We start from the raw sequence: 241,601 nt of genomic DNA, 5'->3' as shown, positions 1-241,601 counted from the left end.
AAAATAAACAAACAAAACGCTTAAAACCGTAAAGCCTTCATTGAATTAGCTTATTTTCAGCTTGCCGTTTTTGACCATGTATAGTGTTTCTTTTGTTTTGTTTTGTTTATTTATTTTTTATTGCATCCAGGTTTTTTTTTTCTGCTCCCAAACGCTGTGTCTGTGTATTCTGAATGGCTCAAACTTTGCCCGGCTCAGATGTCTACCGTCAATCAAATACATGCAAGTTCAATGAGCAGCAAAAATGGGTCCTACTTCCTCTCGCATCATTCAAATGGATTCAGGTTAGCTTACGAGAACAGTTGAACTTGATTTGGGGTTTATCAGAGGTGCTTTAAATGGTGACGCGTGTGTGCTGACTTCCATTTAACAAGCATACAGTATGAATGTTGATTGTAAACACAACCTCATCACCTTCTTGAAAATATTCCTCCCCCAGTTGATTTGTATATCTTCGAGGTTGCATTAATGGTGGAAATAGTTTTGAACAGGGGTGTGTAGACTTTTTATAGCAACTATACTTCAGAGGTGCTTGGGGGGGTCGTGATTTTGTGTTGTAAAGGATGTGGAAAATTGTTGTTTCTTTTATTATTATTACTATTATTATTTTTAGAAGCAGCTTCAAAGGATCCAAAGTTTACTCTCGGGCTGATGTAACTATTTGTTAAGACAGATGGACGACGTTATGAAATGCGAGGCTACCTTCCGTGGACTCCATCTGAGAGAATTACATATTCCAGTATCTCGGTGAGTTGGCAAATCATTTGGATAACTGCAATGGATAAATTACTTCCATTTTGGATCATGAAACTGTGGACAAATATTTATTCCTGTAATTTTTTTTGTTGTTGTTCAACTTCATCAAAACTGTTTGTCATTCCAAATTGCAATATTACCCATCTGCCTTTCAGTAAAGAATCTACCAAACACAACATTAAAAACTTTTCATTCTTACATGTAGGACCAACGTGACAAAACACAGCGGTAGTCATCACGCAAGCAAAGTTGTTTTCCACGATACTGTAAAACAAATAGACGGCGACTAATTGAGTGCGATGAGACCTTATTGATGGCAGTTAGCGCCCGCATGCATAATGAGCACTCATTAAACTACAGCATGCAAAAGATGCCGGCGGAAATTAGATGTTTTCATTTGCGAGGCCTCTTCTTTAATTGAGCCGGCCGCTTCCATTTACGCCTGGAGGATGGGCCTTAATTGCGGCGAATGACTTGGTGAAAAGAAAATCGTTTAGACGACGTCAAATGGAGGAATAAGTTCGTCAACGGGCTCAGAATTCGGCGCAGGAGCCGGAGCTCAGGGGAAAAGTAATTAATTAGCTCGACGTTTTTGTGTTTATCCTCCGACTCGCTCTTCCTTCGTCAAATAAGTCACGATGGCCACGTTTGACAGACAGGAGATGTCAACAATCTAAATAAGTGTTTGAACCTCAATTAAGGCAAGATACATACCGTACAAAATTCTACGTTGGAGCAGCCTCACCACAAAAGCAAAAATGTGGTGCCTTGAGGGTGACAATGTAACAGTAATCACAGTCATATTCTTTATCCTCTGCGTAGACTATCAGACTAACTAATATTAGTGCTGTGTTGATGAGCTGAGAGAGGTTCTGGGTCTCAATCTTGGCTCCGTAGCAACTCCAGTTTCTCTTGTGCAGCATGATAAATATCCATGTAATCCTCTTTTCTTGTCTCCAATTTGTTTTGGGGGTGGGGGGCCAAGTCATAAAACTCAAAAAGCGAGCACCCCGACCTACCAAAAGTAACACTGAATTTATGAAACCCATGAGTTAAACAGAGAGGCACAGCTGTGAAGAACCCAATGGCGGGAAAACAAACCAAATTGAGGGTGGGGGACTATTCCATGGAAAAAAAAATGCATGCACAACAGAAATAACTGGAAAAAATGAAGAAATAAATGGTTTAAAAAAAACATCTGTTAATGATTCCAAAAACTAAATTTTACAACAATCAAATGCTGATAGTCTTACAAAACAAAGTCCCCCAGAACTGCTTTTAAGATGAAAATGGATTTCGGCAAAAATGAATGGCAAAAGTCCATTGCCAAGAAATGTTCACCTTCTTTAAAATAAATAAAATAGCTTACAGCTGTTTGCCCTGACAACCAGTAATAACCCATCATTCTAGGCCATGACCCTTAAATTGAAAACAATTGTTTTTTTCACACATCAATGACTGGCCAAGTCTCAAATCACACACGCTCCTAATTTCATTCGCAGCTGCAATTTGATACCACTTCCTCTACATCACGTTGAGCTATTAGTTCTACTGTCACCATTCAAGCGTCCTTAATTTATTCCCTGTCGTCCTCTAGTGACAAGATTGTGAATAAGATTGAATTCTACCAAGGGGGAACTGTTCAAGACCCTGGGACGTCAACTCAGAGGCCCTCTTTGCAAAGTCAAATCTCTGAACCTTTAGGCCACCTTTCCTTAACCTTTGTTGGGCTACTTCGTGGGGTCAAGGAGAGTTGTAAGGCTTTTCCTTTTGAACATAGGGAAAAGGACGAAACTGTTTAATTGAATTTTCCAAACTAACATGATGCCATAATGGCAAGTATTAGCTTAATGAAATGAAAGAGAGAGAGCTGAAGACTTTTAAACCGTAAGGAACGCTTCTAGCTTTGCCACACTTGTCACGGACACAAATGAACACTTACAACGCTTTATCATAGCAATAAAACACATTTAATAACACGTTTAAATCCAGAGCAATTTGCTCATCACTTTCTTCACACTTAGTAGGAAACAGGGTCAGAACGGTTCTTTTGAGGTTGTATTTGTTTTTGGGTTTGGGTTTGTGCGTTCGAGGGCTGCGGGTTGTCAACCACCGAAAAAAAAAATTCCAGTGCTTTTTGATATTCCAGAGAAAATGATTAATTACGTTTCTTGGCTAGACGCGCCTTTTGCTTCAGCTGCAGCGTCTTCAGCTCGGCCATGGTGGAGAAGGTCCTGTACAACCACACCATCTGCGCAGAAACACAAACGTTTACAGTCTACTAGCTTGATGCTAACACAATGGGGAATGCCATACACCAAACGTCGAGTAACGTGGTCGTAATTTGCAAAGCTTGCTTGCTTCAGGCTGTTTATTTGTCACTTGCAGTTAAATCTTTCTGTTCAATTAAAAGAGAATTACATTTTATATGGCAACATATCAGCACTCACCACAATGATGACAGCGTTCAAAAGCAACGGGATGGAGAAGACCAACGATATAAACATGCCCGTGGAGTCAAAGTACTGGAACTCGGAAAACGACCTGCAAGAGGTTTCAGTCATTCAAGTGGATATTGGAATTCCATAATCTTTTAAATATTTCAAGTACCTCCAGTTCATTGCTGCCAGCTCGTTTAAATATTCAGCACTGTACACCAAGACGACTGTGAGGAAAAATGAAGGAACATTAATGACTCACTACACCTAAACAGTTGTGTATCAGAATTCATAATGATCCCAAAAAAATACAACAACTTAATAAAAATTGTTACAAACACAAGTTTTACTTTCAAGGAATAAATAAGAATGCCAGTTTAAGTTTAACCAATATCGTGAGTGGCCCAATACTTATGTCCACTTACTTATGAGCAGGAAGTGGCAGATCTGCGCTCTGTAATACTTGCACGTCACTATAGTCAGGCAAAGACACACTATGTGAAACACAACACCGCCGATAAGCCAAGGTTCCGACCACTTCACCTGAAAAAAAAAAGAAGGCAGATTCTGAGAATACTAAAGGCACAACGTTTTGTAGTGGTACTCCAACGACGGCGCTAGCATCGCTACGTTGGGAAGAAAGTTGAACCTACAGACATAAGAAACGTCCAAATGGATGTTATTCTTAAATTGCTAAAGGCGTCGATGGGCACGGAACTGACGTTGACGGGTTTGGGGGTTGCCATTCTCACAAAAAACACAGACCCCGCTGCAGCTATAACATGTAAACCAAAACAAGACGACTCCGTCGCACTAAAATGACGTCAGAATCACACGACCATTTGAATTAAATGAAATCAATAGTTAGAAATACATTGGCCGTTTGTACTGATTGTAATATAGATTAGAATTTATATCACGATGTTTGTTATTTCATCATATTGAATGAACAAAAATGATTTAAGATTAAAAATAGTAACTCATATGTTTGAAAATAAATTGTAATACATTTAATTAGTACTTTCTTGCAAGAAACAAAAACAAAACAAGAATACAAACAGTACAAATGGATAAATCTAAATCTGTAAGGATTATTTTATATTATAAAAACAAAGGCAGAATAATGCAGAAAAATGTAATTTTATTTTTTTTTAAATCAAATCAAAATAACATGACATCAAAGTTGTACAGTAATATTCCAATAACTGTAACTTTGCTCAACATCGGAATCGCCCCCACCCGCCAAAAAAATCTGTATAAGTTGGGCCTGAATTTAAAAATTATGTTTAACCAAACCGCTATGTTCCATCTAATCGAAGTCAGCAAGCTCAATGCTAACATTAAAGGTGAAACATCATAGGCAGGCTAACAGAAATTTGCATAGATATTAACTCTAAGATGAGGTTTAATTGTATAACTGAATAACGAGAAGAGACGTTCAGGTTCTGTTTCTTGCAGGGCTGAAGTCGGGCACAAAGGTGGCGGCCACAGTGGCAGGCGTGGAGTAGCACAGAGCGAAATTGTACAGACCGAGCATGAGACACTTCCATGTGGAGCGCAGCGCTTTGCCAACATTCTGTAAGACAAATGGGTCATACGATTGCTTCTTTTGAATGACAATGGCACAGCAGAAATTGTTTACTAAGTTTCCAGTCAGCATGGAGCATGGTCATGGAAAAACCATTGTCTGCAGCTGACCTCCTTCATGCAGGAAATGTTGCTCTGAAATGTGCCTGTGTGTGTACTGTTATTTTTGGTGGGGTGGGAGTCACATGAATTGCAAAAACACATTCAAATCTCCTCAATACACCACATGCATGAAAAGCTGTCAGCAGTCAGCTAAGAGAATTAAAATAGTAAACGTAGACAAACCTTCCTGACTCTTTTACGCTTCTCTTCCTTCACTTCCTGCTCAATGAGCAGCTGGTAGCGCTTGGCTCGGAAAGCCAAGTGGACGTCCGTGTGCTGTCGGCGTTGTTTGGTCTCCTCGCAGTCTACATGCCGCTGGTACGAGGACGTTGCCGCCTCGCCGTCCCGGTGCCGTGGCCTCTGTGGAGCTCCTTTGAGCTTCATGGTGGTTATGAGGGAGGCTGTTGAGAATCTTGGTAGTGGTGGTGGTGGTCAGCGGGAGGGTAGAAAACAATTTCCTCAGCAGGGGGGCATGTACAGTGTGCTGTCCACAGCTGTCATATGCATGAGTGCATTCCAGTGGACTCCTGTGTACACAGGAGGTGGCGCCAAGCCCTGAAAGGTGCTCCTCCCTTCCTTGTCCTCCTCATACATCCTCAGAACATTTTAAATTTAAGTCAGAATGGACGAATGAATAAATTCCGGATTTTTTTTTTGTATGTGTGCTTCAGTGAATTCTTCCTACCAACAAGTGAGTGTGAATGATATTGTAATTTTTCTTATTGGCCTTATGACTGACACACAAAAGTAGATTTGACTACTAAATAGTAGATCGAATGAATGTATACATTACACAAGTTTCACTTTTTGAATAGTATTACTGAAATAAATCAACATTTTCAGGATATTCTATTTTTTTGACGAGCACCAATATACAGTATATTTCTTATTATTTCTATTTTAATGCTAAATGCATAACACCAACACAAAATATACATGAGAGGTGCTGGTGGTTTTTTTTTTTTTGGTCCACTTGGGATCATCGTTCACACATTCCACACCATAGTATCTGTGACTTTTAATTGTGTGAGTTTAAATGGCAGGGCCTGGCCCGGTGAGTGATGTGGGAGTGAATGTAGAGTTGGCGGTTGTTGGCTCAGGATAGCGGCTTGCTGTTAAGTGGCTAACCATGAGCTAGTCTGCCTATAAGGTAAAACAGGAAGATAAATCCTTATGAAGTTTGCCAAGCAACAAGTGTGTGTTGTTCATATAAGACATTTTCTTTGATTGGCCATTGGGGTCGGTACGACAGAGCGCTATCAATTCTGACTTGCACAATGCCGTGAAAACAAAACTGGACTCAAGTTGAATGATCTGAGTCTTTGCGTCTGAAGTACATTGGTTACAGTTCATTGTCCATCACAGAGCGCATCGGTACCGAGGCTAGATTTGCAGATTTCGCTTTGGGCGAGTCTCGCAAGGCGAGAAACTTTTTCATTTTGAAGTCAAAGTCGACGGGGAGTTCGCTGGGGAGCTTGTAGTCGGCTCTCATCAACGAGCTCAGGTAGGGAATGAGTGCGCAGTTCTCCTCAAAGGAGGCCAGCTTTTTTTTGTACATCTGTCGAATGTGTTCTGTGCTGCTGTGGTTGAATGCTGTAGGGAGGAAAAAAAAACTTGGATTGCCAGCCATGTGCAGAAATACTGCAGTTCATTTGTGCTTTGTCATCTGTGAGTGAGTACCTTTCAGGTAGAACGCCACGTAGTGGAGAGCCGATCGTTCCATACTGAAGAAAGGAAACTTCGGTTTCAGGCACCCAACAGCCGTCATGGCCTTGATGACCGCCACTGCCACACCCTTCAGAGCAACACAAACGGCTCACAAAACATGTATCAAACCTTGACAATGTGACAGCTCAGAGTGTTTCTCACCTGTTCCAGGTAGCCCAGCGTAGGGAGGGAGGTGAGCGGGATCGGCTCGCAAAGAGGAGGAACCTTACTGGGCAACTTAAGATCCCAGTAGACTTCAGGAGCGCTTCAGAAATTAAGTATTCCAGCCACTCAACAGACTGTTGCCAAGTAGCACCCAAAAAATTAAGCGCAGATTTGGTCTCACCTCAAAAACTTGTACTGCTTCTGCTTTGTCTCGCAAGTGTAGAGCCGCTCTCTGTATTCTACTGCAAATTCCATGCTGCCGTGTACCAGGGCTTCGTACCTTGGGAGAGGAAACCGCATAAAAGCAGGACTAAACCAAGTGCAGTATGACAAGTTATATTTAATGCAGAACTTGATTTTAGAACTAATGTGTAAAAATAACACATTCATCTTAATCTTCATAGTACAAATGAATTACATTTTTTTGTGGCCTTGGAGGGGAAACAAATGATTATTTTGAGAATTCTGCCTAGCAACTGACCAAACACAATCATTTGTGCACCCAAGCACCACCAAAATTTTCACAAAAAGCCCACAATTTAGTCTACCTAGCAACAAGCAGCTGACATAACATGGCAATTCAAGAAATTCTCTTTTTTTTTTGGCTTGGAAGCACAAATAACGCCTTTCATTAGATTGTATTTCTTTCAAATATTTTGGCACTGTATTTTGCTGCTGTCACAAATGAATTACCCTGCTGAGGTATTTTATGTTAGATCCATTGTGGTGTGAAATATAAGTGTGATAACCCGTTGAGTATGTATGTACCTCTCTTTGCCATCCAGATAAGTGACGGGGCAGAAACCTTTCATCTCAATTTGCTGAGGGAATCTGCTCTTCACCTCTGCCTCGGTTAGTTTTTTGGGCAGCAGGTCTGCCTCCGGAAGAGGGCGCGGGCAGAGGGGGCTGACAAATTGATCCGGACTGGCAAGAAAGCTCTGCCATCAAATAAAACTCTCGTCACAACAAGATTATTGTAGTTAACGAAAACTAAACCACAACATACAAAGTAAGTAACTGTCATGAAAAATCCAAAACTCTTATATTGCTGCTTCAGACTTATATGTTTTAAATTCAAGTTGTTTTTTTTAAGGCTGACCTCCAAATGTTGTGTGCTACACATCTTGAAATATCGCCGATTGTATTCCGCAGCATACATCAGGGATGCAGTTTCTGAGCAGTCCACAAGGTGATTCTGCAGAGCGAGGCACACGGGGCAGTAGTGGCCAAACTCCCCAATCTGACGCTGAAACTCTCTGGGTGTGACGCAAAGCCTGTTGATGCAGCCGGCCTGACCTGCATCATGAAAACACACAGTTCAACTCCGAGCTCGTCCTTCCTTTTGCTCGTTCAGAACTTACCGCTTCTGGTCTTGCTCAGGTAAGTGTGGATGTACTGCATGCTGATGCTGATCTCCTTGATCAGGCATTCCCAGATGTACCACTTGCTCTTGAGGCCATCCATTTGGATCCAATTTTCATACTGCTGTTGAAAGTGCTGCCTCATGAGCTCTGCTTCCTGCTTGTAGCAGGTGTTGCGGACATGAAGGATCTCGGCGCTGTCATGCATCAGGTGGGGCCTACAATGAAAAAAAAAAAAGGGGGGTCGCCGGGATATATGCGTCAGTGACGTTTGTTGTTTGGTGGTTAAGTGGAGGATGGGGTTTTCTGACTTGTTCTCCTCCATCTTGATCGCAAGGCCTCGCTTCAGCACCTCTAGCGTATCCAGCTCCATCTCCACCACCATCATGGGGATGATGCTGTTGTCCTGCATCAGTTCCGCTTGCTTCATGGTCATGGGAAAGCCATCCAACACATAACTGCAATAGCACAAAAACAGCGATTCATGTATTCTTTATTCTCTGCGAACAACGATTAATATTAGTGCCGTACAGATGAGTTGAGAGGAGTTAAGACAGGTCATTATAGAGCATATCAGTCTGTCTGTCTTATACTGCTCTCAAGTGGCCAAGGCGGGCAACATCAGAATTAAATTAGCTGCATTTAAAAAACAAAACTCAAAACTGGATTAAAAATTAACTACAATGAAACTTCCCTAACTATTGTAGTCTTGATCCTAGTCTGTTCAACAGTCAATCACAGAGCATATACAGTAACAAGCACGGTCAGGTGAATGAAAAAAATGTGAAATGATCCATTGTGGTACATTGTGTTGTTAAGTTTTCATTTACACACCCTTGCGTACTGCACACCAAGCTCATGAGCACCTTCTCCAGACACTGGATGGCCAGTTCATCGGGCACCACCAGGCCCTGGTTGAGATGTTTCTTCATCTGAACCGACAAGTCGCTGTGCTCCTGCTCCTCAAGTATGCGCCTCATTACGCCGCCGATGGACAACAGGTCCAAACCGTACCGCTGCGCGAACATGGTTGCCACTGCGTAAACGGCAGAGAATGTGAAAATTCAACTGTTGACTCTACATTATTTTTAGAGCAGTTAAATAACCACAGCTGCATACAAAGTTAGTTGTACATATAGTAAAATCAGACATCCAAAAACAAAGACAATAACTTAATAATATAAAACAGTAAAGACAATAAAACACTAAAACAATGACGAGTGTCATGCTGAGTCAAAAGCAAAGAATGAAAATGTGTTTTAAGACACGTTTTAAAGTTCAACAGAGATGATGGGGGGTTGCCTAACATTCAATGGAAGGTCATTCCAAAGGGAGGGAGCGGCAACGGAAAAATGTTCTCTGAAGATTGAACCCAAGGGCAGCAAATGCAATGAAAATATCAGGGGCCCCAAAATTGAATCCTGTGGAATACCATATAAAGGAATTTCGGGACTCACCACTTGTTTTCCCTGATTTGGGTGGTCCGACGATGGCCATTTTAAGAGGAAGCATAGGGGAAGGTTTTGACTGCCGGAGGTACTTCAAGGGGTTGAGTATGAATGTTTGCTGGTTCTTCTTGGAACCGAAAAAGTAGATATATTGGTTGAAGAGCACTGGAAAGGCGGTATCAAGAGGCCACAGCACAGGTTGGATGAGGTCCCCTTCACTGTAACGCTGTGTGAATTGAAAAGGAAAGATCATCTGCTTTTGTACAACTTTTACTAGACACAAAATGACTCCCCTTGCTCTTGGGACTTTTTCATGAATTTTGTTATGATAGACTTACAATTTCATGTCAATTGGTGATACTAATGCCTGTGACTAATTTCTCACAACTTTTCGGGGGTGGGGGGGCGATACTGAATGCGTTTCGAAAGGTTGTGTTCAGAACCAACTACAACAGGAAAATTCAAACAGGTCTGGAAAAATGAGTGTTTTGACATACTGAGGTCCCCTAATATTCCGACTGAACAAAAACAACAACAAAAAAACAATAGTAAGAGTCATTACAGCAATTCCAAGGCTTTCACACTGCAAGTTTACCTTGACGGGGTCCATACAGCCAAAGGCGCTGTGGAACTTGTATGAGTAGAGCAGGAGCAGCTGTGCCAGGTTGTACGAGATGGGCTGGCATTTTTGGAAGAGCGACTCACGGTTGGCCTGCAGCGGCTCCACTTTCAGGAGGAGTTGACGCCGTACGACGGGCGTCTTGCGGGAAGCGTTGATTGATATCCTTGGAATTTTGAGTTCGCTTAGAACCTCCTGTGTGTGGAAAAAATTGTTTTGGGGGATGTTTTAAAAAAATGTGAGGCGGTTAGTGAAACTGCCACAGTGTCTGATGGTATTGTGTATCACGTTTACCAGCACGATAGCCATGTTGTTTGAGTCTGCCACGTAACGTTCTTCAATTTCCGTATTCAGCCTCTCGGTAGTTGCTTCCTCCACTTCATCTTCATCCCTGAACTCATCGTACCTTTCAATGGGGTACTCCTCCTCCAGGATGGCCTCGATCTCGTCCTCTATGTTGGCAGAGTCGTCTTCGTCCTCATCTTCAGCCCGGCAACTAAACTGGTTTGTTTTGAGGTTGAGGTTAATGTGAAAACCAAATAAAATAGTCAAAGTGTGACAGTGGTGGACGGGATGGCTTACTTTTGCTGTGGCTGTTGAAGAGGCCGCTTTCTCCTCCATTAGTTCTGCCCTCCTCTTTGTAATATTCTCTTCCTGTATTTAAGACAGATTGTCACCATTGTGTTGCACATAAATGTACATCCTACGTGCCTATCTATCTATCTATCTATTTATTTATTTTTCCGCATATCTATTTACCCGCGCCTTGCTGTGTATTTCGCGGAGGACATCGAGTAAACTTTCACGCCGGTCGCAGTGATCCCGCCACCTCTGCCAGAATTTGGGCAACAGGCGTGCCTGAATGTCTTCCACCCCGGCCATCAAGGTGACCACAGCATCAGGATAAAGCTGATGCTGCATCATGTGCTGCACTTCCTCTGTGTTGTGAGGGAAATCCTCGAGGATGAATCCTGTCGACCTGAAATAAACACCCAGCATTGAAATCAACACTCAGAGAGCATCTGTGTGTTTGTATCACAGTTAAAGAGTGGTGCATGTGTGTGTTTGCTGTGTTACATGTAAGGCTCCGTTTTCCAGTAAGGATTGATGACCGTATCCAGGACATGTGAACTTAGTGGAAGGTCATCAGCCAAGTAGGCTTGAATACCAATTTCCTCATCTGTCAGTCCCGCATCCTCCTTACGGACAAAAACAAAACAAAACAAATATGCACAAAAACATTAAAACTCATTCATTCATTCATTTTCCAAACCGCTTTTATCCTTACAAGGGTCGCGGTGGGTGCTGGAGCCTATCCCAGTTGTTGTCGGGCAGTAGGCGGGGGACACCCTGAACCGGTTGCCAGCCAATCGCAGGGATCACAGAGACGAACAACTGTCCGTCTACACTCACACTCACACCTAGGGACAATTTGAAGTGTTCAATAAGCCTGCCATGCATGTTTTTGGAATGTGGGAGGAAACCGGTGTACCCGGAGAAAACCCATGGAGGCCCCACGGAGAACATGCAAACTCCACACAGGGAGGCCGGAGCTGGAATTGAATCCGGTACCTCTGCACTGTAAGGTTGATGTGCTAACCACTGGATCACCGGGCAGCCCAACATTAAAACAGCATCACATTTTGTGCAATTAGCTGGAAAGCTTACCTCAGTTACCTCCAGAGGTTCTTCACCTCGGGCTTCCTCGATAGCGGACTTCAAGCCCTTCAGATGCTCCTCCGTCGACTCATCGGCGGGGATAACTCGATGCTTCATCTTTGGCATGAGGAGAGTTTGAAGATGCTCCCGGAACTGAATGTGGAAAAGGCCAAGTTGCTTGGCGAGCCACTCGCCTTGAGTGGTCTTGCCGGAGCCTCTGCATCCCAGCACAAATATCCGCAGGGCAGGGGGCTGAAAGACACGTGTGAGATAACAATGTGTTCACGTGTTTCATACCTTTTCCATTATTCAGTTTGTACCTTCAGAAGCTCGGTATGTCCGACAAATTGCTCGGGAGAGAGCATGAAGACCTCCCTGGCGTCGACACTGGAGAAATAGTAGACCTTTTCTCGATACTTGGATGATATCTCATCTGTGCAGGGCACCAGTGCATTCTGCTTGTTGAGCACCACCGGGCAAAAAATAAAGGTATCGCCAAAAGACCTCTTGGAAGTTGCATCCCCTCGGGATTCTGACTTTTACAGGAAGAAAAGGATTAAAAATAAGTTACTTTTGTGTATATGTAGTAGTAAAAGATTTTGTGACGTGTTGATAAAGCAATACAATAAATTATATGTATGTACAGTGGAATTATCGAAAATAATTTGAGTCAAAAACAGACTAAGTGGAGTATAGGGTATGACTTTTAAGATGTGTGACTTAAATAATGTCTGTCGAATGGTGCGAGAGTCCGCGAATGACAGCGTAGTGTTGTTAGCTGTTGGCGCAGCATAGCTAAGCGCGAGCCAGTTCAGTGACTCTTGATTTCAATTGTTGAATGAATGTGCTTGTGATGTGTTTACTTTATCGTTTGGTAAATAAAGTTATTGAAATTTGTTCTAATTAGCAGTGGTAGACCCCATTAAATTTTCTAACAATGCTATCTTAAATTAGCTAGCCATGTCTACTTTACCATCGACGTGCTGTTGTGTAAGCCAGTTCGGCTATTCATTGGACTTGATTATTAAGTGTGAAATGTTCCCAATCTTTAAGGCATTCTCTGTCTTTTATGATACATATGTACAATTTAAAAAAAAATCTATGGTAATGTTAACCGCAATATAGTGAGGGACAATACAACTTTTCCTTCTTGTATTTTCCAGCAGTCTTGATGTGCTGTGGCACTATGCTGCTTCTCACAAGTCAGTCTTGGAGCTACGTGACATATCCGATTAGGGGAGCGAGGAGACGAACAGTGACTTCGTTGGTCATCTCATGTGCTCAACACACTAAAGGAGTAGTAAGCAGACATTTCAATGCAGAATGGCCTGTTTACTGACGTCTTCCCCCTCCTCCTGCTCCTCCTCTTCCTCCTCCTCCTCAGCCGTGTCCTTGGAAGAATCGTCTTCGTCGTTGCCAATTTCCAGATTTGCGATGGCTTCGATATCTTCTGCTTCCTCATCCAAGTCGACGGCGGAGAACTCTCTGGGCAAATACTTGAAGGGCTCTGCAGAGCAATTAAGAGTGGCAATTATGGGTTGTTGTTTTTTTTTCCGGGAAGAATTACACGTTATTCAAAATGGACCAGTATTATCTTTGTAAAGACAAAATATTGTATTGTGTAACACTGATGGGTCGTACCTTTGGGCCCTTCAGTGGGAACATACGCGATTTTAAACCGTCAATACTGTACAAAAACGCAACATTACAGATCACAAGGGTAGTGCAAACATCATCTGGAGCAGTTCAGGATCAATATTGATCGAAAAAATGTAAATACGATCCTCAATACTCACCATAGAAGCTGAGTGTGATAGAAAATGGAAGAAGGTTGTGTCACTTAAATGTAGAGAGAATCAAAAGGGTTTCCACTCACTCTCCATGAGCTGGACAATCTCATCCAGAAGTTCCTTGGGGCTCCTGCTGGCGGTCTGCAGCACCGAGTGGCTTATGCTGAGCGACAGCTGCAGCCCTTCCCATTCTCTCGTGAACTGATCCTTCTCGGCTTTGAGCTCCGGCTGATCTGAAGAGTCGACACGGTGAGGGAACGAAGACAAGGTCGGCAAATATTTTGTAACATAGGAAGGAATCATTGTCTTACCTTCGGTGTTTTCCGTTTGTGGAGTGCCGGACTGATCTGCATTGCAAAAGGAGCAATGTTAATAAAAACCTGGCTGCTGTGATTGGTGAGGAAGGACGAGAAATACCTGATGGAAGACACCAAACTGAACACTACTTACTCTGATTTACCTCAGTGTGCATGAGACAGAAAAGGAAATCTGGATGGATCCCAGCTCGATGTAAAGCCTCCAACTGGGAGGCGTTCCTGGGAAAGTTGTCAAGCACCCAGCCGTTGCCCACATCGGCACCCACGTTGGAAGTTTCATTCTGTGACAATAAACACATAGCGCAAAAAAAAAAAGTCATGATTGATTGAGATTCTAGTTTAAAGTGTTCCATGATCATGCTTGTAACGCAATGCATGAGTATCGCAAGTCATGTTTCCCCACTGAAATTAATGCAAATACCATTAATAGTTCCTGCCTCCCCTCAAGAAAATTATTCAAGATTTTTTTTTCAATGAGAATAAAAACTCACCCGATAGTATTGTATTTTTTTAAACAACAATAATGACATAATAAAAAGGAATTGAAAAGAAGACCTATAAGAATACATTTTTGCCACACTTTGCATCAGTTCAATGGCCATTGTGCTGCTCCTTCTGATGTGCCCAGCTGGGGGCAGTATAAGACAAAATACACACACACACCTATAGAGATAAAATAAACATAAGATAAGATAAGAAAACCTACTTCTCTGACGACTTTCATCAGAGCTTGCGCATAGACTTCCTTGGCTGCATCTTGTTTTTTGGCCTCCTCCAGAGCGGTTTGCACAAGAGCCACCACTTCGGGATGATCTTCCGTCACTGAAGACATCGTAAGAGCATTTGAACGTTGTGCTCAGGACATTTGTTTCTCTGTTACGATCGGAAGTGAATTCAGTAAATTTAAGTGTGTTCTTACCTTCCACAGCAGGGGTTCCATCTGGGGAGGCAAAATATCAATAGTAATGTGAGAAATGGTAACATTATTATACGAGACTGTACTAAACTGAGAGAAGCGGGACAATAACTTGCCAGAACTCTGCTCGTTTTGCTGCTTGGTCCTGATTTTCTCCATGGCAGCCTGCGTGCTGTCCTCTTTGACTTTTACGAGCCACTCTTTCTCCAGCTCAGCCACGAGAGGCTCCGCCAGTTTCTCCAGCTCCAGCACGGACACGTTGTGCCTGGCGGCCATCAGTTTGGAAAGGTCAGGCCTCCCCGAAGCTTTTGTTCCAATGATGCAAACCCTACAAGGGGGGCTTGGCATCGGAGGGAGTAAGTAGCGTCTGGGGTTGGTCACAAACTTATCGTAGGCTTCTTGGGATGAAAGGATGTACATTTTGTCCCGGAAACTGTCGAAGGGTTTCAGAGGAGAGGTGGTCACAAAACAAATTCAACTCACTTCTCAAGGCACCACTGATTGAAAGAAGCCTCACCCTACTGAGAATTCCGGTTTTCCGGGAACCAACAGTCCTTCTTTCAGTGCGACTGGACAACTTCGACCCCAGCGGCTCCTCCTCCAGCGGAAGCCTGGGACCAACATCCTGGAGGAGGACATAAACCTCAAAAGATCCTCCTACAAACCAGATGGGAGGCAGCATTGGGTTTGGAGTTTTTTGCATTCACATATAGCGGAATATCTCCCATGTCCATGAAGTCGCAAGTACAGTACAATCTGGAAAGTGTTTACAGTGGGGGTTTTTCCGCTCAAAATTCTATACACGACACCCCATAAGAACAACATGAAACTATTTTCGCCAATGTATTGAAAGCAAAAAATAAGACATGACATGTACATTAAGTGGCGGCCTGGTGGTCCAGTGGTTAGCACATTGACCTCACAGTGCAGAGGTACCAGGTTCAATTTCAGCTCCAGCCTCCCTGTGTGGAGTTTGCATGTTTGCCTGCGTGGGTTTTCTCCGGGTACTCCGGTTTCCTCCCACATGCCAAAAACATGCATTGCAGGCTGATTGAACACTCGAAATTGTCCCTCAGTGTGAGTGTGAGCGCGGATGGTTGCTCGTCTATGTGTGCCCTGCGATTGGCTGACAACCGGTTCAGGGTGGCCCCGTCTACTACCCGAAGACAGCTGGGATAGGCTGCAGCACGCCTCGTGACCCTTGTGAGTTTAAGCGGACCAGAAAATGGGTGGATGGATGTACATTAAGTATTCGTAGCCTTTGCTCAATACTTTGTTGGTACACCTTTGGCAGTAAATAAAGCCTGTTTTAGTGTTTTTGTATATGATAGAGCAAGCTTGGCACACCTAACTTAGGAAATAAGGCAGAACAAAATATGGAAATACTTTCCGGATGTACTATACCCGATAAAGTGATCAGTTTAGCAGACACCAAATAGTTTATTTACTACTGACATTTTTTTTATGCTAAATACAAACAAAACAAAATTGCCTTCGACGCTGTGCAGAACTGACCGTTTCGATGTCTTCGGGCAACTCTTCGTTCTGATGGAGGACCACCGGAACGGACACACGCTGTATGGCCATCGATCCCAGGCGGGACAACACAAACTAGAAGCAAACAGGGAACACACATCAGTAACACCGAGCAACATACTGTTTGTATGAAGCGACTTACGAAGAGCAACTCCTCGGGTGTGTCGCTTCCGTCCACCTCTAAAAGGTAAATAGGGTTGTGGTCCATCATGTAGTCCTGAACGACAAGATGGATGCGTTATAATACAATGGAGCTCCTCTTTCTTCTACTTCTGACAGTGAGAATTTGTACCTCCAGCGGTCTGAGGATGTTATCCTTGTACGTGTTGATTCTGAGAGAAGTATTTCGGGACTGACGTTCGGGGATCCACACCAGCTGATCAATAGTGCACCTTTGAGGAGGTTGTTCCTCTTCCTCTTCATCCTCGTCCTGCGAGCATGAAAAAGTCTTCGATTATTCACTGGAGATGCTGACATGGATTTTCCATCTGCTGAATCTGGTGGGTCACTGCCCCATTTATTTATTTTTCGAATCACTTGTGAGGTTTAATAGATACCTGCGAGTCTTCCTTATCCTCCTCCTCCACTATTTCCTCGTCTATAAATCCCGTTACGTGGAACTCATTGTCCAATTTCCATTGATCTTGATTGTACAGAAGACCTGTCATCGGGTGCTGCTTCTGACTTGACAGCCTCTTGACCAAGTCCTTGTCAGCACACTGACAAGACAGCAAACATGATTACGTTTTTAGTTTTTTTATTATTTTTGAAAACTCAAGAGAGAAGCACAGTGGTGCGACCAAACCTTGATGTTGATGATAAAGTCCGGCTTGAGTTTGAGCTTCCTGATCATTTCCATTTGCTCATCGACGCTAACGCCTTCTTCCGACATGAACGGCAGGCAGCTCAACACGTAGCCTGCGATGCGTGATTTCAACATCGGAGTGGTGAGATGTGCTGTGAAATCAAGCTAACAAAGCCTTACCGTAATGCTCAACTTTGGTTGAGTTCAGCATGTCGAGTATGAGCCGGAGGACCACATCTTCTGGTATACTTGCGCCCGCATTTAGGATATCGAGCAGCTGTAAAATGATCGGCTTTAGTGCAGGTGTGGGAAAAGATATGACGCACGGCCCGTCAGGCACTACTAAAAACAAATACAATTTTAGAGGAACTGTCGGTTAAAAAGGTTGTAAATAGCATTACCTTAATGCCATCCTCTGTTTTATTTCTGATGTGGGAGTCGAGCACCTCCGTGTCTGCAATTGGGAAACAGTTGGAATGAATTGATAGGTGTCGTTTGTAAAAGGTAGAGAGAGATTATGCTTACCATCAATTAAAACGCACCCCCAGGTCTCTGCAATGTTTTTAGCCAGGGTGGATTTGCCAACACCCTGCAACAACGGACGTCAGAAGTTATTGTTATTGAGTTAAACATGCCAGGTTTGTTATTATTGATCCTTTCCGGACTGAAATACAAGAGCTATTTTTGAAGTCGTCTTGAATGATTGATTGACAGATTGATTCAATCAGATTCAGTCATAAAAAAAGTAAATCCAGAATTTTACAGTCAAACAAAGGCAATCGAAAAGGCGTAGGGTGAAGCCGCTGCTCATCAAGCATAATCGCCTACTTTACAAGACAAACAGATTTCAATTAAAACAATTTTTGAAGCACCCACACGAATTTTATCACCTTACCCATATCAGTTATCCGAGTGACTTTGCACCCATTTTTGGCCAAACTCTCTTATACCATATACCAGATTTTTTTCAGTAGTATACTACGATCAAGAGCCGGGGTGTCAAACAAATTTTTTGTCACGGGTCACTTCGGAGTTACGTCTTCCCTTGGAGGGCCGATGCAAAATCTCAACGTTCTTTATTTCCCATGACAATTTGATATTACGGTACATATTTCAGCAAGGATCATGAAAGTTGACACACATGATTTGCTCCCGCGGGTTACATAAAATGACCTGGCAGGCCATATCTGGCCCCCGTGCCTTGACTTTGACACGTGTGATCAAGAGTGTCAAATTCTTTTTTCAAATGGGTCAACTGTGCAAGTGTCCCTCAACGTCTGCTGTGTATGTGTGGCATCATTTACCGGTCTTCCAACTACAAGGAAGCAGGTCGGTTTGGAAAGTAGACGCTGTCTCTCGGCGTCCTCTTCGATGAGATTGTCCACTAGATCCATGCCTGTTTTAGTGCCTAAAAATAAGCAGAAATATGGTTAATTGCGGCAAATAGAGAGAAATATAAGGAGGAAATCGTCAATCATAACATTGATACTTTATCTTGAACATCAATGACGAGATGTGCGGATCTTAACCGGTCTGATGCTGCAAAGGGATACGCACTCGGTGGCGAGGTCTAGCCGGTTTGCATAGTACACAAACGGCATTAATATTAAAAAGATAACTTCCTCCATATCAAATCCACATTATAAAATTGGTATATTGAAACAAACTGGCTGTATTTACAAAAAAATGTGATAGAATGCTATTTAAACCCATTTTCACATTTCAATAAAATGCAGTTTGGGGCAGCTACTCGAGATTGCAGGTGAACCAGTCAACTCGAGTTCTTGATTACCGATGGACAATTACGTTTTAACCAATTTGACCCAAAAGTGGTTTACCTTTACTTGAGAATTTTGAGAGGAAAAAAAGTCCTCCACTTACTGCAAAATACTTGAAACTCGCATCGCTGCTTGTTTCGAGCAGACACTATCGTCACCGTTGCAACTTGATATCAGCACTACCCGTTGACAGTGGCGTTTGGTACCATAGCAACTATCAACAAATGTTATCGGGTAATTTATTCTAATTGGAGGAGGAGGCTAAATAAAATCACATAAAAAAGATTTTATGGTTTGGATAAATTATTCTTATTTCATTTTGTCATTAATACGCATAGAATATGGTATACTAAATAATTTTAAGCAACAAAAAAACTGTTCTTTTTGGTCTTCGACGGGCGCCGTAGTGACGTCATCCGGGTCCATTACTGTCACCTGACTAAAAAAAATTCGCATCGCGTGCTTACAGTTGTTACTAGCGAAATACACTAATATACCTAATGGTAGAATTGCTTCTTAATACGTTTTATTTGAATATTTTAAGCGTTTACGTCTGCTACCTTTGGGGAAATGGAAAGTGGCGCCATCTGTTAAACATAAGTGGCTGTCGCTCGACTAATTTTAAAGGTGAGTCAATTAGCTACACAAACAAAAGCATTTAAATTTCGAACTTCAGGACAGGCAGCCTTTGAATTACATTTGTTTTTGTCCATTGTTCTTTTGCAGTTCTTCTGGATCAAACAATCTGAGCAAACATGCCTCAGTCTGCAGCTGTCATCAGTGGGCTACAGAGGATGGTTCTATACGAGACGAGAGCCGTAAGTCGATCATAAATGTCATAATTTATCACTTCAAATCCACTAATACATAGGTGTCAAACTCAGGTCCTGGAGGGCCACTGCCCTCCATGTTTTCCAGGTCTCCCTGTTGCAACACACCTGATTCAAATGATCAAATCATCAGCAAGCTCTTCGGAAGCCTGACATTGAACCTGTCCATTTGAATCAGGTGTGTTGCTACATGGAGACTTGGAAAACATGCAGGACAGCGGCCCTCCAGGACCTGAGTTTGACACCTATGCACTAATATCACAAAACTCCCAAATATAAAAAATGACTTGTTTATCTTAACTAAGACATGATTAACTAACGAATGAATCGGCCCCACAATGGGAAAATTTGCAAATATTACCTTATTTTCTTCAGTTTTGAGTCATTAACATGAAGTAAATGAAGCTGTGCAAACTTTGAGAAGAACAAAAGATAACCTTTGAGAACGTAAATACGTACTGGAACCGGGGATAGTTGGAGGGCAACTGCAGGATTGGTCCGTGGACGTTAGATGGCAGCAAAGGCTTGTGTGGGAGATTTTGCTCATAAGATAAGAAAACCTTTATTAGTCTCGCAATGGAAAAATTCCCGATTCACAGCAGCAAAGTTATGAAAGGAAGAAGTAGAACAACAAAATATAGGAGCTGCTGGAAAGGTAGCCACTCACACGGCGCCATTTTGAAGTCAAAATAACAAAAATAACACAACACAACACATTTTGGGTAAAATGAAGACTTATTTTCAGTTCTTGTACTTCCCTGGAAAAATTGTCGAGTCGTGTGTTTGTTGAGTCCAGTATTATTTTTAAAAATTAAGATTAAGAAAACCTTTATTAGTCTCGCAATGGAGAAATTCCTAATTCACAGCAGCAAAGTTATGAAAGGAAGAAGTAGAACAACAAAATGTTGAATGTCTAATTCAACTAACTTCAGTTTTTATCCTCAGTGGAAGTAAACCAGTCTTTTTAGTTTTCATTGTGAATATCCGCTTTACAGATGCCACGGTCTGCTAATCAAGCCGTGTGTGTTGCTTTTCCTAAAGGCAGGAAGATAGTTTGACCCAACTGCCAGCTGTCGATTCATGATGACTGTGGCCTTTATTTATACCTGTGCAGTTTCATGATAATTTTGCATCCAGCAATCCTTCACAAATAGGTTGCTTAACATCACAGTCTTTGGTTTGAAGCCTTTGAACAATCCAAGGTCGGAATGGGTCTAGCTTTATCACTCTCTGGAGCATCTGCTGAATGGAGCTTTTGTCAATTTCAAGGTTCCAATGCAGTCCTCCGGATAGACTCTCACTGATTTTACGCAAACACCTGCTTTAAAAGTTTTGTGCCATGTGACATGACTAAACGCAATATCTCCCCCACCACCCCCACCCCTTTGCAGAGGTATTTTTTGGTGGGGAGCAATCAGGCTCAGACCAAAAACAGAGTGCTGAAGATTGACCGCACAGAACCCAAGGATTTGGTCATCATTGATGATAAGGTGAGCAAGCATTAGTGCAGTGCTAATGATATAATAGTTGAGTTGCCTGGGTTGTTTATTGTCAAATTGTCCCCTCCTCTTTAATGCATTTGTGACAGTTGAGGCTGGCGAATTGTGAGCCCACCACAGCCATTTATGAGCTGCTGGGAATGAATTTGTTCATAACAATGCAGGGTCGTTATTATGATGATGATGATTGTTATTATGAAGCATCTTCCAGTAAGTATCCATCATCACATGCTACCATTCTTGCCATTATTATTGTGTGTATAGTAGCATAATGTAATTGACAAACAGTTCGTTGATGCTTTAGAACATCAGGCACTGTCAAGTGACCACACCACCCAGATGCGCCAGTCTGCACTCTACCTGTCAAATCAAACTTTTTTTTTCCCCTCCCCCCGTTGCCACATACATTTATTCCAACGTGGTGTTTTTGCCTTGCAGCACGTATACAACCAGCAAGAGGTGCGCGAGTTGCTCAGTCGTCTGGACTTGGGAAACCGCACAAAGATTGCCCAAAAAGGTCCGTCAGGCCTGTCGAGAGCCGTGTCAGCCGATGGCATCGTGGGTACGTGCGCTCCATACACTCTCTGGTCACGCTCTTGCGCAACAACGGCATCAACAACCATTGTGGGCGACACAGATGGCAACATGTGCTTTATACCACAAAGGTCTAGTTTTCCAGCTGCAGGTGCTGACCTGCTTTTGCAAATGACTCGCAGGAAGTGGGAAAGCACAATAAAAGACCCACCTGGCAGTTGAATGTGATTCATTTCAATCAAGCGCTCTCTATTTTTCAGGTTTCACATAATCACCATCTGCTTTTTTTTGTGTTTATTGCCCACGATTTTGAAGGAAAGAACACAATATATTATTATTTTTGTCTGTGTTGCGCAGTTTCAAATTGGGCTAAAGCTGTTCACTCATTGTACCACTTTTTTTTTCCCAGACCGATACCAGTAAGAGCATTCACTTTTTTGAGTACTCACCGATACTGAGAACCGATACCCTCTAGTACTTTTGATGCTTACAGTTTCATTCAACATCAAGTTTTTTCCCCCCATAAAATTTCTTTCTGACGCAGAAGGTGAGTTGCCAATCCGTCAAACTATCGCAGTATGGCACCAACTACTCCTGAGGAGGAGTTACTCGATTTTTATATTTATTTTTTGCCTTAAGTATCAGCAGCCTCCAGGAGTACCTGTTATAAGTAAAAATCTGGTATTGGCCTGATACAAAAATATGTATTTTTTTTAAACTTTTTTTGTGTGGGTGGTGTCTTGTAAGATATTTACGTTAAATTTATCCCTTGGTTTGAAAGATATGAAACACTGCTATAGAGATTTTTTTTCCCCCAAGGTTTGGAAATCGGGTCACTAGCACATTTTATATGTCAGGCCCCAATCGGGAGTGACTTTAGTGACATCTCATCAACCATTCCAATCGCTCTAGAAATGTCACTTTCGATACTGGCGGTGTGACTACCTGCGTGAATGTCGTAGCCATGTTGTGTGAGCACTTTCTCATCGTGACCTACATTTCGTGAACGTACGCGTTTGTGTCCGCCACAAGATGATAGTTTCCATTCAAGCCGAATTTTTTTTTTGTGATAATTGTGTCCATCCGGGACGATTCTTGCGTTCATGTTTCTATGAAATGCTATTTCCTTGAAATTTAATGGGAAGAAGAGTGCTTTTTTTTTTATTAGGGCGAACATCTGCTCAATTTCAGACAATGTTTCAGAATCTCAACTGAATTTAGTCATACCCAATCTAAAAAAAAAAAGTCCATATGAAAGGATGTTACCACGTCCTTTCTAACTCAAATATTTTTTCATCAATATTCTTTGGATGTCAACTGAACCCATTCAGCGTGACATGTTTTCCACAAGTTCATGGCAACAGAAACACTCTGTTTCTCTCGTATTTATCTTGCATTTATTTTTACTTCTATTAACTGTTTTAATATTTCCGGAACTATGATGAAACCCTTCCCGCATGGGAGGCCAAATGTCTTTTAGGACAACCAGAGCAGTTCCGTTGCAATTGATTCGGTGCCCTGAGAAATTTCCCAAACTCAATTATAGCTTTGAAACAAGAACATCTCACAACACACTACCAAACAAAAAAAAGTCACAAAAGGTATATACCGAATCTCAATTTCTTCATGAATGTACTCACTGTGAATTGTTGGCTTATTAAATTGAAATATGAAACTCTCATTCTCTGGTATGAATGGCAACAGGTGAAAACAGCAAGTTAATTATACCTGCATCGAGTGGAAGTGCATGAATTTGTTCTGCATGCCGCTACATATTGCTGGCATTGGTAGATGAACATAGATCCATGATTTGGAGTAAATAAATCATTTTCATGAAATAGGCTGATTTCAGCACAGTCACTGCTGTCGACGGCAGAGACGAAATGAGTTCAGCTCCTTGTCATGCCGTATATTGTTCATGCACTTGTGTCCTTTGTGACCCGTTACACACAGACAGACTCTTTGACATTTGCTCAAATACATGATGATGTTCGCGCCCCCGACTGTCTGTGCCCCGGTGGCTTTCTGTGTCTCAAGCTGCTCTTTGACAACAAGTCAGTGGGTCGCACAGTGTATCCTGATCTCCCCCCCCCCCCTGGTTTGGGCTGCCACACTTGTTATTTATACCCTTTTTTTATCAGTCCAATTGCCAAAGTGTCAATTTTGTGCAACCGTTCTGTTTGGTGTTCTTTGACAGGCTTTGTACGCTTCCTGGAGGGCTACTACATAGTGTTGATCACCAAACGCAGAAAAATGGCCGACATCGGAGGCCACTCCATTTATAAAATTGAGGACACCACCATGATCTACATTCCTAATGACTCGGTCCGGGTGGCGCACCCCGACGAAGCCAGGTACGACCATGTGGCTCGGTCTTAAGGACCAATTTGACTTCATGTGTGTAGTTTGTACCTGATGGAGCTCTTTCAACTCTTCCCCAGATATGTCCGAATCTTTCAAAACATGGACTTATCCAGTAACTTTTACTTCAGGTTAGTAAGTATTTGTTTAGGGTTTTTTTTGTTTTTTTTTTGCAGCGTGTCACATTGACCCACAAACATTTCTGGTGGACCACAGAAACAAACAGGATAATTGAATAGCATTTATAGCTTAATGTCTTGTCCACTTTGATGGGATTTCATTTTTAAAATGTTCATATTTATTTTAACTACCCCACAGCTACAGCTATGACCTGAGCCACTCGCTGCAGCACAATCTGACGCTGCTGCAGAGGCCTTACGAGCTGTGGACCTCGGCATCCTCCAATGCCGAGGACGAAGCAAACAAGCGCAACAAACAGGAGAGCTTTGACATATTTGAAGACGAAGGGTTGCCCACTCAAGGTAAATAGGATCTGGAATCCCCCTACGCCTCTCTGTTTGTGTTTTGTTTCCATCCATCTGTGTTCCTCTCCTCCGCCACAGTGGTTTACGGCGTGCGCGCTGAACCATACTACAAGTACGTGTGGAACGGGAACTTGCTGGAGTGTGTCAAAGACATTGTGCATCCCGACTGGCTCTTGTATATAATCCATGGCTTTTGTGGCCAGTCCAGTATCCTTTCAGCTTTGTGGTGTCCGCCAAATCCAGTAGAAAATATCGTTTGCTATGTGAGGAACCCACTTAGTTGGGCACATTACTGCCATCTACAGGACTGGGGTGGTACAGTATCACAGAGGAGGTTGTAACTTGTCAATATCTGTCTGTTTGGGGTACAAGCTATCTATCTAGCATTCTAGCTAGGCTCATACCTAGATGTGAGCTCTGCTCCTACATAGGTAGTGAGCTAGCCTGCTAGCTAGACAGCTAGCTAACTCAATCTTACTATTGAATGCTATTCGTCTCCTTTCTCTATCTAATTTCCATAAGTGGCTGACACCTGTCAGCCGGGTTCCAATTTTGACTCCTTCACCCGTCCAATCGCAGAGCTTTTAATTTACGGCCGCCCGGTGCACATCACCCTCATCGCCAGGCGCTCCAGCAAATTTGCCGGCACCCGCTTCCTGAAAAGAGGAGCCAACTGCGAGGTAGAAACCAGTTGCGGGGGCAACCAAGGAAAATTAGGCACATAAGGCCCAGGTCCAACAGCTTGATTGGAATGACTCATGTTGTTGATGGTGGGGGGATTTATTTGATCTGTGGGCTCTTCCTCGAATATGCATGAGTGTGTCAGCGCGTGGGAGGAGGGAGCAACTGCTTTTATGTTGCTTCTTTTCAATTGCAAACACATTATGTTGCTTATTAGTAATTTAATTGTAGTTCATCAAAGTCCTTGAAATCTTAGCAATGATTCAACTGTCGTTTTTTTTTGGCCAAATTTTTCACTTTGAAAGGGTTAACCTGGGTAAAAAATAAAAAATACTCTCACGTGATGTTGACCTGGGCAGCGGCAGTGGAATTATTAATCCTGTTTAGTGCTTCTTCCTGAGGCTTTTCCCTCACAATGTGTGGCCTTTTTGAGGTAGTGGGGCTTGTTCACTTGGAATCTTCTATTTTCACCCTGCACCTTTTAAAGGGCTTATCAGTGATGTTGATCATGATCCCGTTCGTGTCATGTGACATGTTTGAGTCCACTTTCTCTTTCATTTGAACATGGAAACTTAAGCTACGGTCCAAGCAGTATGCCAGTTCGGGTCATTGAAGATGCAACATTTCAGTCCACGGTGTAAGCAGCCGATCGCCCAAAGTCAGCCGAGGACAAGTGTGAATGAAAACGAATGAATGAAAAAGATGTCACAGTCTAACAATGAAGATTTGGCGGCCGACTGTGTGCTCTTTGTGTGTCGTGCTCACGCAGGGGGACGTGGCAAATGAGGTGGAGACGGAGCAGATTGCCCACGACGCCTCCGTGATGTCGTTCTCGGTGGGAAGTTATTCCTCATACGTGCAAACGCGAGGTTCAGTCCCGCTCTACTGGTCCCAGGACATTTCCACCATGATGCCCAAGCCCCCGATACGATGTAAGCCTTTTATCTCTTTGCTTTTTGTTTCAAGGCTGAATATTGACAATCGAAACTCGACAAAGCAAGCTATTAGGTACGCTATTGGATCTCATGAGACATACAGAATGTTTGGTAGTGTGATTTTAGTTTGCTATGGGGTTCAACAATCAGGATTATTGAATGCCGTGGTCTGCTCGGGATGTTATCCATTGTGACACAAAAGCAGGGTCGCAGTCATCCTTAGGGGACTTTTGTGCAAACGCCTCTCCTGAAAAAAGAAAAAAAAAATCGATTTACCTCATCATAATGAGCCGACTTCGCTCCCTGACATCACTTGTTTCAGTGTGACCATGTGCGCTTTGTCCTTTCTTGGCCTCCAAATGTCAGGGTTAATACAATTACCTTCTATTATGAAGTACACTTTGTCATCGCAAGAGTGGAACCGCCAAATTAACACGCCACCCCCCCCCAAAAATAATCTCTTACAATTTGGAAATTGAATGTGAACTTTTTTGGTGGGGGGGCGGGGTGAAAAGTGTGCCTCTCAAGTCCTTTTGTGAATAAAGTTGGAGGTTTATATAATCTCACAATACTGCTCTTTGTATCTCAAGATAAGAAAACCTTTATTAGTCTCGCAATGGAGAAATTCCCAATTCACAGCAGCAAAGTTATGAAAGGAAGAAGTAGAACAACAAAATATAGGAGCTGCTGTAAAGGCAGCCACTCTCGCGGCGCCATTTTGAAGTCAAAATAACACAACACAACACATAGGACACAGACAGTCGTGCAATCTTCACCAATTTTCTGCATACACTTTGTTGTTTGAAGCAGTTATAGATGAAAGAGGAGAGGATCAAAGTGTCCTTTTACCAGTGGATCAGAGACGTCATGCTGAAAATGTGCACACGTCGGCTACAAGCTAAGTTTTGAAGATGAAGCGTCACTTGGGTCCACAGGCTCGCAAACATCCGCGAGCGTCACAACAAAATATCCATCAGGAGAAAGAATTGCGTCAATCTTGTCTCTCAACTGCTTTTGTTGCCTTTTTAATCTCCCGTTATCATTTCCCAGTTGCGCACCGGTTGGCGCGGCGCTCCGTTGAGCAGCCATGACAAAGGGCAGACAGACAATCCAATCGTCTTCAATAAATGGGGAATATGATTTGGGTCAAATGATATGAAATGGCGGCCATTTGCATCATCTGGGTCAATGATGTTTGTAACGGACGTGGCCATCTGATACGGTGTGAGCCACGCCGTTCTTCTCGCCAACAACTTCCGGGACACTGTGTTGCATAAGGAAGGTTATTTATAACTTGTGATGACTTGCTCCCAGCCGTGGGGGTGGCAAAGTTAATTGAAAATACACCTCGGGTATGTAATTTTAAAAAACGATTGTTAGGTTTCACTTAATGACACATCAAGAGAATAACTGAGAAGCTGAGATGTGAAATGACGACACCCCAAACGTCGCTGTTTTGGAACCAAATTGGTGGGGAGTCATTGCAAAATTGGCATTTCGTCAACGTTTGATCACGTTTGCAGCAACAGGCTTTGTTTGGACTCAGATGTTGAAGTATCAAATAAAATAATGATCATAATAATACCCAACACATATGGTTTATGAAATTGTCGGTTTGTGGACAGTGTTATCAGGCCAAATCCTCTTGGCCCCTCTTCCCTCCACTGTGCAGGAAATAAGAACATTGCTGAGCATGAGCACCATTTTTGCCCATCATTTTTGGTGTCGGGGGCTCAATTTTTCAAGCCCGACTGAGTATCTTAAGATGAATTTAGCGTCACAGGTTTAAAAGAAGAGCTAGTCTTTATTTTTCTCTCTTGATTCTCTCTGGCAGTGGACCAGGCAGACCCATATGCGCATGTCGCCGGCCTTCATTTCGACCAGATGCTGCAGCGATTTGGATCGCCCATCATCATCCTTAACCTGGTCAAGGTAGGCTAATAAGCACATATTGCAAAAAAAAAAAAGCAGATGGGACAGCGCTGCCAGCTCTGCTGTTTGAATCCCCGTTTCCAAAGCTGACATTTTGATTTGTCTGAATTCCGTGAGGATAAAAGTTTACAGCAGTGAATATCATCCTGGTGTGAACAAAACAACGCATGTACACGTTTTAGACTTGTTGGGAATCACTTTCAAGTTTTATGTTTTCAAAAGCTTTGAAATACAAGAATTGAGTGCAAGTTTTGCCCTCCACAGGCATACAATGATGCACCCAGGCTCAAGGATACAATGGATGTAAAATGCCTACACACCCCCTGTTCAAATGCCGTATCTTTATTATCTTAAAAAAATGAGGGCAACATCCATCCATCCATTTCCGATCTGCTTTATCCTCACAAGGGTCGCGCTCACACTCACACTCACATCTAGGGACAATTCTGACTGTTCAATCAGCCTGCTGGAGGACCCGGAGAAAACCCACGCAGGCCCGGGGAGAACATGCAAACTCCACACAGAAAGGCCGAAGCCGGGATCGAACCCACGACCTCTGCACCGTGAGGTCGACACGCTAACCACTGGCCCACCAGGCCGCCCCCGAGGGCAACATAAACACCATTAATGTGAGCCGTAACTCGTACACCCAGTTGGTTGAACGTTTTCGAGAGGGGATGTAAAAATAACCTGAGATGATGTTTTTGCGCAAGCGTGCACACCCGCTTATAACGGTGGCTGTGACCGTGCTCGCATTTAACCAATTCCATTCAAACTGTAAAAAAAATTTTTTTTTTTTCAAAAAGTGAAACCAGAGGAATATGTCATAGATTCAAAGAAATATTTCAATATTTTATTTTTGTGATTATAGCTTGCCATTATTTTTGTTTGAGTTGTTGAATGATGAAAACTAAATCCTGTTTGTAATCAGTGCATTAGACATTGTTTACAATAAATGATATTATTTAATATTGGCACAATATTGGTGGACAGGTTGTTTGAACTTTTGACTGTCAGGTGTGAGTCTGGGGGTTTGAATCCAGCTTTTGGCCTTTCCGTGTGGAATTTGCCCCCACAGGCTTGTGTGGATTTTGTGGGCACTGTCTAAATTCAAGAGACAAATTACGAAATTAATGCAATGGCGTGACTCCTTACAATGTTAGAGCTTAAGAAACGGATTACTTTTCCCCACCTTTTTCTCGAATGTCTTTAAACTTGGTCGAGCACGATGAACCTCTCGTTAAAAATCGACCAATACTCGGAACAACGGAAAGCGCCAGGTGACTCGGCGAAGAGCTCATCGGGAGAGCTGCAAATTTCGCTCCAGTTGTTAAGTTCTCCATTTAGAATAGATTGAAATGAAACATACCATTTCTCTGCACCTAATGCAAAAAAATCCCATCTGAACTTGGCTCGGAAAATGCACCACGGGCTTTCTTTGTCACATTGGCCTCACGCGGCAATCTCTCATTTGTATTGCACTGCATTGCCTCGCACAATGGGGAGCGCACGCATCTCTGCCGCACGCTCTCTCCGGCTTGGGTTTCAGGCTCACGTTGTTTCTGGCGAGGGGAACCGTGAGCGCGCGCGGGGGGAACCAATCACTGGCCTTTGAGATCCACACAAGCTGCGGCCATGTGATCCTTTTTTTTTTTTTTTTGGTAACTCTGCACATTAATAGTAGTGGACCCTGTACCCATAAACAACGCCGCGGCGCCTTACACCCAACGGACAGATGGACAGATTAGACAGATGAAATAATAGGCAATCATCGGTAAATGGATGACGGCTCATCCTATGTGGCTGCCTCATTTCCAAGATGGTCCTGTGGTGGCTTCCGAGGAAGGGGAAATGTGCACATGGCCCGACATGTGCATCCCTTTTACTTTACCAGCTGATTTAATGAGCAGTTAATGATGGATTTTATTTCGTCCCTTCCCTCCAACGTGTTTGACATCAGCACAAAACGACAAGTGGCTTGCTCCGTGATATGGCTTTCAAATGAAATTTTACCCAAAAAAAAATCCTCTTGCTTGTAGGAAATGACAGTGACATCATTCCATTTATTTCTCCTGATACCAAACAAGTTTTTCCTTTTTTTTTTTTTTTTTTTTGTTCTTCACATTACATTGTGCCAACATCCACAGAAAAAAAATTGTTGCAGATGTGAAAGGATTCTTCAGTCCTAAATTTTAGTGGGAATCTTTCTATTTCTCTCTGGTCGGTGTGTCCCCTGGGATTGGTCACATGACACTTGTCGTTGCTAAATGACCTTTTTTGCATACCTGGTGACCAAATGGCTGATTAGTGGCCACTGTTTCCATAGATCGAGGACCTCTCTCCCCACTAAGATTGCTTTGACTCAGAAAAAAGGGACACGTTGCTAAGTTCTCTTTTCGCAGCCATGTCTTTTGTGGGAGCAGCGCACATCAGCAGGGATGCGCTTGAAACAACAAAAGTCGATTCAAAATTAAATCCATACAGCATCCTGATTTTTAGTTTGAATAAATCGATAGAAAAAAATCGATCACCCGCTAATCGCTATCATTCGATTGCGCACGTCCCAATACTTTTGCTCTGTACGACTCGTCGCCATTGCGTGCCAATTTGGACCGCGGCAAATGTGCACGTGCGCTTTAACAAGTACATGTGCACCTTTAATTGCCTCTCATTTGCTTCTTGATTTTTTTTTTTTTGTAATTCCTTTTCTCCATCTTTGTTTGTCTGCGTGCGCATGCCAGACTGCATAACCCGTGCACGGGTGTTATTTAACAGTTGCTGCGATGATGTCGCGAGGGGGGGGGGGGGGGGGGAATTAGATCTGTTCAATGATTCAGTCAAGCCTGTGATCACGCCGTATGATCGCTGGGACAAGTGCACTCAACGAGGCGGACGAGGAGAACAGAACATGTAAAGACAGTCTAATGGAGCGTGTCATAAATGACACATGATTGGCATACACTCTGTGCGGGAATAAGATGTTCAGGTGAGGTCTTACCATGGCGGCTGTTGCATGTGTTATGGCCCTTGATGAGTACATGCAATGATGTACTATAATTAGTCGTACACAAACAACTGACCATGGTGTATCGCAAAGTTTCAGAAACTTTTTTTTTCACTATTCGCATTTCCATGAAAAAAAACAAAAGGATTTGAATCTTTATCAAATGTTTTGTCATCGCCGACATAAACTCACGGACCGCCAGCTGTTTTTTTTTTTTCTAGTGAGTTCCCCATATTGACGGCCTGGTTTAGAGCATTTTGACTGATTTCTGGGACAATATAAGCCACAAACCTGCCAAAGAAAAAGTAGAGACGCTCTTCTTTCACCAGAAAAGGTTTGTTTTTATCCTCTTTCTGTTCTTTGGTAAGCAGCACGAGAACCCTCGTTGGTTCCTGAGCAAAAAGCAAGTTTTGGTGAGAAAAAACATGTCAAGCAGCACAGTGATTTTGACAGTCATGTTCTTTACTAGGGATGGACAAACTTAATGTGGCCTGTTAATTAAAAAAATCTGCGTGTGCTGAACAGCAAATGCAAGTGTGGAGTATGGTTGTAATTGCACCAATCACCACTAGATGGCAGAAATGTTTTAGTTACAATACCCTATATTACGTAATAGGCCTAAGATACATATATTTTTTTCGGATTTGCAATGATGTGCAGGAAAAACATCAAGAACAATAATATTCACATTTTGAGTGAGTTGATTTGGGGAATAAATAAAATAAAAATTCTTGCACTTAATGTTGGGTTCTTGTTCCGCAGTTTTGTGCCTTCCTTAAATGTTGATTTCTATGCAAGAGAGCCTTTTGCACTGAAAAAAATATATATATATACGTAATGTGGAGATTTTGTTGTTTGCTAGCTTTGGTTTTTAAATTCCAGCGTCTGTCAAAATATAAAAATGGGCAAAAAATAAAAAGGACACAGGCCTCTTCCGACTGTAAAATATTAATATTCATCCTACACAATTCATTTTACATCAAATACCCATCTTATTCCTGCACTCCACATGTCTAATCCTCTGGTCGCGTCTCCACGTAGAGCCGACGTGATGTCCAAACACGTCACAGTGAGCATGCATCCTCCTTTCTCTTTTCCAGCTTCATCTACTCGTATCCTCAAGGGACCGTTTTAACGCTACACGACTTCTATAGGAGCTTAACGTTCTGGAGTCCACGAAGGCCGCCAAATTGCTTCGAGTCATACATGGAGCACATGGTGACGTGTGTGTCTTTTCTTGTGTGGCAGAAACGAGAAAAAAGGAAACACGAGAAGATTTTGAGCGAGGAGCTCTACCCCGCTGTCATCAACCTCAACCAGTTCTTGCCGCACCAGCACGGCATTGAGTACATCGCGTGGGACATGGCGCGCTACACCAAGAGGTTGCAAGCAGCACCATCACACTCGTTTGAATTTTGCAAATTTCTTCGATTGTTTGGTTTAGTTAACTTTCACTTTAATTTATTTTTATAATTTTTTTTACATTTTATTATATTGATCATTATTACTGTTTAATGTTGTTTGTTTTGTTATTTTGTAGTTGATTTTTTAAATTTGAAGTTTTATTTTTTCTAGTTATTTAAATGTTCATACTTTTTACTTTTTTTACGCCTTTATTTTTATTCATGTAGTATTTTTTAATTTTCAATGTTTTCATTCATTTTAGTTGGAATTAATTTATAGCTTTTGTTATTTTTTCTATTGCTTTTTTCTATTCTTTTTAGTTATTTTCATTTTGTGATGAACTTTGGTGTTAATTTAAATGTTATTTTTTAAAGTACAGTTTTTATTTAAAGTTGGATTGCTTTTTATTGTTGTTTTTCATTTTTGTCATGTTTCTGAATTGTTTGGTTATTTTTAAATGTAAAGTTTTGGTCATTTCGTTTATTAATTTTTTTTATTTTGTATTAAATTATGTTATATTTCGTATTCAAAAAAAAATTTTTTTTTTAATTTTCAATTGAGTCCAGAATAAGTGCAGTATGCAACAAGACCCATAAAACCCTTTTTAACATTTACGACCAAAAACATGTCGCAGCTCGATCGCTTGTTACTAGGCAGGTTTGGTTGAACTCACTTATAACTCGGCATACTCTGCTTTTGGATTGACCAAAATTGCGTCCCCCCCCCGTAGTTCTTTCAAAGTTTAAACATTTCTCTGCATTAGGTATAAATGACATTTAAAATAATTTACCCAGGAAATTATTTTTCTATGACCCCAAAAAAAATGTTTACACTATATATTACAATACTTTACATGTTTGCTTCATGATAAATATGTCTCTTACATTTCATTTACAGAATATTTCCCTTTATTCCCCAGTAAGCTGTGCAACGTTCTGGACCGTCTGAGTATGATTGCTGAGAATGTGGTGAAGCGTACCGGGTTTTTCGTGAATAGATCAGATTTCTACTGTCACACTCTCCACCCTGATGAAAGGTAAGACTCTTGTTACTTTATTATATGGTTATATTATTCTGTTTTATTGTGTGGGAAAAAACCCTACAAACTTAGTCCATAGACTGCGCATAACGTAAAACAAGCCTGTTGATTGTTTTCACCTTGGAAAAAGGCAAAAAAAAGTGCCTTCCAAAATGTTTTTTTTTTGTTACTTTATTATTTTCAGAAGCGAGAACAAAACTGCATCCAGCTTTCTCCCTCTCGTCTCTATATCCTAACATACTTCAAATAATACATAAATCAGCACTTTTTTTTCCACCCCTCTCACCACTCTGAATACTTAATGTAAATTATGTCCCGCGGTGGTTGCGTCGCCGTCAATGTTCCCCGTAACAAGCTGAGTGCATTGCCGCCTGTGTAGCGTACGCGAGTCTCTGCCTTTGTCTGCACGTTAATCACTTGCGTTGGGTGTTACATAAAAGCGCAAGCATTTATTAGCCATGTCCTTCGTCTGGCGCGTCCCCGTTTGACTTTATTTACCTCCTTTAAACATGCGCTTCCCGATTTATACCGATGGGATCAAAAGCATTTGCGCTCAAAGGCAACGTTCGATGTCTAGCGGATTCTTTTGAAATGTTTTTTACACATTTTTCTGTTAGCGAATTGGTCATGAATTAGATTCATTTCAAACATTCAGAAATGAATAAATCTGTTTGAATCAGCTTTTTTCAACCTTGTTCCCTTTATTTAGCAGTAAAGCATGGGTTGATTTCACCCAAATCACCTATTTTGTATTTAAAAAAGCTGTGAAAAGATATGTTTAATACAACAACAGTGATTTTGATGCGAAAAATTGTCATTGTTTTTTCCACAGATGGGGAGACTTGGGTGGAAGCATTTCTGTCAGTGGGCGAGTACAGGTCAGTCTGGTGCAATGTGTTTTTTCCGATATCATAACGCTCTCACAACATTTCAATAAATTAATCAATCAGACTTGATTTATATCGCACTTTTCATACAGACAAATGCAAGTCAAAGTGCTGTGCAATTGAAACATCAAAAATACAACCTAAAAAAAGGGCCTTCCCACTCCCCCCAACATACAGATACATATTTCCATAAGCCACACACACACACACACACACACACACACACACACACACACACACACACACACATACAAACATACAAAACACTTACGCTGATAAACCATATTAAAAAGACATGGCAAGGGACAGAGAAACCATATGAGGAAAAGAGCACCCAAGGGGAGCTCATCCACCCTGACAAAAATGACAGCCGCCACACCCCAAAAAAAAAAATCTTTCGTGTTTGATAGACTTAAAAAGTTACCAACCAGAAATTGTTTAGCACCCTTTTTTTTCAACGATTGAGACTTTTTGACCCATCAGGGCCACTGTAGATGATGCTAGCATTTGGCATTATAGCCAAAACAAGTTCGAGTAGCCGTGTTGTAAGAACCCACACAATTTTTTGGGGGTGTTGTTGCTCTGTTAATATACACACACACACACATTTACACATCCATGAAACACCATTCTAGCACTACTGTGTTGTTTTTCTGCTCAGATATTTTGTGTATTTTCATGAAATGCCTTAGCCTTTTTCTCACCTCTTTTCCTTTATGTGGATTTATCTGATCAATTTGAAAGCCGATATTCCAAAATCCCATTTTTCACGTGCCATCCATCCCAGACCGGTGTGCTCAGGACCAACTGTGTGGACTGTCTGGACCGAACCAACACCGCCCAGTTCATGGTAGGCAAGTGTGCACTTGCCTATCAACTCTACGCACTGGGAATGATTGACAAGCCCAAGCTCCAGTTTGACACTGACTGTGTGAGGTAATGCTCCTTCCGTCCAATCAGTATCTTATAACAAATAAATGGCCAGAACAGGTTTGTCAATATGTGTTTGGAAAGACCATGCTAATTCAGGCTTTTTCTGTGAATAAACCTTCGCAAATTAGAAGCAGAAAAATTATGCACAGCGGCCTTAATCACATAATCAATAACCCGATCCGCTCAAATTTCCCCTAAAGTAGCACAAGTTTGTTTTGCTTCTTTTCACCAGTTGTCCTCAGACGTGAACCCTGAATAAACTGGGTTTAGGACATATTGAAGAACCGGCCTTTAAAATTGTAAATTCTAGCTAGCTATGCGGGCACTCTGAAAATATTTCTTCCCTTTGGATAGTCTTCTGGTGTGGCCCCTTTAGAGCACCTTGATTTTTATCTATCTAGCTATCTAGCTAGCTAGCTAGCTTCTGAAAAAAGCATAGGCGTCCCAAAAAATGACACCCTCCAATCGTATTTTTTATTTTTTGCTGTTGGCGATGCGTCCAACCTCTGAATAAGCATTAGCCTCCCAAATAATGACACCCTCCCATCGTATTTTTGCTGTTGGCGCTGCGTCCAACCTCTGCGTATGAATAGGCGTCCCAAATAATGACACCTTCACGCCGTATTTATTTATTTTATTTTAATTTTTTTACTGTTGGCGATGCGTCCAACCTCTGCGTAAGATAGGCGTCCCAAATAATGACGCCCTCCCACCGTACTTCATAAATGGGATAAGGTTTTGATTTTGATCATGTGCTTTGCATTTTTTTCTCCTCACATAGCACTTTACGTTTCTTCCAAACAACTAACTCAATCTTTTTTTCCTTTTTTTTTTTTTTTTGTCCGTCCGCACAAATAGTAGACAGAAATGAGCTTTTCAAACCAAAGACAGTGCCTCCTTTTGTGCTTTTCAGGTTGTTTGAGGAGCTGTACGAGGACCACGGCGACATTCTTTCGCTGCAGTACGGCGGCTCGCAGCTGGTGCACCGGGTCAAGACCTACCGAAAGATTGCGCCATGGACTCAGCACTCCAAGGACATCATGCAGACGCTATCGCGCTACTACAGCAACGCTTTCTCAGGTGTGTGTTCCGAGGAGAGACACAAGGCCGCTGGCACTCACATTGTAATGCAAATGAAGTCATCTATGAGCAAATTTCCACGAAAAAAAAGTTATTTCCAGCCTTGCCGAGCCGTGTCATAAAGAAAAGGCTTTTTAGATGCCTTTTAAAAGATATCCTTGCTCCTCAACACCCCCCGCCCCTTGGAGACCATTACATTACATTATGTCGACTGAATGTCATGCATATTGTGAAGTTAAGTAACTCATCCGCACGTGACATTGATTTGACCCGGCGGCGCGAAGTGCAAATCCTGAAACTCATTTGAAAGCCTTCCTTTTCCATCATGAATGGCACTGTCATTTCTCAGATAGATTGTGTCTACGTAAATGCGTACAAGTGATTCAGTAGCGGTTCCTGAAAATCATAGAAGCCAAGATGATGATGATGCGCTACTTGACACGCCGAGATCCCCCCTTTCTCTCTCTCGTCGTCAGCTCTATTTTAAAGCGCAAATGTCAAGGGCTAAAGGTTTGCGTTGTGCCCTTTTTTTAGCGGGGCGCTGTCATTTTTCAGACGTTTACTTGTGATTGCATTTTGATGGCTTATAGTATCAGGCTGAGCTTTGGCCACATTTGTTAGTCCAAGCTAACATTTTCAGAATTGTTTTTTTTTTTTTTTTTTTAATCTAATTTTGGATTATATTTTTATGCTACAGATTTTTTTGCTCTCTGAAAAAAAATGAATCTAGGGAAGAAAAGGTTGGTAGTAATCAAATCAAACAGTTGGGAGAATGATTTGGTAATATTGCGAGTAGAAATATTATGAGAGTAGCTTGTGAGGTGAGACTGTTTTTTTTTATGGGGAGAAAAAAAATGTATTTCTGCGTAAATATACACCTGTAAATGCCCATACTTTTATATAAAATTATGTATTTAGTAATTTTACAGCTCGTCTTGCAATATCATTCTTGAGTTCTTTCTTATTCTTGTAAAATCAAACTTTTCTCCGAAATATTCTTTATTCTCAAGTTAAGTCACAACAGTGTCTCTGATTCTGAATAGTATTATGAAGTTATGTTTTCTCTATTCACATAAATTGCTTCCGTTACAATTTTTTGTACAATTTCAATTCTTAGAATATTCATTTTTGGTTGCGTAAAATTCTAACTTCTTTCTCGTGATATATTTTGTTATTCTCTTGATACAACTTTATTCTGAAGGTTTTAACTCCAGTAATATTTTTTAATTACCAGACTTTCCTCATATTGCTCTTCATTCTTTTTTGGAATCTCATTTTATATACTTGATGGGTTTTTTTTTTTTTGCTGGACCGTGTCCCAAATGTGCTTTCCAGATGCGGATAGACAGGACGCCATCAACTTGTTTCTCCAAGTGTACCAGCCGGCAGAGAGCAGGCCACACCTGTGGGACCTGCCTACGGACTTCTACCTGCATCAGAAAAGCACAATGGCCCTCCCCATGGACAGACGCAGGTACCCAAAACATAAAAAAAAAAATAAATAAAATCAATTAGCACCGGTCATGTGTTTGCAAAGCCATCTGTTTTTTTTATACTTGCACAGATTTAATATTTGAATTATATATAACTTTTATGTAGGAAAAAGCGTAATATCACAAGAAAAATAATACAGTCAAACTTGGTTTTGTTACAATCCAGTTTTGGTACGATTCTGTTTTTGCCCAAATTTTTGAGTGCCAAAGTTCTGTCCCAGCTTTTGTACATCAAAAAAGAAAAAAAATACATTCATTTCCTGGAATCATCGTGCGTTCATCTCAAATAGTTCTGTAAAAAGGGTTCAAGAGAGGGCAAGGATTATTTTACAAAGCAAGCTTTTATTAAAAACTCGGCTGCTCGGCAGCACTTGTTGCCAAGCTTTTTTTTTTTTTTTTTAATGTGAAAGTTGCTTCAGTTTTTGTGTGATTTTATCTTTCTGGAATAGAGCAGAGGTTCCACAAGAAAAACCTTTTTTGAAAAGATGAATGAATAGTCCAAGTAAAAAATACATTTTAAAGTTGGATTAAAAAATGTTATTGACTATTTACTACTATAAAAAAAAATCCTCGTCTCACCCCTCGGGTGGTGTCCATCCCTCACTCAGCTCGGGTCCTCTACCAGAGGCCAGGAAGCTTGAGGGTTCTGCGCAGTATATATATATATATATATATATATATATATATATATATAGTAGTAAAGTGTGTGTGTGCAAAATCAATTTTTTTTCTTTGTAAATATAAAAACTAGGACAAGTCCCAGTTCCATGATGACTTTTCTGTCTTTTACTTTGTGCGCTTAGTCAAGCTTGATCCAAAATGTTTTGTTTGCATGCAGTTATCTTTGTGCTGACACAAAAGTAGTAGTAGTAGTTTCCCGCTACTGGCCAATTCATTTGTCCACAATGGGCCGAGGTGGCTCAGCCTTTATTCCGAGAAATTAACTTGGTCGCATCTGAATTCATTCACACACACACACACACACACACACACACACACACACACACACACACACAAAGGTAATCATCGTACTCAGTGAATTCACTCCAATTGGTCACACAAAATGGAATGAACGATGCACAAGGGAGTTGCGCCCGTTCCCTCCGTGTTCCAGCAAGGACCAGTTTTGTTATGTAGGTTACCGTCAGTGTCGCCCCAGAGTACGAGCCGCTTGACATTTCAGCATTTGTGTGTTTATTCTTTCTTTCGCAGCTACACGTTGTGGTGGTCAGAGGGAGTCTTGTCTTACCTGCCTATCGCCTTTGATGAAGGTAACAGCGATATGTGCTTTGCAGGATAATTTTGCGCAAGTCAAGAAAATTCTGGGGGAGTCAAATTGGAAAAATTCGATGAATGAAAAAGTTGAATTGAAATGAATGAAAACGTTTTCACAAGCATTCAACTCACAAAATAGTGAAAATGAAGTTCTGATTTTTGAGGGAATAATTTGGAATGCTGCGTGAAAGGTCATAATTGTGCAAGAAATCCATTTGGTTGGCAGTGCCATGTGACGAAACCATGAAGAAGTTGTCAGTGAAGCGAGTGAACCGCTTCGAGGAGAGCATCGACATCTACACGGAGTTCTTCAGACCCTACGAGCTCACCTCCTTCGACGACACCTTCTGCAAAGCTATGACCAACTCGGCCCGGTGCGACGTCATCTGTTGCTGTCTGTGGCGCCGACGCTAACCGCTGCTATGCTAACCTGTCCCTCGTTACAGGGAGTTCATGCCCAAAACGGTGGGAGTGGATCCCAGCCCGTTCACCGTCCGCAAACCGGAGGAGACAGCCAAATCCGTGCTGGGGTGAGTCTCTGCATCCATACTTAGAATAGTGAAAGTACATTTTTGACACCACCCTCAAAAAGGTTGAGAGTTGCCTGTATATGCCACGGGTGGCAGCAAAACACAACTTTTGAACTCACTTCAACGTAGTTGCTTGGTACCAAGATTCCACAATATTCAGAAACAGAAAATGTTATTGATCATATGGGCAATTCAATTGAAGATTGATCCGATACCTGACAAGATGGTGGCAAAGCGCAAGTTTTGTCGAAATGAAGCACCGCAGCTGAATGTCAACATAGGTCCTTGTCACTAAGCTGCCACAAGATGATGGCAAAGCATAACTTTGCTCAAAATGAAGCTCCGCAACTCACTTTTACCATAATACCTGTGCAATATACCTTGAAACAGGTAACCAGCCCATAAGGAATAATGAAGGATAGGGGGAAAAAAACCCAACTCTCATGGGTGAACTTTTATAGGTGCCGAGTGGGTTTGCATCCAAAACTCACCCGAAAAAAAATCTCGGTTTCCCGTTAGGCGTGATGGATGGATCTCTCTTCCTAATCTCTTTTGAATAACGGTGAGACAACCTGCTTTGAAAAATGACTCCCAAGTGTTGATCAACTATGAAACGTCGGCGGTTTTCAGTCTCGTGACCGGCTGATTAATTTGACTAACCGCTGCTGTGCAACTCTGTCGACGTTTTACAGATGAACCTGTTTTTTTTGTTTTTGTTTTTGTTTTCTGCACCTTAAGGGAACTTTAAAATACCCCCAAAACGTGATAAAATGCGTATATCTGGTTTCCTGTAGCAACAAGAGCAGCAAGGACGAGACACTGGTGCAGAGGAAGACGGCGGCCAGCGCGCCCCCTCCGCCCAGCGAGGAGGCCATTTCCAGCTCTTCGGAGGACGACTCCGAGGAAGACCGCGATGACGACGCCTCTGTCTCGCAGCGCTCCACCCCGGTCAAACTTTGGACCGATTACGGAGAGTGCAGTCATGCACAAGAGGTGGGAGGTGCCCCTCACTCACAAACACACACACACACACACACAAAAAAAAACTGTTTCATGACTCACTAAAAGTTAACTCATTCACTCCCAAAGATGTTTTTAAACGTCTTTTCAGACTTCGTCTAGAATTGGCTGGTCCTGAATGAGTAGAGATTGGCTTCTAACCTTTAGCACGGATGCTACTGCGAACACAACTTGCCAGATGTCCTCGCTGGCCCAAAAATGTTATAGATAGCTAATTTCATGATCAAAAACAACTACAGCCTGACACAAAAGTGCAGTTGAGCATCTGTGCACATATTGTGGGTCATGAATTCCTTTTACTTCCTTTTTGATTCTCAGAAGAAGCTTTTATGACTGCAGCAGTGTGCATTTCATGGCCCAGTGGACCACTACTACTCGTGCTTTGACATCCGCAGTTGACCCACATTGTCGGTAGTAGGTAAAGTGGAACCCACCGGGAAGTCCTCCAAGCTGGTCCTTCCCGCAGTGTGCCGCTCACGTTTTTCGAAATGGCAGCCAAAGACTGAAATTGTCAACCTGTGGCTTCACTGTCGCCTCGTGCGTAGACGAGAAGGTGTCAAGTGTCGCCCACCGTGAGCTGAAGTGAAGGCTTTATTATTGTTTGGTCCTGCTCATAGAAAAGGAATGTTTTCCTTCAGATTTCCTTTTATGGGCTTTCCTATAGGAAAAATGAAACCAATTTTCCTTGAAGTAGTCATGTCCCAAAGACAGGTTCACTTTGCAGCATGATATTCCATGATTTTTCCTGATGATTAGACCCACAAAAAGGTCTCAAGAATCCATGCCAATTCAGGATAATTTGGGGAGAAAATATCTAAAAATGTGAATCAGCATTGCGTAAAACAAGTCAGACAAGACATTTTAGTTTTCAGTAGCCATTTTGGGGGGAAATAAAAAATCAGCCCCCAAAGCCAGTTTCACGAAGCAACATAAGCTTCGGTAGGCATTTCCATCACTGGTAGGCTCACAGAAAAAGTCTGAACATACCATGTCTGAAAATGACACAAGTCGTCATCTGCCTTGTTATTTTCAAATGACTACAATAGGCTAATTAAAACAAACAAAAAAAAAATCATCAAAAGTTCAGCCCCAAATGTTTTTCACTTAACCACATGAAATTTGGTTGTCGTTTCAGTCATGAGGAGACCCTAAAATATTTCCATCCAGGAGCCCATGCCTGAAAAGACACAAGAAATCCGCCACCTTGTTTTGTTTTTTTTTGTTTTGTTTAAATGAGTTTGAACAAGCATAAAAAAAATTCTGCTCTCAAAGCCACTTTTGCTTACCAAAATGAAATTAGTGTGGCATGTCTATTGAGTAAACCCCACAAAAAAGCCTGAAGAACTAATATATGAGCAGACTTAGAAAGTTGACCGTTTTGCTGTAAAGAAGCCATTTTAGTACCACTTTAGGGGCGGATAAAAATATTTTGAATGCATTTTATTTATTATAACTCAACCATGGACCAATTTGTATGATTTTGGTCTTTACCTCTGTAGTGAAATGCTTTGTACCGTGACTCCATTTGTCTCCTTTCCATTAATAAGCCACCTCCCCCTTCAGCTTTTTCATGAATATTTGGTTTTGGGCCCTCACGTGTCGACTGCACCTGCCCACACCGGCGCTCACGTGGCTCTCATGTCACCCCCCCCAATGGTGTAAAGTACCTAATGCTGTTGAAATATTTAACCATCAGATCATTACTGTGTTTGCCTTGTAATTACACATTTCATATTCCACTTCGGCACCAGCCATACATGAGCCCGCTGTCGTGTGTTTTGAGGATTGCGTGTGCGTACGTGCATGTGTTCACAGCTGTAGTTCGCTGGACTCCTTCTGAGAACACTCTCCTCCGCTCGCAGCGTCAATCAATACAAATATAGTAAAAATTGAAGGCATTACATTAAGCATTTTTCGCTGCCGTGGCAGGAAAACAGTCTGGAAGAATAATAGCGCAGGGTGACGGCTTGAGCAGTGCTCTCGCTTTGGCGCTATTACATAACCAGACTTCTTGGTCCCGAGACATTTATGGAGGCTTTGTTCATAATCGGGGAGTCAAAAGGCTGCGGAGTTTTCAGACGGAACACACTTTGACCATTTGTGCGGATTTTTGGAAGAAAAAAAAAAAAAGAAAGCTAATGCTGCTGCCATCATAAAACATTCTGAGTTGCATTTTTACATGAACTGTCATACAAGTTTGAAATAAGATGACTGCTTTGAGTAAACAAGGTCAGTGTGTGAATTTGTAAAATATATATATATACTGTATATATATATATATATATATATATATATATATACTGTATATATATATATATATTTTTTTTTTTAAAGGCAGTTGATTAATCGGTTTTACCGATTAATCGACTGCAACCTGCGAAACTGCGACCCTCCCTTCTCCCGCCCTGTTGTGTTGAAAGCAGTGTTGCCAGATGCACGATAGGATTGTGGGAGAACCCGTCCAGTATGACGTCTGCAAGTTCATCCAGCACGTTCCCTTTGTCAAGTCTGTCCCTCCTTTTTCAGGAGAGCCAGCAGCAGGCCTTCAGGGAGCCCTACGGACTCGATCTGGCCGAGTTCCCTGCTGAGCAAGACCTGCTCATCTATAACCGGTAGGTCGGACGCGGCCCCTCATTTCCGTCAACGTCTTACAATCCAAAAAAAGTATCACCTCGTATAGCCTATTATTTACCCTTTCATGCACCCCTGTAACCCGATAACATGATAAGCTGTCCACTGTAGTGACCACCGTCCCTCAAAGGGTGAAGTAGACCAAATTGCCCCTTAGAGAATGCAGCAGCCGAGGCAAGAAGTGATGCCAAAGTGGTTGGCCAAGTATAGAATGGCTCGCTCACAAAATGAGCCAAATAAGTGGAAATGTAATTGGTTGTTTGATGTCACACCTAATGAGTAGGCTGACATTTACATCCAATTGCAAAGTACATTTTCCATATCAGGCGGCCAGGTGGAACAGTGGTTAGTGCGTCGACCTCACAGTGCAGAGGTCGTGGGTTCGATCCCAGCTCCAACCTCCTTATGTGGAGTTTGCATGTTCTCCCTGGGCCTCCGTGGGTTTTCTCCAGGTACGCCGGTTTCCTCCCACATTCCCAAAACATGCATGGCAGGCCGATTGAACACTCAAAATTGTCCCTCAGTGTGAGTGTGAGCGTGGATGGTTGTTCGTCTTTGTGTGCCCTGTGATTGGCTGGCAACCGGTTCAGGGTGGCCCCAGCCTACTGCCTGAAGACAGCTGGGATGGGCTCCAGCACCCCCCACAGCCCTTGTGAGGATAAAGCGAATTGGAAAATGGAAGGATGGATAGATTTTCCTTATATCGCCACCAAAACATTTTTTTCAAGGTTTCATCTTGGCTACATTTTTTTCTTTGGAATGGCCTTTCCCCCCTTCCCCCTTCTATTATTTGTCATGAACAAAATAAATTGTGTTTGACTTGAGAGTTTCTGCTGTTAGTTAGCAAGAACATAAGGTACTGTGAGTTCTCGGTAATAGGAAAAGGACGCCACAGGCTCCATTGCCAGGTGCGCCATTTGAGCCACTTCATAGAGAAAACTAACAATTATTTTCGCCGGCGGTTGTACGTGAGAAAAGAACACGCATGTTTTGGCCCTCGGCTCACTTGTGTTTCTTTGACTGTATCTGCCTGGCATGCTTTTTATGTGTCAAGTTGAAACCCAGGATGTTTTGTTCTGCCCCGTTTCCGAAAAATATTCCTTTAATTCTTTTTCTTTTTTTGTAATGATTATTGTCATTGACAAACATGCCTGGGGGTTGCCGACAGCGGTGTTAATAACAAGCAGCTCCCGGGACATTGTCATCTCTACCCTGCCTCATCTCTACACTTCGCTTTTGTCCACTTGCGGTGTGTGTGTGTGTGTTTGCTTCACGAACGACACGGTGTGTTCCGCGGACATGATCTCGCTGATATTTGGGAATTCAGTTTGCAAAAAGAGGAGAGAAAAGTTGAAGTGTTTGGTGATGTGTCCATCCGCCACATGAACAGTTTTTTTTTTTTTTTTAATGGATAAAGTGCTGCCTCCCTGAGTGAAAATATTTTTATTGTTTTATTGCATTTATTGACATTCTGGCCAACTTCATTTGAGCTTTTCAACTCAACTCAGTTTTGTTTCTCAAGCGAATTAGACAAGCAGCAGAATCTTGAGGCTGAATAGAGTTATATGCTCCTCTTGAGCGTTCCACTTAAAAAGTGAGCAGGAGGATTTTGGGTTAATTGAGGGTTGGCTGACCCCCCCAAATAAATTGCATTCCGGTCATCTAGCCGAGAAATGATCATTCTACCGTATGTTTGTGTCTTGTAATGCCTTCGCATGTGGGAAAGGAGCACCACCTCCAACAGGCCCCGCCTCTTTAAGGCACATCCACACTGCATTTTCATATAAATGTTCCGCCTCCAATGATTTTTTTTCATGTTTTAATAAGCATATGACGAAGGTAAAACTATTTTTGCCAAGAAAAAAAAAGATATCTATGTATAATATTATTATATTATATTATATAGGCTCTATCCAATTGATGATGCGTCTGGACAGCATCTCCTGCGGTCAATGGGACTTGTATTTCCCCAAAGTTTTTCTCGTGACAAATGCGACACCTATCCCGCACTGCACTGGCGCGTAATGAGAATTAAAGCGCATTCATTATGAAGTGTCGCGTTTGGACGGCTTCCAAGCACGTTAGCTCGGCTAGTCAATACATTAATATTAAAAATCCCGAGCAGGAGCCAGAGGGGATCTCGCAATTTTTGTGTGCATGCGTTAGGAAGTCTCCTGGAAGATCTGGCATGACACGTTTGGACATAAGAAATTTTCGTTTGTTTGATTTTTTTTTCTTTTTAATCGATTTGTGACTATGTTTTTACAGGTTTGCGCAGCTGGGCGAGAGTCATCAGCGGCGAGCGGCGAAGGGTGAGCACCTCCACCTGGCAAACATCATCTGCTTGTGAGTAAAACGTGAGCGGTGGGAAAACACAAAAACGGCCGGGTATTAATCCTGGCTCACGTGCGCCGTGTCTGGTCCATCTCCCTATGGTACTGAGCTATTATTTTTAAAAAAAAGAAAGAAAACACAATTCAAGCCGAGCAAGGTCGCTCATCACTAAGTGCTGTCCAAGGGACGTCTGCGAGACATTTTATCTGCAAGTCTTCAGTCAACCACTTTTGTTGTCCCTGCTGTTTGGCCTCGCGATTCACCCAGTGGCGCAAAGCTGCTCGTGCCCCCCCCCCTCAAAAAACAAAACAAAAAAAACGCGTGGCCTGTGAAGTGCGAGCACTTTGCAGCCTTTGTCATTTTGTCACAGTGACAAAATGACCATTTTACATCACATCACATGGCACACGTTTACATGTTCGCTTTGGTAATGCCGCAAAGGCCACAGCTTTGGAGTCGAAGAGGCTGGTTATGTTGATGATGTGAGAGGAGAAATGTCAACACGTTGTAAGTACATGGATTTATTGGAAATGAATCACAAATGAAATATTTGCAATCCGTTTTCATACATTTCATGAAATGCCTTTTTGATTTTATTTCATTTGCAGGGCAGTTCAGTATGGCGAAATGAATATGATTGAAATGGGAATCTTCCAACACACACATTTCACTTTCCTCCCCTCCTTTTTTTTTCTTTTTTACACTTCACCTACAAATGAACCTCCCATCTTTCTTTTTTTAGTTAAGATGTGTTTCCGTCCCTCTCCCAATCAATCTGTCTCTCCCCTGTGTCTCTGTCTGTGTGTGTGTGTGGGGGGGGGGCATGCTCCCTCACAGGGGGGTGTGTGTTATGCAACAGACTCTCTTATAGCACCCAAAACGTGTTGTCACTCGTGGAGCTCCCATCCGTCCATAGAGGACAAAGAAGCGTCTGAGGGCGGGGGGTCGGGGCGTGATTTCGTCATAGATTGCACAGTTGAGCTCACAAGCGTTGTCTCCGATAGCGTCCCGGGTATTTTTGTTTCTCCAATGGTTCAAAATAGACTCAAGTTGAATTTAAGATGTTGCTTTAAAAAAAACAAAAAAACAATTCAACCAGATTTCATTTTAATGCAGCAAAATGAATGAAAAGTACCGTTGCTCTTTTTTTTTGTTTATTTACTTGGTAAATTACAATCCATAACAATAACCACAAAAATTAAAACAAAGTCAAACCTCAACTATTTTAAGGAAATGAAAGCTAAATATTTCATATCTTCATTTTTAATTGATGAATATGTATGAACCTGACTGCAAGTCGAACCCTTAATTTTTTGCCAGTGTTATTTCTGCTCCCATTTTGTGATGCCTTCCCGTGTGTGTCTCCCCTGAAGAGAGCCAGTGTCCCGCTTCCCCAAGGACAGCGCGTACGCGGTGTTGCCGCCGCAAGTGGACGGTGGCAGCCAAGACGTCTTCGAGAGCCACGTGATGGCGGCCCGGGGTCAAGTGAGGCCCCTGTGCCGTGAGGACATTTTGATGTATAGGGAGTACGTCAGGAACCGATACATGTGACGCACGCTCAGGGCAGCAAGATATTTATTTATTATTTTTTCATCCAATTCTTCCTATGGATGATGTTTCCGCTGTTGATTGTTTTTTTTGTTTGTTTTTGAGGGTTTTTTAAAAAAAATATTATTTTTTAAAACTCCATGTCATATTTTTTAAGACAGAGCTGTCTTTTAAGGTGCTTTCATTTTAAATAAATGTAATAAAAAATACAAATGATAGCTCTCTGGATGAACGCTCCTCTCCCAGCTCTGAAGCCGTAAAATTTGCAATTGGATTTTTTCCCCATTCTAATGAATGGGAATGCCATTAATCCATTACACTGCAAAAAAAATGTTGACAATACAATTAGTACTCTACAATGCTGTACAAAAACACGTAAGAACAATTTAATCGAATGTAAAGTTTTTTTTTATTTTGCTTCTGTTCAATTGATATTGTGCTGCTCCTTAGGGTGTGTGCGGCTTGGCCACCTGGGGGCAGTATAATACATTAACATATCCTTTATTTGTCCCACACTGGGGAAATTTACAGTCTACAGCAGCAAGATTGTGGGTAGAAAGAAGAAAGAAGAAAAAAAAAGCCTATCCCAGCTGTCTTCGGGCAGTAGGCGGGGTACACCCTGAACTGGTGACCAGCCGATCGCAGGGCACACAAAGATGAGCAATCATTGGTGCTCACACTCACACCAATGGACAATTTAGAGTGTTCAATCAGCCTGTCATGCATGTTTTTGGAATGTGGGAGGAAACCAGAGTACCCATAGAAAACCCACGCGGCCACAGGGAGAACATGCAAACTGCACACAGGAAGGCCGGAGTTGGGATCGAACCCTGTACATCTGCACTCTGAGGCGGACACACTAACCAATTGTCCACTGGGCTGCCCAGTATGATACAGACGTACAAATTTCCATGGCGACTCCTCAGTAATCTGCAGGAATGTTCCTCTTTCCTAGCAGAGGATAAAGCATCTATGCCTGTGAGTATTGTTCGATTGCGTGTCAACATATTTTGTTGTCTGATTTGTGTTGAAAAGTTCATTGCTTAAGTGTTATAACACCACCACACTGATACTTTTTGTTAGCCCATCAATGGCATTTCCTATTACATCTTAGCATAAAGCTAGCTAACCCAAAGCAAAGTTAAGTGGTTGTTTTAAATATATGATGTGTAATTTTCTCCAAGTTAAGATGAATTGATGGAAAATTTTGCTCACAAATTAAAGCAAAAAAAAAATTGCCCAATGACAGGTCGTATCTAGAAAAACTCATATGTTGGGTCGTTCATATCTCAAAGCCGCACCGTATTCTTGCTTTGACACACAAAAGCAATCCGTGGACATGTCATGAACATAACTTATCGCTAGGACCCGAGAAATATGGATCTTTTTGGGGGGTTTTTGAGGCAGATGCAGATTCTTATCTATCCATCCATCCATCCATCCATCCATCCAATTTCAAATTTTCAAACCTTTTCTCCCCTTTCCCCTCTTGTCTGAACTGACACGCTTGCAATTGTTCCTTTCAGATGTCAAGAGAATGGCCGAAAGCAAGGCACATGCTGGCCGAGCGGCTCTCTCTGCCTGTGAGCCCGGGCGACGGAGGCGGAGGGGAGGGGCCGGCGGCGGCATGTGACCGCCGAGGATTGGCTACTTTTCCTCATTCATAAACGAAGGACAAGTAAGGAAAAACACGAGTTGGAATGACGCTACAATACAGCTGTGCCTTCATATAGCAGTGATCTGACTAAGACAACTCCTACTAAGACCCATTAATTAAAACTACCAAACAAATTTACCCTCTGCTATCTTAATGCAACCACATGATGCAGGACATGCTAGCGAATGGCATCTGTGTCGCAGTGTTCAAATCCTTTCAGGAAGAGATATTTGTACACACGTGTAGCCAGACAATATCGCAATAATCACAGGCATGTATTCTTTATCCTCTGCACTGACTATTAATGCAGCTTACTGTGAAATCCTCATCAGCATTTTATTTATTTTATTTTTTGTGAATATGCATATTTGTTTTTGTTTTGGGGTTGTGTTCTTGTGTGTCTGTTTTTGTTAGCAGCCGTGTGTTGGTTTGCCTTTCGATGTGTACTTTTGTATATGTCTTTGGGTGTGTGCTACTTTATTTACTCGTCTTTCATACACAGCTTTCGGTCGTATGCCAGGCCATAATATTAGGTACACCCACTTGCCTGCGTAGGATTGTTTGCAGCGTCATAAACACCACAACATGGAGAGGGTGTTTCTAATATTCTGACTCTGGCTAAGCAAGCATAATATTCGGAACAGCTGCCGCGATTAGGCGGCTCAAGCCCAGCGAGCACAGCGTTGAGTAAATTCGACTCTTGAAGAGCACTATGGTTTGTTTGGACTGCAGCTTGTTTGTAAAGGACGCCATTTGGCTGGAGCTAATAATAGCTTTCATTGCAGTTGCAGAGTTGTAACTCTACTCGAGCTCAGCTGCCCTCCCCGCTCGGGCGTCGGCCAGCACACCTCCGGAAGGAAACGAGGGTCTGATGCGGCCCTTCATCTAAAAGCTCCGGTGACCTGGGAGTCGGACGCGTGCGTCACGTATTTGGAGTGAGAGATAATCTACCAGCTGTTCGGTGGGCGGGGAGGGAGGGGCGCTGACGCAGGTCTTTCCTGAACTTTGCGACACCTCGCCCAGTGCAACTTGAGTTTGGTTTCGACATGTTTGTTTTGTTTAGGGCACACAGAGACAAACAACCATTCGCATTCACAATCACTCCGAGGGACAATTTGGAGTGCCCAATCAACCTGCCATGCATCTTTTTGGAATGTGGGAGGAAACCAGAGTACCCGGAGAAAACCCACACAGGGCGAAGTGCTAACCAGTTGACTACCGCGCTGCCCGTGTTTTAACATATTATTCTTATTTCTTCCCTTTAGAAATAATTGGGTTTTATTTTTGGGAGGTAGTATGAGCCAGGGGGAAGATACTGCTGGTTTCGTTACATAAGATCTCTCTGTCTGAAAGCGTACACTGCAAACAAGCAAATACATAAGGAGCAGCAAAAGGTCATGCGGGATGCGTTTGTCAAATTGTGCCACTTTTGTTGTTGTTGTTGTTACATCTGCTCATCAGCGCACACGTGCCGTGAAGCAATCATCCGCTTTTTAACCTCCCTCAATCAGAGCCACTTTTGCTCTGAACGCGCTCCACCGTGACCCATTTCATGCCACACGTGTTTGCTGCCACTTGTCTTGTGTTATAAGATGTTGACGAAATGAGATTACATGACTTGACCCTTGTTTCGTCTACAGTGAGGATGCACTTCGCCAGGCCAGGCATCAGTCTTCTTAACGTGCCAAATTGAGGTAATCGGGACTTCAAGTCTGTGTATCGCCATTCCCAGTTGACGTTTTCTGTCAAACTAAACATCAAATAAAGAGGATTATATGTGTGGAAGGAACCGCATGTCTGCTACCTTAAAGTGAAATGAATTCTTTAATGTAGGTTTTTATAAAGTACGATATTCTCGAGGGCTATTTTTAGAATTAAATAAAGAAATAAATAAAGGGTTGCGGGGGACAGGTGGGGCGGGTGAAAGCTAGAACAGATTAATGGCCTCTCCATTCATGTCAGTGGGGAAACATGTTTTGATCTTGAAGTCTTTTGAATAACAAACAGTTCTGGAACAAATTAAACTTGCATCTCAAGGCACCACTGTATTTAACATTACAACAAGAACAAAAACAAAATTAGTCGCACATACCGTACATATGAGAACCATTCGTAAGACTGAAAACAAACACACACAAAAAACACCCTTTCAAAATAATCTACACTACGCTGTATGTTTTCTCAGCCAGGAACTGTCAGATGCTCGGGGCACTGTGAGCAGACGTGACTTGTCTTGCCACTGCTTCTCATGCGCTGAACCAAGCAAATGCTTATCTTTAGTCTGTGTTTTGTGTGTGTGCGTGTGTCAATGAATCCCCTCGTTGCATTTGCACTCCTCGCAGCAGGTTTCTCACCGCACGTGCCTCACCATCACTAAATGCTAGTCTTTGTATATTTTCACGAGCCTTGAGATTTAATCATCTATTTGGCTTCCTTCATTGTGGCTCCTCTTTAGTGAGTCACTCGGCGCTTCATGTGAGTCGCTCACTCGGTTGTGAGGATGAAACCCACACATGGCTCCCCCCACTCCTGTCAGATCCCACACCACCCCATCCCTCCTCATCTTCTTCATCCCCCCCCCCCCCCCCCCCCCTTACTCAGAGCCAGGCTGGAACAGGTGGCTAAACAGCTGTTGCTAAGAAACCAAAAGTGGTTACCCGTAGTATTTATATGTTTTGTTCAAGCTCCCTCTTTAGCCGTTCCTCCATTGTGTGTGAATATCTATCTAGCTATCGAGAGATAGAGATAGACTGTATGTCTACAAAAAGTAAGAATATGACAGCAGTTTACTGAGTCACTTAACAGTAATTCTCCTTTGTATTTTCATGACTGTATTATATGCATACCTGTCAACTCATACGGTTTAGCCATAGTTCATACGGATTTTGTGGTGAATCTTACGTATATGGCCGTATCGCACAAATCATACGGATTCTGAACATTTCCGGGGTTTTTTTCACCAACTCCAAATGATTTGGAGTTGGTGAAAAAAGTAACGTAGGAATACAACTCTGAACACAGTAATGCCACTAAGTAGAATGATGATTAGACATTAACCAGACATTGTATTATCCATCCATCCATTTTCCGAACCGCTTGATCCTCACTAGGGTCGCGGGGGGTGCTGGAGCCTATCCCAGCCATCTCCGGGCAGTAGGCGGGGGACACCCTGAATCAGTTGCCAGCCAATCGCAGGGCACACAGAGACGAACAACCATCCACGCCCACACTCACACCTAGGGACAATTTAGAGCGTCCAATCAGCCTGACATGCATGTTTTTGGAATGTGGGAGGAAACCGGAGCACCCGGAGAAAACCCACGCAGGCCCGGGGAGAACATGCAAACTCCACACGGGGAGGCCGGAGCTGGAATCGAACCCGGTACCTCTGCACTGTGAAGCCGACATGCTAACCACTGGACTACTGGGCCGCCCACATTGTGTTATGGAGATCTACAATAAATATCATTGAAAATTTCGTGGGTTTTTTCTGCCGTTATTTTGACATATAAAATGCTTTGGTATGTTATAAGGACTTTTTGCTCTTTATAAGGATTTTTTTGGTAGTTTATACAGGTTGGCACTCCAAAAAGTTGACAGGTACTGGCCAAGTTGCACACACCCAGGCGTCGCAATGATTTCAACCTGATGTACAAACCTGTCTGATTCTTTGCATTCTATGTAATTGTGTTAGTACTCTGTTTTATGATGTTAGTTTTATAGAGCATCATTTTCTTTGCCTAAAAAAAAAATGCACATGGGTTTTGGTGGCTGGAACGAATTAATGGCATCTCCATTTATTTCAGTGGAGTAAGAATCCTTGGCATACAAGTGTTTTGAGCTACAAATGTGGAAATGGAACAACTTGTATTCAGCTCTCGTATTGAATGTCATCAGGTGCACCCCAGAAAGCAGAAGTGTCAAACTCATTTTTGTCGCGGGCCACTTTGGAGTTAAGTCAATCTGAGGGCCGTTAACAAATGTTTAACAATCTCATCGCGTTGTTACTTTGATTACTACTTTTGAAATCACTCTAGTCAACTATTTGTTTGTTGGTTGCTCGATTATTGAAGTCAAGATGGCGCCCGAGTAGGCAGCCGTCGGCGAGTGCTCTCATGAGCCTTGCTTTTTTTGTTGTTTTTGTGTTTGTTTTGTCACTTTGTGTTTGTTGTTACGTCGTGTGGACCTGATGTGGACTTTTTTCACCATTTTTTGGCCATGCCAAGGAGGAGACTCGGTGCTTGGTGGGTGCGCCTTCTCGGCAGCATGGGTATACCAGCACTGTTTTTGACTGGGAGGAATGTCGGCGCCATTTGACTGTCGTTGCTGGACAGTCCCGGGGCGCTTGTGTCTTGCGCCTGTTATGGGCAGCATTTTTCACAGCCCCGCATTGTTCAGCGGAGAGATCGGTGCTGTTGAACGGTCTGCGGATGGATGGATGTAAGTCTTGAGGAGCCGACGATGAGAAGAAAGGAGCGTTAGCGCGGAGCGCCGATGCGGATTTGGAACTGGGAGTCGCGGCTTGGAGTTTGAAGCGGATTACGTGGGACAGGAGAAGTGAACTAATCTCTTTTTCGTCAATGGACGCTACAGCTTCGTGTTTGCTTTCAAAACTTAGCTTGTAGCAGACGTGTGCACATTTTCAGCATGGCGTCTCTGATCCACTGGTGAAAGGACACTTTGATCCTCTCCTCTTTTATCTATAACTGCTTCAGACAACAAAGTGTATGCAGAAAAGTGGTGAAGATTGCACGACTGTCTGTGTCCTATGTGTTGTGTTCTTTTTGTTGTTTTGACTTCAAGATGGCGCCGCGAGAGTGGCTGCCTTTCCAGCAGCTCCTATATTTTGTTGTTCTACTTCTTCATTTCATAGCTTTGCTGCTGTGAATTGGGAATTTACAATACAATACAATACATGCTGATTTATATAGCGCTTTCACGACAGCGGCAGCTGTAACAGAGCGCTTAACAACACAGTTAACAAAGTAAAATAATAAACACAACACATAACATAAAACATGGACAGTCGTGCAGTCTTAACCACTTTTCCGTCACACGCTTTGTTGTTTGAAGCAGTTTGAGATGAAAGAGGAGAGGATCAAAGTGTCCTTTAACCAGTGGATCAGAGACATCATGCTCAAAATGTGCACACGTCGGCTACAAGCTAAGTGTCAAAGTCAACAAGAAGCTGTAGCATCCATTGACGAAAAAAGAGATTGGTTCACTTCTCCTGTCCCATGGAAATCCATTTAAATTCCAAGCGGCGACTCTTGGTTCCAAATACGCATCGGCGCTCTGTGCCAATGCTCCTCTCTCCTCATCCTCAACTTCAGCAGCCATCCATCCCGCTGCACCAACGCGTCCAAAAGCGCTGACATCTCCACTGAACAAAACGAGGTTGTGAAAAATGCTGCCCGCTCGTTCCTACCAACTGCTGTCAGGCTGCTGAATAAAAAATAGCAACAATAATATTAATAATAATTAAATGATGTGGAAAACAACTGTAAATAGCACTGCGATTTATCAATTTTGTATTTATATTGCACTTAATTGAACGGTGTTTGTTTTTTCTTCTTTCTTCTTTCTGCCTACATTCTTGCTGCTGGAGGCTGTAAATTTCCCCAGTGTGGGACAAATAAAGGATATCTTAAAAAACACAAGCGCCCCAGGTCTGTCCAGCACCGACAGTCAATGGCGCCGACATTCCTCCCAATCAAAATCTGTGCTGGCACAGGCGTGCTGCCGAGAAGGTGCAACCACCAAGCACAGATACTTCTCCTTTGACGAATGTCATGGCCAAAAAACGCTGAAAACAGTCCATATCAGGTCCACACGATGAAACAACAAACAACATGTGACAAAACAAAAGACAAAAACAACAAAAAAAGAACAAAAAAAGCAAGGCTCTTGAAGAGCACTTGCCGAAGGCTGCCTACTCGGGCGCCATCTTGGAAATGACAATTTCTCCATTGCGAGACTAATAAAGGTTTTCTTATCTTATCTTATTGTTCAAATGAGTGTAAGCAGGGTGACAAAATTATTGGATCATGGAAGTTGATCGATATGATTTGCTTTTGCGGGCCACATAAAATGACATGGCGGGCCAGATAAGGCCCCCGGACCTTGAGTTTGACACCGGGGTACTAAAGTGTCCGCCGTGTGTCTCCCTAGGTGACAAACCATCAAATGCCTTCGGAGCGTGGGAACGAAGCCCCGCCCTGCACATTCAGACTCCTCCTTCGTGACGTCACGGCATCTTAAAGCTGTCCCTTGAGGGCGTGCCCCGGCCGCTCGTCGCTCCTCTGCCGTCCTCCGCCAATGGTTCTTCACACCGCTTCTGCCTCGGGTGTGCGTCCCACGCGTGGGGAGCACGGCCGCCGCGTCGACCACCGCCAACGTCCGCCGGTGCCTGCGTGGAAGTGGGGATCGCCGCTTCCCCCGCCAACCTCTGCTCGTCGAGGAAGGTACACTCCACTTTATTTCTTTTTGGGCGCGGGGTCGTTGTTTTTTGCTTCTTTTCCCCCCCAAGAGTTCATAACTATTGATAATGCTCAAATAGATTGTTGAAATGAGCTCGAAAACGAGAGGAAGAATCACATCGCGTGAACGTGTGTCCACTCGGAAAGTTCGAGTGTGATGCCGATTCAGGACCGCGGAGAGCTCCTTAACCGCCACGCAGGCAGCAACTTCAACTGGAGACTTCCAACTTTTCAAAATGCGTTCATGTTTCAGCATTGATTTTTTTGTGTGTGTGTGCTTGAGATAGCAAATGACTGTAACACTTTATTTCAGTGGTTCTTAACCTGGCTTTGATCGAACTCTACGGGTTCGCGAATCGGTCTCGGGGGTTCGACGCAGCCTCGGCCATGTCGGTTAACATACACCCGTTATGACCCGTCAGATATGACACGCCCGCTTGGCCATCATTGGCTGTGGATGATCACGTGACAGTGCTTGTCCATCATTGGCTGCGGATGATCACGTGACAGTGCTTGTCCAATCAGTGCTGCGGGAAATTTAGTTCGTTCTTGGGTCATGTAATTTTATTCACTTTTTTTTCTGTTTTTAATAAATGTTTTTTTAGTGTCTTGAATTTGTAAAAAACAAAAAAAAATCTCATTTTTATTTTTCACTAAGGGAGGGTTCGGTGAGCGTGCATATGAATTGGTTGAGTTCGGTACCTCTAACAAGGTTCAGAACCACTGCTCTTATTTGTTTTGATTGTGCTGCCAAAAGAAGTGCGTCAGTATACTTATGTGCGTGCAGAGAGACAAGCATCCGGTGCTAAAAATGTGCATTGTGTTAATGCTGAAAGACAAGTCAAATGCAATTTTTGAGCCTAAAAGTCAAAGTCCGGATTTGAATGCTGAGAGACGAGCATCCACATTGATGATACATGTCACCAAAAGACCAAGAGACAAATGCAGTAAAATTGTGTGCACGTCGGGAGTCAAGTTTTCAAATAATGACCGTCAAAAATATGCTGGGTGAATGCTGAGACAAACAGTCAAAGTATCAATATTGAATCAAAGAAATTGGATGTGATTGGTTGCAAAAAAAAAAAAATCTAAATTGTGTCAAAGCTCAGAGACAAGAATCCATATCTGTGATATTAAGTGTCAGAATATGTTGAGTAAATACTGGGAGACAATCATCAATATTCATGACGTGTTAAAAATATGCATCTGATTTCTGTGTGACGGGTGCATATTAATTAGTATGACAATGTTTTTGCACCATTCTAACTAATGCCGTTGTACATTCAAAATATGATGGATAATGCGAGAGACAAATGCATCAATAAGGAGCATACTGAATAAAAGCGGATCTCAGAAAAGGAACAACGAAAGGTGATAGGGAAGGAAGGTCTGAAAGAAAAAAAAAGACTGGTCTGGAGTGGAAGGAGTGAATTCAGGGCAGCAGGAAAGTAGCTTGAAGTGAAGGAAGAACGCAAAAAAAAACAAAAACAGGGAAGAATTGAAGGAGGAAGGAAGCCAGTAAGTAAGATCGGGTGGAAGAAAGGATGTAGGGAAGGAAAGACACTTTATGCAAAGAAAGGGTAACATATCGAAAGGAAGTAAAAAAGTCAGGAAGGAAAGAAAAATAATGTGTGAGGTGGAGTGAAGGACGTAAAAAAGAAAGGCAGAGAATTGGTTTTAAGCAAGGGAAGGAGCGATACAAAACAAAACGTGGGTCTGAGGCAGGGGACGAAGCAGGTTAGCAAGGAAAGCCAAAGAAAGCAGTTCTGAGGTGCAGGCCACAAGGTAAGGAAGGCAGTCAAGTAGTTTTTAAGCAGAGGTGAGAAAGGATGCAAAAATTTCCCAAGTGTGTCTGAGACAATGAAGGATGGAAGTCCAAAGGTCAGTTAGATCTTATGCGGGTTTGAGGTAGCTTATTGTTTTATTGTTTATTGTTTATTGAGCATATATAGTATACACAATAACAGGTTGACAAAAGTCAAACAAAAATTATGTCAGGAAAATTAGAAAGTAGATAAAAGAAGAAAACACACATCATCACGGTTGTATGCTCAAGGGAGTAGGAAGAAGTAAGTAACTTATCTAGTCCTACCCCTTATTTTGTAGCAGTTTGATTTGATCATTTTTCAAAACAAAGAAGAAAAGAAAAATCTACATATCATCAAATGCTTTTACCCTTATGTATACTATACTATTCTATTTATACACCTTTTGGTTTGTATATATATAGTTATTCTTTCTCCTTTTGTATTTCAATTTTCTGATATTCATTATAATTTTCATTTCTTGAATACAATTGATAAGTTGATCAAATCCAAAACAAGAACAAACGGTTGTCTTACTATATTTTAGAAGTATATCAAATTTATCTTTTTAATTCTGATTCATGTCGTTTTTTTTGTACTAATCCTTTGAATTGGTTTTTGAACTCCTCCAACGATTTGCTCATTTTCAGGTCCGTTTCAAGCTTGTTCCACAGGTTGACACCTATTACTGATACACACCTTTGTTTGATGTTTGTTCTTGTTCTGGATTTTTTGTATTGATTTGTGCCCCTTAGATGATAACAGCTCTCTCTAATTTCAAAAAGCTGCTGGATATTTTGGCAGAGGAGATTGTTATGTACTTTATACATTAATTGGGTAATCTTGAAGTCAACCGAGTCGTAGAATTTCATTGTGTTTAATTTGATGAATATTGGATTTGTGGGTTCTATATATTTAGACCTATTGATTATTCAGATTGCTTTTTTTTGTAGTTTTAAAACAGGGAGTGTGTTTGTTTTACAAGCTTTTCCCCATATTTCTACACAGTAGGTCATATATGGGAGTAATAATGAGTAATATTATGTATACAAGGAGCTCTTACTCAACGCATCCTTCGTTTTGTGGAGTATCCCGATAGTTTTGGATATTTTTTTTATTATGTTATCTATGTGTGGCTTCCAGGATAGTTTTGAATCTATTATTAGTCCAAGAAACTTATTTTCATAGACTCGTTCTATTTCAATTGAATTTATCTTTATTTTAACTTGGTCTTTGATTGGTCTCATGCCAAAGACAACTAACTTAGTTTTTGTTAAATTTAAAGATAGTTTATTTCTGTCGAACCAGTTTTTTAATTTTGTCAATTCATTTTCCACAATTTTCAGGAGTTGTTTCATATTTTTTCCAGAGCAGTAAAAGGTTGTGTCATCGGCGAATAGGACGGATTTGAGTTGATTTGATACCCTACAGATATCGTTTATATATAAAATGAATAGTTTTGGTCCAATCACTGACCCCTGAGGCACTCCATGGATAATCTTCAGTAGATTGGATTTTTTGTTTTTGAACTGCACATACTGATATCTGTTTTCTAAATAACTTTCAATCCATTTATATGCCGTGCCTCTGATGCCATATCTCTCTAATTTATTCAATAATATAGTATGGTCTATAGTATCAAAAGCTTTTTTTAGATCAAGAAAAATCCCGACCGTGTATTCTTTATTATCTATATTAGTAGCTATTGCTTCCACAAACTCCATTGCTGCCATTAAGGTGGTCCGTTTTTCTCTGAAGCCATATTGATTTTCACTTAGTAGCATGTATTTACATATGAAGTTGTCAAGTCTGCGAGAAAACAAATTTTTCGAATATTTTTGAAAATTGTGATAACAGTGATATTGGTCTATAATTTGTAAAGAATTGTCTTTCCCCACTTTTAAAAATTGGAATGACTTTGGCTGTTTTCATTTTTGAAGGAAAAATACCGTCTTTAAATGACAGGTTGCATATATATGTAAAGGGTCGCACTACAAATTCTATAATCAGTTTTACTATTGACATATCAATATTAAAACAGTCAGTTGACTTTTTACTTTGATATGTTTTTACAATATTTAATATTTCATTTTGAGTCACAGCAGTAAGAAACATTGTGGAAGGATTTTTTTCTATGTATTTATCTATTTCAAAAGAATTTATTGGATCAGGAATTTGTTTTGCTAAGTTACTGCCGATATTAACAAAATATTCATTAAATTCATTTGCTATTTCTGCAGTTTCCTCAATAATGCTATTTTTGTCTTTCATAAAATACTCCGGATAATCTACTTTATTAGAGTTATTTCTAATTACATGATTTAAGATTTTCCAAATTTCTTGAGTGTTGCTTTTGTTTTGTTCTAATAATGCGTGAAAATGGTCTCTCTTGCTAGTTCTTATAATGTTTACTAATTTGTTTTTATACGTCTTATATTTTGTTTCAGCTTCTTTAGTTCTGGATTTTAGAAACGATTTGTATAGATTGTTTTTCTGTTTACATGCATTTTCTATGCCTTTTGTTATCCATGGCTTACTTTGTTCATTTGACTTTCTGGTGACTTTAATTACTGGGAAATGTTTTTCGTATAGGGAGGTTATGGTTGACTGAAATGCATCAAACGCAGTATTTGGGTCATCGTTTGTGTAGACCTCAGACCAATTTTGCTTGTCTAGGTCGAGCTTGAAAGCTGAGATGGAATGTTGGGTTCTGAGTCTTATTTCTGATGTGTGAGTAATTGGTATTGTTTTTCTATCGAAGTAATTGTATAGGACTGCAAAGACCGGTAGATGGTCACTTATATCAGTTATGAGGAGTCCACTTTCCTTTTTATGTTCAATCTTATTTATAAATATATTACCTATCAATGTGGCCGTATCAACTGTTATTCTGCTGGGTCTCAGAATGACTGGGAAAAGACCGTTGCTATACATTGTGTTTATGAATTCTGTTGTTTTTTTGTGTCCATTTGGGTTTAATAAGTTGATGTTAAAGTCGCCACATATTATTGTCATTTGAACAACTCAGCATATCTGTCAGTTTTTTATTAAATGGTGTCCTATAAACACAGCTTATGATAACATTTGATGCATTTTTAATGTGTATTTCAAGAGTTAGACATTCCATTAGATTCTCGGTTGTGTTTGTCAGGCTCTCAAGTTTGGTGCATTTCAGTGTTTTGTCTACATATATTGCAACTCCCCCTCCTTTTGTGTCTTCCCTATGAGTTGCATACATTTCATATCCATCAATTTTCATTTCACTTGTTTTTTCATCATCAAGCCAAGTTTCTGTTATGGCAATTATTGTAAATTTATTAAATGTAGTCAAATATTCTTTGATTTTGGTGAAATATTTAGAAAGACTTCTACTATTTATATGTATCACTGAAAATGTATTTTTCAGTACTACATTTGTGTTGAATTGCTTATCAGTGTAATAGTCTGAGTTTGTGATGCTGTGATTATGGTTGAAGAAATTATTGTCTGGGTCCAAGTTGTTCTCTGGGTCGAATGTCTTGTGTTCAGCGTAATCAAAGATTTTAAAGTCCATGTTTGTGTTGTTTGTTTCCTATCTCTATTTAGTCAGAGTTTTTTTCTGGTGGTAATCAGCTCTCAGCCCGTTGAACTGGAGTACTGGTGCGGGGGTGGACGATGAGTTTGTCGTGCCTCAAGTAGGCAATTTCCCCTCTTTCACGTGCCGCTTTTAGTTTCGGAAGCAATTCTTTTCTTTTTTGACGTACCATATCTGTGTAATCTTCATTAATGTAGATTTTGGTACCTTTTAAGTATTTTGCTCTCTGTAGTATCATTGTTTTGTCCTTATATTTTTCAAACTTCACCACGACTGGCCTTGGTCGAGGTCTTCCCGATTCGTGTCTCCCCGTGCGGTGGGCTCTTTCCACCTCGATTGTCTCCTTTAATTGCAATTGCTCCTTAAAGATTTTCTGCACTTTTTGCTCCGTTTCGGTCCACGTTTCTCCTTGCATTTCTTCAATTCCATCGATTATCAAGTTATTTCTTTTAGATTGTCCCTCTAAGTAGTCCATCTTGTCCGTTAAAACCAGCATACTGTCACATACTTTATAGATATTCAGTTTGAATGGTTTTGCAATGGTCAGTTCCATTCGTTTGTTGTTTTTTAATGTCATCGACCTCCTTTTGGGTAAAATTAAGACTTGTTTTCAGTTCTTGTACTTCCCTGGAGAAATTGTCGAGTCGTGTGTTTGTTGAGTCCAGAATCATCTTTACAAATCCTTTGAAGTGATCCTGTTGTTGCTGAATGAGTGCTGTGAACAGTTCTTTTTGTTGCGTGGGTAGTTCATTGACTTGCGTAAGGGTCATCAATTCTTCGTCCTGTTTATTATCTTGTCCTGTTGCTAGCCGGCTGTCAGCTGGTTGATGAGGTGTGCTGTGGTCTTTCTGCCAACCCGGAAGTTGGTGACGTGGCAGTGGGCCTGTGGCCTCCCCTGACGGCACCGCCGCGATGTTCGAACTTTTCCGCCGCTGCTGCCGGATTAACCTTTCAGCCGGCTGGCCTCAAGTGGTGGTAGCTCCAGCTGCCGGCGCCGCCGCCACTGGAGTCCCGAAGAATCCTCTCGCCCAACCACGCCAGCTGGCTATCGCTTGCTCGCGCTGCCTCGGTGGTCGAGCGTGCCGTGCATCCGCCGCCGCCGCCTGGCTCACCGACCGGTCGGTTGGTTTTCTGGGGTGGACCCCGCTGCCCACGTCCGACCGATGGGTCGACAGCCGCTGGCCCCCCAGGCGTGAACCCAGCCACCGGCGCGGAATCAATGTGTCAGCCGCCGCCGGAGCCCCAAACAATCGGGAGCCCCAGACGACCACTGGCTGTCGCTCGCTCCCACTGGCTGTCGCTCGCTCCCACTGGCTGTCGTTCGCTCCCACTGGCTGTCGCTCGCTCCCACTGGCTGTCGCTCGCTCCCACTGGCTGTCGCTCTTCACATCTCGACATTCGTGGTCTCACTGGTCTGCAAGTGATGTCAGTCTGATTCCGTTATGACCTGCTGCCATTGACCAGCTTGATTGTGAAAAGTAAAAAGCAAATAAAGCCACAGAGGGAATTCCGCAAGGGTTTGTATTGATCCCCCCTGTGTTGTTTTTTCTCCCGCAGGAGAACTCACCGGGCGCTTATGAACGACTCGGCCGCGCCACCTCCGGCGAACGACTCGCAGTCGTGGACGGAGTCAGAGCTCAACGGCTCCCTGGCGCTGTCATCAGGCGTCCCGCTGGCCTTCGGCGTCAACCCGTGGGACATTATGCTGTGCATGTCGGGCACGGCCATCGCCTGCGAGAACGCCATCGTGGTGGCCATCATCTTCTTCACGCCCACGCTCAGGACTCCCATGTTCATGCTTGTCGGCAGCCTGGCCACGGCCGACCTGCTGGCCGGCGTGGGGCTCATCCTCAACTTCGTCTTTCAGTACGTGGTCTCCTCGCAGACCGTCAGTCTGGTGACGGTGGGATTCCTGGTGGCGTCCTTCGCGGCGTCCATCATCAGCCTGCTTGCCATCACGGTGGACCGCTACTTTTCACTCTACAACGCCCTCACTTACTTCTCGGAGAAGACGCTGCGCTGGACCCACGCCATGCTGCTGGCCACCTGGGGCGCGTCGCTGCTCTTGGGCCTGCTGCCCGTGCTGGGTTGGAACTGCCTGGACGAGCCGGAGACGTGCAGCATCGTGCGGCCGCTGACGCGCGGCAACGTGACGCTGCTGGCCACCGCCTTTTTCGTCATCTTCGCGCTCATGCTGACACTCTACTATAAGATCTGTAAGATCGTGTGCCGACACGCCCACCAGATCGCCTTGCAGCAGCATTTCTTCTCCGCCTCACACTACGTGGCCACCAAGAAGGGCGTGTCCACCCTGGCCATCATTCTGGGGACTTTCGGTGCCAGCTGGCTGCCCTTCGCTGTCTACTGCCTGGTGGGCGAGCGAGAGTACCCGTCGGTCTACACGTACGCCACGCTGCTGCCCGCCACCTACAATTCCATGATCAACCCCATCATCTACGCTTACAGGAACGCCGAGATCCAGCGCTCCATCTACTTGCTACTGTGCGGCTGCTTTCGTCCAAACGCCGCCTACCGCTCCAGGTCGCCCAGCGAAGTGTGAGCCTCCTACGACGGAGCGGTGAACAAAAAAACTACCGCAGTCATAGACTTATAGACAAGTCATGTTACATCAAAGTCACAATATTTGGATATTTCAGCGGGAACGTTACGAGCAGAGATGGACATTTTACAAAATCCTGCCAGTCCGTCTTTTGTCATCCATCAGTGGCCTGGGTACCTGTCCGTCATCCTCAGTCCGCCATTTTATTTTTTTCAGGTCGAACCAAATTTATCGTCAGTCCGTCATGTTATTTTTCTGTCATCCCGCCTGTCTGTAAATTTCAAATACAGTGACTAACAAAGACATAAATAATCAAAACGGATGACTAAGAAATCAAAATGTCCAAGGGAAACAAACAAAAAAAAAAGTCGTATGATGACAAAAATATAACGCTCCCAAAACTGTCAACCCAAATCATTCTGGGATTAACTTTGTAACGTCAAAGATTCGTCGCGACATATGCTTGTTACAACGCTCCTATTATTTTACACCCCAAATCAGTCTTTATAGAAGGTGCTTTGATTTTTTAATTTTTTTTTACCCAAACATGTTATCGTATTTATTCATTTCAGAGTTCATAACATATTTAATTTGAAATTTTTATTTATTTATTTATTTTTAAGGTACCTTGTGTGTAAAATGGCAGCCATTGGACATCTGCACTTTAAACTCAACACGAGTTCCGGAGGGAGCGTTGAAAAACATTTTGAACAAGAAAATAAAAAAGACTGTGAAAAAAAAATTCAGACTTCACCTGTGAATGTACTTTCATGGAAAAAAAACATTTGCACTTTATTCAAAGTCTTGTTTGTTTTTGTTTCATTTTGAAATGCCAAAGCAGTATCATAACAACCCTTCTTGTGTGATGTGGTGTGATATTTTTCTATTTTGTATGTTTTGTGTCTTTCACTGTGTTTTCTACTGGGGGCGGGGGGATTAAACAAAACAAAGAATAAAGTGCTACAAAGGCAAAAAGGCATGCGTGTGGAGCGACTCCTTCTTGTGTTCCTTTCCACCTCACTTTGATTTCCTGCGTGGCTGCCTGTGTTTGACGAAGCTAATGGCACATTGACGGCGCAAAGTGCTTGTCTGCGAAAAATAGCTTCAATTTCCACGCAGACACATTTCAAGCATGTTTGCTCTCTCACTGTGCGTGTTTGTGCCCACGTGTCTTTGTCTGAAAACGTGCCGAGGGAACCCGGGTGACCATGTTCAAAATCCCAAAGTTACAGTTTCTTCCCTTGATTTGGACTGTCGTGACATGAACGCATCAACCATCCACGCTCACACTCACTACGAGAGACAATTTCGAATGTTCAATCAGCCTGCCATGCATGTTTTTGGAATGTGGGAGGAAACCGGAGTACCTGGAGAAAACCCACGCAGGCACAGGGAGAACATGCAAACTCCACACAGGGAGGCCGAAACTGGAATCTAACCCGGTACCTCTGCACTGTGAGGTCGACACGCTAACCACTGGATCACCGGGCCGCCCCGCTGTACATGAAAGGGTTAAAATTGCGACATTCTATGAGAAAAGTTACTAAAGGTGGAATCTTCCATTAACGTAATGTTACATGAAAACATCAATCTCTTCAATTCATATTTTTAAAAATGAAAAAGGTTGTGCCAGTATCAAGAGAAAAAAGACGTACAAATTAAATTTTAACAAGACTTGGTGGAAAATGTACTGTTTCGACAGAAAAATAAACAACGTGAAGTATTATTACAAGATTAATTGAAAGCCTGCTCCGAGAAGCTCAAATGTTCCCACATTCAAGTCGTTATGTAAAAAGGTCAAATGCTTCATCGAAAAATGTTGCACTGTTCCTTAAAAAAAATGCTCCCAGTATTTGCGCATGTGACCTGTGTAGACATCTAAAATGTACGCCATTTCCGGATTGGCTACGGCAGGAAAAATAAAGAAATAAAGAAATACATCAATAACATACATGACCACCACACCAGAAATAACACAATCCCGATACAAAGAAATACACACACAAAATATATATTACAATAAAATAACTTAAGAGGTGCCATTACACTGCGATGACGGGCAGTTCAACATTTTCCCAATAGAATCGACAAAATAAAACGTGGCTCCAATAAACAACTCGAAGTAAACATTGATTAACACACAAGTGTGACTGCATGACAGTAAAATGATTTAAAAAAATAAATACGTAAATGAATCCACTGATAGGATGGCGACCTCCGACGTTTCCTCAATGAAACCTTCCTCCCCCCATGAGATTTATTGACTTTTATTTTTTTTGCGCTAATATGACGCTTCGCTCAGCGTGGCGCACTCACAAGAAACAAACGTGTTTTGTTGAAAGTGACGCATTATCTCCATGTTGATGAGGACCCCCACCCGGGAGCGGTGGTCACGTGTCAACGTGTGCTTGTGAACTCGTCTGCTGCCTGCGAGATTGGTCAGAAAATATTCCTCGTCGACGGACTCGGGAGGAAAACACAAAAATAAATCAACTCGTTAATACTGATTATAATCTGAGCATTAGGAGATGAACGCGATATTTGGTGTTTAACCGTTTAATGCACCAATAATGATAACATGATAAGATGTCCACTGGAGTGACAACTGTCCCTGAAAGGGTTAAAGTCATCATGTTACGAGAAGGAGGTTGTATAGTTATGGGAATAAAGACTTATTATTATTATTATTATGAGAAAAAAATCGGAATGTAACAAGATTACAGATAAAACATAAAATATTGCATCCATACACTGTACTAAAAGACACTTTTACATCATTTGTAATGAAATATTTTGTAGCCCTCAGTGGAGTAAAATAACGAATGATAAGATGATTAATATTGAATTATAAACATAAAAAGTGCTGTCAGCGGCTTACTTATGCAGTATACCCGCGTGTCACCCCTCAAGGCGGCTGGATAAATTATATGTATTTAACAGAGGAAAAATATGCGTGACACGTCTCTTACTTTTATTATCTAAGTATCATAACACACAGCATATAGCGGACAAACCGGAATTTGGAACGGATCCTTCAAGGTAAAACAGACAATAATTGAGAGTATATTTGTCTATTCACAGCAAAAAGAATAGACAGAATTCCGATAAAATTCTAATTTACGCTCATGATAAAAGACTACATTGAATTGTTTTCCCAAAAATATTTTTAGCCTTCGGTTTTGTCAGATGTCCGGAATGCTCCGCACAAAACAAAGAACCGGGGGGAAAAAATGAAAACAAACCCTTTGACGTCCATTTTTGTCTTGTTATAGTTTAAATATTGTCACCCACTGGACGCAACAGCAGACCATTAAACAGTTTAAATGATGTAAGGAGACGACAATTACACCACCCAATCATAACTCAAATTCATTCCACTTTTTAATCGGAAAATGCAATCTTGATGTAATTAAACGACTTTCGCTTCGATTGAAAACAGACCTTGAGATTTGCAATTGCGTAATTCGAGATGTGGCTCCAAACTTGTCCTTGTCACATTTGGGTTGGTTACCACGGAAACGCAATGTGATGCGGGCGAGACATGCCTGCCTTGGCTTGGTGGTCAAGCGTTTTTCGAGCAGATTGTGTGTGGGTGCCTGATGATCGGGCGGGGACACTTCTGAGGAATCGTCGGGCAGTGTGAGTGACGGACACAACAACTACTGTATTGCCGAGAGAAATAGTCGACAAAGACTTGTTCAAAAACAAGCTCTTTGTGAAATGGAAAAAAAAATTACACCAGACATTCCAGAACTTTTCTCAGAAATATGTTTTTATTAAAATCTTTTTGAGAGGGGAAGTAAAAGTAAACAACTGTGATAATGTGGTTGCACGGAGATGCACGGCACAGCCAAAAGCATGTTGGCACACAAGATGGCTCACGTGTCTTGAGTTCAGGGTTGCGAGGTGGGGTGTGCTGCAGGCGAGACACCTTGATTTTTTTTTTTTTTTTTGAGGTTTCAATGCAATGTTTTATTTTCCAGCTTTACAACAGTTCCCACGGCTCAAGCGAGCATTACTTTTTTTTTTGGTCCAAGCAAGAACGCTAGTTATTTTCACCACATTTCTTTCCAGGAACCAATATCTCCACTACCAGGTCAGCCTGACCCAAAAGGACGGCGAGAGCATGGCGAGGTTGCACCTCAGTTGATCACTCGTCGAGCAGCCAAGGTACGATTAAATGCCATTAACGGCAGAGTGAGTCACACAAGTCACTTTGACCTGCTCGATTTTAAATGACTTTTCGACATTAGCATATCCACAGTTAGCGTTATTAGCGTTTTGCTCCCACTTGCTTATGAAACAGGAGACAGTCATGTATTGGAAGTGTATTTCTGCCGTACGCTTCTTTTTGCGATCAGTACTATGTTGCTGGATGTTAGCATACAAAATATTAGCATACTGTATTTGTATTTTTTCGTTATATATATATATAATATATATAAGTTATAAAAACTTAAGCTAAGAATGTTAGCATACAAACTGTTTGTAATAATTTTATCTACAATATCACCATATTCATGTTATTTATTTATCTTTTAAATATAAACTATTGTAAGGTGAGGGGTTCGTTGTTTTTAGTGGATAGCTCTACTTTACGAACGGCAAAAGGGGAGATGGAACCATTTGAATGCAGTTTTATTGAGAAGAAAAAAGAAGGCTTCACCGCAGCACGTTCGAGAGCATAACTCCTTCTTCCGCTACTAAAACACTTCCTGTTTCCTTCAGCCAATCAGACGCTGTCAACATAAACATGTTGAAGAAATTATCAAAGAGAATATAATTTAGGTAACTTTAACATCAAAGACAATACTGTAATGTTCAAACATAAAATGATCATATTCAACAAAAGCTTACACTATGAAGGGCCTGCCAGTGTTTTCTGAAGTTGATAGCATGCTTGACGCTAGCACAAGTCACTTTGACCTGCTCGATTTTAAATGCTGCCCCTTTTCGACATTACCATATCCATTGTTAGCGTTATTAGCGTTTTGCTCCCACTTGCTTTTGAAACAGGAGACAGTCGCGCATTGGAAGTGTATTTCTGCAGCACACCTCTTTTTGCGCTCAGTGCTATCTTGCTGGATGTTAGCATACAAAATATTAGCATATTAGTGTTTTTTCATAAGCTACAAAACCTTAAATTAAATATGTTAGCATACCACCTTTATATGTAAAAAAATGAATAGGGTAAAACTGTAGATAAGTAGATAATATTGTTGCAAAAACGTTTTCTGGAGTTATGAGCATGCTTGATGCTAGCATACTAAATGCCAAAATACGAAATGCTAACTTTTCAGCAGTGCTACCCAGTCAACCACATTGGTAGCTGAAGACGTTTTCTGCAGGAGGGGAGCCGAGCCATGATGTGATGTTGCCCAGCTGGACAGTTGCTGGGGTGCTGGACTGTTGCGCCCCACCATGGTCCTATCTATTGTACTGGAGAGGAGCAACTGCGCATGTCAAGCGTAGGCTTTGAAGAGACAACATGTAAAATCTTAATGGGTAAGATGCGCATTTGTGTGTCCCTCACATTGGCTGCTGTCTAAGGGTCCTCATTTGATTCATTTTGCTTTAATTTATGAAACACATAATTTCAAATGTGAACAAGGGGCTGCTGTTTACTTTGGCCACAAGTGATTAGGTGGTTGTTGGGGAGGAGAAAATGGAGTGAGTGAGTGAGCGGGGCCAGGCAAACAGTGATTCACTCGGCAGACCAAGAATAATGAACGGTGTACCAATAATCATTGTGGACAACATGCTCGACCACTGCAATGGCGTAATAATAATATGAACAAACGCGACCACTGCATCTTTTGTCCACTTTCCTACTAATGTTCTTTTTTTTAAATTTTTTTTTTACAATGTCCTATCAAGCTACTGCATTATTTGTTCATTGATGACTACATTTGTTTATAATTCCCAATTTCTTTTTTACAATTTCCAACTAAAGTACTGTACTACATTTGTGATTTGTGGACCACCCCCAACTAACTAAATGTATATATTTTTGTAGAATTTCCAAATATATATATATATATATACACATATACTGTATATATTAAAAATCCTATTTAAACACAATTTTTTTGTACAATTGGCATCAAGACTAGAATACAAAATCACCATAGACCTTCCTTCCTACAATTTCCTACTAAATTACCATTAAAAAAAATAAGTACACAATCTTTTAACAAAAACACGACCATAAAAACATTGTTGACTTTCCTTCTGAAATACTTTATTGGGTTACAATATATAGAATTCCTTTCGAGAATACCAGAATCATTTTTTAAAATACAAAAAGGAGACTGTCTTTCAAACAAGTCCCAAAATAAATAAATAAAAAAGAGTCTGCTGTTCATCTTGTTCTGCTTTCCTGTAATCTTTATCTTCTAAATGCTGCCCTTTTTTTTTTTTTTTTTGTGGAAGCAGTGAGTCATGTAATGAACCCTGCTTTACAGAAAAATACTTTTAATAGCAAACAAAATACAGTCATTTTCTTTTCCCCAAATAATGCACTAACTTAAAATACTCTAAGGAGGGGAAATCATAAATGCCAGACGAGAATAGCAGACCACTTATGAGTCAAGCCGGCGTAATCTTTATACACCATTCTTTTTTTTTTTTCCTCTTTCTTTTTAAATGGCAGCTGTGGTTGCAATCGTAATTCTCATAAGAAATCAATATATATTGGCACAGAAGGGAACGTGTGTGTTATAGCAGTCACTTAATTGTCCATCATACCGTGACATGCATAGAAGTCAATTATTGCACGTTATGTGTGTATGTGTAATTGGAAAAGATGCTTTTATTTTGACGAGAATCACATTGACGTGATAAAAAATTTAAAAAAAGGCCATGAATGTAGCTCGGGGTAATAAATGGCTGGAACTTAAAGTCAGGTATCACATATACATATTTGAATATTTAGTGCATATCCTTGATATCAAGTGCGCTGAATTGTCTTACTAGTGATGACAAAGACGATACTAGTACATGGATGTTAAGATGGAAAAAGAATAGGCCTATTAGGCAAAATAGGCAATAGGCACATATATGATGAGTAGCACCCAGTTTGGTCAGTAACCTAGCAGCAGGATTTCCGTGGAATCATTAAAAAAAAAACAGTTGGATAGCCGTGAGTATTATGTCATCATGAGTGTTCGTTGTGTTCGTAGATGAAGATGTAGTAGAAGAGAGCGCAGATGGCTAGCAGAGCCACCGACAGCAACGTGTTCCTCCTGTTCTGCTCTCGTAAATGCTGCAACTCTTTGTCTAGGGAAAGAAAGCATTTTAAGTGCTTATTAATATACATGCAGGTACAGTGCGTGTCCTGAAGTGCCCCCAAGAACGGTTTCGAAAGGGTTTCTCTAAAGTTGCCAAGATATTTTGTTGTTTTGTACTTGACTTGCCAATCATCTCATTGGCTTGACATTTGGTGTCAATAAAACATCAGTACAATTGTGGAAAATTAAAATAATAGTACTTAATTTGTATTGCATAAGATCATGAAAAATACAACCAAAATAACATTCAACCATGTGTACAGCGCCAAATCGGGCGACTTTTTGAGCATACCTAAATTTTGCATCCTTTCGGTCATGACTGCCATATGTTTTTCCACTTGTTGCCTGCGAAAAGAGAAGGGAAAGAGGACGAAAATCAACAAGACAATGAATAAGTAAACACAAAATTAATATGAATATATAGTTTTAAATTAGAAGAATTGCAGACAATTTTCCACACGGACCCACTGCCTTTCAAAAGAACACATTTTTGGGACCTTATAGGCGTAGAAGGAGTAGGTATGTTCTTGTCATGATTATGATTAGGGATAATATTATAGATGGATATTATTGTCACCTCTCTTCCTCGGACAGCTTCTCTTTTCTGCTCCTGAAATCGGACTTTTCCAGGTTGTCATGGCAACGCGCCCGCCGCTCCTCCAAGCGGTCAATCTGCATTCATTTGTTCATGTCACGTGGAAGAAACATTTATTATTATTATTATTTAATTTGCCATTAAACATAAATTTTAGCGAATAAAAGCTTTCAGCAAAGCCAGCAAAGTTCAGCTAGGACTGTAATGTTACCTCACTGGCCACGCTGGTGTTCTCCCGTCGTTTGTCCTTCGCGTTTGGCATTTTTTTTTTTTTACACAAAGCCGTATGTTGTGTACATTCAAGAAGTGTTTTGGAGAGCATGACGAAGGCGGAAGTGATTTTCTTCTTCGTTACTTCCACTATCAAATATACCCCGCCTTACGTGCTCTTGCGGGGATACGTCGCTGTGTCCGCCATATTGAATGTGCCCATGCATGCATGTTACCCATGCTAAAAAAACTTTGCATGGGTAACACCTATGAATTGAGTTCAATTCATAGGTGTAACCCATGCAAAGTTTTTTTTAATGGTCATTGATTGCTCTTCTTTTGTAGGATACCCTGAAAATGTGTTCCATTTGCTTTATGGATTATGTAACCGTATTTTCTGTTGTTTTGAAAATATATTGTTTGACTTCAACGACTATTCATCTGCGAACAAAAAATATTTTATATTATTAATCTTATAATATTGTTGGCTCCATGGAATTTTCATAAATGTCGATACATCAACGAGAAACTAAATACTTTCAAGTGTAGCACACAAAACTAGATGTATGTGCTCTTTGTAATTTGTTTTCGTAATGTATTTCCTTGCATTTGGCTGTTGGATTAGTCACTAATCATTCTTTGCACTCTGCTGCCACCTTGTGTCAAACTTCTTCTTCTACGTCGACCTCCTTCTTTGGTTGTATGTTGACGGTTGACAAACCACCAATTACACGCACTAGCGACACCTACTGAAACTGGATTATGACTTGCCTCCAATCTCTTTTGCCGACAAAGCCAAAATGTGGTCTATTTTCATATTTCCGCGTTTGAATGTCATTCATCGCCTGGATAAAACAGAGTTTTGTTTAAAAACAACAACAACAAAAACAAACGATACTATTAATAGCAGAGCTTTTGAGACAGGTGAGCATTTACAAATTCTTCTGGGCAGTTTCTAATCGGATTAAAAAACATTAAGCGTCTGCGATCAACAGAGAGAGCGTAAATAGCTCTCCTCTCTTTAAAAACTTCTTTTCCCTTTCATAAACCACAAAAAAAAGAAAAGAATGCCTCTTTTTGTGAACCGTGACCAAGTATTTGCGCACCAGGTGCACCTGCTGGAACACAAATTAAGAGTAAGTACTCGTAATGGTGGAGAAATGTTGTTTAGAGGCTCGTGGGTTTCCATTTTATTATAATTTTAATAAAATAATTCCTATCATTGTGTTTTTAGGGTAAAGAGGAGCGAATACTGGAATTGGAGACAGAGAATGCTATTCTTAATGTCAGGCTCGCTGAGGTAAGAGGTTTATTTCTTCAGTGAATTTCTTTGGGAGATTCAGGGAACTTTAAAATACTTTTTATTTTAAAAATTACAATCATCATGACTCGTTTATTTCACATTGGAAATTACACACTTAACTTATTTATTTATGCTAATTTCTCTGCATCTATAGACTTGACCCCAAAATGTATTTTATTGAAGACAGTGGATTATGGAATCATTTGATTTAATTTATTATACAATCCACTTTCATGGAAGCACCATTAATTTGTCAAACAATAAGAATGTTTTTATTATTTTTATTTAGTTGAATGTATTCATTTAAAAATATTATTTATCTGAATTGAGGGTGGGTGCGATGTCAAACTTGGAATTAAAACCATATGTTGAGCGAGTGTCTTTTTCTTTGTTTTAGTCCTTGGCAAAGTTGCAAGAAGAGAAGGACATTAAGGCCTCCAACCCTCCACAGGTTGAAAATAAGATCACCCGCTCATCCATCGCGAAGCTAATTTCTGAGGTCCAGGTAAAGAATACAGACCTGATTTCAGACTAGATTTCCTTCCTGTTTGATTCGTTATGTTTGTTTTCAGACCCTGAAACAGTGTCTAAGTGAACTTTTTGCCGTCTATGTGAGTTTTGCCACTGAACTGGAGGAAAAGAGCAAGCAGCTACAGGAGAACGTAGAAAGACAAAGATGCTATTCTCTGAAGGAATGTGGCCAAGACACTGTTGAAAGTAAGTCTAGGAATACATGAAGACCCAACAATTGCATTTTCAGTTTGGGTTGGTTTCATTCTCCAAATGCGGATTTATTTATTGTAAATATTCAAAGTTTGGCTGTTTTTCATCTTCAAATTTAAGTTGGTTTGTGCATCCAAATTGGGTTTACGACTTCAAAATTTGTTTTAGCTTATTTCTCAAAATGTTGCATTGTTTACATCCTCAAATCGTGGTTAGTGGACATATCCAAACTTCAGTTCCTGTTTCACCAAGTTAGTTCCTGCACTCAGATTTACAAGCCCGTTTGACCGCTCTGGAGCACTCTCTGGCGGAGGAGCGAGATAGGTGCGGAGCAGAGAGGCAGAGGAGGAAAGAACTTCACAACACATTAGTGGTGAGTTCATTCCATTCGTTAGCTGTGGAATGACAATATAAGCAACAACAGCTAACTGCTATTCATCGTTTCTGTTTCGTCCATGACACGCCTGTGTTAGGTGACATTTTTTGTGTGTGTATGTTATCATTTTACCCCTCCTACATAAACACACTTGGTTGAATTGAAGAATTGTTTACTATCTGCCAAACTACTGCTTGTTGTGAAGTTTGCTGATACCCAACAGTCCTCTTGTCTTCAATTTCTGATTGAAAGTCAAAGCAAATAAATAAATAAATAAAATAGTGTGATGACTTGTATCTAAAAAAAAAAAAGTGTAAATTGTACCCCGCGTAAGTCAATTGTATTTTGTTTCATTCTCTGCAGGAGTTAAGGGGGAACATCCGGGTTCATTGCAGGGTGCGTCCTCTTTTACCTTTCGACCACGTCCAGTCGTCCCCCTCTGGATGGGGGTGCGTCTTGCACTAAAAGAAACAGTCCAAAATATCACATTAGATGTATGCATTAAACACGGTCATGTCCATTTCAGGCCTGCATCATCGGAGCAAGTGATCCATGCCATCAGTGATGTAAGCTTTATAAATACTGCGCCATGTGTGATTTGCTGTCTACTTCTATATATTTAATTTGTTGAAGGACACTGTGGTTGTGAACTGCATGAAGCCAGGAGTGCCAGCACTCAACAAGATGTTTGAATTTGAGAGGTACACCAACAAATTTTTTTCATGATATAGCTACATATTTTTCTGTCACTACAAGAAATAATTTCCTCAAGGGTTCATGGGCCAGAGGACTCCCAGGAAGCTGTGTTTGAGGAAGTCAAGCCCCTCCTTACCTCTTTGCTGGATGGGTAAGGATCAGGCAAAAGTGACGACATCGATTACGCTGAGATAAACACAAACCTCCTTCGTCTTCAGCTACAATGTGTGCATAATGGCGTACGGGCAGACAGGAAGCGGGAAGACTTACACCATGACGGGATCCCCCGAGTTAGATGAACCCTCAGGGCTGCAGCAGGGGATCATCGTAAAGGCCTCCGAGGAGATCTTTCGGTAAAACAAATGTATAAATCCAGCGCAACTAAGGCCCTTGTGATCTGAAATTGAGCAATAACCTTGTGAGGCAGGCTGATCTCCGAGAAGCCCTCAGCAAGCCACGCGCTGGAGATGTCGGTGATGGAAGTGTACAACAACGACGTGTTGGACCTGCTGGCCAAAGACGCGGGGCAGCGCCGGGAAAAAGTGACAATGCCCGCCGGTTCCTGTCAGGTCGCCTCCTTGACGCAAGAGTAAGAGCAAACGTCAACACGTCTTATTTACAGGCGACCGTGAAGTCCCTGCAAAGTGAAGATGACACTAAATCTTTCACATCACAGAAAAGACAAAAAATGTGAAAATTGAATTATTCAAAAAAAGCTCAAAGTTTAGAAATTAATGCTTCTGTATCCTATAATAAAGCTATTCTATCTGCTATCGAACATGTCTGCTGAATGCAATGAAACCAACTTTTCTACGCTGCAACAATGAGGCGCTCTAAAGCGGCCACACCAGCACAGGGCCCCTGTCCACACATGTGCAGTCACATCTGACTTTTTAAAACTTCTGTTTCGACTTCCTCACTCTTTTGCCTTTCTTTATGTGATGTGCGCACACTCGCAGCTGACAACAAGGCGCTCTAAAGGGGCCACGCCAGCCCAAAGCCATGGTCCACAGGCTGCCTGTTTAAGTTAGCATTTCCCCCCCTTTTCACTCATGTCTTTCTTTGTGTGACGTGCGCACACTCACAGCTGACAACGTGGCTCTCTAAAGCGGCCGTTCCAGGGATTACTCGGCCCCGTTTAGCCACGCGCGGTAAAACAAGGCTAACTGAAGTGGTGAAAACCGGTTTAATGCCATATCTCCGCAAGTGAGTACTACTCGGTTCTCAGTCGTTGCATCTTTTCAGCAATGATCTTCAAACATGTATAATGTATTTAGAAACAAATCTAAGAGTTCACGTTACAGGGTCTTTAAATCTATTTATCCAGCAACAAGATACCGACCAACAGACTCTACAACTTACCTTTTATTTCCCATCTCCCTTCCTAACCGCAATGTTCCTATTAGGCCTGTGTGTGACGCCCGCGAGGTGATGCAGATCATGAGTCGAGTGCTGCGGCTCCGAGCTCACTGCCCCACTCTTGTGCACACCGACTCGTCGCGCTCCCACCTGATCGTCACACTCACTATCTCCTCCAAGAACCCCAACGCGCAGGCCCTGGGTGAGAGTCGCTCGCTGCCTCGCTAGCCATCGAGACACGCTGAACCATTCCTCTTCCCTTAAGCCCGCCGGCTGCAGAGTGCCAAGAGGAGCATGCAACACAGCGCCCAAAAGGAGTCATGGAGTCCAAAGTCTCGCCGAGCCAACCCCACCGTGCGGAACTCGCCGGAAGATGGCTTCCAAAGTCCCGCTTCCTCTCCCTCGCTGTCTCCATGCGCCTCCCCGAGATTGGGCACCTCGCAGATGCCGTTTCAGACCAAGTTGCAACTGGTGGACCTGGCAGGGAGCGAGTGTGTGGGTGAGCAGAGCATCGAAAAGTTACAGTTACATCTGCCATAAAACTTTAAAATTGCTTTTCATAACACAGTGGAAACAGTGGAGTCTTTGTTGTACTTTTTCTCTGGCTGCATTAATCATCTTGGGCAACGTGTAAAAATGCATTGCTGTAAACCGAAAACCAGTTGTATCTATATGTAGGCAGACGTTCCGCCTCCACATCCTTCGATCATCCAGTCACAAATGCTTGATGTGGTCACCTAATAGAAGTCCAGAAATCATTCTATTTTTATCAAAAAAAATGCAATCTACAGGATACTGTACACATTTTGTCCCCCCAAACCCTGATGTTACAGTAAATAGAATACTGAAGTTATGTGTGTCTTAAGATATGACTGGAGTGTCCGGTGGAGCACTGTGGGAGGTGTCGTGCATCAACCGGAGTCTCTCGGCTCTGTCGGATGTCCTGGGCGCGCTGGCCGAGCAGAGGCCGCACGTCCCGTACAGGAACAGCAAGCTCACTCACCTGCTCCAGGATGCCATAGGTGAGAAGCTTAATCGCGAGTACAACGTTGACTTTTCTGCGTGTGTGTGTGCGCACGTACGTCACGGTTATAGAAACCATCTATCTGACATACAATAGACTTATGAAATGTGACGTTTGTCCACCAGGGGGCGACGCCAAGCTGCTGGTGATGTTGTGCGTGTCCCCCACCCAGCGCTTCATCACCGAGTCCCTGCAGACGCTTTCATTCGGCGCGAGGGCCCGCCAAGTGCATCGAGATCCCGTGAGGAAGAAGAGCAACACACTCAAAGTTAAGTGAACAATGACGGAGAAGAATACGAAATATTTCCACTGCCGGTGCATCTCATAGAGGCAGGGATTTTGGGCTCTTAGGGCCAAACGCATTGATTAGTCAGAAAATGAATCGTATTTCGTGTAGAATAACTTGTTTTGTGGTAATGAGAAGATACAAGTTTATTGTTAAATAAGTGAAACAAAATAATAATAATAATAATAGATTTTATTTATAAGCGCCTTTCAAGACACCCAAGGACACTTTACAATAACAAATAACACAAAACAAATGTAGTCACACATTTGATGATTGCCTCCACAGGAGGTATTTTCGCACCATTTGCGTTCAAGTAGGGTCGTAACACCACGATGATGCTGTTAGTTAGTATGTGTATGGAGTTTTGCATTATGATTAGCAGTCGGGCGGTTGTTTTCAATACACAACTTGTAATCCTCTTTGTTTTATGTTTATTTTGACAATAAACGCCAACTGGTAGTGGCATTAGTCAACTTAGTCTCTTTTTTTGAAGAATTGTTTAACAAAAAGTTCACTGCAAAAAAAAGTTGACTGCTCCAATGTGGAACTTTCTTTTTTTTCCTCAGTTTACTTCAAGGCACTACACTGTACCTTCTGGTTTGCGAAATTAACAAAATATTTTATGAAAACAAAATAAAAAAGTTAAAAAAAACTGAATAGCCTGTATTGTTAGTGTTTGTGCACTGCCTTATTATTTATTGCTTTAGGCACATTTCTGCCCATTCAACCGACACTTTTAATTATAATTTTATTATAATAATATAATTAAATTAGTTATATAATCTGATCTTATTTGAGTCTCGGGTTTTTTTTGTTGTTTTTTTTTTTAAAGCAAAGATGTGACTGTTGCAAATTGGGTCACTTGTAATCAAAGGTTCCAAGGATTGTGGCATTGTGTGCCTTGTGGTTGTCTTCCAACTTTCCAGTGAACAGTCTGCTGCTGTGTCGATAATAGCCAAGAAGAAGACTTGGACTATCAGCAGCAGAGCAGCGTTCTTTCTTTCTTTTTAACTTGTCGCTTCTTTTTGAATTAATCTACTAGCAGTTAAATGGAATATTATATATAATATAATGGAATATTCCAGAAGATGCTGTAAAGCTCATCAGCGTGTGAAAACGCCACGCCGTGATTCGTCGATGGAGGCAGCGAAGACATTTTTTTTCCTTTCCTCCCCCAGTTGGACGGCTTCCCAGCATGAGGAGAAGAACTCGGTGCCTTTGGTAATTCAATCGTTTTTAATCTGCTCTCACAAACAAACAAGCAAAACCAATTTTTTTAATAAGCCAGGCCACGCATGACGTCACGTTATATCGGAAGAAGTGTGACATAGGAAAGAGCCTCGCTCGTCTTCGCTCTGGCTGCTCAGGATGACGTGGGTAAGTCTTCAATAGGCCACATGCTTCCAAATGTACTCTGTCACGTGTCATCCAAGCCATTGGTGGGTATGCATTTTGGTCTTGAGATTTAGGTAGTTGACTACCTTTCCACACTTGTATGACAATTTGTCAGCTCACCTTCGCTCGTCCTCCCTGTCCATTTCCTTGGGATGTGTTGTGATTTTTTTTCTCCTTAATTGGCTCTTAAATCAATCATGCTGATGATTGTAAATGTGAAACCATTTCAATCTTTATAACATATAACATGATTGCTGTCTTCGGTGTCAACACAGAGTAAGACCAAGTACTGCAGTTGGCCGAGAAGCTAACAGTGGGCCTAGCTTCTTTTTTTACTATTTCTTCTTTGGCAGTCCGCAATCCTTGTTAGCACCACACTGCCTCTCACAGGTCATTCATGGTACTAAAACACATCTGTCAGGTGAATACAAGTAAAAAGCTAGTTTGAACATTTTGAACAACATTAGATTTTTATTAATTCAAGCAAACTGTAACAGTTACATAAGTTACATGATATTGATCTTTTTTTTGCTTTCTCTTCCAAATCAGGCTTTCTCACCTCTCTCCCCCAAACAGAAACAGCAAATCCATACAAGCGCAGGCAAGTAAGTAGTAACGGCACAATACATTCATCAACTCAACGACACATTTGGACAATAAGGCAAGTAGAAAGAAATAAACGGACAGACAGCAATGATGGCTGTTATTTTTTTTTCTTTCTTTTTGAGTGACAGAAAATGTCTTCCGCAGGTTGCTGTTGTAGAACCAAACGAGGTAAGGCCTCTCGTTACACAGTAAAGGGGGATCTGTGTATGTGGTGGAAAAGCTGCCTTCATTGGTATTGTACCTGGTGCACCTGCAACTCGGAAACTGCAGACGTCTTATGAACAGGGACATCCATGTCATGACAAGCCTCCATACTTGAGGGTGTATTAAAAAACAATGGCTCAAGAGTTCTTCTTTCCTGATATGGAAACAGGCGTCTACCTACACAGAACCTGGACAGACAGACAGACAGGGCAGGCGAGCAGGCAGAAACGCATCATCTCTGAGTTCCCTGGAGTTAAAGGTCAGTGGGTGGCTGCACGTGACAACAACACACAAATTGTTCTCAAGCAAAAAAAAAAAAATGTGCGATTTGCAACATGCCTTCATGGGTTCCTTCTCTAGTTTGTCTATTAAACCAGGGGTGGGGAACATTTTGAAATGTTTTTGGACGTTTTTATAACCGTTCCTCCAAGTTGTTTGGGGGGTGGGGTTGGGGGGGGGGGTCGTGGTGTATTTAGTTTTTTGCACCCTTTGGATCGAGCGGAAATAGAATGAACTTTTCAATCTTAAAAAAAAAAAAACAGCCCCTGAATTTCACCAATTGACATGAAATTATGTGGACAGGTCTATCACAATAGAATGCACAAATAAGTCTCAAGGTCCCATGCCCAAAATTGAACAAGAAGTTTGCTGTTTTGGCTTGCAGCGAATTCAAAGTCCCTGTAAAGTGAAAATGAATATGCTGAACTTGACATCACAGAGAAGAGTATTGTGGAAAAAATTGATTTTGTAAAAAAAAAAAAAAAAGGTTTAATGAGTACTGCATAGTCTTTGCAGGTTTTTAGCAATTATCTTAAAACATTTACTTGCAAACAAATATCTGAATTCATTTGACGGGATCTTGAAGGGTTCAAACTCTTGCTAGCAAGTTTTTCGCCGATGTCTTTCAGTGTAGGCAGAGGATGGTGTCAAAGTTTGATGATCTTTGGAGAATTCAAAGGGAAAAAGTGGATGTAAGGGGTGGTGTTATTATTCCTGCAACTGAACACCTTCTTGGAGGGGCTTTAACATTCGCAAATACTCCCGGTCTTTGCCAAAACGCGCCCAAACCGTTCAGTAGACCTCTTTGAGTGAGTTAAAAAAAAATGTTAGAGCGACGACCGCACAGTGCAGAGGTCTTGGGTTCGATCCAGGATCCGGCCTTCCTGTGTGGAGTTTGCATGTTCTCCCCGGGCATGTGTGGGTTTTCTCCGGGTACTCTGGTTTCCTCCCACGTTCCCAAAACATGCATGGCAGGCTCATTGAACACATGAAATTGTCCCTAGGTGTGAGTGTGAGCGCGGACGGTTCTTCGTCTCTGTGTGCCCTGCGATTGGCTGGCAACCGGTTCAGGGTGTCCCCCGCCTACAGCCCGAAGACGGCTGGGATAGGATCCAGCACGCCCCGTGACCCTTGTGAGGATAAAGCGGATCAGAAAATGGATGGATGGATGGGTGGAAAAAAATGTTAGCACCCACACAAGATGTGTAAAACATGACTGACACAGACTCCGACACACACAAGTAGCCAGCCATTTCTTTCCTGTTTTTAGAATTGCATATCAACGCTTCATACGGGCCATTAATGGACCACCGGCCATAGGTTGCCCACCCCTGTTTTAAACGTTGCAGGTAGGAGACAAAAACCACATGGTTCTTTAAAAAAACAAAAACAAAAACAAACGACGACACACAATTGTGTGTGGTAGTGCAGTAACAGAACAAAGATATTTTGGACCACTAGGAAGACGACAACGAAGGACACGAAGGTCGGAGGCTTTCCGTCTGAAACCAAGACGAGACAACAAGACAAAAGTAAAAGTGAGCGGGACGACAAGCAAGTGTGTGCTGGCTGCTTCCTCTTGCGTCCATCACTCCATCCAGTCGCCTTCGTCAAACTCGGACTCGTCCTCCGAGTCCGAGTACTCGACAGCGATGCGGCGCGACAGAATGGTGGCCACGTCGTTGCCGACGCGCTCGTGTTTGGCCTCTTGCTCTCGCTGCTCCTCTACTTTTCGCAGCTGGATGCCTGAATGGGTTTGGGGGAAAAAGGTAACAAGTAAGGTCCTGTTTGGATGAGCGGTAGGATTTCAAATTATTTCTATTGTTGCAAATGGGAAGTTATCATACACAGTCGTCGAGCCAACTCTGATTCGGCCAGCCACCGCCTTTTAAAAGCCATGCACATTTACAGTCACAGATACTATGGCGTAGACACTGAGGATGGTGACCTCAAGTGGACAAAAATTAATACTTGCGCCTCATATTTTGTATTGGTTCCATTCACAAAGTTTGGAAATACCGTATTGGGCCGAATATAAGACTGTGTTTTCTACATTGAAATAAGACTGAAAAAGTGGGGGTCGTCTTATATTCGGGGTCTAGACATTATACCCATTCACGACGCTAGATGGTGCCAGATATCATTGAAGCGAATGCTGAACTTGACTCCCCAGGCCAAACTGAACCCCTGCCACGAAGAATACAAATAAAAATAGCAGTAGCACGAAGAAGAAAAATAAAAAATAGCGGTAAGAAAGAAAAGAGAAGAAAATAATAGAAGAGATAACAGAAAATGGAGAAACGTAGCGACAATCTGGAGAAAAGTGGGTCGAAGATCGGCCAGGTTAACCGGCAGCTGGGGAGAAGTTATGATGTAATTTACATTTCAAAAACCAGAAGCCATTCATTTACGGAATGTGATTGCACTTTAGATTTGAATGAGGCAAAATAATATGCTTTTTCTCTCAAACATATTGTTATAATCATTTGTTTCAGATGTACTGTAATTATTTTCTGTATAAAAATTAAGTTGGTGTTGAAAAAGTCTTTTTTTCAAACTCGAGTCTTGAAAAAGAGGGGGTCGTCTTATAATCAGGCCCGTCTTATATTTGGGCCAATACGGTATATATATACTTAATAAGAACTGTATGGTTGCTGGGTAGCAGATTTTCCACATACCCTTTCGAATGGCCTCCAACAGGACACTGCGGGCGTCGCTGATGGGCGGCAGATTGGCGGGATGGTGCCTCTTGCCTCCCAAATCGTGCATGTTGGAGTGCGGAGGCGGGGTGGCCATGGCCCCCGCCGAAGGGAAAGCCGGCACAGGCGGCGGTCCAGACGGACAGGGCGAGGAGCTCCGCATCCCGGGCAGGGGCAGTGGAGGGGGCACCGGCGGAGGAGGCAGGGCGGCGCCGTCTGGCTGGGCCAAGAAGCTCCCATGCGAGCCCTTGTCCATGACATGCTGGAGGCGGGCCGGGGAGGACGAATGGAGGGGGGGCGCCACCGGCGGAGGAGCCGGGTGGAGCACCCCTGGGGCAATCTGGAGAGGGGCCGGTGGAGGGGGGATCGCCGGAGGTTGCTGATGCATCGGTAGTGGGGGAACGGGCGGCGGAGGTGTGCCACGTAAGCCGGAGAAAGGGAGAGGCGGAGGTGGAGGAGGAAGAGGGGGAGGCAGGGGTGGATGAGCGTTGCAGTTTAGGCCCGCTGTCCGTGCTGGAGACTGAGGTCTGCTGTCTGAGAAGCCAGAACCGGAACTGGAAGCAGGTAGACAACAGCAGGTTCATCAGTGTCACATAACCACACGGTCATCGCATGTCATTTTTGTGTCAGGTGACACACCAACGGACTGAGAGGATTTGCAACAGATCTGATCATCGTGATGGGCCGTCGTTCCATTGAAGAAAGCACTACCAGCATAGCCATCATGAGGTGTGTATCAAACCAGACCATAACGTACGATAACACAACATATTGCGCATGCCAAACCATAACATGACTGGATATCATATCTCACAATCGTCATTATACCGTAGCAAATCATACCAATGGATTTGAGAAAATTGCTGAAAAGATGTTCCTTTACTTTTGAATCATATCAGGACATCGAAGAAAAGAATGTGAAGAGCACTGAAGTGCAAACAATATTTCCGAAATAAAGACAAAATATTGCTGGGGGGTGCTGGGGAGAATAAAATCAAAAAAAGGGACCCCCGTGGTGCGGCAGCTGCAAATTTAATCTGATGTCACCCTACTTGAAGCATGTGGCATATGTTGCAAAGGTCTGCAGCAGAAAAAAAAGGCCTCTAACAACATTTTATTGATCAGTTTCCCTCCATCTTTGATGTACAAAACTTCACCAACTGTCCACCCAACACAAAATCAATGCTGCCCCTCAGGATTGCCCACTAAGTAGTCCTTCAAATGGACACTTAAAATTCTGCTGTCAGATAGGTTAGACCAAAAACAGCTAGAAATGCACAGTGGGTCGTTCCGGCATCCATCCGATCGCTCATGATATCCCGACCGAGTAGAAGGGCAACATTGAGAATAGATTTCTATCCAGATTCTTTTCTCGGAAAATCTTTTTTTTCTTCATAAATCACATCATTCCCAGCGTGGCCCTAAAACTGTCAAAAGAATACTGCAAAACGTGAAATGTCTGCGCTCACCTGATGACGGAGGGCGGCTTGATCTCCCCTAGCGGGTGCAAGGCGGTCGGTGGAGGCGGTGGCGGGTCGTTGGGCCGCAAGTATATTCTGTCGCCGCTGCGGCTCAGCAACTCGTTCATCTGGCTGTAAGGCAGCGCCGCCAGTGAGAAGGGCCCGTCCAAGTGTTCCATGTACAACTGCGCCCTGGCGAGACCAACGCAGGTTGTCAGGCTCGCTCGCGCTGTCGGCTTTTTATACGATGTGTGCCATCGTCTATACCCACCGAATGACCAATTTTTCATGTAATATTCTTCATTAATTCTCTTTCCTGGCAGAATTTGGAGCCTTGATGTGCCATTAAGAAATCTAAAACTGAAGAAGCATCTGGATCCTGGATACTTCATTAGGTACGCATACGCACTCTGAGATCTGTATTAAAATAATTGACGTTGACAAAATGTTTTTACAAGTTATGGTTTCACTAAGGGCGAAATTTTTGAATGTGTTTTGATTGTATTTTTCAAATGGTGTTTTATGAGTAGAATAAATGGCATCGACATAAACAGGCAAACGAATAGCATCTTCGTGGCGGGGTTATAAAGCCTGAAGCAACGGATACTTGAACACTAACTGTGCAGTAAAACATGTAGACAAAAATTATTATTATTTTTTAAATGAGTCACCCATTGTAGTTGTGTCTGCACAATTGTATTATACTGCTGCCGGGTGGCCAAAACGCAAACTAAGCAGCAAAGAATTCCTCATGATGCACAAAACTGTTGAAGTCTTGACATATCCACACACCTGTTGTCAGGGTAACCGGCGGATCCGTTGGCCTCGCCGTGCTTGTCGTCGACGATGTCCTGCGCCAACTCGGCGCCCAGTGCCAGCTTTTGCCACTCCTTCTTGCGGTCATGGGGCGCCCGCGGCACCTTGTCGGTCTCCGCTGGGCGATCGATCCCCTTCAGCTTCAGTTTATGGAGTGGCGCAAGGAGAGAGAGAGATGAGCAGGTTAGCGTTTGTTGTCTTTTTAGTTCAACTTGACTGTTGCAGCATGCTCATGTGAGGATTACGCTTTTTAAGCACACTGAAGTAAACGCGGCTTTGCGAAAAATGCTTTTTTTTGTGTGTTTGTTAGTTAGCATCGCAAGTTAGCTAGTATCCACAACTTTAATTAGGTTCCCGTCAAAAACGATCACACTATTTACTGTTAACAAGTGGTCCACTTTTTGTAAATCCACGAAAGGTAAGCTGAAAATGTAAAAGTAAAAGAAAATATAAGCTGTTTCACGAAGAAAAAGTGACCTCATGAGACATACGTTGCGAATTGTATATAGGTTCAAAAAATTGCTACTTTTTCCCCTAAAATGATCACTTTATTTACGTTGGTTTCCTTGAAATATATATATTTTTAAAATCCTCACAGTACCGATTGTTCCTCATGAAATAGACCTTTTTACATCCGTCACTTGTCATCTCTTTCGCGCTTTAGGTTTTGCAAGATACTTGTATTGTGCTTATTTGTTAGCATCGGCAGTTAGCAATCTACTTCCTGGTTATAGCATCCAAACAGTAAGACGGTTTAATTACAAATCCACGGGGGGTTAATGGTTCGGTCCATCCACCATCTGCCAAAATGCTGCTTGTTGTGAAGTGAGTTGTATCTCAAGTTTATGCTTGCAAGTCAAAGGAAAAAAAAAATCAGCTGGACGACAGCTCGTATTTTGAAAAACTTTGAAATCGGTTCACTGGTACCTCAAGGCACCACTGTGTGATTTAGAAAATGTGTGCAGGTGAAGGCCTCCCCCTTGCCGAATTTGAGTAAATGAACGCCATTTTCACAAGCCGCGCAAATGAAGAATGGCCTCCCATATGCCAGCATGCCTCGCATTTAAGCACACACAAGCCATCATAGCACAAATAGCACAAAAAACCACCAACACACAAACAGCAAAAACACAAATAATCACTTCGATGATGTCACATACCTGCCCGGGAAGGTCTAAGTACCTATAGACCTGATCATACATGCGGGGGTCCTGCGACTATAAGAAACAAAGCAAAGAAAAAAAAAAAAACACAAGAGGAGAAGCATCGGGGATGGGGGAGGTCAGAGCAAAAAAAATCAACACAACACTGCACTTCTCATCAACAACAACAACGACGACGAGAGGAATACAACGGTGTGGGCTGCGAGGGCGAGCAGGACCACAAAAGGCAAAAGAGGGAAAAAGTGCTGTTAGACAGAAACGCTCACAGCAAGAGGGAGGCCGCAATAATGCACACGCAGTAGAGGGACACACACACACACACACACCCACGCATGCACGCAAGAGCTTCGCCATGGTGAAAACGTAAAACCAGATCATCCTAGAATGAATTGTACTGCTATCGGCTGAAGAGACAAATGCAAAGTGCGGCGAGGATGGAAAAAGTGATATTTCATGAAATAAAATCAAGAGAAGAGTCCAAATAAAAATATAAAAATTGCCACAACACGAAAATGTTGCTTTGAAATCTGTGCGAAACTGCTGGACAAAATGGGAGCCAATGGACTAATTCGTGGTTGTTATTTTGCAAAACTGTTGGATTGAAACTTCCCGTTGACTTGACCGAATGTGAAAAATACCAACCGGCAGTCAAATTCGGGTTAGCCGCTATGCTATTCAATCTCCTCATTTGTTTCAAAAGTCAAATTTCCTAAAGCGCGGCTGTGGCATAATCTATTCTCGTGACGGTGGGTTAATTTGCATGAGTTGCTCTGCTTCAATGTGGGATTGAAACTCCCAGCGTTAGATGCTCTTCTATTCAATCAATTTATTTACTTCAAGCTCAAGATCCAGTGGAATGCGCCGATAAAAGAAAAAAGACAATATACTATGATACTCCATTTATTTTATGCTAAAATGCCACCCTATGGCTGAATTGGATTCGTCACTTTGCCAATATGTGGCATTTAACCTTTTCAGGGACAGCGGTTACTACAGTGGAGAGCCTCTCATGTTAATCGTAGATACAAACTTGTGTACATTGGTGTGTTTTTAAGAGCGCATTGTAGTTGAAGCTGCTGGTATTTTCTTCATGTCGTGAATTTGCTTTCCATTACCTTTACTGTCAAGACTCATTTGTGAACAGTAGTCGAATGTAGTAGTTGTAATCGACTTTAATAAGGCATAAATTAGGTTTGGAATGGTACAATTGTGCGCCGCAAACCTCTCAAGCTACGTTCTACCGAAGAGCCAATGAGTTCCCTTTATCATCTGTGCGCATTCAGATGATCAGCAGCTGTTGTGTATCATCAGGAAACACAGTTGGTGGACTGTGTCAAACGCGCAGTGGCGTAGAACTTGCATCTGTTCAATTAAGAGTCACTTTTAATGCAGAGAAGCTAAGGCTAACTAAAAACGGGGAAATAAATTGGCGGGGTTGGGGGGGGCGGACGACTGTGTTTGTATGCCAATGGGCTGGTGCTTACACTATGGACGCATTTTGTTAATATCTCGTCTCATATTCACGTGACGTACAGATGTATTTTTGTGCGTAGGTTTTTGTCTGTTGAGTGCGACCGACTCAGCAGAACTGTGGCGAAGCTAATGGCTAAATAACTACCGCTGCGCCACACGGCTCATGGGCCACCGCACTGTTGACGTTAACAGAAATTAATGCTTTGCTTTTGGCGCACAGAGTGGCCGAGGGCTTTTTTTTTAAATTACTCAACTGCAGAGAGTATGAGGCGTGTATTGAGGGGGGGGGGGGGGGTGGAGGATGGGGGTGGTCGAGTGGTTAGCGCGTTGACCTCACAGTGCAATTCCAGCTCCGGCCTCCCTGTGTGGAGTTTGCATGTTCTCCCCGTGCCTGCGTGGGTTTTCTCCGGGTACTCCGGTTTCCTCCCACATTCCCAAAACATGCCTGACAGGCTGATCGAACACTCTAAATTGTCCCAAGGTGTGAGTGTGAGCGCGGATGGTTGTTGGTCTCTGTGTGCCCTGCGATTGGCTGACAACCGGTTCAGGGTGTCCCCCGCCTACTGCCCGAAGACGGCTGGGATAGGCTACGCCCCCCCCCCCCCCGCGACCCTTGTGAGGATAAGCGGATCGGAAAATGAATGAATGAATGGTTATTATTCGGATTCAGACTGGTATTCAATAACACAATGTTAGTGTCACCCAAAGAGCAAGACGGCTCCTCCAAAAAAAACAGAGCACGTCCACTTCGTAGTTATTTACACATGCAACTACATACAGTATGATGTGTATATACTGTCCATATGTAACGATCGGACATAAAGTTTAATTAGGGCTAGTAACGGGCGACGGCGCTCCCAAAGGAGTGAGGGTGCGAGTTTAGTGGGTTGCAGGCTTCACCGCTTGGAATAGCAGATGCCCTGACGAGAGGGGTTAGGGGGGCGGTCGGGGGCAGAGAGCTTACCTCGCGGGGGTTGAGGAAGGGAGGAGGAGGAAGAGGAGGAGGAGGAGGGGTTTCGGTGAGGACGCTTATAAGGCCCTCGGGATACACAAGATAAGGCATATCCAGCTGCGCACATTTAGACGGCGTTGGATGGGAGGACAGAGGACAAAAGTGGACAAGCAAAGATGAAAGAAGGAAGACACTTTTTTGGACATAAAGCAGGAATGATGGCGGCCAAGTAACAATATCCCAATCGTAATTGGGACATTTTGACAACTCTTATTTCCAGCGGTTCCTTTGAATGACTCGGCAAATATCCTCCACGCTCATCCACGGAGGCTAACAGAAGCTAATGAGATTAGGACGCTGCAGCTTTCTCTGGTTTCTCTTTGACATGCGCCGCTTCTGGTCCACATTTATCAATGGATGCGCGCACTGCGGTGTGGGAACAGACCAACAGTGACCACTTTATCGCCCTGAGGATTTTGCCCCCACTCAAAATATAAATCGACTCTCATGTTATGTGCGTCAAATAATCGCAATCTGTTTGTGAATGCTGGTAGACTTCTAGTTAGTTTAGAATTGTAAATATATAAGATTGCATAATTGACGTTCGACCAGTGGCGTCAAACTCATTTTTGTCGCCGGCCAGTTTTGAGTTACGTCTTCCCTCGGAGGGCCGTTATGACAGTGAAACCACAAAAGTGTTTAATCGCATTATCACATTATTACTTGTAAGGGTAACAAAATAATTGCAAAAATCTCAACGTAATTTATTACACATGATAATTTGACATTTTCTGTAATTTATTTTTAGTAAGGACCATGCAAGTTGACACACATGATTTTCTTTTCGGGGGCCTCATAAAATTATGTGGTGGTCCAGATCTGGCCTGCGGGCCTTGAGTTTGACACCCGTGTATTTGTGTTTTTATTTTTTAAATCATGAATCTCTCCTCTCTTTGCTGAAAAGCTCCCTAAACTGCCCTATTGGCTTTGCTGAGCTATGTCGTAGTGAGCTTAAGGGCTTCATTTGGACAAAAGTAGTACTTTTGTCACCATTTTATGGCACCTTTTGGCAAATTCTAAAACTTTTTAGGAAGAGCATCAATTACTCATTTCGTCCGTTTGTGGCAACAACTCGCTCCCCCATCACTGTTCAGGCTACATTTTTACCAAGCGGCAATAAGGGTAAACGTTACGTTGCTATTTCACCCAATTTGGGTTACTTGTGTAGAAATAACCAAGTGAGTCTGCATGTGCGTTCACCACGATTCGAACCATGACAACAAATCAAAGCGAAACAGAGGCGCTCACTGTTAATCGACGGGCGAGATGACATCATCATATATTCCAACCCATCTGCCTAAAACCACATTTTCACCATGTGCGCATGCAGAATGGATTTTTTTTATGGGCGGCGTGCAAAAGAATCGCTTTTATCATCTCTAGGCTTGACTGGAATATGCGGCGTGTAATTCCTCAAATCCCCCGCGCCCCCAAGAGTCTCTCTGCGGGGTCTGTCTGCAGAGGTGGGGGGGGGGGGGTAATTAATAAGAAGGAAATCTCCGCAGGAGGCCTCGGCGGTAGACAAGCACAACAACCTCACTCCTCCGACGCAAATAAAGTCTTATGTACTGTGACGCATAATTATACGTTGTCGCTCTCATCGCAGCCAAGCTCGCCTCCCTTGCAAACGCCGTCTTGCATTCCGGAGGAGCCTCCTCGCTCGCAGCACCGCCGCGCTTAATCCTCATTGACGCCAATTCTCATGAGCTCTGATTGTCTGCGAGGTTGACTGATTGTCAGGGAGGAAGACCTTGTCCTTCCCACTTTGCGTGAGTGCCTTGAACGTTGCATTCGGGCTACATGCATTTTGAAGCCGAAAACGGCAAAAGACAGCCAGCGCTTCTGATAGCTAATAGTATCGACTGATTGACAGGTTCCGTAAGTGACAGCTACTTCATGAACGAGTCCGGTCTGTGAATGCAGACCGCGCCATTTCAAATCAGCGATCTCGTTCTTGTTCTTTCCACCAAACGGTACGGTGAAGAATGACAAAACCTCGATAAACACCCGTGGCGTCATGTTGTTCTGTCCATGAGGTGATTCTTTCGGTCCTCCCAAGTGCTAACACCACTGAGGATTTGACTCCACCTCCTGTCCTCAATCCATTTTTCCCTAGCAATTTTGTTTTTATTTGGTTTGTGTAGGACGGGGGTCGGCAACCTGCGGCTCTGGAGCCACGTGCGGCTCTTTAGCGCCGCCTTACTGGCTCCTCTGTAGCTTTTTCAAAAATTCTTGAATAAGGAAAAAGCTGGGGGAGGGAATTTTTTTAAAAATATGGTTTCTGTAGAAGGACAAACATGACGCATTCTTAACGTTTTCCAATGCTGTTAAAAAAGTGTAGATTAAATATGGAATTTCAACATTTCCGTCAACGAAGATTTGCGTCATAGCCTGCGACGCACATTTTTATGAGCAGCACGGGATGCCAGGCAGGTGGCTGTTGTAAAAAAATTGCGCGCGTGTGCAGTTACGGGTCGATCGTGGGAGGGTGGTTGATCGAAAAGTAGATCTTCCGTCAAAAAAGGTTGAGCAACCCCACTCTTAAAAAAAAAAGCAACTTTTAATCATGAGCTCATTGTGTATTTGTAGCCAACTTAGTTATTTTGATAGTAGGCAAATATCGATACATAAAGCATGTGTTGCCTTCACTGTAAGGCTTATATAAGGCTTTCAATTTTTTGCTGCTCCAGCCATAATTGTTTTTTTGGGGGGGTTTTTTTTTGGTCCATTATGGCTCTTTCAACATTGTGGTTTGCCGACCCCGATCAAGACCGTATCAGACACAGTAAACGGGGGGACGACTGCAATACTGTCCTAAAAAGCCGGTAGTGTAGCTCCACCTCCGCAAGTGTACCCAACGCATCGGAAACGCCTCAAAAACCAAAAGCTGCCAAACTGTACCGCTCGGTGGGAACGTGGAACGAGACGTACCTTCTGTTTACGCCTCTCCTTCCGCTTGTCTTCCGTGTCCTGCAGCATCTTCTCTCGCCACAGGTCGAAAAAGTAGGAGGGATTGGTGTAGAACTTGAGACCCTCCTTGCCGTCGTCCCTGCACACCAAACGGCATGACAGTTTTAACGGCGCGCCAAAAGTTCAGGATTAGGGGTTAAAGGTTTCGAACGTGAGTTCGTGACCCGTAATCGCGTGTCCAAAAGACTGATCGCCATGGTGACAATCTGAATTGACTCAGCTCGCCATTCCGAGGCCAACAAACTGGCCTGTTTTAGATCAACTCTTGACACAAGCGCAATTAGGTAATAAACCGGATCGCCCAGAGGCCACGAAAAACTTTTTGGGGGGGCGGGTGAAAGACGAGTCCGCTCTCTTTTTTGGTTTGTTTGGTGCTTCCGTTGCTTTGAAAGATCACTCTAAAATGCTCCCAAGCGGCTAACAGAACAATCCATCCATCCATCCATCTTCCGAACCGCTTGATCCTCACTAGGGTCGCGGGGGTGCTGGAGCCTATCCCAGCTGTCTTCGGGCAGTAGGCGGGGGACACCCTGAATCGGTTGCCAGCCAATCGCAGGGCACACAGAGACGAACAACCATCCACGCTCACATTCACACCTAGGGACAATTTAGAGCGTTCAATCAGCCTGCCATGCATGTTTTTGGAATGTGGGAGGAAACCGGAGTACCCGGAGAAAACCCACGCAGGCCCGGGGAGAACATGCAAACTCCACACAGGGAGGCCGGAGCTGGAATCGAACCCGGTACCTCTGCACTGTGAAGTCGACGTGCTAACCACTGGACTACCGGGCCGCCCGCTAACAGAACAATGAAGGAGTTTATTCTCATCTGGATGATCTGGTGCTGATCCGGGTTAGGATTGTTCAGTTTTGGAGGCTGTTTGGCAACTTAATTGTTTGGTGCTGCTTGGTGGCCAGGTGGTTAGCAAGCCTGTATCACAATTCGAGTGGTTCGTTGGAACATGATCTGGATCTTTTGTTTTTTAGGGCGGGGGCGGGATCATGGAGAAACAGCAACATTGGGAACATATTTCATATTTTCTTTCGTTCATCCTCCAAACCTCTGGCGCTGATCCCTATTCGAAATTTTTGTCGCGATTTTGGCAACAATCATGAGCAAATTTGTTTCAAGAAGCTCATTTATTCCTTTTCAACTGATCAGTTGCTCCTCTTTACTCACTCCCCTGAACGTTTTTTGGTCCCCCTGCCGTCACCTGGCGGATTTCCGACCACCATTGGGCAGGGAGATGTAAAACGAACTGGAACCTCCACCGTGGCATTCGTCACATCAGTGTTGTCGCTTGAAGATCAAAATGATCAGAGCGACATGCACTGCCAAGAAATGTTCTTTCACATCAGTCGGCGGAACAGAGAGGAGAGGACTCCACCTTTCTGATATATTCTTCTTTTCGGGGGGCTGTGGGTTCTTCTCAGGCTTTGATATTGTTCTTCATTCAAACATCCCGACTTTTCTCTTGCTTTTTTTTTTTTTTTTTTTTTGTGTAATGCTGCAAACTGGCTCATCTTGCAAGTCAACTGCAAACCGTTGTCTCAGCCATTAATTTTTTTCACACCAGTCTACTGAATATATTAGTCGACCGATGAAGAATTAAGCTCTGAAATTGAAGACCTTGAAAAAGAAAACCCTCAACGGCAGAGGCAACAAAACAGAATTCCACAATTGGATCATACAAGGGCAAAGAGAGCGTAGCTCTGCATATCTTAAGTGCTTGTCGGTGGACGGGGGTGCAGGTGGGGGTGGGTGATAAAACGGATGCAGTCTGTCTAAGAAGCCTGGGGAGAATTCCCAGTAAGCCTTTTGGTGTGAGGTGTAAAAGAGAAGGGCTGGGAAAAAAAAACAGCAAGAGAAAGGGCGGCAAGATGCGCCAAGCAGGGAAGAAATGACAAAGGAACGTCAATATAATCTCAGCGAGCAAGTTCTAATCAGCTAATGCAGCGGCGAGAGTACATCCGCCTTCCTTGCGGCGACCCAAATTAAGTCGAGCCAACTTCCAGCAAGCCAGACGGCTGACATTTAAACCCCGGAAAAGAACGCCTTTGGGCCATCGGTGGTGCGTCGTCGATTGCAAATCACGACTGATGGCGAGTTAAGACCTCGCCGTTTAACAAAAAGACGAGGATGTCAGCCAGTTAGACACCCACACATTGCCTTCACTTGGTCTCTGGAACGAAAATCCACTTGTTCTGTGGACCTCGGACCACAGACGGGGGGGTTGCGTGATATATATCGTCGTATCGCCATCATCAAATAAAAAGCAGGACGAGTACAAATTCGAACCTGTAGGGTGTGAGGATGTTGAGAGGTGGCGGCTGCTCGCAGATCTGGTAGGTCTCCTGCATCGGTACGGGCAGCGAGTCGCGGTCAAACAGTTGTTGGTCCTGGATGGTGGAGCTCCGGAACGCCTTCCTCATGGTGATGTCCTGGAGTGACACTGAAGGAGAGACATTGCAAGCTATTGTTTGGTATCTGCTCACCTAGAAACACCAAGACAAGAGCACTTGTGGGGGTGTGTGCATGGGCAGTGGGGGGGGGGGGGTGATGGAATTTCTTAGGCTGTGTGTGTCAATAATACAGTGGTACCTCTACTTAGGAAAGTAATTGATTCTGGAAGAAATTTCTTAACGAGAACATTTTGTAAGTCGAGATGCGTTTTCCAAGTAAATGCCCTAATTCGTTCCAAGCCCCCCCCAAATACAGACATACATCTTTTTTAAAGCATAAAAAGGCATCAAAATATGCAACAAAACATGTTACAAATAGATTATTGCACAATAAGTGAGTGTTGTGCATAATGTAAAAAATAATGAATAAAGAATAAAAATGATGGTCATTTAACTTTTAACTGCGTCCTCATCGTTTGTTTGTTATTTTTATTTATTTTTTGCCTTCTTTAGTTCATGTTCTCTCTCAGAAGTGGTTTTTGCCTGGCGTTTTGTCCAGACCTGATCCAAGGACATTTGCGTTTGCTTTTGACAATCCTTCGAAAATGTCCAAGGCAAACATCAGTATAATGAGGGATCGCCCGACCGGGGAACACTTTTTCTGGGTGATTCGCATTTACGTAAAACTATCGAAATGCCTCACGGCCCCAGGGGCGAAGGACGAGGGCGCCGCATCGACACATATCTATCTATCTACACACAGAGACACATAGGCTAAGAGGTCCCTCTTAGCCGATGGGATGCCAGGAAGATGCTTAGGTAATAGCCAATGGCAGAGCAGCCCAAACTGTATTTTTTATTTTTCGTACCTTGAAATTTCTTTCGTAACAAGAGGCAATATTTTCCTGTTGAGGCCTTTTGTAACTTAAAAATTTCGTATGAAGACACGTTCGTAAGTAGAGATACCAGTGTAATGTCAGAAGCAACCCACAAGTGCCTTGTCAGCCTTCGCCATTACTTTCTCATACCAGAACGTGTTATTAGTCGGTTTGGGAGATTCTTATGAGTCTCTCGATAAGTTACAAAGTACGCTGCCTATGCTTTATCTTTGGGAATAAGAATCTACTACAGGAAGTGATATGGTCACTGTGTCAATGTTGCAAATTTAACGGCATTATTGGTAGCGTTTATAACCTCACTTATTTGATTGCTCTTATTTATTTTATCCTATGTTTGGATTCAGTTACAAATCTATATTTGGTCTTAACTCATTGAAAAAAAAAATATGGGCGGCTCTTTGGGATTTGTATTTGAGTACTACACACATTGTCATCACGCCCCCTTTAGGATATTCAGCTTAGTACTTGGCAGCTCATTTAAGTGAGACGAGGCCGCAGTGTGCATATAGGTTGCATGACAGTTCCATCGATTTGCCCGGAGTGGCCGCATTAACTCCCGATCTGTGGAGTTGAGTGGAGATGCCAAATTTTGGAGTGAAATCTAGACGCCTGAATTATTCAAATGACAAATGGACTGATCCCCTCGGCAAGGCGGAAAAAGCAATGTGGCGTACTGACCCCAAAAAACTCAAAATTGAAAAGCATTGTTGAAAGCGTTCAACCTTACACACCAAATAGAGTGTGTAGGGTGATTTAAAAACAGCAAAGGTGATGAGTTCGGCAGACTCGGCACATCCACGTGGGATGAGGGGCGGATGCGAAGTGGAGAGTTGCCGGGGGGGGGGGGGGTACTGCACTGAGACAGACCACAAAGCTATCACGAAAGGAGGTCATCCATTCTGTTGATGAAAAAGTAAATGGATCCGGAGCCTCAAAAGGCAAACACGAAAGATGGACTTTTTTTTTATTGCGGTTTCTATCTAAATCAGAGGTGTCAAACATACGGCCCGCGGGCCGGAAACGGACCCCAAGAGGTTCGATCAGGCCCGCAGGATAATTTAAAAGTGAAAAATGCATAAAAGACATGGAATGACTATTTTTAATATTTTTCAATATCAGTTACTTGTTACAGTTTTGTGTCTTTGTACAATCAGTGGCATCAGTTGCAATGCATATATGTGAATGATAAAAGTAAATTGCACATTTGTCTAAGGAAATCTAAAGTGCTTCATTAAATGTTTTGTAAAAGATATGTTAATTGAATTTCAACATTTTCCTCATGTTCTTGTGCTTCTTTAGACCAAAACAAAGGAAAGACATATTATTTGAGTTATTTATAGCAGAGTATGGTATAAATTTAATGGTCTGGCCCACTTGACATCTACCGAGGCTGTATGTGGCTTACAATGTGAAATGAGATTGACACCCCTGGTCCAAATGCTAAAAAGGAAAATGTTCCTGAACCATGTTGAAACCACTCCGACACTGGTAATCTGAATTTGAACGTAAACTGAAACGGTTTATCCATGTGAGCTAATTTACGAGTTGAGTTAGGTAGCTAGCTTGGTAGCTGCCATGTAATTGTCTTATTATCCACTTGTGTGTTGGCGGATGTCCAAACGGGATACTTTTTGCTCATCTGTGAAACATGCGCTTCTCGTTAGGAAACTTCCATCTGGTACACTGCGACTCATTTGCAAGTGGACTCTTTCCATCTTTCCAGCACCTCCACCGCAGCAGCCGTTCTCTGGAATTTAGATGCGACGACCAAGTAAGCAATCTCTCAGTATGCCGGTGCATCTCTTCCTCCAATGCAAATTACTGTCCTATTTTCCTTTCGCCTTCTGCCGTCCTTTGCTTCGGACTTCAAAACAACTTTTTATCCCCTCCGTTTCCAAGATCTTCTGTCTGATTTTGTGCGAAGCCCGGCAGGCTATGATATCCACACGGGGATTTTGTGTCTTGTAGGCTGAGCACTCACAACCAAATTTCCAGGTACTTGTTTGACGTTTTAATAGGGCCGGCCTGCCAGGAAAGCCTTTTGGAGCTGATCGGAGAGGGAAGATATGAAGACGGAAACTGAGAAATTTGGAACCACAGGGAGAGAAAAATGAGCTTAAAAAAAAGGCCCGTTTGGAAAAGTGATGACAGATACGCAATACCAGATACACTGTGGAAGGCGAGCAACACTGGAGGGGGTTTAAGCGACAAAATCATCGAAACTGCTCCTGAGAGATTTGTGCTAGCTTTGTGGCCTTCTATATTAGCCCGTAGCGATATAATAATAATAATAATAATAATAGATTTTATTTATAAGCGCCTTTCAAGACACCCAAGGACACTTTACAATAACAAAAAACACAAAATAATACGGGTTGAGCAGCGGCAGCCAAAACGCGCCAGCGTTCACTCAACCCAAAAGTCAGAAACAAGGGAGGGACAGGGGGAGAAAAAAAACCCCACGCTCGAACTACCCTCATAATGGTGCCATTAAGGGTGGAGGATGAGCGTGTGGTGGGGTGGGGGGGGGGGGGGTTTTAGAGGCCATTACATTGGTGGGCTAAAGCGTCAGTGTAAGAGAGCCTGACAGCACACAAATAGCATCCGCGCAAGATGGAGCAAAGGCAGGGATCAATCAGTCAGATGAAAGGGGATGACGACAAAAAGAGGAGGTGAAGAGCAAAGTGAGCGATGGACACCCTTGAACGGGATAAAGGCCAGGTCGACCGGGCGCCAGTTTCCATCCGATTATAAACGCACACATTTGCGGGATTAAAAGGGAGGTACGACCTTAACCGCGAAGCCACCCACGGCTCGCTCTGTCACTCCGGAGACTACATCCCGGTTGCTCGCGTCCTTCCGACCTTCAGCCGAACAGCTCGCTTGTGGGGCAATACTGAAGTTAAGTCAGCTTGAAACGTTTATGACAGCATTTATTAACTTGCGCACAAATTCTCTCAAATCGTTCTGGTGCTGCCATAATGACTGACACGTGAGACCATCCAGCTGTCTGGTCACCCATTGCATTATAATATTTTTTTTATGACTATGCCAATCTTTTTTTTTTAACTCAGCGGTGTGTTGAGAAGCAGGTGGCGCAGGCTGCTGATTTTTATTTATTTATTTGTCATAGCAATTCCAAAATGTGTCACAATGACAAATGATATTCCGCGTATTTGCATCGCAGTTAACTGGAAATGGAGCCAGTTCCATCTGTTAACGGTATTTGGGGCATCAATACGATTATTTGAGAAAGAATTGATCACTTTGTTATGATCTGATGGGCCGGTTTGGCTATTTAAAGTCCGCTGCATCCTATTCCACCCCCATCATTGCTATCTTCCCCCTGCAGTCCTGATTTATGATCCACACCCCCCCCCCCCCGCCCCCGTCCCCTCTCTCCTCCACTACACTCTTCCTGCAACACCACAGACCCCGTCACCATCACAAAGAGCGGCGAAAGCCTTCACGCTCCACCGCGGCATACATTCGCATGTGTTTCGACAATCGCTGAGGAAACGAGTCTTTTGTGGGAGACGTTTTCTCAGAGAGAATCAACAGATGTCACGTTGCGACAGAACCGCGCTCACGTTAAGCCTCTCTCAGCCTGCGTCAAGACATTTATCCGACCGAGAGCTTTGATACAAAACTCGGCTAAGCGGGGGGTTCACGCTTTCCTATTGAAACGTACTGTACATTTTCAGCATATGGTAAATGTATTTCAAATGTACAGAAGAGTGACACTGAGGGGGAAAAATGTAGATAAGCGGTGGCTTTATGGGGCCATTGTTTTTAAGTTGGAAGACTTTTTTTGGTGTATGAATGGCATTACCCCTGCTTACACACTATTTTCAATACGCAGATTGATTGTCACTATATATTAAAACACTTTTTCAAAGTGTTCCTTTGTGCCGTCTCTGGCTTGCACAGTTCGATAAAGAAAAGTAATGTATTTTTCATAATGGAAACTAGTCGAAGTCCACTAGCTTAACGCTAATATATCATTTGAAACGCGATAGACGGGCTAAAGCGGGGGTGTCAAACTCATTTTTTTCACGGGCCACATTTTATTATGACTGAAACCATATAACGAAATGAAGAATAACTTGGAAAAAAGTTACGATCATGAGGGGTTTGGCCACACGAAAATACTGACAATATCTCTTATTTGTTTTGTGTAGGAATTTAAATTTTTGGTCGACATTTTAGAAAGCATCACGGAAGTTGACATGTTTGATCTGCTTTCGCGGGCCACATAAAATGATGTGGCAGGCCAGATCGGGCCCCCGGGTCTTGAGTTGGACACCCGCGGGCTAAAGGAAATTAGCATGGATGTAATGGTAATTATAAAGCGTCGAACGACTGTAACACGCGCGGAGCAACAACGCATACAAACAGAGGACAGCAATACTCACAGGCATATACAGTACCGTATTCTCTCCAAAATATAGCAGGGGTTAACCGTACACGCCTTTGCGTCCCGTACTAGAGGTTCTTTCCCTTCATATGGACCGAAAGAGGGTGGCGGGTGGTGTAAGAGGAGAAGAAGAATTGATGTGCAGCCCAGGGCACCGCAGCAGGAAAAAAAAAGCAGTCGAGTGTGAAAGAATTTATCTGGGCCAGGTTGGAACGGCTTCCTCAGCAGGTTTAAGATAGTCCAGCCTGTTCCGCACACAACCTCCGTCATTTAACTCAGACTGGAATTTCTCCCTTCTTCTCCACTTTTTCTTTTTTCTTTCTCATTTTGGCGACTTTCTTCCATGTATGACACTTTTTTGAACGCAGAAAACGTTTTTTTTTTTTCCATTTAATGGTCGAAAAAAGTGTTTTTTTTCCCCTCCCTGTAGTACACTAAAAATGCAAATTGTGAAGTGCGAGTCCCGAGCTCTCCTAAAACCTGTTTGCGGCAGCCATTATTGCTCTTCAAATGTAGACAACAGTGCTCACATTCTTCCTCTTTGGGGTCCAGCTGCGTGACGCTGATGGAGAGGCGATCCACACGCTCCTGCAGAGAGTTGACCCGAAAGGAGAAGGAATGGGCCTCGTTGAACAGCTCCCCGAACAGGTCTTCTGCATATTTGCCTAAAAAAAAAAAAAAAAACTCAGGTCAGAGGGTGCGCGAAGGGGTTAAGCATGTGTGTGAGAACTTGGGTGCACTGACTGAGGCTGCTGAGCTGTCGGATGACGCTGGCCAAGGAGATGTTGGTCACACATTCCAACTCGTTCTTGATGTTCCTCGGCAGCGCCGTGTGGCACAGGTGCCTGGGCTCGATGGTGCGCTTCACCAGCGGCATCCTTCCGCCGTCACCTGGGAGGGAAAGTGGGACGCGGGGCAAAAAAAAAAATAAAAATAAAAAATCAGTAAACTGACTGCGAAAACTGTTCGCCGCCTTAAAAAAAAAACAAAAACAAAAAAAAAAACAAGACCGCTCTTTCATTTGCCGTCATCCCTCTTCGACATCTCCAGTCACTGCCAACTGAGACTTCTTGGCTTTCAGCAGCTTTTTCTATTCCAAATAATCGGCTATCCCAAATAATATTTTTCTATAGCAAAAAAACGGACAAAAAGATTTGCATGCATAACCTCTATGCGTTCCTCCACTGAGGATTTCCACACCATGCCAGTGACATGATGACACATGACAGGGCTTTTCCCACGAGCATAGTGCTGTCATTTTTCATGGCTCCCCCAAGAGAAAACGGCTCGCTCACACGCGTGTGTCCCAGTTCGGACTTCTAGTTGAAAGATTTAGATTAAGGTAGAGGGAGACTTGTCAGAGATGTTGGATTAAAAAAAAAAAAAAAACTAAACATAAACGCTGAGCAATGGCTGACCAGGCGGACATGTCTGGAAGGTCACGCCGCTATCTGAAATTATTGATCTTCCTCATGAGATCATTAGAACCCACTCAGAAGATAAAAGTTCACATTTAGCCCATGCAACTGTCACAACGTGTGATGTCAGCATGTCCCGTGAGACGCCAGTGCGCTTCATCAGACCTCCCCGCAACCCAGCGTTGAACGAATAACAATGCAAAATATACTCCCCCACTCCCTGATTGCGTCATCTTTGGTAATTGGCACTTTCATGCCAATCAGTAGAAGCAATCACAGTCTTATTCACCATTCGTCAGGCTGAAAAGCACACAAAGGTGTTGCTGATAATCCGAGTAAGCACCCCCCCCCCCCCCCCCCCCCAACAAAAGATTTCTGGTGTCGGCCACAATGGCTTCTCCATGACGACGGGTTCGGTAAAAGCACTCACGCTCTTTACTCAAGTAGAAGTATTGACACTTACTGTAAAAAATAAAAAAGCCTTAAAAATTGACAATGAAACACAGAAGACCACATTTCAGAGCTGAAATATTAGTCATTTTTTGCAGCAGATAAAGAATATATGCCTATGAGTATCGTTATATGCTGTGTGTTTGCGTCGCTAGTGCTTTTGTTCAAACACACTTGGAAGTTGTCAAAAGGTTTACAAATGTCGCAGCACTGACGCTAACTTCTTTGGCATTTTATTTTTGCGCGTTAGCATGAAGCTAACAGGGTTTCCTGAGACACTTATTGAAATTTGGTGAATTTAGTTTGACATGAACTTCAAGTGCCAAAGCGCGCGTAACCCAGAGGTTGGAAACAACACACGTATATTTTGATAAAATTAGGAGTAGAAAGTACAGATATGTTTTCAAATGCAGGCGTTAAAATTTAAACTGCAAACACTTTGGGCGACCAGAAAAATCGACTTTTGTACTCAAACAAAATATACTGGACTTCGTTACTTCCCTGCTAACTCCATAGCAGTGCTCTGTGACTCCTCGCCATGGTAACAGATCCAGCGGACATAGCTACCTTATCCCGAGAGAGGGGTGGGGGAAAGGGACTTGGAGGAATATCTGACATTCCTTGAAGGATGAAGGGATGGCGGGAGGGCTTGGGAGGTTGTGTGGGGTTGGGGGGGGGGGGGTCTCCTCTGATGCAGCTCATGGCATCGGGGGCAATATGTCAATCAAGTGACTTTAATGAATCCTAATGGAGCGTTTCTTCACAATAGACACCCGTGGAACCTCTCACGCTGGAGCAGGTCAAGTGGGTTCTATTTGGACAACAGCCTCCGTAGGCGAGCGCCATTGTGTTGCATAAGGAGATCACGCGCTTTTTCCTGTGCTTTTTATTTCGACGGTCGTAAAGAAGGCGGAAGGGGCACTCTCCATCCCCACTCGGCCATGTCCGCAGAACATGTCAAGTGTCTTTCGGGCCAATTAAAATGCGGCGTCAGCATTTTGCCGAAAGGGTGCTCCCTTTCGGCAGCGCAATGGCACCACGTATCGAACATCGCGGGTGAAGCGCATTAGCATTAGCATGAAATCGTCAACGTTACTGAAACGGTGCAGCTATTGTCAGGTCGGGCCAAGCAAAGCAGTGCAAACTGACAAATAGAGAATAACAAGTGTAACATTTCCTTCAGTTGTTATGCCACAGGTGTCAAAGTCAAGGCCCGGGGGCCAGATCCGGCCTGCCACATGATTTTATGTGGCCCGCGAAAGAAAATTATGCTTGTCAACTTGCATGATCCTTGCTTAAATCTGTACCTAAATGTCAAATTATCATGTGTAATAAATGACGTTGCGATTTTGCAATAATTTCGTTCCCCTGTTTACACTCACTTCAACAATAAAGGAACAATCAAAAAATAGCTGTTTTTAAGACACGTCATAAGGAAGCAGTGACAGCTCCGATGAAGCCTAAAGTGACGGCCGAAACTGTCAGCCAGGTAAGAGTTGAAGAGAAACATCACCAAAAAAAAGTCCATTGGTTGGAAAAACTAAAAACCTAATCTAACAAATAGTTGACTTGAGTGATTCCAGAACTAGTAATCCATCAATTGGTTGTTAACAAGTTATGCGAAGAGATGATTCAACACTTGTTTGGTTTCACTGTCGTAACGGCCCGCCGAGGGAAAAAAGTAATTCCAAAGTGGCCCGCGACAAAATTGAGTTTGACACCCCTGGGTTATGGGGTGGAATGTTTATTTAAATGTTCACGTCAATCCAAAATGGGTGATTTTTCCGGGTATTTTTCCGCATGAGACCTTTTTTTGTGTGTCAACTGGTGGCTGATATGCATAACAAAATTCATGATGTTTAGTCAAATTGGCTTTTGGGGCTGAATATGGGAGGGGGGTGGGGGTGGGGATCGAATCACAAAGATCAACTGTCTGTGATAGCGTCCATTCAAAGTCGCATCAATGATGAACTTTGTACTGCGACAGAGTCGACACACAAAGTCCTCCTGAGTATTTTCTTACAAATTGATTGGAGTTGAGTAGGCATTTATTAAGCTCAATTCATCCGGGCGATACAAAGACAGACACACAGTCGCACACACTCACAACAAAATATTCATGGCTGTCTAACCTCAATGAGCGGAGTGTCTGATGAACAAACAGAATCAAAGAAGTTGATCTGCTGAGCGCACAGAAAAAAAAAAAAGCCGTCGCTATGAATAATGAACGCTTCGCTTTCAATAATAGATGTATGTATGCTCGCACTGTGCTTGTTTGGCCTGTGAGGGAAATTTCATTATCGCGGCTCCCTCGCCGCGCGCGCAGATGCGAATGGGAGCCGTCATCTGCCGCGGCTGCAATTACCGTCGCAGACAATAAAAGGACAGATGCAAAATAATGAGAGGCGACTGGGATTTGTAAGATGGGCATCAACTCTGTTATTAGAGTCAAAACACGGTCGATGCGAATTGACGTTGCGTGTGTTATTTTGTGTTGTATTATTTTGTCGTTTTATGTCAACTGTTCTGTTGATGGCGGCGCGGGCACCCGCAGCGGCTCCTCTCTCTCCTGTGGTTGAGAGGAAAGAAATTTCATCTGTGCTGTATGTTGCACGTAAAGCACATTTGACAATAAAGTTGACTTGAATTTGAACTTGAAAAATCGAAATCAGACCAGAATGGGCATATTACATTTTTTTTAAACATTTACAAACAAAAACTAACGACAACTGCAGCAAAAATGTCCCAAATTTTGCGTGCTCCCACACAATTCTGGATCATCTCACCCGGTCAGTCAGGCCTTTAGTTGCTGTTTCCCTTCCAGTCATTGTCGCCTCCCCTGAGCGGGTCTTTGAGGATATCTCAGTCACTGTATGCTTGTCGGTCACAATCCAACGATGCACACTTCGGGGGGGGGGGAATTAAAAAAAAAATCGGCATGCTCATAATCCACACGCAGCTTCCTCCTCGTGTTTCCCACGCAGCAGAGCCCTTCAGCCTCTCCGTATTGTTAGTAGCCAAGCTGGGATGTTGGGATCTTTCCAATAGCTTAGTTTAGCGCCATTGCTCTGCGTTTATGTTCAAAAGCACCATCAAGCCTCCTGCAGAGGAGTAAGTAGTAAGATAAACAGTGGCGCTAATTCTGGCATATGCATGAGCGTCCATGCAAACGCCACACAGGAAGGGTCTCTTACCCACTAGGTTACTCTGCTCGCATTATCCACTGGTTAGCCGTTTGACGACAGCAGTTTTAACACAGGAAGTCATTGTTAGGACTCCACCAGTCCCTCTTTACCCCTGAGGCTTAAAGCACGACGCTCGTTTTCATTTATTACACTGCAGTGAAATGAGCACCTCCACTCTTGCCTGCAGAGTGGAGGACTGCCGGAGACTGGATGTTACCCCGCCACCCCCCACCGCCTCCACCCAGACAGTTCTGGAGGATTTAGCTCGTAAGAGCTGATTAAGAAGTTATTGCAAGAATTGACGTGGGATTCTAGTTGAACTGCTCGCGGAGTACGGAGGTTCTTTTTTGTCAGTAGTCACAGGTAGCTGTGGGGGCGGGGGGAGCACATCTTGTTAGATGCAGCTTGTCTGCATTGAATTTGAGTTGGCTTCTTCTCCCTGTTTGCATCTGTGTCACTGGGGATGCGTTATTTATGCAGCCTGCAACATGAAGCTCTCCGCTTACCTGTCATGGCATTAAGCAAATACAAATTACAGCTTCCAAGGTATGGTGGTTCATCATTCACCCAAATGTCAAATCTAGTGTTTCAAAGCATCTTTCTCGATTGAAATGCCATTAATCGGTTGCAGCCTCCTCGAAAACCTCAACATTTTTTAAAGAATATATTTTTTAAGATGGAAAATAATATAAAGTTGTACATTGGAACCTCCGTTTAAAAACAACTCCGTTTACAAACACTTTGTTTGTGAAGAGTTATTCAAAAAGAAACATGACCCCTGCTTACACACTATTTTCTGTTTCCGAACAGTTTTGCTATGACCACGGAAGGACGGATTAATTTAATTTCCATTTGTTTCAATAGGAAATATTACCTTGGTTTGTGAACACGAACGAAAAAGACATTCACATCTAATGTAACTCGTTGAGTTCAGGCCTTTTCAAAAATTATACATAATCGGCTAAAGTATTACCGATCAAACACAGAGATGTTCTTACTTTCTCATAAATAATAAATGCTATTAAATGTCAGAGTCATGCAGAATGGCATCTTTGCGCCATTTGTCCAGTACATGGAACTCTGACTGCATTTAACTCATTCACTCCCAAAGACGTTTTTAAACGTCTTTTCAGACTTGGTCTAGAATTAGCTGGTACTGAATGAGTTAAATAAAGGCCTGCTTACTTCTAAACGCTTCTTCCCATCTGCGGTTGAGTCAACGTCAATTTAAGCTGGACACGTTATTGATCCAGTAACAAGATAAACGTCACAATGTAAAAGCACCGATGCAGATTGCCAACCCCACGTTTCACCCACAATCCACGCCCCCGTTTGGCATTTGAATGTTTTTCGCTCCGAGCTCACAGCGTTGCAACGCGCGCGGTGTCCTCAAAACGACACGCGTGTTAGTGGCAAGTGGCCATGTCAAAAAGAATGACATTTTCCGCGGGAACGGCTAGCTTGGCTCACGGAATGGCTTCCCTCTCCGACCTTTAAGGCAGTGAATCACATTCACACATCTTGGCCATCTTCCAGTTCACTGCGATGGGCCAAGAAGGACAACACATGCACGCACGCACATACGTGTGTACCAAAGACACAAGACCTTCAGAAAAGTCAAAGTGCTAGATGCATCAATGCGAGTGCACACATATGTTTTTGCCAGTCTTATATAACAGAGGCTTCGTGCACACAGACACACACCAAGCTGTAGGCATGCGTCTATAAATGAAAGCGGTTACGTAAGAGCCGCTAGTGTCCTCTCCCCCATTTCTTCCCCATTCAAGTGTGCGTAGTGGGTTATTTTATTTTTGTCATATATTGTTCGTTTCGTGTTCACGGGCAAGTGATCCATCTTGTGATGCCAGACGCCGCCCACATGAAAGGACGAAAATTCGATTTCCTCGCAGTTTAGTGTCTTCATCTATTCCGTATATATTTGGTGGCAATTGAACTAAATCTCAAGCATAAAAAGCATAAAATATTTTTTTTGGGGGGGGGGCGTGAAGTGGCCACCTCAAATCAGGAGGGCAATTTTTCTTGAGAATTTTTTGTGGGTTGCCACACCTAACGAAATCCACGTTGCTCACTAACACTGGCTTTGCGGTTGAATTTTAAACCCCCCAAGAAATGACTGAACTGGCCTTTGCAAAGCACTTTGGTAGACTTTCTAGGAATATGTTTTGAGGCATGGCTCTTTGAGACGTTTCTGTCGGTTGAGTCATGAGCAGCACGCTGACCAAATTACATCCAGTTAAATTAAACTGGCATCAGGGGCTGAAGTTTTGACCAAAAAGAAAAGGCCAAAATGATGCCAAAAATGGGCTTTTCAAACCAAAATGGTTGACCCTCTGTGTGCTTTCAAGCATGGTTGTTTAGACTTTTTGGTGGGTCTCATCCTGTGAGCTATTTCTACCAAATTTCATGCAGCTAAATTAAATTGGCTTTGGGTGCTGAATTTTTGACAGAAAAAAAAATGACCCTAAAATGTCTTTTTTTTTTTTTTTTAATTAAACAAAATGGTTGACTTGCTGTGGGTTTTTAACCATGACTGTTTAAGAGTTTTGGAAAGACAAATGTCATGCCCCTAAATTAAACTGGCTGAGGGGCGAACTTTTCCATGAAGAAAAAGAGTTCAAGTGACACTGAAACTGGCGTTTCAAAGCAAAATGACCCACTTGCTGATGTTCTTCGGCCACGGCCTCTTCAGAATTGTTTGTGGGTGTACTCATGAGCAAAATACCGACAAAATGTCACGTCACTCATTGAAACAAGATTTGTTCCCAGCCCGATTGAAACCATGACTCCCTTTTTTTTGCCCTGTGTACCGCAGTAGTCGTCTGTCCTGGTGCAATGACAGCATTTAGCTCTGAGCTCACACACCGAATTGATTCCCCAAAGTGACGGTAGAACAAAGGCCACGTCCAACTGATGATTTCACTCATCACCACAGACAAAAAACAATGTTCCCGTTGGAAGTCATAAAAAAAATAAAAATAAATCGAGTCTCGTCACTCGTCAGCCCAGAAGGTTTTCTGCTCGAGGGGACTCGCCACATCAATCCAAAGTTGAATCCTTGCTGTTATTATCGGAGGCGCATCTTAATTCAAAGCAACAGCTGCAAACCGATGGGAAAAAAATGTAATGGGGAAGCTTGCGCTTATTTGATGCAGAAATGCTGCTTCAGCGCCATCTTTATTTGCCTTTTGTGCAAAACTGAGTAGAGCAGGAGTTGAACACAACAATGTTGCATCAGATAATTTAGATGCGTTACAACATGACAAAAAGTCCAGTTTGTACTGTTTTGCCAAGTTTAGGGGCAGGGATGTGCGTTCAAGGTAGGCAAGTGAGGCAGTGCCTCCCCTTGTTGTCCCTTCTCCTAACATATGAAGAGTACAAAAAAATAAAGCAAGATAAAGACTAAATAAGTTATGATTGCTTTCAATTATGTTCCATTTTCACCAGACATGAACCTTACCGCATGACACTGGATCGCCGTCTCACGTTTTGCTTATTCAAATCTAGTCAAATAAACTCTGAGCGCATCTGGCATCATTCAAAGTCAGGTTTTTAAGAGTTGTTGACCGAAAAGTGAATATCTCCTGTCATCAAATTGCTATGCTAATACAAACCAAGGCCTATCCCCAAAACTCACCTGTTAGTGCTCGTAACAATTGCCGTTCCGGAAATTACCGGATCTCGTTCCAAACAAAGCTACAGCGGAGCGAGGCAGCCCTCGGACGTGACATACAATCCAAACACTAAGCACCATAGGAGTGGCCTGGATGGTTTTTCATTTCGCACTTCATTCTAGCTCTCATCCCGAGAGAATAATCCAGGTCACTCACCAGATACTATGTTGCTTCATTCTGTGTTGCCAGAATGTTTGACGTCGGACGTGTTCGCATTCTCGTCAGTGCGTATTAGTGACAACGCTTAAATGATTGTAACAAATGTATCGTTCTTTACAGCCATGTGGCAAGGAAAGACTTTTAGGAAAGTACCCTAAGAAGTGTTAGATCGCCTACTTGGGCCGCAACGACACTGACATTCGGAGGAAAGTAGACAAAGAAAAACAAAAAGTGGGCCGACGGGTGAGTCATAGGTGCCTTGCACTGGTCTCATTTTATCGTAATGGTTAAATGTCAAACTCGTTAGGTGCAGTTATTTACGAGGAAGTGGTACGAACAGCAGATTGGCTGGTGAGTAGTCCAAGGTGTGCCCCGTTGTTCGCCCAAATATGGATGGCTGTTCAGTTTACCTGCAATCCTAAAGAGGACAACCAATCTAGAAAATGGATTGAGGGATGGCTGGAAAAACTGCAGTTAGCTGAGGACCAGTCCAGGGTGTACACCGCCTCTCGCTCTAAAGTCAGCCGCGATAGGCTCAAGCACTACTCTAGTGAGGACAAAAATTGTTTTCGCTTCTTCTTTGGTTAACCAGGTGAGGCAATTGAGATTTTTATTCACAATGCCGAGAGAATTGTTTGTACGTTTTACAAGAACGCAACCAAGTTGACAAGAATCAATGGATTGAATTTGTAACACGATGGGAGAATCTATCTGACTGCTCTGAACTCCTCTTTCAGTGCCAGTCAGCAAATCCTGCCCAGCCCCCCCCCCCCCTAAAAAAATGCTGTTGTCATGCGAAGAAATGGCCAAAGCAGCACATTTGGACTTTGCTTTAAGTGTCACGGGCCACTAAATTCTCATCCATGAGCAAGTCCGGACAACAGGGAAGCACAGGGGAGTGAGTTGCAGAGAACCACAAGGGACGCAAGGCCGAGCCGTTCAAATCGAGCCCGGTGTCCGACTGTCGGGGCCAGCGGAGAACGGGCACAGAAGCCGCATTATTGTGGAGCCGTGGGCCCTTGCCAAGAGGACGAACAATAGTTCCTGTGTGAGTGTGTGGCAGCTCCCCGGCGCATCCCAAAAGCTGAGAGATAGGAGGTGGGACTGTCTAAATGGCACGTGAAGGGCCGCTCCGCATTACAACTTTGCCCCCCCGCCCCCCCACCCCCTCGCCAACCCACTTTGTTTGCCACGACATTATTTTGTATCCATCCACTTCTCTCTCCACCTCCGGCAAGAAATGAGAAAAGAACCTTTCTTTTTAGGATCAGAGGTATGTCAACAAAGATGAGAGGTCGGACGGCCTCAGCAGGAGGCGGGCCAACGCTCCTCGATCACATGGCCTGGAGGGCAAAAAAAACGCACAGGCGAGGAAAAAAAAAAGCAGCATGAGAATTGCAAACTGAGCCTGCTGTTGTCCCCAACTTTTTTTTTTAAAGCAATATTTTGAGAGAGCGGCCCAGTGGTTAGCACGTCGACCTCACGGTGCAGAGGTCGTGGGTTCGATTCCGGCGCCGGCCTTCCTGTGTGGAGTTTGTATGTTCTCCCCGTGCCTGTGTGGATTTTCTCCGGGTACTCCGGTTTCCTCCCACATTCCAAAAACATGCATGGCAGGCTGATTGAACACTCGAAATTGCCCCCCAAGTGTGAGTGTGAGCGTGGATAGTTGTTCGTCTCTATGTGCCCTGCGATTGGCTGGCAACCGGTTCAGGGTGTCCCCCACCTACTGCCCGAAGACGGCTGGGATAGGCTCCAGCACCCCCCGGTTCGGAAAATGGATGGATGGAATAGAAACAAATAAAAATAATTTTCACTTTGACCTCTCCTGGGGCACGGGGAGATGTCACCCAGCGGTTGGACGCCTCCGACTTTTCTGCCATTTTCACATAGATGCAGTATCCTTAGATCTGTCGCTACTCTTCAACAATTCTTTCATTTTTCCAACATTTATCCCTTTCAAAACGAACATTTGATTCCTACCGTCCGTGCCATGACTTTCGTACCATAGGAAGCAAACAACATGGCTGAGAAGTCATCGTTTATCATACTATCCACATTCACAGAATAAAAATGCACACATATCCGGAGCCTTCTCAGATATGATTTGAATGAACCGTCGATCGCAAAGCAACGTCAGCCGTCGGTGGCAAATAAAATGGCATCATCGAGTAAATTCAATCCGTTTTTGAAGTCGACTCGATCCTGCTCGTATTATGACGCCGTTGAGCAAGGCGTGCGTTTGATTTCATGAAACCTTAACTGTTGTTCAGCGTCTCGGTGCAGCCCAGTAGCAAATGGCCCCACGGTTGGGGGACTGCTGCTATCGTTTGTTGTGAAAACCAGTCCGAGAGCTGAGTCATGTGACCGCCCTTGGATGCCACCGTCCCATGGCGTGAACGTGAACAGCTGCAAAGGAAGGCCCGCAGTCTATTTTGCGCGGTAGCTGCTTTCATCATGCCACTTTCCCAGAGCACATAGAACGGTGTCGTCACACTCAAAGTACGACTTTCTGCACACTATCGTTCTAAAGTCTTCGCTTGCCCCTTTCGCGCTGTGAAAATGTCACAGTCGGAACCGCCGTGGTGCCGTCACACTACATCAGCCGTCAAATTTAGCAAGAACCAGCGGTGAGCGGTCGGAGGCACTGAAAGACATTTACAACCTAAATTCTAATAATGGTTCCGTGAAATTATTATTATTTTTTTCTTTCCCCCAGTAGTCTGTTCCCTTCATTTTGCCACTTCGGTCTTGGCTGCAGTTTCCAGTTAAAACAAGCGGATGTTAAGATTATTATTTTTTTTGTCAAATTGTATTTCGGCCTCACTGTGTTGCCATGTTAATTTATTCTGCGCAGGGCCGCACTTTAAAAGGATGGGGTGGGGGGCGGGACAATAAGACTGAGATGAACTTTAACGTATATCTTTAAGGCGCATGGCCAAGTGAGTATAAGACAGCAGCTCCTTGCAAGTGTTTTCATTTGTTCGGTACGTGGCAATCTGTTCATTCGATCTCCTCTGGGATGGCGAATGGACATCGGCCCGGCTCCAGTATGCGGCGATATTGTTGACTCAATAAAATACCACGGCCAAATGTTGCAATCGTGCTAACCGTCCAGCGTAATTCAAAAAGCGTGGAAAGTGTCAAAGGGAGACAGTAACGACGCTGTTGTAAACAGGCTGCACGCGACTAGCGTCGATACTCTGCGCCAATGAATGTCATGGCTGAAAACGCAACAGCCCAACGAATGTCAAATGACCCCCCCCCCCCCCCCCAAAAGGTGCAACGTATAAATCACAGAGAAAATCATTGTAGCAGGCTGCCTCTATCATTTCTTCTTCTCATCTCTTTCCGTTATTGCAATTTTACAGGAGCTCCGCGTGAAAGTTTTTTACCTTCTCTTTTCTGAAACCAGTACGAGAACGTTGGGCTCAATCCAGGTCAATTCGTGAATTTCATGTAAGAATATTTTCTTCCGAGAAAATGTCGGACATAAAATGAACATGATAACAGCGAGACTGATAACTCGGTAGTTTTAAAAGCTTGATCCAATATGCTGCGTCAAATCCTCGACCTAATAGGTGGGGTTTAAATAACCCAGCATTGGGTTAGCTGGTCCATCCAATTTGGGTTAATTTTGATCCAGTGCGCAAAGAACCCACACAACCATGTGGACATCATTCCCAGTTCCCTCAGGAAGGCCAGAGCTGAGATTCGAACTCAGATCCGCAGAACAATGAGGCAGAAGTGGTAACCATGACTTGTACGTTGCTCTGCATGAAATGTTCATAACTGTTACTTTGAGCTGCCTTTTATTTTATTTTATTTTTTTACCTTTTCATGGTCGATTGAAATGTACCTACACCCTGAAGGCATGCCCCTACTTTGTGTACTTTTTACCCCCAATGAATGTAATCCCATCCTCATCTTTTAAGCACATTTCCACATTAAATGACTCTGTTTACAGTGCCCAGCTAGCGCCCCGTAGTACAAAGAAGGTTTCAGATTTCACCAAGCATGATCTTTTTTTTTTCTTCTTCTTCTTCTTTTCTTTTTCCACAGTGCGACAAGGAGCCTCCCCATCCCCCATTATACGGCAACTGCAGGCTGGCTGGCTGATAGACCCCATCCATCCTCTCCAGTGGGCAAATTAAATCACGTCGCTTTGAAGCGCGGGCGTTTGCTTAAGCAGGGAGCCCCTAAATCCTGACAGGCACATGTTATATTATGTCAGCTTCGTGCTCTTCACGGTAAATATTTGCTCTGCCACTAATGTGATGTTGCGCAGGGCCAACATGTCAAGAGGCTGCTGCCCAGATGTGGGGCAGGCTGCAGTGAAATGAGTTGACATCAGCACGAAATTTAACTTGCAATCGTTATTGTGTGTTTGTTTGGTTTTTTTCTCCCCCCCCCCCCCATCACTTTGAAACCGGTTGAATGCACCTATGTAGTAAAGTCAGGACTAAAGTTACGACGTCTCCTTCAGGCTGGAAGCCGAAGAAACATCTTTAAATGTGACACGCGAGTGTAAAGAAACACCAGACATGCACGCACTTTGAACAAATACCTGTTTAGTTCGATTAAATCCCTCTTCTTCCTTTTCCCCCTTTTTTTATGAATCCCGATCCATCCTCATTTGTAGGTCGAGCATGCCGCCGTGTGCAAGCATTTAAATCCCCGGTTTGTGTCCATGACTGTCCCTCGTATCAAATGTGCTCCTCAGAGCAAGAAGAGGCGGAGGAGGAGGAGCCGGCCACTTTTCTTCCAAAGTGAAATCCTGTAGCGTAAAGATGAGTAAAATAGGCACCAAGGAGAGTCTGTTAACCTATCATCAACATGTCTAATATCTACATGTTACATTCCAATGTTGTAAATGCGCTTGACGTTATTCGACGCTCGATAACAGGGTACAAATGGCATTTATTTCCCAGGGAACGTCCCCGTAAAAACTGATGACAATGGTACGGACCACGCTATTGTTAGGGCGCCAAAGCGTCCTATGCGACCGCTCCAGTATGGGAGTTGTATCAACCTGCGCAAATATATACACTCGTCATTCTTCTTTTAAAAGTCGAGAATTAAATGTTACAAAATGGGGGGGGGGGGGGGTTATTTTAATATAAATGAGTTTTAATTAATCGCTGCAAACAATAGACGAAATGTATTCATATATGCATATGTATCATATATTATTTTGTATTAATCAACAAAAATATGATACAATGTAATATACAGAAGCCACTTTAAAACAATAAATATTTTATCCAAAAAATGAAGATTGTCACCGTAAATTTTTATTTTGTTGTCTTTTGTCATAGGACAAAAAAAAAGATTGATTGCCCTATATCGTTTTGTATGTATTCGTTAAAATTTTATAATTTTATTTTTCGTAAATAAATTAATTACAAATCCAAATGTTTTATACAAAGTCTTACATAGTAATAACAACGACAAAAAATAAAGAAATAGAATATGACTAAAGCGGAACAAGAAACGGAAGTGACGATTCCCGCGCTTCCGATGAAAGCACAACATCCAAGATGTCTGCCGCCGTATCATCCCTCGTTTCGTACGGCAGCGATTCCGATTCGGAAAATGAGTCAAAATCCGGTACCAGTCCCAAAAGGTTGGACACGACCGACCCGGACGCAACAGCACACCTTAAGCCTCTACAGACTGGTCCGATAATGGCCTTAGCGGTTCTTAATTCCGCTCCCGAAGTTGCTGTCAAGGTAAGCTATCGAAGCTACTTAGCGTTAGCTAATTGTACTCAAGAAAATAGCGGACTATTTGCTGCAGTAATTTCAGTCATTTGTGTCAACACACTCTACCTTTTATTTCCATTGAAGACTTTTTTTACATCAGGGAGCCGCAGACATGACATCTGAAAAAAGAAAAACGCTTACTAATTAGTGCGCACTAACTACTAATTTTTACGCATGAACGACTAATTTGTGCACATAAACTATGTACTAATTTTTGCAAAGAATAAACAAAACCACTGAAGAAAAAAATCAACTAAACATATTTTCCTTTTGGAAAAATAAGCATTTTCTTAAAAAACAACATCTAAACGTAGTATTTAAATTATCGTTTCAAATGAGTCCCTTGTGAAATATTTGCTGTTATTTCAGCAAAATTTTCTTTGCCAAAGTTTTCAACACATGTGACATTTCACTGCTTTTGCAACATTTGAATGGCGACCGTCTTTGGCAATGTTCCGCGCCATTGACTTTGTGATCACCTTCCAGTGGACACCTTTCTTGTCATACGCAAAACAAAATGAAAATGTTTCCTCTCATGTTGTGTTCCTTAAAATCACTCGTCACGGTTTTGAAAAATAGTTGCTAGACTGTTCAAGAAAGTCACCAAATAAAGCAACCCATTCCCCAATTAGGCAATACTGACTTTACTTTTGGAAATTCCTTCCTCTCTGTTTGCAGCCAACATCAAAAGCTGCTTGAAAAAAATATTTTAAAATTGCAGAACACGTTGACAACTTTTTTTTTTAACTGATTCTGTGCCTCCTTGTTATAGGAGTCTGTAGAGACTGGCGTACATCTTGATCCTTCCGTGAAAGAAGTCACCTATAACCCGAGTTATGAAACCATGTTTGCGCCAGAGGTAAGTAGTTATACAGACAGCTGATGGTCATATTGATGTTCTATGGTGCACTCTACTGGATATGTGCACCATGTCATCATTTATCAGTATGCCATAAAACCTTATGTCCCGTCTGATAAATGACCCAGAAGGATCGAACTTTCCCCAAATTCACCATTCATGTGTTCTCCCCTCCTAGTTTGGACCGGAAAATCCGTTCAAAACCCAACAGATGGCCGCCCCGAGGAACATGTTATCCGGCTACGCCGAACCCGCTCATGTCAACGACTTCATGTTCGAACAGCAAAGGAGGACGTTTTCGTCGCTTGGTAGGCTTTCTGTCATGGGCCTGTTTTGTGAATATTTTGGCACCGTTTGTTGTTTTTTTAACATTCATCCCACTTCTCAAAAGGCTATGCATTAGATCCATCTGTGGACACAAACCAAGTAACCGGCACTAGTTACATCGGCGCGGTGGACGAGGCTGAGAAAAATCAAGGTAGGCCGGTGGTACCTTGACTTGCAAGTTTCCCAGCTTCTGCGGTTTTCAAGTTACGAGCTGTTTCTGTATTTTTCCACATTTCTTTTTCATCCCCTAGGGTTGACCGTGTTCGAGAGCGCTTACAAGAAGCCAGACAAAAGGAAAAAGGTCAAAGGCGGTGATGCGGGCGATATCGACAACTACTTGGGACCGTGGGCAAAATACGTCGATGAGAAATCTGTGGCCAAACCCACTGAGGTAATGCACTTGTTCTTTTTTTAAATTTATTTATTTGTGGAATGAAGTACGACATTGTGATTATAAATCAGATCTGATCATTGTCACGTTACAGGAGGAGAAGAAAGAGCTGGATGAGATCACCGCCAAAAGGCAAAAACGCGGGAGGAAGGAAGACGAAGCTCCGGCAGAAGAGAAGACCATTCTTCATGGTGCGTTTTATTTTTTGGGGGATATTGTGACAAACACTTTATGGTTGAATTGCAATTATATTTGATTAAAAAAAAAAAAAAATATATATATATATATATATATATAATTTGCTGATCTCACATAACCATTTTATTTATTTTTGTTCTTCTTTCCATCAGTCAAAGACATGTTCGACTACCAGGGCAGGTCCTACCTGCACATCCCACAGGACGTGGGAGTCAACCTGCGTTCGACCGAGGCACCAGACAAGTGTTACCTGCCCAAAAAGCAAATTCACGTTTGGTCTGGGCACACAAAGGTTAGTCGAGGAACCGATCGGTACGACATGCAAACGAAGCTTCGGTGGCCTGCGAACATTGTAGAACGCATCAAATACCGCTTGACTCATTTGGGACTTCACCGGTTGCTCCATCGACGCGTGTAAGTTTTTTTCGTCATGTTTTGCAGGGGGTCAGCGCCATTCGATTGTTTCCACTTTCAGGTCATCTGCTGCTTTCCAGCTCCATGGATTGTAAGATTAAGGTAATAAGCAGCACTCAATGTAAGGACAGGAGTACTAAGACAAATCACTGTTTGTTCATTTTCCCCCCCGTCTCTCCACAGTTGTGGGAGGTGTACAATGAGAGGAGGTGTATACGTACTTTTATTGGTAAGTAGACAACCGTTACTGCCAATGGGTACGGGTCACTTCGAACGGCCTTCTTGAGATATGTCAGGGCGATGTCAGTTTTTCTGCACACTTCTGCTTGTCAGCTCTCCGCACAGAACAACATACATTATTCAGTAGCCGCTGGATGGCGAGACTTGTGGCCTCTAGAGGACACGGAGAGGAATCATTTTTATTATATGTATGTTTTTGTTTTTGTCTTATGTTATCGCACTATGAGATGCAACTAACATTCTTCGCATATTGAAGGTTAGCTGAATGTACTGCATATTCCCACTATTTGCTTGTGTAGATCACGCCGTTTATGGAGTGAATTGGTGAATGCCATGTTTAAAAAAAAATGGCGAGGCTCAAGTCACCGTTGCTCTTGGTGCAGTTCAGCGTTCGAAATGAGTAAAAATATGTTGCCATCGGAAGAAACAACGTGTGTTTCATTATTTTTCAGGCCCGCTCTCTGTAGTTTTTATGTCATCATGTGGCGTTCTGTAGCAGCGGTGTTGTCTTTGAGCGAGGAAAAGGCTCATTTAAAGATGAAATCCCGCTTTTTACATCCTGCAGTTCCCGCTTGAGTTTTAGTCTCAAACCTCCCTCATTAGCCCAGATTTTACATGCCTCCTAGAAATGTGATATCAAAGGCAGGCGATTGGGGAGAAGCAGTAATGAGATGAGAGGGGAGGGCCGGTGTCCTCAAAGTGACTCCCCCCCCCCCCCCCCACCCACCGTTTGGTTTTTGTATTCATTTGGATTTTTTTTCTAGGCCACAGCAAAGCAGTTCGAGACATTTGCTTCAACAACACCGGCAAGCAGTTCCTCAGCGCCGCCTACGACCGTTACATCAAACTCTGGGACTCTGAGACCGGTATGCGAGGAAAACTCTTCGACTTACGTACAGCGAACCTTTGTGGTCAAAGGGCCCGAAAAGTTGCAACATTTTTGCACTTAATGTTTTTTTTTAATGGCAGATCCATTCACTTTTTAATTTTTTTTTCCAATGGGGAGATATACTTTTTTTTTTTTGAAGCCTGATTCTGATCTGGGTTATCAGAAGTCAAGGACAGGCTGACAACTGATATTTGGAGCCGATAGTCACCTTAACCAAAAGGGAAAATATTGGAATCAATAGTGTAAAAAGAATGTAAATAACAATAACAACTGTTCAGATTTCCCAGATTTTATTATTTTTTTTACCTTAGTAGACATCTTAAAATTCTAACTAAAAGTCAAGGGACCTCCCAGCATCTTCAGCATGTCTTAAAATGTTAAATGAAAACTTCAACAATTACATAGATTCCTATTATTTTCTCACTAAATTAGTTTTTTTCCCAAAATTTCAAAATATCCGAAATTTTGGATGAATGAATTTTCACTTATTTTGGTTTTAACTGTTTTTTTTGTCATCGCTGTACTGTATATACTGCCCCTGGTGGCCAAGTTGTGCACACCAGAAGGTGTTGTAATGAATTAAGCAAACTGTTTCATTGTTTACTTTTTACATGACATTTGAGTTTATGCTGGTTTTTTTGTTATTGTTTTTTTTTTAAATCAGAATTTCCTCTCCAGCAGAGGGCAGAACAGTTAACCGCCCTCGTTGGCGCAAGCAGGACCACACCATCACAGCACTTCATCACACCATCACAGCACTTCATCCCAATTGCAGGCTGTTAAGTCTAATAGAACCTCTCTCCTCCACAGGCAAGTGCATCTCCCGATTCACCAACCGGAAGGTGCCGTATTGCGTCAAGTTCAATCCCGACGAAGAAAAACAGAATCTTTTAGTGGCCGGCATGTCAGATAAGAAGATCGTCCAGGTAATTGCTGCCTACCTCCCCCGCCTCCCTCTCATCGACTCACGTCTCCCGAGCGCATGGCGACGCTTCTCCTTGTGACCTTGTGCCCAGAGCAGCGTGAAACACACTCCTGTCCTCATCCTGCGGTGCAGCTATGTCTTTAATCATGTGTGCCTCGCATGACAGCGAGTGAGCGCAAGTGACATCGCTTTCAGTGTAGTGTCGCACACAACCGACTGGGAGAAAAAGGCGTAAATCCAAAAGTACATAGGACATAACTGTTCGGAAGAAGATTTACAGTTGCAGCATGTTATGAGAGAATGGCGTTTCATTTTGAGTTGTTGAGCTGTATTTTTTTAATTTTTGGAATGACTAAATTGAACACGGATGTGCTCTCATTTTACTGAATGAGCAGATTTGAGACAAGAAATCCAATCGAGCCACGTTAGCCGCACATTGCCTCAGGCAAGAGAAATGCATGCTCAATTGGATTCAGGTCAGGTGATTGACTCGTCCATTGCATAACCTTCCACTTCTTTGGTTGTTTTCACAGTCTACTTGATGTCATTGTCCATCTGCACTGTGTACTTGAATGCTCATCCTATAGCCTTGTTCGTTTTAAAAAAAGCAGAAAATGATGACTATGTATTATGAATGAAACCGTCAATCGAGCTCATTCATTTCATGTGACCGTCCGTCATTGTGGATTCCTCGACAGTGGGACATCAGGACCGGCGAGGTGGTTCAGGAGTACGACCGTCACCTCGGCGCCGTCAACACCATCACGTTCGTGGACGAGAATCGGCGCTTTGTCAGCACGTCGGATGACAAGAGTCTTCGAGTTTGGGAGTGGTGAGTAAATATAATGCAACGAAAACAGAACCTTTTGCTTGAACTGGCGGCCTTGCACTGCACTTTCCTGTGTTGTTAAATTTCCCCACCCGTCTTCTTCAGTTGTTTTACTGGAATGAGCTTTATGTGTTTCAAATGTTTTGTTTCTTTTTAACCTTCCGAGCATTTGTCATTTCAAAGATTTACATGCATGCCAGAGCAAACGGGATTAACTCGTACCAAAATAGATATATATCGTATTTTCCGTACTATAAGGCGCTATGGGGTATAAGGCATACCTTCGCCGAATGATCTATTTTAAAACTGTTTTCATATCTAGGCCGCACGGCATTATGAGGCGCATAGAATAGAAGCCACAATAGTGGCTGCGATTGCGTTATGCATCCACTAGATGGAGCTACGCTAAAGGGAATACAATGCAATACAGCTTGATTTCAATAGAGCTTTCACAACCGCTGCAGCTGTATTATTAAAGCACTTTATGGAACATTTATAATACTCTGTCCAAGAAATCAAAATATTGATAAATATATGAGGCACACTGTCGGCTTTTGAAAAAATGGAATGCTTTTAGGTGCGCCCTGTAGTGCAGGAAATGCGGGATATATTTTCCCACATAGAATCACATCACAGACTGTGCTGTGGCTTTATTAGGACATCCTGGGAGCATAGCAGACTAGTGCTCTGGCTCGCCTGGCTTTACTGTCCTCTTTTCCCACAGATGCCACCTGGCTCTCAGCTATTATTTTCCTCCTTCTGCTCTCTTACCCGCCTTGTGAAATGGGCTCCATGACAGCATCAAGCGCGGCTTGCCAGAAGTGTCTCATGTTACTTGTTCGAAAGGCTGGCTATACACTGATATGATACAGCTTGTGTAATCATGTATGTTTACTCTGGCTTTAAAATAATTGAACGACAGCCATTAACCACCGGCAACAAAAGTGACTCCACCCCTCAGTGAGACTCATACTAGTCACTTGAAGTTCAGTCTGGCACCTCATAGCAAAGAAAAAAACAAACTCGGAGAATTAAAATTGCGACTCTAAAGATGGCCAAGTCACTAAGTGATGAAATAAAAGCATCATGAGACCCAAAGAACAGCAAATGGAAATATGACACAGAAATCACTTTTGATCGTGATAGTTGGTTTAGTCCACTTACATTTCCAAAGGGAAACGGCATGGACTGTGTTAATATTCGCGCTTTTTGCATCTGCACGCTTCGTCCGTGCCAGCGGGAGGCTATTCCAGATGTTTCTCATCTCAAGAGGACACGCACACAACCTCAATGTGCACACTTAGCATAAAATGCTGCTCACATCAGCATCCGCTTCGCAACCGATCAGTAAGATGCAAAACAGGGAATTTGGTGACAGCGTCAAGAATAGAGACCTCAAGTCTCAAGCTTCAAAAGCACTGCCCACACAGTCCGAAGCTCTTTGTTTATTTTACTTTCAAGATGCTTATCTCTCTCTCACGGCACGTTTTTTTTTTTCAGCCTGCCCAGATTCTTTTTTTTTTCCAGATCTTGGATTCCAGCCAAGTATACTGAACATTTGGGTTTTATTTCCAGGGACATCCCCGTGGACTTCAAGTACATCGCAGAGCCCAGCATGCATTCGATGCCGGCCGTGACGCTCTCTCCCAACGGTGAGTCAAACGAGCCGCGCCGGCAGCTCCTAGACCCCTCCCGGGGGGGGGGTCGTGATTGAGCGGATTCATAGTGGAGAACAATTCCAGGGGACGCAGACACAGAAGTGGATCTTGTATTATTAGTGGGTTGGATTTGTGAGCGGGGCCACAACGTTACCTACCAGGATTGGGTTAAAGCAGGGGTGTCAAACTCATTTTTTGTCGCGGGCCACTTCCCTCAAAGGGCCGTTCCGAAAGTGAAACCGAATAAATATTTCTCAGAGTATTATTACATGTACACAACAAATGGATGGACTATTATTTTTGAAATCACTCAAGTCAACCATTTGTTTGTTGTCGCTCAATTATTGTTGAGAAAAGTGGAACGAGGCTAACAAAACATCAACGTTATTTATTAAGATAAGAAAACCTTTATTAGTCTCGCAATGGAGAAATTCCCAATTCACAGCAGAAAAGTTATGAAAGGAAGAAGTAGAGCAACAAAATATAGGAGCTGCTGGAAAGGCAGCCACTCTCGCGGCGCCATTTTGAAATCAAAAAAACAAAAATAACACAACACAACACATAGGACAGACAGTCGTGCAATCTCCACCAATTTTCTGCATACACTTTGTTGTCTGAAGCAGTTCTAGATGAAAGAGGAGAGGATTACACATGACAATTTAACATTTCGGTACAGGTTTTAGCAGTGATCATGATTTGCTTTCGCGGGCCACATAAAGTGATGTGGCGGGCCGGATCTGGCCCCCGGGCCTTGACTTTGACACATGTGGGTTTAAGCCAACTGGATGGAAGGGAATCAGCTGTGTGTATCAAAATGAATCCCGAAGTAGTATGTCTTCTTTCTGCTGCGAAAAACTCTTGTTTTTTTTTTTTTTTTGGAACCTATCCTCTGTTAGTGGCTGAACAAAACTCACCTATCGCCGTTTTTGCATGCCATTTTGGCACCAAGGAACTATGTTGAAATGAGTTAAGGCACTCATAAAGCTTTTGGGGGAAGGAGCAGTTACTTGTGAATTTTCGCTATGAAAAGCTAATAATATTTCCTGAATATGATGAAAGTCAGGCTCAATAGCATGATACCAGAAATCCGTCTCTTCCTGACCCCCTTCGTGCTTCGTTTATATTTGTCCCAGCATGTTTTTCGTTCCGCGCCATCCTTTTGAATTATGCATGTGATCTCAGTAGGTGTCCACTTGGGTTTCCACTTTGACCAAAATGGCCTTCATACATCCTCTGTGCGCCTTTGCGCTGGCCACCCACCGTAAAAGGATCCCGGCGACCACTACATTTCTTATGAATAATTCAATAGTGTAAAAGTCTTATTTGTATCTCACTTATAGCCTGGTCAAGCAAACAAGATAATCCAAGACAAGCCTGGAAATTTCGCAACAAAATTTAAGCGAATGCAGACTGGAGTTGTCAGTGAAGGTGTCAAATTAGAGTGCGACTCTTAGTTGCAGTGTAGTTTTTATATTAATAATCGTTACTTTTTTTGTTATTTTTTTCCGAACCCAAGGTAAATGGCTTGCGTGCCAGTCTATGGACAATCAGATTCTGATCTTTGGTGCCCAAAACCGCTTCCGACTGAACAAGAAGAAGATCTTTAAAGGCCACATGGTTGCCGGCTACGCCTGCCAGGTGGACTTTTCCCCCGACATGAGGTAAGTAAGCCCTTTGACTTTGAAACGAAGAATTTGAATTGAGAAAAAGCCAAATGTGTAAATCAAGAAGCATAATCATCTTAAACCCTCTGAGTTGATGAAGGGTATTAATAATCCAACAAAAGCGCTAACAAGGCCAAAGACTTCATACCCCTAAAAAACAAAAATCCGGGTTCGTACTAACCCCCCACACGTCTTCGCGTAGCCTTATCGTCATTGGGTATTCTCGGAACGACTGCCTTACCGCAGGAGCACGATTAGATCCCCGAATCTTTGCTATCGTTTCACCAGCTACGTTGTGTCAGGCGACGCCGACGGAAAGCTGAATATTTGGGACTGGAAGACGACCAAGCTGTACCACAGGATCAAAGCGCACGACAAGGTGTGCATCAGCGCCCTGTGGCATCCCCACGAAACCTCCAAAGTTATCACCTGCGGTTGGGACGGACAAATCAAACTCTGGGATTAGACGTTTCCTTGTACGTGTTTTTATAGAGGGAGCGGGGTGCGCATCCGAGCAAAAGGTGAGGGATTGCGAACGAATGCCACGAGACTGGCATCCAGTCTTATTGTAGCAGTGCATTTTTGTATCCACAGGAGTTTATGATGTTCTTGTACAAAGATAAAAAAAAACAACAACTAATTTTTAACCTGCTATCGGGAATGCATTGACCCATTTGGATGTTTTCATTTTGCATTGTCCCGTGCGCTTTATATTCTCATTTTTGATTTTATGGCCAGCTATGTGGAAATAAACTCTCCGTCAGTTGTGCGCATCATCTGTTTTTATCATTGTTTCATTTTTGGGAAAATACTCAAGAGAATCCTCGGTTTCCGCCCTCTCTTGCTTTTAATTTGTACGTTCTGACTAAGTCTTTGGTGTGGTCACATGAATTTGGAGGTAAAACTGAAAAAGGTCTCTTCCTTCATCCCACGTGAACCTTCTTGGACCTGCACATTCTTGACACGATTGTTCATGATAGAGCCATAGTGGCAAAAAGTCTCTCCTTCTTCTGTCACAATCCATGCGGCTGTATAATTCTCCCCGAAGAGGAAAAAATGGCGTTAGTATCTATTTGCATCCCTTGCAATGTGGGTCTCTTCATGTCTCCATAAACCGAGGGTGGAAGGGCAAGTCTCGTGAACATGAGTTGCCCGTGGGCTTGAAATAATCATGAACCGTGAACATGGGGTCGACCGACTAGAAAGTTGACCCTCGGCGAACAGCACAGCCGAGATAAGGTAGTCGAATACACAGCCCCTGGAGGCTTCAAGGTCATCAAGGAGAAATGGAGCTGTGTGCTACGCAGGTCGGGGAGGGGTCAACCTGAGCCGAGAGATGCTCTTCTGCCGGTATTTTGGTCCGTAACCCTTTCAGGGACAACGGTTACTACAGTGGACAGTTTATCTGATAAACTTCTCTTTCATTTTGAATCACGTCAGGGCATCCACTGTGTGTTCACCCACGCAAAAGTGTAGGTACTGCTGGCATTGAAGACGTTCTTGTGCAGAAAAACGCGTGGTTGGGTCGGGTCGCTGTGCACGTGGAAGAGGCGAAAGTTGGCCTCTTCCAGCTCCTTGAGCAAGCTGAACCAATAGCGTACCACGGATGGGTCGTCCCCCGCCACCTCGAAACCCGCCCAGTGGAGGTGAACCTCCAAAAGCAGTTGACCGACCGAGTCCAGAACTCCTTCCAGGATTAGGTTCTCCAGAATCTTCCACTCAGCACTCTCCATGTCTGCTTTCAATACGTCCACCTGAAAATAGGAACACAAGCAATTAATCCAGAAGTCAGAGCATCACCGGGGGAAAAACATTTAACTGCAAAGGCTGTATTGATCGCAGGAAAGATTTGAAAGTGTAAAGGTTCACTTAGCCATTGCGCTCGTTTTGGTCATTTGGGTGATGGTTTGAGTCCCTGGGCAGACTTAACTGCGGGGCCTTGATAACACATTTTGGTCTGTGGCGAACTCATGGATCAGGATCTTTTTTTTTCTTCCGAGGCTACTCAAATGAGGTAAATTGGGAAACCTTGGATTGAGCGCCCACTTCAGATCCATTCACTCATCGAAACAAGCTTTCAGCAGTCCGCCTGCTAAGCATCCATTTATCCAGTTTAAGGATTAGACTTCATCCATCTGGTCCATGAGCTGCTCAACCATCAGCCATCAACCATCGGTCTTTCGACATCAATCTTATTCATCTGTACTGCAGTCAGAGATCCTACCAGCCTTCAGCTCACTATCCTTCAGGCTTCTTCGGTTCATCTATTCAGTTTTAGGATCCGCCCCACAGCTGTTGTATCAGCGATCCATCCTTAAGTCACTCTTCATCCTATCCGTCCATGTTTTCTTCCTTTCCTCCCCCAGCCAGTCCCTCAACCTTCTGAGCAATCACTCGTCATGTCTCAACTGACATGATTCCTGGATATGTTTTCATGACCTGAATGCGATGTGATCCCCAAGGCCAATCCACTTGGTTAACTCATTCACTCCCAAAGACGTTTTTGAACGTCTTTTCAGACTTGATCCAGAATTGGCTGGTACTGAATGAGTTAAACAAAGTCCGCCGTCTTAATTTCTCAATAGGCTTCAACTAAATGAGTCCACCGGTTGCAAATTGCACATTCTTAGACACGATCAAAAGCGGCCGGGTAACTGCTGATTGTGCCGACCCACCTGGACTCACTGTCATTAAAATCTAATTTCAAGGATGAATGTTGAGTGACACCGCGTTGAAAGCGCAACAGGTTTCGGTCGACTGTGTAACGTGATGGCGTTTACCTGTCTGTGACCAAAGTCGTTAAGGATAGTGGCCAGTTTCTTGGTGTACTGCCGCTGGGCAATGACAGCGGGGTTGGGATCCCTCCAGTCGACGGATAGGCGGTGGAGCCACATTTCGCCGTAGTGCTGGTGCGGCTGCTTCAAACTGGGATCGAAACAGTGCACCTCGCACCCGGATCCCGCAAGATACCGTTCCAGGTTACGGTCATTTGGCCCCAACCTGGAAACCGAACAGGACAGGTTAGTGATCAAGGTGATACGGGTTCCCACTTTTGTCCATTTCCTTGACTGCTACTTCATCTTATTCCCCCTTGTTACCGTCTCCACACTCTCCCCGGTGTCTAATTTGTGCTTTGACTGTGTTCTGTAATTGAGGGAGGGGGAAACCGTCTTTCACAAATTCATCTTTTACAGATGAGGCCCCAGATTGGATCCCACGAGCGGGACTATGAATGATACATGGAAAGAGAAATGGAGACGCCGCTCCTTGTGTTTTCACACCACTAAATATTTAATTGAGAGCTTCTTAGTCATCGGTTGGGACATTACGGATGTGATCGACACCTCAGACAACTCGTGGAGCAGCGCATGTCGTGGGTATCGGGGGACACGTAAATCATTCACTCTCGACAATTGTGATGAATTGTCGAGAGCTACTGCGAGAATTTGTCGCTCGAGATCGCAAAGTGCACCGATGAGCTTATATAAGGTATGTTTTCTGTTTATTTTCCCTTAAGTTCCTTATCTGTTTCCTCGCTGATTGCCTTTCCTTTAGCGCACGATGACATGCGGATTTCATGGATGTCCCCGGGTTTGGCTTTAACCTAAATATCCCTGTGCCAAGGAGCTTAAAAAACCTGCCATCCGCACATGCAGTCCTCTAAAATGTTGCACGAAACCTATTAGCTCATTAAAATAATTGAGTGCAATTTCTCTTCATTGAAATTTGAGTATAGATTACAGTGGTAACTGTACTTAAGTAATCAATTGGTTCTGGAAAAAATTTCTGAACGAGAAAATTTTGTAAATTGAGATGCGTTTTCCATGTAAATGCCCTAATCCGTCCGATGCCGCTCCAAAATTCAGACATAAATGTTTCCTAAAGCATAAAAATGCAACAAAATATGTAACAAATACATGTTACATTTAGATTGCTGCACAATAAATAAGAGTTGTGCATAATGTAAAAAACAAAGAATAGAGTAAAGAATAAAAATTTTGAATTTTAACTGCGTCCTCATCGTTTTTTTGCCCTCTTTAGTTTATGTTCTCTCTCAGAAGTGGTTCTTGCCTGGTGTTTTGTAAAGAAACTGATCCAAGGACATTCGCTTTTGTCGGCTTTTAACAATCCTTCGAACATTTACAAGGCAAACATCAGCATAGTGAGCGATCTCCCGACTGGTGAACACTTTTTCTGGGGGACTCGCATCTACGTAAAACTATCGGAATGCGTTTCGTAACTTGAATATTTCGTATGAAGTTCGTAAGTAGAGTTACCACTGTACTATGCAAGTATTTTTCACTTCACCACAAGTTCGATCGTCAGACATTTGCGACCCCGGTTGTTTCATATTGTCAATCTGGAAATAGCCTTACTTGTGTCAAACTCACGCTCATGAATTTTCATTACGCTGACAAAAACATGTTCCAACAGTGAGCGGCTCAAAGGTAACAACCACCAATCAAGCAAGAACAAGCGCAAGCTTTACGTAAGTCTGAGCGGCAACGCTTTCAACAATGTGCACAACTCCAAGGTTGATATCTGACATCTCTTTTGAAGCCAGATTTGCTTTCGGTTGTAGACTTCAGCTGTCGCGAAAACAGAGCGCAACTTTCTCGAGAGTTGGACCCACATGGCGCCTGGGATGGATTTACAAGTATGAAAAAAGGTCAGATAGGGGACGGCGTTGGAAAGGATACCGTGTTTGTTAAGAGAACAGAAACGTTTTACTGGACGAACGCTTACTTTGAGCTCTTATGCCTGACATGTTTGTCTAAGAATTTCAGCTCGGTTCAACGTCATTGAGTAAATGTAGGGAGAATGTCATTGCCAAGTTTGATTCCAGCACACCTGCTCAGCAATCTCCCATTGCTCACATTTATGCGCTCCCTATTCTCCAGGACCCCCCGCCCCCCAAACCCCCTCGAGCACAGCAGGGTAGCGTCAAGCCCAAACCCACACAGTCATTGACTTAACGATCTTAAGATCAACTGCCACAGAGTCCTGGTGGGATCTGATCCGAGTTGCTTGAGGGAGACGGAGGCAGATTGGAGGATAATCTTGACTCTAATTACGCTGCCACTCAACAAATGAAGAGTTGGATGCAGTGTGAGCGTAGCCAATTAGTCACTGACATGAAAACAAAAAGGAGGGGGGTGGGTGAGCAAGACGGAGCCTTGCATGAAAAGCAAATATGGGAGGAAAAATCCGAATGGACTGACATGAGAACAGCTGTATTTGTAAGGCGTGATAGACTGCAACAGCGTGACATGCTGTACCTAACAGCTTGAGGCATAACTTGCAGCGCATGTGCTGCCGTTCGTCGGCACCGTATGCGCGTATGACTCGCTGATCATTCACGGAGTGGATGTTTTCATCGCACCATTGCGTGGTGTAGATGAGGTAACGGTTGCAGAGGTTGATTTTCAGACGCCGTGGGCGTCGGTACAAAATCGCGAGATCGCAATGCATGGTTTTGTTATCTCTTTCGGTTGTGTATCAATGTTCCTGTATCACATCAATAGTGCTATTGTCAAAATGTTGGTATTGTCCTATTTGGGGAAAAAAAGCATTAATATTGCTTTTGCCATTCTCGGGTCATCTTTTATTTACCATTGCTATCGTTTCAGTCTGATAATATGGTAGCAAATATCAATATTGTAATCCAGAATGAAATATCGGTATTTTGGTTGCCTGGATGTCCTTCCTGTTGCTGAATTGTGCTTCTGTTGTCATTAGAAAAAGAAAAATAATAATAATGGTGACGTTCTTGTATCTCTCTCGACTTGGACAACCCAATTAGCCCGATACACGTTGCAAGTGCACTCACCCAAAAGAGTAGACCCTACATTGCTTGCGTTGCATCCTATGAGTCAGGCTGTACTTCGGGTCCAGACACACGGCCCATGCTCCATATGGGTTTACACGGGGACTTGTGCAGGACACCTGGACATATTAACATTATTAGGATTATATTTCCTTGGGGTTGTCTCTGTGATATTAAAATTGAACTGAAATCTTTGTATGTGATAAATATGCAAAGAACACAGAAATCAGGAACTTGGAAAATACGTTTTCACGGCACGGTCAGTCGTTCGGTAGATGAGTCGGTCGGTCCACTAACTCACTTGTGGTCTTGTGATGTATTGAAGAAAGCGTTTTGCTTCATCCTCCAGAGAGTGGCTTTGTTTGGCCCAAGGCTGCAGCTTTATGTGCCACCGATGCACCTGCGCACATACAAGAGAGTAGATACAAACAGCAGATTATTAAAAATAAAAAATAAATCCAGCACAAGGACAGCAAAGTGAGCATCTAAGGTTTAACCTACTTGTGCATGGCCACTGTGATAAATTAGGACAAAATGTCTTCAGGGAAGCACGGTTGCTTATTTTATTATTTCACCTGCTTATACAGTGACTAAAGTTTATCTCCATCGTTGCCACCACAGGTACATTTCTGATGCTATGTAATTGACATTTACAAAGGAGCCCAACGGGTCGGTAGACAACAGTCATCTTACTTCAAGGACTATTCAGTACGTGAATTCCAAGTACGACTTCCAGAGTTGGCCCTGAATGGAGACGCTTGGCTGCCAGTGTAGTCCATGCAGGTTGGAACATGACAACTGATCACAGGCCAGATATCTGGGACAATAGACTCGCTGGGAGCTGATGCACACACGAGCTGTGTGGCGGGATTTATTTGGGACAACGCAAACACGTATTCACTACCTTGATTTTGAGGCGCTCCCTTAAAAAAAAACTAACCAATTCAGTTTGCATTGTTTCCAATCCAGACAAATCTTTTTTTTCTTGTTGTTTTTTGTTTGTGTCCGTAACACATGAGCTCTGTGACGGAATTAGAGTGGAGTGGAGGTGTTCAGTCAGGCAGCAACAAGTCATCAACACCTCTGACAGACGGGGTAAGCCATGTTAATCACAAACGCAAGGAAACCGTCCCTCACCAGGGTCTCGGCTCGCTGAACTTAAGAACCGCTTTGAAACCACTCCATTTTAAACAGGATGACTTCTGTGTGATTTGGGATTTTTTTTTTTCTCCCTTCACATCTGATGGAACCAGGCATGTCAGTGGATGTGTGTCTGTCGGCCAGGGTGGGATTGGGAAGCTGCGCATGAATGTAACCCTCTCGGGCAGGCCGGATTCAATCTGTTGACCCATTGAATCCTGAAGCTTTGACTGCATCAAACAAAAGAAGACAGCCTGGCGATTTTGAGTTGATATTACTTGTGCCGTGCCATGTGATTACCGTATTTTGCTTCACCATAAGGCGCACCTAAAATGGTTTAATCTTCTCGAAAGCAAAAAGTGCGCTTTAAAATCCGATGCGCCTCATATATGGATCAATATTCTGATATCTTGGACGTCGTATTTTAAATGTTCTGTCAAGCGCTTTGTTACGGCTGCAGCGGTTGTGAAAGCGCTATATAAATAAAACTGTATTGTATTGTATTGTATTCCTTTAGTGTAGCTCCATCTAGTGGATACATAACGCAACCGCAGCCACTACTGTAGCTTCTATTCTATGCGCCTTATATATGAAAACACGTTTAAAATAGGCCATTCATTGAAGGTGCGCCTTCTACTCCAAAGTGCCTTATAGTGCAGAAAATACGGTAACTTTTCTTCATGCGTGTATGACCATTTATGTAAATTGTACTTGTTAATTGTACTTAACAGTGCGACTAACTTCAAAGCCCGAGTGTGTGACAGGAGCCTGGGCAGCCACGTCATGCGTGAAGGATCCCTCTGGGACAAGACATGGACGCACGGACGGATGGCTGAACATGAGATGAGCGGATTAAATAAGAGATGGGATAGCCTGTCAAAACAATGGGACCAGGTGAGAGAAAAAGACACAGATTGTGTGCGTGCGTGTGTGCGTGTGTACACAAATACGTATGCGGAATTCGACCAAATCGAGAAAAAGGTGTTCCTCAGTGAGAATTTATTTCAGTTATTCAACTCTGCTTTTTATTGCTCTAATTGGAACGATAATCACCTCAGGCATAACTAATAATGCGCATCATCAGAAAAACAACAACGATAACGCGTCATCACTTGTCAAAGCTCTTTGATTGTTTTTACTTTTCACTGTGCCACAAAACATCCGCCGGCACCATCTCGTGGCTTCCTGATGCAAAGGAACCCTATGTTGAAGTGAGAAGAGGAGCTCCTATAAGGCCAAAACCTTGTCTAATGGAGAAGTAGTGCTTGGGCGCCATCTTGTTGCATTTATATGCTATTCTAAAGCTTTTATCGTAGTTAAACTCCGTTTTATACGATGATGAGATGCATAAGTTTTGTTTTTTTAAGTGACAAAAATTGCCATTAAGACTCATCTTTTAACACCATTTCAAGGTGTGTTTTTTTAACACTGTGTCATCCATTCTCAGCTTACAGCCTTTCCATTCCCAGTTTACAGCCTTATTTAAAGATTTACCAGCTCGAACTGTGATTGAAGAGAAGGATTACGTTGATCCTTTTTAATAGAGGCAAATCATTTTTAGCGGTGATGGCTTGCTGAATAATTCCCGCTCGGAGTAGGAACTAAATTTCTGCATTGACAGGCCTCTGATTACTTGCACAGTCTGCCCACGTGCTGCCAGTAAACGCTGATCCAAGACCAGCGTGGGTGGTCTTGTAAATTGCACCATTGCCTGCTCATCGACTGCGCATGAATCAGTGCAAACTACCCCCCCCCCCACCCTGAAACTGGAGGACGAAAGAAAAAAACAAAACGGGAAGGAAAATAACTCTATTGTAATTTGTTTGATTCGCTCATGTTGACATGGGTGCTACTCTGCGGTGGGTGGGCAGGAGGTTGTTGTTTTAACACGTTTCGGTGCCCGTCTATGCAAGCGTGCGTTCACGCCGCCTTCTTTGGACGCCATCTTGGATTCCGCGCCACAAGATGTCTCATTGAGAAGCAACAAGAAGCATGCTGAGCGTCACATGGCCAAGATGGCTACAGTAGAAAACGGCTGCTTTATTCATCTCATGATTCCGTTGTGTTTTGTATTTTTGCTTGTAAATAGTATTTTGGTATTTTTGTAAACATAATGTCAATTTATATTTGTCGGGGATTGGTCATCTTGTCCTTTTGTGACAAGCTATTTCGGTTTATCTTCTCCGCTTTTTGTTTCCGTTATTATCCTGCTTATTGTTCCAGCGTCATTATTTGTATTTTGTCAGCCTCGCGTTTTTTTTTTCTTCTTCTAATATAATATATTTTTGGACATCTATCAGAGTCTACATTTACAGAGTCCGATTCTGTCTGGGAACTTTCTGTACATCCTGACAATTTGTATAGGAATAAACCCGTCATCAGGGAACTTTCAGTCACAGAGAATGCGCTAAAATGTCCTCACGATGTTGAAACCGTGCGTCCCTCATGGCTGTGTCCTAAGCCCGCATTTGTTGATGAGTGAGGTCCTCAAACATTGATAGTAAAGAGAGTAGAACTGGTACAATACCGTTTTTGTAGGTACGAATGTGTCTATGATGTGAGCGCAGAAAATGGAAGCCATGGCTTTCATTTCAAAGGTCAATGCACCCATTCAAGCAAGGGGGGGGGGGGGGGGGCTGGTGGGTTTTAGGGAATTTGGTGGAATGTTTCCAGACAAGATGTATGAGGGGGGAGAACTGTGCCCCGGCACTCTCTCGGGAACGTTCCACTCCACACAGATTATTTTTGTCTTTGGGGGGGGCGCAACAGAGCACCTTTTGTTCAGCCGGGAGGCAAAGTGAGCTGCTTCTGGTTCTCGTTTGGTGATGGAGGCCTGTGGCATCAACTTAAGTCGCAAAATGATTGCTTGATTGGCGATTAGCATTTCTTTCCAAATATAGTCACGGAATCTCGACGCGTTTGTTTACTTTGGTACGCTGTTGGACTCTTCGGCGTGTTTACCTCAGTGTTCCGCAGGCACGCATAGGAGGGACCTTCGGTTCTTGAGCTCGTGTTTAACACGTGGTGTCCGTTTTTTGGAAGTTGTGTAAGCGGCTTTTCGAGCAGCACCAAGCTGATTTTTTTTCTTAGCCCCCCCGCCCCACACACAAGTGTAGCACTTTCACAGATCACAGGGAAGTGTTGTGATTGATTAAGTTGAACTTTGTTTTTGATTTGTCAACATAAGCATCTAAAATGTTCACGCTACTCCACATTGAATGTGTGACCCGGATGGCATTTCTCCTTCCAGGCTGCTACCTCGAATGTGCCCCCGCCCTCCACCCCTCCACCCTCTCCACTCCTGCCGCTGGAGGTGAAAGGTGGCTGAGAATTGAGAGCAGTCACACCTTTCGGATTAGACAGACGCGTTCCCTTTGTCGTCTCCGGAACGTGACCCAGGTCAGCGCCTTTTCCCTTTTTTCTAAAATTCCGCAGGGGGTCCTAAAACTGACTGGTGGATTTTGCTGCTGACCGCTCACTAGGTGTTGTTCACAAAATAGCAGAAAAAAAAAATTCTGATTGGTTAAAGGAAACCACATTTGCTCAAAGTCTCTTGCTGGCTCTTCCACGTTGCAATAATGAGGCGCTCTAAAGGAAGCATGCTGGCCTGACGCTCCTGTCCACACACTGACTGTTAAGTCCATCTTTGATGTAGTATTTGATATGAATAGATTTTTTTCCCCGGCTCCTCCATCGTTCTATCTGTGACGTGTATGCACTCGTAGCCGACAACGAGGCACTCTAAAGCCGCCAAGCCAGTGTAATATCCAAAGCGAAAATGCAGTTTTTAGTGTGACAGAGCTAATAAGCTAACAGCACATCACTGCTGTGCCAAAGAACTACTGTCGCGAACAAAGTTAAACCAATATTTACACAAGTATCTGCACTGACGCTTACAGGAGTACTTTTGCCACCTCTGTTTTTGGATTAACAGCAAAACCAACACTTGGAACCTCTGAGCCGATGATCGTTGAATGAACTGTAGCAACCTCGCTCTGTAGCAAGACAAATGATTAAAAACAAAGCAACGGATGAAGCCACAGGCTTTTAAGGAGCTTGGAAAAGGCTCCCTAATTATACCGTCTTTCATCAACTTGTCCAAAAAAAAAAAACATCCGCATGCTTTTATTCTGTCGGCTACACGCAGCTTTATACAAGTGAGACAAGGCCGTGGTTGCAAAAGAAGAAAAGACAACATGACAGAGGAAAAAAAAGTGATGCCAGAGCCTTCAGGGAGGAAAAGAAGAAGTGGTGTTGGGAGAAGAGTGTTCAACCGAAGCCGAATGTGACAGAAAATGTCAGCGGGTCTCCTCCGGGGGCATCGTTGGTGACACGTTTTAGTAGCGACAACATAGGCCCTAATGCAATATTAATGCCCAACTCACAGCCTCATCCAGGCCCTGCAATGATTTACATTTGAAGACTCGATTCCCTTCTTCCTCTTCTGTTATGAAAAAAAAAGCAGCATCTTATTTTGCCGCAATTTGAAACAGTGCCCCCCCCTCCCACAAGTGCCTTCCGACAACGTGCAGCTCTGCTTACCTTTTGGTTTTGCCACGATGGCAGGGGCATCGCATCTGTGGGGGATGGAGGCGTTTATGCATGACAATGTTTCATAGTAATCACTTGAAAGTGACCCTGGATCTTCACCTAGGCTAGCCGATCTTGTCATCATGGGATTCATTTCTTAAATATGTTCTAGTTATTAGTTTTACTTTAATTTTCAAATTGCATGTATTTATTTTTTTTATTCTTAAAATTTTACATTATTTTTCAGTTTGTTTTTTTTAATGTAATTATATTTTCAACCCATGACTCGCAACTTTTGTGAATCAGCATTTTTATTTACTCCACATCATATAAACTTGGTCCCTGGATCTTCACCTAGACTAGCCTATCTTGTCATCATAGGATTCTTTTTTAAAATGTTTTAGTCATTACTTTTAGTTTGTTTTATTTCTCAAATTGCATATATTCATTTTTTTTTTAATTCTTAAAATTTTACATTAAAATTTTTTTCAGTTTTTTTTTTAAATGTAATTATATTTTTAAAACCATGACTCGCAAATTTTGTGAATCAGCATGTTTATTTACTCCACATCATGTAAACTCGGTCATCTATCCATGCCAGCAACGTATCATGACAGGCGCAGCAAGCAAATGTTTACTTCAGTCTCTGCGGGGAAATAAGAAAAGACAACCCACAACATTGCGGAGCCACCAACCTTTCTCTGTCGATTCCTCAACGAGTCTTCATCCCTCCCCTTCATTCGGCCTTCTCTCTTCTTAAGTCTGTTCTCGGTTTCTGAGTCCCACCCGGTCCGGATGGGCCACCCCACCGGCGGGGGCGCAGGTGCAAGGGGCCGTGCCACCTCCAGGTAAACATGGACGCTCACGCACACGCACGTGAGCGCCAAGGCCAAACGCAGCAGCAGGCCCATGTCCACTCGTTGGTCAAGACCAGCAGCCGACGGCTGCTAGGCCATTGTCCTTCTTTCTTCTGGCGAATAGACTCCGAAACGTCCGACACACTCCCTCAAGCGTGTGAGGAGGAGTGCACACTGCTTTGGAATACTCGGGGAACTCCCTCCAAATACTCCCAACTCCCCTAAGACACACACACACCCCTTTTATTTGCCTTTTTTTTTTCTTTTTTAAGACTCCTCCTCTTGCTTAATGTCTGACAGCATGTACCCATGCATGCAAGCGCACACACACACACGCACGCACGCACACTCCTTCCCGCTGAATCTCAGGTTACTGTGTAACTTTAGCTAAGGGCTGTTCATGCGGTCACAATGTCCCATTTCCCAACATTTGTACACAAGTTAACACCTGTTGAATTTTTCCCCTTGAGGGGTTATAAATTGTATTAATCCATTAAAAAAAAAATCATTACATCTGACAATGTGACGCGTGAGATTGCTTGGATGAGAATAGATTGAAATGTTGAATTTAAATCAAGCGAGGCTGGTTATTTATTTATTTTAGTTAAAAAAAATTTTCTCTTTACTTGGTGTCTTGTTTCATTTTTTTTAGATGTTATTTGCATTCGGTTTTATTTTGTTTTCGATTATTGTTGAGTCTTATTTTCATGCATTTAGTTGTATTTATTGGATTGCGTTCTTTTTCTGTATATATTTTTGTATATAGTTTATTTAATTTAATTATTAATATATTGCTTATTTTTGAATGTATTGTTTTTATGTGTTGCTAAATTGTATTATAATAATAATAATACATTTTATTTATAAGCGCCTTTCAAGACACCCAAGGACACTTTACAACAACAAAAAACACAAAACAATACGTATTGTTTCACTTTGTTTTTGTGTTATTTTATTGTAGTTTGTACAGTTATTTGTTCGAGGTGTTTGTGTTTGTTTATTTTGTTACTTTACATCACCTTTCATCATAATATTTTAGGATTCAACGCAGCCTGGATGTCAAGATTCAGCTATGCCGCACTCACTCGCCTCAACCCCCCCCCCCTAAAATTGGAGCAACCTATACTACCATCTAGTGGCAAGAGGTGAACACTACCACAATTAACTTCCTGTGGATTGATTACAACTTCCGGTACACTGTACTTTTGGCTGATTGAATTACTTCACACATGAAAAAATATATATCTAACGTTATCTATTTATTTCCTGGTAGACGGACCTGGCCGACATTACAATACGCGAACTCCTCCTTTCCCAAAAGGAGGCAGAGGCGGAAAGAGTTATATAACTGCTCCTGTCCATTCCCTCCGCTTGTTTTCATCCACCGTCACAAAGTTCAGATGAGGCTCACCGATGACCGTTGACCCCCCTCCCTCAGTCGGTGTTTCAAACAGGGCCACCGCGAGACCAGAAACGGCAAATATCGTGCGCATGTCAACAGTTGACTGAACTCACGAGAACTTCAGATCAAATGAAAAGTTCATCACGTGCGTACTACGGTTGTGAAGCGACGGGAAAACGGGAAACTCAGCAGCGAAATTGAAACAAAACAAAAAAACCTTTTTTTTTTTTGGTTCACTGGATTTTAAAAAATTGCACCTGTTTCAAGTAACCTACAGACCCCCACCCCATTAGATGGCGATTGCCGGGACGATGCGTAGGAGCTGACGCGGGAGGCGGCTCTGATGTCAAATGCAAACACGGCGAATGTGGCGTTCCGGCTGGATCCAGTCACAACCGTCACACTGGTGAGTCAAGCCAGCCGAAACTGTGCGCCACACCATCAATCATTAATCGGGTGCTCCGAGTGGTCGCCTCGTGCAAGAACAGTGGTCATTTCATTAGGTACCGACAGCTGCTGCTCAGATTTGGAAGTGTTGATTGGAGGTCGGGCGCTCATTTATTTCAGTGGACGTCTTATATTCCTTTGTTGAAATGAAAGTCACAGCTATGGCGTCTACGAAAGGCCATTATTTGAGGAAATGTTGACTGAAGATCCAGCTTTTGGTCACACTTTTTCGGTGTAACCGGAGAAAGCTTACATAACACAACAGCTGAGTTAAAATCATCTGTTTATGGTAGGTGAGGAATTTAATTGTTAAAATGGACACCAGTGCACAAGACGTTTGAAGCACAGCCACAATTTTATATGGACCAGTCCAATGCAACCTTAAATGCGCATCGCCAGCCAATAGGGGAACAGTATTGATGGGCATTACAATTAATCAGCTAAGAATAAAGAGAGCTTGCTTATTTTGCCCCATCAAAAAAAAAATCTTTCACTCGATCATAATGTTTTTTTTTGTTGTTTTTTTTAAGGTACGTGTTAAATAATGTAATATGAATATCGCTGTACTCAATACCCATATTGCATCTCGGATGTTTTTCTAGTACCTGTAGTGTGCATGCAGCCGTATTGTGGAGACAAAAAAAACCCCATTCATTTATTTGAGGTGAGGCTTTTTTTTTTTTTTTTTTTTTTTAAGAGGGCGGTTGGGTGAGATTGGAATTTCGGGGGGAGATGTTTTATAACTGCCCTTTTGTCTGAAACGTAATTTGCTCTTAGAGTTGCATGGGGGCCTTATAAGGCATCTTGGTGTGTGTGTGTGCGTGTGCGTGTGCGTGTGCGTGTGTGTGTGTGTGTGTGTGTGAGTGAGTGAGATGCACCCTCCTCCCACCCACTCACCCTCGTCCCAAGTCAAAGTGGACACGCACACATACACACGCAGAGAGCAAACTCCAAAATGACAGTGGAGAGCATATTTGATGAGCTTGGACATTTTAAAAGGTATGCAACCTTTTTTTTTCTTGGTCATTTTCATTTGAAACGGTGACCATTGGTGTCTTCTCATTGGATTGACTGACCACTTATTAAATTTTTTTTTTTTTTTACAACTGCACAGTTTAATGTGATCCAGTGCAATGTCAAATGAATCTTTTGCATGGGTCAAAATATTAGGAACACCTCAGTGTGCGGGGGGGGGGGGGGGGGTGTATCAAATGAATTGAGCAAATGGAAAATGGATATTTATGGTGCATCAGCTTGTTTGGCTTCTTTTGCAAAGAGTACAAGACATTTTGCTCCGCGGCCTTGTTGCTGAAGTTTGTTAACTTCCAATAGCCGCATTTCTGTGGGTACATCTCAACCACCTGTTCGGTGGCTCTATGAAAAAAAATTAAAATGTGCACACCCCTATTCAAATGCCATCATTTTTGTGATTCGATATCTTACGTCCAACCCAAGTGTGAAAGGAGCTTTTGTTCTTTGCCTTTCAGGTTTCAGGCATGCATATACTTTGCGGCCGCCTTTCAGGCAATGGCCTGCGGGATCCACTACCTGGCTTCCGTCTTCCTGGTGGAGACGCCGAATTTTGTCTGCGGCGTTCCCACCAACGTCACGGATGTTTTATTTGGCAACCTGAGCGGGTCCAGTCTGAACGACTTCCTGCCCGTCTTCAAAGCAGATACGGGACCTTTGGTGGTCAGGACCCCCGGCGGGGATCAGTGGGAACTTAGCCGATGCCAGCGAGCCTTGCGGCTCCATCCCAAAGATTTTACGTATGCCTTTGGCGGCAATAAATCGGTGGAATCGTGCGACGGGGGTTTTGTTTATGATCACAGTGAAGTGTATCAGAGCATTGTGACGGACTGGGACCTGGTGTGCAACCAAGCTTGGCTGGCCAAGATGTGCCAGCCCACCTTCATGTTGGGGGTGCTGATCGGGGCGCTTGTGTTTGGGGATATCGCTGACAGGTAAGTAGAAAGGAGGTACAGTGAAACTCCTCTACAATGAAATCACGTTTACAGCAAGAAATTTTTCACAACGGGGCTTTTCACTGTAGCAAATTTTATCTCAGAAACACACGCAAAACGAATGTGTGTACTCTTTATTTTTATTCCAATACATAGTGCATAAATAAGAGCATACACTTATTTATATTTAACACTTCATATAGCCCATGTAGGTTTCGTTGTAGAGGAGTTTCACTGTACACATATTCCTAATTCTGAACTAGAACCATAAGACCCCATCCCGAATTCTAACTCCAACCACTTATGCCCAACGGCGCTAACCTCAAGCGCAACTTTTACCCTAGCCGTCATTTCCGAACCATGAGCCCAATCCTGAAACCCAATCTTTCCAAAGTCTCATCCCAAAATGTGAACCTCGACCCGAGCCTTAATCTCCAAACATTTACCCGAGTGAATGTTTTATTTCCCCCCCTTCCTCCTCAGAGTTGGTCGAGTGAAGATCCTGATGTTCACCAGCCTCTGTCAATTTGGACTCGGGGTGTGTGTGGCCTTCTCCGCTAACTACTACTACTTTGTGGTTTTCCGCTTCTTCCTGGCCATGGTGAGTTCATTCGTGTCTTTGTGTGCGTGCGGGTCCACATGAGTGGAACCGGACAGGTCGGTCGCCCTTTGCGAAAAGTGTCTCGTGGCCCCCCCTCCGCCACTCAGTTGTTGTTTTTCACATGGAATCCAACTCTGATAGTGTTGGCAGTGTAGGAACACATGCGCGTAATGCCGTACTACTCCCCGCCCCCTCTCTTGAAGGCGTTTTTTTTTTTTTTCTTTTAAGCCGGATGGCCGAAAATGCCATTGACATTATATACAACCGATTTTTATTCCACATTGACAAGTTTGTAAACACGACATTTGCTCATTCTGACCCTTGAAGTTGAAGAACAACCGTTGCCCTCATGAACCTCATGCGGGCAAACGATTTTGTACCATTTGATTGGGTAGGGGGGGGCATACATTCCAGACCCACATAGTAGGATAAATAGTCTGATAAGTCAATTTTGAAAGCTGCGGAAGCTCGTCTTCAATGCAATAGATAGGGCCAAGATGGGGTGCAGCTTTCGTGTAATTGAAATTTGGGAATCGGGAACCGTGAATAAGAACGGGATTGCCTTACCCGGCCTGAGCCATATTGTACTCGTCTTCTTCTCCTACCAGGCATCCAGCGGCTATCTGGTGGTGGTGTTCGTGTACGTGACCGAGTTCACCGGCATCAAGGTCCGCACGTGGACCTCCATGCACGTGCACGCCGCCTTCGCCGTGGGCATCATGGTGGTGGCTCTGACGGGCTACCTGGTGCGCGTGTGGTGGATCTACCAGATCATCCTGTCGCTGTGCACCTCGCCCTTCTTGCTCTTCTGCTGGAAGCTCCCCGAGACGCCGTTCTATCTCATCGCCAAGGGGAGGTACAAGGAGGCGCAGAGCCTGCTGGACACCATGGCCCGCGTCAATGGTTTGGAAAGCCGGCTAAGGGTGGAGGAGCTCCTGGAGCCGGAGGAGCAGAACGGCAGAGCGCTGCTGGAGAAGGTGGAGGAGATGGAGGAGGAGGAGGAGACGGGACGCTCTCTCGAGAAGAAGCTATCCATCCTGGATTTGTTCGGCAGCTGGAGGATGGCGGGCCGCACGGGCACCGTGTGGGCCATCTGGTTTATCGGCAGCCTGGGCTACTACGTCTTCTCGCTGGGATCCGTCAACCTGGGGGGAAACCAGTACCTCAACCTCTTCCTCGTCGGTAAGGAGGCCTGCAAAATTTTTTTCAGAATAGACACGATGTCGTTCTTTGGAGTGTTTCCTGAGATGTGTGTGAGAAAAAACTCACGGGAGACCACCAAACAACAAGGAGAATCGGACAGCAAATCGGAGCGCTTCACTTTGTCCACATATTGGCGGGTTAGAGCCTTTTTGCTTGGAGAATTTCATTTTTTTTAATTTTTGCCGATTTGTTAAGAGACCAAAAAAAAAATCATGAAAATGTACACTTGGTGTATGCGCTTTTTTGGGGGCGTCCATCGGAACATAACCAAAATGGATTCACATTTTTCTGACAAAAAATAAATAAATTAAGTAAATTAACTAAAAATGACAACATGTTTTAGAATAAACCAACATATCTGAATTAAATAATTTGTATCATTTAACATTTACTAGTATAAGTATTTTTTTGACATTCTTATTATGTATTAACGTATACATTAAATGTATGACGATGAATGGGTGTATGTATCCATCCATCCATCCATTTTCCGAACCGCTTGATCCTCACTAGGGTCGCGGGGGGTGCTGGAGCCTATCCCAGCCGTCTCCGGGCAGTAGGCGGGGGACACCCTGAATCAGTTGCCAGCCAATCACAGGGCACACAGAGACGAACAACCATCCACGCCCACACTCACACCCAGGGACAATTTAGAGCATCCAACCAGCCTGCCACGCATGTTTTTGGAATGTGGGAGGAAACCGGAGCACCCGGAGAAAACCCACGCAGGCCCGGGGAGAACATGCAAACTCCACACAGGGAGGCCGGAGCTGGAATCGAACCCGGTACCTCTGCACTGTGAAGCCGACGTGCTAACCACTCGACTACCGGGCCGCCCTATGGGTGTATGTAACAACATAAATACATATTTTTAAGACTGTCTTTTTCCTTTCAAACTAATGATTGATATTACTGTTAATTAAAAACACTGTGGAGTATCTTAACATATGAAAATACAACTTTAAAAATTCGGTTAATACCGGTATGTAAATCTGATACCGAACATGAGGAATCGTAAGCGTAAAACCAATTAAGATAAAGTAATTATTTTGACATAAATAATAAAAAGTAGCCTAAATTATATTTTTATCTCCGATTACAATTTCGTACTATGCCTGCTATGTTACCAAAGATAAGTGATTCAATTGCAATGGGTCACATGAATTGAGCTTCCCATTCGCCTTTAAGTCACTGACCATCTGAAAACACACACGCACACACACACACACACACACACACACACATACACACAATCAAGTGTTTTAAATGGCATCCAGTTATTCATGGCTTTCCGGGTAGTGTGCGCCGCGGTGTGTCTCTCTGTGCTGACTCAGTGCTGTTGCTGTGATTGGCTGCCTACAGGTGCCGTGGAGCTTCCCTCCTATCTGGTGGGCTGCTTTGCCATGGACCGCATTGGACGCAAGAAGACATGTGCCCCGGCCTTGCTGCTGGCGGGGGTTGCGTGCATGCTTATCATACTGGTCCCTGCTGTATGTACCAAGTGTGTGTGTGTGTGTTATTTGATACAGTCAGGTCGTGGCAAACAGAAGTTAACCTTGGAAAACAGAGCCACACACGTCAAAAGCCAACCCACTAACGGCTGAGTTTCCATGGCAACAGCCCGACTTACCAGTCGTGTCGCTGGTAACGCAATACAATGCGCCTTCCTGGCTGTGTGGCATTCAACAGAAAGAAATAAAAGATGCGGGTTTAAAAATAAATCATCTCAGCATGAGGATCAACCCTCCCTGAGTGTATTTTTAGCGGACGTCCCCGGGGCCCAGGTGTCACTGTCCGTTTCTGAGGTGCCCCTTGACCTACTTGCAGCCTCTCCGGCTTCCATTCAAAGACATTAAATGACAGTACAGCGGTGCCTTGAGATACTGGTCAGCCGACTTGTGTTTTTCCAAATTATAAGCAGTCTTTTGAATGATTTTTTTCTTTTGGTTTAATATGAACTCAAGAGAATTACATGTGTATTTAAAACAACCACATAGCTTTGTTTTAAAGTCTGCTAGCTCGATGCTAGCACTTAATGGTGTGCTGTCGCTCAAAGCAACACATGTAGAAAGACAATATAACAATACTCACAGGCGTGTATTCTTTATCCTCAGCAAAGAACGACTAGCATTACTACGACTTACAGAGGAGAGTTCATGCTCGTGAAAGATTTGTGTGTTTTTATTATACTGCCCCCAGGTGGCCAAGATGTGCACACTAGAAGGAGTAGTGCAAAGTTCATTGAATTTAGGGCATACATTCTAAACTAAAAAAAATATGAACGTAAACAACAACCATTTTTCTATCGGTATTTCAAAATAAAAAAAGTACTAAAAGATTTTCCACAAAAAATCAATCCCTATTTTCTTTGAGCAATGACTTCAGGGGACTACAGCGATAAAAATGAAAGGAAAGCTTGGGTGCATGTTTCAAGGCGTCATTTGTTTGTGTGCTCCTTTTGCAGGACATCGAGGCCCTGGCCATCGCTCTCAGCATGATCGGAAAGTTCGCCATCGCCATCGCGTTCGGTCTCATCTATCTGTACACTTGTGAGCTTTACCCCACTATCATCAGGTAAACGCTACGGTCACGCCAAGACTGCGTTCTATCCTCGACCTTTACTTTTACTGTAGTGCAGGAGTTGAATTCCGACTTTTACCGTAGCCTTTTTTTATTTTTAATTTTAAGACAAGTATCTGCACGTATACCTAAGTATTTCCCCACCTTTACTAAGTGTTTTTTTCTTCTTCTTGGTTTGTAGGTCTCTGGCAGTGGGTAGCGGCAGCATGATGTGTCGCGTAGGTAGTGTGGTGGCGCCGTTTTGCGTGTACCTGGCCGACGTCTGGATCTACCTGCCTCAGGTTTCTGCTCACAATATTGGGCATTTATCGTGATTTTTATACTCCAGCAATATTTCTGATTTGATTCTCGTACCATTTTTGTTGGAATATTATGACTTGATCACCAACCTGTTTTTTTTTTTGGTTCATTTCAGATTTTAACTCTATTCTTGTCATGAGGACCTCATAAATGTAACGCTTGATTGTCATATTTTGGGTTTTTCTTTTTAAAACGCCCTTGAGGTCTTTTCCAAATGTGTTGTCAGCTCATCGTGGGTATCCTGGCTTTCATCATCGGCATCCTGACCTTGATGCTGCCTGAGACGCTGGGCAAGCCCCTAACGTCCACCTTGAAGGAGGCCGAGGCTCTGGGACGAAGCGACAAGAAGAAGGATGCGGCATGCGGGCTGGAGATGAACCAGCACGCGTGAGCAAAAACAAGAAAAACTGAAAATTCGAATCAGAGATGTATTGTCCCATATACTGTAAGTATTTTTGACACAGCTTAAAAAAAAAGTCTTTACTTTTTTTCAGGCGCATCGCTTTTGATTGATATTTTCATTTTTTGTTTGTCTTTCATTTTGACCTATCAAAGCTCATGCAATGCGGATTTTACCGTGCATTGTAATTGATAGCATTGACGCTTCAACCTAACCCTTCTTTCATAAATTTGACTCAATATATTACTAAAAAAAACATATTATATTATTTTTTGAAAGTCATTGTTATTATGAAAACCTGATGTGCTCAGGAAAAAAATTCTCCTGCAAAACGGAGGAATTTTAGACAACCCAAAGCCCTGCCTAATAAAAAAAAGTAGTGCTTTGCTGTTACCTTGTGGCAGCTATAGACAAGTACAAGCTATAGTCTTAAGCGCTTCGCAGCAGTGCCAATAATTGTAAATACATAATTATTAGGAAATGCATGAATGAATGATAACAAATGAATAACAGCTGCCTATGGCCTCCCCACCTCGTTTTTTTGTTTTTTTTAAAGTAGCAAACTCTTTAAAATTCTACTGTAATTCTCAGTCATACTGCATTATGTTTAATTTTTATGGTCTGCTAAATTCTGTGTTCTCATTCTATGAAACGTGTCCTATTTTTATGTGTATGTACAGTATAGCATTTGCAATCAATATAGTGGTGCCTTGAGATATCCGACAAACGTATGTTTCGAAATCCAAGTTGGCAATTTTTTTTTCTTGTTTCGTTGTTTATCCATCCATCCATCCATTTTCCGTACCGCTTGATCCTCACTAGGGTCGCGGGGGGTGCTGGAGACTATCCCAGCCATCTCCGGGCAGTAGGCGGGGGACACCCTGAATCAGTTGCCAGCCAATCGCAGGGCACACAGAGACGAACAACCATCCACGCCCACACTCACACCTAGGGACAATTTAGAGCGTCCAATCAGCCTGACATGCATGTTTTTGGAATGTGGGAGGAAACCGGAGCACCCGGAGAAAACCCACGCAGACCCGGGGAGAACATGCAAACTCCACACAGGGAGGCCGGAGCTGGAATCGAACCCGGTACCTCTGCACTGTGAAGCCGACGTGCTAACCACTGGACTACCGGGCCGCCCCTGTTTCGTTGTTTAGTTTGTTTGTATTATACTGCCCCCGCGTGGCCACGGTGCGCACATCAGGAAAAAAAAGCAGCACTATGGCAAGCACAGTTGACAGATGTCTTCGTTTTTATATGAAGGAGTGATTTTTTTCGTATTAAAAACACGTTGCAGCTTTATTATTTTTATTGTTGTTGTTTTTGCTTGTTTTAGTGAGGCAGGAAGGAATGACTGGCATTTGCATTCATTCCAGTGCCGAATTATGATTTCAGATACAAGTGTTTTTAGGATTCAGTTTGGGGCAATGGACATTTATTTTGACGCCGTCGTGTTTTCGCTACTGGACGAGTGTGAAAACTTTGGACCAAAACACAGCAATCAACCAGAGATGGGCGACTCCATGCTGTTCACTACTAACGACTTTTTCTTCATATTTCATTACTGGGTGGAATCAAGCTGGCGAACAATCTTTCACTTGACATGCTTGTTTGTACTTGTTTTGGGCGAATAAATTATCAGCGTGATTTAAATGGCAGTGATTTTTTTTTTTTGCCTTGGGGTGGAAACATCATATTATTTCATGTTAAGATGACTTAAATTACATTCTGTTGTTTAATAATTGCTGAGACGTGTTTTTATGTTGAAGGCTTCTGATTGGCTGTTGAAGTTAGCAAAAGCAGGAAGTGATTCAGTTGCCTAGAAGTGTTTTTTTTTCGATCGCGCTGAGATGCAGACGTCCTTTCAATAAAGCTGCGTTCAAACGGAATCCATCCCTCCTTTTGCCGTTTCGTAAAGTAGAGCCATCCATTTAAAAAAATAACGAACCCCTCAACTTAACTTACACTTGCAAGCCCTGATCCTGGAGGGCTGCCATCCTACGTGTTTTCCATCTCTCCCTGTTGCAACGCACCGGATTCAAATCATCAGCGAGCGCTGCAGAAACCTGGTATTGATTCGGTTCATTTGTATCAGGTGTGTTGCAACAAGGAGAGATGGAAAACATGCAGGATAGCGGGCCCAACAGGGTACGAATGTTTGCTGCTCGAGGTGGGTTTTTCCACACTCTTTTTCGTCCTAAATCTGTCTGCTACAATCTCGTTATTTGAAAACCTACCTGTTCTCTCTGTATAGTCGACTGACCTTCGTGTTTATTAGAAAAGGAAAGTTGGTGTGTCGCAAGACGTCAGTGCATTCGCCGCTCCTATGGTTTTATATCGGTCCGGTTGCATTCGCTTTCATGACATCAATCTCAATTTAGGGACATGGCAAGAAAATAAAAATGTTAAGAATCCGTCTAATTTTTATTGTGGGCCACATTGTACTTATGGTTTCCCTCACAGGGTCGTGTAACTGTCAAAGCCTATAAACGTAAGTTCACCTCATATTATTTCAAAAACAACAAATTGATGGATAACTAAATTCAAAATCAGTAGCTCATGAAAAGTGTTGAGCGATTATTCATTATATTTTGAAAGGGGACCCGGTAACAAAAAAAAGCTTTTTAAAGGCTGAGAAAATTTATCATGTTTTTTGTTTGTTGACATTCATGATTTGCTTTTGCCGGCCAGGCTGTACTTTCTGAGGCCTGCTGAGGGAAGCATTGCAGCAACAGCTTTCCACACTTTTTGGGTGGTGAAAGAGGAGCGTGCATGCAATAAACATTGAACTACTGCATGAAAATGATCAAATCGGAAAACAAGGCCATTCCGCTATACGCCATATCAAAAAATGGATTCAGGGAAACTGATTTTTTTTATGGTGTTGTTTATTCACTGTTAGTGTCATTTTATGCATTATGTGTTGAATTGATTCATGTACACGGACTGCTTAGATGTTTGTTTGTTTTTATAGGCCAGGCTCTATTTGATGGAGCCCTAAAAGACTCGACTCATTTCAATTTAAGACAAGCCACTGGAAATTCCTCCAAGGAACTCCAGGACGTGCTCCATCTGTGCTGGCCACTGGTAGGAGGCTCTCGTAGCCGGACCTAACGCACACTCCCCACGACAAGGGACTAAGGACTCTAACTTAGTTAGGACACTTGCTTATTTCTTACATTTATGTTTCTTGATTTGAATAAGCTACTGTTGTTATACATGGAGATTGAGAAGTTCATTATTCATACCAAATAGCCATTTATTTTTCACTGTAGACATGTCACCCATTTCTCTGCAATACAGTATAAGGTGTACCCCCAACCGCAATTTCCTAGGAACCGCCTCCTCTCTCCCTAAGTCCATTCCGAGAATTCTCACATCTTGCCAATCATCGATTGCATTTGTTTTCATGATATGCAGCAACTATTGCCCACCTCAGGGTTTTGAACTAGTGCTAAAGGTTAAAACTCAGTTTGGGTCTCAAATTAGAGATTTAAAGTAGTATTAGGGTTTCAAACTTGGCTCAGTTTCGAACCACTTCAAAATAGCATCTGCAAAATGGCAGAGCATTCCAAATGGACGGATTTTTGCTTTTGGTGGGCCGGTCCGTCCCTATCCCCGCCGACAGGGGGCGCCCGTCGTCCATTGTCATAACTCGGGAGGATGAATGCGTTGGCTCGCACCTGCCGCGGTGCGCTGCTGCCCTCTGTTGACCATAAACTGCAATTGCATTTGAAACAAACAGTCCAGCAAATGTCCCACTAGGGTGACTTAGTTGACTTTATTGACCTTCATCCACATTTTCATTGAAAGCTACCATTATTGGTCACATGCCCGCAAAATCGACTTCAAGATGTCTGTTGTAGTGCAACGTTAATATTCATATTTGTCCATCGTATTCTATGTACAGTCATTGAGTTGTAAATAAGCAGGCCTTTAACATGTGCAAAAGTACAAGGGAGAACCTGGATTGGGTCACTTCAAATCCGTCTATGGAAAATTCTGTATTCTATTTATTTATTTTTGCATATGCCATTTGCATATGTGACGATAGGCACCATTTCAACCACAACATTTTAAAAAAACAAAGTGACAAATACGACCAGCATCCGAAATTGTGATTTCAACCAGAATAAAGTTGTCATGTTTCAAAAGAACTCCACCAAAGGAAATTGTCATTGTTTGGAATTTTTATCGGAATGTTAAGCTGCATTTTGTTTCTGAACATCTTCCTATTGAAACTAGACAATTTTTTTGAAATGGAGCTTAGCAACTTTTTCATCGAATAACTTTCTCCATCCGCCCCCACCCAAAAAAAATCATAGCCTTAAAATCTTTTGTCAAATATTTTGACCTGTTTGTAGGTTTACCATTTTTTCCCGCCCTTGTAACATCACAATGTTATTTTCTTGTAACATGAAGACTTTTCTCGTAACATTTGGACTTTTTTTTTTCGCTTTAGAATGTCAACGTTTATTCAATGTTAAATTTTTATTGAAAATGTTACAATCTTTTGATTGTCATACTTCATTTTTCCTGACATGATGATGCTTTTCAAGTAACATTACAGCTTAGTTCGTGTGTTTTTTTTTTTTAACCGAAACACTTACCCCTTAGATTCTTTCCATAAACAACTTTTTTCCTTGCACTAATACAAATTTTTTTTCTCGTAACATTAGGACTTTTTTTTTTGGATGACTTTACAAATTTTCTCGCCACTACGACGCATTTCAAGCAACGTTACGTCTTATTTCCCGTGACATTCCAATTTGTTTCCTGCAACCAAACAATTTTGCTTCCGATTTCTTTCCTCCGACACCTTTTTGCTTTGACATTGCAACTTTGTCCTCAGGATGTTGTGCAACATCCCAATTTTCTCCCGGAACGTTTTGGCTTTTTAATTTTATTTTTTCTGTCGCATTGCTAGCTTTTTCTCACAATTTATACTTGGTTGGGTAGCGGCCTTCTAATGCAGTCCTTTGTGTCAAGCTTAATTACAGATAATGTATGTTATGCGTGTAGTTCCTGTTGGCATGACTTCTCAGCTCGCACGCCTGTATTTCTAAATATAACCGAGTGGACACGCAATAGCTACTGTGGCAGTAATGTGTCTCGACGAGGATTAACATCATCGCCGCCGTTTTGGCAAACGGGTGCAAAATGTGGCAAAAAGTCCCGCGTGACCTTCCAACCACACGGCGTCCGGCGGACTTGATCCCGCGAGGTTTCCAATCCCGGCGCGCTTGGCGCGTTTGTTTTGGCACAATACAAGCAGCCTGCCGACTTGGCAGTTTCGCTTTTTTTGTGATGATGAGGCACATCCTGGCGTGTGGGCGCACACGAGGCAGGAAGGCCGGCTGTACTCCAATTTGGAGTCGGCCTAACGTGTCCAAAAACGTCCGTTTCGAATCAAAATGGCTGACTTGTTATGGGAGTGCGCTACTCTTGAGACATTTCCATTCACTTTTGTGTTGATCCGTAAAACTGGGGCCAAAGAGTGCCATGAGACGAGAGAATGCAATTAATCCGTTGTGCCCTCCATCCATAAATATTACTAATAATTCTACTTTCTTATATTTATTATGATGGTGTGTACTGAATAATGCTTAATGTACATGACAATGGTGCCCAAAGCGTTTTGCGAAAACTGATGTGCTCAAGGAAAAATGAGGGTGGATTTGGAATCGGCATAAAAAAATCTTGACCAGTGTTATTAAAGCTACGCATGGGAGCAATTATATAACAAGTCTTTCCCATAAAGAAAAAAAAGACAATTCTGATTTCCAAGGCTGTTGCATGAACACATATCCACTTTTTTGTGCTCCAAATGCGACATTACCATCTTTTCTCCAACGTCGATAGTCGTACCTGCGTGCTGGATGGCGGTCAATCAACCATCAACCTGACCCCACCTCCTCACTCATGTCATGTCGGGAGCGCTTTTAAGCCTTGCGTGCAAAAACTTCCCAGCGAAAAAGGACGACCGTGCATGAAGATGCTCCGCAGCTTCCGTAGACCCTGAGTTCCGTCTCGCTTCTTGTTCTTGCACGCCGACGTCAAGAGCGCCAGGAGCCCAGAGAGCGCCGTTTCGTCCTCCTTTTGCACACGTAGTAGACGGGGTAGGCGATCACACCTGCACACAGACGCCGTTAGCACGCGCGCGCGACAAAGTTGTAGTTTCATTTTGAAAAGGGAAATGCACAAGACGAAAACATTAAGCTCAGTGTGTGTAATGTAGCAAAGACAAACTTAAAAAAAAAAAAAAAAAACACTGTGTGTTGTCTATTTTGAATATCTTATTTACAAGAATGAATGAAGTCTCCTTGACAGAAAAAAAGTTAACATTTCGAGATTATAGCTTTGATCGTACAAAAAGCGAGATTTTTTTTAGGTTACTGTGAATATTTACAAGACTGTAGTTGCATTCACAACAATAAAAAGTTGTCATGAAAAAAAAGGGATTAAAGTTCTCAGTCCAAAAATGATATTTTATGAAAAATTAAAAAAAAACCCTACGACTACAATTCAGATTAGTTTCCAATATTTAGGATAAATAAGCCATATTACGTAGATTTTCCTTTATGTTTAAAATGAGTCATTTTGCCAAAATTTAATTCCGAATATAAATAATGATAAAAAAAAAGCCAGTATTGCTAAGATTTAAAAATTGCAATATTTTGAAAATAAAATTGTGCACTTTTCAAGATAAAAAAATGAATACAATCCTATTTTCCAAACTAAAATCTTCTGAGAATGCATTTTCCAATGCGGCTCAAACAGCAAGCCGTTACCTATGACGAGCGCCACGCCTCCCAAGACCAACACCAGTAACAGGACCAGCGGCGCCAACAGCAACTTCACGCCTGACGCACAACACAACAAACCACCACAGCACATTTACAACTCATGACATCGTCACCGGCCCCGACCGCGTAGAGCCGACTTTGACATTTTCCCTCATCCCAATTGTTTCCTGACCAACAAATGGCACAACCTCCCCCCCCCGACCGTTTGACAAAGAGATTCCGTCGGCTCGGGGAAAAAACTCACCGCAGATGGAACCTCTGATACAGCGTCTTAGATGCGGCTTCTCTGGCAGATAGCGATACTTGCAGCCAAACACGCTGAGGTTCGACGTGTGATCCCCAAAATACCTGACCTCAAAAGCAAGGGGTTGAAGGGATGAAATTGATGTGAAAAATATGACCCCCTCCCACCCTCCCCCAAAATGTTTTTTTTCTCTTTGAATAATAGGATTTAAATATTTTTTTAAAATGATAGGATTTAAATAAATTGGTTTAGTAAAAACAAAAAAAAATTCGGTTTTTGGTTATTTTTTAATTTTTTTTAAATGATAGGGTTTAAATAACAGCTTGGTTCAGTAAAAAAAAAAAAGAGAAATTCAGATTTGGTAATTTAAAAAAAAATTATGATAGTATTTAAATAACTTGGTTAAGTAAAACAACAAAATATATTTTTTAATGATAGGATTTAAATAACCTGGTTAAGTAAAAAAAAAAATTATAGGATTTAAATAAAAGAGAAATTCTTTTTTTTTTTTTTTTTGGTTACCCGAGTTTTAATGAGTAAATTCCAAATATCGCATTAAATGATGAATTCAATAAAACATCACATCCTTGCAGTACTTAATCGAATTACTTTTTTTAATGAATAAATTGAATTCCATTTTATGTAATTTTTTAAATGTTACCACGGCTTGAATAACTAATAATAAAATTTTGACTTATGAATAAATCATATTATTACTGAGTTTAATTATTACAATTCTTTTTCGACAGTTTTCAAATATACCTTATTCGTGCGTGTGCACGCAGATGAGGTTAATCTGAGTTAATTTGCAATGGTTTCTCATCGATGGAACCATTTGACAATAAATGTGATTCATAATTGTATTTTTCTTCGGAACCAATGAATGTTTTGAACTGAATGATGTTCGTCTTTGCAAACAAATGTTACCTGAGTTGACGGTATCGATCGCCACAGCGGTAACAAAAGTTGGTGTTGCACTGCGTGCAGACCATGTGATCGCATCCTTCCGTGCGCTGGATGTGGATCTACACGCACACACACACGCACACAAAGACGGACAGCTGTCAATCACCAAAGTCCAACACATCCAGTATGCACAAGTGCACCATTAATGGCCTCCGCGCTACTTTGGTAGTAAATGGGCACTAAGCCCAGCTAAGTGCGGGCTGACATCAGTTTACTGGACTTTGCAGTCAAACAGAGAGAGGCTTAAGTTCACTCTGGGCCAGCGTCGGCTAGTTTCTGCTTTTAGGCATTCATAACATTAAAAAAAAAAAAAAAAAAAAAAAAATCAAAACTTTTTGGGTACATATTTGACTACAAAGTGCAATAATTAACATGCAATATGAAAAAAAAAGTGCGAAAAAAGTAAAAATATGGTGCTGTGAAAAAAAAAAACCTCAAACCAAGTACAAAATAAAGCGCAATAAAATAAAGCCCAGTCAAGCACAAAAAATATAGTCAAACTACCGGTAAGTTAATTATATTTTTTTTAGATACTCAAAGTTAAATAACTAAAATAATTTGACAATGATTTATATTCCTAGAACAGCTGAACTTTATTTGAGGTTAATCTAAATGGAGCCAGTTATGTGCCGAGTTAATTGCAAACAGTCTCATTTAGCTTAGGTGCTTAATTTTACTTCCCCTTACAAATATCCCCCCCCCCTTTCCCCCTAATTGACTTGTACAGGTCAGAGGTCACATTCATGATAAAGAATATCAAAATGTTTTCTAGGTCTTTTTTTTTTTTAAATCACAAAATCTGGCATTTCAACACGGGTGTGTATACTTTTCACATCGCAGTATACCTGTTTTTATGAGTCCCCCCGATGCTTTATGATTACATAACATCAATGCTAATTTCCCGTAGCCTGTCTATGGTGTTTCACGTGATATCTTCGCATTGAGCTAGCACACCCGTCGAATGGATTCATGTGGTTTGGCTGAACGCGTTGCCCATGAAAGATACAGAATGCTGAATTCTCTTTTGTTGTACGTGTCGGTTCATATGTTCAGACTTTGCATATGGCGGAATTCTTGAGCGTTTTTCGAAAAGCGGAGCGGGGTGAGTACCTTGCACTTGGGGCACTTTTGAGCGTTGCGTTGTCCGCGCTCGATGACGCAGGCCCAGCTCCTCAGCTGCTTGTCGCCCTTGCGGTAGTCGCGGCACTTGATGCCCTGGTGCCAGGGTGCGTGGCACTTGAAGCACCACACAAACTGGCAGCTGCCGCACTGCACCTGCGCCACAACGCCGCAGGTTCTCAACTTCCCCGTTTTCCATGCCGGATAGCACATTCGTATCGAGTTGCATCATCGTGTGGACTGTATGTCATTCCAAAAGAGGAATATTTTTATTTTATGCCCCTTGCAATGTAAAAACTGATTTATTTTTTTATTTTCTTTTTTTTTTTGCAAATGTAATGATACAAAAATATTTGCGTAACCATTTGTCACCACTTTTCCCTCACATTTTCTTCCTGGTAAAGCTGTAATGAACTTTTTTTTTTGTTCATTTATAGCATTAAAAAAAACAAAACTTCCTATTCTTAATCATCCACCTTTTTTGGGCAATTCCTGTATTGTATATTTTAGCTTAGAATACAAAACTGATTAAAAAAAAACTCCCTTAAAATTCCCAATTAAAACAAATTGAATAACATTTTAATATGCTTAATTATATTTTATAATTTATATTTATATACTTTTTTTGTTCTTCTACTTCTCCCTTTCATAATTTTGCTGCTGTAAATTGGGAATTTCTCCATTGTGAGACAAAGGTTTTCTTAAAATAAAATGTGCACACAACTGCAGTGGTGCCCCGAGATATAAATGCCTTGATCTTTTTATTTTATTTTTTTAATACAAGCCGTTATTTGGCTGATTTTATTTATCTTGAGATGAGAGCAAAAAAATGTGAGATAGATACAAGTGCACTTCAGACTTTCACCACTCGATATGTGTTTACAAGTGATACGTTTTATGGTTGCAATCCAAAATTCAAATGAAGAAACCTGTTTTGGGAAACCTTTCCTGATTCATGACTTGTTTCATACTCACAATTGAGCTCTGTGATTGTTTTTGTGAATCTTTTTATTGTTAAGAAATTCCCAATGTATTGTGGGGGTTTTTTCGGCATCATGTCTAGAATTTGAAGGACAAACTGTACTCTTACTCCATTTTTTTAAGCTGGCTATAACATCAAAACGAGTGGGACCTACACGGTCTCGACCCAAAATGGCCAATAAAACCGTTCACCTTGTACTTGTTCTCCACGCGCGCGGGGCTGGATCGGCCGAGGGAAGTGAAGTGTCTGCAGCGGGGGCAGGGCTTGGTGCTGGAGTCCAGCTGACTCAGCTCCAGGAAGTAACTGTACCTGAGCACGTCCTCACCGGCCAGGTGCGAGACCACCACCGTGTTCTCCAGCATCCCGTTGCACTCCGAGATGGGACAGCGGATGTGCACCTTGCCCACTTGGACCTGGATAATGAAAGCCACAATCATTTAGTGCGTTTCTGGATTTGATGCAATTAGGCGTGGGGAGTAGTTCTGACGGGAAACGGTTCATAATGCACGATGCGATTAAGTGTTACATAAATGGAAGGCTGGAGGAGGCGGCTTAAGAAGTCCAGAAGCAAATGTCGGTCAGTGTAGCAAACCTCCATCTACGAAATGCATGCAGACACACTAGATCCCGGTTCAAAGTGACTTGAAGCATGTGAGAATACAAATACGAAGAACCTCATCATTCTGGGGAATGGGAGCTGTTTTGTAATAACTGTGCCCCAACAGATTTTGAAAGCCGTGAAGTTTTACAGCCTCTTAAAATGCTGCATTTTCTCACATGGAGCTCTGGTGCTGATTCAACGAGGCACACATAAGTGGGTTCATTTTTTTTTATTTTTTTTTACATAACCGTAAAGTGGGGCGTGTTCAGGAGTGGAAGTCTATTACAGGTCAGACGCACTGATGTGATGCCATGGTATTTTGGGCATAACAAGAAAAGAATAAAAAAAAACGCAAAAACTCCACCGAACTGGTCAGGTTGGTTCATCTGTGCGCCACATGTTTCGAACACGTGTTGCCAGTTTGAAAGTTTGGAGCAAAAGTGCATTGATCACAGGGGGGGGGGGGGGGGGGGGGAGGAATGTGTGTCACAGATCGGTGACAATCGACAAAGTGTATCGAAAATGCTGTAAGAGGTCCAACAATTAATCAATTGACAATTATCAACAATTTTGCCAATTTCAGAATGTGTGCATTTTCTGCAGTCACTTTGAAATAAAAAAAAAATGCTTTACGAATATGCTTCACCAATTATTGGAAAAATAACTGACATATTAATCGATTTATTAAAATGATGTCAAACTATGACTGTGTTAACATTCTTATCAATTCTGGACTTCTTTTCAAGGAAAAAAGACTTATGTACGAAGACTGTGGCTGTTTCCAAATTCACGGGCTCAGTCCTCCTGTAGGCCGCATTTTCAGACTCAGGACGTCACTTCTGGTTCGACTCGACCGCACGTGAGGCCCAAATTCGCTACGGGTTATGCAGTCAATGGAGGCCTGCGAATTGTCTTCCTCGAATTTGGAAACCACATGTGGAGTTACGCTGGAAGTGACATTTGGCTGAAAATGCAACTTTCAGAAGACTCACCCTGTGAATTCGTTCAGGGCCGTTGTTGTTTTTTAAATGTGTAATCTTTGATCCGTTAAGCAAGTTGGAATAGGTTCAAAATGCAACAAGTGTTTGATTACAAGCAATTTTGGGCTTCTATAAGCATCACTTGTAAACCCTTAAAAATAAATATCTAGAGGGTGGAGGTTTGAAGTGCACTTGTATCACAAATTTTTGCTCTTATCTCAAGATCAAATCAGCCAAAGAACTATTGTATTATAAAATGCAAGTCAAGCCCACTTGTTACCCACCTGGGAGGTGACGTACAGTGTCAGGCATTCGTCACACACCAGCTTCCGGCAGCATGGCAAGGGTGCCATCGTTTTCCTGTCAAAGCACACCCGGCACGGCTGCGCTTCGGCTGCGCCATCCGAGCCCCCCTGCTGCGATGAACGACGGCTGAGGGAAGACTCATGCAGAGGGTTTACCAAGTCTTCCGCGGTGTATAAAACGAGCCCCTCGCCCGACGCGGAAATCACCTCGCTTGTAACAGTGTCATGATGGCGCTCGTTGGCGATGCAGTAGACATCACAGTAAATGTGTTCTTTCGCGCTCGAAGTCGGGTCCGAACGTAGACTAGTAACACCGGTGTCACATTTTTCATGTTTTGTGTCGAAAAGAGAAAATATTTCAAATCCCCCAAAGTCCGAAGAGGTTAATTCGGCAAAGAGAGGCTTATTTTGAACTCCGGCGTGTCCCGGTTGTCCGCTCTGGTCGCGTCGCGAGTCTCTTGTGACGTCGAAAACGGCGGCGTTGTCACCGTGGACGGCCTCGGCACCGCCCTGCATACGAGCGTCTGCACCGGCGCGGTCAGAAGGAGACGCCGAAGCCAGCCAACTGGCACTCAGAAAGTCGAGAGTGTCCTCTCCTCTGCTGTCCCCCGCCCCTCCTCCGTTGCAGTTATTGTTGTTGTTGTCCTCAGCATCCCCCTCTTCCTCGACTTGTTCTTCGAGTACTCCTTGTTGTTCTACGCGTCGTTCTTTGTCGTCGTCCCGCATGAACTTCCCTCTGCTGATCCGTCGGTCCAAATAATTTCGAAGCGACGCCTCCACCTGATTAGTTCCCAGTGACGATTTCACCTTCTCTTCCGCTTCCAAAGCACCGATGAGCGTCGGCGTTTTACATGTGTGAGACGCATGACCGTCATCTTCCATCACCGGGCGCTCTTGACCCATTTATAGAGTGCAGCGTCGGTTCGTAGCATTGTCAAAGCCTCCTAGGTGGTCAACCAACTTCTGCACCAAAACAAAACAACTGCTCCCGGCGCTTCCGGGTAGACGTCAGCACGGCAGACGTCACGCTTTGAATACGTACGTGTAGTACCGCAAACGGCCGGATTAATGGGTGGATGTTCTCGAAAATAATTCAATTAAACTCAACTGTATTTATAGATCACTTTAAAACAACCACCGCTGTATACAAAGTGCGTTACCTGGAACAAATATAATTTATACAATAAAACAAATTAATAACGAAGACAGAACAAAGCACAAAAACAGTGGAACTAAAAAGCAAGCCTCATGCTTCGTCAAAAGCCAAAGAATAAAAATGAGTTTTAAGACTGGTTTTAAAGATGGACAGCGAGGGGGCTTGTTTCACGATCAGCGGGAGGTCATTCCAAAGAGAGGGTCCAGCAACAGAAAAGGCTCGATGCCCTCTGAGCCTCCACTTAGTTCTCGGCACCTCTAATAGAAAACAAATAAACATGATCTTAAAAAGAACTCTAAAACGTATTGGGAGCCAGTGAAGCGTAGGAGTTATGTCATGATAAGATGTCATGATATATCATATATATATGATATATATGATATATATATGTCATGATAAGATAAGATAAGATATCCTAATAAAGGATATCTTATCTTATCTTATCTTATGTGCTCCCTCTTTTGAGTACCAGTCAAGAGGCGTGCAGCGGCATTCTAGGCCAGCTGGAGATGCTCGGTGGAGGCATGAATTATTGTTTCAAAGTGCTCTTGAGAAAGGAGAGGCTTTACTTTTGCAAGCTACCTGTGATGAAAGAAACTGGATTTAACAACAGTACCAATTTGCCGGTCCAATTTCAAATCACTGTCTAGTTTAAGAACCATGTTCGAGACTGTTGGCTCAAGATAAGGAGCCAGGGGGCCCAAGTCAGCAGGATGGGATGTACAAGGGCCACTGGGACCAAACACCATCACTTCAAATGTGATACATGAAACAAGAGTCCTAGCTGTCGAAACCTTATCGATGAAATGTAAGAATAAAATAAACATTTTTATGTGACTTCTCATTTTATGATCCAATGACCTCTTCAAACGCGTGAACTTTGAAGAAGGCTCTCCGGTGCGGTTTGTATGCGGGTTAAGGACCAAACTTTAATCCCATCGCTTTGTTCTGAAAATGCCGACAATGTTAAAAAGCCTTAACAAGAGTCTTATAGGGCATAAAACTGGCAAAGTGCACATCACAGCACAAAAGTAGGCCAGTGGTGGATAATTTGGCTAATGAAAATTGCTTTAGTCAGAAACTTGAGGGTTTAAAAGTCTTCAAATACACAAAAGATTTTAGAGCATTACTATGTATTGATGGAATAACTTCAAAGAGGTAGGGGGGCAGTTTAGGCTCTTTCAAAGTTCTTTTGCTCAAGTAATCATCAATTAAAGGTCAACTTCTAGTATTATTTTTGTCAAATATTCTTTTTATATGATACATCCAGTCGAAATTGCTAAACAGTTTGGTTGGAACATTTTTCCTAGCTTTAATCATATATATTTGATTTGACATCATAGTCCCCATCTGCTTACTGAACGGCATAATAACTGAGGAGTGCCACAGGGCTCTGTTCTAAATACTCAACATTTATGAATGTTTCCATAATAACAAAAAGAAAATATATACAGGTGTATATTTTTGTTTCCTTAAATTTGGGAGGTTGAAATGTCACACACCGAATTCAGAATTTTAAAACAATTTAAAATAATTCATCATAAAAATAAGATTAGATTTTTTTAGGGGTGCGGGGGGATAAAAGCCAAAATGCATTTCCAACCATTATTTCCCCTCAATATTTCAGCGCTACTTGCCTGTGATTTAATAAATGTAGCAAAACGTCTATTGCTGCGCCAATGGCAAGACCTACAGTATTTCAACCAAATCTTACATCCACAGTTTGAGATACAAGAGTTTTGAGTTGCAAACGCTGTCAAAGAACAAATCAAAGTTGTATTTCAACGCAACACTTTCTAACTTCATACACTCACATGAAACACAGGGCCACTTGTCCACAACATCATACATTATTAGTCAGCTAGAAAAACTCCCACACATTATTTAAAAAAAAAAAAACATCTACAAGTTTAAGGTAACAATTCAGTTTTTTTCCCTCTCTTTGTTTTTAAACTATTTACTTCTGTGGGCATTTCCCAGTGAAATAGAAAAACAACAAAGTTCACATTGAAGACGGTTAGCGTAGTAGTCATAAGTCACGCATGAGCGGCATGAGGGTTGTAAATATGCAAACAGCTTGGTGACACCTCATGCAAACACACTCACACTCACACTCACACACACACACACACACACACACACACTGTTCTGAAGTCCTCACCAGTGACCTCCAGAGAGGACTGGATCCTTTCAGGAAAATGTTTTTAAAGCCTCCATGTACAAGAGTTGCATGGTAAACAAGGAAGGCCTCCAATGTTTGGTCCAGAGAGTCCAAAATGTCCAACTAGCAGGCGATCACATTTTGCTTTCCTTACATACGTTGTGGTGCGCATCGGTACACTCCAGAGGCTGCATCAAAATTCAAGTGTGGCAGTCTAGTGTCATGATGACACATTTACAGGCACAAGTGCACTGTTATGGAGCGTGTCTGCAGGATGAACGGGAAAGAGTTGGCATACTTTTGACCTCAAGAGCTAAATTTGGATTTTTTTTTCAAATCAGGTATATGGGCTCGCCCAGTGGGTCTAAGAGTTTTTTTTTTTAACTAAGTACCGCCTAATAAAAAATACATAGCTCTCCAAGTACATGACCAACTTCCAAATACAGTACCATAATTGCATTAGCATGATTGTAAGCTTGAATGGAGGAGCATTTGAAAAACTATTTTAAGGATTTTTTTTCAAAGTGTATTACGCACAATTGAATGCAAATATTACCTAAAGAGTTTTAAAATATTCTATTATGCCCACAGCATCTCTATTTTTCATGAATTTGAAGCGTCATTTTTTTATACTTGGTAAGGTTTTGATCATTCATTGCAGTATTGCGCAAAATTTCAGAGACATTATGTTCATGTTACAGAGGCTTCAAATTTCCCGCACTTTCACGCAGCTGTAGTCCCGACTCCGTTATGACTGATACTACCTTTGAAGCTGGAAAGTTGTCAGGCCATCCACGCATTCCGAACATTGTCAGCTTTCTCAGACGGTGTGAAAGGGGTTCGTGATTGTCATTAATTTGTTGGGCCTTTGGAAGCTTTCATGGTTATGGATGGATGCTTCTTGTGTTCTTTGGCACTCTGCTTGTTGCGTGTTGGCGGAAGACAAATTACACAGCAGAGGCCCGACTACACACACAAAAACCAATTTGCCTGTCTCCTCGTTGCATTGCCTTGGACTGTAAACATTAAGATTCACTTTTGTTTTTTACATTGTCTTCAGTCACATTCAGAATCCAAACAATTCTGGACGTGGACCAGGAGTACGTTTTATCTGACATTCCTTAGTTGGTCACACACTTGGTGTCAGTAAGTCTGTCAGGCACTAAAAAAGAGTTTCCCAAAAAGTCAACCGAGTTTTGATGATCCACTAATGCACAAACACAACAAAACGATTAAAAATCCATCAGCCAATGGAAGCAGGCTATTCCCGTGCATTGTAGTTCCTGCCTCCCACCGCCAGACGTCAGTGTTGTACTTGAGCAATAGACGCGACACTGCAAGGAAGTCAGGGAAGGTGATGCAGGAGCGGGCAGTCTCAATCTTCTGTGTCCTTGTTTGTTTGCCAGCATTATAAACAAACCAAGGAGTGGTAAGGCAGCTCCTCGTCTTATTTTGACCTGGAAAGATACAAGTGGAGACATTTAGATTATGATACACAAAAACCCTGCTTGTGCGTTCAGGGACAGCAATATATTATTGGGTTGATTCTTGTTATGATGATGAAAATCTGATGTGGTGGAGAAAAAAAAACAGAGTAGGCTCGTAATCGTCGTCAGTTAATTTGCATTTCAGATAAAAAAAAACAAAAAAAACAACAAAAAAAACGTAAAAAGCTGTTCCAGTGTCATTTTTTCTGAAATAAATGGAATAAATTAGTGTTGCCGATCGTTTTTTTTTTTATTTTTATTTTAAGCAGATAAAATTACTGATTGATTTTGTGTGTGTGTGCCAGGGGGGGCTATGTGTGAAAACGGTGAGATATATTTCCTCCGGGACACAACAATTTATTGGTCCCTCTGGCTAAAGCCAATAAAAACCAAAGTGAAAGAACAACAGCTGTGGGAACAATGAGAGCATATTGATGATGCGTGTGTGTGTGTCACTACAAGTGTTATAAGTGTGACAGTCGTTGCGTGAAAGCGGGCTGATGATTTACGATAGGTGTTATCGCTTCCACCAAGGCGACATCAAACTACATCCTGGGCCTTTATTTCCTTTTCGTCTTGGTTTCGTCTGTTCTTCCTTTCACCATCCTGATCTTAATGAAAGCGTTCAAACGCATATGCGAACATCTGCGTAAAATGAGGTTTGTAAAAGCTCTGGCTCTAGGTTTAAGTTGATGATTCATAATTACGTTTGTTTGTGCCCTTCCAAACCTAATGCTGCAAGGTACGAGCTGCAGGTGATCTTTTTATTTTTGTGTGTGTGATTGACAATGAAAGGCATCGCTCGAGATATGCCGATCATGTACTTTTCTTCGGGAACTGGGCCGATTACGATCATGGGCCGAGCGGTCAGAGCGCCTCAAATTTTTTATTATATGCAGCAAGCATCCCTTCATTGTGGGTTTTTAGGTCCACGCTCTCGCTGTTTCACAGGTTTATTTAGAACAGTTCATAATTCTATGTTGCTCTGCCTCCGGTTTATTGTGGCTGTAATTCCATAGTCGACCACTAGATGGCGAAACATTGTTTATAAAAAAGGACGAATGAAAACGGGAAACAGTTATTTCAGCTCAGGCGAGTTTTTGCTGAAGATTCTTGAAAGTCAATCCCCTTTAATCCTGCTTTTTATGCCTACAGAAAGTAGCGACTGTAAATTCATTTTATAGTGTACATCTGGCAAGGATTACTGATATGTATATTGAGACATGATGTGTTTGAAGACCTTGAGGGGAAAAAAAAACAAAGAGCCATAAATGCTATAAAAACATGGTGTGGGTGGTCTGGAACATTGTGATCTTTTATGAAATGCTTTGTAATTACACATGCGCTACTTACATGTACATGGGCTGTAGTTGAAGGTGGGAGGTCTTCTGAGGCCCCTGGTAGCCGTACGAGTCGAATCCGCCTATAAAATCAACTGTACAGGGAAGGAAGAGCGTCCATTAATTATCCCATGGTAACTTATGCCCTTTGGAAGGTCTCTCGCTGTGTGTTGCAAACCTATTTCGGCATCAAGACGCGCGCATGTGAGCGCGTAGCCATTTATTTACGACGCCTTGGGAACGCACGTATACGCAGGCCCTAAATTATCTCGGATGGAGCAGCCGAGAGGCACCCGGCAGGTGGTTGCTTGCATCAGAGTCGGATGCTTTTTCACTTTGATGTCAGAGAGCTCCTTAAAAGTCACTTCCACCCGCGCCGCACAGGATTTATTCCCGCGGAATTTGCAGACGCCCATGCGGGATGGAGCCGTCACATCGAAACCAGTTGTAAGGTAACACCTGCAGGTTTCAGAGGAAATATCACTGAATTGAATGAAACGTCTGGAAATTGAAGGTGTGTTTAGTGTTGATGGCAGAAAATAAGATTTTACCAACAACAATCAGCATTTGAAAGCAGTCCAGTGCAAAATACGAGTGTTGACAAGATCACTTCACCAGCCAGGGAAATTCAACTCAACTTTTATTTCCCGTGGTCTGCACAGCAGTGCCTTTCATTTTGTGGGAAATGGAACTCTATATTTTATTTGAGGCAGTGCAATCCAGTCATGCAGACACAAACAAAGACTTTCACGACTACTGTAAGTGAATCAGTAAAACTGCTGAAATATTACCATTTTTTCGCAAAGGACTACACCACACGGATGCTCCTTATATTGCTGATGTATGGTGTTTCTCATTGTTCGTGTTAGCATGAAGCTAGGGTACGACAAGTAAAATTCTGCGGGTGTTTAAAATGCACAACATATCAACGGCAGCGTTAGCGTGTCAGTGGCGTTTTGCGTTGTCTGTTGGTTTTTAAATGCCGTACACATGTAATTCTCTTTGTTTGATGTTTACTTTGACCAGTCGTTTGTGATCTTCCAAACGGCTGCTTTTTAAAAAGTGAATTCACTCGCACCATCTTGTAAATATCAGTCAGATGTTTGGTCAAGTCAAAGCAAAAAAAAAAAAAAAAAGACATGATGACGTTTCTCAAAAAAAGACATTTGACATTTAATCAGAGTATATATACACGAAACTTTCTTTACCTTATTCCCGGCGTTGTCACAAATAGTCCAATAATCTTTTTCATGTATTCATGAGCGAGACTGATTATAAAACGCAACAGGACAACCGCTAATCTTTTGTCTGCCGACGGTGTCATTGGATCACGGGCGCCCGCCACAACTCGACACCGCTCGGATCGTTATACCGGCAATCAGCGCCACCGCCGGAATTCCGTATTTTGACGCGGCCAGAGTTTTTCCCGCTGACTCATGCTGCAGTCCGGCAGTCCCTGACGCCGTCTTGACACACAACCTGTGTGTGTGTGTGTGTGTGTGTGTGTTGCCGACATGCAAGGGTTTGATTAGAATGTGGCCGACTGAAGCAGGCACACACGGAATAGTTATCAGACTAATTAGCTTTCTCAGCAGCTCCGAATGTTCACGAGGGCCCTCGGTGAGCCTTAGCTTCCTCACCCATGGCCCATTCAAACCCCCCCCCCCCCCCACCGCCTCCCTGAATTGGCCGCGATTATTGTTCAGCCCGCGCGTTATCGAGCCAACATTTTCTTCCCCTCGCTGCGTTCAAGAGCGCAGAGGCGATTACGATTGATTCACCCCCCCCCCCCCCAAAAAAAAATTCTGGGAGAATAATTGTCAACGGTTTTAAATAATGGCCGATATGCAGATATCGGGAGTTCCTGAAAAAGAGTCACTTATTTCATGCACCCTGTAACCTGATAAAATGATACGCTGTCCACTGTAGCTAACCGCTGTCCCTGAAAGGGTTAAAATGTGGCAATGCTCAGTTGAGACCAATCGGTACGCCCTCCTTGTTTCTGAGTGAGCTTTGTGTTGGTTTTAAGTGTTTTTACCTCGTACTGCATTAAACGTTTAACATACAGTGGTGGCGCTGGGTTTGAAACAAAAATGGGCTTCAGTAGTGGCCCCAAGGATTTTTTTTTTTTAATTCAGCACCTCAAAATTCATCCTGTGCCTGCGTGGGTTTTCTCCGGGTATTCCGTTTTCCTCCCACATTCCAAAAACATGCATGACAGGCTGATTGAACACTCAAAATTGCCCCTCGGTGTGAGTGTGAGCGCGGATGGTTATTCGTCTCTGTGCGTGATTGGCTGGCAACCGGTTCAGGGTGTCCCCCGCCTACTGCCCGAAGATGGCTGGGATAGGCTCCAGCACCCCCTGCAACCCTTGTGAGGATAAAGCGGATCAGAAAATGGATGGATGGATAATTCAGCAACATGGACTCTGTCTATCATAAGGAGGCGCCACAAAAAAAGTTGGCCATTTTGATGTCAGGTAGCCATTTCAGAGCATTGAGCAGAAAAATCTGCAAAAATTCAGACCCCAAAATGAGGTTGAAGAACTGTCAGACGGTTACCAAATGTGAACAATATAACTCGACGCCCCGTGATTTGAGCCTTCAAATTCAGAGCATTTGTGGTAGAATGCAGGAAGGCCGCATTAGTAGGGACACGTCGTGTTTCAGACACGAGCGAGGCGCGCGGAACGTAATCCGCCGAGGCACGGTTTGACTGACAGATCCATTAGCTCGAAGGCTTATCAGAGAGCGAATTACTGTAACGTAATGAAAAATGACTTTTACGAACACCGTTTTCGACGCGGAAATCATTTTTAATGCCTTTATTTATTTATTTTCAGGAGAACGGTGGCCAAGTTAGCCGAGCAGCGATGTCGTGTGAGTTGACACAGTTCAACTTATTTTTTTTTTGTATATGGAAAACAATGAAAAGAAAATGAATGGAGCATTTCATTCCAACTGCAGGATTACCAAGATACTCTCGATCTTTGTCACGTGTGACCCAAGATGAGTTTTATGGCCCGCGAACACAAAATTAATTGCTAACGATTTTAAACTGAAGATGTGGGATAAAAAAAAGCCTGTTTTACTCTTCCAAAGAGCTCGTTCAGCTCTCTCGGTGCTTGGCGATGCCAGTGGCCGAAGTGCCGCATTTAAGCAAAGGGCATCCCTGCAGGATATCAATTATTCAGACTCTGAACTAAGCGCAATTTCCTCGGTGGATTGTAAAAGTTTGGTCATGTCTCAATAACCTCGAAAAATACAACCAGACCCATGAAATCAAACTTTTGCCTCACTTTGCGCTTGCCAAGGAATATCCATTGTCTCGTTCCTTGCCGGTCAGCGCTGTCGGTCATTTCGCATATATTATTGAATAAAACATGGCGGCTCATCGATCCACCATCAGAACCTCTGCTGCGATTTAGCTCCACTGACGGCCTCGGGCGTATTTAATACACGGCGAGATTTACCAGCATGCAAGGTGTTTAAAATGTTGTCATCGCGAACGAATGTAATTAATTTTTTAATTACATTCAAAAGTACACCCTCGAGATGTTTGAAAAGATGACACTGATGACACTGATAATATCTTTGGTGTGTCATTCAAGGGTAGTTGCGTGGCAACTGCGTGAAAGACTGTACATACACAAGAAATGCAAATTCAAGAACTTTCTATATACAGTATATTTTTGGTTGTATTTTTATTTTACGCAATGTTTTCTGCCATTTTGGTAGGGAGAGTCCATTTTCATTTTGCAAAGATGAACTTCAGATTTCCCCTCACTCTGTAGGAGCCGTGTGGGTATTCTGTCGCCTCAAGATTGAAAGTTTGAATGTTTTCTTCGACAATAATGAGGGGAACAGAGTCAGGTTAGACCAGGGGTGTCAAATTCATTTTTGTCCCGGGCCACGGTGTAGTTGCCCTTCACCTTGGAGGGCCATTATGACTGTGAAACCATATAAAGAAATCAAGAAAAAACGTTTCTTCCACTATTTAAGTGACTGTAATGAGGGCTTTTGGTAACAATAAAATGTTGTCAACAGCTCTTTTATTACATATGATCATTTTAAATTGGGGTACAGATTTTTGGAAGCATCATGGAAGTTGACATGCTTGATTGGCTTTCGCGGGCCACATAAAATTGCGTGGTGGGCCAGATTTGGCCCACGGGGCCTTGAATTTGACACCTGTGGGTTAGACGCATTTGAGTAAACCTGCTTTGTAAAGACTGGATGACTGTCATGCTGTGGCGCAGAAGGAACTGGTCAGCCCTGAAGTTAATTGGGAGTGGTTCATATTGGCCTACAGTATTAAACTCTTTAGTCAGCGCTTTCTTTTATTGATTGCATCACTCTCGGTTTTTGAGAACGACTTCTGCATGATAATGTTACTCCAGTCATTTTCTTTTGTCAAGTGCTAAAGCCATTTTGTCCGCTATGGGTCGTCAGTGTAAACGCAGACTTCAATGTGGATGACACCAAAACTTGTCAGTCGGGGCACCCAATATATACCACAGACATGTATGTGTGTATGTGTGTATATGTGTGTGTGTGTGTGTGTGTGTGTGTGTACATGTGCACTCACAGCTGTCCTCCTCCTCTGAGATGAGCTTGACCACGTAGCAGGCGTAGATGAAGCCCGCCAACTGGAGGAAACACAAAAAGACATTGAAAGCGTTGAGGGAGGTGACCTCGGCACAGGCAGCAAAGTCCTCGAAGCGCCGCCAGTTCAGTCGAAGAAAAAGAACGGCCCGTGTAAGTGGATCAGAATGCCGCATTATCTCCGACCGCTTGGACAAATGCGCACAGACACACACATAGACATACACACACATACAGAAAAGAGCCTTGGCGTTTTCACTGACAAACCAAATGACACGAGGTGAAAACTCACAGAGAAAGCTTCGATCGTTCTATAGGTAGCAAAGCCCGGGAGGACACGGATGCAAGAATCCGACCTAAGATTGGAGCTCTTTTGCGCTCTGATCTGCCTTCTCATTGGCGGCTTGTATCCATGGCAACCAGGAGGAGGGTTCCGATTGGGGCAGATGCGCGGGAAGCGGCGGTCAAAGGCTGGCCTCATCAAAAACAAAGTCGACGTGCAGAAACCGGCGGACGAATGAAAGAATGAGTTAGCGAGTGACCCCCGCTTAATGCTGGCATTTCGAGACAACGTTGACCCGCTTCGCTATTCGCCAAAGCGGCGTGCGCAAAACAGCTCGATTCGGCAGTCCGCTTTTGTCTCAAGGTCTCGACCTCATTTAGTGTAAATAATGTTCACATCCCAAAGCGGCCGGCTTGCCTTTATGCTCGCCTCGCCTTCCGTCGCCCACGTCCTCGCGATGACTGACAAGTCAATTAGTGAGAAGAAATAAAGCGCTTTGCGGCGTTGCCACGCAGTTGAGTGGCACAAAGTAGAAGAATACAGTTTGTTTAACGCGTTCAGGAACAGCAGTACTCTAGTGCAGTGATCCCCAACCTTTTTTTCAGACAACCGTTTGATGTCAGACGATATTTTCAGGGACCGGCCTTGAAGTCGTGACGGATAAATAGGACAAAATAAAATGATATGCATGAAAACGGCGGTATTTTCGAAACATAACAATAAACACGAATCACGACACGAGGAACATCCGATCTGGTCGCAACACTCTCTGGTCGCTATGGTAATGTTTAAACGTGCCTTCAAATTAAGATCGCTACAAGCTAAGCTTGAAAGCAACAAGAAGCTGTAGCATCCATTAACGAAAAAGAGATTGGCTCTCTTCTCCTGTCCCATGTAGATCCGCTTCAATTCCAAGCCGCGACTCCCAGTTCCACATACGCCGTAAATACAAAGCGTATGAAAAATACGACTCACCATCGCCGCATATTATGCAGAGTGGGGTGGGACTCTCCCGTCGAGATAAATCCGTCTTTTAAGAAATACTCCTGATACTGTCTATTAAATGCAGCCTTCTCTTTCTTGAAAGTCGCAGGCTCCTCTTCTGTTTCCGAGCTGGGCCTTTTCCACTTCCCGAAGGAACTTTCCAAAACCTTTGTTTTTAACTTGTTTTGCTAGCTCCCGGGTTTCATTTTAGCGGTAACCCATCACGTGACCGAGAAGCGCGCCTTGATCTGCGTCGTAAGTGACATACTGTCGACGGGTGTAACAGAGAATCTGTAATTTTTCCAAATAAAGCATGTTTCAGATTCTGAAATAAATAAAACGGAAGTAATGTAAGGTATTTATTCTTTCTTTCGGGCCGGAACCAAATGAGGCTTCTTGGCTCTGTTTGTTCCCGGCTAACAGAAAACGCTGCAATATGCCTGCCAGGCCAGTAGCTGGTGATGTCGCTCAAAAAACGGCTAACCTGGCAATCTGTACATTTTTCAATCTATGCCAGCCGTACGACATCACAGCGTTTGTTGCTCTCGACCGGATGCTGAAGCAGCGTCTGTTCTGCCATTGGCAGGCTCATCGCCTCTGAAAATGGCTGACCACTTTTGTGTGGCCGGCTGCAGGGAAGCGCGAGCACCCACCACCCCTGCTGCGATGCACATTAATATCCTGTTAATATTCCGAGCCACTCAAGTATTTCATCTCCGTGTTGATGCATGTAAACACAATATCCTGTTGACAAAAAAAAAAGGTTGCCTGGTTATATTGTCTCCTGATGAAGAAAGCCCAGTCAGATACAAAGTCACACCAATAGTAGTGCATTTCTTATCTTACCTTTGCTGGTGTTGATACTTTTTTTGTTTTTTGCACCTCATAAAAAATAAAAAAAAACACTCGTAAATTTGGTGGAAAATAAGCACATTTTTCTTTTGAATACATGCTGCTTTCCCTCTGCCAAGGGAGGTTATTTTTTACCAGGTTTGTCCTAAGATTTGTTGCTATTCAACTTCCCATTTACAGATAGTTTTACAAAAGAAACGGATGATGCAGAAAAGCAACTCCAGACCATAACCAACCTTTCTTCATTTCTTTACGTTCCATGAATTAGATTACGAACGTCGTAGCTATTAAGGGGAAGGCTGCGGCTCTTGTGAAACGACTGCACTGACGATGGTGGCATCATCCATTATCCATTTTCCGAATTATGGTTACCTAGTAACTAAAGAAGGGGGAGGGGGGGAGGAAGGTTGTTCGGTGTGACAGCGGGAGCAGTTTAGCCTATCGAGAAATAATCGTTCCAACTTTGACTCTCAACAGGCACACGTGTAAATCAGGGCGGAAACGTTAAGGGGACACGCGCTCGTCCGAGAGAACGTCCTCGCCCCATTTAGAAGATGGGCTGCTCAGCAGGTGTTGGTTCTCACAGCAAAATGTTTTTGTCCCCTCAAACGCTTCGAAGAGAACGATATGAGCAATGAATGTTATTGCCATGCTGCTGAAGGTGACGACAAATATTTCCTTTCAGAGTGTTACAAAATGTTCTCGACAAAATATTCACAGTAGGTGGCATTTCCGGACCTAACCCAACCGACAGATTTTTGCATGCCAGGGCTCCGCCTATCACAATTGTGTTCTTTCTGCAACCAAAGATGGCGCCAAAGCCCTGGATAATAGCAAAGTAGTAATTGGTATCAAACAAGTATTGTTGATGCATCTCAAATGAGAGACGAGCTTAGCGCAGGTGCTAAGTCGAGACTGGGTTGTAAGTGGGGTTTATGGAGAGGCTTTGCGAAACAAACTTAACTTACCATCGGACAATATGCATTCATAATCATGCCCAAAGATGTGCATTATAAAATAAACCTGCAGCTATCGCTTTCTGTTGCCATAAAAAGCAGGACCGAAGTGGATTTGACATTCAAAATGCCTCTGCTGCATTGTATTGTATTGTAGTCCCTTTAGAGTAGCTCCATCTAGTGGATGGATAACGCCACCGCGGCCACTCTTGGAGTTTATATTCTATGCGCCTATATATGAAAACAGTTTTAAAATTCATGGAAGGTGGTGTGCCTTATACTCCCAAGCGCCTTCTCGTGCGGAAAATACGTCACATCTTATGTACTTCCCGACCGACGAACACATTTGTTACATCGTAGCACCACAACGCGACGGCGATCCACGCACTCCCCTGTTAAATGTTGACTCTTACTTTCAGTGTGATGAATCAGTATCCCAGACGTTGAGAGGAGTTTTCACAAAAGACAGTGGAGCTCATCGAGGCCATCCATATGTTGCTGACCTGATGAGACCCGGGCTCTGGCGCCTCCCTGACGAAGCAAGTGTGCACGGTGAGCTTGTCTTAATCCAAACCTACGACTGCTGCAATGTGCTGACGCCGCATTAAAAATAAATAAATAAATAAAAAGCGTCCGAGCTTTGTAACGATGCCGAAAGTAACGATGCCATTGTGAAGATGGCGCCTCGACTGAAATTCCTAATTGATTCAGTCCCGTTTTTCCTGCTTCTCGCGTAGATGAGGAGTGTGCATAATCGCCCCGATGTGGCCTGTCTACGTCTGATAATCTTTTTTTTTCTTTCCCCTAGCACAAACATTCCGCCTGATTATTAATCCCTCCTGTGCTCTCGCCGCTGATAAATTGCGCCGTCATCAAGGTGTCTCATTTGACAGGAATAAATCTGTTAGCGTATCCGTGATGAACGTTCTATCATCGAGATTTTACCCTAATAGGCATAAGAGCTTCATTTCACTAGCATGATTCAACAATTGAAGCGGAAAAGTACGGCGTAACACATGAACCCTTTCTTGCGCAAATAATGACAACCTGATCAACTGTCCACTGGAGGAACCGCTGACCCTGAAAGGGTTCAAAGCAGTTTGAAGCACTGCACTGACTGAAAACGTCTTGTTGAACTGAATCAGGGACAAAATGTCCTTCTCGGACAAACCAAACAAGACCCGCGCAGGTTATTACTTATTCATCAAATATGGGATTAGCGCAGCAGAGCACAGTGGCTGAGTGACACGCCGTGGCATTGTTCTTTCTCCTTCCATGATCTTCGAATAATAAGCGGCCGCCGCAAGCACTAATCCGCCCTGAGGAAAACCTGCTCCCGGGGATGTTTTGACCCTAACGATGGCATCGGGGGCGCAAAGGACGTCAACGTCGTGTGCATGAAATGAAAACATACAGACTGCATGCCGGAACGCTGGTGCGGATTTACCGTCCACGCTTCGTCCCTCTGACTGTGGTCACTTGAGGCGTGATTATCAGCCCTGTCGCCACCAAGCATTGCACTTGTCAAAAGCTATAAAGGCCAGTAAAGTCAGGGACAGCTTTTTGGCAGCCATCTGTATGGGAAGGGAAGCGGCGATTCATAACCCGGTGTGCCGTCAGAGGTCAGCAGGTGTGCTCTGAAAAAATACCCACTATGTTTAATTCATTCAGCCAATTCTAGACCAAGTCTGAAAAGACGTGTAAAAACGTCTTCGGGATTGAATGAGTTAACTATAGAACCCCCCCACCCCCAAAAAAAATCACATCACATGATGACTGCATTTGGCTTTCGAGAAAATGACAGTGGAGGAGAAGTTGTGATTTTCTGACGACGAAAAATAGGTTGATTTGAGTGCAGGCACCGGCCAACCAAAAACAAGAAAAGATGATTTTTGGCTGATGAAATAATCCCCCTTTCTGTTCTGGGTTTTTTTTTCCTACCACTCACAGAAATTACACTCAAGACCCAACCGACTGGAAGCCCGGTCTTAAAACTGCCTCTGGTCTCAATTACCGCTGTCATCGTGCAGGAGAAGAAGCAGAAGAATTTTTTCTTCCCCGCCACCGAGCTGAAAACGTGGCGCCGCAACGCCTCCACAACACCGAAACGCTCCTCCTGCTTGCTCTCAGATCAGATCTTCATGTCGAAATGATAACGCCAGCTCCTCTGCGTTTGATGATTCCGTCCATTAAGAAGTAAGGTATTCAATTGTCATCTGGAGACAACAAGGCAAAGCAGTGTCGAGAATTTTTAATCTAGTCTTTAGCTGCAGAGAGGAAAAGCTTTTATCGTCCCTTCTTTGTCTTGCTAATGAGTCGTCAGGTAGCGCACGGCGGCAAGCGACGACGGCAAAACTCTTCTCTCGACGTCGTGTGATCTCACAAGAATTTGGCACCATTAGTATTGGACCTGGACCGGTTGAGTCTTGCAAAATGGACCCTCAACTTGGACTTAAACCTCCAAGGAATCAGAACCAAATTGAAAGAAATGTACTCGGCATCAGCTGACCTTTTTCCATCCATTACAGCACATGTGTCAAAGTCAAGGCCCGGGGGCCAGATCTGGCCCGCCACACCATTTTATGTGGCCCTTGAAAGCAAATCAAGCATGTCAAGTTCCATGATGCTTGCTAAAGTCTGAACCAAAATTTAAAATTGTCATATGTAATCCCCAATAATCACTATTCGTGACTTCTGATTGTAAAACTAGGTATTCATCCATTTTTTGGTGCGCTGTGTATGTAATACATGTATGTGGAGGGGATTCAACATTTATATGGTTTCCCAAAATTCATAACGGCCCTCTGAGGGAAACCGTAACGACAATGTGGCTCGTGACAAAAACGAGTTTGACACCCCTGCATTACAGTAATAACATAAGTTGGCCTGTACTAAAACATTACCATCCATTCATTTTTCGATCGGCTTTATCCTCACAAGGGTCATTCACTGACTGACATTCACATGATGTCGTATCAAGTCTGCATACTTGCGACAATTATGATATTTTGTCCCACCCCGACAGTACAGAGCATTACTTTTGAAAATTCCTGTAGCAGCAGGCTTTCACATCACATTTTTGTACACCCCAACCTTGATTTAACAGACTCGACAAGCAAGCCTGCATAGCAAACTACAGAATAATTACAACATAACCGCCGGACTTGAACAGCGAGCGGAGGCGCAGAATGAATGCCTTTCAGAACTTTGACAGCGTTTCTACCAATTTAAGCCGCCCGGGCCGGGCCGGGCCTGTCGACGAGGCGGTCAGGTTGCGCGATGTGTGCGCGCTCAGGAGGCATGACAGCCTTTCCGCGCACCAATTATAGTGAGATGGTGGTCCACCTGCGTGGCGGCCTGGCACTCCGCCATGCTATAAGTATCACTGTCAACTGCCATGGCGGTGCGAGGCTGTCATCCAAAGAGACGAGAGTGCAGAGGCACCTGCTTCACCTGAAGCGTTTCTTCATTCCTGCTGATTTAATAATGAATGCCCTCGCGCAGATATTGTATATGGATGTATATGCGGCGCTGTATTCAACGCAAGCGCATCCGTATTGGCATGTGCGAGTGGACAAGCGGGCTCGAGACTGTGATGAGAGGTGACAGGCCTCCGTCAATCCCGCTCTTTATTTCACTCCCTGTTGTTTTCTCTGATCCTGCTAATGATCTCGGTTTTGCCGCAGAGGAAAGGTTCCGGAGGGCCAAGCCATGAGAGGGGTCGGGGTGGAGCGACGGGCAGCGGGAAATCCTTTTGGCAGAGATGAAACGAAAAGAAGGCAGTATCTCTGAAGAGGCTTCATGTCTAACTGAGCAAAGCGTTAGACTCTGTGTTTACTCCGTGCTGCGCTAGCTTGAAATTCTAACTGACAATTTGAAACATTTTTCTGGAAAATATTTGGAGTTGTCATGAGACGCGATATCAAAGACTAATTGTATGTATTGTTCTGCCCACAGTAAAAGTTTCAAAGGCATTTCATACAGTTAAAAGGAAAAAAAAAGGGGGTTCAAAATTTTTTTATTTGAAACGTCATAATTCATGTTATTCCATGCAAAAGGGTAATTGTGTTTAAAATAATTTCCATCTAGTCAGCGTTATTTACTTGTATTTTATTCCGAAAACGTTCGCAATCGCAGTGTATTGTGGGTAGTAAATGTCGTGTTTTGTCAGACCTTGTCTGACTGTGGTCATTCAAATTGGCCCTCCTGTGTTACATTCCTTTTCTGTCCACCTTTGAAAGCAATGTCTGTAAATTGGATTGTGTTACTGTTTAGAGGTATTTAGAAATCTGTTTCGGAGATAATTTTCGTGTTGTCCCTGAAACTTGCTAGTGCCGAGCACAGTGTACGAACGTAGCAATGCTGCTAAGTTAGTGCTAATGAGCTAATTAGCAGGCGAAAGGATCGCAAAAATGCTTTGTTTATCATTGTCACACTTAGAGCTGCGTTTATGTCTGTTGTTTGGCACTGGACGATTTGTGTTGTATTTATTTGGTTACAAGAAGCTAATGCATGTTTTACTTTTTTTTTTTTTAGAGCTGTCAAACGATCAAAATATTTAATCGAAAAAAAACGCAAATGTCATTAACTCTAATTAACTCAAAATTAATCGTGATTACTCACACATTTTTTTTATCGTTTCTGAATTTCCTTTGATATTTTTTTGCTCTTTATTCACCAGAGGCTCATCAACCTCGTTTCTTATTTCTCTCCCGAACCAGTGTCTTCTCTTGCTTGGTGTACCTTAGCCTTCTCCGCTACGTACAATCTCTGTACGCAGCTTGTAATGGAGGCTCTCGCTGGCATTCCGTAGTGGAGTCGTTCGATGCAATGCGAATGATTTCAGCTTGAGTCGAGCTGTGGACAATGTTGACAGGCTTGCATGCAGTAGCCATACATTTAGCTCTGGCTTCAGCAAATTTGTTCTTCGTCGTGTCATCCATTTTCTTCGCTTTGAAATGATCCATAGCTGTCTGTCTGAGACGAGGGGGCGGAGTACTCACGTCAGCTGTGTGCTTGGCCATTAAGTGGTATTTCAGACTCTATGTGCTATGATAATAGCTCAGTTTACGACTGCAAAACATCCAGGTAACTTTGGTCTTGTCAGTGGAACAATCTGGCAACTTTTTAAAAGTAAACTTTCCATTCATAAACTCTTTAAGTATCCGTTTTCGGTGTATTGCGCTGCCGTGGCTGGCAAAACAGACATGGGCGTGGAATTCTGCAGCGCGTTTGTTGTTTTGTTTCTGGTTTATTTATCGAGCAACGTAAAATCCGCTGTGACGTGTGCCGCGTTAATCTCGCAAGAAAAAATGTAATCACGTTAAAATTCATTTAAATTAATGATGCTTTCTGCTTGTACCTACATGCATGTCAGGTTCACTGAAGACTCAGTCGTCTATAACCGGCAGCGTTAAGCTACCGGTAATTGGCCGATGTGTATGTTATCCCAAGTTGTTTCGACGATTGTCGGCATGCTGTTGTGTAAGCCAGTTCTGCTATGCACTTTATCTCCTTTTTTTCAGCGTGAAATGATCCCCAAACCTCGGAGAGTCTCTTATGCGATTTTTTTTTCCTCCCCGCATCAACCTATCTCGCGTCAGCAGTAACATAAAAATGGTCACCGCAGAGCTGTGGGATAAAGATTTTGCTTCGAGTTATACAAATAAATCGTCGCAGCCCTAATCACGCCATTCCAAACGTATTATGATAAGATGTAAAAGACGGGATGAAGAGACGACCCATCAAGTTAGGACCGTTTACTCGAAATGCTCTCTCGAATTGACAAGGCAGCGCCAGAATTGGATTGCGATTGTACTTACAGCCAGGAGTATCTGCAGCGAGGAATGAGCCACTTCCACAAACTGAAAGTCCATCAGGCACCCGGATATCGATATGTATCGGTGGTCCTCGGGGGCCCAAGAAGGAGGTGGGTTGATGGGGGTCACCCTGCACCCGGGGCCGTTCTCCATCCACCAGGAGCGATGCATGGACAGGTTGAAGGTGAGGACAAGGTCAGAGTCCTGGGGAGATGGAGAGAAAGCGAGCCAGAGGTGAAACTAGCATAGCGGAGGAAGGATGGGCGGCGGCAGAGGCCAAATGTCAAGCCGCCTTTTAAACGCATTTTAATTCAAGTCAAACTGTTTGTCATCTCCGGGGCGGCGAGATGAAGAGATATAAAGAAAGCGGAGGGATGTTGGTGGCTAAAAATAAATCATAAGATGTAGAAGCTCCATTGAGGCAGCAAGAGAGGGATGTTAGGATCACAAAAAGATTCGGCTACAAAACGTATAAAAAGCTCTAATGATGGTTTTAAATAGCCGAGGCGTGAAGTATGTACTGCCGCTGCAAGCCATCTTAATATTATTGAGAAGGCACGATGACAGGGGGTGTCAAACTCATTTTTGTCACGGGGCACTTTGAAGTTACGTCTTCGATCGGAGGACCATTACGGCAGTGAAACCGAATAATTGATCAAATTGATAGATTACTAGTTTTGAAATCAGTCAACTGTTTTTTTGTTTCTTCAATTATTGCCCGAGTGTAAATAAGGTTTAAAAAAATTATATTTATCACACATGACAATTTGACATTTCGGTCCAGATTTGAGCAATGATCATGGAAGCTGACACGTATGATTTGCTTTCGCGGGCCACATAAAATGACGTGGCGGGCCGGATCTGTCCCCCCGGGCCTTGAGTTTGACACCTGTGCACTACAGTAGTGAACCGTCCTAGTTGTGCCTTGACCAACTGCTGATCAACATGTCCTTGGCGGCCACGTGTATCGTAAATGTTTGTTCGGTGCACAGTTGTTGAGGATAAAGGTCGGGTGACTCCATTAACAACAGAAGTGAGGACGCCGCTCTGTTCTATTCATCCCGCTGTCACATCTTCACTCGACTGTGCCGCCTCATCCGTCCAAAATGTTCATTTTCCCCACTAATGTTCCCACCTAATTAATTTATATGGCGCGTTCCTTTGTCTCCCTCCTTTTTTTTTCCTTTTTTGGGTCTCTTTCTCTTCTCGTGTAATGACTTAATGCCTCATTAGTGCTGAGCTCTGATTAATACCGTCTCCCCTTGTTGTGCTCGTCTTTTGTAATGAGTAAAAATCTCGCGAAATTTCTCGCGCGCCAACTGGGCTCTGTCATCGCTCTTCATCGGCCTCCCATTGTCACTGCGCTTGCCTCTGATACCCCACGTGCGCCCCCCCGACCTGCATCCATCTTCCTTTTATCTTCATTTCCGTCTCGCCCCTTGATGCCCGCTCCTGTTATTTTATCTACCGCCTTGGCTTTAAATGAGCCGCGATCATCCACAACAATCGATAAAGAGCAAATACCAGTGGAAACATGATGTGTACTTCACTTTTTTTTGGGGGGGGGGGGGGCGATTACAGTCACTGAGAACCATTGAGGTTACACAATCGGATATGAAGCGTGCGGTCGACTTGAACGTCTTTTATAACCTTTTTTTGTTTGTTTTTTTACTCATTTGATGGTAACGAGTGTACATGACAAACCTTGAATGAAAACTCACCGACTATGCGTACGACAAAGGCGTTCAAGTATATGGAAAATAATTTGAGGTTGAGAGCACAAATGCCTGGTGCTCTCAGGTCTTTGTCCACGACTTTGCACTGGTGCTACCGCTTCAATGAACCACGTCTGGTCCCCCCACCCCCCTCTCTTTCTCTGTGGTTACGTCTCTCTCCCTTCCTCACTCTCGCTCAATTTCCCCTCCGTTTCCTATTTCTCTCCTTTTGTCTGCGAGCCCCTTGGGAGTCAGGAATGGAGGAGGAAACGGGGGGCCTTTCAAAACGGTCTTCTGTCTCATGGCCAGATTGTGAACGAGGGACATATTAAGGTGGGGAGGATAGATGGATGGATGGACGGATAGAGGCAAGGGTTCATGCACTTCTCCCGAGGTCAATGCCAGACACTGAAAGAACTTTCAGGATTTTTCGTCACCTTCTAGCTGTGGCGATGTAGATCTGAATACTTATACGTATTCATATATATATATATATATATATATATATATTTTTTTTAATCTCATTGAGTAAGATCAGTGTTCTTCATTAAAACCCATGTGTTACAATTTCTACAATTTTTGTAGATTTTTGTGTATTGTCATCTTTAACTCATTCACTCCCAAAAACGTTTTTAAACGTCTTTTCAGACTTGGTTTAGAATTGGCTGGTACTGAATGAGTTAAATCAAAGACAAAGCATAAAAGTTGTGTGATATGAAATATTCCAATTCATGTTTTATATATATAGATTTATATATATGTTTTGGTCATAGCACAGTACCGCTTTTATTGTCCATAGAGGGCAAAAATACAAAGAAAAAATAAGAACTATATGTGTATATAGCGCTAATGCCATTGAACATGTCGAGTGGTTGGAAGTAAAATAAATATTCAGGAATAATACTTTTACAATTTTTGTAAAATTGTATGTTGCATTATATAAACTTATTTACATCGACTGCAGCATATGGGTTAAGAGCGGCCCAAGGGCCACTAAGTGACTGCATCGGGCTACTCGGAGTTCTGTGACACTGGTCGGAAATTTCGGAAGCACACATTTCAGCACGTTCTTGCGCCTTTAACAACAACCTTTTTTAAAAATGTATTTATTTATTTTTAAGTTTGATCCACTTAACCCTTTCAGGGACAGCGGCTACTACAGTGGACAGCTGATCATGTTATCAGGTTTACAGGGTTAATCATCAATGATCGTATGACCGCTACGCACACTTTTTTAGTTTTAATCCTTCCTTAAGTAGTGGGCTTGAACAAGATATAAAGCCGAGAAAATGTCAAATGTTAAGTATGCTGTTTGATTTTATACTGTGGAAGGATAAACAAACAAACATAGAGCTTTATTATATCTTTAGTTAAAATCAGGCGGCTCGGTGCGCGAGTGGTTAGCGCGTCGATCTCGCGGTGCAGAGGTCGCGGGTTTGATCCTGCCTCCGGCCTTCCTGTGTGGAGTTTGCATTCCTGTGTGGGTTTTCTCCGGGTAGTCTAGTTTGCTCTCACATCGTCTAACTCGGCCAGCATGTTCGTCATACACATAGGTAATAAAAAACAGATACGATTGGCACCTGACCGATTTACAAGGTTCAAATGTCTGACAATTGGAAAAAAAAAATCTCTCTTGGAGGAGTTTGTTTTTGAAAGATGCTTGGAAAAAGACAATGCAAAAGGGCGGTGCATCCGGAGGTTACAAAAAAAAAGACAAAAAGCCATGCCCGACAGGTATTTGTTTGAGATCAGCGGCATCCGACCCACCGTAGCTTGCAGCACACACGCAGATCCCCGCGTCGCATTTGACCTCGTTTTTGCCTCGTCTAAATATACAACACAGGCTCCGGCGGTCGTGTAGCGAGAATCAGTCAGGCGGTAAATAAACGCCCGTGGTTTGGGCGTCGTGACACAAAAGACACGCTGAGGCTGAGAAGCAAGTGAGGTCAGAAAAATAAGCTTGATTCTCAACTGCAGTCAATTTTTCACTCTATTTAACAAACCGTCTCCATCTGCGTTTGTCTCTCGGTTTGTGCCTGTTTTGCACCAAATGTCATCAGTCATGCTGCATCTCCCCTACATTGTTTGCCTGTGATTTCCCACGGGTGCTGGATGGGACTTTAACCCGTAATGCCTCAAGCACCTCTCTTCTATCAAATTGGTTGAGGGGGGGGGGGGGGGTGTTTCCTGGGGAATTATTTATTTATTTATTTGAGTGTGCGCGTGCGCGCCGAATGTGGCAGCTGGGCGCTCGAAACAGAGACGAAGTCAATATAGCAACGTGGCCGTCACGCTATAAATTGTCGCCAGTGTACAATATCCCAGGTGGGCTTGAGACAGACTTTAATTCGGTTTCTCAGTACGTTGATCGGTTTCTTCAAAGCCTGTTGGCCGCACCTCTCGTCATAAATCACTTCTTGTAATTGTAGTCGGAGAGCTCCGCTTTCTATCAATTTTCTACAGTGCTTGACTTCCGTGACGCCAACAGATGCTCACTGTGGGTGAAAGGAGGGGTAAACCCAGGACTGGTCGCCAGTCAACTGAAGGGCTTGCGTATATACGAACGCCCTTTCACGCTCGCGTTTACACATGTGGGACAATTTAGAGACTTCGTCGACCTGAATTGCATGTTTTGGGAAAGTCAGTGGAAGCAGGAGTACCCGGAGAAAAGCCACACAAGCATGGGGAGCATGGGAAGGCATTTGAGCAGTTATAGGACAACGATGTCTTATTGGTATTTGACTTTTGAGGTCAAATCTAACAAAAATAAAGGGATCCAACAGTTCATGAACGCCCCTTCGATCTCCGTTACCGCAACAGACAGACGTTTTACAGAGTCATCTGTTTTTGTTTTTTTTATGGGTCATAAGAGTGATTCTAATGTTATGCCATTGTTACAGTCAATCTGTTTAATCAGCCGCCTGCGTTTTTAACAAGCCAAACGCTAATTCACAGCAGTGCGTAAAAATCATACAGCAACTGTGAGTCATCGGCCGAATTGCTCGGATCAAACTATTAAAAAAAAACGCGAAGGAGAAAAGGAATGGGAGTGACACTTTAAGTCGGTGTTTATTGGTGCTTCTTTTGCCGAAATGATCTCGGGCGCTTGCATAATGTAAGCGGTGCGGTTATGGGGGCTGATCTGCAGATTACACGAGTGAATCTCAATGCTGCATTATTGCAGACAGCGATTTTCCCCCAGCCCACCATCTCTGGCCTTTCATCCTTCATCTTTGTCTTTACGCCTCATCCCACCGTCTTCACTCCCTCTTTCACACTCCCTCGTGTGTGTGCGCGTGCGCCTTGCTTTCTTCTGACTCATGACAAACAACACATTATACATGCAACACCTACAGCCGGGTGCACATTTTAACGCATGCAGTATGCTAAGGAAACCACGCAGGGATGCAACACCACGCCTAGCCTGCCTACCCCCCCCCCCCAAGCAAATGATTGACAGCTGAGTGCGATATGTGTCAATGTGTGTGCCTCTGTCACCGAGGGGGTGGCTGCATCTATTATACCACCCCACGGACTGCTGACGTTTTGCTGCGTGTGTGTTTGTGTGCATGCATGATAACGCGAATATGCTACTCGCCCCACAAGCTCCTCTCTTAAAACGAAGCATTTTCAACCTGATAAAATTCAACTTTCTGTCAACACAGTAAACTTATCTTGATACTTTTTCATGGTAAGCTCCACAAAATGGCGGCACGGTGGTCGACTGATTAGCACACCGGCCTCACAGTACAGAAGTTCAGTGTTTGCATGTTCTCCCCAATGCCTGCGTGGGTTTTCTCTGGGTACTCCGGTTTCCTCCCACATTCCAAAAACATACGTGGCAGGTCAATGGAACCCGTGTGAGGATAAGCGGATTAGAAAATGGATGGATAGCAACACAAAATGGCCTCTGCCTTAAAGACCCTGCAAAGTTATTTCATTCTACTGGCTTGAAGATAATTACTGGAAACGTGTAGACTGAGAACTATGTCGTCCACAGTTGAGGAGATCCGTTTAGCACATTTTCAGTTTTCGTGATTTTTTTTTAATTTATTTAAGCTTGGCTAAAAGCGACAGTTACTGTAGCTAGCTCGCGATGCTTACACCCTGAGAATATGTATTCCTTGAAGATAGTGTGGCTGCTTTAGAGCGCCTCGTTGTAAACCGTGAGTCCACACACGTCAGACACCCAAGGAAAGCTGGAAGAACGACAAGAGTGGGGTGGGGGGTATTTTCTTTTCTTTTTTTTTTTAAAACAACAACTTGATAGCCACCATGTGGACTGGGGCTTCGGACTGGTGTATGGACACTTTAGAGAGTGCCTTGTTGTCAGCCATGAGCAAATTCATGTCACAGAGGGAAAGATGAAAGAGCGGGGGAGGGTTATTTTATTTTTTTATTCTTCCAAAGACCGACTTGACAGCCAGTTTTTGGCCAGGGGCTTCACACTGGCGAGGCTGCGTAAGAGTGCCTTGTTATTGTGCGACGGGAAAGCCCCGTGACAACCTAACGGGATAGATATACTGTATTCCAGCAACCTGAGTCTTTCATAATGTTTCTAATGTGCAGTGCTACCTTGACTTCCAAGTTCAAAATACTAGAAGTACTGCAGACTTTGGGTTTGAAAAGGTTGGGTGTGGGTGGTGGTATGCAAGGTGAGCAGAGCGCAAAGATCGCGTTGGGTCTTAACAATGACTGTTACTCCTTGCGAGCCGCGACCGTTTCCACTCTTCCAATAGACTTTGGAGGGTTTCAAGTGCCTGAATGGTGAGTCGAGACTCTCTCAATGACTCGTGACGACCAATTTGTATGTGTGTAAGTGAATCACAGCTGACTTTGCAACTTACCGACTGGGCATCAAGCAGCCCGGGATGACTTCTCGCCACCGCTGGCGGTAATTTTATGCATCAAACAAATATTTGTCATCACCCAAGCAAATTCAACGGATTTGACTGCGATCTCTCACATCCGTCAGTATGTGGCATTATGTAAATGTGAAGAGCTGAATGTGTCGTGCTGTGCCCGGCCTCTGAGTATTTATTCGTATAGCCGAGAGTCTGATGGCAACACTAATAAACGTAGAGAGCTGCGGGCAATGTAGGGATGTATCACCCGGACACGAGGACTCGGGGCAAATAAAAATGAACAAGGACGTTATAGTGCAATTTTACGTCTCTGATTGGGAGGCGCTTTCAAACACAGAAGCATGTCCGATCTCTTAATGGAGAAAAATGGAGCCGACTTTCATCGGGCCACCTCAAAGTAAGAGCCGGCGCTTATTCAAGTCATGTAATGAACTGGCCAGTGCACAGAGCGTCATCGTTTGAATTGCAATTGGCCTCGAATAGCGACAACTTCGAGACACACGTTTTCAAGTTTTGACTTTGTAGGTGCAAAAAGGAAGGGAGATTAAATGGGACGTCGCTTGGTGTGTCATTTCAAACTTTGATTAAACGCCCCTCTCATATAGACCGTCAATTACCGGTCGCAACTGGAATGATCGCAGCTCATAGACGCTCCTGTTTACACACTTACGACGTTAAGTGACGATCCCGCTAGAACTAGAAGCATATGAAAAGAATCTGACAGTAGGTAGAAAAGTGTAGAGTCTTAACGCATGTCGTAAAAGACTTTCCTGCACAGTATTGAAGATGATCTTGTATTCGGGAGGCACGTCTATCATGAGTAGACCCACAAAAATGACACAAGAAGTCAGCCATTTTGGTTTGAAATGGCCATGATGTTGTCATTTGGACCTTTACACTGTCTAAAATTCATCCCACCAAGCCAGTTTCACTGATCAACATGAAATTTGGTAGGCATGTCTTTCATGAGTAGAACCACAAAAAAAGTCTTCAGAACATCTGCCGGAAAAGACAAAACAGTCAGCCAATTTGTTTTGAAGCGGTCGTTTTAACGCGATTGCGGCCTTTATTTTTGGTGTGAAAATTTGGCCCCCATTGCTTTGGATTTCAGAACAGCACCGATTTTCTGTTGAAAAGAAAGATTAGGGTGGTGAGTCTTAGTTTGGCACATTGAGGGAGAGAAATTGGACACATTTAGGCAGATCACACTCGAAGAGTCTAAGCGTTGTATGAACCAGAGCTTCCCAACCACCAGACCGTGACCTGGTTGGTAGCACCCCAACCTCGGCAATTGGGGAATCGACGTCAGTCATGCAATATTCTGTGGGTCTTGAACGATCAGTCAAATGAGTTGTCATTCCAAAATGCATTTGTTCAATTCAAGGCCTTGCCCCAAAATCGACCCCCTCCTCCCTTCTTCATTTCAATAAATAAAAAGGTAGATTATATTGAATGTATTATTCATATCTCCAATGTTCGATATATCTCATCTATGCATAGCTTTCATCTCTTATCCGACTCCTGCGACGGCTCGCTGTTAATTTTTCGGCGCTTAAATGATCTTAACGCATCCCTTGAAGCCACACTTTTGTCTTTAACCTTGCATCTTTAATTTCGGGTGGGTGCTTACCATTTTTTTTTTTTTTTTTTTTAAACTGCTGCCGTGGTGACCGGGCGATGGCGGGAGGTTAAGCTCGCTGACACGCGGCGCACCGCCGGGTTTAGCCCTGAGAAGAGCCGATAAGGCAACATTAAAGCGAGGGGAGCGCCCATGTTAAGCCAACACTCGTTACCGCTAATAGCCTGCGAGTGCAAACGCTAATGAGCCTTTAAACAGGAGGCCCGTTTTCTTCTCAGATTCATTGTGAAGCAATTCCTTCAAGTCGGCCCTTTTTTTAATGTGAGACTAACACTTTTTTTTTTTTATTGCCGCTTTATTTGTTTGACGGTGAGATTTTGGCGTTGTTTTATATGCCGTCCGACGTAATGAGTCAGTAAACAAGCCAGGGGGACCGGTGCTGATAGATTCGTCAAACAGCTGGTGAAGCTGGTTTGATCTGGGGGTGCACCACCCTCTATAATATCTCGGTCAAGGTTAATATGCCCTTGAGCATTACTCGTGTCCACACACACATCCTGCTCTGGTCATAAAACAAGCTATGCTGCGTGTGCTTTCACTGCGCCTCGCTCTGATTGGACAGCGTTTAATCGATGAAGGCGCTACTAATTAGCAAAGGGGCTCATTTGAAAACAGATGTGTGGAGATCACACGGGAGGCCTGTTTTTCCCATACTTCCCATCACAAAAGTCAGCTTCATAGACTTTGACAGTGCTGGTTTTGTTTACTGAGCGGTGGCATTCGTTTACTCAACTCCAACTCGGTAAAAGGTCAAGTGGGGAGCATTTGAGGGTATGCCGTTGATTCCAACCGAGGCCAATATGACAACATGCTAGGGTGGATTACCATCTTTTTCAAAGCTAATTCCAAACAATTTAGGTTTCTTTTATGACGGCAAAAAAAAAAAAAAAATCCATGAAGCTTGTTGGGGCTGTTCAAATAGGCCCTCAGAAGCTGTGAGTCTTGGAGAAATAAAATTAAAAACAAAATCAATGAAGCTGTTTTTTTCCCCCCTTTGCACAACCTACCGGGAGATTTTATTAAATTGTTAAGTATAACTTTCTGGCACAGTTTGAATGTCAACATCAAGGCCTGTGTGTTGTGGAAGAGATAAAATACCAGAGGGAAAAATAAACTGACTGAAGAAAATTAAGCGTGAATTACACTTTTTTTCCCCCCCTTCCTGTAACTAATACAACCCAAATATCAACGCATTGATAAGCGGGGCATAAGATGCCTGATTGCAAAAACATTTCCCCCCACGGCTCAATAAAAGTTATTCACACTGAAAAACGCCCCCCCCCACCCACCCGCCCCCTTCCATTCATTCCCCAACACCGCAGACCCGCAATCAAGCACAATCAGCACTGATTTCTTCTGTTTACGAAAGAACTGATTGGCCCTAATTAATTGCCCGAGTAGATCATCTCTAATTCCAATCAACTCATTTTACTGACAGGGGATTGTAAATATTGCGAACTAAAAAAAAAAAAAAAAGGCCAGAAGGTCGGAAGTAAGCGGATTCATATCTGCATCTTCTCTATTGTATTATATTGTCGGCGTTCTCAAAATAACTCCTATTAAAGAATCACATTTGCAAAAATTACCAAAGTGTTGCTCATTAGGCATCTGGCACATATACAAGGACGCAGAGGCTGGGCTGGCATGAGATGGTGGTTAGAAACGTCGTGAATCTGGACGATGATTAAAAGAAAAATGGATGGTAGCGCCTCATCAAGTATGCCAAGTGCACATTCGTTGCATAAAAGCGAAGCAGCAAAACAAAAATCGAGAAAGGACGGGAAACGTTACCTTGGACAGCTCGCCGACCTCCAGGTAAAAACAGATGATGAAAACATTCCAGGTCATCCAGACGACCAGCCAGGCTGCGTACTGGGGAGAGGAAAACGGATTAAGACTGTCATTACGGCAGCACTCGAAGAACCGTTTCAGGTTTCCATTAAAACGCTGAAAATAGCCTTTCGTGTTCAGCCAATGCGCAACTTCAGAAACAGGAACACTAATGTGTTACAATGGCGCGCATTTAAAACAAACATTTGCGACCCGCTACGAGTTAGCGTGTCCTATTGTTGAAATAAATACGATCGTCGCTAGTGAAGCAGCTAGCTAGCATGGCTAACATCCTTTTAGCGCAGTACGTTTTAATGTTGTACTACATTTTAACTACTGACGGCGTCAGCGGAAAATGGAAAAACACAATAATTATGCTACGCTCCATACTGTACATATGCTAATACTCCTTCCTGTGTGGGAGAAATGCGCTTCGAGGCTTGTTCAAGTGTCGTATAAAACCTACCCCAGTGATGTAGCGCGGTCTGAACTGGATGGTGCCAAACAAGCCCAGGATGACCACGATGATGTGGAGAAAGTTCGTCAGGATGGGAGCCCACTGGTAGCCCAGGAAGTCAATGATCTGACGCTCTAAGACGCTGACCTGGCAGATGACAAGAGCACGTAAAGCCGAGTTGAATCGTTGCCCCTCTTTCTCACTCAACACGTTAGCCTGAGGCAGACAGAAGCAGCAGAACTCAAGGGTCTTGTACGAACTGTTATCTCGTTCAATAGTTTGCACGGATCCACGCACTAATTGACAAATAGAATTTTGCGATTCGCTGGTGACAGTGAACTCCAACTCACTTCAAAGCAAGCAGCTGTTTGGCAGAGAGAGAACATTTGTTTCAGAAAGTAGGCTTCAAGCTGTTTAATGACGTTACTGTCAGACTAAACAAAAAGCAAAGACGTTTCTATGTGGTGTACTTAAAACTACCAAACCGCTTTGCCTGACGAATGGCCCCGTTAGCTTCATACTAACATATTTTGGAAAATACTGTTGATGGGATGTATCATCACAAGACTTACTTGCATACATTATTTTTCCTCTGTGAACTGTGGCTTACAAAGTTACGAAGAGTAGTCATGCCTCTTATCGTGTCTGTATGACTGGATTTTACTGCCCCCGGTGGCCAGGACAATAATGGACTTGCGGCAATCGGTGGCAGCGAGGTTAGGAGGACTGTGTTTACAGTTACCGCTTTTATCATTATTACGAATTTGAAGTGTAATCAGTAATCTTACGGTGCTACTGCGTTTGCGCTCGGAGCCCCAACCCACTCTTAGCCCCCCCCCCGCTGTGCTTGTTCACAAACTCAGTGCAGTGTGTGATGCAACGGCGCTAAATATATACAAACATGCATGATCAGACGAGGGCAAAGACGAGGTGACGTGACAGGAAAGATGGAAAAGCGTCAACACTTTCCACTCCATTGCTAGCATATTTTGGAAAATGAAGTGCGCGCACACACACACGCACACACACACATGCACATGCATACACACAATTATGCATGGCTGAGTTTAGCACATCCGAATGTGAGAACATATGGCAACACTACAGCCATTCACAGCCACATTGCACAAGCACACATACTAAGCAGTCGCTTCTTTGGGAAGGGGGGGGGGGGCAACAAAACAGTTTATTGCATTTGAGAGGCACAAAAGCAACGAGGCGCACAAATGACTTTAATGTACAACATAACATTTCACGCACGCCCACACGTGCACTGAGTGCACACGTCAGGGCTGGTCTGTGTTGCTTGCGCACGACAGCGCCTGCTGTTATTGCACACACACACACACACACGGGGGGGGGGGGCTCAGCTGGCTTTGTGTTTCTTTGTGTATCAGCTCCATGTTATTATGCATAAAGTAAGTCCTCCCATTGACAATTATTTAGTGGCGCAATTGTTCATTTTCTCTCACCATCACATGCGCATTACAAGAAGTCAGGGGCCACCCAGCCCATTACGGAAGCCCCTGGGGCAACCCCCCCAACCTTCCCGCCCCCCCTTCAGCTCTGATAATAAAGGGTCCAGCTGGGAGGCAGGAGCGCACCCAATACACAATACAGATGTAATCAATCAGTCGCACATGCAGTCGACAAAGTGGATTTATTTGTATTTTTTTGGGCGCTAATTTGTCGGAGGGGAAAGTTTTATTGCTCGTGTTTATTATCACGAGTAAATATGGAAAAGGCGACCATCTGGTTCTTGGCTCATTTACTATTGGCAAACACTGGGCTCAGCTGTAAAACACAGATCATTATGTGATATCAGGCTTTTTAGAATGTCGTGAACGAGCTTTGCATGAAGTCAAAATTTGAGGACCGTATTTTCCGCACTCAAGGCGCTTCGGAGGATAAGGTGAGGATAAGGCGGACCTGCAATGAATGGCCTATTTTAAAATTGCTTTCATATATAGGGCGCCCCGCATTATAAATCGCGTAGAATAGAAGCTACATTAGTGGCTGCGGTTGCGTTATGCATCCACTAGGTGCAGCTTCGCTAACGGGAATACAATACAATACAGCTTTATTTATTATTAAAGAGCTTTCACAACCGCCGCAGTTGTAACAAAGCGCTTTACAGAACATTTAAAATACGACATCCAAGAAATCAGAATATTGATCCATATATAAGGTGCACCGGATTATAAGGCGCATTGCCGGCTTTTGAGAAAAATTGAATGCTTTGAGGTGTGCCTTTATAGTGCGGAAAAAACAAAACAGTAAGTATGGCAGTGTATGTACTTCATGTATCAAGTCTTGACTAAAAATCTCAAGCAGTTAAAGTGCATCCATGCATGCATATCTCGTGAAGTAAAAAGATCCAGATGTGAGTCTAACTCATCAGTTGTCGATCTGCATATGTCTGCCAAATCTGCCTCATGTCGGCACTGAAACCCCTCGGGGATTAAGAGCTCCTGCTATTCGGCCGCTTGTCCTCTCCAAAGCGTGACTCCCCCAAATTGGTGAGATGACAATGTGGCAGAACTTAACATAAGGCAAATGTCGGCAATTGAGATTTCCAGGGTGCCCCAAACATCCCACGAAAACTGAAAGAATCATTTCTTTTCATACAATCTCTTTTAAAAAAAAATCTCAATAGTGGCTGCTTCAATGGTCTCCATTTCCGTTTTCAGGCAAGTAACCACTCTAGCATACTGCACAGTTGATTCAGGAAGACAAATTCATTCGTTGGCAGGGTTACTAGCATGAAGCGAAGATTCCCTAGTACAGTTGACCAGGAAAGAGGAGGCGACGAGAGGAAAGCAACGAGGTTTTCATCCAGCGTATCTTCAACGTTGATGTTTTTATTAATTACAGTCGGAGCACAGAGACGATTCACTTGTTCACCAAATAATATTCGAGAAGGATGTTCATGTCACGAGCTGATCAAGCATGAGAAACAAATGCACGCCGTCAGCCATTTATGATGAGCGCTGCCGCGGAGCGCCATCTCAACCTTTTTATGAAGTCAAGTGTAGTGGCTTGAGATCAAGGGACTATCGAGTTGCTCACCATGTTTTATGTAATAAAGTGACGAAAGGCACCCTGGGGGGGAGACGCTCTGAAGAATAAACTTCAGTGGGCGCGACTAACCTTGATTATCACACAGCTGCTTTTGAAATCCGATTGTACCGCTATGACTTTTCATCATACGCAAATGCCGTCTTGAACGTAAACCCCAAATCGACATCTCTTCAAAATGCTCACTTGAGGGCCAACGCTTGATTACGAGAGTGAAGTTAAACCGCAGACCAAAAGGTGCCATTTGTCCTGTGTTCTAACGAACAAGAGACGATGTGTGCTTAACTCATTCACTCCCAAAGACGTTTTTAAACGTCTTTTCAGACTCAGTCCGAATGAGTTAAAATGCAAAAGCTTCCAAATACTCCGAGTTGTCGAGAAAGAAATGTTATCCTCTTGGATCATAAATTTTTTATTTATTTTTTTAATGCCCTCCCGCTGGTGCGAAAATGTGTTTTTACAGCAGACGCACCCGCGCTACAAATGCTTGGATGAGAGATTGACAGTGTAAAAGATGAAGGTGATGAAGGGGGAGGCAACGAGGAGATCCTTCTGTGGCTTTCCGAGTCTATTTCAGTGACGGCAAGAAACGAAGCGACCTCAAAGAATAATTATTATTGGTCCAGACGGCGAGGCAGCTGCAACGCGTCGCGCAACTATTAGGGGACACCGAGGTGTCTTTCATCTCAAACACAAAAAGCGCGGCAAGACGAGAGAGCGTGGACATTTTTGTCTTTCATCGCCGGAACTTGCGTCCGTCCTTCCTTGTTCTCATTTGCTCTCTTCTCCCACTCTTCCGTATTTCAGAAGCAGCCATCTTTCGCCGGATTCCTTTTGTTCTCAAGCCGTGACCTCATCAGCTGCCGCCACCTTCCTTCTTGCAGACACGCCACCTCAGCTGCCAGCTAATTTGCGGGGGTCACGTGCGATATGAAAATGTTGGGCCACATGGACGGGGATCTGCGGGCCAAATGTAAGACACGCTGAAAGCGCTTTCAATCCATTTTTGCGTGTGGTGGGATATGGGCGCAAAATTTAAATCACAACATGTTTCGTTTTTATGAACTAATTTTAATTTAAAAAATTTACAATTTTACAATTTTTAAAAAATTTTAAAATTAAAATTTTTTTTCATGTATGTATCTCTGAAAGTCTGAATTAATTTGCCTGCAGACATCGAGACAGACCAAAAGTATTTTTTTTGTGAAAAAATATTAAACTGACCACATCGGGACATAAGGTGTCGACGCAGCTGTCAGCGCAGTTTAAATTTTTTGAACAAATAACAAGAAAACAAACACACTTTCATTCACAGGCTGTCGCTTTCATTCTTCGCTGTCATCCAGCCCGGTGCCGCCTTTTCAAGCCGCATGCACTCAGACGTCGCAGATGCTACAGCAGAAAACAAGGATGGTTGACGCCAAGCGGGCAAGAATAATACCCGCACCTTTCCTGTAAGTGCTCTTCCGTTTCATACCGCGAAATCAATTTTACTCAAACAATCGACGGGATTATCGATGAGACACTTGACTGGATTTGAAAAATATTTGACAACCGCAGCCCATAAACACGGTGTAGTATAAAGAAAAGAAAAATTGAAATGATTTGTGTATTGTGAGAGATATCCATTAAGGCCTCCCTCCCCACAACTCCTTTTATTCCAGCTCATCCTGCTTTCACCCCAGTTTCCCACTGCGTTCTGTGACGTTGAAAAAGAAATGCCGTTAATGCTTGACAGAGAGAAGGCGAGGTGAAAATTGCGACGATGGCGAGACGCGGAAGGGAAACAAAAACGGAAGAATGTCCACACACGGTCTCATTTTCTTACCCTGGTGACTATCGTCCCGAAACCGTCATTTGAGCGTCGTCAACTTTTGCCCTGCTTCATAAAACGCGGGCCGCCGACGTTTACTGTGAACTTAATTAAGGCTCGCGCGCCTGCTTGCCGTCTCCCGCTGCTGTATGGCAAAGGCAATTTCCGATCGATCGGGGTTGGCGCAACAATCGATTCATCTCCATTGGTAGCTATTAGGAACCATTTGAGACGAGTTAAGGTTGCAAGAGAGGGAGCGGAAAGAGAGGAAGGGGGGGAGAGGTGGAAGTATGAAAGGTGGGGATAAAAAAAAATAAAAAAGAGAGAGACAGAAGACGTGGCTGGATGGGAAAAGACAGCAGTGATTGTAGGTGAACATCTCCATTAACGAGCTAATTCCCCCGTTCGGGCTTCGCTGTCACCACAGCTATTGAATCATATCTGTAATAGCTGTAATACGCTGAGTCACTCCAGCTATGGATGGAATGCACGTGACTCCGACCGAGTGTCCCATTTACATTTACATAAGCGGACAACCTTTGGGCTGAGACGTACGCCTGATAAGCCAACGCTTTTGGAGAAGGAAGTGCCGGGTAATGACTTAACATGCACCTGACAGTTCCTGCTCCTGTGCACCACTTTTATAAAAGCGGCATGAACACTTTTCTGGTGCTAGCCTGATGGCCATCTGGAATTTCGGTAAAACGTATGAATTTTCCAGATCGGCCACCATACACCAGGAAAAGTCAACTTTTTTTTGAAATGCTAGAAACTCAAATGATTTTGATGCGGTGGTCCAGTGGTTTGCGCGTCGATCTCAAAGTGCAGTGGGTTTTCTCCGGGTACTCCGGTTTCCTCCCACATTCCAAAAACATGCACGGCAAGCTGATTGAACACAAATTGTCCCGAGGTGTGAGTGTGAGCGCGAATAGTTCTTCGTGTCTGTGTGCCCTGCGATTGGCTGGCAACCGGTTCAGGGTGTCCCCCGCCTACTGCCCGAAGACAGCTGGCATAGGCTCCAACACGCCCCGCGACCCTTGTGAGGATAAAGTGGATCAGAAAATGGATGGCTGGATGGAAATCATCATCCGCAATTTTGACGCATAACGAGCCAATCACAAGGAGTCTTTTACAATCGCTCTGAATATTAACATGTGACTCCAAAATGTGTCCTTGCCCCCGTAGTTAAAGTTTTATGATGTCAGCAGTTGGACCTTAGCGACAATTGCAATGACATCATTGCTTCCAAGTCTCAGCAAATCGATAGTCGACTTGAGTGGATCATGTTCGATCTTCAACTTCAATCGTACTGCCTCAAATGACAATCCTAAGCGCTATTTTATCAGTTGGTTAACATGCCGGAAATGAGGATGACAAAAGACTACAGCGTATTTAAAAAAAAAAAAACAGACAGGTGTTTCTCAGCTCAAACTCTTAAAATCTCCTTTCCATGCTCCCAGTATTTAACTCATTCAGTACCAGCCAATTCTGGACCAAGTCTGAAAAAACGTTTAAAAACGTCTTTGGGAGTGAATGAGTTAACATATTTGGCCCTTATTCGGATAAGATTGCCGGAAGCCGAATGTAGAGTGAAAGGTAGGTCTCAAGCGACTGGTTAAAAATATCCACAAATCGCGAGTCCAACAGGGGGAAGAGTTGCGAGTTGTAGCTTTAAAGGCGGCGTCTTTAATTCGCGGCCTGTAGCGAGGAACTCGGCCTGATCAGTGAAGCTCTGGGTAGCTGCAGCGGGGTGACATGTTCCTACGGGAATGATCAAAAGTATTTTCCAAACAGAATGTTTCATGACGCAGGGAACGCGGTGGGGGGAGGAGGGTCGATGGATCCACGCGTGCAGCCATGCGTTCCACCGGATAAAAATCCCAGAACAAACGAGCCGCGTGGTTTGTGTTTCAGTCGCACGGCGTCCTTGATCGTGTTTGTGAGACGCGATGCATTTGCGGCTGATAGTGAGCGTGGCAAAGGGAGCAATGGCGGAATGAAGAGGAGAAAATGTTTAACCCTTTCAATGCACCCTTTAAACCTGATCACATGATCAGCTGTCCACTGTCGTATTTATCGTCGTATTGTTATTTATTTTATTTATTTTTTTCAACATGAGGTGATTTTCTTTGGGAGCGTTACTACGCATCAAATAATTCACAGCACTGTATTTTGGTGAAATTCATTCAGAGCAAACGTGGGCGGGCGGATTAAAATTCTGCGCGAAAAGGCTTCAAAGCGGAGACCGTTGAGTCAACAACTGCCATCGGACATTCGATGTCAAGAATATCCCAGCGCAAATCATCTGAATTTGTTTCATCGGCTTTGCGCTTTGGCCCGTCAGGACGGCAATTTGACGGCTTGGATTCCGTGACATTTGTGTCCGCGAGGGCTGTCGGAGAAGATGGAATCGAGCCGCTCGAAACGCGCCGCGAGTATCCGCGCGCGTCAAGATGGAAGAACAAAGAGGGATCGAGATTGTTTGAGAAAGCGACGCCGGTTTGGAGAGCATTTACGGGCCGCCGTGAGCGTCGACTCTCGTCACACTGCCGCCCACTTGGGGAGCGCGACACACTCATAACCAGTTTGGACTTTGGGATGTTACGGAGTGACAATAGATCACGTCCTTAGGTTGTCAAATTAAAAATATAATCAAATCTGGCGGTTTTGCGGAGAACGACGAACAAAGGCGAACCTTAAACCACTGCACTTCTTGGCGCTCTGAATGTGAACCACCACCCCCCCTAACCGCCCCATCAACACTTGTCTTTCTCTCACCACGGATCAATTTCATATCTTCCCGCGAATTAACCAGAGTGATTAATATTCCCCCCAGAAGCATTTCTTTATCTAAACGTGACATTTAAATGTCAGAACTGCCTGGATAATCAGCTTGGTATTTCAAAAGATCTCCCGCAACTCTGACTGTCCACCACTCTTCTCTTCCTATTTTGCCTGTTGGTTTTTAAAGTCTGCTGGATGCTGGAACCGGCAAAAATAATGGCTTTGCGACACATTCCAGACCTCCATTTAAAAAAAAATTTTTTTTTTTGGTTGATCTTCAAGCGGTGCTTTTTGTTTCATTCCGTTGAGGCTGGGTACACACTGGACTGGACTTGCATTTTTTTTCGATCCGTGAAGGCCATTTAGCCAGAGCTAGTCACATACAGTCCAGTCAAACCTCGGTTTTCGAACGTCTCTGTTCTCGACCAAATCGGTTTTCGACCAAATATTTTGAGTTTTTTATGCCTCGGATGACGACCGAATTTCGGTTCTCGAACAAACTGAGCGCACTTGAATGCGTCACTTGACTCCACTCGCCTTCCTTACACGAGCAAGTGACGCTTCCTCGTGAAGCGTTCCATTGTGAACAGACAATTTTTTCCGGTCGGTTTTCGAACAGCCTTCTGGAACGGATTATGGTCGAAAACCGAAGTATGACCGTATATATTTGTATTCATTTTATCCGAATATTCAATTATTCGATGGAATTTTTGGTATGATATCTGAACACAAATGAACTTGTTCCCTCGGGATGCCGGTGTGACGCCCGCTTTTACAGTAACGAGAATATTCCTGCACATTAACGATGACTCAGACAATCACTCAGCTCGAGAATTTATTTTTCCATTCAAAATTCCCCCCACCAAAATCCACCAAAGTTTGAACACAACCTAAAATCTGAGTTTTGCCGCCCCAAAACAGCAATTGCTCCAATTTTGTTTATTCTTTTTTTTTTTTTTTTAATATCCTAGTTCTGTGTTTCGACTCGACTGATATACAATCCACATATATTTATATCGGGCTTTCACAACCGCTTCAGCTGTAACAAAGCACTTCACAGAACAGTTAACATAAAATAACAAAATAACATAACCACACATAAGACACAGACAGTCATGCAATCGGAACCACTTTTCCTGCATACGCTTTGTTGTTTGAAGCAGTTCGAGACGAAAGAGGAGCGAGTGAAAAGTGTCCTGGACCAGAGACGTCATGCTGAAAATGTGCACACGTCTGCTACAAAGCTAAGTTTGAAAGCAAACAAGAAGCTGTCGCGTCCATTGACGGGGGGGGGGGGGGGGGGGAGAGATTGGCTTTTTGTATCCGGCAGCAGCCGGATACAACTTGAGCAAGTTTGGCCGAAATTCAACCAGGGACCTTCTTCACATCCCAATTCATATCGTTAAAAATTGTAGAAGAGTATCTGATTTTTGGTTCCGTAGCCGTAGAAGCTTATGATGCCTCCGCAGCTTCTACAATCAAGTCTGCGTTTTCCAGCCGAGTCAGTAGCCAGCAGTGATTTCCATGCGATGTCAAAAGGGCTCTCATTTCTGCTTTTGCTTGTTTTCCCCAACCCTCCCTTTTTTTGATCATCTCACCGTCTTTTCTCTTTTCCTTTTCTTCTTCCCCTATCCATCCTTTCATTTTGTCTTTTCCACTTTCTATTTATATCTCATTTCTCTCTCCTGCTTGCTTCCATTATCTCGACCACCTCAACTCTCGTCCATCCCTCCCTCTCACTCTCTTTCTCTCTCCTAATCGGTTTATGTGCCACTATGCGGCAGCGACCGGAACCCCCCCCCCGCCCCCCCAAAAAACCCCGCATGCATATTGAATACGCAACTACGCCAACAAGCAAGCCGGTAAATGAATTATCAGCCTCGCTGATGGCTTTTTTTCCCCCTCATTGACTCTTAGATATCTTTATGGACGATCTATGCAGTGGATGTTTTTATGACTGTTTTGTGTGCGTCACGCTGCGAAGAGGAGGGTTAACTACTTGGTGATAGATGGCAAATATTAGGAAAATACCACCCACCAGAGCCGGGGGGCTTACTTTGGTCCGCATAGTGCACATTACAGTGGCCAGCTGTGTGGATCTAAGTGTGCATCAGCAACATGAGGGCAGCGCATGTTATTTCGTGCTATTTGAAAGCGGCTGCGTGTTATTTAGAGTGTAAATGACACCAGACAGAGCCCACAGATGGAAGCCCAGCAGACTAAGAAACATTAAGAGTGCACTAATGCATCACCGCGCACGCACACACACACACACACACACACACACACACACACACACGCGGGCACACACTCACACACAGAGTCGTAAGTGGAGTATTTGCTCCTGGGCATTATCATGGCAGCCAAATAAAATGCAGAGCAGGTCTTAGGGTAGTTCATTTCAATAAAATCAAATAGCCAAGTTTTGTTTTTTTAAATAAATAGTTTTTAGGCCATTAAAAAAAAATCGAGATGATGGATGATCAACTAATTGAAATCCAATATCGTGCTTCAAAGTCTCGGCACAAGAACTGGGTTGGAATCGTAGAAAATGTGAATTACTGTCCAATGATCTAAAAAAAAGAAAAAAAAGATTTTTTTATTTTTTATTTTAACAATTCAACAAAAGATGGATTATTATATTCCAGACTATTCATTCATTCATCTTCCGTACCGCTTGATCCTCACTAGGGTCGCGGGGGGTGCTGGAGCCTATCCCAGCTGTCACCTGGGCAGTAGGCAGGGGACACCCAGAATCGGATGCCAGCCAATCGCAGGGCACACAGAGACGAACAACCATCCGCGCTCACACTCACACCTAGGGACAATTTAGAGCGTCCAATCAACCTGCCACGCATGTTTTTGGAATGTGGGAGGAAACCGGAGCACCCGGGGAAAACCCACGCAGGCCCGGGGAGAACATGCAAACTCCACACAGGGAGGCCGGAGCTGGAATCAAACCCGGTACCTCTGCACTGTGAAGCCAACGTGCTAACCACTGGACTACCGGGCTGCATTATATTCCAGACTAAAAAATAAAATGTAATACAATTATAGAAAAAAAACTCAACACAACCTGATTGATGATTGTATTTTAATTTAGTTACTTTCAAAATGACAAAATACTGTATTTCATTGCAAAAAAAAAGTTAAATGACATAAAAAGTGAGGAGGCTTCTCCCGCTGAGTTTACCGCCAAACTAAACCCACAACAAAGAGAATTACACTTTGTGTATTTAAAACCACCACAGAACTTCGCCTTACAATACAGGCGAGAGGTCATAGGTGGGCTAACAGTTAACTCTGTTTTCCTTGTTTAAAAAAAAAGACATCACAGAAACTATTGCAGATAGCTTGGCTGACAACTCCATTGATCGTCTTTGCGGTCCTGCTCACTTGTAAGTCAGGGATGGAACAAATGTCACAAAACAGAAAAAATAAAAATAAAAATACGAGCGCACCACTGCTTTTCTTAGTTAAAGGTGCGACAAAAGCATCAGTGCAGTTCATTGTGTCCGGAATGTTCCCAGCTTAATGGAAGCCTAAAAAACAAAACAAAAAAAACTTCAAAATCACTGGCCGGTGGTGTGGCGGCCGACCGACTTTGTCGCCTTGTAAAAATGAGCTTCATTGTGCTCGCGGGGCTCATCTCCTTAATGGACGCGGTGAGCTCTTGATTTCCGCTGCTCACTGTTATGAAGGATGAAAACTGCATTTCCATTCAGGTGAAATGCGGGTGCCAAATCGTTGGGGCCGTGCGGTGGAGTGTCGTCGTCATACGTCATATTTCTATTTTTGAGAGAGAGAGAGAGAGAGAGATGGGTGGTCCAGTGGTGAGTGCGTCGACCCCACAGTGCAGAGGTCGTTTGTTTGATCGCGGTTCCGGCCTCCCTGTGTGGAGTTTGCATGTTCTCCCCGGGGCCTGCGTGGGTTTTCTCCAGGTACTCCGGTTTCCTCCCACATTCCAATGACATGCATGGCGGACTGATTGAACACTCCAAATTGTCCCTAGATGTGAGTGTGAGTCTCTGTGTGCCCTGCGATTGGTGTCCCCCGCCTACTGCCCGAAGATGGCTGGGATAGGCTCCAGCACCCCCCGCGACCCTTGTGGGAATAAAGCGGATCGGAAAATGCATGGATGGATGGATCTATAGCCATATGTAGATGTATATATATTTTTTTTTTACTTGAAATGACCTAGCATCAACCATTGTGTCATCGCCACTCTGTTGACTCAACTTCCTCTTACCTATGATTCTCCTTCCTACCTTCATTCCTTCATCCTACCGCCTTTCTTCAAATGCCTCAGTGCTCCTCCAACACTGCGGTATCACCACGAGCACTCAGGTTTCCACAGCAACACACACACACACGCACACACACAGACCACACTATCACCTTTTTCGCTGATCACACCATGGGTGGACGCGGGCGATCGACACCGTAATCAACCCCGCACGTGCATACTCACACACTAACACAACTCCTATTGACACACACACACACACACACACTGCAGGGATGTAATCATTGGGAGTGCTGAAAGTGCAGAGCAGAGGTGCGCCACTTCGGAATGTAACCGGCGGCCCTTAATCATAAAATCCTTTTTGGCTGATTGGACGACTGACAGTGCGGGCATTAAGCATCATCTCCTTATATTTCAATCAATCCCTTACGCGCTGCAAATCGCCAAATGATATTGACAACCTTTCCGAAGACATACTCGCCGATGGTCATTATTCAAGTGAAGGGAGACGTGCTTGCTCAGGTAGCAAGTTTGCAGTGTGTTTTTTAAAAAATGTGCTGCCACTTGTATTGGGGTTCTGTGCGATTTTAAAGGGAGAATAATGCAAGAGCTGCAATCTTGTTAGTGATCATGATCCAGGTGGAACGTGTGATTTTTTTTTTTCGAAACCTTTGCGATGGTCAAACATGATTAAAAGTTAAAGGAGAAGGCATAAACAGTCATCACTTGAGAGCAGAATGTCAAGGGTGCAGTGTGAAAGCCACACACCTCATGTGTTTCAATTTTTAACCATCTTAAAAGTGTAAAAAGAAGGTAACTCAACAGACAGACGTGAGCGTTTCTATTTGTCAACTGGAATCCAACCGTTCATTGCCACTGACCGTTCTACTGCTCAAATAACGTTTTTCAGCGGGTAGGCATGGAAGATTATCTTTTAGATTCAGAATTGTAAACCACCGTAATGACCAACAGATCACTGTAGATGGCAGAGTAGCATCACTTTGAATTTGACATCAGCACAGCTTTTGAGTAGAAGATCAAGATTAGGTGGTGATTATCAGCTTGTCACGTCGATTAACGGGGGAAGAAATGCCAACAGGTTGGAAATTGGACATGTTTAGGTACCTCACACCCCAAACACATTACGTATATGTGGAGTATAAACAATATGTGTCGTGCTCGGCAGAAAAAATATGTGTTGCAATCAGAAGAAATGATGGAGACACAGTTCATGGAATGAAAGCTGATCACCATGTAAAATAGCCACCGATGTTCATCTCAAGCCTTGGAATGAGTCACTGTCGCGAGGTGTCGACAAATTTTGTCAAAGGTCCGACTTGTTTTTGCTGCTCTATATTTTGCGGTGTCACAAAAGCAAAAACTTTCAGCATCAAAGTCTCACCGCTCTGCTTGGAATGTTTCTTTTCACAAAAAGCCTGTTATCTCAGCTTACTCGTCATAAAACGGGTGTTTTTTGATTAAACCAACCCATTTTCTACTGCTCATTTCTGAAGAACAGAAAAAAAATTAAGAACAATTCGATTTTTTGGTTTTTTTTCCTGATGCGAAAAATAGAGTACATATTATGTATGTATTGTACAAAGATGCACAAGCTGAAAGATGTGACTTTATCCATATCTCACGGTAGCTGCTATATTCACACATACAAGAGATCGGCGCACGTGATTACAGAGTCTGTATGTTTGTTTGAAGACCGAAAAAAAATTGAAACCATTTTTTTTTTTTTTTTGGTATGTGAAAGCCTAGACAAGAGTGCAGCCTAACCAGAGGGCAGGTGTGTGAAGCAATGACACTAAATCAATTCGTACTGGAAGGGAGACGGAGGCTCGGGGGGGTGGGGGGGGGAGTAATGATTGCAGGTAAAGATGAAAGTGTGATGTGGGTGTGTGAGGATTTTTTTTTCCCCCGCGCCCAAACGCAAGACGAATATCTTCTCATCTCGTCGTGGGCTTCGAGGGACTCCACCTATATATTCGGCGGCAGTGGGGCCCTTCAAGGATCGGCAAAGTGGAAACTTTGGGTCGTTTTACAGATCCAAATTTTAAGTGAAAATAATGTGTGAGTGGGAGGGGTTACACCAAAAATGTATAATTTGATGTTTTGCTAAACAGATACCTTGCGACATTTTCAATCAAACTGTTCGACTTAAGAGACGGTCGACTTTTTCGGCAAATCATCCTTTGCCGCATGATTTAGCATTTGAAGTCGGCGCTCGAGGCCGTATTTCTTCTGCCGATCGACTTGAAGGCCGTTATCCCGGAAAAAAAGATTTTCAGTCGACGGGAATGACAGCAGAGAAACAGATATTAAAGTAAGAGGATGATGTCCACGCTGGGACGAAGGAGAAATTGGATTTTTGTCCTTCATAAAACTTGTAGCGTATATAAAAAAAATAAAAAGACATTGTTTTCCCAAGAAGACTTCCTGTTTATGATACAGTAAAAGAGCAACATATTATTCTTTTGGACAATTCTCTTCTGAGCAATAAAAGCCAAAGACGTAGGAAACTATCTGGCCTTGGCATTTTATGATTTATTCCGTAGGGGGGGGATTTTGTGGTTTTTGGCCGAGTTCCATTACAGGCAGTGGCCGCACAAAGTTACTGAAGTTTAATAGCTGTCGTTTATATTGCCTAAATGTGATTTGATTTATTCATTTTAATTTGGCTGAGATGCGGTCTCATCTACCGCAGTGGATACGAGATGTGCGGCTTTTGAATAGATTGCATTAGTCGTGTCGTTTTGACCACAACATCAAGTGAAATTGAGCCGAAGCATCCGTGTCACGTTGAAAGATTCGGCCGGGGTCACCAGTCGTCCAAAAAAAATGTATATATATATATTTTTTAATGTAAATGTAGGGTAGCAAGAATTAGTACAGCGGACGCTCTGAAATCCAACAGATTGTCAAGTGAACAACTCCAACCAACCAAAAAACAGAACAAGATGTGAACCATAAAAGGTATCCATTTAAAAAAAAAAAAAAGCACGACAATGGCAACGTGACCCGCCATTACTTGACAAGCGCCTCCTCCTGTTGCCTGCAGCAACCACTTTCTTATCATCCCGCTGTGCAAATCCTTTACTTAGTTGGATGATCTTGAGTTAATGAAATGCTAAATTCTTAGTTGTTCGAGAACTGAACAGAGCAATTCCTCATACTGAGGTCTCCCTTTCCTTCTTCTTCCAGCTCTTTGGTCACTGTGTAAATCAGCATCTGAGGGGGGACTGCAGTCTGCAAGGAGCTGATGGTAAATCTTCGAGTGAATATACGTATTAAAAACAAAACAAAAACAAAGGATGTTTCGAGATGACAAACGCTGCAAAATAAGCTACCGGTACTTGTAAGAATACGTGGTCACATGACACGGGTAGCCACAGTCACTCGCTTCCGTATTTACCGTTGTTCATTTGATTGTTTTGTAACTGTGGTCTTGAAGGGGTTTTTTTTTCCCCCGTACAAATATTTACTGTAATCATGACTCAACTACTGTTTTCGCATACCATATGGATAGATTACAATCCGTTCTAATTTATGTACGAAGTTGGGTTACGTTATCCAAAATTGCATTGATTGGACAAACTGACGCAAGAGTAAATATTTTCAAAAGGGTGGACAAAACACTTAGCACTTGAGCGCCAAAACGGAGCGGATATGTTAATGACGAGAGACATCACCTAATAAGGTCATCTTATAAAGATTTTGGAACGTATTTTCCCCCAAAATGAGGTTTTGAATTCAGTTGAATACGCCGTCAAACAAATGAACAATGAGGGCGCAGTTAAACGTTAAATGACCATCATTTTTATTCTTTATTCTTTGTTTTTTACATTATGCACGACTCCCATTTATTGTGCAATAATCTAATTGAAACATGTATTTGTATTTTTTTTTTTACATATTTTAATGCATTTTTATGCTTTAGAAAACATTTATGTCTGAATTTGCGGGGGGCTTGGAACGGATTAGGGCATTTACATGGAAAACGCGTCTCTACTTACAAATTTTTCTAGTTAATAAATTTCTTCCAGAACCAATTAATTTCGTAAGTACGAACAAATTTGGCGTACGCCACTGCAGTTAAACGCCAACATTTTTGTCACCGCATAAGTACCACTTGTTTCCTGCCGCTGTACCGATGGAATTAATCAGTGATCGTATCGACGTCAAACCAGCCCTTTCCGTCCTATCCCACCATTCCGAATCCCAGGTGAAGGGATCTCAACCGCAATGCTTAACACGCTCCGCTACCTCCACAGTAACCGTACGTTATAACACACTCGCGCACCAAAGCATTCCCTACAGGATGAAGGAGGATGAGGGGCGGGGAACACAGACATCATTTTCACAGCTCCCTGAGCAACTCTAACGGGCCTGAGAGAGTGCCGACCAGCCACTGGAAAAAAATAAATAATAAAGAATACAAAATAAAAGAGAGAGCTTCGGGACAGATTAAAGGTTGAAGTTGGGTCATGAGAAAATAAGTGGCAACGATGATACAAAACAAGTAGGGAGGGGAAAAAAATTGAAAGTGGATTGATCGATACGTCCTTGGCATCCATTTGTGTGAAAATGCAGAATTAAAGCTTAGCAGGACAGGATTTTTATTTAAACTGTTAAATTTAAAAAAAAAAAAAAAAAAAAAAGACCGGCCCCAAAATCTATCTATCCAACCATTTTCTACTTCTGGACTGGTCGCTCGTCAGTCACAGGGACTGATGACCATTCACACTAACAGTCACACCCTAACTGAGCGGCAACTTAATGCACGCCGCTTGCAGTCAGGCAAATGTACCGTTCCACCATTTGTGACATCCCAAAATCCATGACACTCAATACTGGTCCAACACCCATTTTTCTATCCAGTGTGGGACGCCAAGTCAGCTTCTGATGTCATCACCGGCACGGCAACCCCGATGGCAATAAAACAACCAGCATGAGTTCTGAAAACAAAAAGATGGATTTCACCTGGAGGGGTAAATAATGTCCGAGAACCAGTTGATAGTGATATGTAAGCTTTTTTTTCTTTTTTTTGCAACTGCATGTCTGTCCGACTTTCCTATCTTTGGGTGAGCCCGTCTTATCACTCAAATTCAGGACAGGACCTTTGCCGCACGTTGGCTTTACTTTCCCCACCCACCGCTCCCCACCACGCGGCATCCATTTTGAAAGACAGGGTCGGGACTTGGGAATGTCATGCCGTGAGATTAAAATTGGCCACCGGCGTGCTCTGAAGAGACAAGCCGTCTAATTCTTCGCAGCTGCAGCAGTCCTCAAAAGTTACTGAAAAGACGGTTAGGTACTGTGGAAAGACCTTATTTTTAGGTTTACAGAATAAGGGTTTCAATTTTTTGCAACAAAAATATCTTAAATAGTTGAATGCATCCAAGAATATAAATAAATCAGCTTTTCTATGCCCAACCAAACATCTGTTTTCATTAAATTCACTGATCAAGGAAAAGCCTGTTGTTAAAAAAACAACACAGGGCAAAGAAAGAACCCCTGGGGTACACCAAAATGTATTTTACCTTTTGTCTTCTTTCTTTCCATATGCGTAGCTGATAGGTCTTGGCTTTGTACCGAATGCAGAGTTCCAAGGTTTAAGATCTACTGTGATTGGTTGCTGGAGAGGAGCCGGTTTGCTTCCCAAACTCTTGAGCAAGGTACTAACACGTCATCTGTTTTAATTCTTCAAACTCTGGGGTAGAGCCAAAACTGAACATATCTGGAGGCAATTGTAAGGGCCGAAGTATCCCGCCGACTGCACGCTCCATGTTAGCCTTTGTAAGTAGTCTGAGATTGATACGTGACTGTACATGCTAGGGCAGACACCATCCCATCACCTCCTCCGTGTTCAGCTCCACACCCCGTCATAGGGAAACATCAGTCAGCTCTGAAAGGTTTTCCGCTCGGGCCTTGGACGCATTCCAGGATAAGATACACTTTGGAACACGTTTTCCATTTCCCCCCTTTGGCCTACTTCCAAATCTTAATGTATTGCCTGGAAGTTGTAACGAAAGAATCACGATCTGTTTGGGTTTCAGATAGACTGGAGGTGGGCATGTGACGTTCTCTAGTGTACCGTATACTGTATATGATAACCCTTTTATGAACAAGACAGTGATTTTTCCTGTCCATTAGTTCCCATTGTAAAACACAGTTTTAACATGGTTTATAAATCACTGTATCCCCCCCCCCCCCCGCTGCCCCCCACCTCCAAAATGCCAAATACCAGTAGCGAATGGTACACAGGTCCAGCCACCAAAACAACAAACAAACAAAGTAGTTCATCCCTACGTTCAACATGAACAATAATCCATCACTTGTGAATTTGGAACGCCTCCCAAAGATCAGAACTAAGAAGGAGAGAAGAACATTGACTGCACAACAACAGAACGTACTGAAGTTGAGCAGAATTGTTTTGGGAGACCTGAGTCTGGGCAGACATGATGAATGCACTAGAAAGTGTTTCCAATTCAGCCCGCACTTCCCAGAGCGGGTTTGATGTTGGCTTGTTGTGTTCCTTTCCGACAATCGTTGGCGGCTAAAAGGTTGCGGGGGCCATTAAAAGTCAGCTAATGGTCTCCATGAAGTCACCCTTTTGTGGTTATTGACAATTTTAGGGTGTCTTCCAAAAGGTGGCCGAATTTAAAGACTGGATGGTAAAATGGATCTTTACACAAGATTACCCTGGTGCATGCAAAATAGATACTTGATACTTTTTAAGGCTGGAGTTATGTTCCAGAAACATTCCCGCGGTAGACGAACATCTGCGACCATATATTCATTGTGTTTTATGCATAATACAAATACAAAATATGCACGTGAGATGTGAGAATAATATTTTTTTTATCCACTTGGGTGGCTATAGAAAAATGATCACCACAATATAGCGACAAAATCTGGGATATAAAATTAGATATGGACGATTTCAATATAATCTGTTAGACCCCAAAGTGAAATGTGATATGGCAAAGGACAATTTCATTTTCTTGAAACAAGAGTTTCGGGGAACCTTAAAGGTTCCCCTGTTGAGTCCAATTGGAGGCAAAATCGGGAACACACAAAAGGGACTTCAACGTGACCTTTACCTTTAACCATAAAAGCCCAACCAAGTCCAAGCCAACCCAAATTGAAAAACGTCGCTATAGGCCATCCTGGAAAAATGCGTGCCCGAAAAACGGGATGTATGGACAAACAACCCACAACACAATGCCCAAAGCGGCCGAGGGCATGAAGGCATAAAAGGGTCAGACAGACACCGAGAGACAGAGTGGACATTTATAAAATCTCTCGCTAGCTGAGGGGAAGACAGAGTGACAAATTGGACTTGGCAAAAAAAGACAACGGGACAGAAAATCTTTTGGCCGAGAGCTGGGATTGTGAGTGGCTCTTGTCGAAAAGCTGTTTGGACATAAAAATTTGAAAAGCCTTTTTTATCACAACGAGCGCACCGGTCTAAAGATTGTTTGTTAGCAAAGAGCAGCATGTTGTTGACTTTCAACTCAAATTTTGCTGAACCGTTTCATGGACCCTGTAGCCAGAAAACATGATAAGCTGCGCACTGTAGTAACCGCTGTGCCTGAAAGGGTTAGAGTAAATCTCAAGATGAACTCGGTGTCAAATTAATTTTAGTCGCGGGTCAATTTGGAGTTATGTCTTCCCTCGGAGGGCCGTTGTGACACTGAAACCACAAAATTATTACTTGTACCCAACAAATGAATAGATCACTAGTTTGGAAATCAGTCAAGTCAATTATAATAGTTTGTTCATTTATTGTTCAAGTGAGTGTAAACAGGGGAACAAAATGATTGCAAAATCCCAACGTTATTTTTTACACATGACAATTTGACATTTCGATACAGATTTTTAGCAAGTTGACACACATGATTTGCTTTCGCGGGCCACATAAAATGATCTGACGGGCTGGATCTGGCCCCCGGGCCTTGAGTTTGACACCAGTGGTGTCGTTCATCCACCAAGAAGGTTTACCTTATCCTTGAACAACAAATGCCTTGCATCCAACTGGTACTTTTTTTTTCCACTTGGATTTGGTTTTTGGCTAACTTGTTAAGGCAGGTGTGTCTACAATAACTGCGAGGAAAGCTAAGAAGGGAACAATTAGCTCCACTTCTCAATAAACTGCTTTATTGATGACAACCGAGACTAAAGTGAGGCAAAAATAGAAACCGCTTATGCCAAGCAGTACGCTGAGGTAAGGATTCTCTCCACGCCAATCAACAAACACGCGCACAAACACAAATGAAGGAAGCCTTTCCAATCGACGGGCGTGCGCCAAATAAAACACGGGGGGATCCTCGCTTGTATTCCTGTAAAAAGGATTTTGAACGCATGTCCCAATGGTGTAGTTTGCCACTAATCTACACTAATGCAGAAGTGAAGTCATAATCACAGTAAATACTTGAGTGAAAAAACAACAACTTTGAAACAATCAAATAAAAAACTGCAAGTAACAGTAAGTTCATGACCAGCTATTCCGAACCTTAAAAACGTCCATGTCGTGACCGTCATAAACCAACGACCCCCTTGTACTCGCCGCACTGGAAAAGAAGTCGTCATCAGCAACGTTAAATGTGTTTCTGTAGACTGATGCTCCTTCCTGTAATATCTTGCACTCAGCGGGCACACGCGATGATTTACCCTATGCATTTTCATAGCGGTGCCTTGCGAGTGGTAAATAATTCATTTGGTCCCTCGGTGGTGGAGATGTTTCCGATGCACAAACACTCTTGCGCCGTTTCATGCGCATGCATTTCGGACAAGTCTTGACGTTCCATTCTCCAACCCTGCCCTTTTAATCAGCCGACCGAAGCCAGAAACAACAGCCACCCGGCGGAAAGCACATATCTTGTGAACTCCCTCACCGGTGGGTGCTCACTGTCTTTCTGACATCAGCTGGCGGGTGTTGTGCGGTGCCATTACAGCGGAGAGGACCATTGCCACTGACACCTTGAGTGGAATAATAGCCCGCGCGTGCAAGTTTGTGTGTGTGCTTGTGCACGTCCCTGCGTGCATCATCTGCTGGTGGTTCCTTTGTCATGTCGACATCTGTTGCGCTCTCACCAAGAAATATATATAGATCACTGGTTTCATCAAAAGGAAGAATTATAGTTAGAAACTTAATGACACTTGCGGAATTGGTCGATGAAGCAGCATTTGGCTCATTGCCTGTGGTTATGCTACTGCTCTCTGCTCCAAGTACATGTAAGCAATTATAGATGTTAAAGTTGCAAATTTCACTTTTACCCGGGCTAACTGTCCTGCGTTTGATTTAAAGCAGCGGGTGTCAAACCCATTTTTGTCCACGGCCACATTTTAGTTTCCCTTGGAGGGCCGTTATGACTGAAACCATATCAAGAAGTCAAGAATAACGGTTTAGTCAATTGTTGTTTAAATTACTGTCATGGGGTCATGGAAGTTGACATGTTTGATTTGCTTTTGCGGGCCACATAAAATGACGTGGCGGGCCAGATCCGGCCCCCGGGCCCTGAGTTGGAAACCGGTGGTTTAAAGGAAGATTGTAAAAAGGATTTATGCTTCATCAACGGATGACCCTGACTCACTGTTTTTGTCAGCTTTGACGCTTCTGAGCGCAGCATCAGTTATACCTGTTCGGCTACATCAGATAGCTTAGCAATTACCGTATTTTCCGCACGATAAGGCACACCTAAAAGCATTCAATTTTCTCAAAAGCCATTTTATAATCCGATGGATTATAAAATGAATCACAATTCAGATTTCTTGGACGGAGTATTTTAAATGTTCTGTTTTTAAATGTGCTTTGCTACAGCTGCAGCGGTTGGGTAAGCGCCACATAAATACAATTGCATTGTAGTGTATTCTCTTTAGCGTAGCTCCATCTAGTGGATGCATAACACAACCTCATCCACTATTGTAGCTTCTATTCTGTGCGCCTGAAAATGCCATGAAAACAGTTTCAAAATATGCTATTCATTGAAATATGCCATTCATTGAAGGTGCGCCTTATAATGCGAAGCGCCTTAAAATGCGGAAAATACGGTACCTTCACGAATGAAACGGACTGCGAAGAGAGAGGCGGTGAATCACTTAGAGTACGTACATCCCGCTGTTGGTTTGTATCGTTCACTCCATAGTGGAAGCTCTCATAGTGAAATTCCCCAAAGAGGATCTCAAGCTGAGAAGAGAGCTTTTCTTTATATACATTTGTGGTCAATTAGTTCAAGAAGATCTTGGACAACGGGGGAGTCTTCACCGCCAAGAGGCGTTTAGGGTGATTTTTTTTCTTTTTTTTTTTGTGAAGCCAGCGGGATTCCGCCGTCTTAAACGCTCTCAAGTGAACCGAGCTAACGGTGGCGCCCACAGCGCGCGAGTGTTTTTAAACGCGCAGAAAACGCTAATGGACTTATCAGCAGGCTTTGCTATTACAACAGTCAACGGAGCAAAACGTGTTGTCGACGGCGACGTGGCATTAGTTCCACCGCATTAGACACAAATAAGCGTGCAGCCCTCTCGCGACTTCACCTACAGTAACACGCAGCATGCCCGTTTACGGCAAGACGGCGTGTAAGTGGTTCAAAAGCAGTAATATAAAGACATAAATATAAAATGATCAACTTCATTAAAACTTGTGATCCGTATTCTTCCTGGTTCATCGTGCGTCTTTGACAACCGCCAAACCGGCAATATATTGTATGCTAGCATTTTATGAGGTGCACTGCACTGTGTACAAAATTCTACTACATTCGCAAGAGAATGGCATTTTTGTTAGCCACTAAATGACACTTGTGAGCTAAGAACGTTACCACGCCCACGCTTCTTTTCCAAATAGCATACAATGTCCCTTTTCCGACGCAAAATTAAACCTCCAGTTCCCACACTCGGGAGATCCCGTCTCATATCAGACGAAATCTGGAATTACAACCTTACGCTTAGGCTTCGCCTTGAGCTTGAGGTTTTTTTTCCCCAATCTGCCCTAAAGCATCACTTCAAAGGCACCTGTGCCTGCTCTGATGTGATATTTCAAAACGTTGAGATACTGCATTATAAAAGCCAGACACACGCGGCAAATTAAGTCAGTTTCAAGGATGACTTCAAAGTGTGGTCGGCTGCGATGACAAAAAAAAAACTGAGGCCACTGGTCATGGTCAATGCGCAAAGTGAACAACTAGCCGGATAAAATCTTGATCAGTCACACGTTGATGTTAGCATTTTGCTGATCCCCAAAAAATATAAACAATTGCTGCTCGTGGTGTGAATTTCTCCACAAAAGACGATTCGGTAAATGTGTTTAACGTTGTAAACATCATCAGTTCCATCAAATTAATTAATGAATTAATTTCATCTTTAACTGTTTCAAACAACAAAGTGAATGGAGGATAAGTGGTGAAGATGACACGACTGTCTGTTTTATGTGTTGCGTTGTATTATTTTGTCATTTTGGTGAAGTGTTCTTTTGATGGTGGCGCGGGCACCTGCAGCGGCTCCTCTTGTTGTCTGGGAGGAAATTTCATCTGTGTTGTATGTTAGCATACTTGACAATAAAGTTGTACTTGATACTTGAAATAAATGAATAATCTGTATATGTTCCCTGCGTTAGTTGGAACAGCTACGTCCCAAATGTGATTCATGTCAATCATTAGCTCTGACTTGTACTCATAATCGTACGGCATACACCCATGTTAACTCATTCAATCCCAAAGACGTTTTTAAACGTCTTTTCAGACTTGGTCCAGAATTGGCTGGTACTGAATGAGTTAAAAGTGGGCAATTTATCACAAAAGTAGAGACGATAGCTCAAAATTATAAGAAAACCCCCAAAGCGAACCTCTCAAAATCCACGACAACCTGACATTTTTTTTTTTGTTTGCGGCAGGTTTTGAATCAACGAAGCGCTGCAGCAGGTGTGGTTTCTTCTTTCCTATAAGGGGATGAGATCACCGGTGTTCTCAAACATCCCCTCATGTTTGCACACAAACTCGGCTCGCCCCCTCCCAGCCTTCCTCCCTCCCGCCGCGCGTCCCTCCCTGCTGTCTCGCCTGGCACCGCTTCCCACTCTCGCCACAGATGGTGACGGGAGACAGACGCAAAGCAGGCAACGGCAGCAGTTGGCTTCCGTGACGAAACGTCGCATCTAATCTTCCTCGAACGTAAGTCGTGTGTTGATCACTGAATCACATGTATCGAATCACCCCCCCCCCCCCCACCTTATTTGCCGCTTGTTTCCACACCTATTAACCTCTGGGATGTGACCTCCCAGTCACATATCCATCCACTCTCCAGCTTTCGCGGTGACAAATTACTGGCTGCTTACCTCTTGACAAGATTTCAGAAAAAAAACTTTTATGTCTCCGCATTGATCCAAGTCATCAAGGGCCCCTTTTGAGGGATCGATAGTAATCATAACACTTACCAGCTGCATGCCACAGATAAAGGCCAAGGTACACCTGCCGCTGCAGCACCCCATGGCGTCCTCTGCACCCTGCCTGCCCGCCAGTCGCGTGGGGAACGTCCCCGGCTCTTCGGCTAGGTTTGTTAATTTTGCAGTTCCTCCTTGGAGCTGTCGGGGCCAAGTCGAGGCGCTCACTGCTTGGCCTTGAGGGGTTCCCAGGAGACGTGGGACCCTTGCGCTCTGGTTGGAAAATGGTAGTGTCTCGTCTGGGAAAGCACTTTTAGGAGTGTGTCATTTTGATCATTAATTCATCATTTGTAAAATGGGAGGAAAGCTTGCATGAAGAAAAGTTTGGTCCCAGAGACAATAAAGCAAGGTGTCATCTTGAAAAAACAAATGTATGTAATGAAAAGTCAAAAACTCTTTGCTCCAGATCAATTCACAATTATAATTTGGTTGATAATCCCATTTAGTTCAATCCTGGAAGTGTCTAATATGTAAAAAAAAAAAAAAAAAAAAAAGGTGCTAAAAGTGTCCCTTAGAGAAAGTGCGGACGCGAGGAGACAATGCCGTCCTCAAGAGTCCCCCAAAAATGCGACCACACTGAACCCGAAATGCGGCTCTCCGAGGAGTCAGCGGCCACTTCTCGTCCTCCTCCCCCGGGTGCCACGTCTCCTCGCCGGGGTCATATCGCCCTCAGCCGCTCCGCTTCCGCCGCCTCCGTCGCACAGGTGCTCTCCTCCAAATGGGCCGTCACAGCAGCTCCGTCCGACCGGACCGGAGCGTTTATTATAAAAGACACGTTCGGGTGGCGGTGACTCTTCAGTAAGTCTCCATTGAGATGAGATTTTAACCAAAAAAAAAAAATGTCTGGAATAACGTCCTAATTTGTGGACTCGCCTTGACACAGTGGACCGGGCGGACAATGGGGATCAAGATGGACCAGCCGAGCGAGAAACCACAACCGTGAGGAGCGTCTCTCGCCCGCCATCTGTCAAGACCAGCACCGCGCAGAGACATGCCACTTCTGACAGGACCTTTCAAAATAAGACATTGGTAAGGCTGCATTATGCTTTGACGCTATTAGGTTCCTTAAACGCAGTCTTATTTTGAAAGCTGTCGTTGAAATTGTCTTATCTCTACGCGGTCTTTGCATGAAACTACGCATTCACGAGAACAGTGCTCCTTTCAATTAATTACATAAAATCCATCAAAACATTAAATAGACGTATCAAATAGATATGAGAGCTATATAGTTCAAATATATGCCTTTAGCAAGGGGAGTGACGAACATTTTGCATTCGAATTGTAGTTTCTTCCACCACAAGCTAAAGCCACAAAATTAAACGTTTGGTTAAAATGGAACTTTTATTGTTGCAAGAGGAATACTTGGGTCTCGATTGTACCTGTTCACCCACCACTTGTCAAATTAAACAATCATGAGTTCAATCATTTAGCCTGGATTTGAAAATGTGGGGGATTATGATTTAAGTTTTCACTAGCAAGAAGGCACTCAGATGCTGAAAAATCCATTTTTCTAACTGCAAAAAGTTCATTAGTTGATTGTGAAGTTGTTGATATGGTGGCATTGGGGGTCATATTTTTGTTTCTCCTCTAGAAGAGCCAGACTCTGGATTTTGCTTCTCGGCTCATCCTAACATCACCAAGACCTCAAAATGACTCAAATCTGGACAGACTTGCTCAAATTAAGATTTTGAGACTACTTACGATGGAATTTAGTTTGAATATGGATGAATTAACTAAAAAGTAAATTTTCCGTTACGCATATCCGCTCGAATACAAAATTATGCCCATAAGTGTCTGTTTAAGGCCATCGGCAATAACAAAGTTCTTGACCTTTCAAGTGATGAATTACTTTGGTCCTTAGTTTTATTTTGAAGGCTAACACGTCCGATCCTTTTCCTGTTTGCGTCTGGCTTCAAGTGGTTGATGTTCCGCTCAGCAGGGCTCTTTTCATTCCCTGCGATGAGATTTTTGGCCGTGCTCGGTGCGCAGCTGCTCCAAGATGCAGCCTTCAACCAATCAAACATACCATGCCCTCTCCCCTTCTGGCCCTTCCCCCTATCAGCGGGGAGCCCTCTCTTTGAGGTTTCACCCTCATCAATTTGTCCTAATTCCTCATTCGCTTCATTAACGTCGCTTTTCTGCTAACCAGCTATTGATGTTCAATACTTAATAGAGGGTGCTTAATGAATTTCATATCCTATATTCAAATTGCTCAACAACTAGCCATCAATTATGCCAGCAAGCGAGAGAGTTTACTCTGCGGAGAGTGGTTATCTCATTACAGACACTTCATTTAGCTAAGTATCGTCCTCGCTGCCTCGGCTAACAAGAGTAGAACATCCCTAATGTGGTCAAATCTGAACCGAACCGAATACTGTTTTGGATTTCAGAAATGCAGGATCAGACAAAGTGCGATAAAAAAAATATTTATCACAGAAAAGCGCGACGACGAAGTAAAAACTGAAATCGCTGGTCACAAGGAGCCAGGAAAAAAAAAACAATGCATAAAAGAAAAAGCGGTTGCAAAGGCGACGTACAAGAGAATACACAAATGAAATCAAAAGTCCAACAACAAAAAAACAAAAATCAAGATCGATAAAAAGGGAAAATGAAAGTACAAAGTTCCATGACAAAATGGGAGCGACTATGAACGCTATCGAGAGGTCTGGAATACAACAATTGAAGCACAACCGTGAGCAAAGTCAATAATCCGACGAGAGACTCAGCAATTTGGCAGTCCTTAAATACATGCTGGAGGGAACCGCCCATCACTCCATTTGGAGCTGAAAACAAAACAGACAGACAGACATGATCAAATCTGAGGTTTTAACCAACATTTTTGGATTAAAAAAAAAAAAAGTTAAACAAAACCCCATGGCCATGCATGACATCATGTGACACCTTGGCATCAAATGGTTAACACATTTATTTGTTTTTTCGAGTCTTTATATGAGACCAAAGCAGACGGCAGAGACAGAAAGTGTGACGAGGGGTTCGCCCAACACTTCCTTGGAAAAATATGTTTCAAAAGTCAAACTAAATGCAAACATCGAGCGTGATGTCATGTGAGATGCCCGCAAACTCCACAGGACTTAACCCTAAAATTCTTTTGCTTTTTGTTTCCTCCTTTTTATCATGTCACCGCAGATGAAGACCAGCGATTGCAAATGAGGACAAACATGTTTCCACAGTGAGTAAGTTAACCTTCTTTTCGTCTCATTGAGCTTTTTTTTTTTTCAATTTATAGTCATGCTTGGATGATGAGTGTTATGACTTCAAAAATGGCACATACAGTGAATGAATGGCTCATTTGTTGAGCCTATCTCTGCTCTCCTCCGTCGCCATCAATCTATGTCGGCGTCCACCCCTCCCGCATACACACAAAGAAACGCGCTCACCACACAGGCTGCAAGGGGAGTTTAATTATACTACTAATCTTGATTGACAGCGGCGTACAGAAAGGCAGATTCCCGCGAGCTACGTGTCAAAGCGACCGCCCAGTCATGCGGACCTATTTAGTCATCCTTCCATATTCCCCCCCGCCCCCGCCACACTTTTCCCCCCCCCATCTATGCTATCCCACCGCTGCTTCTCGCTCTTCCTTCCTCTCCTATTCATCCCACGATGAGTAATTCAGCCTCCTTGGTCACACTTAAGATGGTCATCAATGGGAGGGGGAAACGCCTAGCGACCTGGAACCTGAGGGGGAGGCACTCCGACGGTGATGATGATTGGGGGAAGGGGTTAATTTGACAGTCAGTGATTGTCAGTGAGACCGAAATAGATTAGATCATAGATCATTTTGCGCACTTTTCGTCCACGTCTATTCTCTCATCCAGACCTCTGACACACTTACTATGCAAACAACAAACAGGTAGGAATCAATCAATTCAGAGGCTGGCTGTCAATCAAAGTATGGCGTTTTTCAGAGACATGTGAATGCCATTGAAATCCATGAGAAAAATAGTAACTACGCTCCGCTGAGCCGTAGCGATTTTTGCTGGCCAAGTATGTAAAACACACATGGAATTTGTTTCCGGTAGGCTACACACACATTGCAATAACAAGCAACTACGACAAACAAAGACATGACATATAGGCATCGAAAGGCTTTCCATAATGTAAGGGTCCCATTGTGCAGTCATACCACCCAATGACAGCTTTGCGACAATATGCAGAGTCATCGAGCAGAGATAGTGATCAGTGTTGCAATACAATACTATGACGCTTGTGCAGTTGGTGCAGATAATCGTTGCACCATTTTTAAGTGACCAGCAGCAGTAAGTGTCGGACAACTTCAGGTGTACAATTAAACAGAAAGTCCTTGAGCGCTTTAAAGTGTCTGGTGCTGTGGAATATTGATCACGGACAATTGTTCAAGTGTGTAGAGAGCTGGAGCGACAGTGATCGTTGCGGTAATACTGTTCCACAGGGGAGTGCGAAAATGTATAGATTATAGAGTATAGATTACAGATTTGAGTTACTGTTTAGGAAATTAATGGCGATAGTGAAGAAGCTGTTTGAATGTCTGTTGGGTTTGGTGCGCATGGTTCGGTAGCGCTTGCCTGAAGGGAGCAGCTGGAAAAGGTGGTGGGCAGGGTATTGAGGGTCCAGTAGGATTTTCCATACCCCTGTCTTGGTTCTTGCGGGTAGGGCGGTGCCATTGATTTTTTTTTTTCCCCAGTCCGAACTGTCCGTTGCAGTCGGATTTTGTCCTTTATTGTGGCTGATTTGACGACAGCTGTGTAGAACTGTCAGTTACCAATGGTGTGTAAAGAAATAGTGTAGCGGTATTAGAATACAAGGTCACACTGTTTTTGATTTAATTGATTTATATCTCTGGCCGTGGAGTGTTTTTCATAGAAATATTTTCTGTAATCATGACTTTACTGCTGTGTTGGTGTAGCTTGGTGATAAACTGCGGGTACTTTATGGGCTTAGGTTAAGGCTGCCGTCGGGTTACCAAACAACACACCTGCAAAACATCGCGCCACATGATGTTGACTGAGACAGAAAGTGACAAAGAAGCAGGGCTACATCTACATCTTCCAGATAGCAGGTGCATCTTTATTACTTTATCTGTCTCAAGCAGATGTCGCCAGATGCATGCTGCTGCCAGCCTATTCCAACACACACACTGGGAAGCACACAGACCCTCTGCCACTCTCACATGCCGGCAACACCTTGTTGTCCTATCTTGACAGCGATCCAGCTGCACAGCCCCAGCTAGAGGAAATAGCCTGGCATGAATGTGCAATGTGCGCGTGAGGCAGTGAAGTGGAAGATCGAGTGTTTACACCTGGTGAAATTGAGGACGGAATTTAGATAAGGCAGGGAGAGCAATAGGAGGATGCAAGGGAGTGTAATGGACAGCGGAGGGGAGAGATGTGTGTGTGTGTTTAAGCCAGAATTGAAAACACATTAATCGACGATGTTAAGTTGCCATCCAGGGCTCTTGTACTTCTATCATCAATTTAATCAATGAATTGAACATTTGCAACCATTTCATGGAATCTTCTCAACGTTTCCTCAGTGCGGTGCGAACACTCATGCTTGACAATGAGGCACTCTAAATCAGCCACGGCAGGTCAAATTTATGATTCACACAATGGCTGTCTGGTCAGACATTTTGAAAATTTTCCCCAAAATATTTTTCTTTTGTTTTGCCCCCCCAGCCTTTCACCAGGTGAGGTGATGTGCGTGTACTCACGGCCAAAAGTGACGCGATGGTAAAGCATAGCTTGGTAGCTAGCTAACTGCATGTCAAAATTGTGTCGGACAAATGTGCTCAAATTGTTTTATAGTGGGGGAGGAGCAAATGTGTCACTAGACCCCGTCGTGTTAGTCACAAAAAAAAAAAAAAAAATTAGAAAAACTGAAATGGTCAGAAACAGATTAACATTATCGGTCCACAAATGAGTACTACAGAGTTCTCAGTTTTTGCACGTTTTCAGCAAATATCTTCAAGTGTGTATAAATTATTTAGAAGCAAATCTCTGAATTCACTTTATGGATTCTTCAAAGTCTTTGTAGGGTAAAATGACAGTTCAAAGGTGATCAATGCTTCCTGGAGTAAGACGTACTGCTCAGTGTCAGAACGCTTGGTCTTGGGGTAAAGGATATGATAGATGTACGTTGGCCTTTTTTAATGCCACCCAGCGTAGACAACACCACTCAAAGGAACATTGATGTGCTGTTTCAAAAAAACTGCTTTTATCCTTTCTCTCCTCTGCTATGCAAAAACAATGTTTCTTTCAATGTGCTCCGCATCTTGACACGTCATGCATCAAACCCTAATTCACTTTTATTGATGGTCTTTATCTGACAAAACCTTTTTCCCTCGCTAATAAATTGCCGGCGAGTGTGCGGGTGCATGTATTCCGTCATGTGTGTTCGTGCCCGCAGGCAGAGTTGCAAGTGCTATTAGACCAGGATATTGCCTCAGTAGCTCGCGGCGGCTCGATACAATTCCGTCCATTTGTCATTTTTATCAAGAGGCGAGCTAAAATGTAAATCGCATCAAGAGCCAGTTTCACAAGCCGCCCCGAGGTCAACTTCTAACAGGTACGCCCCGACGCCTAATTCTACTATTGTATTCAAGAAATAAGCCGAAACGGAATTTTCATTTATCTTTTCGACATTAATCCTTTGCGTCTTTTTTTTTTTTTTTTTTTTGTGAAATGTCATGATGGAACAATTTTACCCTCCAACTATAAACTCATCAAGGTGGCACACTGACTTGTAAAAGGCAAAATGAGATGGGGCTTTCATTCCTAGTCAACGCTCCGGGCTCCACAAATCTTGGGAGACCGTGCATCAACCCTTAAGTGACAATTCCCGTTATTAGAAGCATGCTGGGAATCTCATTAGGAACGCCAGCCAAGGGGCAGTCGAAAAGACTTCACGGGGGGTTTGGGCAAATTCAGTGGACGTCTTGTTTTGTGCAGTCGGATGAATAAATGACACGGCTCTTCCTCAATGACCTGCGTTCTTATGTGCCTTGCTAAACTGATTATCGACATCAATGACGTTGTAGTCGGCCAAGCGGGACTCAGATGTTGTTATTTTGGGGGTATTCCACTGGGATATATTTGGTTTATTGTCCTTTGTCTGTCCCCACCATGAACATTTCCGTGCATGACGTAGTACGCAGTTTTGTACAGTGATCTCGCATTCATCACGGGTTATGCGCTGCAGGCCAACGTTCGAAAGGTGAAAATTCGCAATACAGAGAGATCATATTAACTCATTCAGTGTAGCGGATGATTATGTGCGTCAACTGAAATCCAACCGTTGACTGCAACTGACACGGATATTTCATCAAGTGCGTCACACTCGGCTTGGCCTGCGAACATCAGGTGTATTAACCACTTTCATGACTTACGTCTCTGCGGATGGCAGAGTTAGATCACTTTGCATTTGAGATCAGAACAGCTGTTGAGTAGAAGATCAAGATTAGGTGGCGAATCTTGGACTGCCGCATTGATTGTTTGGGAGAGAAATGGCAAGAAGGTTTGAAGACAGACGAGTTTAGGCGCTTCACACTCGAACAAAGTATGCATATGTTGTTGTAAGCCACAATATTCTGTGGTTCATGAAATATCAGTCATAATGCTCTAAAACGGCCGTATGAGAAACAATGCTTTGAAAACATTTCGTAGTGGCTGACTTAACTGTGTTCCCATTTGCTAAAAGAAAAGCAGCAGTTTTATACTTGGCATTATGATCGTCTCCTATCTCGAAAATGAACTGAACTGTGACCAGCCAAGTTATGTACCGAAATGTGATTCATCATTATTCAGTGCTGCAGCACATTATTGTGCGGTGAAAGAAAGTTTATACCACTTCAAATCGACAATAAATAATCAATCAATCTTTGTTCATCTATCTATGCCACAAAGTCAAGGCCCGGGGGCCAGATCTGGCCCGCCACATCATTTTATGTGGTCCGCGAAAGCAAACTAAGCATGTCAAGTTCCATGATGCTTGCTAAAGTCTGAACCAAATTTTCAAGTTGTCATATATAATCCACAATCCATCCATCCATCCATTTTCCGAACCGCTTGATCCTCACCAGGGTCGCGGGGGGTGCTGGAGCCTATCCCAGCCGTCTCCGGGCAGTAGGCGGGGGACACCCTGAATCGGTTGCCAGCCAATCGCAGATAATCCACAATAACAGTCATTATTCTTGACTTCTGATTTTAACACGAGTTATTCATCAATTCGTTGTGCACTGTGTATGAAATATGTGGAAGGGATTAAACATTTATATGGTTTCCCAAAATTCACAACGGCCCTCCAAGGGAAACCGTAACTACAATGTGACCCGCGACAAAAGTGAGTTTGACACCCCTGATCTATGCCATCAACATACGGTGATCGGCAAAAAATAGCGTCATATTCATGTTGACAGGTCCTGTTGTCACACTGATTAAGTAGATTTGCATATTGTAGTACTTTTTTAGGGATGAGCAAGTCCCGATACGGGGCATCATTAATGGGTTGATACTGGACTTACTTTGCGGTATCGTGTGTTGGTAGTGCCTGCCGATACCAGCCACTGATACTTACCGGTAAGTTCAAGAAAAACAGAAATCGAGTCATCCTCACCAGTAGGTGGCGCTATAATGTGGCAGTTTAACGAATTAGCGAACGATCGTCTCCGTCAGAATAGTTTTTTCCCCCGCCCCACAACATCGTTTTGTGAAATTTTTGTTCGGTGTGCCGTGAGACTCAAATGTCCAAAACAGTATATGGCTCAGTAAACACTTGCATAGCGCAAGCTGTCAATGACAACAGCCTCTCTACAGTAAAAACGTTACATTTTAAACAACGGGAGTCCTCACGGCAATGAAACGGATGCGCTGGGGGAGAGCTCGGCGGTCAGACTGCGGAGGGGAAAAGACATTAAAGCAGGAGATGGATTGAGTGAGGTTTCGGCGAGGGGAGAAAATAATCAGTCGGGCATCTGTTTGAGGAGGAAAGGTGACGGGAAAAACAATTACACAACAGATGGGTGCGGCACGGTGGCACCGAGGAGCCAAAGGACGAGGAGAAAAGAGGTGCAAAGGGGGGGTCGGGTGTGGGGGTGCGATGGAGAAATGGGAACTAGAAGAGGAGGATATCGATCGCGTCAAAATGCATGAGGTGTCTGGCGCGCATGTCGCTCATTCTAATGGGGCGAGCTGAAGCATCACCTCCTCACGCGCTGCATTTAAAAGTGCTTATCGTCCGTTGCGCTTCGCTTAGTCACGAGCGAGTGATCCCGACGCTCGGTCAGTGAGTCATACATTCACTTAGCGGAATAGCGTGCATGAATCATTCGGCGGCCTCCAAACAAATTTGCGTCTGAAGTCGCTCAGACTTTTAAGCGGGCTTGTGCGCAACCAACGGCGAAACTTTCAAGCGGAAATAAACGGCGCCGCATGTGGAAATGGCCTAAAGTGGAGATGTATTTCACTTTCCATCTAGCCGAGGAACATTCGATTGGCCTGTCAGTACATGAAACACTTTAGCTTTGCCTGACTCGCGGCTGGCACGGTCTGATTTTATTTTCAGGAATCCCCTCGTGAACGATCGAGAACTGCTGCGAATTATGAAGACAAAACACCCTGCATTCAACAGCGAATTAATTTATTGCTCAACAACATAACGGATACCCGGAAGTATACGGACACCTTTCGGTAACACCTTTTAAAACACAATACGGGAAGTACCGTATTGGCCCGAATATAAGACGGCCCTGATTATAAGACGACCCCCTCTTTTTCAAGACTCAAGACTGAAAAAAGACTTTTTGAACACCAAATTAATTTTTATACAGAAAATAATTACAGTACATGTGAAACAAATGATTAGAACAATATATTTGAGAGAGAAAGCATGTTATTTTGCCTCATTCAAATCTTAATATCTCAACATTTAAATATGTAAACTTAAAGTGCAATCATATTCATAAATGAATGGCTTCTGGTTTTTAAACTGTAAACTGCATCATAACTTCTCCTCAGCTGCTGGTTAACCTGGCTGATCTTCGACCCACTTTTCTCCAGCTTGTCACTACGTCTCTCTGTTATTTCTTCTATTATTTTCTTCCCTTTTCTTTCTTACCGCTATTTTTTATTTTTCTTCGTTGTGCTACTGCTATTTTTATTTTTCTTCTTCGTGACACGGGTTCACTTTGGCCTGGGGAGTCAAATTCAGCATTCGCTTCAATGATATCTGGCCCCATCTAGCGTCGTGAATGGGAATAATGTCTAGACCCCGAATATAAGACGACCCCCACTTTTTCAGTCTTATTTCAATGCAAAAAACACAGTCTTATATTCGGGCCAATACGGTATGTCCCTTTTAGTATGCTTTGCATAAAAATGTCAACCTCCGTGTCGGCCACGGGTGCAAAGGTGTTCACCAAAAATCAACATGAGTGACCGAGCGGCTGGACAAAAGCGTGGCAGGTCACCGTTAAGGCTAACCAGTCGATCAGGGTTAATTTCCACTTGCATGCTGTTTTCTCTGCTGTCCTTCCATCTGCCCCGGCCCGCTTCTGTCGAGGCGATTTTTAATAGATGTGTGTGTGCTGCTTGCAGGTCTGGGAGCTTGCATCAGCACGCAGCATGCTTTGGCAACCGGGCAGCACACCACCGTCACTTTCTGGCTCAAACACATTGTCAGCCTTCCAACAAAATAAGGATTAGAGGCCCGCAAGCCACCCCGAAACCCCCGATTTCTTGCTCACTGGACTCTCTTCAAGAAAAGGATTTTGCGAAAATAGACCGACTGTTTTTCTCGGGGGGGTTTTCTTGCCAGTGGAAAGAAAAAAGGACAGCGTTAGGTCACATTGACACTCGAGCAAGACTTTTTTCAAGATGGACATCAAAGGCTGCAGGCTTATTGGATTAAGATGATTCCATGCTAATAAATACATCATTATCAAAAACAGCGATGCATAATTCCTGGCCGGTGTGTTTGGCCTGCATATAGTATGCTTTCGTGTGTGTGTGTGTGTGTGTGTGTGTGTGTGTGTGTGTGTGTGTGTGTGTGTGTGTGTGTGTGTGTGTGTGCGTGTGTGCGTTTGTGTGTGTGTGTGTGTGTGTAGCTTTTGGCCAGCACATTTACATAGATAATTAAGACAAGAACGACTCCTGCAAAGGCGTGTAGCATGTCCATGTTTATATTTGTGCGTAGGTCTGCATTGATGGCGGCCTGGTGGGCGAGTGGTTTGCGCGTCGACCTCACAGTGCAGGGGGGATTGGCTGGTTCAAGGGGGGTGCCGCCTACTGCCCAAAGACAGCTGCGATAGGCTCCAGCACGCTACGCGACCCCTGTGAGGATAAAGCGGTTCAGAAAATGGATGGATGGTTAATTAAGACTGCCGGGAGGGCAGGGCATGTCCATTTTTATATTCGTGCGTGGGTATGCCTTGATGCAAAGTTGCACGTACCAAATGGCAGGAAGTGTGGGAAAGGTGGTGAATATATTTGACCTGAGGTAGGTGCAAATCTGCAATATAGTGAGATCATATATTTAAAAAATTATTTTTAATTTTTTTTTTACCCCTCCTGCGTGGACTAAATGCCTGTAAGCTCATTCAAACACAAAGAGTTGAAATGAATTGTTTTAGTGGCGTGCAAATTGCAGACTTGTTTTTGAACTCGCATATTTCCTGGGACTTCTCTGGTTTTGCGATGAAATACCATAACAGCAGCCAAACTTAAAATATTTTGTTGAATCGTCCGAGGTCAAATTTTCTTAGTTGCCTTGAAAGTTTGACCTTTGTATTTATTGATTGATCGATTGATTTATATAGTTATTTATTTTTACAGTGAAAGAGTCAAGTGAGGCCGATCCACAGTGTAACATGTAGGAAGTGGTTCACGGGGATAGAGGAGGATTTGTTTGGGTGGGGGTGAAGGAGGATGCATGACGTGCATTGGGAGAGTGGGGTGGGGGGCATGTCAAAAAGATTTTGAGTGCGTGCGTGTTTATACCTGGTTTGCTTTCAGATCACATCTCCACCCCCCCCCCCCACTTGCCCTGCTTGTCCTCTGATGCTTAACAGCCTACACACACACAGGCGCACACACACTTGCCATCATGCATCCAATCTGCCTTTTAGATGACTTATTCAACTTTACTCAGGCTGCCTTTGAAGTCGGTAATGTTTTGCTGTTTCATAAACGACTGAAAAGTGCATTCGGATTGTGGCTCTCCCACGTGCGAGGGCGTGATCTTCACTTTGGCCCTCCTCATCCTCCTCCCGCTGTTGCATCCTCACGTGCTTGGTGTTGGATGGAACCTTTTTTTTTTTTAGCCGCTGTCCAAGGTGCTGAACCTCAGCGAGAACGTTCTTCGCCTCGTGTGCAAAGAAAACAAATTCCAAGACTGACAATAACTACGCATGCCGGTTTTTATTAATGGGCTTAACGGTGGGCTTGCTATGTTTTTTTTTTGTTTGTTTTTTGAGGTGGCACTTGGCGTTAACAGTCTGAGAATCGCTGATCTAAGTGTTCGCTCATGCCGCTTTTTGTCAAAAACACGGCGACTGTCACGATTGCTGTTCGTTTCATCAGCTCGCTTTCATCAGGAGACGTCTCCCCAAAGCAGGCAACTATTGTGCACACCTTCCGCGGCGACGTGACGACAGAAGACGGTCATCAAAACGATCGATAGCGAAGCAAAAACGGTCGTGCAAGCGTGCTGCACTGGGAGCTGTCTGAATCTTGTTTTTTGTTTTTTTAAAGCTTTTAGGGGAGTGATAGAGCCCTTGGTGTTAAAACCTGCCTTCTAGGGAACATTCACGCGGGTGCCAGTGTTGAAGACGACTGCCAAGAAAAATCAGGACTACTGTAGGAGTCCACTTCGGCTGTCCCTCTGGGTGTAATCTGATTATATATTCCTAAAGTGTGTAAAACAATTTTTTGGAGGGTAGCATATAAAAAAACAATTCTTTACTGGATTTTCTTTGTAGTTTGTCTTTGTACTTTGTCGGTTCTTCGTTTTTCTGTAAATTACATATTTTTGTTTCACACTTTATGTTTGTTTAGGTGGGTGGGAACCAACATCATTTGGTTCCTTCCCGATCCGCGTCAAGCCTGAAGAACGATGGCAAGGTGCACGATACGGCCAAATTTCCCCCTCGCAAAAATGTAATTGTTGCACTTTTTGAAGGGCAGCACTCACCAGGAGCTGAGTTGGGTTCTCAATGATGTGGATTGGTTTGAAGGGGACTTAAAAATGCTTGTTGGGGTCATACTAAAGATATATATATATATATATATATATATATATATATTTTTTTTTTTTTTTACAGCTTTTAATGTGCCAGCAGACACAAAAGAGACTTCCGTGCATCCATCCATCCATCCATTTTCTAATCCGCTTATCCTCATGAGAGTCACGGGCGTGCTAGAGCCTATCCCAGTGATCTTCGGGCAGTAGGCGGGGGACACCCTCAACCGGTTGCCGGCTAATCGCTGGGCACACACAGGCGAACGCTCACACTCACACCTTGGGACAATTTTGTTGTTGGAATGTGGGAGGAAACCGGAGTACCCGGAGAAAACCCACGTAGGCACGGGCTGAACATGCAAACTCGACAAACCCTGCACCTCTACACTGTGAGGCGGACGTGCTAACCAGTCGCCCACCGTGCACAAAAGAGACATAAAGCTGTAAAGTTCAATTGATTTCAATGTAGCTGAATAGGAGATAATTCTCCCCGAGGGACCCCCCCCCCCCCCGCCCCCTCCACAATCGAGGGCTGCTATAGAGATTGGAATGCTCTGTGTTATACGATTGGAATCGAGAGATCGATAGAATAGAAGATGCATGTCATTCCCAAAGTACAAATTTTCCCCTTCGGTGCGAGTGAGACGATCAACCGGCACATCTTCAAAATGATCCTGTGGCATTTCTTGAAGCTCAAGGGGAAGCGTTTTGAAGTTGTGGACGACATCAAGATGCCGTGACGACTGAGTTGTGTAGGTTCCCTACCGGGGAATGCATGAAAGCGTGACGGAGAAAGTTAGACTCCAGGGGGGATTACTTTGAAGTAGTCTGGATTGGGAATACTTGATGTGATTCAAGTCCTGGAACTTTTCTGACACACCTTGTGCATAGACAGTATATAAAAAGTCTGATACATTACATATACCCCCAACGCCTTTTTGTGGACTCTGTATTCCAAGTCCACTCCAGCGCTAAACCCAGCAGCTGCCCCGGCCTCTAATTATAGCCCATGCGGTGCAGACTCCCAGGGCAAAAGTGGAGGTCAGGTTACCGCTCTGGTTCTCACACATGCTGCGTACACACGCAGACCCAAAGTTCGAAAGTAGCTCTCCAAAAACAAGCTCATTTCCACTTCACTTTGACTTTGTACCGAACGCCAAAGGTAGCTAGCTAGCTTTTAGCCACTAGCTGCTAATGCCGCTAACTGTTGAGAACGATTTTTTTAGCGAGTTGGCGTGTCTGCCATTAGCTGGCTAGATAAGTGGATCTGACTGACGTGTGGCTTTTCGTTGCTGAATATTATCCAACTCTGTGGTTTTGTCAGGAAATAAAAGCGGCTGCAAGGGCTTGGGAGTTTAACAGTTCAACCTTGGCACAAGTCGTTGCGATTCTAGTTGTAAGATAACGAAGTGATCGCTTTCTCATCATTGCTTTGTTGTTATTCTGTTCCCTCTTTTTGGTGTGCCTTGCCTCCCCTTCTGCCTCTACTGCCTTATCTCTATTTTGGACCTCAGGGGGGTGGGGAGATGCCTGAAAGGGTGACCCCTCATCTCGTCTCGCTCTGCGTCCTGCTACAAAGTGAAGCTAACCAACCTGGAGACTTTCGTGGACACCGAGTGAAAAGTTGAGCCAACACCATCCAAACTATCCAGAAGAATCAAAGAACGAACGAAGGTTGTGTTGTGTATTTTTAGAAACAGCTGCAACCCAGCTTGAAACGATTTTCTTTTTTTTGCTGCTGGGATATCTTTTTTTTTTTCAGGATTTAATGAATGACTTACATGCTGGTTTCTATGGTAACAGTGCGCCGGCCAAGCCTTTCAACTGACTGATGGTTATCACAGAACGCCAAACAAGCTCCAAGTGCAAGGTACTGTTGAAGAGGGGGGAAAAAAAAACGTTGGCAATAACAATCTGCTTCTGGTGTTCCAAACCTTATTCCCCCTGCGCAAGAACTAATTTGCAGTGTCTTTAAAAAAGTCGTTAGAATTTAGCTGATAGAAGTCGGGGTTGTGTTGGGTCGGGTGGGGGAGGGCGGGTGATTGTGACGCTGAAATTTATCAGGTGGAAAACTGCAGCTGAATGATGTTCTGGGAAATTCAATTAGCTGTGGGTGTGTTTTTTTTTCATCAATATTACAGCAAAAGTAATGAACAGAACACTTATCAGGGTGACTTCAATTTTAATAGGAGTGCTGTTGTCATTGCCATTCGATCAAACTGGACCAAATATCTTTATCTAATTTTACATCATACGATTTGACAACATGGACTGCATGTTGGTGACGTCGTGGTCTTCAGTTCTTAGTCTTAGTTCTTAGTCAGAACTTGGTTCTGACTAAGTTCACGATGCCAACCAAGAAAAACAGGAAGACCTCCAGCATCAGCATCATATCATGCTAAATAAGAATTTCTTCTCATTTAAATAAGTTAATCCACAGATTTTATATTTATTTTATTCACATGGACATCAAAGTTTAAAAAAAAAAAGGTTCAACTGCATCATTAAAAGGAAACAAAAGTATTGGCTCGGAAAAATACTTTTGGACAAAAGTCACTGACTAAACAATATGTTGCCATAGCTTTGATAACTTGGTGACCTGAGTAACAACAATACTATTCTTTGAGATAAACAGAGAATTCTCTTAAAACGTGAAAGCAAACACACTGAGTAACCATTCCGGTCATAGTTAGAAATAGCTCGTCCTAACAAATGGCTGGAGGTCAGCAGTTGCTGGGCCAGCACTCGGCAGGCTGCATCTGCTCATGTAAAGACGTCATATTCGCGGGGGAATGGACTTGCGGCAAAGAGCAAAAATCCACACATCATTGACACAACTCCCCCCCCCCCCCCCATTTAAAAAAAGGTGTTTGTAATTGTGGATAGCTGTCAGCAAAGATGTCAACAGAGAGAACAATAAAGCACCAACACCATGCATCTAACATGTACACAACCACCAGTCCATGCTACATAAATGTGTATTCTGCAGTCAAATTATTCACCACAAACTACCTTGACGTGAGCTTGCTAGCTAATATATTAGCAAAAACTAGCATCACACATAGGCAAACAAATATGCTCACTAGCCCGTTACACAAATGATATTAAATCGTTGAACTCAACCTCTGTGGCAAATTAAAACGGCAACGTGTGTAGCCGCATCAGGAGAGAACCAGAAATATACTTTCAGTTTCACTTTGAGGTGTGTTGATGGACACCCAAGAAAACACAACTCCAAAAAAAAAAAAAAAAAAAGTGATTAACTCTTTCATTCCACAAGACGTATTTGTACGTCTTTTTAAAATTAGGCCCCACCTACCAAGGACGTACTTGTACGTCTAAGTCTTTTTTTTTTGCGTCATAGAGAGGAGGAGGGTCTGATGCAATCTGAATGAGAATACGCCGTTTGCGTTGTAAATCATGTAAAAAAGCGACCAGTAGGTGGCAGTAGTTCCTAACGTGATTGAAATGCATGCTTTTACAAAAAGCTCTTATTCGCCGTTTTTTGCCCAGGAATCGTCATTTCCATGAAACCTAGCCATTTTATAATGCCGATTGCTGAAGAATGGAAAAAGATGTTTTTCTCTGCTGAAAGAAGAGAGTCCAACCTTTATTTCCATGTTTATACAGCATTAGAACCAAATATCCTGTGGGCCTTGCAAGATCAGTCAAAATCCAGTAAAACGCTGGGATTGAGGGGGTTGCTCTCGTGAAAATGGCTGGGATTGAATGAGTTAATAAATTAAACCCAACAACAAATTTGAAAGACACAGACAGGAATCTGTAGCTCTGTGAATACCGAACCATCAACACTGCATATGGGGGATGTTGACATTCGTGTCAGCGGTCAAGTTGGTTGCATTGCACCAATGTTAAAACGGTGGATGGCCTTTTTCCCCTGATCCGTCATGCCGGCAAGACTCTCTCACCTGCGGTGGGTCGATAACGTTGGCCTGTCGCAGTGCCGTTAAATCAATGTGGAGCTTTTATAGCAAACACGCACGCACGCACGCAAGCGTCACCGCTGTGCAAACATGTTAAATTGACATGGAGGTTTGTTATCAATGCAGCAATGTATAAGGTCAACTTGATGGATAAATAGACTTTTTTTTTTCTTTCAATGCTCACCCTGAGACCTAAGCTTATGCGGTATGGTATGCTTTTCATTGTCAAACGAAACATACATAGGATTAAAGGTCCACAGTCTTAAAAAGATGACAAAACGAGAACAATATGACAAGGCAGCTATTGTACTCAGAGCGGTAACCTGTCATGTACATATAGTGACAACATCATTGACGAGAATGTAAAGAATTAAACAGTTTGAGCCTCATGATTAATTCACTGCAGCTCCTTGCATTTTTGTTGGGTGACTTGGCCACCGGGGGCAGTGTAATGCAGTAATGCAGAACAAAGAAGTTTTACTCAGCTGAAGTCACCCGCCGCATACTTGCAGTTCAGCACCAGCAGATTTGCATATTTGCACATTTTGGTTCAGATTTATATATATATATATATATATATATATATATATATATATATATATATATATATATGTTCATTTTTCGGCTTTCGTTTTTTGGGGATCGTTAACTCATTCAGTACCAGCCAATTCTAGACCAAGTCTGAAAAGACGTTTGAAAACGTCTTTGGGAGTGAATAAAATAGTGGGGTGATATTTGTCACAGAGCCATAGTAAGGGAATGCGAATTGAGCGTTAAGACAAGAACCCAAATGTGGCTATGAAACTGAATTCAATCTTCGGGTGATCTGGGTCAGCACATCCCGCTCTTCCATGGCAGCTCATCTTTCTGCCTCGTGCTGCTCTGGATTTTGATTTTGTCGTCCGCACACAAAAGAGCACGCTCCAATGCTTCGCCGGAGCCCTGGCGAGCAAACAGCTGCCATGTGGTTTAATCAAGGCTAATGCCAAAGCTAATGCCGACACAATGCATTCATGGCATGACACGACAAGCGTGCCCGCCTAGGGAGAAGATCATAGACCAGCGGAGAGCAAAGTATGGCATGGATTTATTCATTTCCCGTTACATCTCCGTTGATAATTTATTGTCTATAAGCACATTTGTAAATAAATCATCTTTCACCATTAATATGAATGGAAATGACCTTTTTGCGTTCCAGCCTCCCCCAAAACAAGCAATATTTTGTAATGTGTTTTTTAATCCAAAAAATAGCGCCCTACAATATTGTACTTTATAAAAACAGAATTGAACAAAAGGTAAAGAATTCAACAGTTGGTCCATCATGATGCGTTTCCTTCTAGTGTGTGCGACTTGGCCACCAGGCGCAGTACAATACAGTCTTAAAGACACAAAAAAGAGTTTCACAACGAGTGCAAGTGACCCAGTAATTGCAGTAACATTCGTTGTTCTTCGCAGAGGATAAAGAATACCTATGAATACTGTGAACCAGGAATATTTAACGTGAATAGGCGGTGGATTGAGTAAATAGATTACATGGGGGTGGGGGGGGGGGGGGTTCTGCGAAAAACAGGGGTATATTTTCTCCCCAAAATCTGGAAATAAGTGAATTCACGAATGCCCAACCATGAAAATGCTTTGCGTCCAAATATCCGTTCTGAGTGTTATAACACCGATATAGACATAACAATAGAGATACTGTTCGTTAGCTATAGCGCTTCCCCTCATGTATTAACATATGAGACCCAGAGTTGTTAAAAAAAGATACAATCAAATCATCTCTTTGTCTTTTGACTCAGCTGCCTCCTCCACCGATGAGCAGCCAGACGAGCAGCGGGGAGGCGGTCCCTCCACCGCGAGCTAATCAGAAGACAATTTTGGACGACGTGATCCTGACCTTCAGCTCGCCCATGGCGTGGTTGCTGATGGTGGCGCTGATCATCACCTGGGCGGCTGTTGCCGTTGTTCTCTTTGACCTGCTGGACTACAAGACGCTGGCAGGTAGCGAAATTCTCCTTCACATCCTCGCATTCCCCATCCCATAATAATCCCATCCAAATATGTTTACAATGTGAATCTTCCAGTCTCCTCTCATTGATATGTTAAAATGTCACCCCAGTGCTCATATTTAATAACCTTTTCATTGTCAGCTTCCTCTTAAACACTTTTGAAGCAGACTTCAAAAGTGGACATCATCATTTTTTAACATCATGTGTTTCATTTGAAGAATCACACACAAATGAAGTTGAGATAGAACTGAAGTTCCGCCCACCGTATGTTGGTTCTGATGACTTTTCAATTTTGTGGTGAGAAGACGCCAAATGCAAGCAGGGAAGGCAGTGGGGAAACCAATTTTAATTAATGACACTGTAAGGCGCAGGTGTCAAACTCAAGGCCCGGGGGGCCAGATCCGGCCCGCCAGGTCATTTTATGTGGCCCTCGAAAGCAAACCATGTGTGTCAACTTGCTAAAATCTGTACCGAAATGTTAAATTGTCATGAGCAATAAGTAACGTTGAAATTCGGCAATGATTTTGTTACCCTGCTTACATTTACTTGAACAATAATTGAACAAACTATTATAATTGACTCGACTGATTTCCAAACTAGTAATCTATTAATTTGTTGTGTACAAGTAATAATTTTGTGGTTTCACTCTCATAACGGCCCTCTGAGGGAAGACGTCACTCCAAATTGGCCCGTGACTAAAAAGAGTTTGACACCCATGCTAACGGTACTAGCTAACTTGCCAAAGAACCATTTTTGGCACCAGGTTTTTATTTTTAGTTCAATAGTCATCGTAGTCTGTTGTTTGCAAAAGCAAAAAAAAAATGTAGCTTTTATTGGTGAAACATTCTTTTTTTTTTAAACAGTTATTTTGAAAAAAATCTAGCTTCAACGAGTTTTTTCGCCAAAAAAAAAAAAAAAAAAAACCCCGGATACTTTAACCCTTTCGTGGACAGCGGTTACTACAGTGGCCAGGTTATCGGGTTTAAAGGGTGCATGAAAGGGTTAATTTTGTCCAATTTTGTGCATTTCCTTTTGTAAGTCACACATTTAAAACAGCATATGGTGTGTCTCCCACTTTTGGCCCGATGTACACAAAATGACAGTTTCAGAGGCGGGGGGGTAATTTCATGCTGTGACATGGACACATGACTCCCCTCCATGTTGGATGCTAACATACAGTCTCTGAATGACAACTGATGGAAAGGCCGCTCGCTCTCATTTGTTTCCGATAAAGCCATCAAAATGTTATTTGTATCTTTTATCCAAGACGCTCGGAGGTGTGGCAGTTGGCAGTTGGTGCGGAGCGTGGTCATGAGACGGCACTTTTTTGGGGCTGAGATCACAAAATCAAGGAAGCTCCTCTTCCAAGACCATTCGATGATGTTGTCAGTGACAATAAAACATCCGCTGCCGCCGCCACGCTCCATTCATCAAGTTTGAACAACCAGCTGGCTGCAAACAAATAATATTAACAAATCATCACGCGCTTTTTTAATAAGCCATGACATGTTGCTTACAAAAAATATTCCCATGTACGAGCCTGAATGCTTCCCTGGCAATATGAAAATCTATAAACATTTTTAAAATATATACACACACAGGCAACCAGTGCCCCCCGCCCCCCACCACCACAATCACCGACCTCTTCCTTTGTGTCACAGCAAGGTGATAGATAACACAAAATCAGTGAGATCCAGGCCAAGGTCAACTTCCGTTATATCTGCACAAAAACAAAAGATTACACGGGGTTATTATAAAAAGAGAACAGCAAAAATATTAGGATTGCCATTTTTTTACTCTATGGCTCAACAACTTTTCTTATTTGGACACAAATTATATTTTTCAGGTCAAAACTATGTTGAAAGTACCCAATTAAGGAAGTTTCAAACATCTATTTACCTGAAAAAAAAAGTCCAGCATCTTATTTGATTCATTTATCGATCATCAAAGAGACCAAATTGTGTTGTTTTTAAACAATTCCACGTCATCATTGTTGACAATTAAAAGCCGTCGCAAAGCAAAAGCAAAAGCATCTTCTATAAACGCTCTAAACGGAATTGACACGTAGCGGTCAAAGGTCAACCAACTTTTTAACCACACGCTCACGCCCCAAAAATCAATACCTTTGAATTTGTCATAAAAGTGGCGCACTGGAGCACGTAGTCGGATGACTGAGCTCCTTTTTCCATCAGTTGCTCTTTTATCTCTCACCATTGTGACTCCTCCACATATTTCACTCTTAACTCCTCTCCTCCTCTTCCTTGACCCCCCCCCTTACCCCTCTCCTTTCACGCCTCCTCCACACATCCTCACGCCGTCCATCACCTGCCATCCACCCCCAAAGAGTACACGTCATACTGTGACGACCCCGTATGTTTATCTGCCGGTAAAAACATTTGCACTTTGACTGCTTTGCTTGCTCGCATGTTGATGGTGAAAAAAATGTTTTTAAATGGTGGCCTTCCTTCCAAATCACATCTTCCCTCAATTTGTCACCGGAACAATTGAATGTGGTGGCTGAAGCAATCGTCAAATGCACAAGCCTTGGAATTCAATGAAAACGGCTGCTTCAAACCAAAATGGCCGAATTTGTGTTGAATTCCAAGCAGGCGTCCTTGGGGCCCTTCCGTGCGTCGTGTTATGATGAACATGTCCACTCGATTTTGTGTTGATTAACGAAACTGCTGTCAGGAGCTCATGGTTTGTTTGTTTTTTAAACTTTATGGGAGAAAAAAAAAGTCGAACTACGTGTCGTGTTGCAATCGCGCTAGAAACCGCTGATGAGAATGAAGGCCAACCCGAAGTGTGTCACTAGGCACTGTCATCACACCAAAAACTAAAAAGAATCAGAACAGATGAAGTTCAAAAAGCAGTTTAATGCTATCCCTTTTTTCGCTTTACACTTTTCACCCACTGGTGTCAAAGTCAAGGCCCGGGGGCCAGATCTGGCCCGCCACATCATTTGATGTGGCCCGCAAAAGCAAATCAAGCATGTCAAGTTCCATGATGCTTGCTAAACTCTGATCCAAAATTTCAAATTGTCATATAACAATACACAATAACAGTCATTATTCTTGACTTCTGATTTTAAAACTAGTTATCCATCAATTTGTTGTGCGCTGTGTATATAATATGTGGAGGTGATTAAACATTGATATGGTTTCCCAAAATTCATAACGGCCCTCCAGAGGAATCCAATTTCATCGATCAAATATTAGACGATAGATTGTAAATGCTAGAACGATGGATTAATTGCAAGGACGGATTCCTAAGAGTCTGTGGATTTAGAAGCTTCATGAATCGCCTCGTCTCAGGGCATTAGCGTTTGTTAGCTAACCCGCATCCGCATCGCCGATGCCGCCGTTTCGCCATTCAACCCCCAGCGGGGCGGATGCCTGAATATGCACATTTGCAGCTACCATGAATCTGAATAATCCCCCCCCCAACCCCCCGCCCCAACCACCCACACACGCCACTCTCCCAGGTAGAAAATGCCGCCGCTGTCTGTCAAGATCGGAGGGCGCCTAATGGCCACCTGTAAACAGCTAATTAATGCGCTGACATCTTTCTGGCTGGCACACAAAAGAAGTTGTTGTCATGTCCCACTCGCTTCCTCCTCGCCTTCATTCATCCGCGGATACTTTCAAGTGCACTTGTGTCTCGACTTCTGAGTTTAATTTGTTGAATTTACAGTACTCTCGTACTGTTTCAAACTCTCCTCTGACTGTACCCCACGCTCCCAGCATGCATTGCAGGGGTTCTCACTATGCAGCGTTTTAAAATCCCTTTTGTCCATGACACGCATTTAAAGGTTTTTGAAGTGTGCAGTGAATTAAAGGCACGTTCATGATTGCTTTTTTTTCTCCACCTCTCTTGGTTCATCTGTCTTGAATATGTGACATCAAGCCTCCCTTTTTCATAATTTCCGTTTGTTTCTCCCACCCTCAGGTCTCCCGCCTCCTCCCGCCATCGCCAGGCGAGGTTTGAAAGCCAACAGAGGCAAGTGCACAAATGCAATCCTTCTTTTGTCTTCAATTTTCCATTTTTTTTTTTTTTTCTGAAGGGAAAACTGGAGGCGTTTTTTTGAGGTAGGCGTTTATTTTTCTTAAGTGAACATCGCACCCAATTCGGCCCAGTATTTGAGAAAAGGCATGTTAATTTTGTGTGGCATGAACAGAAGTACCGGTAAGTACAGTTGTTACCGGTTCATTTTTGTTGGGCAAAAGGGGAGGCATTTATTTTCTTTTATGTAAATGAGGCGTCCTGTGACTACCACCATTTTCAGAAACTGCATTCATGTTATGTAACTTTTTGGTGAACAATAGTCTGTGTCTATGCAGATGGCTAAGTACAGTTGCTGCCTGTTTTTTATACTGATGGTAAAAAGGCAGGCATTTATTTTTCGGAGTAATTTTACTTGTTTCAATGCTGAGCTGTAATTTTATTTCCTAGCCAGAATCAGAGGTGGAGATGTCTATTTGGGAGAGGTATTTCTTTTTCTTGTAAATATTGGACCCTGTGACTCATCAGGGCACATTTAATGGAGGAAAAAGGCAATATATGAGGAAATATAGATATTCGGGTTTTTTGGAATACGTCCTTGACTTCTCTGTATCTCCGTGGATTCAGGAGGCGTCCGCCCAACCAGGTGCAGACCTTCTGAGGTCGCTAACCCCCCACCACTGCCGCAGGAGAGCACCGACTGGATGGAGATAATGTGGGCGTTTGCTGCCAGCCTGGTGGCACCCGACGAGGAAGAGGAGGCGGAAGGTATTCACCAGCTAACCGAAACCTTCACATGTAAGAGCCAACGTCACCCATCACGCTAACGTCAGTCATCTAACGCAGAGCAGCATTGTGTCACATTTTGAAAATATTTTCAAACCACATCAATGCAGTATAACCTAGTTGACGGTGAATTGAACACAAACCCATCTGCTGTATCTAATTTGTTAGCTAGCTTTGTTACTAACAATCTTGCTGTAATACCGTATTGGCCCGAATATAAGACGGTATTTTTTGCATTGAAATAAAACTGAAAAAGTGGGGGTCCTCTTATATTCGGGGTCTAGACATTATACCCATTTACGACGCTAGATGGGGCCGGATATCATTGAAGCGAATGCTGAACTTGACTCCACAGGCCAAAGCGAACCCCTGTCACAAAGAATAAAAATAAAAATAGCGGTAGCACGAAGAAGAAAAATAAAAAATAGCGGTAAGAAAGAAAAGAGAAGAAAATAATAGAAGAGATAACAGAAAACGGAGAAACGTAGCGACAATCTGGAGAAAAGTGGGTCGAAGATCGGCCAGGTTAACCGGCGGCTGAGGAGAAGTTATGATGTAATTTACATTTCAAAAACCAGAAGCCATTCATTTACGAATGTGATTGCACTTTAGTTTACATATTTAAATGTTCAGATATTAAGATTTGAATGAGGCAAAATAACATGCTTTTTCTCTCAAATATATTGTTCTAATCATTCGTTTCAGATGTACTGAAATTATTTTCTGTATGAAAATTAATTTGGTGTTCAAAAAGTCTTTTTTCAAACTTGAGTCTTGAAAAAGAGTCTTACGTATACGGTATGTTCGCTAGCTATGTTGCTAACAACCTTGCTGTCTTGCTAGGTAGCGAGCTACCTTGAACATAAGATAAGATAAGAAACCCTTTATTTGTCTCACACGTTCATTTAAAAAGCACAACATTGACCACTTTGCATGAGCACCATTTTACATTCACTAACATTCGCGGCCATTGATTGAAGGTCGAAATTGAGCGGCTCTTTATTTTCTGCCCTTCAGCTTTGCACTCAGAGGAGTTCTGAAAAGCAGAACCTCGAAACGAGAGAGGTCAAGAGACAACTTTGAAGTATGACGCAGAGGGAAGGAGAGTACAAATCGTAGCAATGTTTCTTTTTTTTTTTTGTTAGAAAGACGTAACTGATTAAAAATGCAGAGTCTAAAGTCCTTATCATTGCTTAGTTTGGTTTCTATTTGACCATCTAGAAAATATCCACGTATCCCATCCTGGCGCCTCAGTAATTTATAGCAACGATACTGCTAACAACAACGGAATATATGCCGTGGTCTCACATTGTTCCACTCAATTAAGGATGAGTACACAATTTGTTGTTTTTACAATATTTTGATTGTCAAATGTGATGTTCCCATTACTTTACGGGGTGGCCTACTTTTTACAACTTTATGACAGTGTTGAAGTGTAACTTAAAAGACTACATGTACAGTTACTAAAGGTTTTATGACGGCCGCAGTTTGATGAATTACATTTTCCATGATGTTTCGATTTCATTATTGTCATATTGTGCGCATAGAATACGGATGTATGTTGTTTTCTGGAATTGCTGCCGTCGCGCACCACATTAAAATGCCACCTCTCTCTGACTTTGCATGAGAAGTCACTGTGTGGGAGAGCAGCATTAGAGGCTTTCATCGTAAATCCATAAGAATTAAAACAGCTCATTTCAATGGATGACATCATTAGGAGGAATCCGTGTTTAAATAAGAAAAAGAAAAAGAAAAAAATAAAAGAGCTAATGTTTAATTAAAATTAATCTTTGGCACTGTTGCGAATATGTTTGCAGTGTCATAATGCTATTATGAAGATGAAATTACATCACAGCCACATTTATTACTATGGGGACTGTGCCTAATATGGGGACTTGACCTAAAATTACAATTTAATAATTCAAGATTCTCTAAAATAAAACATTTAGACAGAAAAAATTAAATACAATAAAATACATACTACATTTACCGGTAAATGAATTTGATCATTCATTGTGCATGCATTATATTGTTGATGTGTTTTTTTTTCACAAAATGGTCGTTGCCTTCAAAATAAGTGAGACTGTATTCAAAAAAATATTCAATTTTTTTTTGTTTTTGTTTTTTGTCATCCAAAATGTAGAAATCCACCATCAAGATAACATATGCGTTAGCATGGCAGCAGCAATACACTGTAGCTGTTGATTTAATATTACAGAATCACAACGAAATCATTTCCCTCCAAAATTCTAAATCAATGCAAACATGGAGCAATGCATGTAGACAGATTATATAACAATACTCAGACATATTCTTTATCCTCTACGAAGAACGACGAACAGTCCTGCAGCTCAGTGACCTTAGTTGTGACGTCAATATGGACTGTCTATGCTGAGGTCTTTATTACACTGCCCACAAGGCGTTCTTGGTTTTCCTGCTGCGCACCTGTCTGGCATCACATTTCTTGGGAGTATTTAAGGACGCTTTTTGTTTTCTTCACATTATTCCTGGCTTGTTGTCCAGCATTATTATTTGTGCTTTGTAAATAAACATTTTTGGTAGATTAACTTTCCTGAGTCTACATTTGGAGGGTCAGATTCTGTCCGGGATCCTTCCAAACACCCGACATGTCCATTGAAAAGCGCACATCCATCCAATATGAATCCTTTTCAGCATATAGTTTGACGTTATCACTCTTCTCCAAAATTAAATGGCGTTATTCTTTTTTCTTTTCATTTTAGCGCTCCTATGCAAGGAATGTTAAGCCCCCCGAATAATGGAGTACGAATGCTGACACACACAAGCATGCTCACCTTTCCTTTCGGTTGGCGACGCTAAACACCATGAATAATGGATCTGAGCTCTCTCTGGCCTGAAGGGGCAGCTTTTCATCATAATTTGTTACTTTTTTGTTACTACGTTTATTTATACAACCTGGCCAAATCTGCCTTTGGGCGAGGCGCATTCGCCGTCAAACACACAGACACACACACACACACACACACACAATATAGACTTCTCCAATTTTTGCATGGAAGTCAAAGCAGCTCATATCTTGAAGTATTCGTAGGTCAGGTCACTCATATCTCAAGGCACCGGTGTACTTGCAAATCCTGTATGCCGGTCATCGGATTGTTGTGTCCTTGGTAGAGGTCCGCAGTGAAGCGAGCTCTGAACTACTGCTGTTTGATGACCTGAAAAAGCTAATTGGCACCGGCCAAGCTTTTTGAGTGAAAGGTCAGCGGTTATTCAAAGCTACCGCCATCTGTTTCCGCCATTAGAGGCACAGTTTGACATTTTGTAAACTTGCTAATTTGCTACTTGCAGCGAGCGGGAGTATTCACGCGAAGCTCACGACTCAATCAAGGGGAGTTACAGTATCGCACTGGCCTCGAAGGATCCAGACGGAGATGACGTCATTGAATGTCGTACTGTCTGGTGTGCTGAATTAGAGGAAGGAGGGAAGGCAGGACTGGCGGTAGAAATGAAGGAAATGAGGAAGAATGGATGTGAAGAAGGAAAGAAAGGAAAGAGGGAGGTGTCAAAGACAGGAAAGCAGAAAAGAATAATTTCAAGATTTTGTCAAAAGAAGCGAGGGAAAAATTGAGCAAGGAGTCAAGGAAGTGTGAAAGGAAGGAAAGAGTGAGGAAGTCACATGGTATGAAAGGAAGGAAAGAATCAGACAAACGAACACAAAATTGAGTGTTTCTCTTTAAGAGGCTTGACTCCTGCTGGGATGAGAGGCAGACAAATGCACACACACAAACACACACACACAAAATCGTTCGCTAGCTCCATCCATTGGAGATTAGGGGCTTTCACACATTGAGGCATTGCAGATTATTTGCACTGCGCTCAGCCTAATGCAAGACATTTACATGCTGCCAAAAAAAATCTGCCCTAAAGTACTTTTTATTCATATTTTCATGATGCTTGTGCCGTATCATATTGATTTTATTCCCTTCTTAAAACTTATCTACGACACATGGTTGCGGGAAAATCACTTGCAAGCTTAAGTCTTTACATGAATTAAAAAGTAGTGCTTTGGCACAATCCCGTAGCATCTCGGTGCCAAGGAACTATGTTGAAGTGAAGAAGGAGCGCCTAACCTGTCTAATAAAAAAAAACACGTTTTTGCTGCCATCTTGTGGCATCTATTGGAAATTCCAAACCAGTTTTTGCTGTTTGTGGCCAGTTTTGTCAAATAACTGAGTACAAATACTTTGTTTACAGCTCTTAACTCATTCACTCCCAAAGACGTTTTTAAACGTCTTTTCAGACTTGGTCTAGAATTGGCTGGTACTGACTGAGTTAAGTGGAATTTTCACACAGCAGTAGTCAAATATGTCATTTATAGTTCCCATTTAGGTCACTAAACTGTATTTACGAAGTAAACTGGGCTGAGACACACACACACACACACACACACACACACACACACACACACAGGGAAGTCTGTCTGTATAGTACCCATGTGTAGTATACCCAAGTCCAGCTCAGGCCTGCAGCTGCTGGACGCAGTCTCGTGTGCAGGGTGGTGTGTGATCTGCATTCTCTCGTTACGAGCCACTTATTTCCCATCCTCCCACCCTGCGGCAGACTGCTTATCTCTCCTCTTTCTCCTCCTCCTTCGCTCCTCTCTAAAGGTGGAATAGCATATCCAGTCACACGAGCGTGCTGTCACTCCCTGTTTTACATAAGAACAGAAAAACGAGAGGCACAGATTCTTATTTTTTGAACGCAGTTTTAATCACGCTACTGTATTTTGGGATCTGCCATAGGTATGTCTGCGCCACACACATTTTGGTGGACATGTTTATCACAACAAGATGCATAAAAATGTCTCAAGAACGAAAGAAGGAAATTGGCCATTTTGGCTTTGAGTAGCCATTTTTGACTCGTTTTGGGTATCGCCACGTCTGAAAAATGTGTTCAGTCGTCACCTAATTTGTTTATCATGACATGAAGTGCAAAAAAAACCTCAAGAATCCATGCTGGAAAACACAAAGGCTTTCTGTCATTTTGGTTCAAAGCCTCCGTTTTCGAGTTATTTTAACCATCAGACATCCCTCACAATGATTTGTCAATTTTTTACAAAATTTGAACCACATATAGTATATTAAACGGCTATTCTAAATGAATATGCGAGTCACTTTTGTGAGGCGTAATGAGAACAAAGACTTGCATTTTGTGGGACTTATTTTGTTGGTTCAACCATCCATCCATCCATTTTCCAATCCGCTTATTCTCACAAGGATCGCGGGGGGTGCTGGAACCAATCCCAGCTGTTTTAGGGCAGTAGGCGAGGGGACACCCTGAACTGGTTGCCAGCCAATCGCATGCATAGACAAACAACCCTTCGCGCTAAAATTCGCACCTACGGACACTTTGGAGTGCCAAATCAACCTGCCATGCATTTTTTTGGAATGTGGGAGAAAACCCGGAGAAAACCCACACGGAATTCCGGAGCCGAAATCGAACCCTGTACCTCTGCACTGTGAGGCAGACGTGCTAAACAGTTATCACCGTGCCACCTGGTTAAACCAACAAAACAAAACTATTCAGTTACTTTAACAGTAGAAATGACTATTATTCTTGGAGAATGTTTCTCGCATGAATAGATGAAACACTCATTCGTGCTTTCACTTCAAACAAAGCGAATCTTTGCTCATAAACCGGTCTAATTAAGAGCTGCTACTTTACTTCAGCGGGATTACATTAAAGGCAGCAGCAACAACAACAACAGGAGAAAAAGAGTGAGCCAGCCGCCTGCACGATTATACAAAGGGACTTCCCTTTTTTTTTTCTTCACCAAAGTAATGTGTCGCATTAATTCAGACAAATTCATGCAATCGTGTTCCCCTAATAAAGGTGTCGGGTTTACAGTGGCCATATTTATTCCTGTCCCAAGCGTTCTCACTTATGGTTGCTTAATAATGTAAGGGGGGGCTTTTGTGATTTTACATGATCATTGTTTTTATTGGTCATTTTTAAATGTATTTTCCTAACATTTACTGATATGTTGTATAAATATTGTATTATCTCTTATATAACTTTCATTTAAAAAAAAAACTTTTTTTTTCTTTTCAACACACAAGATCCAATTTCACCCGAAATAAATAATGCATCCATCCATTTTCAACACTGCTTATCCTGAACAGGATCACGGGGGACTTGCTGGAGCCTATCCCCAGCTGACTTCAGGCGGAAGGCAGACAACACCCTGAACTGGTCGCAGGGCAGATATTAGAGACAAACAACCATTCACACCCGATCCCATGCAACCCGCACATGAGTCAGGCAAGTGTACCACGACACCATCAGCAACTATCTATCTATCTATCTCTTTACACACCCACACACACACACACGCATACACGATAAAGCAATGCAGAGAGCCTCATAGGAGGTTTGGTGGTTCCACCCGTAAGAACTCAAATTCAACCCTGACTTCCGTGCTGTATGTGAGCATATAAAGCACATCAAATAAAAGAGATGAATTTCCCTCCAGTGAACTACACAAGGCAAACTGACATTGAAGAGAGGAGTTTGCCGACGAGTTGTACAATCATACCTATCTGATATGATGATGCGGATAGAGGATTATCGTATGTGCGGCGGGTGCAGTGGAGTTGAGGCGTAAGCAACAGCTGCGTTTGCAAACATTACTGCAGGTCTTGACATGCGGGCTTGAGTGTACATACAGTAGTCGAGTGTTTGGGCAAGAGATAACAAAGCACAGGCTGACAAATATTTGCGCGGTAAAAATTTCTTTCAGGAGCTTGGATTTAGTCTCGGCTGGTTTCAGATAAAACACAGAACACTTCAGATTTTGTCTCAATTGGGAAAAGATATAAATAAAGATGTCTTGTATTTTATAATTCCCTTGTATAAATAACAAAAAGGTGAGCACTGGACTTCACCCCCCCCCCCCCCCCCCAAAAAAATGGCTATTTTAAAATGTCTGTCTTCCTGTTTATGTCCGGCATTGATTCATGAGATTTTTAACATCCTCTTGTTTTCAAACTAATTTCATGTAATTGAAGAAATTGGTATCCAGGACGATTTTTTTTTTCTGACAATCGCCAAGTGATCGGCAATAGTTGCTTTAGGTGACTTTTTGTGCGTCCTGTTACGATAGACATGTCCACCAAATTTTGTATCGATCAGTAAAACTGGTGTCAGGGGCTGTTTTTTTTAATTGATTTAAAAATATATTTTCAACAGAAAAACGTATATTAAGATGTATTACATTGTATAAAGCAACCAGCATTGCAGGTTGTGTTCTGCTTCGCAAGTTCCATTGGAGTGTTTTCATTTTTTATCCGACAGGAGTTGCACACTCCTCCTCCTTCTTGCTCGCCGCTTTTTAATGTCAGTGATCATCATCATGGTCTGACTGCGTTTTATTTTTCTGACCTTTGAGACGCACATGTGATGTGAGACGGGGTTTTTTTTCTCGCTGCCCTTGAAAAGCATGAGCCATGTCCTCTTGAAGTTTGCTGAATCTAACTCTGAAAATGCTCTCTTGAGGCCTGAATACCATCTGCTGGCAAAACGTTTAAACTGCACCTGGAAGCTGATTATTGAACACTTTGAGAATCACTCCTCTAGATGGCTACAAAGGTTTTTCGGAACAGGGTGAAGCCTA

At 43.1% G+C, this 241,601-nt stretch overlaps 15 protein-coding genes and 4 long non-coding RNA genes across 28 annotated transcripts; 10 read left to right on the top strand and 9 right to left on the bottom strand.

Annotated features, from left to right (window-relative positions):
- Positions 1 to 2,703: 2,703 nt before the first annotated feature.
- Positions 2,704 to 4,015, bottom strand: LOC147187923 (transmembrane protein 18-like). The gene is made up of 5 exons (XM_086100528.1): positions 3,848 to 4,015; positions 3,620 to 3,737; positions 3,367 to 3,421; positions 3,207 to 3,300; positions 2,704 to 3,007 (listed from the first exon to the last, which is right to left on the bottom strand). The coding sequence occupies exons 1-5, from the start codon at positions 3,938 to 3,940 to the stop codon at positions 2,915 to 2,917; spliced, it is 453 nt and encodes a 150-aa protein (XP_085956654.1). The 5' UTR covers positions 3,941 to 4,015; the 3' UTR covers positions 2,704 to 2,914.
- A 299-nt stretch (positions 4,016 to 4,314) lies between these two features.
- Positions 4,315 to 5,362, bottom strand: LOC147187922 (uncharacterized). The gene is made up of 2 exons (XM_086100857.1): positions 5,067 to 5,362; positions 4,315 to 4,770 (listed from the first exon to the last, which is right to left on the bottom strand). Exons 1-2 carry the CDS (start codon positions 5,265 to 5,267, stop codon positions 4,633 to 4,635), a joined length of 339 nt encoding a protein of 112 aa, XP_085956983.1. The 5' UTR covers positions 5,268 to 5,362; the 3' UTR covers positions 4,315 to 4,632.
- A 524-nt stretch (positions 5,363 to 5,886) lies between these two features.
- Positions 5,887 to 18,600, bottom strand: LOC147187921 (adenylate kinase 9-like). Its single transcript, XM_086100525.1, has 34 exons — positions 18,511 to 18,600; positions 17,732 to 17,795; positions 17,608 to 17,660; positions 17,387 to 17,483; positions 17,207 to 17,319; positions 16,959 to 17,120; positions 16,694 to 16,831; positions 16,544 to 16,618; positions 16,381 to 16,476; positions 15,383 to 15,522; positions 14,982 to 15,298; positions 14,869 to 14,889; positions 14,656 to 14,771; positions 14,083 to 14,230; positions 13,944 to 13,979; positions 13,719 to 13,865; positions 13,183 to 13,349; positions 12,163 to 12,378; positions 11,852 to 12,094; positions 11,261 to 11,382; positions 10,943 to 11,162; positions 10,766 to 10,837; positions 10,478 to 10,684; positions 10,160 to 10,378; positions 9,574 to 9,790; positions 8,951 to 9,152; positions 8,428 to 8,574; positions 8,117 to 8,334; positions 7,855 to 8,051; positions 7,524 to 7,693; positions 6,937 to 7,035; positions 6,753 to 6,855; positions 6,564 to 6,678; positions 5,887 to 6,476 (listed from the first exon to the last, which is right to left on the bottom strand). Exons 1-34 carry the CDS (start codon positions 18,598 to 18,600, stop codon positions 6,226 to 6,228), a joined length of 4,998 nt encoding a protein of 1,665 aa, XP_085956651.1. The 3' UTR covers positions 5,887 to 6,225.
- Positions 18,601 to 19,413: 813 nt separating this feature from the next.
- LOC147187920 (polyphosphoinositide phosphatase-like) lies at positions 19,414 to 52,554 on the top strand. 4 transcript variants are annotated; one of them, XR_015097679.1, is made up of 26 exons: positions 19,414 to 19,611; positions 19,711 to 19,802; positions 21,206 to 21,304; positions 21,752 to 21,875; positions 24,045 to 24,201; positions 24,289 to 24,339; positions 24,527 to 24,690; positions 24,772 to 24,900; positions 25,273 to 25,373; positions 26,144 to 26,306; positions 28,144 to 28,241; positions 32,494 to 32,627; positions 33,569 to 33,685; positions 34,521 to 34,566; positions 35,363 to 35,511; positions 36,422 to 36,588; positions 37,924 to 38,062; positions 39,294 to 39,352; positions 39,583 to 39,730; positions 39,803 to 39,886; positions 40,681 to 40,879; positions 43,433 to 43,518; positions 45,806 to 45,883; positions 47,245 to 48,397; positions 48,946 to 49,097; positions 49,862 to 52,554. XR_015097679.1 is itself a non-coding variant. In XM_086100526.1 (24 exons), the coding sequence occupies exons 2-24, from the start codon at positions 19,740 to 19,742 to the stop codon at positions 47,420 to 47,422; spliced, it is 2,733 nt and encodes a 910-aa protein (XP_085956652.1). In that variant the 5' UTR covers positions 19,414 to 19,611; positions 19,711 to 19,739; the 3' UTR covers positions 47,423 to 52,554. The 4 variants fall into 4 exon arrangements, 1 of the variants encoding a protein (XP_085956652.1); XR_015097680.1 differs by having other exon boundaries at positions 47,245 to 49,097; positions 49,862 to 49,993; positions 50,717 to 52,554; XR_015097678.1 differs by having other exon boundaries at positions 47,245 to 49,097.
- Positions 52,555 to 55,265: 2,711 nt separating this feature from the next.
- Positions 55,266 to 64,449, top strand: LOC147187918 (G protein-coupled receptor 12-like). The gene is made up of 2 exons (XM_086100392.1): positions 55,266 to 55,540; positions 62,492 to 64,449. The coding sequence occupies exons 1-2, from the start codon at positions 55,395 to 55,397 to the stop codon at positions 63,492 to 63,494; spliced, it is 1,149 nt and encodes a 382-aa protein (XP_085956518.1). The 5' UTR covers positions 55,266 to 55,394; the 3' UTR covers positions 63,495 to 64,449.
- Positions 59,164 to 60,369, bottom strand: LOC147187919 (uncharacterized). The gene has a single exon (XM_086100282.1). The coding sequence runs from the start codon at positions 60,292 to 60,294 to the stop codon at positions 59,164 to 59,166; it is 1,131 nt and encodes a 376-aa protein (XP_085956408.1). The 5' UTR covers positions 60,295 to 60,369.
- Positions 64,450 to 69,710: 5,261 nt separating the features above from the next.
- On the bottom strand, positions 69,711 to 71,697 carry LOC147187917 (coiled-coil domain-containing protein 167-like). The gene is made up of 4 exons (XM_086100481.1): positions 71,590 to 71,697; positions 71,361 to 71,455; positions 71,076 to 71,128; positions 69,711 to 70,772 (listed from the first exon to the last, which is right to left on the bottom strand). The coding sequence occupies exons 1-4, from the start codon at positions 71,638 to 71,640 to the stop codon at positions 70,651 to 70,653; spliced, it is 321 nt and encodes a 106-aa protein (XP_085956607.1). The 5' UTR covers positions 71,641 to 71,697; the 3' UTR covers positions 69,711 to 70,650.
- Positions 71,698 to 72,333: 636 nt separating this feature from the next.
- Positions 72,334 to 77,970, top strand: LOC147187916 (kinesin-like protein KIF25). The gene is made up of 16 exons (XM_086099578.1): positions 72,334 to 72,512; positions 72,650 to 72,724; positions 72,823 to 72,888; positions 73,289 to 73,396; positions 73,464 to 73,608; positions 73,884 to 73,987; positions 74,354 to 74,439; positions 74,517 to 74,556; positions 74,624 to 74,691; positions 74,763 to 74,837; positions 74,905 to 75,039; positions 75,114 to 75,275; positions 76,093 to 76,247; positions 76,311 to 76,544; positions 76,912 to 77,067; positions 77,195 to 77,970. The coding sequence occupies exons 2-16, from the start codon at positions 72,656 to 72,658 to the stop codon at positions 77,344 to 77,346; spliced, it is 1,755 nt and encodes a 584-aa protein (XP_085955704.1). The 5' UTR covers positions 72,334 to 72,512; positions 72,650 to 72,655; the 3' UTR covers positions 77,347 to 77,970.
- Positions 77,971 to 79,196: 1,226 nt separating this feature from the next.
- LOC147187914 (actin-binding protein WASF1-like) lies at positions 79,197 to 112,755 on the bottom strand. Of its 3 annotated transcripts, XM_086100670.1 has the most exons (11): positions 112,622 to 112,755; positions 99,898 to 100,044; positions 99,684 to 99,818; positions 93,734 to 93,887; positions 91,397 to 91,514; positions 88,418 to 88,522; positions 85,978 to 86,034; positions 84,794 to 84,957; positions 84,011 to 84,193; positions 82,521 to 83,095; positions 79,197 to 81,588 (listed from the first exon to the last, which is right to left on the bottom strand). In XM_086100670.1, the coding sequence occupies exons 2-11, from the start codon at positions 100,028 to 100,030 to the stop codon at positions 81,431 to 81,433; spliced, it is 1,782 nt and encodes a 593-aa protein (XP_085956796.1). In that variant the 5' UTR covers positions 100,031 to 100,044; positions 112,622 to 112,755; the 3' UTR covers positions 79,197 to 81,430. The 3 variants fall into 3 exon arrangements, with proteins under 3 accessions (XP_085956796.1, XP_085956793.1, XP_085956794.1); XM_086100667.1 differs by lacking the exon at positions 88,418 to 88,522; XM_086100668.1 differs by lacking the exons at positions 85,978 to 86,034; positions 88,418 to 88,522.
- LOC147187915 (uncharacterized) lies at positions 83,031 to 112,640 on the top strand. Its single transcript, XR_015097690.1, has 6 exons — positions 83,031 to 83,105; positions 83,172 to 83,270; positions 84,325 to 84,396; positions 84,804 to 85,000; positions 96,401 to 96,507; positions 112,117 to 112,640. It is a non-coding gene; the product is annotated as an uncharacterized LOC147187915 (long non-coding RNA).
- An 839-nt stretch (positions 112,756 to 113,594) lies between the features above and the next one.
- Positions 113,595 to 122,989, top strand: LOC147187913 (pre-mRNA-processing factor 17-like). Its single transcript, XM_086100764.1, has 15 exons — positions 113,595 to 113,786; positions 114,592 to 114,678; positions 114,857 to 114,986; positions 115,070 to 115,156; positions 115,257 to 115,396; positions 115,491 to 115,587; positions 115,747 to 115,886; positions 116,036 to 116,110; positions 116,192 to 116,237; positions 117,013 to 117,114; positions 117,948 to 118,063; positions 118,761 to 118,894; positions 120,467 to 120,543; positions 122,066 to 122,210; positions 122,502 to 122,989. The coding sequence occupies exons 1-15, from the start codon at positions 113,595 to 113,597 to the stop codon at positions 122,677 to 122,679; spliced, it is 1,746 nt and encodes a 581-aa protein (XP_085956890.1). The 3' UTR covers positions 122,680 to 122,989.
- Positions 122,683 to 134,787, bottom strand: LOC147187912 (putative methyltransferase-like protein 24). Its single transcript, XM_086100765.1, has 5 exons — positions 134,406 to 134,787; positions 128,342 to 128,440; positions 128,044 to 128,159; positions 124,994 to 125,213; positions 122,683 to 123,967 (listed from the first exon to the last, which is right to left on the bottom strand). Exons 1-5 carry the CDS (start codon positions 134,619 to 134,621, stop codon positions 123,650 to 123,652), a joined length of 969 nt encoding a protein of 322 aa, XP_085956891.1. The 5' UTR covers positions 134,622 to 134,787; the 3' UTR covers positions 122,683 to 123,649.
- A 992-nt stretch (positions 134,788 to 135,779) lies between these two features.
- Positions 135,780 to 145,123, top strand: LOC147187911 (solute carrier family 22 member 16-like). 3 transcript variants are annotated; one of them, XR_015097656.1, is made up of 9 exons: positions 135,780 to 136,375; positions 137,904 to 138,380; positions 138,864 to 138,981; positions 139,590 to 140,163; positions 141,547 to 141,674; positions 142,649 to 142,758; positions 142,946 to 143,045; positions 143,291 to 143,509; positions 144,287 to 145,123. XR_015097656.1 is itself a non-coding variant. In XM_086100360.1 (8 exons), exons 1-8 carry the CDS (start codon positions 136,320 to 136,322, stop codon positions 143,453 to 143,455), a joined length of 1,728 nt encoding a protein of 575 aa, XP_085956486.1. In that variant the 5' UTR covers positions 135,780 to 136,319; the 3' UTR covers positions 143,456 to 145,123. The 3 variants fall into 3 exon arrangements, 2 of the variants coding, with proteins under 2 accessions (XP_085956486.1, XP_085956487.1); XM_086100360.1 differs by having other exon boundaries at positions 143,291 to 145,123; XM_086100361.1 differs by lacking the exon at positions 135,780 to 136,375 and adding an exon at positions 137,331 to 137,415 and having other exon boundaries at positions 143,291 to 145,123.
- Positions 145,124 to 147,232: 2,109 nt separating this feature from the next.
- LOC147187910 (uncharacterized) lies at positions 147,233 to 156,466 on the bottom strand. 2 transcript variants are annotated; one of them, XM_086100362.1, is made up of 7 exons: positions 155,453 to 156,466; positions 153,779 to 154,000; positions 152,597 to 152,761; positions 151,448 to 151,545; positions 150,521 to 150,624; positions 150,262 to 150,333; positions 147,233 to 149,603 (listed from the first exon to the last, which is right to left on the bottom strand). In XM_086100362.1, exons 1-7 carry the CDS (start codon positions 156,374 to 156,376, stop codon positions 149,527 to 149,529), a joined length of 1,662 nt encoding a protein of 553 aa, XP_085956488.1. In that variant the 5' UTR covers positions 156,377 to 156,466; the 3' UTR covers positions 147,233 to 149,526. The 2 variants fall into 2 exon arrangements, 1 of the variants encoding a protein (XP_085956488.1); XR_015097657.1 differs by having other exon boundaries at positions 149,529 to 149,603; positions 150,521 to 150,629.
- Positions 156,467 to 158,259: 1,793 nt separating this feature from the next.
- Positions 158,260 to 210,109, bottom strand: LOC147187907 (sodium/potassium-transporting ATPase subunit beta-1-interacting protein 2). 2 transcript variants are annotated; one of them, XM_086100999.1, is made up of 7 exons: positions 209,977 to 210,109; positions 185,632 to 185,769; positions 185,127 to 185,207; positions 175,120 to 175,320; positions 166,206 to 166,266; positions 161,631 to 161,712; positions 158,260 to 160,247 (listed from the first exon to the last, which is right to left on the bottom strand). In XM_086100999.1, the coding sequence occupies exons 1-7, from the start codon at positions 210,028 to 210,030 to the stop codon at positions 160,238 to 160,240; spliced, it is 627 nt and encodes a 208-aa protein (XP_085957125.1). In that variant the 5' UTR covers positions 210,031 to 210,109; the 3' UTR covers positions 158,260 to 160,237. The 2 variants fall into 2 exon arrangements, with proteins under 2 accessions (XP_085957125.1, XP_085957124.1); XM_086100998.1 differs by lacking the exons at positions 158,260 to 160,247; positions 161,631 to 161,712 and having other exon boundaries at positions 163,472 to 166,266.
- On the top strand, positions 166,213 to 171,487 carry LOC147187909 (uncharacterized). Its single transcript, XR_015097717.1, has 3 exons — positions 166,213 to 166,375; positions 169,717 to 169,849; positions 171,248 to 171,487. It is a non-coding gene; the product is annotated as an uncharacterized LOC147187909 (long non-coding RNA).
- LOC147187908 (uncharacterized) lies at positions 190,018 to 203,277 on the top strand. Its single transcript, XR_015097715.1, has 4 exons — positions 190,018 to 190,154; positions 200,754 to 200,814; positions 202,431 to 202,540; positions 203,123 to 203,277. It is a non-coding gene; the product is annotated as an uncharacterized LOC147187908 (long non-coding RNA).
- A 526-nt stretch (positions 210,110 to 210,635) lies between the features above and the next one.
- On the top strand, positions 210,636 to 213,268 carry LOC147187906 (uncharacterized). Its single transcript, XR_015097716.1, has 3 exons — positions 210,636 to 210,780; positions 210,866 to 211,011; positions 213,130 to 213,268. It is a non-coding gene; the product is annotated as an uncharacterized LOC147187906 (long non-coding RNA).
- Positions 213,269 to 223,978: 10,710 nt separating this feature from the next.
- Positions 223,979 to 235,567, top strand: LOC147187905 (triadin-like). The gene is made up of 6 exons (XM_086100440.1): positions 223,979 to 224,886; positions 225,016 to 225,082; positions 228,953 to 229,154; positions 233,111 to 233,161; positions 233,792 to 233,962; positions 234,968 to 235,567. Exons 2-6 carry the CDS (start codon positions 225,044 to 225,046, stop codon positions 234,988 to 234,990), a joined length of 486 nt encoding a protein of 161 aa, XP_085956566.1. The 5' UTR covers positions 223,979 to 224,886; positions 225,016 to 225,043; the 3' UTR covers positions 234,991 to 235,567.
- Positions 235,568 to 241,601: the final 6,034 nt, after the last annotated feature.

The sequence above is a fragment of the Hippocampus guttulatus genome, chromosome 20, assembly GCF_054856545.1.
Source record: "Hippocampus guttulatus isolate MCC_2025c chromosome 20, RoL_Hgut_1.0, whole genome shotgun sequence".
Classification (NCBI taxonomy): domain Eukaryota; kingdom Metazoa; phylum Chordata; class Actinopteri; order Syngnathiformes; family Syngnathidae; genus Hippocampus; species Hippocampus guttulatus.
This window is presented reverse-complemented; position numbering and strand designations above follow the sequence as displayed.

Bases quoted from the DNA above. Each gene is read 5' to 3' on its own strand.
- LOC147187923 (XM_086100528.1), bottom strand. From the start codon at position 3,940: ATGGCAACCCCCAAACCCGTCAACGTCAGTTCCGTGCCCATCGACGCC. The intron at 3,738-3,847 runs GTAGGTTCAACT...TTTTTTTTTCAG, and splicing joins TTTGGACGTTTCTTATGTCT to GTGAAGTGGTCGGAACCTTG. The intron at 3,422-3,619 runs GTAAGTGGACAT...TTTTCCTCACAG, and splicing joins CTGCCACTTCCTGCTCATAA to TCGTCTTGGTGTACAGTGCT.
- LOC147187922 (XM_086100857.1), bottom strand. From the start codon at position 5,267: ATGAAGCTCAAAGGAGCTCCACAGAGGCCACGGCACCGGGACGGCGAG. The intron at 4,771-5,066 runs GTTTGTCTACGT...TTTGTCTTACAG, and splicing joins AGCGTAAAAGAGTCAGGAAG to AATGTTGGCAAAGCGCTGCG.
- LOC147187921 (XM_086100525.1), bottom strand. From the start codon at position 18,600: ATGGATCTAGTGGACAATCTCATCGAAGAGGACGCCGAGAGACAGCGT. The intron at 16,477-16,543 runs GTAAGTCGCTTC...GTTTGCTTCTAG, and splicing joins CACCCGAGGAGTTGCTCTTC to TTTGTGTTGTCCCGCCTGGG. The intron at 14,772-14,868 runs GTAAGAACACAC...CGATGTCTTCAG, and splicing joins TGGAACCCCTGCTGTGGAAG to TGACGGAAGATCATCCCGAA.
- LOC147187920 (XM_086100526.1), top strand. From the start codon at position 19,740: ATGCCTCAGTCTGCAGCTGTCATCAGTGGGCTACAGAGGATGGTTCTA. The intron at 24,901-25,272 runs GTATCCTTTCAG...GTCCAATCGCAG, and splicing joins TGGCTTTTGTGGCCAGTCCA to AGCTTTTAATTTACGGCCGC. The intron at 26,307-28,143 runs GTAAGCCTTTTA...TCTCTCTGGCAG, and splicing joins GCCCAAGCCCCCGATACGAT to TGGACCAGGCAGACCCATAT.
- LOC147187918 (XM_086100392.1), top strand. From the start codon at position 55,395: ATGGTTCTTCACACCGCTTCTGCCTCGGGTGTGCGTCCCACGCGTGGG. The intron at 55,541-62,491 runs GTACACTCCACT...TTTCTCCCGCAG, and splicing joins ACCTCTGCTCGTCGAGGAAG to GAGAACTCACCGGGCGCTTA.
- LOC147187919 (XM_086100282.1), bottom strand. From the start codon at position 60,294: ATGTATAGCAACGGTCTTTTCCCAGTCATTCTGAGACCCAGCAGAATA.
- LOC147187917 (XM_086100481.1), bottom strand. From the start codon at position 71,640: ATGCCAAACGCGAAGGACAAACGACGGGAGAACACCAGCGTGGCCAGT. The intron at 71,456-71,589 runs GTAACATTACAG...AAATGAATGCAG, and splicing joins ACACCAGCGTGGCCAGTGAG to ATTGACCGCTTGGAGGAGCG. The intron at 70,773-71,075 runs GTATGCTCAAAA...TTCTTTCCCTAG, and splicing joins CGAAAGGATGCAAAATTTAG to ACAAAGAGTTGCAGCATTTA.
- LOC147187916 (XM_086099578.1), top strand. From the start codon at position 72,656: ATGCCTCTTTTTGTGAACCGTGACCAAGTATTTGCGCACCAGGTGCAC. The intron at 74,557-74,623 runs GTAAGCTTTATA...AATTTGTTGAAG, and splicing joins TGATCCATGCCATCAGTGAT to GACACTGTGGTTGTGAACTG. The intron at 77,068-77,194 runs GTGAGAAGCTTA...TTTGTCCACCAG, and splicing joins CCTGCTCCAGGATGCCATAG to GGGGCGACGCCAAGCTGCTG.
- LOC147187914 (XM_086100670.1), bottom strand. From the start codon at position 100,030: ATGCCGCTGGTGAAGCGCACCATCGAGCCCAGGCACCTGTGCCACACG. The intron at 99,819-99,897 runs GTCAGTGCACCC...TTTTTTTTTTAG, and splicing joins CCGACAGCTCAGCAGCCTCA to GCAAATATGCAGAAGACCTG. The intron at 84,958-85,977 runs GTATGTGACATC...CATAAACTGAAG, and splicing joins ACTTAGACCTTCCCGGGCAG to CTGAAGGGGATCGATCGCCC.
- LOC147187913 (XM_086100764.1), top strand. From the start codon at position 113,595: ATGTCTGCCGCCGTATCATCCCTCGTTTCGTACGGCAGCGATTCCGAT. The intron at 115,397-115,490 runs GTAATGCACTTG...GTCACGTTACAG, and splicing joins CTGTGGCCAAACCCACTGAG to GAGGAGAAGAAAGAGCTGGA. The intron at 120,544-122,065 runs GTGAGTCAAACG...TCCGAACCCAAG, and splicing joins CGTGACGCTCTCTCCCAACG to GTAAATGGCTTGCGTGCCAG.
- LOC147187912 (XM_086100765.1), bottom strand. From the start codon at position 134,621: ATGGGCCTGCTGCTGCGTTTGGCCTTGGCGCTCACGTGCGTGTGCGTG. The intron at 125,214-128,043 runs GTGAGTGCACTT...TTCGGTTTCCAG, and splicing joins TGTAGGGTCTACTCTTTTGG to GTTGGGGCCAAATGACCGTA. The intron at 123,968-124,993 runs GTAAACGCCATC...TCCTATTTTCAG, and splicing joins ACGACTTTGGTCACAGACAG to GTGGACGTATTGAAAGCAGA.
- LOC147187911 (XM_086100360.1), top strand. From the start codon at position 136,320: ATGCAAACACGGCGAATGTGGCGTTCCGGCTGGATCCAGTCACAACCG. The intron at 138,381-138,863 runs GTAAGTAGAAAG...CTTCCTCCTCAG, and splicing joins TTTGGGGATATCGCTGACAG to AGTTGGTCGAGTGAAGATCC. The intron at 138,982-139,589 runs GTGAGTTCATTC...TTCTCCTACCAG, and splicing joins TCCGCTTCTTCCTGGCCATG to GCATCCAGCGGCTATCTGGT.
- LOC147187910 (XM_086100362.1), bottom strand. From the start codon at position 156,376: ATGGGTCAAGAGCGCCCGGTGATGGAAGATGACGGTCATGCGTCTCAC. The intron at 152,762-153,778 runs GTGAACGGTTTT...GTTGTGGCGCAG, and splicing joins GCGTGGAGAACAAGTACAAG to GTGCAGTGCGGCAGCTGCCA. The intron at 150,334-150,520 runs GTGAGTTTTTTC...GTTGTGCGTCAG, and splicing joins TATCAGAGGTTCCATCTGCG to GCGTGAAGTTGCTGTTGGCG.
- LOC147187907 (XM_086100998.1), bottom strand. From the start codon at position 210,030: ATGGGGTGCTGCAGCGGCAGGTGTACCTTGGCCTTTATCTGTGGCATG. The intron at 185,770-209,976 runs GTAAGTGTTATG...GTCATCTGCCAG, and splicing joins TTATCTGTGGCATGCAGCTG to GTCAGCGTCTTAGAGCGTCA. The intron at 185,208-185,631 runs GTAGGTTTTATA...TCCTCTCCCCAG, and splicing joins GACCGCGCTACATCACTGGG to TACGCAGCCTGGCTGGTCGT.
- LOC147187905 (XM_086100440.1), top strand. From the start codon at position 225,044: ATGGTTATCACAGAACGCCAAACAAGCTCCAAGTGCAAG. The intron at 229,155-233,110 runs GTAGCGAAATTC...TCCCACCCTCAG, and splicing joins GGACTACAAGACGCTGGCAG to GTCTCCCGCCTCCTCCCGCC. The intron at 233,963-234,967 runs GTAAGAGCCAAC...TCTGCCCTTCAG, and splicing joins GCTAACCGAAACCTTCACAT to CTTTGCACTCAGAGGAGTTC.